The sequence below is a fragment of the Mastacembelus armatus genome, chromosome 8, assembly GCF_900324485.2.
Source record: "Mastacembelus armatus chromosome 8, fMasArm1.2, whole genome shotgun sequence".
NCBI lineage: Eukaryota > Metazoa > Chordata > Actinopteri > Synbranchiformes > Mastacembelidae > Mastacembelus > Mastacembelus armatus.
Genome location: NC_046640.1, coordinates 20,837,221 through 21,113,210, shown reverse-complemented (window position 1 = coordinate 21,113,210; position 275,990 = coordinate 20,837,221). Strand labels below are relative to the sequence as shown.

The 275,990-nt window shown below is 44.3% G+C and overlaps 26 protein-coding genes, 3 long non-coding RNA genes and 1 other non-coding gene across 50 annotated transcripts in view; 15 read left to right on the top strand and 15 right to left on the bottom strand.

Moving 5' to 3' along the window:
* Window positions 1-14,279, bottom strand: part of gucy2ca (guanylate cyclase 2Ca) — a 15,909-nt gene extending 1,630 nt beyond the window's left edge. The window contains exons 1-27 of one of the 4 annotated variants that reach the window (XM_026325973.1): window positions 14,210-14,279; window positions 13,555-13,686; window positions 13,048-13,186; window positions 7,561-7,673; window positions 6,827-6,894; window positions 6,525-6,743; window positions 6,305-6,423; window positions 5,792-5,891; window positions 5,570-5,678; window positions 5,342-5,483; window positions 5,050-5,135; window positions 4,797-4,914; window positions 4,528-4,609; window positions 4,265-4,358; window positions 4,008-4,067; window positions 3,833-3,904; window positions 3,607-3,711; window positions 3,121-3,207; window positions 2,740-2,872; window positions 2,519-2,656; window positions 2,111-2,199; window positions 1,861-1,952; window positions 1,478-1,636; window positions 813-1,005; window positions 499-673; window positions 153-251; window positions 1-32 (exon numbers count right to left, since the gene is read on the bottom strand). The exon at window positions 1-32 is cut by the window's left edge and continues 63 nt beyond it. In XM_026325973.1, the coding sequence (XP_026181758.1) occupies window positions 1-32; window positions 153-251; window positions 499-673; window positions 813-1,005; window positions 1,478-1,636; window positions 1,861-1,952; window positions 2,111-2,199; window positions 2,519-2,656; window positions 2,740-2,872; window positions 3,121-3,207; window positions 3,607-3,711; window positions 3,833-3,904; window positions 4,008-4,067; window positions 4,265-4,358; window positions 4,528-4,609; window positions 4,797-4,914; window positions 5,050-5,135; window positions 5,342-5,483; window positions 5,570-5,678; window positions 5,792-5,891; window positions 6,305-6,423; window positions 6,525-6,743; window positions 6,827-6,894; window positions 7,561-7,673; window positions 13,048-13,081 (2,718 nt within the window). In that variant the 5' untranslated portion in view covers window positions 13,082-13,186; window positions 13,555-13,686; window positions 14,210-14,279. Of the gene's footprint in view, window positions 33-152; window positions 252-498; window positions 674-812; window positions 1,006-1,477; window positions 1,637-1,860; window positions 1,953-2,110; window positions 2,200-2,518; window positions 2,657-2,739; window positions 2,873-3,120; window positions 3,208-3,606; window positions 3,712-3,832; window positions 3,905-4,007; window positions 4,068-4,264; window positions 4,359-4,527; window positions 4,610-4,796; window positions 4,915-5,049; window positions 5,136-5,341; window positions 5,484-5,569; window positions 5,679-5,791; window positions 5,892-6,304; window positions 6,424-6,524; window positions 6,744-6,826; window positions 6,895-7,560; window positions 7,674-8,723; window positions 9,422-13,047; window positions 13,187-13,554; window positions 13,687-14,209 lie in introns of those variants that run through there. The other 3 variants (XM_026325971.1, XM_026325974.1, XM_026325972.1) reach the window with 3 other exon arrangements.
* plbd1a (phospholipase B domain containing 1a) overlaps window positions 1-14,388 on the top strand; it is a 25,096-nt gene extending 10,708 nt beyond the window's left edge. The window contains exon 12 of the transcript XR_003296745.2: window positions 14,372-14,388. The gene's annotated coding sequence lies outside the window, so the exon portion shown is untranslated. The remainder of the gene's footprint in view (window positions 1-14,371) is intronic.
* Window positions 13,762-21,280, top strand: pmm1 (phosphomannomutase 1). Its single transcript, XM_026325978.2, has 8 exons — window positions 13,762-14,112; window positions 14,768-14,885; window positions 15,625-15,701; window positions 15,984-16,075; window positions 16,652-16,751; window positions 17,422-17,497; window positions 20,012-20,127; window positions 20,229-21,280. Exons 1-8 carry the CDS (start codon window positions 14,029-14,031, stop codon window positions 20,349-20,351), a joined length of 786 nt encoding a protein of 261 aa, XP_026181763.1. The 5' UTR covers window positions 13,762-14,028; the 3' UTR covers window positions 20,352-21,280.
* csdc2b (cold shock domain containing C2, RNA binding b) lies at window positions 16,657-27,675 on the bottom strand. Of its 4 annotated transcripts, XM_026325981.1 has the most exons (5): window positions 27,546-27,675; window positions 25,972-26,328; window positions 25,019-25,141; window positions 23,877-24,058; window positions 16,657-16,737 (listed from the first exon to the last, which is right to left on the bottom strand). In XM_026325981.1, the coding sequence occupies exons 2-4, from the start codon at window positions 26,151-26,153 to the stop codon at window positions 23,896-23,898; spliced, it is 468 nt and encodes a 155-aa protein (XP_026181766.1). In that variant the 5' UTR covers window positions 26,154-26,328; window positions 27,546-27,675; the 3' UTR covers window positions 16,657-16,737; window positions 23,877-23,895. The 4 variants fall into 4 exon arrangements, with proteins under 4 accessions (XP_026181766.1, XP_026181765.1, XP_026181768.1 ...); XM_026325980.2 differs by lacking the exon at window positions 16,657-16,737 and having other exon boundaries at window positions 22,715-24,058; XM_026325983.2 differs by lacking the exons at window positions 16,657-16,737; window positions 27,546-27,675 and adding an exon at window positions 27,339-27,522 and having other exon boundaries at window positions 22,715-24,058.
* Window positions 27,676-28,454: 779 nt separating this feature from the next.
* Window positions 28,455-30,655, bottom strand: polr3h (polymerase (RNA) III (DNA directed) polypeptide H). The gene is made up of 6 exons (XM_026325307.2): window positions 30,340-30,655; window positions 29,965-30,061; window positions 29,743-29,829; window positions 29,591-29,654; window positions 29,255-29,489; window positions 28,455-28,959 (listed from the first exon to the last, which is right to left on the bottom strand). Exons 1-6 carry the CDS (start codon window positions 30,448-30,450, stop codon window positions 28,909-28,911), a joined length of 645 nt encoding a protein of 214 aa, XP_026181092.1. The 5' UTR covers window positions 30,451-30,655; the 3' UTR covers window positions 28,455-28,908.
* A 495-nt stretch (window positions 30,656-31,150) lies between these two features.
* LOC113141105 (aconitate hydratase, mitochondrial-like) lies at window positions 31,151-41,855 on the bottom strand. Its single transcript, XM_026325328.1, has 18 exons — window positions 41,786-41,855; window positions 40,083-40,225; window positions 39,395-39,653; window positions 39,113-39,205; window positions 38,668-38,826; window positions 38,386-38,536; window positions 38,105-38,209; window positions 37,924-38,015; window positions 37,203-37,308; window positions 36,703-36,860; window positions 36,453-36,526; window positions 36,086-36,197; window positions 35,706-35,888; window positions 35,400-35,495; window positions 35,011-35,202; window positions 34,727-34,859; window positions 34,083-34,204; window positions 31,151-33,966 (listed from the first exon to the last, which is right to left on the bottom strand). Exons 1-18 carry the CDS (start codon window positions 41,819-41,821, stop codon window positions 33,835-33,837), a joined length of 2,346 nt encoding a protein of 781 aa, XP_026181113.1. The 5' UTR covers window positions 41,822-41,855; the 3' UTR covers window positions 31,151-33,834.
* A 945-nt stretch (window positions 41,856-42,800) lies between these two features.
* Window positions 42,801-50,553, top strand: tob2 (transducer of ERBB2, 2). 3 transcript variants are annotated; one of them, XM_026325659.2, is made up of 2 exons: window positions 42,801-43,167; window positions 45,440-50,553. In XM_026325659.2, exon 2 carries the CDS (start codon window positions 45,634-45,636, stop codon window positions 46,840-46,842), a length of 1,209 nt encoding a protein of 402 aa, XP_026181444.1. In that variant the 5' UTR covers window positions 42,801-43,167; window positions 45,440-45,633; the 3' UTR covers window positions 46,843-50,553. The 3 variants fall into 3 exon arrangements, with proteins under 3 accessions (XP_026181444.1, XP_026181445.1, XP_026181446.1); XM_026325660.2 differs by lacking the exon at window positions 42,801-43,167 and adding an exon at window positions 44,355-44,552 and having other exon boundaries at window positions 45,442-50,553; XM_026325661.2 differs by lacking the exon at window positions 42,801-43,167 and adding an exon at window positions 44,651-44,914.
* A 1,292-nt stretch (window positions 50,554-51,845) lies between these two features.
* Window positions 51,846-60,191, bottom strand: tefb (TEF transcription factor, PAR bZIP family member b). Of its 2 annotated transcripts, none has more exons than XM_026324161.1 (4): window positions 59,993-60,191; window positions 56,228-56,755; window positions 55,393-55,610; window positions 51,846-55,308 (listed from the first exon to the last, which is right to left on the bottom strand). In XM_026324161.1, exons 1-4 carry the CDS (start codon window positions 60,096-60,098, stop codon window positions 55,093-55,095), a joined length of 1,068 nt encoding a protein of 355 aa, XP_026179946.1. In that variant the 5' UTR covers window positions 60,099-60,191; the 3' UTR covers window positions 51,846-55,092. The 2 variants fall into 2 exon arrangements, with proteins under 2 accessions (XP_026179946.1, XP_026179945.1); XM_026324160.2 differs by lacking the exon at window positions 59,993-60,191 and adding an exon at window positions 57,267-57,676.
* A 1,207-nt stretch (window positions 60,192-61,398) lies between these two features.
* On the bottom strand, window positions 61,399-71,454 carry LOC113140410 (zinc finger CCCH domain-containing protein 7B-like). 2 transcript variants are annotated; one of them, XM_026324157.1, is made up of 23 exons: window positions 71,111-71,454; window positions 70,784-70,851; window positions 70,651-70,687; window positions 69,663-69,860; window positions 68,766-68,924; window positions 68,510-68,590; window positions 68,203-68,262; window positions 68,071-68,125; window positions 67,767-67,936; window positions 66,901-67,489; window positions 66,744-66,805; window positions 66,564-66,657; window positions 66,024-66,179; window positions 65,339-65,544; window positions 64,634-64,734; window positions 64,346-64,527; window positions 63,872-63,957; window positions 63,433-63,602; window positions 63,181-63,286; window positions 62,929-63,037; window positions 62,627-62,763; window positions 62,339-62,508; window positions 61,399-62,063 (listed from the first exon to the last, which is right to left on the bottom strand). In XM_026324157.1, the coding sequence occupies exons 2-23, from the start codon at window positions 70,840-70,842 to the stop codon at window positions 61,883-61,885; spliced, it is 3,168 nt and encodes a 1,055-aa protein (XP_026179942.1). In that variant the 5' UTR covers window positions 70,843-70,851; window positions 71,111-71,454; the 3' UTR covers window positions 61,399-61,882. The 2 variants fall into 2 exon arrangements, with proteins under 2 accessions (XP_026179942.1, XP_026179943.1); XM_026324158.1 differs by lacking the exons at window positions 70,651-70,687; window positions 70,784-70,851; window positions 71,111-71,454 and adding an exon at window positions 70,101-70,280 and having other exon boundaries at window positions 61,883-62,063.
* Window positions 71,455-72,253: 799 nt separating this feature from the next.
* Window positions 72,254-79,270, top strand: rangap1a (RAN GTPase activating protein 1a). 3 transcript variants are annotated; one of them, XM_026326217.1, is made up of 16 exons: window positions 72,254-72,382; window positions 73,145-73,264; window positions 73,460-73,587; window positions 73,910-73,969; window positions 74,155-74,334; window positions 74,452-74,586; window positions 74,852-75,010; window positions 75,553-75,666; window positions 76,236-76,335; window positions 76,585-76,669; window positions 76,913-77,075; window positions 77,175-77,291; window positions 77,431-77,536; window positions 77,849-77,937; window positions 78,084-78,205; window positions 78,581-79,270. In XM_026326217.1, exons 2-16 carry the CDS (start codon window positions 73,153-73,155, stop codon window positions 78,660-78,662), a joined length of 1,752 nt encoding a protein of 583 aa, XP_026182002.1. In that variant the 5' UTR covers window positions 72,254-72,382; window positions 73,145-73,152; the 3' UTR covers window positions 78,663-79,270. The 3 variants fall into 3 exon arrangements, with proteins under 3 accessions (XP_026182002.1, XP_026182000.1, XP_026182001.1); XM_026326215.1 differs by having other exon boundaries at window positions 76,913-77,291; XM_026326216.1 differs by having other exon boundaries at window positions 76,913-77,291; window positions 78,084-78,248.
* Window positions 79,271-80,127: 857 nt separating this feature from the next.
* On the top strand, window positions 80,128-84,131 carry chadla (chondroadherin-like a). The gene is made up of 10 exons (XM_026324542.1): window positions 80,128-80,286; window positions 80,486-80,680; window positions 80,817-80,972; window positions 81,081-81,226; window positions 81,326-81,564; window positions 81,750-82,015; window positions 82,462-82,798; window positions 82,916-83,268; window positions 83,437-83,603; window positions 83,840-84,131. Exons 1-10 carry the CDS (start codon window positions 80,128-80,130, stop codon window positions 84,129-84,131), a joined length of 2,310 nt encoding a protein of 769 aa, XP_026180327.1.
* Window positions 84,132-84,600: 469 nt separating this feature from the next.
* Window positions 84,601-84,672, top strand: trnaq-cug (transfer RNA glutamine (anticodon CUG)). The gene has a single exon. It is a non-coding gene; the product is annotated as a tRNA-Gln (tRNA).
* A 173-nt stretch (window positions 84,673-84,845) lies between these two features.
* Window positions 84,846-87,079, top strand: rbx1 (ring-box 1, E3 ubiquitin protein ligase). The gene is made up of 6 exons (XM_033325339.1): window positions 84,846-84,955; window positions 85,712-85,790; window positions 85,979-86,049; window positions 86,591-86,676; window positions 86,854-86,903; window positions 86,942-87,079. Exons 1-5 carry the CDS (start codon window positions 84,878-84,880, stop codon window positions 86,864-86,866), a joined length of 327 nt encoding a protein of 108 aa, XP_033181230.1. The 5' UTR covers window positions 84,846-84,877; the 3' UTR covers window positions 86,867-86,903; window positions 86,942-87,079.
* A 682-nt stretch (window positions 87,080-87,761) lies between these two features.
* Window positions 87,762-92,455, bottom strand: st13 (ST13 Hsp70 interacting protein). Of its 4 annotated transcripts, none has more exons than XM_026325829.1 (13): window positions 92,313-92,455; window positions 91,780-91,919; window positions 91,113-91,161; window positions 90,847-90,937; window positions 90,407-90,480; window positions 90,254-90,320; window positions 90,084-90,168; window positions 89,890-90,000; window positions 89,646-89,748; window positions 89,354-89,470; window positions 89,036-89,072; window positions 88,718-88,806; window positions 87,762-88,401 (listed from the first exon to the last, which is right to left on the bottom strand). In XM_026325829.1, exons 2-13 carry the CDS (start codon window positions 91,887-91,889, stop codon window positions 88,267-88,269), a joined length of 1,068 nt encoding a protein of 355 aa, XP_026181614.1. In that variant the 5' UTR covers window positions 91,890-91,919; window positions 92,313-92,455; the 3' UTR covers window positions 87,762-88,266. The 4 variants fall into 4 exon arrangements, with proteins under 4 accessions (XP_026181614.1, XP_026181612.1, XP_026181615.1 ...); XM_026325827.1 differs by having other exon boundaries at window positions 92,295-92,454; XM_026325830.1 differs by lacking the exon at window positions 92,313-92,455 and adding an exon at window positions 92,044-92,208 and having other exon boundaries at window positions 91,780-91,937.
* Window positions 92,456-93,102: 647 nt separating this feature from the next.
* Window positions 93,103-98,394, top strand: xpnpep3 (X-prolyl aminopeptidase 3, mitochondrial). The gene is made up of 11 exons (XM_026324071.1): window positions 93,103-93,371; window positions 93,902-94,024; window positions 94,108-94,295; window positions 94,539-94,758; window positions 95,095-95,279; window positions 95,538-95,600; window positions 96,141-96,254; window positions 96,376-96,461; window positions 96,859-97,042; window positions 97,267-97,387; window positions 97,584-98,394. The coding sequence occupies exons 1-11, from the start codon at window positions 93,308-93,310 to the stop codon at window positions 97,748-97,750; spliced, it is 1,515 nt and encodes a 504-aa protein (XP_026179856.1). The 5' UTR covers window positions 93,103-93,307; the 3' UTR covers window positions 97,751-98,394.
* Window positions 98,395-103,400: 5,006 nt separating this feature from the next.
* On the top strand, window positions 103,401-132,821 carry ep300b (EP300 lysine acetyltransferase b). 4 transcript variants are annotated; one of them, XM_026326229.1, is made up of 31 exons: window positions 103,401-105,419; window positions 107,446-108,056; window positions 109,496-109,675; window positions 111,950-112,250; window positions 112,667-112,780; window positions 112,989-113,231; window positions 113,365-113,461; window positions 114,295-114,423; window positions 114,574-114,691; window positions 114,795-114,978; window positions 115,263-115,340; window positions 115,620-115,705; window positions 115,953-116,105; window positions 116,523-117,062; window positions 117,386-117,625; window positions 117,785-117,980; window positions 118,210-118,361; window positions 121,095-121,334; window positions 121,717-121,805; window positions 122,856-122,936; window positions 123,527-123,583; window positions 123,879-123,956; window positions 124,236-124,303; window positions 124,643-124,793; window positions 125,669-125,929; window positions 126,086-126,251; window positions 126,622-126,789; window positions 126,884-127,045; window positions 127,546-127,827; window positions 128,279-130,504; window positions 130,595-132,821. In XM_026326229.1, the coding sequence occupies exons 1-31, from the start codon at window positions 105,326-105,328 to the stop codon at window positions 131,537-131,539; spliced, it is 8,490 nt and encodes a 2,829-aa protein (XP_026182014.1). In that variant the 5' UTR covers window positions 103,401-105,325; the 3' UTR covers window positions 131,540-132,821. The 4 variants fall into 4 exon arrangements, with proteins under 4 accessions (XP_026182014.1, XP_026182013.1, XP_026182012.1 ...); XM_026326228.1 differs by having other exon boundaries at window positions 128,279-130,510; XM_026326227.1 differs by having other exon boundaries at window positions 118,210-118,328; window positions 128,279-132,821.
* LOC113141670 (uncharacterized) lies at window positions 117,095-117,857 on the bottom strand. The gene is made up of 3 exons (XR_003296769.1): window positions 117,772-117,857; window positions 117,297-117,488; window positions 117,095-117,212 (listed from the first exon to the last, which is right to left on the bottom strand). It is a non-coding gene; the product is annotated as an uncharacterized LOC113141670 (long non-coding RNA).
* Window positions 132,822-134,342: 1,521 nt separating the features above from the next.
* Window positions 134,343-140,105, bottom strand: cbx7a (chromobox homolog 7a). The gene is made up of 6 exons (XM_026326098.2): window positions 139,737-140,105; window positions 138,681-138,724; window positions 138,444-138,509; window positions 138,252-138,318; window positions 137,389-137,704; window positions 134,343-136,164 (listed from the first exon to the last, which is right to left on the bottom strand). The coding sequence occupies exons 1-6, from the start codon at window positions 139,803-139,805 to the stop codon at window positions 135,659-135,661; spliced, it is 1,068 nt and encodes a 355-aa protein (XP_026181883.1). The 5' UTR covers window positions 139,806-140,105; the 3' UTR covers window positions 134,343-135,658.
* Window positions 140,106-143,982: 3,877 nt separating this feature from the next.
* On the bottom strand, window positions 143,983-154,719 carry top3a (DNA topoisomerase III alpha). The gene is made up of 19 exons (XM_026326096.1): window positions 154,201-154,719; window positions 153,834-153,893; window positions 153,655-153,728; window positions 153,499-153,574; window positions 153,091-153,199; window positions 152,814-152,957; window positions 152,475-152,645; window positions 152,303-152,403; window positions 151,494-151,568; window positions 150,503-150,585; window positions 149,961-150,171; window positions 149,630-149,815; window positions 149,376-149,505; window positions 149,058-149,171; window positions 148,781-148,946; window positions 148,554-148,700; window positions 148,045-148,167; window positions 145,952-146,691; window positions 143,983-144,609 (listed from the first exon to the last, which is right to left on the bottom strand). Exons 1-19 carry the CDS (start codon window positions 154,429-154,431, stop codon window positions 144,446-144,448), a joined length of 3,105 nt encoding a protein of 1,034 aa, XP_026181881.1. The 5' UTR covers window positions 154,432-154,719; the 3' UTR covers window positions 143,983-144,445.
* Window positions 147,710-149,634, top strand: LOC113141588 (uncharacterized). Its single transcript, XR_003296756.2, has 4 exons — window positions 147,710-147,846; window positions 147,975-148,160; window positions 148,580-148,908; window positions 149,398-149,634. It is a non-coding gene; the product is annotated as an uncharacterized LOC113141588 (long non-coding RNA).
* Window positions 154,720-154,974: 255 nt separating the features above from the next.
* smcr8a (Smith-Magenis syndrome chromosome region, candidate 8a) lies at window positions 154,975-161,975 on the top strand. The gene is made up of 3 exons (XM_026326097.1): window positions 154,975-156,541; window positions 157,247-159,016; window positions 159,601-161,975. The coding sequence occupies exons 1-3, from the start codon at window positions 155,940-155,942 to the stop codon at window positions 160,055-160,057; spliced, it is 2,829 nt and encodes a 942-aa protein (XP_026181882.1). The 5' UTR covers window positions 154,975-155,939; the 3' UTR covers window positions 160,058-161,975.
* Window positions 161,976-164,085: 2,110 nt separating this feature from the next.
* Window positions 164,086-165,941, bottom strand: bud31 (BUD31 homolog). Its single transcript, XM_026325361.1, has 4 exons — window positions 165,742-165,941; window positions 165,101-165,223; window positions 164,795-164,961; window positions 164,086-164,492 (listed from the first exon to the last, which is right to left on the bottom strand). Exons 1-4 carry the CDS (start codon window positions 165,833-165,835, stop codon window positions 164,442-164,444), a joined length of 435 nt encoding a protein of 144 aa, XP_026181146.1. The 5' UTR covers window positions 165,836-165,941; the 3' UTR covers window positions 164,086-164,441.
* Window positions 165,942-166,335: 394 nt separating this feature from the next.
* On the top strand, window positions 166,336-170,539 carry pdap1b (pdgfa associated protein 1b). The gene is made up of 6 exons (XM_026325208.1): window positions 166,336-166,473; window positions 167,657-167,748; window positions 168,373-168,477; window positions 168,651-168,772; window positions 169,263-169,414; window positions 170,051-170,539. The coding sequence occupies exons 1-6, from the start codon at window positions 166,461-166,463 to the stop codon at window positions 170,104-170,106; spliced, it is 540 nt and encodes a 179-aa protein (XP_026180993.1). The 5' UTR covers window positions 166,336-166,460; the 3' UTR covers window positions 170,107-170,539.
* Window positions 170,540-171,559: 1,020 nt separating this feature from the next.
* Window positions 171,560-176,406, top strand: shmt1 (serine hydroxymethyltransferase 1 (soluble)). Of its 2 annotated transcripts, XM_026325056.1 has the most exons (12): window positions 171,560-171,671; window positions 172,700-172,827; window positions 173,016-173,161; window positions 173,304-173,419; window positions 173,557-173,717; window positions 174,033-174,114; window positions 174,270-174,482; window positions 174,622-174,735; window positions 174,825-174,947; window positions 175,234-175,350; window positions 175,549-175,659; window positions 175,829-176,405. In XM_026325056.1, the coding sequence occupies exons 2-12, from the start codon at window positions 172,735-172,737 to the stop codon at window positions 175,999-176,001; spliced, it is 1,449 nt and encodes a 482-aa protein (XP_026180841.1). In that variant the 5' UTR covers window positions 171,560-171,671; window positions 172,700-172,734; the 3' UTR covers window positions 176,002-176,405. The 2 variants fall into 2 exon arrangements, with proteins under 2 accessions (XP_026180841.1, XP_026180842.1); XM_026325057.1 differs by lacking the exon at window positions 171,560-171,671 and having other exon boundaries at window positions 172,732-172,827; window positions 175,829-176,406.
* Window positions 176,407-176,995: 589 nt separating this feature from the next.
* On the top strand, window positions 176,996-181,831 carry cpsf4 (cleavage and polyadenylation specific factor 4). Its single transcript, XM_026325860.1, has 8 exons — window positions 176,996-177,392; window positions 178,061-178,111; window positions 178,582-178,734; window positions 178,915-179,010; window positions 179,323-179,416; window positions 179,712-179,784; window positions 180,314-180,475; window positions 181,161-181,831. The coding sequence occupies exons 1-8, from the start codon at window positions 177,290-177,292 to the stop codon at window positions 181,227-181,229; spliced, it is 801 nt and encodes a 266-aa protein (XP_026181645.1). The 5' UTR covers window positions 176,996-177,289; the 3' UTR covers window positions 181,230-181,831.
* A 213-nt stretch (window positions 181,832-182,044) lies between these two features.
* atp5mf (ATP synthase membrane subunit f) lies at window positions 182,045-184,932 on the bottom strand. The gene is made up of 4 exons (XM_026325861.1): window positions 184,819-184,932; window positions 184,189-184,296; window positions 183,169-183,285; window positions 182,045-182,164 (listed from the first exon to the last, which is right to left on the bottom strand). The coding sequence occupies exons 1-4, from the start codon at window positions 184,832-184,834 to the stop codon at window positions 182,136-182,138; spliced, it is 270 nt and encodes an 89-aa protein (XP_026181646.1). The 5' UTR covers window positions 184,835-184,932; the 3' UTR covers window positions 182,045-182,135.
* A 12,169-nt stretch (window positions 184,933-197,101) lies between these two features.
* Window positions 197,102-209,998, top strand: slc29a4a (solute carrier family 29 member 4a). Its single transcript, XM_026325859.2, has 10 exons — window positions 197,102-197,315; window positions 201,883-202,014; window positions 202,922-203,035; window positions 203,740-203,868; window positions 204,355-204,429; window positions 204,526-204,782; window positions 207,433-207,553; window positions 207,711-207,898; window positions 209,197-209,437; window positions 209,545-209,998. Exons 1-10 carry the CDS (start codon window positions 197,102-197,104, stop codon window positions 209,697-209,699), a joined length of 1,626 nt encoding a protein of 541 aa, XP_026181644.1. The 3' UTR covers window positions 209,700-209,998.
* A 7,280-nt stretch (window positions 209,999-217,278) lies between these two features.
* LOC113140414 (uncharacterized) lies at window positions 217,279-218,815 on the bottom strand. The gene is made up of 3 exons (XR_003296640.2): window positions 218,483-218,815; window positions 217,901-218,000; window positions 217,279-217,802 (listed from the first exon to the last, which is right to left on the bottom strand). It is a non-coding gene; the product is annotated as an uncharacterized LOC113140414 (long non-coding RNA).
* A 178-nt stretch (window positions 218,816-218,993) lies between these two features.
* tnrc18 (trinucleotide repeat containing 18) lies at window positions 218,994-264,345 on the bottom strand. 2 transcript variants are annotated; one of them, XM_026324164.1, is made up of 30 exons: window positions 264,205-264,345; window positions 262,237-262,580; window positions 249,356-249,496; window positions 246,640-246,744; window positions 244,454-246,355; window positions 241,681-241,768; window positions 241,323-241,552; window positions 239,948-240,094; window positions 239,242-239,426; window positions 238,558-238,969; window positions 237,411-238,403; window positions 237,174-237,319; window positions 236,954-237,087; window positions 236,756-236,869; window positions 236,480-236,660; window positions 236,068-236,383; window positions 234,820-235,032; window positions 231,488-231,658; window positions 230,558-231,024; window positions 230,049-230,183; window positions 229,371-229,512; window positions 229,136-229,253; window positions 227,945-228,020; window positions 227,675-227,783; window positions 227,132-227,248; window positions 226,075-226,218; window positions 223,398-225,196; window positions 223,052-223,288; window positions 222,774-222,848; window positions 218,994-222,676 (listed from the first exon to the last, which is right to left on the bottom strand). In XM_026324164.1, the coding sequence occupies exons 2-30, from the start codon at window positions 262,442-262,444 to the stop codon at window positions 222,470-222,472; spliced, it is 9,312 nt and encodes a 3,103-aa protein (XP_026179949.1). In that variant the 5' UTR covers window positions 262,445-262,580; window positions 264,205-264,345; the 3' UTR covers window positions 218,994-222,469. The 2 variants fall into 2 exon arrangements, with proteins under 2 accessions (XP_026179949.1, XP_026179950.1); XM_026324165.1 differs by having other exon boundaries at window positions 237,411-238,391.
* Window positions 264,346-271,113: 6,768 nt separating this feature from the next.
* actb2 (actin, beta 2) lies at window positions 271,114-275,262 on the bottom strand. Its single transcript, XM_026324754.1, has 6 exons — window positions 275,118-275,262; window positions 273,494-273,623; window positions 273,138-273,377; window positions 272,326-272,764; window positions 272,035-272,216; window positions 271,114-271,917 (listed from the first exon to the last, which is right to left on the bottom strand). The coding sequence occupies exons 2-6, from the start codon at window positions 273,614-273,616 to the stop codon at window positions 271,774-271,776; spliced, it is 1,128 nt and encodes a 375-aa protein (XP_026180539.1). The 5' UTR covers window positions 273,617-273,623; window positions 275,118-275,262; the 3' UTR covers window positions 271,114-271,773.
* Window positions 275,263-275,990: the final 728 nt, after the last annotated feature.

Below are 275,990 nucleotides of genomic sequence, written 5' to 3'. Positions count from 1 at the left end.
GATAGTGGATTGACTGACATGAATTCTCAGAGCTGGAAAGACGATATGAGAGAGAATCATCAGTCAACTCATTCAGAAAATACAGATCAAGAGCAGCACAGTAACCACCAATATGATTAGACTTGATCAAGTCAGATCAGTGTGTGCCTTACGCAGCCCTGTGGACTCCATGCGTGAAGCCGTGTTGACTGTATCTCCAAACAGACAATAGCGAGGCATCTTTTTCCCCACCACTCCTGCTGCACAGGGTCCTAACACCAATTAAAAACCAGAACTATGTTGAAATTTCATTTGCATCCAATTATTATCTTTTATGTTTGCCCTAAATATGCTTCTTTTCAAATACAATGGCACTGCACTCCCATGTGAAATGAAGAACAAAAGATTCCTATTACCATAAAATATACTGATGCTAAACTATGAGGGAAGGTCATGGATATGATTTCCTCCAACAACAACCACATTAAATAAGACAAAGTTATCATGAAGTTCTGTTACCTGAATGCACCCCAATACGGATCCACAGAGGGATGCCAGGCAGGTGTTGCAGCTCAAATGTCCCTACAAGTGCCAGGATGTCCAGGGCCATGTGGGCGATGTCCACAGCGTGCCTGGTGCCGTTGCGTTTGGGCAAACCTGATGCAACCATATATGCATCACCTATTGTCTCAACCTGAGGGACAGTGAGTGAATCGTGAAAAATAAAAATCACTTCAGCAGCTGTGAGGTGAAGCCGACATGTAAGTGTAACCTCTGTACAAAAATATACCGACAACCTACTTTACTGTGGGAGTAAAGTTTCAGTAAACCACCTTATAAACATCATGGTGGTCCAGGATGCCGTCAAAGTTCTTGTAGATGTCGTTGAGCATGTCGACCACCTCCATGGGGGTACTGTAATGGCAGAGGGTGGTGAATCCCACAATGTCGCTGAAATAAATGGTCACCTCCTCAAACAGCTCTGGCTCCACTCTGCCCGTCTCCTTCAGTGAACGCACCACTGGGCTGAGGGACAACAGAAAATATTAACTGTTTCCAATAACATAGAAAATGTTCTCACTTAAATTTACACCAACATGTGCAGACAAATATAACTTCTCCTTGAGCACCTGTGGCCTCAATGCAGTGGGAAAGAACTCTATTAGTGCCAAGGGAGCAAGAAGTAAAAACTACAAGAATAGTAAAGCATCTTATCAAAAATAATTCTTCTTCCAATCTATATGAAATCTGATAAATATGGAATTATAGACAACAGAAAACAAATCTGGTACAAGGTAAAACCAGTTTACGGCTCATGGTCAAAGCTGCATTCACTGTTTTTGCCACTTGAGGGCAACATAAGCTGTAAACAAAACTAATAGACAGTGTGACAGTGTGTTTTCAAAGAGTTGGTGGGTTTGTCAGTATGAAGTATGAACACTCTCCACATTACACACAATCATTTGATCCTTTAAAACAAAGATCAGGGGAAACCCACCCAGGAAGTAGCATAAAATTGAGGCGATCAGCTCGGTCCCTCTCAGCCTTGTACAAAGCCGTCCTCTCCTCCACCAGACGCTCCAGAGTCCTTGAATACATCTGCAGGCGACGGATCAGGTTGTCCATGTACGTCTCAGTGGCTTGGTTGTGTAGGTTGCTGTGTAAGAGGAACAACACTGTTTACATCAAGCAATGAATTACTCATGACATGAACTATATAAAGACATAAAAATACGTGGACACGTGTCAACATTTGTTGTGGAAAGTGTTACAGAATAGGGAAATATTCAAAAATGACGTGTATAATGTGATGGTGTCTACATACATTTGGCCATGTGTAATCACAGAAATGATTAAAACAAACATGTGGTGTTGACGTACCTGAAAATCTTACCCAGAGTTAACTCAATTTTCTTAAAGTCTGGTCTCCGTTCTGGGTCTTCATCCCAGCAGTTTCTTATCAGCTTATACAGCTGCACACACACATACACACAAACAGAAAAAATACAAAGTTTGTCCAGTTTTTATTTCATTTTGATGGATCCAAGCAGCTCTACCTCACCAACGTCCACGCTCAGAGTGCATCACTGTGTCTGTGAACGTGCACCTCAGTGTTCAGTGGCGCTCCTACCTCCAGCTCTGTGTCTGATGCAGTGTCAAAGATGAGGTCGGGTCTGAAGAAACTCATCCCACTGGGATACTGCACCCTGTGGATCTTCTCTGAGGGACCAGATAAACAAAATCCGCCAGAGTCAGAGGAGGATGATCACTGTCTGGACCGGGTTCACATCTTGCTGTAAACTGTCCTATACTGAAGTTTATTCTTGTCAGCTGCAGTTTGAGCTGCTGTTAAAATACACTGAATTATACTGTTACAGCTGTTTCTGTTACTTAGCCTATCATTTCTATTACATTAATGGGGTGGACAAAACAACAGAAACACCTTCATGAAGGAGAATCTACTGCAGGGCTGTTGGGTTACACCGCATTACTTTTGGCTATATGTTCCTATATTATATGACGGATGATTCAGGCTTACCTGTGGGATCAGAGCAGTCCAGTGTATAAAACGGGGCCTGCCTCGTAATAATCTCATGAGCAATGATGGCGTAGCTGTAGACATCACCTTTCTGGGACACCCCGCCCTTACGAAGGTGCTCAGGAGCCGTCCACACATCTGAGAAGAGTGGAGACATTGAGCAGCTGGTATTTTGTGTTTAGATCAATAACCAACCTTAACGATGGCGGTGAAAAGCTCACCTCTGCCTGGCCTCAGGATGGTGTGCCAGCCAAAGTCAGTGATCTTGACCACCATGCGGTTGTCGACCACACAGTTTTTGGACTTGAGGCGACCGTGGACGTCAATATTACTGGAGTGGAGATATGACATGCCCTGCAGAAGATAAAAGCAGGAGAACACTGAGCACGATGGTTGATTAGTGTTTCTACGTGATGCATCATCATTTCCTCCCTGGTGGTTTTTTCTGCAAAGGTGAAATAACTAACAAGTTCAGCAGATATTGCAGCATTGATAGACAACACAGTTACTTAGTTTTCTCATTCCTCCTTCACAGAAATCAGATTAATTAACAAAAAAAAGTGCATGAACAACTGACATACCCACAGAAAACAACCCAATACCTTTGCTATGTCATACATGACTGATATCTTAAACTCCATGTCCATGAAGGTGTCGTCTGGATAAGAGATCCTGTCATTCAGAATGTGCTGTAATAAACAGATACAGATCAATTTTAGTGCTGTGGTTACATGCTGTATTCAGTTAATGTGTGTGTGATAACGTGCCTTCATGCACACACTACTAGTGTTCTTTAAAAGATAAGCCCAGGTCTTGAAATGAAAGGTAAAGTCACTATAAACAGGCGAAATGAGGTCACTGAGCCTGGTCATAAAGAAAATGTGAGTCTGATCTGTAGTCACACAAAAAGTCTCATGTTGACATTTCTCTGTGCCACTTGAAATAATTTAAGATGTTTTTTCCAAGGCTTTAAAAAGTCTGATGTCTTCTAGAGTCTGTTAAAATCCCCAGACTGATATAAATAATGATAATAAGGAAACCCAGCAGCAGGGTCTGATATGTGCGGTCAGTGGGTTTGTGTGAGTTACCCTGAGTGATCCTCTCTGACAGAGCTCAAACACCCCAAACACACCGTACTCAAACTTGACCGTGCCGTAGAACTTAGTCAGGTTGTAGTAATCGATGCACAGCAGCTGGATGAACAGAAAGATGGTTGTTTTTTTTAAAAAAGAAATATTCCTACTTTCAGAAAGTAAAAACTATCAATTTCAGAAGAAATAAAAGCAGACACTGGCCAACTGAGATGCGTCTTACAGTGTTGAGCTCAATTCTCTGATCCTCAGTGAAATCTCCATCTGTGTGTTTCAGCTCTTTCAGGATTACAGGCTACAGAGGAACACAGAGAGATAAAACAGTCAAATACAAACGGTCTGACATCATTTTCTCTCTTTTTCTGACTACATGCAGATTTTTTGGTGTGTCATGATACCTTCTTGTCATAGCGTCCTCGGTGTGTGAAGAACATGCTGTTCCTCCTCTCGTCGTCAATCTGTTACACGTACAAACAAGTGGTGGAAAAGTAAGTACATTTACTTCTGTACTGGACTATAGTGCAGTATTTTATAGTAACTACGTACTAAAAAAAACTTGTGATTCTCATTAAAAATGCAGTGTACTATTAGTGTCATATACAGTATATACTATAAAGTAAGATGTTGGAAACAGTTGATGCATGGGGCTGCGTACCTTCAGAGAGACCTCCCTCTCATCTAGGGGAGCAATCAGTTGTGGGTCGATGTGAGACCACTTCTTCTGCCTAAGACGCTCTTTCCTGTTCTGTCTAACATTCAAACATGTGAAGTAAACAGGGTGAGCGTGAGGGACATCCTTTCATTCTTGTTCAAAAACTGAAGCAAATGGCTCTTTGTCTAGTTGTAATCAGATTTCCTGGTGCTAAAATACATGGAGTCCCTGAACAACAATAAAATGAGTTGTTTTTTTTTTTTTACCTGTAGAAGATGAGAGCGATGGCTGTCACCACCACAATACTGACACTCAGGACGATCACAATCACCTCCTGCATGTTTAAGCCTGGAAACACATGGTACAAAAACTGTTTTGTTCGCATTATATGAAACTGTAAATGGGGTTGCTTCAAAATACAAACATTCCCTCCACAGTTTCAAAAACATGGCCTGTCAGAGAAGCACTGCTGCATGGTGCTGCAGGTCTGAGGCATCACATACATCCTCTGCATCAGTGCATGCAACCGCATTACCAGAGGGATTGTCTGGCTCGTCATGAGGCAGGCGATTCCCTTTCCACGGCAGGGCAGGGTTTGGGTCGACCACTATGGTTTTATTCCGCGATGTGTCAAACATTACCAGAGTTTGATACTGGAGAGAGACAGAAGCATAAAAGTATGAAAATAAATGTTCACCTTTAACCCAAACCAGAGTACATGTGGCTATAAAAATGACGTTAGAGCCAAACTGTGTCTGTGCCAACTGCAGAATGGACGGCTGTCTCACCTTTCCACTGTTGGTCGATGTATAAATCATGGAGAAGTTAGCGTCTCTGTCACCGTATTCATCAAGCACATAGTGTCCTGCCATTCCTGCATGAAATAAACACACAACAAAATAAAGAAAACATGAATTCAATGACAATCAAATCACATATGAAATAATGAGATGAAAAAAATCTGTTTATTACAGAATGTGCAAGAAACATGAGGACAGCCCTTTGTCTTTGAAAATGATTGTTTTGTCTTATCTGCTCTATCTTCACAAAACATTTCCACAGCCTCAAATGTGGACTCACCTTCAAAAGTGGTGTTTCCAAATGGGTTGGAGCTCAGAGCATTCCCATAGGATCTCTGGTTTCGTTTGCTGAGCATCCTCTCTCTCAACACTTTGCCAAACAGCAGGGTCCCATCATGATACCCAGCCACATAGTCACTTATCTGCCCATGACATAGGAAGAGGAAAGGATTCAAAGAGTTAGACACATACTGCTATTCTACAGTGTTGTTTAGGTGTTGCAGCTCACCGTCTCGTTGGAAACGCTGGAGCCATATTCGTATTTCCTCCGTGGCAGAGTGACCACCAGGACGTCCTCCAGACCCTTACTGGCTGTTGTGTTGATGTAATACTCATGGCTGGAGGAAAGTACAGTGTTACTATGGACAGTGTCCACCCTTTACAGGTTTTACAATACGAAGCTTCGTGGTGCCGTGCAGGGGCACGGTGGTAAAACCATGGCCAGACTTACTTGAAAATATCAAGGAGAATGAATATGATGTCCTTGTGTATTGGGCCCACCTTCCCCTTTATTGAAATAATGTCATCAGGGCCTCCACATAAGATGAAGACTGAAACAAATAGATACACTTCACTAAAACAGGAAGGAAAATACTTGATTATTAACACAACTGATTTCAGTCTTTAATGCCAGAGGCACAGCATGCAGTGAATACTGGAGACAAACTCTTTTATTTTTTAATGTTTTCTCAATCACTTGGGGGTCAAATAAAAAAACAGAGTGAAACAACATAGAAACAAGCTTATACACCAAATTAGATTAGTTAATTCCACATGCACCAGTGCTAACAACAACACTAGTGTTATCAATTATATTTATTGTGTTCACCATCTTAGTTTGTTGCAGTAGCATGCTAACACTGGCTAAGTAGCACTATGTTAGCAGGTGTTTTTGAAGCAGTGCAGCTCAGACAGAAACACTTTACACAGTTAGATGTAATTCAGACTAAAATAAAACACCCACTGTTGCTGTGTCTGTTACTTGAGGTTAGGGCAGCCTTCAGCTCGTCCTCCCCACGCAGCATCACTCTGTTCGTCTTTGTGGCAAAATTGGCAGAAGGTGCTTCCAGTGCGTTGATGTACCTGTGGAAAAAGCAAGAAGAAGAAACAAAAGTGGCACATGTTAGGGAGATGAACAAAACTACTGAGATCAGTCAGTCAACCTGCAGCCTGTGTCGTCTCACCAGAAACAGTCCTCAGATGCGTTGATGACTTTTTTGTAGACATAGACCTGCTTCCAAACATCCTTAAATGGCAAGGATTCCTTGATAAAGTGATAAAAAAGGGCTGAGATCTTGCGAGCTGGAGGCAGAATTCGGGTCAGATTGGTCTTGTAGTCACATGAGAGACCGAAGCTCCCGGCAGAGATGATGGGAATGCTCAGGCTCAGGCCAATGTCATCACTGAGGGGAAATAACAGAGTGAAAAGTCAAAGATCAGTCTCAGTTAAGTATTATATACATAGAGAGCACAAAGTTATACTCACTCCACTAACTGGAAGGTGGCATAAGTGCAAGAAGGTCCCAGCATGACACATCCAACTTCACCTGCTTTCTGCAAAACAACATGCAGTTTATTCTCATCACAGTGTGTTTTTACACTATTATGTATAACCTGTCTGAGATTACTGCACCTTTAAGCAGTCAGTTCCCAATTCACCTTCTTATATTCCATACCATGAGAATAAAAGTGTCTTATCTTATCTTCTCTGAGGTGCGACTTAAGTTATGATTTCTTAAAGTTCCCAGAATTCCTAGTAAATTTGTCTAAAATGGTCTAAAAACTGGTGGCAAATAAAGTTTGGTCTGTCATACCCTGTGGCTGTTTTAGATCAATGTATTTCTCTCCCTGTCAGCCTGTCCTAGAAATAGTTTGACAAAATGGGTAAATTTCTGTTGCATTCAAGTGCGTCATGCCATCCTGTCACGGAGCAATAAATATATCAGAAAAGAGGAACATGCCCCTAATCACAGACACAGGCTCAATAATGTCGTCGTAGCTAATTCAGTTTTAGACATTTAGAAATGACACAAGACAAAGACAATATGTGAACACATGACTACAGAGTCACATTCTGCTTTCTCATTCATGTGAGGAACTTGATGTATGTACGTTCTTGCAAAGGCATCATCCTCAGTACATCTGCACCTGAAGCATTTGACCTCAACAGCCTTGACTAATTTAACACTAAAAGGCCACACATCCTTTGGACACACTCACATGCAGCAACTTCAGTATGGCCACCCCCTCGCAGGTGCTGCTCCCACAGCCCTGTCGTTTGTACGCGCTGGTGTTGAACCCATCGAAGGTCGCGGTCAAAGTGAAGTTTAAGTCTTCAGTCATGGAAAGAAGATAAGAGTTATTAATAACTGAACTAAATCAATTTAAAAAAGATCTTCAAGATTGGAGAGATTTGTTTCTTCACCTACTGGGGGACTTTGATTTCTCTTACAGATCATTAAATGATTTACAGCTGCAGCAAGAAGTAAATGGGACAAAATGACAGCCATAAGACAGAACTCATTATGGAACATTATGGAACATTATGGAGTCAAAACACATAAAAATAAAAGTTTATGACTGGTTGGTTCCCCATAAAGGTCCCAAGACACCTGAGAGGGCACGAGGTTACTAAAGGTACAATACATGCTTGGACGACCTGGTTTGTTCTGTATTTAGCTTTGTGCTTATAGTATGACTCAATCAATCAATCAATACCTTATTCGAGTCTATTTCAATGACACCGATTCTGCCAAAACCAAACTACACCTACAATAAAAAAAGTTTGTTTGCTTTATAAGATTTATATGACAAGTTATCAAACACAATGTTTGCACAAAAGAGAAATTTGCCTCAGATTATTTTCAGCTTCCTACAGACAAAATCAAGTCTCTGCAAAAAGAGGAAGAATATTCCCTCTAACACCCCCTGTGATTTATGCCTTTTTACTTATCTGGAAATAAAATCCATGCAGCAGGAGATAAAAGAACAAATTCTGTATTTGTCCAAAATAGATCTCATCCTAACTTGTAAATTCAGGGTTGATTTTGATGTAAGTCAACTTCTTCGCTCCGTTTCCTTTAAACATTTACACACCAGTGACAAGGTTAAACCTTTCCTTACACAACAGAAAGCAAGAGAGACTCCTTCATGCTTCTAGAAAAACCTATCCTGACATATAGTTCTCTGTTTAATGGTTTTCTCAGAACAGCTAGTACTTAACTGCTGATGTCTGATCATCACTTCCCTCATAAAGTTTACAATGGCTCCTCCATCGGACAGCCAGGATTAGTTTTACATTTTGGCATGTTTCATTAACTATTGGGTTTTTTTTGGCTTGCTGCTGAAAAGGACAGATTGTATGAAACGATGTGTATGTTCACCATGTTTGATGTTCTCCAGCCAGTCTTTTTCTATGGCTTGCTCCACAGCCTCCTGCACAAACTCCCGACTCCACTCGTAAGTGTTGTCCTCCAGCAGTACAACATTCATGGTGTAGCTTCGGTTCGATGACAAACATTCATCCAGCAGGTCATTGGCGAACGCTGCTAGTATCAACACTCCCAGGTAAGGTAAACTGTATGAGCTGTACATCATCGTTGAAATTGACCTCACAATTTTGTTTCTTTCAAAGTTTCTCCATGTCAACAATATCTTTTTAACTGTGTACAGATGAGTTGAAGTAGGTTTTCACATCTGTCCACCTCAGGAGATCCTCTCACTGACGATATGGGTCCAAAAACAAGAACTCAACAGGGCTCCTCAGTGATAAAGCAGGAGTCGCCCTCTGGATTCACTGTCCAGCATTCAGGAGAAAAACGCCTGTGGAAATGAAAAAACTTGACCCCAACCACTTTTAGTAAATAAAAGAGAAAATGTAGACTGAAGACGAGAGAAGCAGTCTCTACACCTGTTGTTCCTCTAGTGAAAACCTGGGATCAATAATCCTCCACACGTTAATGAACAACTGCCAAGTGAGTGAAGCCGTCAGAGGGAGGGCAGCACATGAAAGACTCCCACACGGCATCTGGGCCGACGCCTCACTGAGCTCAGTTCTCATGATTATAAACAGTCTGTCAGTAAAAGCACATATCAACATAAATACCATGTTTGCTGACTGTTCATTCCTCAGTGTCATATAACTTCCAGTCATGACTTGCATCACAGAAACACGTTGAAAATGCAATAAATATTTTGCCTTTTCATACAATCTGGTATGTTCTGAACATGTTTTGGTGGAAGCAGAAGCAGAGAAAACTTTCCTGGTGAGAGGCAAAGGTCACAGGAGGCCATAAAAGTGAAGGTGTAGAGCTGATAAATACTGTCTGCTATAAAAGCAGGGTGGATTAAGCCTATAAAGGCTCTTGGCCACACTGCTTGTTAAACAGTGTCACCTTATTTTTAAGCAAAGCAACTTTAATTTTTAAAACCACAGTGAAATTTGAGAAATGACAAGTTATTCCAACAGCACTTGACCAGCAAATAAAACTGTTTCGTCCTTTTCCTTCTCTTATTTTTTCTGCCTGTGTGTGGAAGGTCAGAAATCTCCTCACTAACAGTGAACCAAAGCTCTTGTCTTTGCCGTACAGTGCATCATCCTGATGCCTGGCCATACCTTACAGGGTCATAAACGTCCTAAACAAACATACGTATGATGCTGTTAAATCACGGTTGGCTTGAGACAACCATTCAGTCTCATTACAGCTTCATGTGAAGAGGCTTTCCATCAGCACACCCTGGCATTTTATTGTGTATAGGAAACAGTAACTTGTCAATAGGAACAGGACTCAGTTTTATTGTCTCATCCTGCTTGTTTAATAGCAACTGAACACATCACTGTTAGGCTGAGATAACATATATCCAGCTGAGTTCTTAGTCTGGTTGGGGGGAAAAAAATTTAAAAAAATTCAGAAAGAGGAACTTATGGAGCAGGAATGTGGATTTAAAACAATAAACAGAAAAAAAAAGCCTTGACCCTCAGAAAAGGTTAAAGCTATCTGACCATGTCAGCTGGGAATGGAAGAAATGTGGATTAAGGTCAAAGTCAGATAAAAAGGCACGTCCATCATTTCAGAAGCTAATGATTAGCCTGTTAATGATCAGCCAATAACCCTTAGCAATCTCCTCACACAGTTTCAGCATATTTATTGGCAGCTAATAAACCTGATGTGTAAATAACTGACCTTTATGATATCAAACATTGCTTTTCAACACATTTATAGCAGTTTGTAAATTAAGATAACTATCAAAAGGATCTGCCAATTTGATTATAACATGAGTAGTATATGCAGATAACCTACATACACCAAGGTAAATAAATCTCCCTCTCAGCCCTGCAGGTGGAGTCTTAGTCAATCTCAGGTCCTGAGGTAAAACCTGTGTATATTCAACTGGACCTTAAAACAGTGAAGCATTGAATCTTCTCCTGGGGACAAAGATATGAGGAAAAGAAAAAAGGAAACACTGAACTTGTTTGATTTTATTACCAAGCCTGCACCAGACAATTAAACACTAACACTAAACATTAACTCATGGATCGATGACAAGTGACAGGCAAATGGAGCAGATTGGAAAACTTTGGAAAACAAGCTGTCAAGAGGAAGTTTTATCTTTTGGGGCTCATTTTGACTCATCAGCTCTAATTCCATGATCTTACTTCAACATGCCAACTGGTGAACTTCTCAAATTCAGCCCCCCCACAACTAGGGCACTAAACCTCAAATCAGGACTCTACACCTGCTCCTGCCCCTGTAACCACCATTGGTGCAACTGTGTCATCCTGCAGCAACAAACCTCCAGTAGCCTGTTCTGAGATTTCATCTTCTCTGATCCAAGCTCAGACCTTAACACCTTCTGGACTTCAGCCCACAGTATATTGTCAGCATTTCAAATATTCAAAACAATACGTCAACCTGGTGCTAACCTGTACATCTCACACTAATCAGCTCTACATTATGACTGTTATCCCCACGAGATAGAAAATTTAAATACACCCAAACTGGATGTCCACCAGCTTCTGTCCAGTCATCTGAATCGTCTCTCTGCCAAGCTCGCTGCCTCCCAGCAACAAAAACCCAGTCCTGGCTGGTACTGCGAATTCTGGTGGTGACCAAAAACTCTTGAATTTACAACATGAATTAAGTCCTGCTGCTCCCAGTTCATCTGATCAATCCAACACGTCCCTGGTACACTTACTGATGGAAAAAGGCAAATCAAACTACCTCAAGAACTGACACTTTAAAAAAATGTGAGTACATGTGGACATCAGACACCATGCGAATGCATGCGAATTATTGCGAATTGTCACATACAGTGAAATAAAATAAAATTCATACAGAAATCTGTCATTCATAAGAGTCTGTGTTTTAGGCCTCTTATGATTTAGATATAGATAAAACACATCAGAATCAATGAAAAGTCCAAATGGGATGTTCAGTTTCCCTTTGGGCACAGCAGGTTCTGCCCCAGAGAGTTTTAACACCATAAAAACATAAGGCTGTAGAGCAGAGCTGGAATTAATAGCTAGACTTATATGCCTTCTGCAAAACAAGGCAGTTACTGCGCTGTAAGGAGCTGCAGTAATCTGACCCAGAAGTAACAAATACATGGACTCGTTTTTCGTTTGTGAGTTAAAGGCTGCATCCTGGTCAAAACAACCACAGCCAAAGGCTTCTAGAGTAACTATATGGTTAGATAACAGGTTTTTAGTCTGAAATATCACCCACATGAGTGAAACAATCTGAGGAAGAAACCCTCTTTCAGTGTCAAAATAGCAGCTATGATCACTTCTTGGGCATGAGGACACTGTATTTTATTGGTTATACTGGGTTTTTACAGGCACATAACCTGGTACAAAGGTACAGTGTGGTCGATCATCTCTATAATGTTACCCGCAAGAATGAAATCAAATTTCCCACATCAGTAGTGCTATAGTCTAGTGTCTCAATATATAAATATAACAGGCCATAGGGAGAATGTATAAACATACACACACAGACAAGCTTTACATGAACAAATGTACTTTAAACATGGTTAAATATTTGGCTCCTGGTTGTGTAGTGGCACACAGCCTGATAACCTTACGTGTTTTATTGATACCTGAATAAAACAGCACAGCAGGTACAAATGTTGCATACAATCACAAAAGTATAGTCTCTACTGTATTTTGCATCCTGCCACATTGTGTTGGACTGTTTTTCGGTTATACCCCTGCTGCAAAGAAAGCTGCTTTGTGCTCTGACATCCTCACTCATTCAGGCCCACGCAGGGTGATTTATGGGGGAAAAGATTAAAACTATGATTAAACAAACGATTTACGGTGCCACTGTTAAGCAATTACTGCCCTGGATGAGGAACTGCAGAAACTGTTTAGTCTGATCCTGTTTAAAATCACTTTGATGTCCTGCTCTCCTCTCTCAAACAGACCAGCTCATAACCAGAACATGATGGACTCGTGCATTTGAGAAATGCAGTGACAACATATAACTGGGAGGTCTGGACTGGGAGAATAGCTTGACAGTAAATCACCGTGAACTTCTTCACTAAACAGAATAAATCCAACAGCATCATTTCTCCCAGTGAGGAACTAGCTCTCTGTCCTAGTCTGCCCTCTTGTGGATGTATCAGCTCAGTGGAAATAGAAGCTGATACTTTGCACAACTAATAAAATTGTAAAAGTTGTTGAAAGCTTTAAAAACAAGAACTGACCTGGAAGATAAGGAAGAAAATCTGAGTCATTCATGGACCACTGGACATTCCTGTGACCAGGAATTTCTTTCTAATGTTATTAATAGAGTCCATCAAACCTGGAAGCACTGTGCAACCTCCAGCTTCTGTAAAACTGTCCCTGCACATCAAGAAACAAAACAGATCACAACTAATCAGAAATGTCCTAACAATGAGTTTAAAGATCTGTAATAAAAATTTCTCATTGATTCATAACAGGAGGGTCCATTTACAGAAACAGATCTCCAGATGTAATAAATTCCATAAACAGGGAGATCTACTCTGTACTGGTCTGAATATAGAAATATGGTGTTTCTGTTGTTTTAGCCCAGTTTCAGTGCTGTTATCAATGAGGTGGACACATATCAATATCATTAGATCTTCAGGGACTCATTTAGACGTTTTAACTTTTATTACTGATGTTATTATTTGTTAGCAGCCTCCTGCTGTAATATAGTTTATTATCACTGATAAACAACAGTTTCATACCTCACTTGCTTCCTGCTGCCTCCTTCACAGCCACTATTTGTAGGTGAAAGGTCATCTGGCTGAGGACCGGAATGCAAATCGATTACCCCGCCCACTTTCTGACGTCACCCTCGGTAGCGTGGCCGTGATTGGCTGCTGGGAGAAGTACAGTCTGGGTACAATTGTGCAAAAAATACCACACGTACAACACGCTGTCAGTTCAAGTGGGAGCAGAACCGAGCTGAGCCGAGCCGAGATAACTGGACTCTGGGAGAAAAAAAAAAAAAAAAGCAGCTGTCACGTCGCATAAGAAGAAACAATCCGCATTTAAGAAGCCTGTTTTATTTATTGTAATATTTAAACTGACTGCCAAACACTCCGACTCATCCTTCTTTTATACTATTATTTATTTGCATTTGTATTTTTATTTTGCACACGATTGGACCTGTAAAAAAATCTACGCTGCGGTTCGTAAGTAAGAAAAACTAAGAAGAAATGGAGAAATCAAACGTCTTCTCATCGGAACGAAACATCCTGTGCCTGTTTGACGTGGACGGCACCCTGACGGCACCTAGAGAGGTGAGCCCATAGCCAGTCACTATTAATAACTGCATCTTACACCAAGGTTTAGTAACAGAGCCCTGCTGTGCTGCAGCTCCTGCTCTTCTGGCTTTACCTGAATGAATTTCATGGGGGGACACAGACAGTAATCGAAAGTACACTCTGTCCCCCTGACCTGCTGCTGCAGACTCTGCTTTCATAGGTTTCACTCGCTTCCTTCACCTGTCACAGGATCACTGTTTGCCTGCTGACATAGTTCTGCTGCAGCGCCCGGAGGGTGTGTGTGTGTGTGTGTGTGTGTGTGTTGTGTGGTCTGGTCACATATATGTTTGATGAAGTATGGTGACCTAGTTACACCCTGCCTGAATACACATGGATGAGTTGACTTCATTTTCTTATCCATTCAAAGTAATGGCATTTGGTTTGAAAAGTGTGTTCCCAGATATTACATAATGCAGCCTCCCTTGTGTTTTTCTTCCATCTTTTAAAATGGACCATACGTTAACCAGGGGAGATCTGTGCCAAAATACCATGAAGGCAATTCTCTGCTCTATGTAAAGATGCTTGCAGTCCACATTCAGCTTTTTAATGATGAAACATCAGACGTGTTTCTCTTTGTGAGAGGAACCTCTACCCATGCACACAACCTGATAACACTTCCTGTATTCTGCAGAAAATCAATCCACAGCTGGACGACTTCTTCCAAAGGCTGAGGAGGAAAGTGAAGATCGGCATCGTGGGGGGGTCAGACTACTCCAAAATTGCAGAGCAACTTGGAGAGGGGGATGATGGTGAGCAGTGTACATTGCACATCATTCATCCAGCTGAACTACACTGCCTGCTGTGACACTGTTATAACTTCTATATTAGCACCAATCCACAGAGAGCAGGACCGAGAGGATCCCTTTAGGCTTGAGGCCATAAATTAGACCCAGTCTCAAACAGAGTGTCGCTCTAACAACACAGACAGGTTAAACACTGGTCTGTCACTAAACAGAAGCCTACAACTGGATTGCAGGTGTATGAATAGTAATGTGGTTTCATCACCATGCTAAGTTTGTAAAACATAATGACCTATTACACACCAGAGGAATTACAATGTAATAAAAAAAGCTCTTCAAGTTGTTCATGAAACCAACAATCAAACACTCTGAACAGAATAATCAGCATCAAGTATTGGTATGTGTGTTGCAATCTGTTATCACATAACTCAGCTGTTATTATTATCAGCTTCTACACACCCTCATCCTGCTTCCACTGTGATTACCTTTGAAATAATCAAAACAAAGTTACAGACTTTCCCTGAGGAGTGTTGTTGGCAGAGAGCATGCAGGTCAGTGGAAAGGTCAGACAGATTAGACTTGACATTTCCACACTGTGTGTTACATACATACACTGTAATCTGCTACCAGGTAAAAATAACAGGCTGTTCTGTTCTTCTGAACTCAGTCCTAAGTGGTAAACGTGTACAGGTGTTAGAGAACCAGACGTGCACATTTAGCCACATTTCATCTGTCTCCTCTGTTGCAGTGATACACAAGTTTGACTATGTATTTGCTGAGAACGGGACAGTGCAGTACAAAGATGGAAAACTCCTCTCAAAACATGTAAGTGAACATACAGACAGTGTTTTTATATTGTGTCAGTGTCAGGGCGTTATTATCTCCAGAACAGTACACACCACTGCCTGCAGCTCCTGCAACTCGTGCTTCCCTGTACAGTTCCCACAACAGACCTGATGATTTAACAAGAACTCCACTTTGTAACATACACAGATCATGGAAAATGTGTTGACAGGTTTTCATGTTTATTTGCTAGTTAATTGTCAACAACAATGAAGCACAGTGCATCATGTTGCTTATTAGCAAAGTGTGTTTTCATCCCACCAGGCCATTCAGAACCAGATTGGGGAGGAGCTGCTGCAGGACCTGATCAACTTCTGCCTCAGATACATGGGGCTGATCAAGCTGCCGAAGAAAAGGTGAGACTCACGGGTCATTCACACCTTTGGATTCAAAAGCCTGGAGCAGTGGCAGGCGCTATTCAGTGTGAATGACACCTAGCATGCAGCCCTGCACCCCTATAGAGTTCCACAGATTCAGCAAGCACCCAGCTACACTCCAGGGGAAAGCTGAGAGGCTAAACTTTATGCAAATATTCTCTGAACCACTTGCAATCATTGTGATTCTTGTGGAAACAGAAGCACAGAGTAGTTAGACCCCCACTCTAGTAATCCAAGAGCAGAGTCTGTAGATAACATGCTCAACAGGACTACAGCTCCAGGACTACAGTGACTGATGAGAGGCCAGATACTGAGGATTACTTTTTTAACTCTGTGTGTGAACGCACCATTACAACACCAGTTCCTTAAGGCCCCACACCTTCGACCTGCAGTCCTGGAACACAGCAACAGCCTGCTGAAGCAGAAAAAATGTGCCTATTGTTATTGCTGTGTATAAATAACAATAAACTGACATGTCTTCTTTATACTGGGAACAAAGCCCTGTCTTTAACCAGTGGCATGTCTTTTAATGATGCATCTTAATCATGCCTGCAGGGGAACGTTCATTGAGTTCAGGAATGGGATGCTGAACATTTCCCCCATCGGTCGAAGCTGCACACAGGAGGAACGAATTGAATTCTCTGAAATCGACAAGGTAAAAGCCAAGTATCAGTAGTGGATCATTAGTAACTGTACATGGTGTAAACAAATCATCAAACAAGCCATGTTATCACATGGTTAGAATCACATGATTCAATCTGACTAACAGCAGAGGAACAAAGACTAAACCTGATGTGACCTGTACTCACTGTTTATGGGTGAACATTGCATTTGCCTGCTATCTGCACCTTCCCTGTGGGGGAATGATAGTCCTGGATTGTGACTCACAGATAACATCAAGTTGTGTGTGTAAGTAAAATATTGTCTTTGTCACCACTGGCTGCTTGTGATGTTCAAATTGTTGCACAAGCAGCAGGTCAGTCTGACATTTTCCCTAAATCCTGATGAAATGTAAGTCTATAGGAGATTTAGTTCAATGCACAGGAGCCACATTCAAGCAAAACAAACGATGTGTTTCACTGACAGTCATGGTGAACTGTCTCTTTGCTCCTCTCTGTTTCATGAGATGAGCTCAATTATGCAGACAGAGAAAGGCCAAACAATGTTGAGCTTTCAGGACAGTTTAACAGTCTGTCCATTGATGGCTCACAGATCCAGGCGTGGAAGAAGCAGAGGTCTCTTAACCCTTCACAGCCCGTTTACATCTATACGCCTTGTTTATGTGGTCTATAAAGGTTTAGATCTGAAGTCTCTTTTCTCCACAGAGAGAGAAGATCAGGGAGAAATTTGTTGCTGCCCTGAAAGAAGAGTTTGCTGGGAAGGGACTACGGTTCACTAAAGGTGAGAAGGTTGACAGCTGAAAATCCCATTTACACAAAAACATGCTGCTGCTCAGTACGAGGGATAAAGGAGAGACTTTGCAAAACATGCAGGATTTGTATACAAACACGTACACGACATCCTGTAATATTCTACCCACTGACACTAACTCTGGTCTCCAGGTTTAAATTTTATCCAAGAAATATCACATGAGAGATGAGTCATCTCTAATCTGCAGGAGGCATAACCCAACAGAGCCAGCTGGCAAAAAGAAAGAGCCAACAGTGTGAGCAACCACAGAATACTGACATGTTATTGACGTCTCTATCAAATTAACTAATTAATCTGATCACACGCTTGTTTTTCTTTTCTTAGTAGACTGAAATCTGTGCCACTCCTACATCCAGTGAATGATCCACTGCTTGATGATATTATTAATGTTCTCTGACTAGAGAAAACAGTGGAAAGAGATGTCTTATTCCCCAAAACTCCCAAGGTGAAAAATCCTACAACACCCAGGATGCATTGCGCTCAGTAAAACGTATTATGCAGCACTGAGTGTGAACAAAGCTAAACTCTGTCTAAAAGCATGAACCCAGTGACTGATCTTCCAGGATTAAATCCAGTAGTTTTAACGCACATGCTCTCTAGTAACAGTAACATTGATCACACCAGTAATAGCATCTTTGATTGTATTCCCAACATATCAGACTGTCTGTCTGCAGTCTCTTAAGAAGAAGACCCCTCCACCTCACACTTGGACCATGTGGCGGACCTCGTGACGGTCCTCATTTAACCTTTAGAGACACACTGTTCCCTCGCTCAGCAGCAGAAAGGTGAATCGGGTACTTGATGTTTGCTTACGTGCTTTGCAAAGGTGTGAGCGTCCTGCTGATGACGCGTGAAGGCTGTTCACAGTCCAGACAAGCAAACGGGACACACAGGCTTGTTTTTCCTCAGTGCTCCCCCTGGTAAAGATCAGCAGAAAACAGAAGTGCGACATGATTTCACGTCTGATGACTGTTCACAGAGGTCGACAGTTATAGATGGTGCTGCAGTATATGTCTCATGGGGTTACGTCAGTTCATTGTGTTAAATTGCCACTGTATTGTAAAAAAAACATGGTTTTCTGCTCCCTCAGGCTGCTGAGGCAGAAAGTGCTGGTGTGTTTGATTTGTTGACTCTGACATGACTCAGTGGGTCTGCAGGTTGTACACAACTTTAAGTTTTATATGTTTACTTTCCTGAGTGTTTACCTCCCTCTGCACAGCTGCCTGTGTCAGCTGATAGGGCTGATGTCTGCAATTAGTGTTATATAAAGCTGACACACTATCCAATCTGCTCTGAGTGTACAGAGTCTTAGGGACACTGTGCTGATGGTCTGTGCTAAAAGCTGTTTTCCTGATACCAATCACAGAGGTTGTTAAAGACAAGTAAAACCTGTCAGGTGTGTGTGTTTGTGTGTATACATGCTCGTTATGTATCTGATAATATCTGATGTGTTGAACACAAGGACTGATTTCTACATATTGTCTGCTGGGGGGGGTGTTAGCGCCTGTATTTTCACCTATGGTTAAGATTTGTCAGATCACTGAGTAACCATGAAGAATCATGAAGACTGTTGGTTTGAGTAAGGGTTGAGTGGTGCTTACACATCCATGCAGTGTCAGCAGCTCTTGTGGCGGCTCGGGGCTGAAAACAGGCTGGGGGTGGGGGAGTGGTTACTGATGTGCTTGTTTACAGTCTGGAGTCAAAGGTCTTTAGGATGGAGGCATGTAGAGGGTGTGTGAGGAAAACAGCCCTGCGATTGGCCGGCTGGTCCTCCGCTGCTGCCTCTATTATAACCCTTCAGATGAGAGACGAGGTAGGGAAAAGAATTGAAGGTGGAAATGGGGGATGGGTTGGAGAGTTTACAGCCTCATTTCAGAGTTCAAAGGTCACTGTGTTCACTCAGCTCAGCTGAGCAACAACAGAGCTTCTTCTGTGGTTTTTAAAGTGCCAAACCAAAATCGGATGCAGTAAGAATCCAGGCTGGACTTTGTAAATGCAATATTTTGCAAAACAAGAACCACAATCCTGGTCTTTGTCTCTGAGCCGCAGCCCAAATGACATAATAGAATCACAGTTACAGGAAGATTCCTTGAACACAGAACATGCTTGGTGTTTTTGGGTCAAAGATTCAGACATATTGGGTGTGTTTAGCAGCACCTTGGAGCAGTGTATGAGTTTACCAAGAGGTACTGGGAACTGAACAAACAGGTCTGAGCCTGCTGGAAAAGAGCTGCACCAGTCCCAGCTGCCGCTCAGTTCCCCTGTGGCAGGTTTGGAGTGTAAATGCAGTGAAAGGTGAAAAGGGAAAGTATTTAGCAGCACTGGTTTGTAATCACTGCAGTCTGAACACTTATCTGCTCTTTTTGTTGAACAGATACGTCAGATATCAGAAATGATTTTTTTCTGAATGTACTGAATAAATACAGTGTAATGGTGAAGACTGCAATGATAACGTTGTCCCTGTTTATTGTGGTCTTGTTTCAGGGGGTCTCATCAGCTTTGACATTTTTCCGGAGGGCTGGGACAAGAGACTGTGCCTGGACGTGCTGGAGCGTGAAGGCCTGGACGCCATCTACTTCTTTGGCAACGAGACCTCAGATGTGAGTTTGTGCTGTGTGTTAGAGAGCGATGTCATTGCGTGGAGATAAACAGTAATCTGCTCCGAGGTTCCGATGTATATCATTAATGATTCTGTCTTCAGGGAGGGAACGACTATGAAATTTTCAACGACCCCCGGACCATCGGTTTCACGGTGTGCTCTCCGGAGGACACAGCCAGGCTCTGCAGAGACCTTTTCTTTGATGCCTCTCCACTTGAATCCTGACGTGTTAAACTGGTCCCAGTCCCTTCACCCACAGACCCCCCTGAGCTCTCGCCTACAGGCCATGACAGCCAGCACGTTGAGCCCAGGCTGCTAATGAAGTGCTGTTAGGCAGTTTCTCCATATTGTCAGTATGATTACTCTTAATAAGAACGGACCTCAGCAGGGTGTTTGTTCATTAACTCCCACTCCGGTTTTTAAAAAAGGGACATTTACTAAACAAGTGTAACATGATTATGTGTTTGACTGTGATGTGTAGCATGTAACAAGAAATCTGCCAGAAAGGAAAGTTAAGACTCCGGATCATTTAGAGTGTCCAACGATGTTTTGCACTAATGTTGGCATGTTTTGAACTGAGCGCTGGAACAGTCCTGTTAAACGCTGGGGAGAAGACGCTGAGACTGAGGGAGGGCTTGATGTTGCTTCTTCCCTTGTGAATCCATTTTGAAAATGAGCCGCAGGATGAACGAAGGGTCAATGAAGTCTTGTTGAATCATTCCAGGGATGTTAATGTCTCACAGCGCTCTGAGCTGGACGTGAGTTAGTGACGGTTTAACGGTGATGCCATGAATGTCTCATGTCAGTTGTAAGTTCACAAAGCTGCTCGTAGTGAAAGGAGGATCTTGTTTGCTTTTGGTGCTTTTTTTAAGGACCAAGATTTATCCGATTTATATTAAAACTCAGCGTTGGTGACTCTTGAGTAGCTACCAGTGAATTAAGCTACTGTGACCAAGTCACTCCACAAAGTTTTGTCAGTGTGAATGACAATTTTTTATGTAAAATATTTTTACAAGCTGCATTATGGCGTCTGCACTGTTTAACAATGCTTGATTTTTTTCAGCTTCATTTTTATGTTTTCAGTCTGACCTTCTCTTATGGTTCAGGATAATGATGCCAGGATTATTATATTAATGTCAGATACATGAGCTGCAGCCTAAACACTCCTACATGCACAGATTTAGGTTTTAATGTGTCACTGAAGCTAACTGTAACACTGGCCAAGTTGTTGGCCAGTGTTACAGTTACAGCTATGGAGAAATGTGGGTTTTGTGCCTGTTCATTGCAGTAAATCTGTTAAATAATATTTCACTGACCTCTGCTGTCCACTGTTGTTCTTCCTCCACTTGGACAAAACTCTTTCACATGTAGGTCAGTCTTAAATTCAGCACTTCATCAGTCAGTCAGCTGCACATTGTCCACAGGCTTAGACTGTCATTTTTTATTTCTACCAATGGGAGTCACCAGAATTACCTACACAATGAAATACAGCTCATCTTCTGGCTCTTTGCTGTTTTAATCTCATGTAGCAGAGTCTGAGCTTTGGCAACACAAAGACTCAGTGTTTACTGTCTGCAGAAAGATTCACCTGCTCAGTGACCTTCTCTGCCACACAACAGAGGAGCAGTAAATCATTTACGGACCCATTGAAAAATTTCATTGACCTGTTAAAAATATAGATAAAATATGCAACATGTGCTCATGAAGCAGAACTGGACATGCTGCAATAACTCATGAACAAACCAAATTGACCCAGTAGAAATACTAGTGGTTCTTTTACTTCCGCAGGAACCAGGACCCCCTGGCACAGCAGCAGGGTGCTTGTGTTTTGCTACTCACTTCAAGCGTTAAGCTGCAGACTGAATAATTCTCCTGGTCCTTACATGTCTGCAGTCTGGTGTTTCAGCTGCTGTTAGCAGGCATCGTAGGTTGGACTGGAGCTGCTGCTGCTAGGCTGATAGTGGCTGAAGCTGGTTTTAAAAATGTGCACATACAAATCCAGGCAGTCAGTGGTACGAAGACCACAGGAACAGCCTGGATTGGCAGCTACTCAGGAGTGAAGTGAGTTTCAAACCTGGTGCTCTTCCTCAGGCAGCATCAAGACATTTATGCAGATGTTTCTCCATGAATTAGCCTGTTTTAGTTTTTCGTGTTGTCTTCAGTTTTGCAGATATTTGTCACATTACATGTTATGTCATGGACAGTCACTATTTCTTCTCACTAACTCACTAACCTTTGCACCAGCCAACCAACGATGCAGCCAATCAAACACACAGCAGATTGGCTCCAAAATGTCAGCATATATACGCTAAGTACTAATTAATGAGTTATTCAGTCTGATTATTCAACAGGGGGCAGGACCAGAGTTCAAACCACATGAAATTAGAAACACAGCTGCCATCACACCTGTCAGTGACAAAATGGTTTAATCTTCTGTCAGTAGAAGTAATCACAGGGACCACCACCACAGAGACTCATCCAGAATGAAAGTGTGACAGAACTAAACAAATGCTGACGCTCAGGCAGTGACACTGAAAGATAAGACAGAACACAGAGGACAGGCCTAATAGGAAATGACAACAGTGATGTACAGGAATAACTACAAACATTTATTTGACAGTGATCTCTATTAGAACCGACTGAGTTCACCCACACCTGAGAACACGGAATAAACCACACACAGATAATAGAAAAAAATTGTGTGAATCATTTCTTGGCTCCTGACCTTTTCAAACAGGACAACAAACAGCCTAAACCTCTGGACCACCACAAACTGGGTTTCACATTTCTCCAAGCAGGTTTTAACTTTATTACCCAAAATATGTCGAGCTTTTAATCTGTGGACACACAGTTCTGAATAAATCCTCAAATTAACATTTAAAATAAAACATCACAAACACTGACCATATGGATTTTTTTTAGGAAAACACTTGTAATCATATTTAATTCACAGAAAGATACATACATACATGTTTTCACTCTATGTTTTTGATATGTTCATGTGGTCTGCCTGCTTCAGTCCAGTTTTTCTCACTTTTTCTGCTACAGACAAACTGAATTTCTAACTCTCCCTCCAGCCTTCCTCCCTTCCTGATTTTAAAATAAAACTTCCTCTTTTTTGTTTGCTAAAGCCATATTTCTACACCCTAAAACTGTCATGAGACATTATGTCAAGAATCGATCTGTTTATACTTTTAGGACTTTTGATTATTGTGTAGTTTTCATTTTGTTTCTATTTGTTTCTGATCCAAACGCAGCTGGGATTGACTGCTCTAAATATGATCAACCTGTCATGTCATGTTTTCTATCAATTGTTTCTGTTGTTAAATTCAAACCAGTTGCTTTTAAACATGAAAACACTGTGTAGGTAGTGATGACGAGCCGCCTGAGCCTTACTTGCACCAGATATGTGATTCTGGAAACTTTGGTGACGTAAACAAGTGAAGAACGACTGTGAAGAAGGGAAGTAAAACAGATTTCAGCCTTTTGTCTCACATCTTGCTCCTCTCTGCACATACAAAATCACGAGTTTGAGGCTAAATTAAAGAGATGTGACTGCACTAAGTTTATAAATGGTCAGTTTAACACACACAGCACAATCATCAGTGCAGTAAACAGTGTCAGAACCAGCTCCAGCTGAATTACTGACACTTTGCTGTGCAGGTTTTCAAAAAGGATTTGAGCTCAGAGTGGAAGTCATCAGTTCCAGCACAGGTCCAGCGCCCCCCAGCCCAGCCCAGCCCAGCCCACCAGGCCTGTAGCTCAGGTCCTACGAGCTGATTATCTGCCCGGACCAGGTCTCGTGTTTAGTCCCCGGGTTGAGATGTGTGATCTTCACCTCCACCGCCTGCACCTTCAGGTTCTTGGGTGGGACCCGGCAAATTTTGTACGTGACCTCATCGCCCTCGACTGGGACGTACTCCCCTTCAATGCTGAGTTATTAAGAATAAACAATGACAATGAGGCATGAGAAAATGCTGAGCTTCCATGTAGAAAACTACAGTGAGTGTAAACAGAGGAGGCGTCACTACACAACAAACACAGACTGTGGACTCTGAACTACCCACAAGCTCTGTACAGGCTGCATAGGCAAGGAGGTAAACTGTCCTCTTCATGTTGAACTGAATCAGATAATGATAATAATCTTCACTAGAGAGACAGCAAAAATTAGAGGGACATCTCCAAAAGACACAAGTAATACTATAATAATTAAAACCATATTTTTGCAACCTTGTGAGGACGTCTCAATCCTCAGGTCAGAGGACTAATAAGTGTAAGGTGAAGAAATCAAAACCATGATCATGTCATGTGAAGTCACGGCTCCTGAACAACAAGGCGATGAGCTCAGCTCAGCTCAGCTCAGCATGGAGACAGACAGGAGGAAGCAGTGAGCCTGGCTCTGCACAAAGTTAAATCATTCACCATCTTGCACGTCCATGTAAAGTCCTCACTTTCAGCCAGCAGAGAAGCCACTGTCCCAAATACAGTTTCATAGAGGAAGTTACAGGAACTCTGTACACAACCACAAGTTTTTATATTTCTCTGTAAAGATTCAAACCATAGGATACAACATTTTAATTACCAAGTCATAGTGTGTAAAAACTTTCTATTTGTCATCCTCAGAAGAGACATTGTGTGTTTCCTCCTTATTTCAGTCTCTATTTTTATGACCCTGGTGCAAATGTTTGGCTATAGGATAACTGGATCATCCTGCAGAATCTGTTTGGAGAAATGTCATAAATGTGCTTTTGCTGAGGCTGTAAAAACATTTGATGTAATGCTTGCCCTGAATAAAACCAGCAGCACTTTCCACAGGTGTCACTGTCCTGGGAGTTGCAGTTTCTAAACCACAACATGTCTCTGTGCGTGTGTTCAGTGTTGCCGCCACTCACTCTGAGATGTGAACAAAGATGTCCTCGCTGCCGTCGGACGGTCGGATGAAGCCGTGACCTTGTGACCTGGAAAACTCCTTACACACCCCCTCAAAAACTGGACCCGAGTGAGCGCGAACTGTCCTGCAGACACAGAAAGGAACACAATAAAATTCAGTCAGTGATTATAAAATCACACACCTCAGTATGATTTACTGTCACGCTGCAGCAGCAGGATACAAAAACAAGTCGACAGAGACGTCTGGAAGTGAAGATTTTCTCTTTTCTACATGATACAGTCGATGGTTCAAGTGAGATTAGGATTCATGGAGGAGGTGAGAAAGATGAGGCGATGATCAAATCAGCTCCTACACACTGTCTCATAACGTCACAACACAACAGCAGCAGAGGTGAAAGCATCTATCTGCTCAGTCACTGTGTAAATAGAACAGATCAAAGTTTCTACAGCACCAAATCAGTAAAACAGCCACGATACAGCGACTGTTTACACTCACGTTCACATCAGTTTATCCTTTACTCAAGTAAAAGGACCAGTATTACTATTTCAAAATACTCTTGTACAAGTAAAAACATGCATAAGTAAAACTCAAAGTAGTATTGGAAATATGTACTCAGGGCATCAACATTTTAAAAACTAGTCAGGTTTTGTGTGTAAACTTTTCAGCTGTCATACTATATATTGTAGATACATTACAACCCAGTTTTAGTTTCCCTGCATTTCCCCAAACCTGGCAACATTAAAGTTAGTATTGTTAGCTTGTCCTAGAGCGGATCATTAAACTTTGGTAAATGATTTATTGACTACTGCGAAACCTGTCTTTCCAGCTTATGAACCCTTCACACACAGCGTGAGTGAAATACATGTGTACTATATTTACTCCAGTAGCCTGAAATAAGAAGCTCCAGTTACAGTAAAGTGACCACGCACCAAAAAATAAACTAATCACACGTACGCTGAGTAGGTCCGCGTGCGTTTGGTTGGCAGTGGGCTGGGCAGATCCTGAGGCAGGGGTTGCTCTTTCCCCTCCTCCCACACCCCGCTCCCCTCCCTCGGGACGGGGAAGGAGAGGCTGAGAGGGGCGTTGGGGGAGCGCAGCAGGGTACCAGAGGGTGACGTGAGGCTGGGGTCTGCCATGTCGGATGTGGAGGAGGAGGGTGGTGTGGGTGCAGTGATGGATGCTGCTGATGGGCTGCTGACGGCGCGGTCTGTCGCCTGAGTGCCTTGCTGGGGGAGGCTGCTTCAGTGTGGGACACAGGCTCTGTAGGTATCCAGGCCAGCACTGTCACTTCAAGTCTGTCAGGAGGATTTGCTGTGAGAAGGGAGAGCAGAGGGAGGGAGCGGAGGAAGATGAGAGAGTTGTCATATGGGTTCAGATCACAGAAACAAACCCTGCTGTTCATAAACCCGTTATGTTAAAGACAACTGGGGGAAACGCCACAGACACATTAAAAAACCAATTATCCAAATCAATGCAGAGGCCAAGACATCGTCCTATCAGGCCCCAAAACCTCCCTTATTACCTTTTACCTTTTATTACCTGTTACCTGCAATACCAGCAGTTTACAAATTACAAGCCAAATATTAGAAACTACTCATTTTAAGGTTACTGACTCATATCTGACATAATGAAGACTAGAAAAGTGTCAATGCAATTGTATTAGTTGTCTATGCTTCTTTCCAAGACTCTTGACAGGCCTAAAATAATATCAGCAGCATATTGATATTTTATATTGATAAGTTCATATAAAAGATTTGGATTTGTCATAAAAATATTACTGTCGCTACACAAAAGTGAAAATCCACGTTTTCATTTAACCTTAATTATCATGAGGAATCTGTCCGCACGCAGCGTGACGTCAGAACAGCTGCACAACACCATGTCCAGTGGTGCGTTTGTGACGTCAGAGTCCCATCTCCTAATGAGCAGATGTTGACGTGAATAGAGAAGGACACAGCTAATAATAAGCAACAAACACACGGGATCAGCAGGCTGCGATAATCTGCAGTGGACAGAGCCGCTCACACCTTTATAAACAGCAGCCGAACATCTGGATGTGCAGAATTAAAAAGCTCCTGTGGCCCGGGTGGGGCACAAATGTCTTCCTGCCCCGTGATTATGAAGAAAACACGTCTCGTGTGCCTCTGACTTGTTTATTTGTGGAGTTTCCACAGTTCAGTTCATGCACTTCACTTTCCTCACGAAGCGCATGATGAAATCAGAGAAACTTTAAACAAAACAATCCCTGGTTTGCAGCTTAAATGATTTCCCATAAATACCGTGACAGGCTAAGAATCAGCAGCGCTGTTAGGACAACAAACCTTAAAGAAAAGCAGAGTGAGAGGTCGCTCATAGGAAGCACCTGGTGTCAAACATCACGGAAATGTTACAGCGATCAGACCTTTTCACGACCACACGAAGAAATAAAGCCTCTCTCTTTTATTTGACAGTGTCGAGCGCGCACACAAACACTGACACGGACCCTGCAGCCACTTCTACACGCACATATTCACAGAAACGTTACTTACTGCGCTCCGAGGACGATCAGTGTGTGACTGAAGTCGGTGTGGATTATATAACGAGGAATTAAATAAACGGAGTCAATCCGCGGAGTCTGCGCAGCTGGCAGAGATTCCGACGGCGTGATGCGGCTGTGCGTGTGCGTGTGCATTCCTCTTCATATATGTAATCTGTTGGGGAAACGTGCTCAGTGTATTGGACTTAACATGCCGCTGTGTGTGTGTGTGTTTATCTTTTGTTACACATGTTTAAGAAAACAGCTGGAACGGCTGAGATCAGAGAAAACAAACAAAGAAATTAATTTAATTACATTGGCCATAATTTTATTATTTTGTTATTCAGCTTATGTTCTAATTCTGCAGGGAGTAAGAGGTCCAGTGGTTTGAGTACTTTTTATCGTGTACTACTGCACTCATCTGGACATCTACTTCATACTTTTCTACGTAATAATGCAAATTTATATCAACTAATAAACAATAATATAGTCTTACAGATTAAGGCTTTATTATTAATCAATGGGGGGATGCTGATACTTTTGTACTAAGCAGAATTTTGGAGTATGCAGTGTGAAGTATTTCCACATCAAGGTCACATACAGCCCAGTTATTTCTGTTAATAAAAGCTTTCTGGCCTATTTCACAACAGAGGACTGAGACAAACAGTAAGTGGACATGCAGGCGTCACATGAAACAGTCCACTGTGTCTCTGTGTGTACAACACAAAACACCTGGAGTGACGGCAGCAGCTCAGCACACACACTGTCCTCCGCTGCCCTTCAGACTGGAGGATTTAAAGGCTGCTCACTAATCTGCTCTGATATATTTCCCATAATCACACAAACTGACAAACCTTTTACTATCAGACAAAACAGGCATACAAAATATCACTGGGGTAGTATTTAAAATAAAAAGCAAATCTTTTAAATCAAATATATTTAATTGCTAATTCCATGTTGTCTGCATTAGACATCAGACCCACAGGTCGTGAATTCAAACCAACAAAAATGTCACTGCCTTATTTCTCTCAGCTTTAGACTCACAACCTGTCCTGTAGTTCTGACACAGTGGTTCAGAAAATACTGACTGGTTTTAATCTGGAGTCAAACCTCCAGTGAAATATACGACTGAATGTGAGGTTTCATCATGCTGTTATTAAATGTCTGGTCATTTTACATGTAAACGTGCAGAACAGAGTTTCAGTCCTGGTGTGATAAAGATTTCTTCAGTCACTTCTACACCAACGGTGTCTCGGTTCAGAAAGCAGCTGAATTTAGAGTCTCAACATTTGTACCGGAACAAACAAGGTTCTGTCTCCAGCCGACGCCACGATGTTCAGTCTGTCTGTAACAACCAGACGTTCTCTGCTCCATGTTCAGCTGTTCCACCATGACAGCAGCCCGAGCCCCGGCTCACAGATGCTGCCCTGCAACAAGAACACAAAGTGTCAGGGAGAACTGTGACATTGTTTTGGTTGATATATGTAATGTAATATATACGTATACACTTCTTGAATTCTATTTCTATTGTCAGCAACATGTTACAGCTGATAAACATCTGAAAAACATCCTTGTTGCTTTTCATGTATTTTAAGTATGTGTGAGAAAGCAGCCTCCTGTCTAAGGAGTTCTCTTAGGAACAGATGCTACAAACGCATTTAGTGCAGACGTGTCTTCAGGAGCTGCCTTGTTGAAAAAGTTGGACCATGGTGTTTTTCTTACAATCAGAGTGTACGGCGCCTCCTTCTTCTCTATGCTGTCTTCTGCCGGCGGCGCCGTCGACTGTCCCGGTTGCGCTGAAGTGTCCGTGGTTGCGGTGGCCGGGCCCGTGGGCGACGTATCCACAAACACTTCATCTGTCACCCGAAAACGGATCTCCTCCCCCTGATCCATGTAGAGGTCGTGTGCCCCCTCATCGGTCTCATACTCCCACAGCCAAACCTGCTCAGCTTCATCACTGACGCCGCAGCTAAGGAACCACTACACACACCACAACCACAATCACCGGCTGAGTATTTCATGTGAACCTGCTCTCATGGTGAAACCACAACAGGATACAACTTTGCAGGTTGCTGAAGTGACTCTGGTGGGATGAGGATGTCGTCAAAGAAACCCATCGTCACTGAAACACAGAGACACAGCAGGTGTTCACCACATCACACCAGTCTTCTGCAAAAAACAAAGAAAGATGCAGAAAAGACAAGAGTTACCATGAACTCCCTCCTGACTGCAGTACTTGATCTTCCCGATTAGGATCTCGTCGAGGAACGGGTGGAAAACCACATACCTGAAATGAACTGACAGAGAGCAAAGACTGTCAGCCTTCACTTTAACATAAAGAAAATGTACAGGGTGTGATGACCAGAGTCCTGGTCCCACTTGTGTCATCATCATCATCATCATCATCATCATCATCTGCAGCAGCATCAGACCTTTGGTGTGTGAGGCTCCGTCCCCTGGGAAAATATAGGAATCCTCCAGTTTTGTGATGTCGTACAGGCAGATGCACAGGCCGACATTATAGACCACCTGAGGAGCAGAGAACAGGCACTTTAGAAACCTTCCCCTACCGGGCCCCACGTAAACTGAATAGTTCAATAAGTCCGTGAACGTCTCATCCCAAAAGCTGTTCATCCTGGAGCTTCAGGGAAAAGTCCGTCATGGTTTCTGATTTAACTTTAGCCCCGTTTGATGGAGGACCTGCTGATTTCTGATGTCCTGGCTCTGACTCAGGTCTTGGTCCCTCTGTGTGAGACTCAAATGCAGGTGAGGGGACGTCACGGTGCGGAGCTTTGAACGTGACTCACCTTGTTGGCCAGTTTCTTGTTGAGCTCCTCGGAAATGGCGTCGTTGAGCTGTTTGTGGAAATCCCACGGAGGGATCCGGACCGTGTCGACCATGTCCACCAACACGAACATGCTGCCCACGGCGGGAAGGTCCTCACACACTCACACTCTCTCACACACACACAAGCAAACACCAGAGCTGTGGACGAAACGCTTATTTACTCATTTCTTCTTTTTCTTCTATGTCAATAAACATAAACACGAGAATAACATCAACTGTTTACTGCGAAACGTCCATGTTGTTTACACGTGATTCTTTACGACAGTGCACTTTACGACATGTCGCAACATTTAAAGCCACAGTGCACATTTTTCTTTGTCACGTTTGAATCATTTTCAGAAATGATAAAATATCTCCTATAAACTTCATATGTGCAAATATATTCACAGATGTATCAAGCCTTAATTTTCTGTTTTCTTGAGGGATTTTCGCATTAACATTTTGTCTGTAACGTTTTCATTTGTTTTCTATGGTTGTTTAATCTTTTTGTCTACAATCTGTGATTAAATGTTATGAACTAGTTACCTATAGATAGTCATTTTGTATTTGTGCATTTTTAAACACAAAGTTACTAAAACTTTTCATAAATTATTTATTTAGAAAGCGATCCATCATTCATGAAGCTCATTTATGGACGTTATTAATAAAAACAATAAAAAGGGACAAATGTGATATGAAGCTATAAAATAACTCACTTTAACTGGAATCACTTCAGACAGTGGGTTTAGAGTAATACTGTCAATTTTATCATTCATGAAAAACACAAAGACATTATCTTCAGAATTTTATCTTTATTAATTTACCATTTATATTGTAAATGTGAAGATTTTTTTTAAATCTCAATCTACAAAATCAAGTTAAGTGCTGAAACACAGGAGTGTGAAATACCATCTGTTCATTTCCCATTTTCATCTGCTCTACCTGAATCAATGTGCAAGGACTTAATTTAAAATACATCCAAGGGAGCCTGACCAGGGAACAGAGTTCAAGTACAACAAACATGCCACCACGCGACGCCATCAGCAATAGCTCCATTTGATTAGTCAGTTTACATTGGCGCTTTTCAAAGGCCTGAATGTTAAAACAGTATCTTACGTCACAGTAGAAGCAAACTGTTTCACAAGCAGTTGTTTCGAATGTGCTGACAGAAGAAAGATTAGGACAGATTGTGATTTTTCAAACAACTCCCACCATACACCACCATAAATCTGTACATTTTCATTAGGGCATCCTTGGCAGGAAATCTGATACTCTGATGAGCAGGGTTTAATCATTTAATGCCACAAACGGTGAAATGGAAAAAATTAAATGAAAAAAAATTGCACAAATCCATCAAGAGTCACCGTCCTAAAACTTCCCTTCAAAGCCCAGTAGCTGCAGTCCAATATCTGTGCTGTATCTGAACCCACGACCAGAGCATCACCTGGTCAGTGAAACCATGAGATTAATAAAGACTCAGTTTAATAAAGACAGCAGGCACTCATTATAACACAGAGTTAACTGTTCTCATGTAACACACAGCATGTTTCAGTATATATTTCTCTATATATAATGGTTCTTATGTACACACCACCTTACAAATCCTTTACACTCAAGCCCAAACGTAGGGATTTATCTCAGTAACCACAACGTTTTACTATAGTGACACCCACACCAACCTGATCCTCCTACATGGACCACCATGAATCGAAAGCTTTATGCCTGAAAACCTTTGTATCAGTAATGACTATTTAAATCTGTATGTCAGTTGTACAGTCACAACAGAGATGTTTGCAGACAAGGAAGATTTTTGCAGAGGAGAAATGATGCTTGGCAAAGCAAACATAAAACTACCTTTCTAACTCCACAAAGTGCTAGTGCACAGACATCTGGACACGTTAGTTTGTGTATGAAAACAGCAGGTCTTCACATGTTACAAAGGACCTCAACCTGAAAAAACATTCAGTTCAAAGACAAACGCCGCCTGTCAGATCCCAGCTACAGCTACACGATTCAATTTCACACCCTGGCAGCTCCTGATGAGAGTGAGGGCTAACTGAAAAACTGGGACTTTCACACAAACCACAATAACATGACATTCAACTGGATGAACAGCTGATATCAGAAACTCCTGACAATTCAACTGGGACGACAAGACAGAAGATATGAGCACAGAGCTTTCTCTGGCCACAGTGTAACTGCACTTTTTAGAAGACCTTATGACATTTTTGCTGCATTTCCTATGAGCACAGATGTTTTCTGTGTATTTTCTCTGCCTATTGAGAAATGTGATTACAGCTTATTTCAAAAAAACATCGGGCCTTGGTTTGGACTGCATGAATCAGCATGGTGAATGCATAAGAGAGACAGCCTAAGAAAAAAGGATACACAGATACACACGCACAAACACAAGAGAAAAATAAAAAAAGGAAGAAGCAGTATGTGTTCTGGTTTGGTTTTGTCCAGTCACACAAACAGGTTTAACACAATGATGAGGGGAAAACAGGCATGCAAGCAGGTGAAGAGCAGCAGGGAGTGTGTGGAGATTGTTGACGAGCTCAACAGCAGCAGCAGGAAAACACAAAACCTCAGACTGTGTGAGAACTGAGGGAGGGGGGCGATTACAGTAAACAAACCTGGTAGTTTGTTTACAGCATGGCTCTAAGCAACAATGACTGAGAAATGTAAGTCGGACTTATGGAGATAATTAGGACAAAGCACAATGACTCACTGAGCTTATGCAGGTGTTTGGACGGAACCACATTAAAGAGGATGATCTTGTCTGGGAGTGAATTCTGCATTTAAATATGTCAGACCATGAGTCTATGAACTCACCAATTTTTAAATAATATTCTGTATCTAAGTTTATTAAGTCCAGACCTGAATCAGGTTTCTACACTGCTGTTTACAGTCATTAAAGATGGAGTACAGCATCCCTGATGAGGAGTAATGTGTTTGGTAGTGCTTTTGATGTCCGCTTAGTGAGAAAGAAAGTGGTGATAATGTGTTACAAACAGGAAAACTCTGTTGTTTAATGGAGAAAGATGAGTGTGCATTAAAGGTCAGCTGAATGCTACAAGGAACAAATAAACTGATCAGATCTTATTTAACCGTGAGGAGAGCTGCAGACTGAGTGATGCTGCCGACACACACACTGCCAAGCTGCGGCCGTGTGCTGCTTGTGTGAGTGTGCTTGTGTAATTCTGCCTGTTGACTGGGAGTGCTTTTACAGTAACACTGCGTGTGCATGTGAACGTGTGTGTGTGCGCTTTTAATCTGTACAGCGACCTTGTTTGTATATGTGTGTGTGTGTGTTCTCTCTTTAACCTAGCATGACTGCAGCTATCCACCAAACAATGTCTGTTACAATCTACTGCTCACATCGTCTCTCCCTCTTTGTGGGGTTCTCCCACTTCTTAACCCACACCCAGGCCCCTCCAGGACACTACGGGGCCAACCTCCCTTCTCGCCATCAGTTACTGGAGCTCCTTCATCCTGTTGAGGGCGGAGCCAGCCTTGAACCACTCGATCTGTGTTTCGTTAAAGGTGTGGTTTAGAGAGATGGACTCCTGGCTGCCATCGCTGTGCTTGATCATTGCTGTCAGGGGCTGGGGAAGGACACAAGGCAAACAGGAATCACACGTATAGCAATTATCCACGATTATCCAGAGAGGCCAGACAGTCCTTCTGATAAAAGTGTCATCAGTGCAGGAATATTGCTCACCTTGCCAGGGGCAAAGGATTTCAGGCCGGTGATTGAAATCTTGTCATCAGGGCGAATTTTGTCGTAGTCGTTGGGGTTGGCAAAGGTCAGAGGCAGCAGGCCCTGCTTCTTCAGGTTAGTCTCTGAACAGCAAACAAGATGGGAAAATAAGAGACAACAGCAAGATACTGACTCAAGGTCATGAAAATACTCAATCTAAGTATGTTCACTCTGTGTTATCAACTGGCAGTGGGTCTCACACACACACACACACACACACACACTTATTGAAAACCTCTTTTTATGCAACTTTAAACAACAAACATTGTTTGTGTTTTCTCTTTTCACACAAACAAAAGACACACTCCTTCATCTGCACTTGCACCTTCCTCCACCCCCTTATATGCATCAAACTGCCACTAATGGACTGTAATTAAAACTCAAAGACTCTTTTAGATGCTGCTGCATCTTCATTCTGACAGACTGTAAACAACCCAGTGTAAATAACCATCAGCTCACTCTGGAACCTAATCACGACTATGAAGATACTGTTTCCCTGCTGCCTCAATCTTTCAGAAAAAAAAAATGAAATGACAGGTTGAGTGCCAGCCTGCAGCGATGCCAGAATATCTCAGACACACAGAGGTCTTACCATGGATTCTTACCATGGATTCTGGCAAAGCTCTTGACGATAATGGCACGTCCCCCCAGGTGTCGCGGCTCCAGGGCAGCGTGCTCTCTGCTGGACCCCTCCCCATAGTTTTCGTCTCCCACCACCACCCAGTTCACTCCACTGGCCTGTGTCAATAAAGAGTAAAGACAAGGGGGTGAGGACAAAGTATAGAAAAATAAAGTAAAGATGAGTCAGGTGTACAGAGGGGACCAAGACGGTGCTAAACAAGAAGAGAAAAATGCGACACCATATCTCCCAGAGATCCATCAAACTCACCTTGTAGTGCCGTGCTACGTCAGGCACACCTCCATACTCTCCTGTCAGCTGGTTCTTCACCTTGTTCACAGCATCATTCTCAATGTTGACGGCACCGATCAGCAGATTGTTGGAGATGTTGTCCAGGTGACCACGAAATTTCAGCCAGGGCCCGGCGGCACTGATGTGGTCAGTGGTGCACTTCCCCTTCACCTGCAGCAGTAGGACAGACAGGAAGGGGAGGAGATGTTTGTTGAAGGATCGGACTTTTATTATTCTCAACAAATTCTCTGACTGACACTGAATGTGTGAAATGTGTTGGTCCCTCTAATAGTAGGCTTTGATTTCTCTGCCCAGTCTCTTCTACCAAACACAAAAAGGTTCAGCGATTCCTTCCATTTCCTGCTCACCTTGATGAGGATCCTCATGTCTTCCAGGTCTTTTCCGTGCCATTTGTCAAAGGGCTCCAGCAGCTGCAGACGGTTGCTGGAAGGACTTACATCCACCTAAAGACAGGCAGACAACTTCCCGATCAAACACCAACAAGCCGTCACATCACACACTTCTATCTGAACGAGCTTTAAACACTCCGTCAGGTTACCATTTACTCTTTCATATTCTGGTTCAGAAGACTCCTACCTCACTAAAAGTCTGTTTCATTAGTGTTTTGTTGCCTTCTGCTGGATCAAATACTGCGTCTCAAAAAGAAAACACACCTTGACTGCGCTGTTCTCAGCTGGGGGGTGCTGGTAGGTGTCCTGGCCTGGGTCAAAGTCTCGGGAGGGGAGCTCTTCACCAGTGGGGGGCTCTAGCTTGAACTTCTCTCCATTAGGAGCGGTCAGATAGTCAGTCTCAGGGTTGAAGTTGAGGGTCCCAGCAAGAGCCAGGGCAGTGACAATCTACAGGAGAGTACAGAACAGCCCTTTAGCCAAGAGTGAGATGTGTTTGGATCTGTATGTTCAGATCTCCAAGCTCAGGAGACGGAGTGGAAGCAAGTGTCAAGTGCTTCCCTGATACACACCCATGATGACATGCATATGAGCTACTGTAACTCTGTGTACTGAACTAGTATTTTGCTTTATGCAGTACTTCCTACCTCAGGAGAGGTGACAAAAGCATGAGTAGCAGGGTTTGCATCGTTCCTGGCAGTGAAGTTCCTGTTGAAGGATGTGACAATTGTATTCTTCTCTCCTTTCTTCACATCCCTCCTGCACAAAAACACAACACAGCCCGCATGTTAGTCTGATGCCGTTCATTTCACCCACATCACTCAGATAAATTCTCCATTTCATCTTCAGACTTTACTCCACGTGTTTTTTTTTTATCTGCCACTTGTCACCCTAGTCAGAAGCATTCGTCATGTAAGGACCTTAGATATTTACAGTACATTTCCTGTAACCGTTGGTCTTGAGGAAATGCTGATGTAAAAGTGCAGCCGTGATCCTACTAGTATTGAAGTGTACCTGTCCCACTGTCCGATACACGGCCCACAAGCATTGGCAAGTACGATTCCACCAACATCGCTCAGGATCTTGGCCTGGAGAAGGAAACTTATCATGATTTTGAAGAAATAAGTTTCTGGATTTTTTAAATTTTATTTTATATAAAAGGTGTATATTAAAACCCTCCTGAAAAATCAGACGAGGCTGAACTACCCAGATATTAAGGATCAAATTTAAATTTGAGTTCATGTTTTTTTAGAGTCAGACTCACATATCCATCTCTCTCGATAGTGGCGCGGATCTGTTCGGAACCAGGCGTGACCGTGAACTGGGCCTTGCACTTTAAGCCTTTATCCAGAGCCTGTTTGGCCAGAGACGCTGCCCTGCCCATGTCCTCATAGCTCGAGTTGGTGCAGCTGCCAATCAGACCTGCAGGAGAACAAGTAAACTGAAGTGAGAGGCTAAACAGGCACAGCAGCCAACTGGATGTACTCATGTATTTTTTTTATAGATCATCTTGTGTTTGATATGGGAGAAAAAAGCCTGTAATTACACATCTCAATCATTATCATTATCCTCTGCTGGTTCAGTTAATGACTGGAATTACATTGTGCTCGGGCCTCAGTACGTCACGACACACAGCTGTAACGTGACCTGAACATATCAGGTCACAGTTCATAGGAACAAAGAAACTACTATCCGATTTCACTAGACAAAGCAGTAAAAATATGAACAACTGTAAAATAATACTGTTGTGTCACAAACACTGACCAACTTTAACCTCCAGGGGCCAGCCGCTCTTCTTCGCTATGGCCCCGATCTCAGACACCGGGTGGGCCAAGTCCGGGGTGAATGGACCGTTGATGTGAGGCTTCAACTGTTAGAGGATGAGAGAAAGAAGCAGAATGTGGGACATACAGTATCTGCATATGCTATGGATGTTGTTTTCTAAATATGGAAAGGTTTAAAGGAGGAACAAGAGCTTCGTGTTTCATCATCACCACCTGACACACAACACGACAAAGTCTGTGACTAATGGACAAGTTGTCCACACACAGACCCAGAGTCACACTGTGTATTATGGTGGTACGATGTATAGTGTGTCCCAAATCAATACTGGATCCTAAGCAGACTTTAAGTACACAGTGTACTCACTGTGACACAACAGACTCAAACCACACAGAGTCTGCTGGACATAAAGCACAAAACACATTCTGCCATTTCTTCAGGAGGTTTGATTGGCTTTGACTTTAAAGTCACAGTCTGACCTCCACTCATACACCCAGTTGTCAGTTTATTAGGTACACCAACCTGAAACTGTCTTGGAGGCTGCAGTATGTGCTTCTGTTGGACTGTACTATGTTATACACACAGCGGTTTCTGTTATTCAGCCTCACTGATATAAACACAGGAGCAGTACTCTGTGACACTTGGTGTGTAGTATGGATATGGGACGTTCCTGATTAAAGAAAACAAAAATGTTGTAACTCACCTCACTCAGGTTAATCTCAATGACCTGGTCATATTCACAGTCCTTATCTGGGACCAGGTCGTCTTTGAACTGATCAGCCACAGAGGCAATCTCTGACAGGGACCAAAGAAGGAGACGAAGCCGGAGGTAAGACACAGTAAATAAAGGGTTAACATGCAGATTCTAAATATAACAGACTGACCTCCACGGCCCGTTTTCTCCATGTACGTCCTCATGCGGTGGTTGTAGGGGAAAACTGATGTGGTGGCTCCAATCTCAGCACCCATGTTACAGATCGTGGCCATTCCTTAAATAACAGAGCATCATTTCAACTTTAAATGAAACTGCACTAACTTTGATGAAATGTGTTATCTGATCAAGCACCATATGGCAGGTGAAGCTGCTACTGTTCTTCCTTTGTCAAATCCAAACGCTGAATGTCTTTAACACTGTTTGGAGCCTTGTGATGTATCTTATCCTCACCAGTGCAAGAGATGGAGTCAACTCCAGGTCCATGGTACTCCACAATGGCTCCAGTGCCACCCTTCACAGTCAGGATGCCAGCCACCTTGAGGATGACATCTTTTGGAGAGGTCCAGCCAGACAGGGTACCTGTCAGCCTCACTCCAATCACCTGAAGGACAAGACACACACACAAGCTTAAACAAAGAGATGAGCAGAGACATTTGTGGAGATCGGTGGTTGAAAACAGGGTAGAAACTGTAGAAATGTGTGAATTTGAAATTGGATGATGCCAGAACTCACTTTGGGACACTTGAGCTCCCAAGGGATTCCAGCCATGACATCTACAGCATCAGCACCACCCACTCCAATACAGATGGCACCCAAGCCGCCACCATTAGGAGTGTGGGAATCTGTACCAATCAGCATCACTCCAGGATAGGCATAGTTCTCCAGGATAATCTTTCCAAGGGACATTCACAGTCAGTCACAACATTTTCCTCTGAGGATTTCAGCACTTCTATTTCAGAATGGCTTCAGACCTGAAAGTGTTCCTTTCTAGAAGCGCTAAACAGAAGTTATATTAACTGCTCTGGCACAAACACTGGAAGTGCATGATTCACTGCTAGAAAGGAGATGGTTCAAGCTCAAAGACAAGAATTTATTAAGGAATGTTTGTGTGATTATTCTCTCAGCACTGACAGGTGTGGAAATGTCAGAAAGGCCATTAGAACTCAGTTTGCTGTACCTGATGGATGATCCCAGAACCCGGTTTCCAGAAGCCAACTCCATATTTGGCTGCAGCTGTTGCCAAAAAGTTGTAAACTTCCTGGTTCACCTCCTGTGTTGAGAGTAATTAGGGCTTTTGTTAGGGTTATTTATAAATAATCATACAATAAAAAACTTTGGTGCAGCACTTAATCCTAAATCCTGTTTTCAACTGGACCTCCAGACACAGTTAATCAGGAGCCAAAACAGAAAATGCCTCTGGTTGCACTCACTAATTAACTTCTTCTTGACGTGTCCTCACCTTAGCCTTCTGCAGGTCCTGAACCCCTCCGATCTGAGCCTCGATCAGGTGATCACAGTGGATGGTGGAGGGAACGGCCACCTTAGGGAGTCCGCTGCTGATGAACTGAAGCATCGCCATCTGAGCTGTAGCATCCTGCATAGCCACGCGGTCTGGACGCAGGCGCAGATAGGTGCGGCCGCGGTCAATCTCCTGCCCTGCTGGATCATCCAGGTGACCATAGACAATCTTCTCTGACAGAGTGAGAGGCCTGTTGAGCCTGGTGGGGTCAGGGTGTGGGTGGAAACAATAGGGAGCAGTTAGGTTGTGTTGCAATGGGCTGGAGTATTTGTAGACTCACACACAACATGTTTTCCCCTAATACACAATTTTTACCATCTAATATTTATCCCTTAAATATACCAGTTTGGCCCAGAACTAACAGTCCTGTAAAAACCCAGAGCACCAAACAGACAGACAGACAAAGGTGCTGTCTGTTTCTCTGGTGCTAAGCCAGAAAAAAGGCTTTTCCTGCTTCTGAGTGTGATGAGCATGTGGAGAGCTCAATAAGAGAGGAACAGCAGGTCATCCAGAGTTAGCTCCTGGGCCCTGCTGACCATGACAAATCCCCTCTGTAAATAACACAAGATTTACAGTGCAGCCATTCCTCATGATCCAAAGTGTGATTCTGAGAAGGGCAGCTGCTGACCTCCTGCGAACAATGTTGATGTTCTCGTGCATCTTCTCATAGTTGATGCTGGAGCCGGGTTCAAAGCGGCTCATGGCCACCTTGGCCTTGGCGCTGAAGGCTGCGGAGACATGAAGTCGTCTCGCCCCGGTTCCAAGGGCCAGCTACACCAGGGGAAATGAAGGCGGAGAAATAACAATAAACCAAGTTTTATTGGTAGGGTTTAGGATTAACCCTGAGGTACATAACTGTACAGAGGAAGAGACGCAACTAAATTGTAAAAGAACGTGAACACATGATCAGGGGATGAATGTTAAATCATAAACCTGCACTGGACAATGGCCCCTGTAGAAATGTGACCTTCACAAACAAAATGAAAAATCCTCCATTGCGGTTCCAAAAGGTGTCGTCAGATTGTTGGACACTAACATCATAACAGAAAGTCTTTTGCCTGTGCCAGCAAAGTGAGCCTGTACTGAACCAGATTTAAGCCTGTCAAACCAGTGAACGATGCTAACTGATATATAGCAGGACGGAAAGATTTAAGTCAGCTGTGGCACTCGCTTAACATCTGTCGTTCAGTGTTGATGTTCAGCGGACAGTCACTGAGCTCACAGGGAACTGGATCAAAGTTTATGCGGCTCATATTGCAGGGGTTCGCCTCGGCCACTGGACTGTTACTGACACACACACACACACACACACACACACACACAATAATTAGTTTGACTACAGATTTAAAGGTATATTTATGGCATGGACTTCGTATACAAATATTATAATGTGATGCTGAGGGAATAGATGTGAAAGCTCCAAAGTGAGTAGGCAAAGTTGAGGAGCACCATCTGAAAAGATTTTTATTTAGTTTAAATAAATGCTGCATGTGGTCGCTTTGGATTTTTTGTCATTAAGGGATGTTCACTGGCTTTGACAGATGAGTAGCTCCTTGGACGCACACAGATGTTTTCTTTCTAACAAACTGCAGCTTCAAAACTGGCCATAAACTCCACCAGAGCTTCAACAACAGAACATTAACATCTTCATGAAGAGAATTTATCAGAGGGTCGATTGATTAGACTGAATCAGTTATAGATTGTTGTAATAAACTGAGTGTGTGTGTGAGACAGTGTCATCTGTGGTTTGTTGATTAATCTGAAATTTCAATCAAACTAAAAAAAAAACACTACAAAACATCCTGTTTTCCCTTTCAAATTAAAAGCTGGATAGTAAAAGTAGATTATACTGTTAGAAAATAAAGCAGCAGGCCATTTGTATTTATTTGCAGAAAACCCCATACTCCTTAAAATGTGCCCACAGTATGTGATCGAGTCCGATAAACCACCACAGGAGCAGAAACATCAGCCCAGCTGTCAGGACTGGACCGTAACCTTGCGATCACCTTCAAACACTCAGCTCCGTTTACAGCCGTGCTCACCAACACTTCACTGACTGTGATTCTGTCCATAACAACAGGACTCAGCACTGGCTGGTGTTAGGACAGACGTGGTTTGTGTCCGTGTCCGTGTGTCGCCGTCAGGAGCCAAACGGGGACACCGTGACCCGAAAAAACCAGCGTCTCGGTGCCGACTCAAATTTATCTCCGCTGTCGGTCAAACAGCAGCAACAGCGTTTGTGCCACAAAATAGGATGATGTGTGAGGCCACATGGAAAGTCGACAACAGGACAGTCACACACTCTGTGAAGGAAAAATACTGTTTTCTTACCCGCAGCCGAGAGACCGTCAAACAGTAACACGCCATTTTGTTTTCTGGTAAAGATGAATGTCGCCCTGATATGACGTCATGGTCTTATGGCGCTCGTCAAAATAAAAACAAACATAAATAATTAATTAATTGATTTAAAAACAAACAAACAAAATATGATTAAAAATAAATAAATAAAACAAACAAATACATTTCATTCTTGACTTGATTTTATGTATTTTATATTTTATATATTTTAATTTTATAATTTGCATTTCAATAATATCTGATCTATTTTTTTAATATATATTATACAAATTTAAAGTGCTTATGAATAAATATAATGACGTAATCCATTCCAGAAAAACGCCCCTTTGAATAAAACACGTTGACATTAGAGCCTACACCTGTCAGTATAATGCAGCACAAACTGCAGACTGACCATCCAGGTGAATGAACAGGTGTGAAACACAAACTGAAGGACTGTTGGATTAGACTGGCCCACTTTAAACCAGCTGTACCTAATAAACTGACCATCGACTTCTTTAACTTCCCCTTAAGGTATTACAGATGGCAGAAAACGGCTCAGCTGTGTGACTACACAATAAACAGTCAACAAGAAGCTACTGCACATATTATTTACCGATAAGAACCTCATTTCCCACAATCCCCAGCTAAAAGTCAGGTTGCTTTAGCAACTGCAACCCAATAAAATGTGGGTCCTCCCCCATCTCAGCCAATAGAGACTCTGTTGCTATCACCACTTGTATTTTTAGCAAATTGTTCAGAACTATAGGCACCTACAAATATCCCTCCGCCAAATAATCTAGAGCCTGCTGGGAGTAGTTTAATTTAACGTGAGGGCAAAAACATTTTTATCTCGTGTGTTTTTGTGCTGTTTTTAAAGGACGACTGTGCATCGATATCGTTTTTTAAAAAGTCAGGTGAAAAGGTTTTTTTTTTCTTTTTCTCTAATCAGTCTGCAGGGTGCGTGTTGGAAAAAAAGATAGTCCAAACGACTGGATACAATAATTTGATGACAGGAGAATAAATTCAGTGAAATAAAATCTATAATAATAAAACAGCAGAGATTATAATGTAGGGAAAATAGTCCCTGCCGTCACGGGGGTGTTGGCGAGTCACAGTGTATAAATACGCCGGGTTGTCAAACAGTAAAGTTTCTCTGGAGCCTCCATGCGAACTGTCAGCTGAAGATAACCTGCAAAAGCCTTTCACCGTCTCAGACTTGGGGCAGCAGTTTGAGGAAAATCACCTGTGCGAAGGCGAAGACCATCTGCTGGTCAGCACCACAGCGACGAGCCGACACACCCGTCCTGAAATAAAACCTGGGAATTAAAAGACAAAACGCAGGAATCCAAGTGAAGCTGGAGCATCAGTAAACGGTGGGTGAGCGATTACCTGCGTGAAACGGGCTTTTTGTGGTTTTAATGTCCGTATGAGGGTGTTAATTGACTGCGTGTTGCAGTGAGCTGCTGTTTTCTTCCAGTAGATTTGAATGATCTCCCAAACGAAGGGCAAAGGGAATAGAGACACAGCTTTGTTTTTTATTTCTGACCCTCTCAGTGCGCTCTGCTCTGATGTTTATTAGTTATCTTCTCCGTTTCATTGCCCAGTGCGCACACACACTCATAGGTCGATGGTTCTGTTCGCCACCTAATTAGCGTCCAAACTGGATTTAAAGCGACGCTCGGTCCTTTCTGCTCTGGTGGCTTCTGACCGACACATGGCCCTGATCCCTAGCCAGACCTTATGGTACCGGGGGCCTGTCATCACGCATGCAATCCTGGCTGACATTTTTCCATCTGTCCCTGTGCACACAGTTACCAGACATCATCTAAAACAAAAACACATCATGATTTTTATGTCCTGTGTGTGTGTGTGTGTGTGTGTGTGTGTGTGTGTGTGTGTGTGTGTGTGTGTGTGTGCTGACCGCGTCTTTCCTGCAGGCCTCTACGGTAAATGTTGCTCTGACCCCCGGTTCTAATATTTTTCCTTATTTCCTAAGACGCTTTTGTTGTACAGCTTGTGCTTCTCGTCAGGCACCGTGAGGAGCTGACGTGTGGTGGCAGCTGTGCAGCACACAGCGCCATACATTTGACAACGAGCCCATGTAAACAAAAATATCTGTGGAGATCCTGCTGTTCCTCGGAGCTGCTGCAACAACAGCCTGTAAAAATGAAGCCAGCTCCTTCAGCCTGAGAAACAGAGCTGCAGGAGCAGATACAGTTACAAACATCTGTCAATATGAAAGATTTGGATGTGTCTTTATTGGACAGCCATGATTCAAAAGCAATTATTACACTCCTGAAACAACATGTTAGGTATTCCTCTAGTGTCATTGGATGACATTGGCGCTTGTTTATTTTCCTATTGCTTCTTTCGTACATAGAGAGTATTGAAATGCAGCTGAAGCTGTAGGCAGCTCTGTGCACTCAGGGTTTGTAGTGATGATGGTTGTTGCAGGTCATGGACTGGTGGAGTCTTGTCTCACTCAGTTTTAACTCAGAGGATTCAGGGAAATATGCACCACAGATGATGCAAAATGGGAACCTATTTATAACCCATTTGAACCCCCCCCCCCCCATCCTATTCTTCAATGTCACCTTTTTCATGCAGAAGGAAAATGTAAATGTCATCTTGAACTGTCGCTCCAGCAGCCCCTCGTCCAGCCTGTGCAGCTTCATCTGCCAAAACATTAGAATCATCTTTAATCGCAGGCGTCTTTCTAATCTAGGCTGCCGAATCCCCATCTGGCAGCAAAGTGAATGTGAGTGAATTGTTTGTGTGTGTGTGTATATGTAGGGGGGAGGGGGGTTATCTCACGCACTGCATGGTGGGACATGGTGTTCTCTGGAGTATATTAACTGTCCTGCCATTTTATCCTTCTTCCTCAGTGATTCTTGTTATTTGTGTGTGTGTATGTGTGTAGTCTGTCCGTCAGGTTGGACTCAGTGTGGTGGTGAACGGGCCAGAACGTGTGACTGTGTGTTACAGCAGTGAACAGGAGGCATGCCATGGGATCGGATTCAGATTATAAAGGATTTATGAAACCCAAAACACAGCATCTGTTACATCCATCAGTACATCCTGCAGTTCATGGAACCAGCCCACATAAAATATTTAGAGTTGGTGAGCGTTACCGAATAAGAATAGTAATTGTATAAATAGCAGACCATAACAAACATATATACAATATGGAGCTTTCCCCTTATTTATTCCTCCTAAGTTTGATACCTCTAACACATATTCTGTATTTTTGCTAAATTATAGAAATAAAATTCTCTAGTCTATTTAAAGTAACTTCAGGACGTGTTAGACCAGTGTCAGGTTTCTGATCGATGTTTGTTCTCACAGGTTGGTGCAGAAAAGCCTCAATCCATATCGTAATAATCAGCAGATCTTTGTTTCTTGCTTTGATCAGGATGGTATTGAAGCTCTAGTGTGACATTGACATGGTTAAATGAAAAACTATGAATCTAACTAAAGAATTTACACAAGCGTCTCTTGCTGATTGTGACCAAATGTTTTGTTTTGAGGGTGAATGTGTCCATTAAATATTAGTATGATTGAATGTCTACAGCTGAATAACAACAAATTCCTCATATTGTTTTCAGGTGAAATGACTGTTGTATTTATTTTTCTTCTTCTTCTCAGAGTTGGGACCTGAAGACAAAAAAGAAAACAGTCTGTGACCTGCTGCCCTTCAAGGTGCCTTTACCATGGTGACCCTAAAAGAATCATACGCTTTACAGTAAGCCAGAGGGAAAGGTCCTTGTTACAGTTGCCTCGCTTCATTGTCAGCACCATCATCCTAAACATTCCCACGACGGCGCGAACCAGGTGCAGACATGCATCTAGAAGTGAAGGTCGCCCTCAACTTCATCGTGTCCTACCTGTACAACAAGCTGCCTCGGCGTCGAGCTGACCTTTTTGGCGAGGAACTGGAGAGGATACTGGTGTCTCGTTTTGAGGGTCACTGGTACCCGGAAGCCCCTCTTAGGGGTTCAGCCTTCCGCTGCATTCACCTGGGAGCGCCGAGGGACCCGGTGGTGGAGTTGGCTGCCAAAAGAAGCGGACTGGACACGGAGGAAGTGCGTGCAAATGTTCCCGCAGAGCTGAGTGTGTGGATTGACCCTTACGAAGTATCCTACCAGATTGGAGAGAAGGGGGCAGTGAAGGTGCTCTACCTGGAGGACCCCCCAGGCCTGGGTTGTGAAGTCGAGAGGGCTGAGGGAGGGATGCGAGAGGGGAAAGGAGATGCAGACACAGAGGAGGCCAAGATTCTGGGTTTTAATCCAGACGCTCAGGTGTTTGTGCCCATTGGAAGCCAGGCATCTCCTGCCCTCATGCCATCACTCTCCAGTTCTCCCACACCTCTGTCTGCCCAATCCTGCCCTGGGCTCTTCAGCTACACCAGCTCCAGCACCCCTACCGACCCTGCAGCCCACTCCTCCAACACCTCTACCCCTTCCCCACCCAGCGGCGGGCTGCCCTACCTCGCTGCACAGCAGCCCTCTGCTCTTCCTGCCACCCGCCCTCAGCCCATCACCTTCACCACAGCCAGCTTCGCCGCCACCAAATTTGGTTCCACCAAGATGAAGAAGTGCAGTGGGGCGGGGTCGGCAGCCAGCTCTGGAGTCGTCGCCCACCCCCCACAGAGAATCCTCTCCCGCTCTCCCACCACAGTGTCTGCACCAGAGCTGCTCAAGCACAAGCCCCTGTCTCTGTCCTTGCACTCCCTCGGCGGTCCCATGCCCAGCCAGCTCTCTCCCAACGCCAAAGAGTTCGTCTACCCAGGATCCCCGGGCCCCCTTTACTTTGATGCTGACCCCCAGCCCATGCAGCCTCATGCCAGCCCTTTCCAGCCCCCCCACACTGTCAACACCCATCCATCATTTGACCCCTTCTCTAGCCCTCCTCCTGCCCAGGGTGTGGGCATCATTGGCAGCAACGGAGGAATCTCTTACATGGAGAAGCCGCCATTTGTGGAGGGTTTAGGAAGCTACAACCTGCAATATCCAAGCCAGTCCTTCCAGCCTGTTGTGCTGGCCAACTAAGCCTTCAGCCGTTTTGATAAGCGTTGTCGTAGGAGGAGATGGGTGTAGGACTGTGATGCTCCAGATATTTTCAGTTTTTCTAAGAAATTGTTCTAATACTAATGCAAGTTAAGACTTAGTTTTACTACAAAGATTTAAAATACCACATCCACTGAACATTTCATGTGATTTGTTTGTTCATCCATGAACCCCAACCCCACCCTGCCCCTCTGTCCTCTGCTGTTTCCTGTTACATTCTATGTGTTGGCTTTCACAGGAGCGGGAGGGGGTGAGTTCCTTACTACCCTGAGTCGTTGCCAATCTCTTATGTTTATTATTTTGCATTGAATGTTAATGTGAGATTTATTTTTCCTTGACTTGTTGTCTAATGGACCCGGCTCTAGTATAGCTCCATTTTGCACTGCACTGTCATGCTGTGAAAAAGGACCTTGCCAAGTCCTGCAGGGAACGACGGCTGTGGAAAGCTCAGCACTTTGCTCTGCCCTACTTGCCACAGATACAGAGAGGGGGCTCTGCTGTCTGTGTGGAGAACTGTTCTGTTTTGTTGGGGTTCAGCAGGATGGAGAGACTCCTCGTTTGTACGGTGGGCTGTTACCTTTAAAACACACTCGTGCACGGGCACAATTTGACTCCGTTGTTGTCAGCAGGGTGTGTAGTAAAAGTATTTTCTCATCAGCTGGAGTGTGTACATGACATAGGTTTAAATGAGGCGAGAGAGGTGGAAGAGAGGAAAGGGAGCACTGGGGTGTGAAGGGAGTGCTGTAGTTGGATGTATTGCACCTGTCGGGGGAAACTGCAGCGGGAAGGTCAGGGAAACCTTGGTCAAAGGCAAATGAGTCTTTGCATTTTAAGACAATAACCATGTGCTGATACCTCAGCTTTGCATACAGGGGTGTCATTAATGATTTCATTCACGTTGGACACACGCGCACACACACACACACACACACACACACACACACACACACACACCCACCCACCCACCCACACCCACATGCAGGAATATGTGCAGGTCTCTCAGTTCTAGTCAGCAGTGTGTGAAGGTGAACAGGCAGAGAAGGAGGTGAGGGGGAGGGGATGCAGCAGCAAAGCAGTGGGGCCTGTGATAAATGGTTTAGCATGACTTTGACTATGAAGGAGAGGTTTTCCTCTCAGTGGAGAAGAGACACGGAAAGACAGAAGGAAATTGAAGAGTGAAGCAGCGACAGGCTTCTGTAGCCTGTCGCTGCTTCCAGGCTTTATTGGCTTAGAGAGCGACACTTTAAAACCCAGGGCACGTTTCTGGTGAGCTTAAACGCTGTTGAAGCCAAAGGCTCACAGTATTCTCTCCCTTCCCTTGAAATTCTTCAGTGATCCCGGCATCTCTGGCTGCTACAAAGAAAAACCAGACATCTACAGTTCAGGCTGCTCGGTCTCTTTTCCCTGCTGTCGTGATGTGGACGTGGACACGAAGATGAATGTGCTTTATTGACATGTGGTTTTTGTTGCTTTATTGGATCGCTCATCAGGTCTCTGCCGTTCCTAACATATCCACACACACACACTCTCTCTCTCTCTCTCTCCCCCCCCCCCCCCCCCGTTTGAGATATCAAGCACTTTACTACTGATTCTGTGTGTCATCCACAGATGTGAGAGCTAATCCGTGGCTTTGTCCTCCGTTTGGTCCTGGCACATTTTATTCAGCTGTCATGAAACGCTTGAGAGATTCAGGATTTGTATTTAAATGCACAGGTGTGGAGATGCTGCCAGTCTAGTCCATTTCTGAATGTTTTCTAGACTTGTACCCATAAGTGTTTTGTATGAGGTGACCCATGACTTGTGTCCATGCTGGTAATGCAGTGTGACAGTTGGTCATATGCATACAAATTTTATTTCTTTTTTTTTTTTTTTCCTTCTTTAAAAGGGGAGGTAAACAACTCTGTAAATGTTATGAGCGTGAGGGGAAGATTTATGGTTTTGTAATTTATTTCCAATATTTCTATTTTTTGTTAGTTTTTGCAAATTATCACTTACATTTGTATGAGTAAGACAAGTCCAGGAATATGTCTATAAAATGTTATGTTAAGATTCTTTGTTTAGTTTCTTACATGCTGAGGTTATTTTTTCAGAAAATACCATGAATATATGCAAACTGAGACAAAAATAAAGATGTACAGAATAAAGAATTGAATGTGTATTGTACCTTGTAGAGCATTTGTCTAAGACGGGTAAATGTATTCATTCTTTAAGATGGGTTTGGAGTTGAAGACATGAATGTTTACAGTGGGTTTGTGTAGGAAAAGATGGCTAAAATCACTTTCCTGTGCTCCCCCAGTAGCCGTAACAACACTACTCCCACAGACAGAACGTTGAAACCAAAAATCTCAACATGTCAGATTAGTTTTCTTCTGTTCATGTGAATTTTACCCCAATATTTTCACCCTATTTTTTTTTTTTTAAACTGCACAACAGAATTCCTCATTAACATCCCCTTTTAGTTAGTTTGCTGCTGCAGTACCTACACCCAGAATATATTCAGGTCTATAGGAATAAAATATCTTTAAACTCACTTCCTTATATTTCTCATCATGTTACTTTATTTCCTTTTAAGTTTGTTCAGTGGGTGGTTTTCTTCTGACAGCCTGGTCCTTTGGTCCTGGTACTATAGCCATATCCCAGGCTGTCTGCTTACACAGATACTCACCCTTCTCTAGTGCAATGTAACGCCATAGTTGAAATTACCCTGAAGGAGCCAAGAAGGGGTTTCTACCTCTCTGCACCCAGGAAGAAAAACGTCCCGCTATATTTCTTCAACAGGAAGACAGTGTTACTGCAGCTTTGGAAGGATGAGGGAAATGAATGTGCTGTGAATGTGGTTCTGATCTGTGGTCAGTCAACCCTGGTTGGGATGGCCTGCAGAACATAAACAAGAAGCAGCTTTTTGGGTTGTGTTTCAAAGGCTATTTGCTCATGTGGACATCCAGTATGTTTTTTCACCTTTGTTGAAATTCCACAGTATTAAGTAGGTGTTAAATTCCCCGTGTAAAGAAGTCAAGCTGTAGAGATGAGAGACCAGTGGATGTGACTGTAAAAACTAGTTTGTGTTTCATGTTTGGGAAGAGATTACACTTTTAAACACAACACAGAAAACACAGGCTGTTCTACAACCAGGACTGAAAATATACAAGAAGGCAAAACAAGAATTTTGTATTCTGATGTCCTTTGCTTATATTGATGTGTGCATTTTATTTTGCACTTTGGAATATTTCATTGTCATAAAAGAAGTTTATTTTCTATGTAAAATTAACATTTAAGAGTAAATGGATATAATTAAAAGTTCAGATGATGTATAAATATAGTGCTTTCTTTCCTGCCTGTATTTTATTTTTCCTATTTTGTATCTGATCTGTACACCCTGTAGATGTATAATGAATCTTTCACTACTCAAATGCAATGACCTGTTTTCTGTGCTGCCCCTTGGGAATGGGGAGTTACTATTGCAATTTCTTATTGTATCAGATTCTTTTTTAAGTTTGTAATAAAAACAGATTGGCCAAAATAAGCATGGAAAATGAACTAATTGTGTCGTCCTCATTGTTTCCAGACGCTGTTATGAAAAATAGAAAAATGTAGCGTGACTTGAATCTTCATCCTGGTCACAGATAAATCCAGATGCCTTCCCCGATTTATGTCATCCTTAGTTAATTCTGACCAGGTTGCAAATCAAAGGTTGTAAAAGTAGATCTGTGTTGCTGAGATTGAGATGATGGAGCAGTGTGTCCTTTTATTGCAGTAAACTCATCCAAGTGATGTTTGATCAATAATTCAAAGCCAAAACTTTCAAATGGTGAGTTGCAGGTTGTTCACCGCCCAGCTCAGCTGGACCCATCCCAGCACATATTACTTTATATTTCATCACCCAGCACTTTGTGTATGTCTGCCTGTGTGTGTGTGTGTGTGTGTGTGTTAATGTGTGTCTGTATGTATGTCTCCCTTTGTATTTGTCTCTTTGTCTTTCTTTGTGTCTGTGTGTGTGTCTGTATCTTTCTCTCTGTCTGTGTGTGTCTGTATCTTTCTCTCTGTCTGTGTGTGTCTGTCTTTCTTTGTGTCTGTGTGTGTGTCTGTCTTTCTCTCTGTCTGCGTGTCTGTATCTGTCTCTGTCTGTGTGTGTCTGTCTTTCTCTCTGTCTGCGTGTCTGTATCTGTCTCTGTCTGTCTGTCTTTCTCTCTGTCTGCGTGTCTGTATCTGTCTCTCTGTCTGTGTGTGTCTTTCTTTCTCTCTGTCTGCGTGTCAACCTGTGTGTGTCTGTTGGATGCAGACAGCTGTGAGCTTGGCTCGCTCTAACACTGGGCCCTGCTGTCTGTAGTGACATGTAGTGCTGTGACATTAACATGCATGGCTGGGCTCCTCTTGGCTTCTCTCCACATCTTCATCGCCCACTCACTGCATCCCATCTCCTTCCTCTCCTCATGTCTTTAGCTGCATCCTTATTCTCCATCTTTCTCTGTCTGTCCTCGTTTGCTCCACCACCACCAACTCGCCTTTTTTCCCCATTCTCCGCCACCTCCTGCTCTTCCATCCCTCTCTGTTTATTCTCCTCTCTGTCCTCCATCCTCCCAAACACCTGATCCCTTCCTCTCCATGTCCCTCTTCCCAATTCCCAGAGCCCCTCCCTTTCCTTTCTCCATCCTTCACACAAACATCCCTGTGAAGCTGAATCTTTGAAGCTGCTACTGCTGTTATGCAACACTGCTCCCCTGTGTGTGGATGTGATCATTACGCAACATCTCCTACTCTGGAATACTGATGAGCAGCAGGGCAGAGGCAACAAAGGGACAAAGAAAACCAAATCACATTTTCTGTGTGGAAATGAGCACATGGCTGAGGAAGGCGTCTCTGTTTGTCAACCAAACCGTGCTTCTCTTGTCGTCTATTGCTTCTTTGTCCCTAAACCTCACTGAGTCCTGCATTAATGCAGCTGCAGCTGGTCAGTGACTCAAGCAAGGTCAAACCCAGAGCCCACATGTCATTAAATCCCAATTTATTTCATATGCATGATACAAGATACTGTTAGGACATTGAACTTCAGTTCCATGTATCCTGTACACGTTTAGGACAATACAAAAACATTTAACATAACATAACATATATATTTATATAAAAAGAAAAACAAAAAAATGTTTCTAGTAAAGTAATGTTTAATTTTTTTTTTTTTTTTTTCCAGGAGTATCGTAGCTACTTTGAATAGTAAACAAGGACATAGTGTTGATGATGCGAAGCACCAAAACCAGTAACAACAGTTTCAGACCAGAACTGGAAAACATCACGTGTTAGTTTGTGCCATCTACAGACAAAGAAAACAATCACACCTTCACTTTTACAGCACCTGCCTGTGGTGTCACAACTGCAGTTTTTATGCACTGATTTATGGGCCCAGATATATCTGTTATTTACTAATAACACATCTCTCTCTGGACAGGTCATGCCTAATTTTGCTTGACAAAACTTTCTGTTAAGCAGGTTCCTGTTACTGAGTGTGAAACTAACTTAACTAAGTCAACATGCACAAAGAGAAAATGCAGTTTTTTGTTTTTTTTTTTCCAGGTGGCAGAAGTGCAGGAGTTATTACTTTATCTGTAGGTGTCACACGTCTGATCCTCAGGTGTAAACACTGCTTTCCTATTGTGTTACAACCTGGAGAATCTGTAACCTGCTAAACATCAGTGAGCAACAAGCCAGTTCTGCACCAGAAAAAGAGACTGCTACATACCAGATGCTGTACCATGAACCATCTGGATTTAATTCTTTGTAAAAGCTTCTCTTGGCCAGTACCTTCACTCAGCCTTTTGCAGAACATTGTAATTTACTTAAAAATAACTAGACATTTGCATTCATCAACTATACTGATGTATCAACAGCCTAACGCAGTTAATGTCAAGTCTGAATGTCAATACAAAATAAAACATAAAGGTTTGCTATAATATACCATCAGGAAACTGAAACAAACACAGAAACTATCAAGAAAACGCAAAAACACAACTGATCCAGTGTATCTAGATATAGATCAATCTTGGTAAATAGAAAACAATCCACACAGTGATCAAAAGACGCGATTTTCAGCTGATTTCAGCTGATTTTCACCCCAAGGTCAAAGACTAGCTGCAGGAGCATAGGTGGCGCTATTCTGCGAGTCATAAAAACAGGGCTTTTCTTTTGACAGAGCTGTACAACAGACCCTCCTGTCCAAAAACAGATCCAGTTTGAGTGATGGATTACAGACGTAAGTACACTTGGTGTCAAATATTCAAGAGAAAAAGACGAGTTCACTGGGTGTCATGCATTAGAATCCTAGACTACAGAGGATCTAAAGTGGAAGCACAAAAGACTTTGGGGCGTCTCTAATCAGTACATCAAAGCAATTTTACATACAACATCACTAAAATGAAACAAGCATTACAGAGGAGTATTATTGCCACATTTATGTTCTTTCCACGATTACATCCATCACGATGTCTGTATCGGCCGAGGACACTTGAGCCAGAGTCCCATAACAGTCTGAAATGTATTTACTAATTTGGACAAAGACTCGGCCACTTTGGCAAAAATTCAATCTAGGTTTTGCCAAATGCAACTAAGCTGCTTTTTATGTGCTCTCTGCTTCAGCCATTAGCAGCCCCTGCTCCACTCTCAGCCATTCAAAACAGGAAGTGTTGGATGAGGTAAATAAGAGTGTCCCCTGTCCTTTGCGTGTTCAGACGCTTACTGTATTTGTGTATATGGAGGAAAGATACCCCGTACAACTATAGAAATCTGTGTTTAAACAAACATCCAAAAGCACAGTTTGCCCATTTTCCCTGCTTTGTCATTGGTTTCATTAGAAATATTGTTCCTCAGAGGAAATAGAACAATGTGACATATTGTTGTACATCACAATCAACAGATGCATTATTACCATCAGAATAAATACAGCACTCATTGACTATTTGGCAAATATAAGAAATAGTACTGGGTTAATAAAGACACAGTCAGAATCCCTGTCTTAGGAAATAAAGAGAATCTTTTATTTACAGGAAGCTGTCAACTTTGGGCCTGCCTGAAGATCAGTCCAACTGTCACTGCACTGTGAGCAAGCCGGTGGCCCCAGCACCCTCTACTTGCAGTGTGCAGTAAAATAAACATCCCTACATCTGAACACACCCCTCCACTGGTGAGGGCCCTGAAGATCATCAAACATCTGCCTTCAACAGTAACCTACAGAAAGAAGCTGCTCCTTTTCTCCTGTTTCATCTTTTAAGGAAACACAAAAATCTGCCTAATAAACTCATGTGTGAAGTTAGTATAGAAAACTAATTTGCAGTAGTTTTAAACTTTGGGTCATGCATTTTGTTTTTCCTTAAAAAACTACTGTCTCCACGGTAGCTGTGGCAGGTATGGTAGAGCTGCCATCACTAGAATCTTTACACAAGTGTGTAAATTAAGATTATTTTAAGTAAAAGTGCAAAAATTGATCACACACTAAAACACACACATATATATATGTGGTGCCGGGAGATGACTATATATACAAAATTTTTTTAAACAGCATTTTAATGCGCACAGAGGCGTGCATGTGGATTACAAGGAGGAAGAACTGTGACTAAATCACATCACTAACGGACTCCCCTTCTCCTCTACTGACCTGAGGTCTTTGCTTCTTCTCATCAGGCTCATTTATCTGTCCGACCCTACTCTACCACGAGTCTCAGACGGAGCATTTTAAAGGAAGTGCAGACACAAACTTAAATGTAACACAAGGAAAAATGAGAGATGGCAAGTGTTCACCGCCTTCTAACACCTCCCAACTCACTCATGCTTTGGTCCACTAAGAAGAAGTGCTGTGCAGTGACTAAAACTGATTTGTGTCTAATTTAAAAAGCCCGTGACTCTTCTACCAGCCCTGCTCTTTTCATAATTCTTAAGTTGCTTGAGAAAGACCATATTTTCCATGTGCAATGGACCATGGGAGTATCCACAATCGTCCCCTTCCTCTCTGAGTGTAGGAGCCAGGCGCTCTCCACAGGCCTTCCTGTGACCACCGCTCCCATCTTGCCTCACTGTCTGCCAGTGTGCATCCAGAACTCCAGGATCATGGAGTCAGACACAGTGACTGGAGGTCAGCAAAGGCAACAGTGCAAATTTGGATTCCCTTGGTGTTTGTGTCTATGTTGAATTCTGCGGGGAAGGGAGTTCTGCTTCTGTCTCAACGAAACTTCATGGGTTTTATTGTGTTCTTTACAGCGGGCCGTACTTGGCCTCATATCGGGCCAGGATGTTCTTGCAGCGACCACAGTCTTTCCGCAGCTCAGCCACTTGCTGCCTCAGTGCAGCATTTTCCCGCTCCAGAAAGGAGGCACGCACCGTGATCTGGTTCTCCTTAAGCCGTCGGGCGTCACGAGAACGCTTTGCCGCCAAATTGTTCTTCTTTCTCCTGGACCAGTATTTGTCATCCTGAGGATGAGATCATCATCATCATCATCATCATCATCGTCATCATCGTCATCATGCACTGTACACACAGTTCACTCTGCCTACCTTCTGTTCATCAGGAACAAACACTTTCTTTGCCTTCTTGATCATCGGCTGCGGCTTCAGCTCCTCGTCGGAGAACTTGTGTTTGCGCGGGTTGAACAGCTCGCCCCCCGGCACACTGGACAGCACCAGGTCTGTGGGATCCGGCTGGAAATTGATGTCCACCTCGATGGCATCAGGGTCGATGGGGGAAGGCGTGTTACGTTCTGCAGCTTTAGAATCTGTAGGTGGAGAGAAAAGGTATGTTTGGATCCAAGAGACACAACACAAAACAGCTGGAACTTGTAACCTGTGAGAACCAGAAGGAAACTGTACGTTGCTAATCAATCTGAAAAATCCTCAGTGAGACTTATCAAGTTAACTTTTAGTTGTGACATTAAGTTTTTTTTTTTATTATAGGCAGACTAAGTTCTTACCCAACAAAAAACTCACTGTTTTTTCAGCTTCTGTATGTTCAGTGAGAACCAGGGATCTGACAGTGAATTAATATTTGCACTAGAACATTACACTTAATTTTAATTGCAGCTGATCTTCTACACCTGATCCAAACCTGCATAATACATGAGCCAGAGTACAGGCGTCAATTTCCAGTGTGTGTGTTGACTGAAGTCACGTTAGTTACTAAAAATCACAGAAACCAAAGCTAGAGCTGCAGGCAGCACAAAGCGAACCAGGATTCATTTTAAATCATCCAGAGGATTATTTACATTTGACAACAAACAAAACATGATAGTAAAGCCAGGACTTGTAAACAGCAGTAATGAACGAAGAGGAACCCTGTATTTATTAAAGAAAACCCCACAGCTGTTTAACAAAGATTCCCCCTCTATGGACATACCTATTTTCTTCTTCTTCACTTCCACTTCTGTTGTCTCCTCAGACACAGATTCCTCTTCCTGTTCTTCCTCTTCCTCCTCCTCATCTAGTTTTGCCGGTTGTAAGGTAGTGACCGTCACCGTCTCCTCTGGATCCGAGGCGGCAGCAGAGGTGGCTGAGGCCGGGGGCGAAGATGTGGAGGCAGAGACAGCAGGCGTAGCAGTAGTGGCAGCTGTAGCAGCAACCTTGGCAATGGACTTGCCTTTGCTTTCCACTGAGGTCAGAGTCTTCTGCAGCTCTTCCTCCTCCAGGCTTACGGGGATCCCATTCTCCAAGAGGAACTCGTCCAAGTCCATGTACTCTAGGTGGAAGGTCTCCCCGTCATAGGGAATAGTCTTCTCCCAAATGGCCGGGGTCAACGAGGCTGACACACCTCCAACACCACCACCGCCGCCACCACCAGCTCCTCTGGAACCTCCACCGCCGCTGGCTGCACCAGCGCCCCCTCCCTCCATGTCCTCAGATGAGCACAACTTCTCCTTCTCTATTTCTGCATTAAAGACAGGTGGGGACATAGTTAAAGAAAAGGCTGCTGGGAGGAAGAGGTTTTCCTGTGCACACATGACTTCAAGGGTCCATTCAAAACGCTGAATGAAAACAAAACACACGCACAAAACGGCCAGTTCGGAGAAAGAAAAAAAAAGGCAGGATGGGAAATAATCAATGGGGTAAACAGAGGTGGGTGAAGTGAAGTGGGTGCCAAGATGAAACACAAGACTGAAATGAGCGTGGCCGAGCAGTGTCTTTGTGTTTGCTGTGTGCACAGAGTGGCTGCGCTGCTGGGGGAGCAGCACAGAGCAGCTGGAACTTTTTGTTCCTTTCTGCTTCTCGCAGCCTCAGATGAAACTGGATCAGTGCAACATATGGCACGTCCGTGCAAATCTCACCAGAACCTTATTTAAACGCAAAAACCAGCCACAGAGGGATGTGCACGGCCAATTTAGCTTCGAAACCAAACAAGCAACAAAGAGGAAACCCGAATCTTTCCCGTTAAATCTTACCGTCGTCCCCTTCCTCCAGGATGTTCGGAGGGGGGATGTCCATAATCTTCTTAATAACAAAAGGGAACGACTTTTGCGGAGCCGCTGAAACGACGTTACCGTTGGGTTGAACCGCCACTGCCGCCGCGGCTTTGCCTGGCATTGTTCCCTGCCAAGCTCCGAGCGAACCGGACCGATGTTCCCGACGGAACCGAGAGCTGCTTCCTGTCCCGGAAAACGGCACAAACACGATGTTGGCTTGTTGTTGCGAGCAGGTTTGTCAACACTTCAACACTTCTGGACGCAAAAAATAACACAACACAAGCCCCTTGTCCTCTGTGCCACCGAGCGCGCTCATTGGATATTCATGACGCGCAGGTTCCGCCCACTCGCCAAATAGTAGAATCTGATTGGCTGTCAGTGTAGTAACGTATATGAATATGTATCACCGTGAGTGCGCGGAGTAAACGGGCGCTCGAGCGAACTTGTGCACGCTGAGATCGGTTCTTCAAACAGAAACCTACACAGCCCGTGCAGGGGGCGCGTGCTAAATCACACCTGTGCACGAAACAATCATGACAAAGGATTAAAGTGCAAATCTGCCCCCGCGCACCCACAAACCACCGCGCACCACTTTCCGTCTCCACGCGAAGATACACGTGGCCAAACACGTGCCTCCGCACCCACCCACCTCACGTGAAGGTACAATCTGTACAGGGGCGTGGCTACGAACACTTTGCACGTGCGTACCAAGGCGAGCTGGAGCGGACACGCGCGAGTAATGCGTGCACAGCGGTAAATAACACAACTGCCTCCTTTGAATTTCCTTCAACTAAATAAAACATTCACCCAAGCCTCATATTTTACAGCGACCGCATCAAATTTATAAAACACTTATATGCAGTTTGTTTTCCACATGCCACAACAAGCTCACGTTCCCATGCACGCGCTACCAGAGTGCGCGTGACAGGGAGCGCGCACTCCCTCTCTCTCTCTCGCCCTCCCTCTCTCTTTTCTGCAGGATGGTAGAGTTAGGGAACACGATGTTCAAACCGCACCATGCCCCACCTCCAGCATTAATCTGTTGTTTTTACACTTCACCACGGTAACACGCCGCAAACAAAGTGCATGTGTGTGTCTGCTGGAGCTGCCGAGCCAGTTAAACTGAACACGCCGCTCTTATAGAAATGGATGGTGCAATAGGCAGGAATAAGTGTGTTGTAGGTCAATACTAAAGCCATGAGTCTTAAATTCCCTCAACAGAACCACATAGAGGCCCATTTAAAAACACAGAATATCATATATCATATATTTTATGCATTAGTCCAGCTGTAAAATGTGATGTATTACTCTATTATGGCCCAAATGCTGCTTTAGTCCTGAACTGTCAAGGTTATTGGTTACTGACAATGTAGTGAAATAGCCTTAAAAGAAGTCTAGTTAACAGGCAGCATTTCTCTGCTGTGTGACAGGTGAACCAGGTAATCACTCAAATTTCATCTGCTGGCACCTTTACAGCCTGAGGATGTTCTTCAGTTGACAGTTTGTACTATATCATTATTGTCAGGGTATACTGCTCCTGCAGCCAGTAAACAATGAATCATAGTACTATTTGCAGTAAAGATAAAATGATGCAACATTTGGACAGAAGGATGTTTGTCAAACTGCAACTTCAGAAAGTCGGTGATAAACATTCAACTGGGTCACAACCCTTTTTTTTTAAATGATGAGGTACATCCCCTGTATGTGTGCACACAGTTTACAGAAAATAAAGTTGCCACTAAATATCCAGGCAGAGCTCATTAAAAAAAAACAAGCAAAAAAAACAACAACTCTGTTTTGTGTCTAATACAAAACATGCAAACATCCTCTGGTCCTGCCTTAAACACTTCCCAGTGCCCTCTACTGTCCACGCATATCCATGGACACGCTGCAGGTATGCAGGCATGAGGTTCAACATTTATTGACCACATAATTGGTTTCTGCCTGGAAGGTAATGTTTATAGACCATAGTAATGGGGCCCAGAAGTCGAGCATGTGAGGACAAAGCTGAATAAAGCAGAATCAGTTCTAGCTGCACATGTTGCACTGAGGAACCAATGAGAACATGTTTCTGTCAATAACTAAACAAACCTGAAGGAGAAAAAAAACACCAGAAAGAAAGAAAGAAGGTAAGGAAGGAAGGAAGGAAGGGACGTCCCGGTGCTCAACATATGATCCCAGCATAAGTCACATAAATGACTAAAACACCAAACAGCTGAATAAACAAAGTAAGCAAGAAGGCAGACATGAGGAATGCAGTGCACGAGCAGCTAATGGCCTAATGAGACAGGCTGTTTCAGGGCTGTTGCATCAGTTACAGGCTGTTGTGTTTGGGAGAAACAGCCCAGTCTGAGCTCTACACCACCTCAGGCACCTTAGGCACCTAACTAAAAGTCCTATTGGGTAAACAGACTCAGTTTAATACAGTCCACTTCAACAGCAGCACAAACTCCCAAATGACCCCGGGAACCGTTCTCTGAAACAGGTTCTATTAACAGACAACAAACAATAAGAAAAAGTCTTCTCTTATATCGAATAGTATCTAGTCAACATAAGTTACTGCAGTAGAAAGTTGAGCATCTGAAATGTACTGTAGGAGCAGAAATAGTAAATACCGTGTACTTTCACAGGTCAGGCTGCTGCAGTTTACAGTAACAACTTACCACCTTGTGTTTCTGCTTGAAAAACATGAAAAATATTCTTACCTGTGTCATCAAAGGCCGGAAAGGTGAAGGGATATTCAGCCAAAGACTTGAGGAGATCAGGAACATCGCTCCTGTCTCCAAAAAAGGTCTGCTTTGCTCCTGACATGATTCACGTTCTCCTGAAGACCAGAAACTGAGACTGTTTGCTCTCAGACACTTCGTACCAACTTCGCAGCAGCAGCAAGTCTCATCACGGGCGCTCCTGCGTGTGTGTTATCATCAGCAGCTGGAGCCACGCCCCCAGCTCGCTGCTGATTTGCTGACAGCTGAGGGGGGGCCTGTCGGTCACAGCACTGAGCCAATGAGGAGGCAGGGGGCGGGCTCTATGAAGGACGGCCAAAACAACAACAGAGCACACGCCAACCACGCACGGCAGCACGTGCGAACAAGAGTACGCTCGAGGCCAGGTGTACCCAACATTCCCGCGCCATCTAGTGACCAGGTTGTGTAGTACTATGAAGTATTATAAACAGGGTGCAGGAAGTACTCAGATCCTCTAGAAATGCTTTCAGAATGTTACTGCAGTAAAAGTCCCAAAGTATCATCATCCAAATGTACTTGAAGTATCCAAAGTAAAAGTACTCATTGTGCAGAATGGATCTGATATTATTGGATTCTAATTATTGATGATTATTGTGTTGATCACTTTAATGTTGGAGCTGATGTTAACTACCTTATATACTTCTAATTTGAAGTACTTTATGTACCGCTGGGTAGCTGATGTTAACTACCTTATATACTTCTAATTTGAAGTACTTTATGTACCGCTGGGTAGCTGACGTTAACTACCTTATATACTTCTAATTTGAAGTACTTTATGTACCGCTGGGTAGCTGACGTTAACTACCTTATATACTTCTAATTTGAAGTACTTTATGTACCGCTGGGTAGCTGACGTTAACTACCTTATATACTTCTAATTTGAAGTACTTTATGTACCGCTGGGTAGCTGACGTTAACTACCTTATATACTTCTAATTTGAAGTACTTTATGTACCGCTGGGTAGCTGACGTTAACTACCTTATATACTTCTAATTTGAAGTACTTTATGTACCGCTGGGTAGCTGACGTTAACTACCTTATATACTTCTAATTTGAAGTACTTTATGTACCGCTGGGTAGCTGACGTTAACTACCTTATATACTTCTAATTTGAAGTACTTTATGTACCGCTGGGTAGCTGACGTTAACTACCTTATATACTTCTAATTTGAAGTACTTTATATACCTCTGGGTAGCTGACGTTAACTACCTTATATACTTCTAATTTGAAGTACTTTATATACCTCTGGGTAGCTGACGTTAACTACGTCACTTTCATTTTTGTACGTCCCATATTTTCTATTTCAGACCTTTTCAATAATAATTTAATTTATAATTCCTGTGAATTAATTTATCACCCTGATCTCATGACTACAACACAACAACACTCTCTTTATTTGTGTTAAACACTGACATTATGGGAGATCAGAGTCAGACGTCTTCTTTCATAGTGAACTGTAGACTGGAGGCATTTTTAAAAGTCCCTGCTCAAACTGCACACAGGCAGAAGGGAAGAAAACAATTTCACCCATATATAAGAACAGAAAGTCTGTGTGTATGGTTAAATATAAAGCTGTCAGGAATATTCTGGGATGAACTGTTTGTCTTGATAAGAGTGGCAGCCTTTTACTAATGTTTTACCTTAAAAGACATGAAAAAATCAAAATAGTCATCAATTTAACGTAAATGATATATGGCATTCTGAGAAAGCAAATACATAATCTTCAGACTTTATGTGACCTTTTGTTATTCTGGACACGTCGTCTGCTCATTTTGATGGTGATTTGAAAAGTTAAACTGGTCTGTTGGTTTGGTAGTTACAGAAATGGCTCACAACCTCCAAAAAATTAGTCCTGAAGTAGAAAGTTGTACTTCCCAAAGTTAAACTCATCGGGCATGATGAGCATGTCTTCCCTCGCTTTGGCCAGCTTATGTCGCAGGAAATCCCGTCTCTCCATCCACTCCTGCAGCTCCTCCGGGCTGTGGGCGTAGTCACAGCTCACACCATCAGGACAGCCGCCATCCAGCCTGTCAACCATCCACATGATGCTAAATGTCTCACTACATTGGACCTTTAAACATTTATAATAATAATTAATATTATTTTTACTATTCAAGGGAAGTGAAATAAAGTTAGGTTCACAGCCTCCAAGAGACTCAAATCTGTGAACCAACCAAACCAGATGTTTGGCCCACTTGGGTATGTGGTCCTAGATCCCATTCCTATCCGACGCGTGAGTGTGCGAGCGCTGTCAGATCAGAAGCACTTCAAGCACTTTGCTGGACCCAGGAAAAGGTCTTACCTGGAGCACAGCTGGAAGCAGGTGCCAGGGAAACGGTAGCTCCACGTCAGAGCCTCTTCCTCTCCCTCACAGCTGAACACTCGGTCCTTGTGCTTGTCAGAGGAGATGTGCCTCTGCCACTGCCGCTCGCTGTTACTGTGCTTCCCACACAGGCGGCAGTGGAAGCCACTCTGAAATACACAAAGGAGGCATGTTTAGGAAAAAAAAACACAATATGTATATAAGAATCTCAGTTTGGTGCCAGTTCAGCTGTTTGTGGTCTGAACTGAAAAACTACTGTTAACCCACCATGGGTTCGGCATAATCAGTTGGCATGACGATGGATTTCTCTTCTGGAGCGGGCTGGGTGACCACAGGCTGATCTGTTTGGTGGCTGCTGCCGCTTAACGTCAGCCACATGTCGTATATCTGCTGCATGTCCCACACTACAGGTGCACACACAAAACTGTTATCAGCGCGAGAACAGACTGTTTTAATGCCTGTGGAAACCACTAAACAACAAAATGAGACCAGTCAGGCTGAATACACCAGCAGCTCTGTCACAGAAGCTTGACTTTCCCACATGGCGTTACTATTTGATGGAAACTTACAGTTATTATTCTTCATGTACATCCACATCTCCTTCTCCTCTTGGCTGTGAGCAAAGGAGCAGTGTCCATTGTAATTACATTTCCTTTTCTCCAACATCTGGGCACACATCTGCAATGAATATGAAACTTAAACACAAGTCAAACTCGAGCAAATGTAAAAGAAATGAAAGCGAAACTGGGGAAGATGCTCATCAATGTGGAAACACCTGGATGTTGCAGTAACATGCACAGAAACAGAGGAGTCACACCTACATCATAATGTGCAGGGAAGTTTTTGGCGTGTGGCAGCGGTCGGACCTGAACCCATTTGCTTCTCTCCAAGGACTTGACCAGAAGAACCCGTCTCTCTTTGGTCCACCTGAGAATGATGAAACAGAAGGCATGTCAGTGAGCAGCAGAGGATGAGCAGAGGATTATCTTTATAGATAACCTGCTGTACTTTAAGAAATTAAACATGGTTTACAGACTCATATGGGAGTTATGAAACATGATCTTGTCACTGACGTGTGCCTGGCCTTGGCTGTGCAGTACTTCAGGGTTCTGTCTGGTTCAATGATCAGACCATCTCGCAAACACTGGACACAGGCAAACTTCATCTTCATGTTCAGACTCTTCCCAGCTCCAGCTGCTCCGCCTCTTCCTTTTGCTTTGCTCCCTCCACCTCCTGAAGGTAACTGCTCGAAATGAAATAACAAAGATAAAAGTGACGGTTTTTATCTTCCACTCTTTATGACTATGTTTCTAACACATTGGCAAAAATCACTGTATTAAAACTTGAACAGATCACCACTTTAAAGAAACCTTAAGTTGGATAATCCATGCAGTTGTCAGTCACTCAACATGTGCGTTCGTCACATTTAGAAAAGTAAATACTACAGAGGACAGTGCTCCGTCAACAGGCTGTGACAGGTCAGTGTGTAACCATTAAAATAAAGTTTCTTACTCGATTCCCTTTGTGTTTGCCTGAGTTTTGCACTTGCTTTTCATAAAACCTGGTGGATATTTTCACAATCTCATCGTGGCTGATACCTGCAAATAACAAACACACACAAATTCATTGTGAGAGAGAAACACAACAAGCTGCTGCTTTTTTCTGCTGTTAAATTAAATGACCTAAGTCCAGACACTGCCTTTAGCAACTGCAATAGCTGCTTCTATAATGTTTATGAAATCTGAGGTAGATTTAAAGCATAATTAATAGTTTCAGTTCATTTTACTGGCCATTTGAGGGCAGAGTAACATATTAAAGTCTTACCAGTGATTAGCTATAAAGCTAAATTAATTAAAAGATGCTACAAAGCACAGTAGCAGTGAAATATTCATACTGAAGATCACATTTGTCATCTCGCCACCATCCAAAACCTTTTTATTCCAGTTATCAAATGAATGTTGATTCTATGTGTCCGAGCGTCTGGACCTGTATCTCGCTGCACCCTCCAGGTTTTTAGCTCTATGGCAGAGTGGGCGTACAGGCACTTGTCCTCTCTCTGGCATCTGTACCGGATCATTTGGTGGCACAAATTCAACTGGCACATGACGCTCAGGGGACGCACCTTCTTGTAGTCCACATTGTGGGTTTTCACCACAAATGCCAAACACCTGCCAGGGAGAAAGCAAACGTGTGATTGAGTTGAAGAGAAAGAAATGGGAGTTAAAGATGTGCTGTATGAGTGAAAAGAGAAAGGCTATAAGGATGAGGACTCACTTGTTGGCGTCGAAGGTGTGGGGAGCATCCAAGTTAGAGCAGATGGTGTGATTTTCTTTGCTGCGCTTACTGATGATTGTGGGTTTACTGTTGAAGCATTCCTAGAGAGACAGCAAGACAACAAACAATACAAGAAGAAAACCCAAAGCAATCAGACCAACAACGAAAGACTAAGATTCCACAGATTAAACCTGTACGTTCTAGGTTTCCACCATTTAATGCACACGTGGGACTGGAGTTTCTACTTGGTATCAGAGAAGCTTGATGAAAAACATCAGTTCAGCCTTGAAACAGAGGACCCAGTGCAGACAGACACAGTTTTTATGTCTGTGTAATTTATCAGGGTAAGGGAGGTCACAGGAAACTCCCTACACAGACACAGCTGCAAGGTACAAAACAACATGTGCATACTTTCTTCTTTGTCTCTACTATCCTGTTTTTTTTATCCCTGACCATGGAACTAACCAGATTAGTGCAAGAATCAGTATCTGTTTCAGTTTTCCTGCTGAGGGAAACGTGAGTCTTGTGTATTTTCCCCCGACCTCTGCACACAGACTTCTATACAGTCTGTAGACTCCCTGCTCTGTCACTACTGATGCTACATTACACTTGTGCTGTCTTAAATCTGTTTTATTCATTTATCCGTTTGCATATTTACTGATGCATCAGTCTCTTATGTTGAAACTAAGTGTGTAAGACACTAACCTGACAGAGGAAGATGAACATGCCCCTGTGCTCCTCTAAAAGGTGAATGATTCTGCTCAAAGGGTCCAGTTTGACAGGTGCTGGTCCAAACAGCAGGTTTCTGTCCAGTGTCCCCTTCCTTTCTTCTGTCCAAACATCGATCTCCAGCTGGTTGAAGGCAAACGTACACTCCTCTTTGTACTTACACACGCCCTCAGTCAGCAGGTCTGTACATACACACAGTCACATTTTTAATCGCACCTTCGATCTTTTACTGACTATAATAAACTGACTATAGTGCACACACAGTATCCACACAAGTGTCACTCTGGCATTAGTTCTGAAACTCAAAAATCAGAATAAAACATTTTTACTGGTTTAAAGCTGGTCTTCCTTCTGCAGCCTGTCAACAAATAAGCTATAACTGACCTCTGGACAGCAGACCAGCAGTCAGTCAGACAAGTCAGGCAATAAAATATAAAGGGAAACGTGGGGCCTTAAACTCAGCTTGATCTCCTGAGAGCTCAACTCTCTCTATGCACCATAATGTGGTTTTCAGAATAATGTACCTCCTGCAGACACATATCAAACAACATATCACGACATAACGATACAAGCAACAGTTTAACTTCATTAACAAGTAATGAAGGATGAACACGAACACAGAGCCTGACATCAACCATCTCTCTGAGTTTGAGGTCCTTACTCTTGCAGAGCACAAACGGCCCTTTAAAAGACGTCCAGGCATGAAGTGGTCGCACCCTGGCCCACGATGAATGCCGACCTGCCTTTCGTCTACATAACAGAATGTCTCGCATGCAGCTGTGGACCAGGTCTGGCTTGTGAACGCCTATCCCTGAACCTGAAAAGCAAATATTATACAAACACACAAAGTATTATACATTAACATTAATGTTTTTAAAAATAAATATAAAATCTGAAGCTATTTGAATGGAAGAAAGTTGGAGCTGGTGCGTCTGGTTTTCCAGTGTTTTTGTACAAATGAATATTTTCACAATATGAGTAATGTTTGGGTTGTTTCTACTGATTGTGAATAGATTTTTGCCTTTGTCTTGACATTTTCAGTGCTTGGCAGATTTGACCTTTCTTCTGGATACAGATGAAACCACCATTCACTTTTAGGTTTTGCTCAAAACAGGCCATCACCCTGCCTGGACAGTAAAACTGACAAGGATTTCTAGCGACTCTTCACTTGGTTCGAGACAGGTCTGGACTGCTAACGTACCTTCCCAACAGAAACAGGCAGAGCAGGCCTGCAGGAACTCATGGGTGGATGACAGAGGGTTAGAGAATGAAGCCGGCGCTTGGTTATTCTTCTCCTTTATTAAGAATAAGGTTTCGGTTAATGCTAAATAAACAGGCACAAAACAAAAGACAGTAACCCAGCCCGGCTAATCAGTCTTACTTTGTAGTTATTCTTTGGAGGTCGAATTACTGGAGCTGCAGCAATGCGAGAGCCTGGGATACCTGATGAGCAATGAGAGAAAATAAATGATGCTGTTATGACATCTAAAAGAACTGGCCTCCTGCTGTGTCAATAACATTCAATAAACCATAATCACCAGCTGTGCAGAAATCTGAGAGTGAGTCCAGGCCTGTTCCCCCCAGAGAGACTCCTGGCAAAGCTGCAGTTAGCACTGAGGGAAAGGAGTCCAGGGCATCAAGGGAGTCAAGCTGATCCACAGCCTTCACACCAGTTTTAGGGACATCATTACCATGGCCCCCTAGATCAGAGACCAGCTCTAGAGAATCTAATTCATCATCAAGAGACTTTTCCCCAGCACCTAGTTCTGCCCTGGATTCATGAACCTCCTGAGTCGCAGCAGCACTCGGTGTAGATTCCAAGATGTCATCTAGAGAATCAAGACCATCCAGGGTGTCCAGCCCAACGTTTGGGACTACTGTGCTGCCTCCATTTCCAGAGGAGAAATTATCTAAGGCATCCAGGCCCTGTGGGGTCATGAGGTCGTCCAGGGAATCTAGGGTCGCAGTTGTGCTGCTGTGCTCACCACCTGAAAAGGAGTCCAGGGAGTTGAGTTGGCTGACGGCCGAGTTGAAGAAGGCCGGTGGAAGCTGGGGTTTCGGGGTGGGAAGGACAGAAGGAACGGTGTGTGTGGATGTGCACGTGCTGCTGGGGACTGAGAACGCTGCCTGGGTGTGGGAAAAACACAGAGACAGGGAGGTGAATGAAAAGGTTTGGAAAAAAGAAGTGCCAGAAATGAACAGAGCGAAAATGCCTCAGTCTAGATGATGGACGTTTGCTGACAGTAATGTCAACAATATTCTATAATAATTCGTCCAAGAAAAGTTTAAAAACTGAGAATGATGATGCATATCCAACTACAAGTGAGGACACATTCATCGCCTATCACTGACACACTTAGCTACTGGTCTTCAAGGTCAAACACAGCAGAAACACAGATTTCACCTCGGGGTGCTCCTGCTCAGCAGGGAAGCAGTCAAGCAGCTTGTCCAAGTCGTCCCCCATCAGCTCAGATTCCTCCAAAGTGTCCACGTCAGGTACTGAGGACACGGCAGGTTGGCAGCAGCTGGGAAGTGTGGAAGGAATGCTGGTCTGAGGCATGCTGGGAAAACTGACTGAAGAGCAGCAGGAGGATGTTTGTTTTAAATCTTATTTGTAACTAAGCACAATAAAATGTGCATAAAGTGAAAAAGTCTAAATCTTTTCTGAAGCCACTGCACGTTACTGTACAATCCAAGTCAATTCACACCTGGTGAAAGGCCCATCTGAAGACTCATCCCATTTCCTAAAGGACCACCAGACACCTGCAGCACAGAAAGGGCAAAACTTAACCGTGGTAAGGAAGGTGTCCTGTGAATGTCAGAGTTAATGTGGAACTTACTTTGATAGCCTCAGTAGCCACATTTCCATTTGGGACACATTTTGTTGTAAGTGTGTTGTCCTGGGAGAGACAAGACAGGACGTCAGATATAAGAGACAAAGCAAACCAAGGAGCAGGTGAAAACAAACCTGCACCATCTCTGCATTACAGTCCGGTGACATGACGACATACGAAGTGAGAGGATGGAAACGTGTCAACACACAGAGGAATTTATCAGTTCCCGTTCATGAAGCGTATCCTATCTGACAAGACCAAACCTCCATCCTTTACGTGTATTCATGTTTATTTCAGTTATCATTTCACTAACCTTTGCACTGATGTAGGGTTTTCGGTTTTTTAGTCCCAGATGGACGGCCAGCTCCTGTGCAAGCTCATTCACCCGATTATCCTGTGACGAGGTAACACAAAAGTTAACAGAAGCAGTTTCTCTCCTATTGCTGAGAGAAATACATTACTGTTTATGTAACCATTTCCTACATCCTCTTATCCAGTGATGTAGCACAGAAAACAGATTTATGCTCAACCTATTTGCACTAACAGTCCTGATTCTGCGCTTCATTTACCAGGCGTGTAATGAGCAGACAGTCCGTGGTGCAGTTGTAGGCCTCCTTGTGCTTCCCAAGCTCCTTCAAACACAGCGCCTTCCTGTATAAAGCCTTGCTGTTTTCCTTGCACACTTCCAAAGCACAGTCGCAGTCCTTAATCGCCTGATCATATTCACCCTGTGGTAAACATGAGAGAGGAAAGTACAGGACATGTATGACTGAGTCAATAAATACACAGAAATATACATTCTTTAATTGAATGGACAGTATGCCACATGTTTCTGATGACAATGTTAGCACGTGGTTAACATTATCCAAGTTAATGTTTACTGTGTTAAACTAGCATGCTATGACAACAATGGCTAATGGCACAAAATGAAGCAGCACTGATGGGAATGTATCTGATCATAAACCAAAGTATGAAACAAATTCAAATTTTGCCTTAATGAAAGAATAAAGACTCTAAAGAATAAAGGTCACTAAAGTTATTATTAGTTATAATGTCCCCAGATTGGAAAACGAACACGTTTTTACAAGAGTGAACGTGAGGTGATCAACTGTCATTAGGATACATGATCTGGCAACCCTGTACGTCTGTAAAGTTTGGTACCAATTCATCTAATAATTTTCCAGACGTATATACATATAAAAAACATTTCTGATTATGTTATGTAGCATAAACTGCAGTGGCATAACCACCAGAATTTTGCTGAATAATAGAGGGTGAAAATTGCTTCCAGCACTAGTTATATTGAACTGATTCAGTTTTCTGTGCGTCACAGCTGACTGCCTCACCCTCAGATCAGGTTTGGGTGTGTAGATGTCCTCGTCATGAATCTCAGCAGCCTGCAGCTGCACTGATACTGAACCATTATGCCGCAAATCATCAGAAACACACAGGACCTCATATCTCACCATGCTGTAGAAGGCAGCAGCCCGGTTGTTATACAGACTTTCCAGCAGAACCTGAGGGATCTGGATCTCCTCTCCTGCAGCGTAGCTCGAAACATTCAGGCCTTCACTGAACTGTTTCACGGCCTGCTTCCACTTCTGGTCTCTGAACAGGGTGTTGCCTTCTTCCAGCAGGTTGCACACTAACTGGGTCAGGAAGTCCTGAGAGGAGAAAGGGATAAGGTAAGCGTTTACATGAACCAAGGTCAAATTTAGACCCGATGGCGGTGCTAGAGGGAAAACCCACAGGATCACCAAAGTTATTACCAAAGGATGAACATTGCTGAGGTCAGTGCTGGGCACATTACCTTACAACAGTAATCAGCTATTCATTACACATTACTCATTCAAAAACAATTAGTTCACCCATTACTATGTACTAACAGTGATATATTTTCTTACAGATCATTATAATGTGACTTTAAACTTCCCCTGATCCTCCACAGACACAAAAATATCAAGGAGACATGAGCAGGATTCATCTTTTAGGATCAATAAATGTCTGTATATAATTTCTTTCCAATCCATCCAGTCACTGTTAGTTGAAACATTTCAATCGACAGAGGTATTCTCTATTGGGAAAGGCCAGAGACACAAAACTAGAACTTTCAAACAGAAGATATTCATTCAGTATTCCACCTCGGATTGCTGCATGGCCACAAAAACTTGTTTCATTTACTTTTTGCTGAGTTTCCTCCTGAAAAGATCCTCCAGGAACGATCACAGTGAATCTTTCAAAGTGACTATTGTGCTGATGCTCTTGTGTCCAGTACAAACAGCCATATTAAATATCAAAACCAGAAAGGAATAGAAAGAGGGTGTGACAGTGTGTAAGTTCAGCAACAATTTCTGATCATGTGGTTGTCGATTTCTGTTGTTTTTTTTTTTCCATGCACGAGTGCAGGAGGGACACAGCAGTGGGAATCACACACAATACGATCATAATACGTACCTGGTAGCTCTCAGGCTCTGGATAAGCCAGGGAAGACCTGCAACACAAGAAGTGAACTTGATTAGACACAGGAGTCCTCCTGAGTCAGGACAGCTTTCATCTTTGATTTTGAAAAAAACAAATATCGTCTCACTGTATAAATGCCAGAGCTTTTCTTATCTCGTCTTGGCGTTTCTGTCTGGCAGGGTCCATCCTTGTTCACTAGGAGGAAGACAAAGACCCATTAGTGGCAAAGGTTGATGTTATGATGTTATGGTGAGAGCGGTTATGAAATGTGGGTGCCCACTTCCTGCAAAAGTAGAAAGCAGGACACAACCACCTCTCTGTCAGATCCTGCAAAGACGCTGACCAGGCCTGTGGTGATGTCCACCCAGCACAAACACCCAGCCTGCATTTGTCTAACCCTGCATGTCCCAGTTGGCTATCATGGCGCGACTGGGCCAACTTCAGACCCACCTACCTGACGAAGTGAGGAAGTTCATTGAACCGCAGCAAAGTTTAGAAGTGGGTCCTGCTGTTTCCGAGGGAGGGAAAGCCGGACAAACATTTAGCAGCTGAGAGACCGCTGACAAGCAGAGAGGAGGAAGGAAACCCAGAGAGAGACTGACTGGCCAAGCCTCAGTTAAGTTTCGATTCAGCCCGTCAGTCCAAGAAGCAACTGCAAACCTTCACAGTGGCTCTTTAACGCAGCACAGACTTCCTGCATTCAAACTCCACCTACAGCTCTCTGCTCAATTCATGCACAGTCTGAGCTCTGTCTGACACCATGACAGAAAACAGCTCATGGACGATCACTTCGAAATGCCCGATATCCATAAAAAGGTCAAGCGCAAAGACAAACATAAATAAAAATAAATTATATTAAACACTGGTTTACATAAATTATTGAAATCAAGTTGTTGTTGCAACAAGTCGAAGAAAAGCCGAAGGGTTGTAAAAAAAAAATACTGAATTTGTTGTAGTTTGATAGAGCTCAGCTGTAATGAGATTAGTGTGCATTGACTTTAAATAGACTGTCAACACTTCCACTTTCGTTTCACCTGTTGTCTCTCAGTTTAGTTTTCATATAGTCGAGATGAAATATCTTCTATATGTTGTTTCAATGCAAAATGAAACATGAGCCAACAACAGCATTCTTCATTCAAATTGTCTTGTCTAGATAAACACGAATATAGAACTATATCTGATAGACACTATCTCCTTCCTCTGCCTTATTATCTGACTTTGATTTAACTTTTATTTAATTAGTCGTTAGATAAAAATATAATGTGGTTGTTTTTTTCCCCCCTACATTTTTAATATATAGTAAATCAATTTAAGTCTCCAACTGTCGCCATCTTTGTCATGTGCAGTTACCATGGTTACAGGTTCTCAGTCACTTTGAAAATTATTTAAAGTTATTGTAATAAAACCATATTCAACACGTTCTTAACAGTAATACATATAATATAATATAATATAATATAATATAATATAATATAATATAATATAATATAATATAATATAATATAATATAATATAATATAATATTTTGTTTTGTTTTATTTTGGAAAGACCCTAGTGCTTTAAGACGCCGTGAACGCACCGTTGTAGTCTAATTGAACTACAAGTCCCTTGTGTCCCGGCGCTGTGGTCGTTAAGTGGTAAAAATTCGTGCTGGTTCTGGTTTTGAACGTCGGAGCGAGCGGGACTGTCTAACGGGACTGTGTTCAATCGGTGCAGCGGTGTTGTGGTAATGGGGATATTGATTTATTGTTATTGCGGGTTCGGTCTGGGCTCAGAGTTTAGTAGCGAGTTTAAAGGTTCGGTCAGATTAATGCAGGTTAGCTAGTGGACGTTAGCGGTTTACAGATGACAGAGGCCGAGAGCGGCCACCTAAACCACCGTTACACATGGCAGCTACCGGGCTGGATCCTCCAGCTTATCATCTCATAACCACCGGACTAAGTTTGCACATCGCTTAGCAAACATGTTACTGAGCTGCGGCCCTTCCAGCTCCATCGGCGTCAACCCGCTGTGACGCTCTTCAGTGTGTTAGCATCACGTTAGTAGCACTGAGCTAATGCTAGCCGCCGGCTGCTAATGGAGCTAACTTAACTCTTTCAGTGCTGGGGAGTGGAGTGAATCTGAGCAGTGCAGTGTGTAAATTAGCACTGTAGAGTGCACTCTTAATAAAGTGCGACCTGGGGGGCTGTGGAAACCTACTCTGTCCCTAGACACTGCTACTACTTATTCCTTATTAATCTGTTATATTTATGTGAAGTAAATTTTATGTTATTCTATTTAGTTGTTTATTTTTTATACTTTACTAAGTATGCTTAGTTATTGTACATAATTTAGCCTGTAGGGGCCCTTTGTTTTTGGGATTCATGCAAAGTGGCTGCTGGTAAACTGCAGTTTACCTCTGGGCTTTCTAAACTGCCTGTCCGTTCTTTGTGGGCACCAGGACTGTGGTGATGCTGAAGGGAAAGTAAACTCTATATTTGTCCTTCAGATTTTCTGATGGCGACAGACATTGTTGCACAGTTGGCCGATTCTCTGGCCAAAGCTGGAGTAGAGGAAGGAGAGCTGAGCTACAAAGGCCAGGGAAGAAAGCTGGATGACGCCCAGGCAGGTGAGTCCCAACTGTCACCGCGCAAGATTAACATGCAAGAAACTCTGCTTCTGAGCCATGATGGCTTAATATGCTAATAAACACTAAAGTCTTGGTTTTGATGATTTCATGCCCCAGCTGTTTCATTGAATTACTGTCACATGTCCTTCTCTGATCTGTTTCTCTGTAACATCTTATCCCGGTCCCCCTCTCCAGTGGAGGAGATGGTGAAGGAGATCCAGGACTTCGAGGGTTTACAGGCTCTGAGGCTGGAGGGAAACACTGTGGGCGTGGAAGCAGCACAAGCAATCGCCAAGGCCCTGGAGACAAAGAGCGAGTTCAAGGTTGACCGTCTCACCTCTTTGATCGTTGTTATTTTGAGTCATTGTTCATTTTGTTAACAGGAAATGTTGGGTTGTTTCCTCGGTAAACACAGTGAGAAATGCATCAGAATTGTTTTAAGTCCAAGTTCATGTTAACAGCATTTGCAACTCCAGAACCTAAAGATAGTTTACTGTCACAAGACAAATTCCAGGGGTTCATTAATTCATTTATTTCTTTTTTCCAGCCATAATACATTGAACAGTAGACAGAAGATGATTATAATGAATAGGTTGTTTTTTTTTTCTGAAATATTGTGTGTCTCCTTCATGCGCTCTCTTTCAGCGCTGTTATTGGAGCGACATGTTCACAGGTCGACTGCGCTCTGAGATTCCACCTGCCCTGGTAATGCACATGTTCAGCTACATTATTGTTACCTTAAAACAAGCTTATACTTCTGGAAATATTCTACACTTTGCATTCACTGAATTATGACGTAGCTGCAGTCGGAGCTCAAGCTGTCTTTGTTTGGGTACACTGCCCCATGTGTCCTGACATTTCTTCGGTTTCTTTCTCTTGGTGTGTTGCAGAATTCACTGGGTGATGCTCTGATGCTGGCAGGGGCCAAGCTGACTGTCTTGGACCTCAGTGACAACGCCTTCGGACCAGATGGGGTGAGAGGCATAGAGAAGCTGCTCAAGAGCACTGCCTGCTACACCTTACAGGAGCTGCGGCTCAACAACTGTGGCATGGGCATCGGAGGAGGAAAGGTGAGTCAAGAGAACATCTTTGAAGCATCATTAAGAAAAATGACCTTCATGTAGTGTCACTTAGTTTTGTAGATCCTGGTAAATATCACCATGTATCTCTGCTTATGGACTCTTCAGATCTTGGCTTCCTGCCTGATCCAGTGCCATAAAAAGTCCAGTGCAGTGGGTACCCCCCTCAGCCTGAAGGTGTTTGTTGCAGGGAGGAACCGACTGGAGAATGATGGAGCTACTGCTCTCGCTCAAGCCTTCCAGGTACAGGTCCAACTACTATTTTACCTTTAAGCTCTTTACCTGTAGACTCACTGAGTGATATGCGCCGATGAACACGACCTGACATCAGAACTGTTCAGCAAACAGCTGGCCTTGTTGGATCAGCTGATATCTTTGACGTTCATGTTGTCTGACAGTTATTTGACTCGATTACTATAGTTCTTTAAAGCTGTAAGTGTGTATTATTGTAGAGAAGATCTTCTCTGTGTGGGCAGAGTAATGTTACATCTGCAGTTTGTGTTTCCAGTTGATAGGCAGCCTAGAGGAGGTTCACATGCCCCAGAATGGCATCAATCACGCTGGTGTGACTGCCCTGGCTGCAGCCATGCAACACAACAAAGAACTCCGCATCCTCAACCTCAACGACAACACCTTTACTGAGAAGGGGGCTATCGCCATGGCTCAGGTACATCCATCAGTGAATATATAGTATAATAATAATAAATCATTTTTGGGTCACTTTTGTCATTTTTGGACAGAAACAGTCTACATCAAGGTTAGAAATACAAGTTATTTTTTATGTTGCTGGTGAATGAGATCAAACTTTCTTCAACCCAGAAAAGTGTGTTTTGTGTGTGGGGCAGACTGGGTCTTAAAAACCCTGCTACAGCAGAAAATATAAATGAAATGGGGACCTTCACTCATTCTACATGTGTGCTGCCTAAGACTTTGGAACAAGGCTTTGGAACAAGGCTTTGGAACAAGGCTTTGGAACAAGGCTTTGGAACAAGACTTTGGAACAAGACTTTGGTGTGTCTGGTTCTGGTCACTGTTGCCACACAAACAACAAGCAATGAGCAAAAACAAAGAGCCTGAACACACTGCCAGAAGATACTGGAGATAATTCTGCTTTCATGCTGTGTTTTGTTTGTCCGTTTGGCTTAATAATTCTTTTTGCAGGCTTAAAATCTGGGATAGTTGAGTTAACCATGTCCGTGTCCCTCACAGGCCCTGAAACACCTCTGCAGCATCCAGGTGATAAACTTTGGAGACTGCCTGGTGCGGCCAGCAGGAGCCACAGCTATCGCAGAGACCGTGTCAGGGGGACTCCCAATCCTGAAGGTGAGAGAGTCACAATGTGACTGATCATACCTGCACCAACGACACCTGTCAACAACTGGGCCTTACTTTGGGGCAGATCCAGAAGGCCATTTGAGGTTCAAACTTTAGGGTTAAGAAAGTGAAATGTATTATACCACTGGGGGTCCTCACAAAGACAGAAGTACAAATGTTTATGTGAACAGATGGCCTTGATGTAACTGGGATGAGGTTTCCAGACTAAACATGGTCACACCATGGGGCTTGTAACCCGAAAGTTGCGGGTTAGAGTCTCGGGACCGGCAGGAATTGTCGGTGGGGCGGAGTGAATAGCCAGCGCCCTCTCCACCTTCAGTACCACGACTGAGGTGAGACCCTTGAGCAAGGCACCGAATCCCCAACTGCACCACTGCTCTGGGTGCTCTGGGTGCTCTGGGTGTGCACTTTGGGTGGTAATGCAATTTCCCCATTGTGGGACTAATAAGGGTTAACTTAACCTGTAGACTTTGATCAGCTTATTCTGGAAGGTGTTCTTCAGTTTTAGTTTGACATGTTTCTTCCCTTCAGAGTAAATATTTTATCACCTTTAACAGGAACTCAATCTGTCATTTGGTGAGATTACCATGGAGGCTGCTCTGGCTGTGGCACAGGCAGTGAAGAACAAGGACCAGCTGGAGAAACTGGACCTAAATGGTACAAAGCTGCTCTTCACATTTTGCATCTCAACACTTTTGCTGCTTTTATGGCCAAAACACATTTTTCAGATGACAATTTTTACATTTTTGTTATTTTCAGTGTCAATTAATGTTTCAGTTGAGGTTCCAGTCTTGATGTCTGGTTCTACTTTGGGTTTCATTTGTGAAGAGGTTATTTAGATATTTTCCTTTTGTGAGATGTGACTTCCCTGACTTCACTCTATGAAATGATCTTTTTGGTTTTCAGGAAACTGTTTAGGGGCCAGTGGCTGCACAGCCCTTAAAGACACAATGGAAGGCATGAACATGGCCGACCTTTTAGGATCACTCAGGTAAACATGTTGTCCTTTATCTGCTGTGTTGCACTTACTGAAGTCTATCTGTGCTTTTTGTACCTGTCTGTTCTGCTGTGCCCTGGCAGACATGTTCCATTCATTACAAATCTCCAGACCTCAGTACTTCTTGAAAATGTTGCCCCCAAAGGCTCCAGAGAGCTGTAGCTTTTTACACCACAGTAATTTGAAAGATGCATCTCACTGTGGAACAAAATCCTCAGTTTCTCTGATCTGCCTCAGTGACGATGAGGGTGAGCCAGAAGATGACGACGAGGATGAAGATGAAGATGAAGATGAGGAAGACGACGACGATGATGACGATGATGATGATGATGATGACGATGTGGATGAGGAGGAGGAGGAAGAGGAAGAAGAGGAGGAAGAGGAAAGCAGTGACAACAAGGTCTGTTGCCATGTTGTCATTGTGGACACGTCCACATCTTGGTGTGTTTTTGTTTGTTTGTCGTGGTGTATTGGACGTTCTCTTCTCTCGCCCTCACAGATATCCACCCCTACATCAGCGCCTCGGCCGCTGGACGTCTCCTCCTTCCTCAACTTTCCGTCCCCAGACAAACTGCTGAAACTGGGCGCTAAGAGAGCGCTGCTGATCGAGCAGCAGGTAAAAACAGGATGATCTCCTACAGAACGTGTGGGAGCAGTTACACATCTCAGCTTGTTAGTTACAGTAACATGAATCCTGAACGTTTACTTGTTGCAAACAAACATCAGTAAATCTGTGGTTCTGTCTCTGAGTCCAGGTTGATGTGACTGATGCTTCAAGAACAGCTGAAGCTTTTCTAAAGATCGCGTCTGTGTACAAGGAGGACAATACCGACCTTAAGGATGCAGTGCTGGACAGCGTCGGTAAGACCTTTTGACTGTAGCTGCTGTATTTACTTTGTGTTGAAGTATTTGATCTTCTTTTTGGTGAACTACTACTTAACAATTTATTTTTTTTTATTCAAATTAAATCTGTTAAATCAGATTCCAGTTTTTATGCTGAGCTGAGTTTAGACAGCTGCTGACTGTAGCTACACATTTGAAAACAGATGTGGGAGTTGTGTTGATCTTCCTAACTAAAGCTGATTTATTTATTTATTTTTTTTCCCTAGGTCTGTGTTAACATGATGCACCTTTTCTTTTTAAATATGTTTGTAATATTTCCCTCCCTCACAGACGCCCTCATGAAGAAAGCCTTTGCCTCTCCTTCCTTCCAAGGCTACAGCTTTGTATCAGCTTTGTTGGTGCTGCTCGGACTGATCAAGGTATCTGATCTGACCTGTTTCTTTTCTTTACTCTCACTTTCTGAGGTCTTTTGTTTCCTTTCCATTCTGTGAATTTCTCACTTTTTCATGGCATTTTCGTGATCTTTTCTTGCCTGACCTGCCGCCTCTGTCCTTCCCGTCCTCAGAGCGAGGACAAGGTGAAGCCCGTGGTCGTGGTTACTGGCCACCTCCATGTCTTGGAGCATGTTGTTCGCCAGGACTACTTCCCCAGAGAGAGTGTGGCTGTGTTGGAGGCCTTCATGTCCCGGTAAGGGCGTGACAGAATGAGCCAGTCAGCAGGCCCCCTGCAGGTACACACCACTGTGATTATAACCCCATCTTCAGGAATGATGCACAATATGGATGTTTTTGCACAGTGGTGGACACAGTCTGGTGACTGCTCATTGGGAATGAGATTAACTTTTGTTGTTTGACTGACTTTTAAATAGATAATTAAACTTTCTGCCCTTTTGCACAAATCAAGGTAACATGATCACTGATGGTACATATGGTGACCCTTTAGAGTCTCTTTACCAGCAAAGCATTTTTAAAACTGGACTACAATAAAATAAACAAACACTAAATATTACCTGTAAAAGATTCCAATGAAAATCCAGACTGAAGAGGTGTTTGTCATTCACAGAAGCAGCAAGGCTCTTGAGTCCTGTGGAAACGCCAGAAACAGGCTCCAGTCGACACTGCAGAGAGTCAGGGCCGAGAGCTGAGGACTGGACACACACAGACTGAACTTTGATTGATCATTAATGGGTCTTTGGAAACAGCAGACAAGCCCCAGTGTTTAAGCAGACATCACCTCGCCATCGCTGTCCTTCACCAGTACCACAGCTGCTGGACTCTGGACTGGACTCGAATGCTTTGTGTTCTTAACTAGACTTTGCTCTTATGGTGTGGACACTCACGCATCCACAGTCACTGACTACTATGCTCTTTTTATCCGGATGAATAAGACAAGCCCTCAGCCTGCATATAACCTAAGATCTATGTGTTTTCTCCTGGTTACTGAAGCACAGACTCAAACTAGAAAAGCTCTGACCAGGACTGATCTGAGATCCGAGCATCAGCTGTTGAACATTTTCTCTTTGCATATCTGACTTTATTTTTCTGTTATTTTATACTAAATGTTTATTCAATCCAAAAACATGGTTAAACAACAATAATTAAATATATATTGACTGATAAACATGATTAATCATAAGACTGTTAAGTACAAGTGAATAGTCAAAAGGGATTAAATAAACATGTATTTTTCACAAAAGGCACAAGGTGAAGTTTTTGGGTCTGTGTTGTGTAAATAAAGACAGTTCAAATATTGGATGATTTTCAGTTTTGTATATTTACTGCATGGGATTTTTATTTCAATGATTCAAAGTCACAGCTGTGAAACAACATACACAGGAGCTCCAATGTCTGTTTTTAGTGCAGCAATAGAAATAGGTCTATTTCAGCTCATACACACTGGGTCTATAGATGAAACAGGCTGTTGTTTTCTGTTCGGATGTGTTGGTCGACACCTGATGCTCCAATGTTACAAACTGTTAATAGTCAATTGACCTATTATGTATATCAACAAATACAATGCATCTTCCCGCTCCCTGTGTTCCTGCCTCTCACTGCACAGAAAATGTAAAGCCGAGGTGCTAATATGCAGTGAGGGCTGCAGGGGTCAGGGGTCACTGCAGAAGAATTTACCAAAGCCTTGTTTGCCAGCCTGCTGGACCCTGGGCTGGAGCTGCTGCCAGAAACCAGAGTGAAATAAGAAAGTCACTGGCTGATAACCGTGGGATGAACTGACTGATTCACATCTTTATTTCATTTACTTCTGGCTTTCCGACAAACAGAGATACTGTGATACAAGGTAAGATGGTTTTCTCCTCCAGTGAGTTTGGGTTAAATGTCTGTTACTATTTTTGACCTTTATTGAAATTAGTACAGGTGTGAAATGTTGTAAATAAATCCAGTATTTAATATGTTTTATTCTTTAAATCTCAAAATAATGTAATAAAACAGCACATATGATCTGATACAGTATCAGAAAAGTGGATCCTTCAATGTATAGATTTGGATTAGAAAGGATGAGATCTTCATCAAAGTTACAATTATCATCTATTTAAACTGAAGCAGCTGAGCAGCTGTGACTCATGGTTTTTAACTCGTGTTTTTCTGGCACAGATGCGTTCCCTCCCTGCTGCAGTCGTCCTCGTGACTTTAGCCGTGAGTCTACATGTTGAAGCAGGCAAATGTCCCAGAGTGTGCAGCTGTGACGCCGCCAAACTCGCCGTCACCTGTGTTGGCAAGAACCTAACGGAGGTTCCCCCGACTATAGATGAGGTGAGAGTCTGCTTTTTACCTCACAGCTGCTTCTCATGTTAAAGTCTGTATTCATCAAAATACACTGGACAGACGAGTCAGGAGTCTTGTTCAGCGGCTGTACAGAAGTAGTCTAACATATTATTCTTAGCAGATGCAGAGATTCCCGTCCTCTAGTCGTCACTTCTGTCTCAGACATTCTGTTTAATCATGTCCACAGATTACAGTGAAACTGGACCTGAGGATTAACAACCTGCAGGTGCTGCCCAGGGGGGCATTTGTGCTGACGCCCTACCTCACACACCTCAACCTGCAGCGCTGCAACATCATCAAAGTGAAGGAGGGCGCGTTCCGGACCCTGGGCCGTGTGGTCTCCCTAAACCTGGCCTACAACAAAATCGACATCCTTTACCAGGTATGAGGAAGGGGTAAAGGTGCAGCAGGGAAAAGACAGAGTTGTTTTCACATCTGTTTAAAAAAAACTGCCCCATTTTTTTATGAAACAAGGAGAAAGTTGCTCTAATTCCCTTATTCTCCCTGCTCTGCTGCAGGAGGCCTTCGATGGCCTGTCCTCTCTGAAGGAGCTGCATCTGGACCATAACCGTGTGGAGGAGATTCAACCTGGAGCCTTCTCTCAGCTCGGCTTCCTCAACATGCTGGCCCTCACCCGCAACCAGCTGGTCTACATCCCCAACATGGCCTTCCAGGTACTGTAGACCTTTTATCATCACTAACACACAAAAGGTGGACACACATTCTCCATTAATGATAATGTTAAGCAATGTGATCCCACAGTGGTCCCACTCCTCTTCCAGGGTCTGCACAACATCAAGTGGCTTCGTCTTAGCCATAACTCCCTGAACAACTTGGCCCCTGAGGCCTTCGCTGGCTTGTTCACACTGAGCCGCCTCAGCCTGGACCACAACGAGCTGCAGTTCTTCCCCACTCAGACCATGACCAGGTACATCATGTGGTGTTCTGTAGTCTCTGTAAGTAAGAAGTCATTTTTTCTGAGGTTGTATGTGTCACTCACATTTTTACTTTTCTTATTGTTGTAAAGAGTCAGGGAGGTCACACACCTGCACATGAGCCACAACCCAATCACCTACCTCGGGGAGGAATCTGTCTCCATGGCGAAGCTTACACACCTCCGCCTGGACCACATGTCCCTTCAGGACCTATCAGACAAGGCTTTGTCCCGAGCCCCGCTCCTCTCTCACTTGGACCTCAGCCACAATCAGCTTCGTTACCTGGAGCCCATCTCAGGCCCCAAGCAGCTGGCCACCCTGAACCTGACTGGTACCACTGTGTTCTGACATCTTTCACTCACACAACTTTGAACATGCAGTGCAGTGAGGGTCAAAGGTTTCTTCACATCATAACCAAATAATGAAAGCTTGGTTTAGGAGTTCATGTTTTCATATAAGCTGGAAAAGGGAGGCAAAGAAGGATTAAGACAAGCCATATGATCTCTTTTCTTAAAGCCAACCCAATCTACTGTAACTGCTACATGCGGCCCCTGAGGGCCTGGGCGAAGCTCGGTGGCGTGAAGCTGCTGGGAACCTGCGCTGGTCCTGCTCACCTGTCAGAGGAGCCGCTGCAGGTCCTGACTCCTCTGGACCTGCGCTGTCGAGGCAGGGGGGAGGCACCAAAGGACGAGTTAGAGGAGAATGATGAGAGCACAACAAGCTCACCACCCACAGCCAAACCCAAGCAGAAGGTCAAGTGTCCAGTTAACTGTGACTGTGATGTAAGTGAACGGTATAATGCCACATTCTTTATTATTAAATTATATGTATTAAAATGTGTCTGTGGACTAGTTACCACATTTATCTACAGGGTGGATAATACTAAGCACATTTACTGAAGTCACAAGTTGTTTGGATTTGTTTTTGACAGTAATGCAATTTTTTATAATTTTTCATCTATACACCATCACTGTAGATTTAATTTAAGGAGTATAACAAAGGCACTGCATTAACCTTTTAGGAACTGCAGGCGTTTTTATACAATGTGCCACTTTTAGGGGCTCCAAAGTAACTAAAAAAGAAAATTATATAACTTCCTTTCAATAGTTGGATGTAAATCCTTTGCAGTGACAGCCTGAAGTCTGCAGCTTGAAAAGTCTGAGCTGCTTTAAGTTGCTGCATACTCATGTTGTTTTTAATAATCCTTTCTTAATTTGACCCCTCTCAGATTGAAGTCCTACATGCCACATGTGAAGGTCGGGGTCACACCAAAGTCCCCCGAGGATTCCCTGCCAAATTACAGCTGCTTGACCTCCGCAGCAATCACTTCCACTTCCTTCCTGCCAACAGCTTCCCGGGCTCCAGCCACGTTCTTTCCCTTCACCTGGAGTTCTGCAAAATCCATGAAATCGAAGGTGGTGCCTTTCAGGGGATGAAAAACCTGTTTTATCTGTATCTTTCTGACAATGACCTCACTTCCTTGGTCCCAGGAACTTTTGCTGGAGCCCCAGAGCTCACCTACCTTCACCTGGAGGGGAACCGGCTGGGACTGTTCCCCGGATCAGGTCAGTAGCTACTGAAGTCTGGCATCATGTAGATTAAAGATACAGGATTTCACACGTTAGAACTAATGTCTAGAGTAAAACACAGATATTTTCTGTCCCTTTGTGTCTCTCATGTAGCGCTGGCACCATTACAGAATCTGTTTGTGTTACACCTGGAGAAAAATGCCATCTCCAAACTGGAGCCTGCTGGTTTGCTGTCCTCAGTAACCCCCAAACTTAGGGAACTTTACTTGACTAATAACACCATCACTAGTATTGCTAAGGGTGCTCTGGACTCTGCTCATATGGGAATACTTCACCTGGATTCAAATCAGCTGAAAGAAGTGCCCACCCATGCTCTGTCCCAAGTCCCTAATCTGGAGGAGCTCAACCTGTCTCACAATTCAGTCCGTTGGGTCGGACCGAACGCTTTTCATCCAATGTCCCAGAGTCTGAAGAGGCTTTACCTGGATCACATGGGCATGGAGAAGGTATGAGAGACCTTTTCAAACTAAACAGGTCCGCACTTTCCAGAACCTGTTTTAGCTGCCTTTTCTTTTTAAACATCTCGCTCCAGCAGCCATTTAAGTATTGAATTAATAAAATTCAGCACTTTAAGGTCTGAAGGGCTTATTGCTGATCAGCTCTTTAAATTCCAGATGTCACGGGACGCTCTGGCAGGGCTGGGCCCAGGGCTCAGGGCTCTGACTGTAAGAGGAAACCAGCTGGAGGAGCTTCCAGACCTGAGCCCACTTACCAGCCTGGAGGTGGTCGACCTGCAGGAGAACCCCCTGATGTGTGACTGTCCTCTGCTGCCCCTTCGCAGGTCAGTGCAGAGTTTCACTGGAATTAACGGTTTGCAAGTCACTTAGTTGAGACAGTTTGTACACAGGTCAGGATGTTGTTAGCAACTTAATTTAGTAAACAACACTTTAAAGCTGCACCTATAACCTGCAGAAGGTAATGCATAACAATCACTTCACCTATTGATTGTTGTCAAAAAGCTTTATGGTTGACAATAATTATGTGACTTCTTGCTCTGTGTTATCCTTTGTGCTACAGGTGGATGGAGAATGTCAGTTTGGAGGTGATCGCCACCTGTGGTCACCCGCCTGAGCTCAGAGGTCAGAAGGTCAGGGACGTCCAGGTTTTCATGTCCTGCCCACATAGCAGCTCTCCTCCAAATGAGGAGGTCTTTGTGGACCCCAGACCTCCTAAAGTGAGGAGACCCAAAGCAAAGACCCCTGGAGTTAAAGCTGAGTCTTTGAAGGCCAAAGCTAAACCACCCAAACCAACCAAGAGTCAGCGTCAGAGGAAACCTGCCACTCTGAAAGTGACTAAGAAGACACTGTAATAAGTGAATATAACAAAGTGAATGTAGTCAGTTTATTGTTAACCTGGAATTTACCATAAACAGAGCAAAGCAGAAGCACAAAAGGGAAAAAAAGGAAAATTAAGAGCAGCCTGAGCCTTTAGCAGTTTATTATATATGACCATTATTTATATAGTAGCATAGTCCAAATGAGCATTTAGTGCCAAAGCCATTTAAAAATGACATTCAATAATGAATATGAAAATAAATACGTTTACTAATATTTATACCACTAGACAGTAGACAAACCAGTAAAGTGCTCTACAATATCTTGATGGTTTTAAGTTTATATGTCAAACTGAGAGGTGAAGGAAAATAAAATCATCATTCATTGCTAGTCAAAATCACGTACTCTGTATTGTCTAGTTTATTGTAATAATAAACCAAAACATACATCAGTGTGTATTGATTTATTTACAATATAAACACAACGTAGAAGAGCTTCTACAGTGGTTCCATGGTGTAATGGTTAGCACTCTGGACTCTGAATCCAGCGATCCGAGTTCAAATCTCGGTGGAACCTAACCTTTTTTAACCTTTGAATTTTAATTGTATTTTGATGGGAAAAACAAATTATTCATTATTTTTTTTTAGAAAACATAGTATTATATAAACACACTCCTCTTATTAATATGCATGTACAAATCTCTAAATTCCAGGATTAATGTGACGGAAATTGGTGTTTTTTGTTCCGGGTAGCTTCATCACGCAAAACTTCTCTGGTCAAGATGGCAGCAGCTATGGATGTGGATACGCCGAGCGGTACAAACAGTGGAGCAAGCAAGAAGCGATTTGAAGTGAAGAAGGTATGGTTTCAAAGAGTATCTGAGCTTTGAGGAGTAAAAACTGTGTAGAATCTGTCAGCAGCGCCAAATAACCGCTAGAACAGCTACTTAGCTAACATAGCTAGCTGCCGTTAGCATGCTACCGCTTACTTCGCTTACTCAGTGTAGTGTACTTAGGGTTAGCAGCTAATTAGCTAGTCGTTAGCCTGTTCAGACAGGACATGAATTTGCACTTCTCTGTTTGGATCCCACCAAAAACTTTAATATCATTGACCCATAGTGATTCGAGGGAGACCACCAACTATCATCCACGATATAATCGACAAAATTCCATCCTGACGTTAACATTTAACTTTAGACGTTTAACATCTAACTAAGCCGTGAACTCCTACGAGCTAAGTTAGCTTAGCCGCATTTCCCAACACTCAGTCGTTACGATCAACTCATAATAATAATAATAATAAGAAGAAGAAGAAGAATGACGATGCTCTCAGACTATGTGGTCAGCCAAAACAAGCTCTGTGCTTGTGTCAGTGTGTAATGACAGCAATGAAAATAGTTGATACAGTTTTGATAACTTTGATTTTGTATTTTTGTTGTTGTAAATCATTTCAAATCTATTGGGCAAGAGAGTAAATGCCCCTAACCTGCTGTGTTGTCATATCCATGCTATTGTATTTGATGATCACTTACTGTTTCCTATGCTGTTTAAAAAAACATGAGTTTTTCAATGTGAAGTGTGTGATTTCAGTTTCTTGTTTTTTTATTTCCCTCAAGTGGAACGCTGTGGCGCTGTGGGCCTGGGACATTGTGGTGGATAACTGTGCTATCTGCCGGAACCACATCATGGATCTCTGTGAGTTCACTTTCACACTGGTTTGGATTCTACACACTCTTTTGGTACATGTTTGGTCTGAGGAAGCAGCTGTGAAGCTGCACATTAACAGTGATGTTGAGCTGTTTCAAGTTGTTGGGCTCTAGATGACATTCATCAGGCATTTGAGCTGTTGCCTTTGTTTAACTGAGTGTCTCCCACCCTGTCAGGTATAGAGTGTCAGGCCAACCAAGCTTCTGCCACTTCCGAGGAGTGCACTGTAGCCTGGGGCGTCTGCAATGTGAGTTTCTAGACCTTCCTCTGACACTTTGATTTTATAAATGAGAAATCAGCATTGTCTCCTCATCTGGACATTATTTAAACTGACAGGTATTTTCTGAAATGTGCCGTGATTTTCTGTGGCAGCTCAACCATTACTCATGTTTACTCATGTGGGTTTCCTCAATATTTAAATGTGTACGGTTGTAATTGCTGTGTCCCTCCCTGGCTCACTACAATATGTTTCCCTAAAATATTTGGATTATAAATTAAAACCCTTCCAGAGTTATATAAAAAGATGTGATTTCTTTCCACCAAAATGAATTCATTCAGTCAATCTGACTTAGACTTTGTGATTAGTTTATTCTTATTTATCAACCTATGTAAGTCTCCAGAAAAATTCAAGAAGCTGAATGAAGTGTCAGTATGAGTATGTATGTGAAAGTTGATTCTCAACATCCTTTGTTGGAGGATTACACAGAACTTTGTTTACTCAGATCTGATTATGATAAACTGCAGGGGCATGCAGTATGTTCATGCTTCTTTGTTTTCCTCTTTCCCAGCATGCCTTCCATTTCCACTGTATTTCCCGTTGGCTGAAAACCAGACAGGTGTGCCCTCTGGACAACAGGGAGTGGGAGTTTCAGAAGTGAGTATCATTACTTGCAGACTGATGTGTGATTTATTTTTCCAGTAATGTCCAGATGTGTGTGATTTGGGGGAAAATTGTGGCCGTGCTTTGCATCTTAGCTCTGGCTGATTTGTTGAAAAGTTGTTGAATTGCTGTATTGACAGTACGTCCTCTGTCTCTGTCATGTTTCCACAGATATGGGCACTAGTTGTGGTGGTGTTGACCTCTTTCTTGGCTTCGACAAGTATCCCACTTGTATTCCTAGTTGTTATTTTTGCCTGTCTTTGTTTTCCTATGGTTGTAAGTACGCAAATAAACCTGACCTTTGCGTCAAAATGAGGCAGACCTTCCTGTGCTTGTTCAGATAGCAGCAGGGGAGAAATGAAACTCACTGTGAACATAAATCAGATGACAAAACAGCTTCCTGAGTCCTGTCAGATCAGCTTTGGTGCAGTAGACGGACCACGTGTTACTGAGCAGTGAGAGACAGACGGTGGATTAAGTGGCCTAGTGATCTGGTCTCTCTCTGGAGCCGGTTTCTACTACAGCTCCCATAGGGACTTGTATAATCAGAAAAGTGGACACCAGAGTACAAAATATAACCTGAGTAGGGACACAACAGTTTTTAATACTGATTTAGAACATAAAAATATAATTAATCAACAGATAAATAATTGGCAAACATTTGGACACACATGCTTAATCATGAATTACTCAATGAAGACGATTTAGATGCAGCTCTATTACTATCCCAACATTCTGTTAGTCTATCAACTGTATTGATGGCTGAGTCTACAATGGAAGAAAATGCCATTCATTAATTAGATCAGACCACATTTCAAATTGTTCTGTCCAACCAGTAGATGTTCAAAGTAAATTCATGCAAAACAAAAATCACAGATCCTCAAGTCTGAGAATCTGGAACCAGTCATTTTTTTTTCTGGAAGTTTTGTTTTATAAACTGTTGGTCAATGAAACAGAATTGGTTCAATTTTAAAACCTGAATATTTTTGGTCACCTGTGTGTTCCGTAATTGTGTAAAATCAAAATCTGGTTGTGCACAATGACAGCAAAGAACAACTGAACTAGAAAACAATTCAAACCTGTTTTGCAGCAACAGAGGTTTTATTATTGTGAATCATTTTTCCAACAGGGTCAAACATTGTGATCAGTAGGTTTTTTTTTTTTTGCATTAGTAACAACAATCGATCTGATAACAAAAAGCGCCGGCAGTTGTGTGTGAGGCTCTGTTCAGAGAAGGAACAAACAGTAACTAAACCTTTACCACGCATTACACGGCTGTGTGATCTGGCATCTTAATGCAGGAGCTCCCAGTTCAGCGTTTCCAGGTACAGGCTGAGAAACATCGACCTGTGGTTAATTGAAGTCCCGGCTGAGACTCGTCAAAGGGGTTGTCTAAGTGTCACACCTGACTCCTACCCATCAGGGTTGCTAAATGCTAACCAGCGGATTAAGAACACGTAAAAAGTTGCCCCACTTTCTACATCACACCAATGAAGCGGTCACCCTTGCCCCTGTTGGATCTGCAGACTGTGGAATAATTGGCTCTCCAGATCCACGCTCCTCTCCGCTTTGGTCTCCTCCCACCTACGGTTCTGCTGAAGCGCCAAACTTTGAACCCAGCTTGTTGACTAGGGCCATGATTTTAGGGTTGTCCTGGTACTTGGCGATGTTGGCCGGGTTCTGTGCCACATCCTGGAAGGCAGCCATCACCTCAGGGTCCTGGTGTTTAATACAGAAGGCAATCAGGGTCAGCAAAATTCACACAGGATGTTTTGCTATTTTCACATACACACACTACTACAAACAAAACACTTTTTCAAAGTAAGACGGTTTGTTATTTAAATGTCAGTTTTTAGCTCAGGCTGCAGAATTAGCTGTTGGCCCCCGTCATGGGTCAAAGCTCTGGAGCTGATGAAGCTGCAGGAATAAATACTAGCTCACAATTCAAACTACTGAACTATTCCTTTAGTATCTGTACACTCTAACATGTGGACACATTCTAGCTTGGGTGGTGAGATGTTGGGCAGGAAGTCACCTTCATGGCATTGAGCAGCTCAGGATCCTTCAGGAGTTCACTAAGACCAGGCATGCCAGGGGGGGCACCGCCTGGGAACCCAGCGGGACCTGCAGAGCGACAGCAATGTTTATGAGCTGCAGTAGTGAAAGGACATGAACCAACAGCGAAGGGAAACCACCACTCTGGTTCTCACACAGCTAAGAAGGCTACCACATGACATACTGTGAATCACCCTGCTACCATATTTTGAATGCACATTAATTTCTTGTGAATTTTCCTGACAATATTTGGATGGTTTCATCCTATCATGCAATGCATCGACTTTCACTCTCCTACCTGGGAAGAAACTTCCATACTGTCGCGCCTCCTCTTCCTGTAGGCAGACAAAAGAATGGGACGAGTCTCAGGCAGCGTTCAGGCGTTTTAGGCGTCGTACTGAAAACTTGAATTTTTCTCTAAAATTATTCAGACTCTTCATTTGTGCACACTGTCACAGTGTGAACTCACACCGAGCAGCTGTGGACAGCAGCAGGAAGTGTTCAGCTCATATGCTAATATATCAATATGCTCTAACAGGGAACTGTACACACAAACTTATTTAAACTGAAGGTTTTTGTCTTTTACAGAGTTAAAAAAAAAAAAAGAAAAACTCACCCTCTGGGCTCGTGCGTGCTCCTCTCTGGCTTTCTTTATTCGCTCCTGTTTCTCCTTGATCTCCTTCTCTTCTCGCTTGCGCTCATATTTGCGTCTGTGCTCCATAATTTTGTTAGCCTGAAAACAAAGGGAAGCATCATCTTTTATCAACTTTGACTCAATCCATCATCACAGGCTCCTGCAGACCTGACTGAACGGTACACCTGTGAACACTGATCACAAATATGGACCAATTCCTCGGCTTGCACCTTTAAATAACATCTGCTTTACAAATAATTTTAAAGAACTACACCTTAGGCTGGACCTCCTTCAGCATTGCACTGGCATCCTCATCATAGTCCAGTTTACAGGCCATGGCCAGGTCTCTGGCTGCCTCCTCCCAGTGACCCAGCAGCCTGCAGCGATACACACAAGAATTAAACACCCATTACCAAACAAGCGAACGTGTGTTTAACCTGTGAGTGTTTGCACAGAGGGTTTGGTTACATTTCACATGTGTAAAAAGTGGCCAGGTGTTTGCTCAAACAGAAACGTACCTGTGAGCTTTCCCCCTCCACTTGTACGGCTGTGCAGAGTCTGGGTTGATGCTGATGGCTCTGTCACAGTCTCTGATGGCTGCGTTGGGTTTCTGCATCTGGATGTAGACACTAACACAAAGAGACAGCTGATTCCACCCACTCATTCATAATAGTGAAATCACTGGTTAAGGCTCAGCTGGGAGGAAACACACCTCGCCCTCTTGGCGTACAAGATGGCGACCCGTGGGTTCAGCTTGATGGCGTCGGTGAAAAGATCCAGAGCTTTTTGCAGATCGCCTGCAGGATGAAATACATTTGAAAGGTATTAGATCATAATACTGATCAATACAGGAACTGTGTCTACGTGCACTGTTCAGCCCACCCTCTCCTAAAGCGTTAATGGCCTCCATCTTCTTCTCATTGGCCTGGTCCATCATCTCCTCTGTGATCTGATAAAATGCATGAAGACACATTCAAACAAACACAGGCCTGCAGCCTCTTTATTAAACTGTTTCTGAACAAGGTTTGATGTTACCTCAGTGTTTTCAAACGCTCCCATGTCCTGTGGCTCATCTGTGTCTGGCTCGATCACTCCCTCTCTGTCCATCTCTGATAAACACAATGTTCACAAAAGGTTTGTGTGATGATCCAGTCCTGTGTACTGTGTTCTCTGATAGGTAATTAATTAAGCAAGTACATGTTTCTAAGAATTTTGTTAAAAATTAGCTCAAATTCAACAAATCTGTTCCAGACCTCACACATATTGAACCCCAGAAATTCACATGCAGAATAAATGACAGCCATATATAATAACATTACTACTTCACAACCATGTGCCTTGGAGTTGGCTGATCCAGGCTGCACAAACGTAAATGAACAGTTACTGGTGAATATATTCACTACACAGGAGTCCCAGCTAAAGAGCCGTGACCCAGTGAGTCCAGAGCTGTGATCCAGTAAACTTGGTGTCAGCACCTATTTCGCTCTCCTCGCTCTCAGACAGCACCGGCGTCTCGGGCTCAGGAGGGGAAGCTGCTGTTGGTGGAGGACCACATGGACAGCCGCCCTGTAAGTCAGAGACACGTCTGTTACAGTGTCAACTCAACAAACAGTACTAATTATAACCCCCCCCTCCCAAGGGAATTAGACCATCAGAAGCAAAATGTGAATTTTTAATGGAAAAATTAGTTTCGGAAAACGCTAAAAAGCATCAAATCTAACATAAGTTTTTTATGTATCACCTGGCATGAACCTGCTTTCTCAGCCTGGGGAGGGATCGTTGCTCCCATACTGCAATTTAAAACAGAGAACAATTCAGTGAGCGACAGTTTTGATCTCAGTTCTACTAGGATCAGAAACAACAACAGCAAAAAGACATTTTAGTTACCTACAAAAATAAAAGCAGTAAATCCTCACGTTTGACAAACTGGGGCCAGAACAAGTCTAAATCCAGACACCACTGTGTTGCACTGTCACCCCACAGCAAGAAGGTTCCTGTGTAGAGTTTTCATCTTCTCCACATTCAACCTGTCTCTAGACACTCTGGGTGTGAATGAGCTGGTCAGGATACATGTGCAGGATTTCTGGGATCAGATCCATGATGCATTTCCAAGCCCCTTATCCTAATCCCAACTAAATGCCTCAGCCCAAACATGACACAAAGGTTGTGCCAAAATGTCCTCACAACAACGGATGTTTAATTAACACGTGTTCATACAAGGAAGTTTCACTCACACACACACACACACACACACACACACACACACACAAGGCCCGGAGTTTTTACACAGGTGGGCGAGACAGTGCACGCGGGTCATCCTGTTTGGGATTTTAAGCACTTTAATGACACAATTAAATAATAAATCCACCAGGAATCCACGTGGTCGGTGTGTTGACAGGTGTACTGACCTCTGCAACCAGGTCCGGAAGAAGCCCATCTCTGGGAGGTGCAGGATCCCGCTGTTGGACTGGCACATCTGCACGAAGCCCTTTAACTCGGCCACTTTTCGTGGGTCCATGCTGCTCGGTCACGTCCAGCACACGGTGCGCTACGTGTGAGGGGAAACCAGAGAAAAAAAAACAAACGTTGTTTACACGCTGAGCTGCTAACGTTCATGCCTGTACGCCAGGTAACGTCATGCTAACGTGCAGAGATCGAATAAGCAAACCTACTTTGTTCACACACAAACACAACAATACGTGCAAATCAGGCGTTAACAACGGAGCCGCCGTGTGCTCCAAACATGAACGACTACTTTAGTGACCACAAGACAGAAGTTTCTGGAAATGTGAATCCGTCCGTGACGCGATGACTGTTTGACGCATGACACCGTCGTTAGCCAGCTAGCTGCAATACGAGCAGGGATTAATGAAAGAAATCCCTGGCTCCTGCTAAAAATGTCGGTATCCAAAGGGAAACACACCTAATCGAAGATGCACACCTCTGACACCTGAGAAGAATTGCAGCAGGTAAATATCACAGTGAATTTTTTATCTTCACAGCACCGCTTCACTGGTTAGTGGCGTCGCTCTTATGTTTTCATTCAGGCAAATTGTCGGGCAGACCGATGCTTCACGGGCATTTGTTGCCCTGAGTCAGGACTGTCAGGTTTATCAATCGAGACACGTTTTTAGTAAAATGTGTTTGCAGGTTAATGTTCTCAATGTTTTCAGTTGTAATTGCTGTTTCAGATCCAGTTAATCTTCTAATGTAGTTCCAGACACCCTTGGATATGTTACCAGTGCACATTATCACCTACACTTTTGTTTTATTGTTTTAGACACAAAAAATCAAGGTAGTTTTCTTATGAGTTTGATTTAAGTAAAGTAACAATGGAGTATTATGTGTAAAGTAAAATAAAGTAAGTTCACATGATGCAGGAAAGTGTACCTGTTATACATTATCATTAATTAGGCATTAACAGCAGTAGTTTAACAGTGAAACTATTTTTACTGTTTTATACATACTATTATTGATATACTACAATTAAAGTGTAAAGTAACAGTGTATTTTCTTTTTGCACAGATAAATATAGATAATATGATATACTTTGGTAGTATTGGAGGAGGTGGGTGGGTAAAAATAAACAAACTAAAACAAACAAATAAACAAAAAACACTAGAACAACACACCGGGTCGGGATTTGATCTGCAGAGGAGGAGGAATTAAAAAAAAACAACCAAAAAGCCTCTGCCTGGGAAACCAGACTCAGGGCACAGTCGTCCCTCCCCCCCAACCCTCATGACTGTGGCTAGCAGTAGGCTAGCAGCTAATTGAGGACCTGTCAATCAAAGTGAAATAAAACTATTTTACCGTCCGGTTCTCCGTTAATGTCCAGCGTCAGCGGACTATTTCGGGATTTTCTGACCGGGACTGTTGTCGCCTGCAGCGGGGCGGGATGATGTGACCGACCGGTGTCCTCCAGCTACAGCAACAATGTTCCCGTCGCCCCTGGTCCGGTGTGCTGCCCGGTTACTGCCCCGGCGGAACCGGAGTCCAGGTGAGCCCGCCGTTGTGCCGCTGTTACTGGTCTTTAGTAAGCTTTGAGTATTTCCATTTCATACTGTGTTACACTTCTTACTCCACTTCATCAGTAAGTATGAAACTTTTTATTTCAATCTCCAGTAATTTCTGAAAGATTTGATGAAAACAGAGTCCAGTCTCATTTCAATTTCATTTAGTAAAGCTCTTCAGATGATCCTATACGTCATTAAAACTTAAGGTCATATTGAGAATATACATTTGTGCAGCAGAACCTTTTCTATTGCGAGTTCCATTAATTGTCTCACAAGAGCTTTGTGGCCCCATTTGGAGAAGGTCCAGACTCACGAGGTGGGAACCAGTGGACTGATCTACCAAAATAAAGTGTAATAAAGCAAGCTCTACTTTTGAATGGTGGAAACAGAAGCAAATATATGAAGCTCCAATATCAAGGTGTCTTGTCACTTTTCAGTTGACATATAAAGCAGCTGTGGAAATCGTAAAATCATACAGTGGTGACTCTGTCAAACGTCTTTCGGGTTTCTGCAGGATGTGTCTGGTGCCTGTGCAGGAACATTTCTGTGAAACCAGGAGGATTAAAACCAAAGACAGTTCCACGTCGGTACATGGGCCAACCGAGCCCCTTCACTCATCCACACCTCATCAAACACGGTGAGTACTGTTTACAGTGCTGGATCTACATAGTCACAGTGTCGCTGATGAGCTGCTGCTTATTGCTGATCTCTGCTACTCAGGTGAGGTGACTCCAGGCTTGAGCCAGGCAGAATACGAACTGCGTCGACACCGGCTGGCCTCGCTCATCGAGGCACAGGCAGACCGGCTGGGACCTTCGGCCTCCTGCAGCACCCATGTGGTCATTGTTTTGTCCCATCCGACCCGCTACATGTCCAATGACATCCCTTATCCCTTCCACCAGAACCAGGTACATGTTTGGTTTCATGCTGCGTTTCCCTAATCTTCAGTTTAGCTTCATGTACATTTGTTAGTTCTTGAACATGACGGGCTGCAGCACATATTAACAGTTTAAAGCACATTATCTATACACAGGGGGAGTTAAGAGGGAGCGTTGCTTGAAACACTGATGACCTGTCTGCCATTATGGACACTGAATGTTGGAAATTTTATTAAGGTTTCACCAATTAATCCGTAGCCAAATATTCCCCAGGACTTCCTCTACCTCAGCGGCATCCTGGAGCCTGACAGTGCCTTGGTTCTTTATGGAAAAGGGCGTCCGGACCATGCTATTTTGTTCGTTCCCCGCAGAGACCCAGGGAAAGAGCTGTGGGACGGGCCCCGCTCAGGGAAGGATGGGGCGGCTGCTCTGACCGGCATAGAGAGAGTTCATAGCACTGAAGAGCTGGGTTTGGTGCTGAAGAGCCTTAAAGGTGGGTGAGCCCTGTAAATGACACTTAAATATGAAGTGTCAGGTCCCAGGCAACAAGTCAGCATCAGTGTATTTCTATACATAGTTAGGTTGACCTGTATTACTAAAGTGCAATGTTACAAATACAGTCTGATTCATTCTAACATAAACCTCTGGAAAAAGAAACACACCTGGACAAACACCACAGAGATCAGATTTATGCTTTAATGCTTATGTTTCCAGTAATAGTCTTCACTGTTGCTTTTAGAGATTAGGTTTTGGAAAGCACTTTAAAAAGCTATTATTTTACCTTTCCTTCACTGTTTAGCATTTTCTCTGTCGTTCAATTGTCTCTTAGGGACTCTGCTGTGGTACGATGGTGCACAGCCCGCCCACCCTCGGCTCCACCAAGCCCATGTGTGTCCCCTGCTGGAGACGGGGCCGGTGCCACACTCTCTCCGACCCCTCATACACTCTCTGAGGGCCCTGAAGAGCTCAGCAGAGGTGGCACTGATGCAAGAAGCAGGTCGCATCACAGCACAGGTTGATGGTTTGATCGCCTATCGGGGCAGTGACATAATAGTTTACAAATGTTAATAAAAGCCTGAAAAAGATTTGAATTTTCTTTCATGCACCACTGTGTGTGTTTGCTACTTTGTCCAACACGTCTCCGGTGCTAAGTGTCAGCTTTAATTTGAGCAGGTTTCCAAAGTACTTGTGCTGAAACACGGAGCCTGAATACAACAAATATAGTTCAGACGCTCAACAAAACCTTCTCTGACTGGAATCTTTGTCTTCCAGGCTTTCAGGAGGACAATGGCTCTGTCTCAAGGAGACGTGGATGAAGCTGTGCTGTTTGCTAAGGTAACTGCAAACCTCTGATGACCTTTGTCCTGTGTGGCCTCTTTAATCTGATCACTGCACACTAACAAACAGCACTATTTGTTATGTAGTTAGTATTCATTCTCTGTGGTCGCCCCGCAAAATTATTAGGTTCCACTGGTGAGTTCTTTTGGAGTCTCTCTACAACTGAAGGGGAGTTGTAATACCTTTATTTTATGCCTCTTTATGCTAATTATTTTAGCTCCAGAAGCACAATTCTAAAATCTGCCAATACTGAGCTCTGGCTCTAGTATAGAGTCGTCTGCAGTATCTACAAACATGCTCTTTGGACTTTCTCAACTAATTTAACTATGAAAAATATTTTTATTTCCGATCAAAGCTCATAGGAATTAAATGCATCTATGTTGTGCAGCTGTCTGTGTCAGCTTCGTGCCATAATGTTATTTTATATATTCAAACTTGTCAAAAGCGCATATTCAGGTGTGTTGGTTCTGTAGGTCAGTATAGATGACCTCAAACATCAAACAGAAAAGCCCTTGTTTACGTCAAATCTTCTTCCAGTTTGATTTTGAGAATCGCATCCATGGCGCCAACTTCCTGGCCTACCCGCCTGTGGTTGCTGGAGGAAATCGAGCCAATACTCTGCACTACATCAACAACAACCAGATTATTAAGGTAAAAGAAGCTGCTTTAAAGCATCAGTCCTCAGATATGAGGTGCAGCATAAACACCTGTAAGCATTTGTGTGTATACAAAGGGATGATTGGACGCTCTTCTTCTTCCACTGCTCTGTCAGGACGGTGAGATGGTGCTGCTTGATGGCGGCTGCGAATACTTTGGTTATGTCAGTGACATCACTCGAACGTGGCCAGTGAATGGGAAGTAAGTTTGGCAGAATAATCTCATATTAGAAAACCTCCCTGAAAGTCACAGCCTAAACTCTACATTACATCACATCCGCTTTATTTTATATTGAGACAATATGTGTAAACATGTAGAACAAATTTCAGTTCTTCACTACAGCTGTTGTGTAAATGCAGCACTTTGACTGAAACTCATCTGTTCTTTACATTAGTCCTCACCCTGGAACATGCATCTTACTCTCACATGTTTTTCTCATTTTTCTTTCATTGGAGATTTTCAGATCTTTTTAACTTCATGCTTGATTTATTTTGAAATCTTCCGTGTCCCCAGATTTTTGGGTCTTTTTTTTGATAGTAAAAGAAAATGACTATGTTTTACTGCAGACAGATGAAAACGTAACTGTTTGTTGCCCCAGATTCAGCCCCGCACAGACCGAGCTGTACGAGGCCGTCCTGGAGGTCCAGCGCTCCTGTTTGTCTCTGTGTTCTCCGGGCGTCAGCCTGGATCACATCTACAGCACCATGCTGGCTCTGCTGGGGCGGCAGCTCAGGAGGCTGGGTGTCGTCAAAGCCAACACCAGTGATGCTGATTTACTAAAGGTGATGATGAGAGAAACAACTTTTGCCTTTTAAATTAGAATTAATTCTCTCTGTTTTGCTTTACATTAATTTAATTCTGGTAAAACTTATTTTTTTTTTTTTTTTTTGGCAAACAGCTGTTAGTTTATTATCTTAATGTTTAGGAAAAAGCTGAGACTGCTCTGGGACTGTTGGTTGGTTTATGCAACTTCTTCCGAATTTACATTTGTTTCTGCTTATTCCAGGCTGCACGGCATTACTGCCCTCATCACGTTGGTCATTACCTGGGCATGGACGTCCATGACACTCCTGAGCTGTCCCGATCACAGCCTCTGCAGCCAGGAATGGCCATCACCATAGAACCAGGTATAGAGAAGTGAAACATCCTTTGGTTCTCTTGGTTTGTCCTCAGGATGTGCAGTAGTGTCTGTGATAATCACGAATCTGTGGCAAATCTAAACTAAAAATACGCTCACATTCTTGTTATACTCTCCTACATTCTGTTTAATTGTTTATGTTTTTCCTGGTTTCCTGGTTAATTTTCCTCTTTCTTTTATCACAGGATTGTACATCTGTGAGGACAATGACCAGGTGCCGGAGCGTTTCCGTGGCCTGGGCATCAGGATTGAGGATGACGTGGTCATCCGAGACAAGGGGGGTCCTCTGATTCTGTCATCTGATGCACCAAAGACCATCGCTGATGTAGAGCAGGCCTGTGCACAGAGATAGAGCAGAGACGGACGAGCAACCAAGTGAGTCACGATGTCGACGGCAGATGGCGTGCTGCTTTTAACTCGTCTCTGTGGTGAGAACGTCATCAGGCTGAGGGCCCGGGTTTGTGAAAGGTGGGAACACAAGATTCCACAAGACCCCAGAAATATAGAAATCTGTGTGGCAGCTCACAGATTTGGGGACGGCAAATGTTTTAAAGAAACAAGCACAGGTAGTTGCACATACACTACACTGTGACTGGTGTGTTTAACTATATGTCAGGGCTACAGCTGTAACAACACCACCACCCAGAGACCGACCATAATTATGTACATTTGTCTCCCATAGTACTGTAATGGTGCTATCAGCAGGTAAAGTCTGATGCTGAAGCATGAATGAAAAACAACAGTTAACCTCTTGTGTCATGTATATTTTCAGTGGTGAGATCCAACAGCCTGTAAACATTTGTTAGACCTAAAATCTTTGCTTCCAACCGTATTTAAACAAGTGATGAATAAAGAGGAACCTGCCTGGAACAGCTGCTTCTGATAAACCCAGAATGATGATACCGATCACACCAATGCCCTGAAATGTGAAGACATGTACTAAGTGAATTTGTCTTTATTTGTATTAAAAAGATCTTATAAGTCCTTCTTCCATAAGTCATGATGTTTGAATCAGGTTAGATATGATGGATGAACTGATGAAAATGATGATACTAGCTGTGGCTGCATTGACTTAGTTTACAAGGAAAAGCTAGAACGGTTGGTTGAAAGAACAAAGAAGGAAATAAGTGTCTCACCTCAGGGATGCATGATCATGTAGGTGTAGATGTGGGTGCTGATGTGGCAGAACTGCTCCCTTGAATTTTTCTGGCAGGTTCGAATGAAAATCAATAATTCTGCCAACAATAATTCCTGTGTAAAAAAAAAAAAACAGAAACATTGCTGTGTTTATTTGAAGTAAACGTGGGCTTCTGTCTGAGTTACTCAAATTAAGTGGATGTATTGGAAAGTCTCACATTTGCGGGTATAAAAATGAGCTATAGGCACATATTTACCCCACGGTTCTCCCTCTCTCTGTTAGTGACATGCCCATTAATTATATTTTGCCCTGGGACCAACCAGTGCAGTTCTGTGTTGGCCCCACAGTTTTGTGGTTAGCTCAAATTTATATGGGAATAGGCATAAGCTGGTATTGTGCCCTGGTCATACATATCCCCCAGCACAATCCCACTTAATCACAGTAAACACTGAGCTGCTGCAGCCTCCTGTGGTTCTGGAGCTTTGGGTCCTTGACTCCCACCAACAACCCACCTTTAAAATAAATAAATAAAATGTAGGCAGCCCTTTCCAGCAGACTCTGTCCTGCTCCCTGCTCATCACATAATGACAGATAACTTAAGTAAATCTACCAATTAAGACAGATTTGGGTGTCTGGAATTCATGGACTCCTGCACAGTTACAGAAAGTGTGGGCTCCTGCAACCAGAGACTCAACTCAGATGGGAAGCCCAGGGTGCTCTGGTGTCTCCGATTAGGAATTTGGCAACTGTTTCCAGTACATTAGCAGGACGACCTCAACATTGAAGCACATGTTTACTGTAGCTTTGGGGTTTAATGTAACAAACAGAAATGCAGATGAGAAAACAGATCTCTACATTATAAACTTAGTTACAGATATAAGATCCATTTTTTATTCACCCCCTTTAATGGAAAATTTCTTAATCACTGAACCAGACGACAACAGTTAAATCAGTTTATTAAAAGATTGGGTTTGTTTAACACTTTTTTTAGTCATTTCATAGTTTTGGTGTTTAGAAAATAAATAAAAAATAATCTAAAAATCTAAATCCAACTTTTGACTGGTGCCATAAAATGCACATTTCACATTAATATATGAATTATTGGATTCTAAGTACTGATGATTATTGTGTTGATCCCTTTAATGTTAACTACCTTATATACTTCTAATTTGAAGTACTTTATATACTGCTGGGTAGCTGACATTAACTACCTTATATACTTCTAATTTGAAGTACTTTATATACCGCTGGGTAGCTGACGTTAACTACCTTATATACTTCTAATTTGAAGTACTTTATATACCGCTGGGTAGCTGATGTTAACTACCTTATATACTTCTAATTTGAAGTACTTTATATACCGCTGGGTAGCTGATGTTAACTACCTTATATACTTCTAATTTGAAGTACTTTCTATACTGCTGGGTAGCTGATGTTAACTACCTTATATACTTCTAATTTGAAGTACTTTCTATACTGCTGGGTAGCTGATGTTAACTACCTTATATACTTCTAATTTGAAGTACTTTCTATACTGCTGGGTAGCTGATGTTAACTACCTTATATACTTCTAATTTGAAGTACTTTCTATACTGCTGTGCAGTTTGGGAATTAGATTTTTCTGTAGGGTATTTTGTATTAGTAATTATATTGTGCAGCTGACGGTATCACATATACTTACACTTTTAGTAAAAATACAAGATTTAACTTCTGAAATATAGTGAAGTCGAAGTGTGAAGTAAAATCAAACACGTGAACACAGTACTACAGTAAAACTATTGGAGTAAAAGTACTTCGTTACTTTCCGTTCGCGTAGATAAATAAAAGCGGAGTGCCACTGTCCCCTACAGATAGAAATCGGCGACTCTCGGCTGAGCACGGAGCCAGGAGCCACGGGCGAGGGTGTCCTGTCGAAACAAGCTATCGAGATACGCTACTCTGCGCATGCGCAGAATGTTTCCGAATTTCCGCTTCGGCTATTCAACACATCCATGTCATCTTGCTGTGGAGCTCATTTCGCAAAGATTTTGGCTGGTGGTGAGTGTCATTTAAACTTTTTTATTCCTCATTTTGACCTGTAAACATGTACATACTGGCTTTTCAGCAATAAAGACAACTAGCTGATATTAGCGTGCAGCGAGTGTTATCTTTAATTAAACAAGCGTCTCTCGTTATAAATGCACTTTTTAAGACCATTTTTAATTTAAAAGTTAAACACATCATTAAAAATTGTGTGCTCTTCATTCTTTAGCCAATACAGCTATTTGTTCCTTGCTTTTTCTTGATTAAGCCGATCATATTTGTTACTATTAAATGAGAAGAAACAAACTTAACTCCTCAGTATATTTAAGCTATTTCCTTTGTAGGTTCTTTTCTTGTTATCGTCATGTCAGCTATTTAAGTAATTTGCCTTGTAAATAATTTTCTTGTTATAACGCCATATGTATCGTGTAATAATAATGAAATCACTGGTGTGTCATAAAGTTATCCCATCTCTCGCATAGCTATGGAGAACCGGTGGGACAATTTGTACAAATTCATCTCTCTGGGAAGCTATCCGGATGGGTATAACAAATCCCAAAAATTAAATCTTAGGAGGCACGCCTCCAAATTCACAGTAAAGGGTGAGTACCTGAAATACACTCAAATGTAACTAGTATCTCAGTAAGATAGATCTTTTATGATTCTAGTTCTTTAATGAATGTTTTCTGCAGATGGAGACCTCTTCTTTGAAAAAAGAAGAGCCATCAAGACCAAAGAAGAGGCAAGGAAGCTCTTCAGGGAATTCCACTCCTCTCCATATGGGGGGCATTCAGGCATATTAAAAACAAGAACTGCTATGTGCTCCAGATTTTACTGGCGTGGAATGACTGTTGACATTGACAACTGGGTATGTATTTGAGTTATATTTTGTGTTTTGAACCATTGTGAAAGCTCTATGAATATTAACACCTAGTTTCTTAAAGGTCTTGAAATGTGCTAAATGTCAGAAAGTCAGAAGACCTTTGACTGCTGCACAGCCGTTAGAGTGTATAAAGGTAAATGTCTACAGTGGTGTCTTGAAAACAATACCTATTGATGAAGAAATGTTGAAAATGTAAAAGTAACTGTATTTGTTTCACCTTGATAGGTGTGTGCTCCCTGGGATTTCCTTGGGATAGACCTAACAGGACCTCTTTCAAAAACTGCGGACGGCTTTCAGTACATTCTGACGGCAACTGATTATTTCTCAAAGTGGGTTGAGGCATTCCCATTGAAGACAAAGTTGGCAGCTGAAGTGGGACGCCATATCTGCTCAATTATTTATAGACATGGTTGTCCCAAAAGGATCCTCTCAGACCAGGGAAGAGAATTCGTAAATGAAGTACGTGCATTTTGTAAAATAGTATTGTTGTAAATACAATCCAGGAATTATTCCTTTATGCTTTCTTTTGTTTTTTTTACAGTGAACTTCTTTTTGTTTCAGCTCAACAACAGCCTTTGTGGCATCTTAGGGATTGAAAGAAGTGTGACAGTTGCTTATCATCCCCAAACTAATAGCCTGGATGAGATAACGAACCACAACATAAAGCGGTAAGTTGTTTTCAAGCTTTTAGTACAGCTTTGCGACACAGGCTTGTCTTGTTCAGTTACTTTTAACATTGCCCCTTGATTACAGAGAATGGAACTGTTTAACTATGGGTAACTGATATTTTTCACATTGTATTATTATGTTACATGATAATATAGTAATAGTAATATTGTTATGATTCGATCAATCACTGTTTATTCAAAATTGATATTAATTTCATGTGATTAATATCAATATCTTATGCAGTGAATGGCTGGAGCAATACATTTATTAGTATTAGTATTAGAAGTATTTCTGAGAGAGGCTTAATTTTGTTTGTTTCTTAGAGCTCTCACAAAACTAGTAAACGAGAAGCAGAACACCTGGGATGTTTACTTGGATGCTACATTGTTTTCCCTAAGATCCAAGGTCCACACCACTACTAAATATTCTCCATTCCTTCTGATGTATGGGAGGGAGGTAGTTTTCCCCTCAAAGGTTCCTGTTGACATGCCTGTGAGTTTGTTCCTGGAGTCCGTTAAAAACTGCTTATGAGAGCTTGTGTTAAGATGAGTTAAATTGCTTCACCAGCCACCTGTATATACACCTGGCTGTTAAAATTAAGCACATTTTCATTTTGGTTATTTCTTTGGGCAGAAAGCATTCAGTTATTAATGCTTTTGCATGTAATCAAGTTACTATTACTGTGTTTTCTTTTTAGCTGTCCACCATACTTCTTCCCGAGGAGACAGCTTATGGTACATTTTTGGAAAAAAAGAAGGAAGCAATGGACAATACAAAAACAACAACAGCACAACACATCAGTAAGTCCCAGGACAAACAGAAGCTGTCATATGAAAGAGCACTCAAGAAGTACAAAAAGTTCAGAAGGAGTGAGTGTTAGTTAAATATGAAGTGAAATTTGTACTGGGAGCATAATTCGATAGGGTAAAATGGACTGAACAAATCATGCTACCCCTGTAATATTAACAAAATGAACTATATAATTATATTTTACCACAGGGAGCATAATTCGATAGGGTAAAGTGGACAGTCCAATCATGCTACCCCTGCCTATTTAGTTATTATTACAGGGGTAGAATTTTTCGATAGGGTAGCGCGCCTCGGCAGAGTCCGCTAACGCTGCGCTGCGGTAGCATTTTTCGACATGGCTGTCGAAAAATGCATGGTTTCCGAATAATCCCGAACACTTCCGAAGACAACGTCCCCTCTTCTTCCCTTCCTCCCTCCCCCTCCCCTTCACGCCTAATGTTGCTGTTCCTCCAACCCTCCCCCCGTATCAGAGAAGTAGAAACAACAAGCCGCCATTTTGTTTGTGCGGACAGACCGTCAGAAACGGGAGATAACCGAGAGAAGGAGCGAGTCCGGTAACCGACGGTTGCCGCTCCGGGAAAACCGCCGGGGGACGAAAGAGTGGCGAAATCCTCCTCCGTGTTATCAAGAGAGAAAAAAGCCCCAGCAAAACGATAAGACGCCAGAGGAGGGAAAACCGAGTCGGTGATATATTATATGTGTGCATGAGAAGGAAATACTCCGAAAAATCCAAGGAAGGGGGTGTTTTACGGAAGAGGGCTGTAAATTATCACAACGAGGAAAAAACTGCGAGAAAAGGGGAAAACACCACCATGAAAAATCATTATGTGTCCGTCGCGGAGGAAGGAAAGAGCCCGCATAGACAATTATATAAATAAATTGCTGCCGGGCAGAAGGGAGAGGTGGAAAGAAAGACGGGTTTAAAGAGAAGGATCAACACGAAGGGGGGGATTCTCCATCACAAAGAGTCAATGAGAGGATTTTGCCAGCCCAAAATGTTTTAAGGGGGGTGTCAACATTATTGTGCCGATCTGAAGCTTTCCGCTTCCGAAATAGCCATAATTTCTTAGCGAACCACCGTCAATTTTTATCACATTTCCATCCCTTTCGCCGTAGCTGTGCTCCCGTTTCTGCTTTTTTCCCCTCGCTTGCATGGCCAAGACAGCCTGTAAACTGTGAATGACAGGTCTATTTTTTGGGAATATTTATCCTTCTTTGCATTATCTGAGATTTCTAGTGTTGGAAGGAAGCGAAAACCTGGAGGAGGAGGAAGAACCTCTTCTGGAGCACAAGATAAGTAACCCCACGGATCGTCCTCTGCGAAATCAAACTAATTGGATCAATCTGACTGCCCGCTGATTGGCAATTAGCGCTGTGATTGACCCCCAGAGCTGCACCATCAGAGAAAGTCTTGCACAAGAGCAGCAATTTTTCTGTTTTCAACCTTTGCCATCCCCGCTGACTGCAAAGGACATAATCGTGCAAAAGGGTTGCAACAACCAAATGTGCAATACGTTTCTGACCCAGTGCCTTGCATGGTCAAACACTAAGTGTACAGTTCAGTCAGCATGCACATGCAAAAGAAAAGTCATGCATGGAAACGTACATCCACAGTAGGTTAGCTTTTTTTTTCCTGAGTTTTTCTGGGGCTCTAGTGTTTTTGTCTTTCTGCAGAACTGCTATTCTATTTATTCTCTTACTGTTAAGCCATTGCAAGTCGCTTTCCCCAGTGTTGCACACTTATGCTTTAACTGTATTGCAAAGCTACTGGCTGCTGAGGGTCTCCATACACCGGTTGGCTGCCTTTTGCTTTGGAAACATAAAGAAATCGGTTTGACAGTGACATGCATGGTGGCCAGGTGAGAGAAACTGTAAATGCAGCCAAAGATCTCATAACTGTTGCATGAGATCGCAGCCTCCACGAGTGAAAACTCCTGGCTTGTGCTTTTTGGACCACAGTTATCATTTTCGTGCCTCGACTGAGACCCTCCACCGGAGCCATTCAGACCTGAAATACAGGATTTCTCCGCCGGCTATGGCGGACAGGACTGAGTGCAGCACGCAGGACGGATCCTGGGACAGTTTTTGTGTCGCAGAGGAGGCTACATGAGGTTGTCAGAGGGCCGCACATTTGCCTTTTTTTGCCAACTCCACCTTCCCACCTCCTCCTCTTCAAATCTGCGAAGAAACAAAATCTCCGACAGGGGAGGGGGACTGATATCTGCAGAGGAATAAACCGAGAGGGAGGACCGTGAAGGAAAGAGTTCAACATTGCTGTCTTCTCCCCTACCGTCCCCCCCAAGCGGTGGGGGAACGATCATTTCCTAAAGGCATAAGGAGACGCAAATAAGGGGATTACATTTGCCCTCCGCGGATCTTCAGCTAATTTTTAATTCGTGAAAAATATGGCCGATAATGTCCTGGAGTCTGGCCCGCCTTCAGCCAAGAGGCCCAAGCTGTCCTCTCCAGCTCTCTCGGTGTCTGCCAGTGATGGAAATGGTAAATATATTGCACGCATTAATGAATTAATGATTGCAGGACTTAACCTGAGCCAAAACATGGATTATCTTCGACTGTTGGTTTAGTAATCAGCGGTCAATCCTGGAAGTCCCTGCAGTTTCACAGCAACTTAAAGTTGTTCTGCCAGTTGCCAGTTGCCAGTCGCTTCATAATTAATGCATTTAAATCTGAACATATTCGTAGTTTTTAGCTTTTAAAGTGTGAATGTGGTTTGCTAAAGAGAAACCCTGTTGACTTTCCACGACTGATGTTTTGGTGCGTTAGCCTCAACTGGCTAACTAGTTAGCTACTAACTAGTAGGTCCACCTCCAAACAATGGGAGAGTGGAGTCCCCCCCCCCCCAGCTTGTTTCAAGTTGTCTGGCTTCTCTAAAAGTGAATTAAACGAAAACACGACGGCACAAACACGTCGAACAACACGTTTCACCAATATCCCGTTAACGAGGAGGCTAAATAACGTTTCCAAAACCGATTTAGGAGAAAGTAACGGTAACCGAGCGGGCTAGCTAACTAGCCTGGCAGATGCCGGACCGGCTCAGCTGAGCTTGGCTAGCAGAGAAAACAGTGAAGATCAGCTAAAACGTGTCTCTGAGCAGAGGAGCTTTCTATCCCTGGGAGCTAACTCTTTTATTAGTTACAGGAAACTGCGTTTTGAGCCCGTACATTTTGCTAACTTCGTGCGTTAGCTGCTCGCTTCAGTGAACTATTGTACACCAGCTAGACTTAGCTATTGTTCCACACTTCATTAAAGTTGCGCTGAGCGTTTTCGTCCGGCTGAAAACGAGATTGTGTCAGTTTTAAACTGGGTCTGCGTCTAAACCACGGGGTTAAACCAGCCACTAACCCCCGTAATGTCTGCTTCCTTGTCTTTTGTTCAAAGGCTTCTGGTTTCTCTACCGACGAAGCCCATTCTTGTTCACCCTCCATTGTCTGAGTGCAGGGTGACACTGCTGCACCTTTTGCAGAGAGTTTAAAAATAATGCCAGGCGTTTGTCCCAAACCAGACCACTTGAACGACCTTCCTTGGGTGTGAATTCAACCAGCACTGCACACGAAAACATTTGCAGGCATTGAGCAAGAAGCTTTAAACTCCTGGCATCATCTCCTCCTCTGTAGTTGAGTCTTGGTCTGAGTAGACAGAGGGAACCAGTGATTTAACAGATGCTGTTTCCACTGTGAATTTTAAAAGCAATATGTTTTTAGAACCATGGACTCTCCACCGGTGTCAGAAGATAAATAATTTGCAGTTCAAGTCTGAATCATGTTAGATTTTCCTCTGCCAATGCAGACAGAACAGGGAGTGAAGAGAAATGTCAGGGAGGGATGCAACTGTTCTCATGCATTAAGTGAAACGCTGGCACAGCATGTCTTCAACATGGAAGCATTGATTTTCAGTGGAATTTAGTGAGATGTTAACATATTGAAAACCATCAGAAAGATTTAGAAATGCAAGGGGGGGGGGGTGCATTAAGAGAACAACTTACTTTGTGTCAGTTTAAAGCAGAAAGATGTGTCATGTTGGATTAAAGGACAACAGGAGGAAAATGATTTTAACAGGTCTGTTTACTCTCACATGACTTTGCCTTTTAATTTTCCTCCTGTTGCAGGGATATGACTTCTGTGTCATGGTCTTGCATAGCATAAGTGTAGAGCCAATGCACACACCTACCTAGGCACTGAGTGTTTACTCCTCTGTGGCTTCTCACTCTGAGCCTACTGCGTTCACTCTCCATGTTTGGCACCCCATCAAACCACAAAGTGATGCCCAGGAGGGAGGTCCAGACTGTTTGAGGCAGCTACAGATGCACTGGCTGTCTAACCAAGAGGCCGGATGAATGTTTTCAAATTAATGTCGGAGATGTACCACATTTAAAAATTGAAGTCTATGAAGTTAATCTGGGAAACTTGTGGCTGATCATTAATGGGAGTTTTTCCTAAGCTGTCAGCTTTGTGAACGCAAGCTTTATTTTTGAGATTGGTAAGAATTTTGTTCTTCTCTTTTCTAGATTTTGGTTCGCTCTTTGATTTGGAGCATGACCTGCCAGATGAGCTCATCAGTTCCTCTGACCTGGGGCTGACCAATGGAGGGGATGCTGGCCAACTCCATACCAGTCTTGGAGGGGTCTCAGGAGCCACCGGTATGGGAGGAGGCCAGGATGCAGCTGCAAAACACAAGCAGCTGTCTGAACTCTTGCGTGCTGGAGCACCGGCACAGCAGGGTGGGCCTACTTCAAACAGCACAGCACCTGGGGCTCCCATGGGAATGATGGGGGGTGTCACTGTCTCCCCCGGTGGACCTCAAGCCATGCCCCCTCAGGGTCAGCAACAGCAGCCTGGATTAATGCAGCAGGTTGGGATGGTTGGAGGGGTTGCAGCTCTTAGTCAGGCAGCTGCAATGATGGGTGCCCAGAAGGGCAACACTGGACCACAGCAGCAAGGGCTAATGGGGGGCCAAGTGATGAATGGCTCACCACGAATGGGCTACTCTGGCGGTGCAGGCATGGGTAACAGTAGTAACCTGTTGGCGGAAACCCTGCAGCAGCAGCAGGGTGGTCAGCAGATGGGACCTGGTGGCCAGGCAGGGATGAGACCACAGCAACCTGGATCACTGAACAAGGTGAGCACACTGAAACCAGGATGGCCAGGCTTTACCTGCATCTCCATAGCAACTAGATTATGGCAAACTATCAGTTATGGTAAACCAGTGGTTATATTTCTTAAAATAATGCTGCAGTGCATGTAGTGAAAAGATCAACACACTGGTGGTGGAAACACTTTATGATTATCTGTGTATTATTATTGTATTCTGTAACTGTATTATTGGGTGATACCTTTATGTCCCACTGCCTCGTGTATATGTAAGCCACAGAGGTTTCAAACTCCTGCTAAAAATCAGTGGAAAAGTGTCTGATTGGTCTGGATGGAATTTGTACATCTCTACTACATAAGTCAAAACGGTAGATTCATGGTAATTTCCCTGGAAGAGATTCAAGTAAACAGTATTTTCAGCTTTGGAGCCTGATAGACATCTTTTTAGCTCTGAGTTAAGCTGGAGACCTGTAGTAGTTGTTTGTGTGAGATTGCTGAAGGCAAGTTCTCCAGAGCAGGTGCAGCTATGACTGCGGTTATGTGTTGGACTCATAGACATGTCACTGTTTGCTCTGTGGTGTTGATGGTTAACCTCCCTGCGAGTTGATACACCACACGACAGTTGTGATTTTGTTCTTAAGGTGTGAAGGAAGTATGGCTAACAACTGTATTAAATGGTGTAATTGAGGTGTATTTCTACAGCTGCACAAGATGGGACCTTAGCTCTCTGTGCGTGTCTGCCCACAAACATAATTTTTTTTAATAATGTCCTGCAGTGAAAATCTCGATTTAAAAAAAAAAAAACAAAAACACGTATTATCTTTTTTTTTTTTTTTTTTTTGTACTGATTGTTTGTGTTGTGCTCAAAACAAATGATGAAATTTTATTGCCTCCATTCATTTAAAGCTCAGATGCAGGAATGAACAGTTTCCTTAAACTCACATAGCAACAGTTAACAAACCACGTCACCCTGTTGCTAGTACTGGAGCATCCTTATTGGATCTTCAGCCATAGGTTCGATGTGTTGCTGCTGAAATAAAGAGGAGTTTGGGCAGATGCTGAAGAAGCTTAAAATACTGTGGGCTGGATCTGAGGCTGTCGCTGGTGATGTTTGCAAAGACTGTAAGGTGGTGTTTGAATTGTGTCTGTTTATCATTTGGTTTAGAGAGGAAAGTAAGATCAGTAGGAAACTGAAGTAACATTTTATTCATATGGTCCTAGTGAAAACTCATAAAGTAAAAATTGCCAGCACTCTGTTTTCTCAGTGACACTGTAAGAGCAGTTTTAAAACATGGGATTCTGTAACATTTATAAACTCCTGTAAGAACATTGAGCTTTATCACCTGACAGCTTAAATCCTGCTTTCATAGAAAAGTGATTACTCTGATGTTCTCATAGTTTTATTGCTCTCCTATTTTGTCTCCATACATCTCTCCCCCTTCCTAATGGTTTCTCATTTTTCTCCAGATGAATATGATGGCCAATGCGGGCCCCTATGGCGGTCCGTACGGTCAGTCTGCTGGGCAGGGGCTGCCTGGAGCAGGGCTGGGCCCACAGCTTCAGAATAAGCCAGGCCTCCCCAACAGTATGGCTCCCCAGTTCAACATGGACAAGAAAGCACCACCGGGCCAAGGCATGCCTGGCATGGTAGGATTTGTTTTTCTGTCATATACATGTGGATACAATCTGTAACCATCATGATCACCTCACCTTTTTCACATTTTATTGTTCTGCAGAATTAAACTATTAATGGATGAAATGACCATTTTTTTCATTAATCAAGCTCAATAGCCCTTTTTATTTTAAATCAAAAACTAACATCTTTCATATACAAAAGTATTCAGACCCTTAATTGAGGACTTTGTAGATGCAGCAGTTTCAGCTTCAGTCACTACAGGCTCTGCACACCTGGATCTGTGCAGTTTGTCCTGTTCCTCCTGCAGATCTTCTCAGACTCTGTCAGACTGGATGAAAGTGTCTGAACCTCCATCTTCAGGTCTCTGAACAGATGTTCTCTGAAGCTTGTCTGGTAGTGTGGCTCCACTGATCAGGGGCAGTCAGAGACCTGTCCTGAAGCCCCCCACCCCCTACACAACATTGTCCTGGCTGTTTGGTTCAGGTCATTGTTGTGCTGAGAGATGAACTGTTCACCCAGTCTCAAGTCTCTGCAGCAGGTTCTTTCTCTGTTTACCTGCTTTCACCATTCTCTCAGTACTGACCAGTTTCCCTGATACTGCTGATGGGAAGCCCCCTCACCTGTAGCATGATGCTGTCCCCACCATGCTTCATTGTAGGGATGGTGTTAGAGGTGATGGGCATAGTGTGGAGGACTTCAGTTTTTGTCTGATCGGAGAAGAGTAGTAGCCCCAGTAGCTCATCTGCCTTTTCCTCAGTCTCTCTGACTGAGCTGCTGCAGCTTCTCCATCTCTGCAAAGGACTTCTCAAGGGTTCTTGGTCTCCTCCCAGACCGAGGCCTGACTCCAGAAAGAGTCCTGCTTTGTACAGGAGAGATTTTGATTTTTGATTTTTAATAAACTGCAAAACTCTAAAAACATATTTTCACTTACGGAGTATTGAGTGTAGATTAACCCTAAAATGGGAAATTTGATCACCTTAAATTAAATTTACAATGCAAAATGTGTAAAAAGGGATGAGTTCAAATTATTCTCTATAAACATATAATCAGTATTTTAACCAATTTCCCTTGAATGTAGCAGAACTAAATGTACATGCTTTAGCAGGATTCAGTTCCTAATAATCAACCTTTTGACACTCACTCGTTCTACATCCAAGCAGAGAAAGAGACTTGTACACACAGTTCAAAAACAAAACTAGGGAAAGACCTATTGGAAGACTTGGATCAGGTTCTAGCAGATAGCTCATTATAAAAACCTGTTTGTTCAATTTGCTTTTGTCATTTAACAAGGCTCCTGGTATGTGATTAACAAATGATTGCTCATGTGCAGATGAATAGAAGAAGCAGAGAAACCAGTTCTCCTTTAACAAAAGCCTGAAAAGACGTAAATACAACAGAAAAGCACATTTAAACCATCATAGATAGACTTTTCATTTTCAATGTGCCTTCCAGGTTATTTTTGGAAAAAACTCATGGGTGGGGGAATCTGAATTCACAAAATTATCTGCAAATAAGCTTAGAGATGTTTCAGAGACCCTTAGTCATCTCAAAGAGCCTAGACTGACTCCTCGGCTGGCTAGGAGCGGCATCAACATGGTTGCCTTGCATGGGATTGTAATGAAAAAGTAGCTTAAATAAAAAATATAGTTATTAAAGCTACATCAGAGATATTAATGATTTTAAAGCGAGGCTCAGGGATCTGCCCTGTCATATTACAAATTCATACGAAAGGTGGATTTTTTTGAAAGTAGTGATCCGTCAAACACAGTTTATCGTCATCCTGTAGAAGTAATCAATGCACTGTTGCATTACAGGCTTGGCTTATTTATTATGATTGTTGCTTTTTGCCTTTGTTTGGTTTTTTTTTTTCTCCTGAGAATGAGAATGGGCTCATTCATTGTGGAGGTGGTTTTCCTGTTTTTAATTACAGAAATGCTGGAAGCTCAGTTATGAAACATTTTGCTCCTTTTTTCAGAGTGATTGTTGAGTCATTGTACTTTAAGTTCTTAAGACATGGTCCTTGCTGCATCACTGAAAACCCTTTAAATCTTCTTTCAACACTGAACACCTCATTTATAGCTGAGAATGGGTTCAATTGAGAATTTGGGGGGGGGGGTTACACCTCATCATTAATAATTTTGCAAGAAAATTTTGTTGGAATCTTATTTTCCTGCCCACTGAGCTGCTTTGTTTGCTGCTGAGCTGTTGGAAGTTGTGATGCCATAACACTCGATCATAGCAGATTTGTAACGTCATCTATCATCGTCTCTTCTCTCTGTCCCAAGGCGTCTCAACAGCAGCCCGGAGCGGTCGGCGGTGTGTCTGTCGGTGGAGCTGCGGCAATGGGAGGCCCCCAGGTTGGGCTCAATGCCGTAGGGGCAGGTCCCGGCACAGCGCCCCCTACTGCCGACCCCGAGAAGCGAAAGCTGATTCAGCAGCAGCTGGTCCTCTTGCTCCATGCACACAAGTGCCAGCGGAGAGAACAGGCCAACGGGGAGGTACGGCACTGCAACCTGCCCCACTGCCGCACCATGAAGAACGTGCTCAACCACATGACTCATTGCCAGGCTGGCAAGTCCTGCCAGGGTGAGTCTGTTGAATTATGTTGATGGGTGTTTTATGCTGTGTGGTTTAGATCACAAACAGTAAGCGGTGGTTAAAGATGCCTTGTATCTGCAGCAATTCCTTTTTTTCCCTTGTTCTCTTATGTTGTTGGTTTGCCTCCCAGCTTGTGTCAGTCAGCTGGCTACTCTGCTGTCATTTTTCCTTTCTCCTTTTCTTATTGAGTCTCCATCTGGATGTAGTTTTTATTGTACTGAATGACTCATACAGTAACTTTCTTAGACTCTGTCTTTTATCTATTCCTCGACTCTAAGTTTTCCTGTTTTTTTTTTTTTTTTTCCCCTCCTTCACTCTGTCACAGCTCCTCATTTCACATTGTCCCTCTTTTGTCTTTTTCCCGTTTCTCAAACTCTTCTCCGTTTGTGTTTCTTTCCCTCCAGTGGCACACTGTGCCTCATCCAGACAGATCATCTCCCATTGGAAGAACTGCACACGACATGACTGTCCTGTATGCCTGCCACTGAAAAACGCTGGAGACAAGAGGAACCAGCAGCGTGAGTGTTTTCTCACTCTTTGGCTGAGAGTGTGTCTGTCCCCGAGCAGTGATGATGGCTGTTACTACTGAAACATTACACATTAGCTGTCACAAAAAGAAGAGAACCCTGTAGTTAACAAATACAGCACATGGCGGTAGGGATGAATACACAAATGCCTATCCTGTGTTTTACCCCTCTGTTTCTGCCATCAATCTTCTCTTGACAGCTCTGGTCAACACTGCAGCGGTGGGTTTGGTAAACTCTTTAGGTTCAGGGGTGCCAGGTGGGCAGTCCAACACTCCCAACCTGAATCCTCCAAACCAGATTGACCCCAGCTCCATAGAGAGGGCCTACGCAGCCCTGGGCCTCACGTACCAGGGCAACCAGATACCACAGCAGCCACCACAAGCCAACCTGCCAAACCAGGGCCTGCAGGGGCAGCCTGGGATGAGGCCTCTGAACACCATGGGTTAGTTTGCACATCATCAGGTTTATTGCCAAGCAGGTTCATTCTAGTAAGGGCACATGTGACAAAGACATCTATAATCAATAAAATGTTATATCTTTCCCAATTACAACCACATCTCTCACTATCTTTTCAGGGGGAAACTCTCTGGGAGTGAATGGAGGAGTTGGGGTGCAGCCTCCTAACCAGCAGTCGAGCCTACTGCCAGACATGCACAACATGAATGCACAGAGGTACAACTGAAGCATCCCAATCACCCTGCATTCACAGCATATGAAGATATTATTAAAAAGCTATAGCCAGAGATATCTGCATAAATCAGTGTGTGACCGCCTACCTGTCTGAAGTGTACAAAACTATAATTATATGTAAGTGATGACGTTACTGCTGTTGAGCCACATGTGGAACAGTGCACAGCAACTCTTTCGTGTTATTGCTCATATCAGCCCTGTGCTGTGTGACAGTAATTATTAAACTCTTATAATAATCTTATTTTGGTAAAACCCAAAGTACTTACATTGGCACCTGGAGACATTATCAGCGAGTCTCAGTCTAATCTGTTACAGACACTGTCTTCTGGTGTTTTTATGGACAGTTCTGATAGATGCAAAATCGTTGTGCAGATTAATGACATAAAATTCAGCATTGGGTAACATAAAAGGTGTGTGTGGAGGTGCACACCTCCTGAGCCCCTTAAAATGTGTCTTGCCTTCTCAGTAATGTTTAAGGACTAATATTGGTGCTGAAATGTGGGGAAAAGGTCCTGATGTTCAGACTCTTATCTAGTGTACAGAGACAGCTTGTTTATTCTATGGACTTATCATTATATTCTACATGTCCCAAGGTTTAACTGGGCTGTGTGAGGACAGGTTTTGGGGTTCATGGTTGGACAGCGCCCTCTCCTGACATATTCCCGTTAACCAGTAGCAGAAGCAGCACACTGTACAAACAAGTTTCCACACAGTTCGTGACACTCCCAGTGTGTTACAGGCCTCACATGACTCCATCCTGATGATGTTTGTTGACCTTCACTCATTTTTTACCTGTTGTCTGTTGTTCCATGCAGTGTCATGAATGATGGTATGGGAAACCTGGGCTCCATGCCCACAGCAGCTCCTCCCTCTGCTGCAGGCATGAGGAAGTCTTGGCATGAAGACATCACACAGGACCTCCGCAACCACCTCGTCCACAAGCTGTGAGTTTGTCCTGAATCTGTCCTGCCGATGGCCCCTAAAATTTCACCTTCAGCATGTCTTAATGAAATAAGTTAATTTCCATATTAGATGATTTTCAGTGCCCCAGGTTTATTGTACTTGTTGTTTTGTTTGCGTATGTGTGTGAACAGCGTGCAGGCCATCTTCCCTACTCCTGACCCGGCCGCCCTGAAGGATCGGCGGATGGAGAATTTGGTGGCGTATGCCAGAAAAGTAGAGGGAGACATGTACGAGTCAGCCAACAGTAGGGTAAGAAATGAACACACAGGCTGTTAATTAATGTGGCGTGAACATCAATTTCCACTGAAGAATGATGTGACATCCTCTTTCCTTCTGCCGCATCACCTTATAGGCCGAGTACTACCACCTGTTGGCAGAGAAGATCTACAAGATCCAGAAGGAGCTGGAGGAAAAGAGGAGGACACGGCTCCAGAAGCAGGGCATGATGCCCGGCCAACCTGGCATAGCCTCCTCAGGCCTCCCACAGGGGCCTCCCAGCATGGGCCAGCCACCTATGGCCCCAGGGCAACCTCCAAGTAAGTTAACATACTGTTTTTGTCTGACCTATATGCTTCTGTACATACAGAGGCACCCATGAATGCATGGACATAGTGCTGACATGCAGATAATGTTAAAGATGTTTCACTGCTCAGCCTTCAGATCAGACACGTTGTGTTTCCATGATGTTAAATAAGGATTAAATGGCTAAATTCACTTGGGAAAAGGGCAGGAAAACATTTAGTTTAAAAAGAGAAGAAACACCTGCACAAGATGTTTCATGCATGTCTGAAGAACATTGTTGACCCTGTCACTTTGTCAGATGGTCCTCACGCTGATCCGTCCATGGTTCGACCAGCTGGACCCAATCAGATGGTCAACAGGATGCAGAGCCCAGCAGGTGCGTCTGATAAGTGTAACTGATATTAATACACAAGGATGACACATGACCATCAAAGGGCTACACAAATATAAGTTCAACAGAGTGTACTTAAGTTTTAAAGTGATTGTACTTACTGGAGATCTTTGCAGGGGCGTCCATTAAAGTACATTAAATTTAAAATTTTTCATCTGAACTGCTTTCTACTGAAGAAAATAGTAAAGAATGCACATTAGCTACCACTTATTTATTCATATTATTCTGAACACACCTACATTATCTGCCCTGCTTCACTTTTAGGAATGAGCCAGTTTGGTCAGATGGGGATGCAGTCGATGGGTCAGAGGTCGACGCCTCCTCTTCCACTTAATGCTCCAATGAACCAGGTTGGCTTCACTGTCATCTGTATCACAGATCACTTTAGGATTATTGTAATTCTATACTTAAGCTTCTGTCATTCTTGAAAGTGTCTAAAAGGAAAAAAGAAACCAGAGCTGAGATTGGAGTGGATGGGGGTCACATAAAGGGCAAAGCAACAGAGAAAATAAACAAAGAACCATTTTTTCATTTTTAAAAAAAGTCATACAGGTGCCACAGTTAAACATCATGTCTCCCTGAATGTCTTCTTTCCAGATGAGTATGGGAGCAACAAGGATGGGTCAGCCCAATGCCACACAGATACAGAACCAGTACCTCCCTCCAGGCCAGTTTCCTGGGTCTAGTCCTGGACTTGCTTCTGGTCCTGTTGGTATAAACCAGCCAGGACCACAAACTGCTGTACCGCCAGTAAGTGATGGTGACTGAACCTTGTGACACTGACAAATTCTTTGCAATAACAGTGTGTGATATAATAAAATCCAAAGCTGTTTTCAGCTGGATATGAGAAACCTGCCAAACAAATGTGAATGGGGACGAACATGACCATCAGCTGTCATAGCAGCATTGAGGAAATTGATGGATAGCTCTGATTACTGTATAATTAACTCAGCTGTCTGTGAGTTTTGGCACATAATACATGCTGCTAAAGATGGATTGCAGCTTTTTTTTTTTTTTGTTGGCTTTACCAGGTAACCTTTATCAGTTTTGTGGCAGACTTCCATGTTTAATTATTTTATTTTATCAATTTTAAAAGTGAGTGACAAAACTTTCTATAAAATAATTTTGGTATGGGTTAACTTTTTCCCTTTCCTAACTCTGAAACAGAATCAGATGTCTACGCCGCCTTCTCTCTCAGCCAGCAGCCCTGCAGCACAGTCTGGCTCAGCTGCTCCAGGTTCTGCAGCCCCTGGAGGCTCCATGGGCTCCGGTAGTGCCAGTGGTGCCACATCGGTACCCAGCCTGCCTCCATCTTCCACCCCCACCCAGCCGAATGCCTACCCTCACTGCCCACCTATCCGAACAAACTCCCCCTCACCAGCACGCAGCTTAACGCCTCAACCCCATCAGACGCCTCCTACGTTGCCTGGTTCTCAGACCCCACAGCCACACACCCCCAGCACGCCACAGCTGCCTCCTCCACAGCACCCCCAGCAACAACAGCAGCAGCAGCAGCAGCAGCAGCAGCAGCAGCAACAAGCTTTGCAGCAGCAGCCGCCATCAGGGCAGGTGGTGAACCCGGACAAGGCCGGCCAGCTCCCACAGCAGACACCTGGGGGAGTGGCTTCCTCAGGCCCCCAGGCAAGTCAGGCTTCTTCGGTGCCTATGCAGAATTCACATGTGCCGTTGCAGCTCCCCCAGACTCCCGTGAGTATCTCACCTGACTTTCGCTACTTCACTTACTCAGTGCAGCTCTCTGCTTACAGATGCTCCAGTTCAGTGAGCCTTCAGGTCAGAACAGCATGGGGTGCTTGGTTTCTTTGGTACTTTCATGTTAGTCATTTAGTCACAAGGCACCTAAAAAAGTAAAAGTGCAACAGTGGGCAAATTTTTTTCAGTTTTTAAAAGTGAATGTATTGTTTTGAACAAATTTTCTCTTACAAACTTGTCCTTAGAAAAAAAAAATATTGAAGGATAAATGATTTCAAGAAGAATGAAGTGATCGGGTCTGTTCTTCTCTTTTGTCTCAGCGTTCTCCAAAGCCTTCTCTGACAGCAGATGGTCAGGTGTCCTCTCCGGCCTCTGTTAACAGCAGTGCTGATCCCAGCTCCCAGCTTGCGCCGGCAGATGGCCCTGCTCCCAGCCAGGAGGACATCAAAGTGGAGGTGAAGAAGCAGGAGGAAGATGATGAAGGTGCCGACACCCAGGGAGAGGGCAAAGGGAAAATGGGCATGGGTCAGCCAGATGTGAAGACGGAGGAGAAACCAGAAGTAAGATTGTAAATTACTGACTTACTGAAAATGTGTCTGAAATACTGGAAAGTTTTAAATGTTTAAAATAAATTAAACTTTGTTTAATTTACGTGTTTGACGTCTTATATTCAGTTTTATAAGGAAATAAATATACTGACTCTTACATCTTGCCCCTAGATAAAGAAGGAGAAGCCATCAGGAGAAGGGTGTAAGGGTGAGCCCATGGACACATCTTCATCCTTGGTGCCATCTGCAGCAGCAACAGATGAAGACAAGAAGCCAGAGGTGAAGAAAGAGCCCATGGAGGAAGAGGAGGGTTCAGGGTCAGCAGCCACCAACAGCTCCCCAGCCAGCACTCACAGCAAGAAGAAAAGTACGTTTTCATTCTTCACTTAGTTGATTTAACAGCTGATGACATCTGCACACTAGTGGGAGGGTAGACATTGAAAAAAAAAAAAGAGTACTACTCCCAACAAGTGCCAAAACAGGGTGTGTGTATCAAGGAATTAATGGACTGCAAACGAAATCTTGTACATTCACAGCCTTTACCTTCATTTTCCTCTTTCAATTCTCATTGGTGTTTCTCGCTCCCTGTGTTCTAGTCTTTAAGCCAGAGGAGCTGCGTCAGGCTCTGATGCCTACACTGGAAGCTTTGTACCGGCAGGACCCTGAGTCCCTTCCCTTCCGTCAGCCGGTGGACCCCCAGTTACTGGGAATACCCGTACGTATTCGAACTAGTAACAAAACTAACCTGGTAAGGGACTGCACTGGCTGCCATTTTGCTTCATCTCCTCTGAAAATGTAGCTGTTTTCTCTTTTGTTCTATTCCATTTTTCATCTTTAATATTTTGTTTACTTCTTATTTTATGAATTAGTTTACACAGCTGCTTCCAGATTCTTTAAAGTTTTAGCACATTTTTCTCCCATTGCATGTGAACAGAAAAGGAGATTTAGAAGTGTGTGTCCGTGTGTGGCATCAGTTTTTCTTTTCTAAAACTCCTTGTCATTTGTAAATGAAAACAATGGCTCTCATAAAGATTTCCCATAAAGAACAAATGGTAAATTAATGTGAATGGATATAAAACATTAAACATTATTGATATTTTTTTTTTTTCTACTGTAGACCTCCCAGAAAATATCACCTAAAAATCATAACAGAAGAAGCAGAATCTGCTTCAGGTTTATGAGCCACTTGATTTCATTTATCACTGTCATTTGTTTGATTTGTGCCTTTTAACATCATTTTTAGGTTTTAGTTAGAATTATCATTTCTAGAGTTTTCGTCCTGATAGCTTTCTAGTTCAGTTCCTCACCAGTAGCAGGTGTCTGTGTTCAGGTGGGCAACATGTAGAGGTGATATGATACCTTTACCCTCATCACAACTAGATTGAAGGGAAAGTACCATTTGATCATTTACATACAGCTCAATCTGACCATAACATGAGGTCTCCCACTCTCTCACACAATGTGACGTTAAGTAAGTGCCACTTTTAATACATTTGACTATTGGCTCACCTGATCTACAGGAACCTCCACAGTCAAGTGATGCAATTTTCCACTGTTGAATTATATACAAACATTCAGCCACATGGTGAGACTAAGTTATTGACTGACTCCTGGGATTTCTAAATGCTGTATTATTGTGGTATCCAGCGTACGACTGTGAGTAAACCCCCGTGCGGTGTCACTAAAATGTTCAGTGCTTCAAAAGTGAGTCATCTCGCAATGATTGTATCATTAGGTTGAGGTGTAGGTTGTTTGATCTTATGGGTTATTAAATACAAACGTCAGATAGACCACACTAACAATACAGGCCCAGTACAACAGATGTGACTGGAATTTCCAGTTACCCCACTATGTAAAATCCTGGTCTGTGTTGTGTCTAATGCAACATGGATCCACATAGTGAGCCTGAAGAAACATGTGCTATTCGCTGTTTACACAACCTGCTGTTGAAAAACAGACGATGGTTCTGACTTGGTGCAGGATTATCTGATGGGGTCCAGTAGGGTTGGTGTGGACCTGTCCTGGGCCACCATAGTGGGAGTGAGCTTCTGTGGAGTTGCAGGAGTGTAAATGATGTAAAACTGATTTTTATCTGATGACGTGAAAGTGAGTCTTTACACAAATAGTAGAAGAAGCTTGTTTCCAACACGTCAATCATCTAAACACACTGCAAACATTGTTTTCAAAGAATGAAAGTGTAGACTCTGATGTGGTTCCCTGACCTGATTATAGTAAAAAACCTAAAAAATTAAATTAGTTGGCTTCATTTTTGGGCTTTGACCTAGCCCAAAAAAAAAAAACTATTCAGTGTTCAGGATTTGTAAATAACATTTTAGTGATACTGACCAGGGTTGCACTCAGTTGAAGGTTTAAGAGCTTTGCTGTCACATGCACAGATAATACAGCAATGTGGTGAAATTTGTCTTCAAGCTTGACTCCAGTTTAGCTACAAAATAAAAAACAAAAGCTTTATTTTTGTTGCGTGCTGTAAATTTGGCTCTGGACGTTGGTGTGGTGATATGCATCACTTGTTTGTTCGTGTGAGTATCTCCATTCAGAGATGAGGGTCTGTTTCCTAACTCCTGTTGCCATGGTGACACTGAGATGGACCCTGCTCTTTGAAACTCACACCTCCTCTTTTTCTTGTTTATTTATTTATTTATTTTGGGTTGATTCTCCAAAATGCCTTTCTGTTCCCTCGCCCTCTTCTCCCCCCTCCTGGTGGTGGTGTTTGAGAAGACGCGAAGGGCAGATGACAGGAACAGAAAGACAGCTTGGAGACTCATCCATCCTTCGTACGTTTGCTTCACCTCAGCGCTTGTTGGCTTTAAGCCCTCATCATGTTGCTGGCATTGTTACTGCCAGCCGCTGTGTTGCTAAAAACAGTGAATCTCAGTCTGCCTTTTGCCATTGCTACTGCTATTCTTCTTGGTTTTGCACCCTGATCACTACAAAGGGCCTGGAAGCTTTGGTACTCTCAGGCTTCAGCAGAGAAATATTTCCCCAGCTGTGGGGCAAAATGTGTAAAATGTTTTTGTCACGCAGATTCACTGATAAACAGTAACCCCCATATTACAGAGCTGGGCTTTAGATGTTGTATCGTTATGTAACATGCATGTGAAGCTGATTTTTAAAGTGTTTACATGAGCAGCAGCAGACTGGACAGGCTGATGGCAGTCAGCTGGTCCGCTGCACATAGGAACTTTAAGCGTAGGGTGCAAAGCAGAGAGCTGGAGGGCAGAAGTTGTCATGTCTCTCTGTTTGCACGTGAACCTTTTTTTCTGCAGCGCTCAACAACATTGTCCCCCTGCACCCTCTTCTCTCCCTACACTGGTCGCACCTGATCAACTATGATGCCGTCATCACACCTTCACCTGGCACCCACAATGCTGCTGTTTGTGATACACTTCATCTTCCCTCGGACGTCCTTCCCCTCTCTGCCTTCTCTCCTGCATCAACCTGCCTTTTCGATCCACACCAGGACTACTTTGACATCGTGAAGAACCCCATGGACCTGTCGACCATCAAGAGGAAGCTGGACACGGGACAGTACCAAGAGCCTTGGCAGTACGTCGAGGATATCTGGCTAATGTTCAACAACGCCTGGCTGTACAACCGCAAAACATCCCGCGTCTACAAGTACTGCTCCAAGCTGGCTGAGGTGTTTGAGGCAGAGATCGACCCTGTCATGCAGGTTCTGGGCTACTGCTGTGGGAGGAAGGTGAGGCAGGAGCCTGTGTCTAATTTGATCTGTGCAGGCATAGAAAGACATTTTTCTTTTCTTTTATTTCACTGTTTTATTTCAGCTTGGACTAGCTAACTTAACATTTAGACTTGTAAACAGGAAATAATGCCCTGTCATTCTTCCTTTTTTTTTTTTTTTGTACAACACCAAACTGATGTGATAACATGTTAATCTGAGCTTCACAGAAGCTGATAGGCAGTTGTTACTTTTAGACAGAGCTGCTGCTTTGTGCTAAGCTAATCAGCTTCTGGCTGTAGAAATATGGGTGATATCAAACTCTGCCAGGAAAGGTCTTCACCTTGTGTCTGGTTTTCCTCAGATAACTCTTCTAACAACCTTTTTTTTTTTTTTGTTGCAGTTTGAGTTTTCCCCCCAAACTCTTTGCTGCTATGGAAAACAGCTATGCACCATCCAACGTGATGCTGCTTACTTTAGCTACCAGAACAGGTAAGGGCTGCCAACACATTGGAGCACAAGTGCACAGATCACGTGATGAATCACTTTTTCGTACTATAGACATTTTACAGCCAATGAGACCAGCTTGTATGTGTCTTTTGCACATTAGTTATATTTCCTACAGCATAGCATCAATCAAACAATCAGTGCAATCACAGATGAGTTTTAATTTGGCTTCAGGTGGTTACCCTTGCACCATCTCCATCTTCATAGTTCTCACCCGTTTTAATTTTCATTCTGTTGTCATTCATAAAGTGGGCTCCAGTCTTCTTCAGTGGTTCTTCATTTCTTGCAAAAATGTGGCTGGTCCCATTTTCTGACGCTGCATAAATGGGAGGGGGAGGCGAGGGTGTTCATGGTCACCACAAGAAGAAAGGTTCCCACTTTATAAATGACCTGAAAGGATGATGGGTCTTTGTTGCTTTACCATTTATTGATTTTTTTTTTTTTTTCCTCATCCACCCTTCCATGCTGGGAGACTCCTCACTCCCTTCCTCCCCCACAGCTCATAGTGGGCTCTCATGTTGCTGTAATGTTGTTGTTTACCACTGGACGTCTGACGCTAATCTTTGCTTTGCCTTGGCTCTCTGTCCTCTGTTTGTTGGTTGTTCACATCCTATCCGCCCCTTACCCCCTCCCCCACCACCCCGCCCCCATCTGACCTTTAACGATTTATTTCACGCTTTTTTAATCTTCATTTTGACCTCCCCTTCCCCATCTCCCTCCCCCCTTCCCTTCTCCCCTTCTCTCCCTCCTTTAACGCTTTTGATGTCTGCATTGGCCTGCTTTGGTGTGACCAATCATCCACTCCGAAATTTACGCGCAAACTCAAAACACCCGCCCACACAAAAACCCTGCATCACGATTGGCTGCTACCTCCTGGCGACGACCTACCTTGCCCTCTGCCTCCTCCTGTGTGTCCGCCCCCTGGCCTGTCCTGCCCTGCCCTGATTGGCGGCTGCTTCTTCGTGCCCTCTCTGTGATTGGCTGTGCTGATGGCGAACGGTGTAGTTCACCAAAATATGGGCTTCTTGCTGACAGGTACCACTTCTGCGAGAAGTGTTTCAACGAAATCCAGGGCGAGAGTGTTTCCCTGGGGGACGACCCCTCCCAGCCTCAGACGTGAGTATCGTCACACTCTGGTCTTCCTCCACTCACAGCAGATTAAAAACAGCTCGCCATAACTTTCTCAGATAATGTTCAAATGAGCAGTTCTACAATCGCGCCCTGTAGCTTTATTGGCAAAAAGGGAAGTTTTTATTTATTTAAAGTCCGATCTCCAACAGAGTGAAGTGTGCTAAAGTGAGTAAGTCTCTTATCCTCTCTGAAGCGAGTGTCCATGTTCCTGTACAGTTGTGATGAGTCCGTTGACACCTGGTGAAAAACTGCTCAGAGGATTGGTCTCATTTCCTAAATGGAGAAGAACATAAAATGTGAAGATTTATGTTGAAGATAAATCTAAACAGCACTTTTTCACGGTTTTTAGTTATGTAGTTTAATGTTTGCAGTATTTGACACTGACAGCCCCGACTATTAACTCTGAAATTCACTTGTCTTATCTGAGAAATGGGAAATGGTGATAAAATATTTATTTCCTGGACAGCTTCAGTTTGTGTTAGTTTTTTCAGAGTTTTGGGTCCGCAGCCTGCAGCCTGCACAGAGTTACCTGTTTGGGTTGGTTACCGTATGTGTTTTCTTATTTTTTCCCACAGTTCCATCAACAAAGACCAGTTCCAGCGGAAGAAGAACGACACACTTGACCCCGAGCTGTAGGTCTCCTCCTAAACTCATTCACTCAATAATAATGACTTTACACAACATCTGTGATGCAGTTTTTAGTTAAAATTTTGTCATTAGAGCAACTTGTTTTAGAATTTTAGAAATAAATAATATGATTATCATTTGTTACTAATCGACAAGTTAAAAGTATTAATCCTTTGTCTTGTGTTATGGAGCAGCTGCGTAGCTCCTGCAGAGGAGCAAACGGGTTATTTCCATCGTGCGTGACTTGTTTCCTTATTAACTTTGAGTTTCGTGTCTGTCTTTTGTCTTCTCCCTGCTCAGACTCGTGGAATGTATTGACTGTGGTCGTAAAATGCACCAGATCTGTGTCCTGCATAATGAAACCATATGGCCGTCAGGGTGAGCCAGCTATCATACTGTACATTCAGTTACATGATTGGGTCTGCAAAATGCATTTAACCATTTGTTTTCCTTAAAATACTTGAAATAAATCAGCCAGAGCAGCCATGAAGTTGCTAAGGGAGTGTTAAATACTGACACTGAGCGCACATTTTCACGCACCTGCAGACATGCTGTTGAGCAAACTTAAAGCTCACACGCACTTCAGTGTTCAGGGGAGAGCTTTGGACAAAGTCTGCAAATTAATCTTTTCTATGTGTTTTTTCTCCCTGGCCACAGTTTTGTATGTGACAACTGCCTCAAAAAGTCCAATAAGACACGGAAAGAGAACAAATACGCGGCCAAAAGTAAGTGGAACATGTGTTCATTTAGTGGGTATATTAAATAAATTTGTCTCCATTTGAGTGGATCCTTTTGTGTTTGCTGCTGGAGCTTTAACAGCTGGACTCACGCCCTCAACATGTTGTGTCTCTAACGAGCTACTGTTTGATTTTCCTGATTAAAATCCCAATTCAAAGTATAATGTAGTTTTATACATTCATATTGTTTATTTGCACTTTATAAATAATTGAATCTCTAGTTAAATGCCAGTTGGGTTTCACTGTGAGGTACTTTATGCAGAGGGTTGATGAGGCTCACACAGCTGTTCCCACTCTTACCTCTATCCTTGGTCTGGTTTGTCACAGGGCTTCCACAGACCAAGTTAGGGAGCTATTTGGAGACACGCATTAACGACTACCTCAAGCGGCAGAGCCACCCTGAATCTGGCGAGGTCACCATCCGAGTGGTCCACGTCTCAGACAAGGTGGTGGAGGTGAAGCCAGGCATGAAGTCCAGGTATGAAGTCGAATTCCACGGCCACTGCAGGGCCGGAGGTGTTGGTGGAGGAACCAGAATGCTCACTGGTGTCATACTGTAATCACAAATTAAAGAATTACTGAACATGAAGAAAATGCACTAAAATGGTCGAAGCCATCATAAATAAATCTGAAAAATAATTTCCAGTAAAAACTCTGCAACACTTAAGACTTTTAGATGTGATTCTTTTATTGCAGACATAAAATTATCCAAACACATTGAAAATATGAGCTTTACCAAGCAGCACCAGTGTGTTGCATAGTGACCATGTCAACACAACAAGGAGTAGCTGAAAACAGTGAAATCTGAGATCTGGCTCCAAAAGTCACAGACTTAAACGCACCCATCAGTCTGTTTTTCTGGTAATTAAGAAAAAAACATATTCATCATCGGATCATTTTCTCATTGCTGCTTGAGGTACTGAAACAGCTGTGTCTTTACTTTGCATCTTTTATTTACACAGTTCCTCTTTGTGTATAGTGTCACTAAGATTAAAACCTAAATATCTCCAAATAGTTTTTGCAGCAGCCTGACCCTGGGCATCCAGTCATGTGACCATGGAGAGCATGTGCTCCCTTAGGTCTTCACAAACATAAACACAGCAACAGCCCAGTACTGAAGTTTAGACAACTCAGTGCTGCAGCTGAACACTTTGTGTGTTGGAGGTGGAGCCAAATACTCAGCATTAAAACTCAAATCTTCATAGTCTCAATCAAACCAGTCGGTTACAACTGTCACATCAAAAGCACTGCACTGGAATGATGTGTCCTGGTAAAGACAATAGAGAGGAGTTGCTGTTAACAGGTTTTGGATTTGGTAGATGTCTTCCTCACCGTGGCTCTTTGTCCCTCCAGGTTTGTGGACAGCGGAGAGATGGCCGAGTCCTTCCCGTACAGGATGAAGGCCTTGTTTGCCTTTGAAGACATTGACGGAGCAGATGTATGTTTTTTCGGAATGCATGTTCAAGAGTACGGCTCAGACTGCCCACCTCCCAATCAGAGGCGAGTGTACATCTCTTACTTGGACAGCGTGCACTTCTTCAAACCTCGGCACCTCAGGACCGCTGTCTACCACGAGATCCTGATAGGCTACCTGGAGTATGTCAAGAGGCTGGGGTAAGAGAAAAGTCTCAACCTTTTTATGATGCCTCTAAAGGCATTTCAATAGAAGGTGCTGCTACACATCTGAAGTTGTAGGATACTGAGCAGGAAGATGGAACTGAAGGAGATCAATTTACTTCTTTATAATAACTTTGTGTATGTCTGTTTCAGGTTTACCACAGGTCACATCTGGGCCTGTCCACCCAGCGAAGGAGATGATTACATCTTCCACTGTCACCCGCCCGACCAGAAGATCCCCAAACCCAAACGCCTGCAGGAGTGGTACAAGAAGATGCTGGACAAGGCTGTCGCTGAGCGCATTGTCCATGATTACAAGGTGGGACCTGTTTATTTAGGTTTGCAGCTGTGTGAGTTAATGCACCAAACACACAGAGTCCTGCATGAGTCCAGGTTTGCATCCTACATTCACAAAGCTCAACACCAGAACCTGACTTCTGACGTTAATGAGAAACAGGCTGCACAGACGCTTGTTTTAAAATGAATGTACTGTCCCATTCAGATGTCGTCATGCAAAATGACACAACAAGAGTGCTGGTTTATTTCACCTGCTGATACAGGCTTTAGTTTAGTTTAGTTTTTTTCCTTAGTGTGTATATCTTTGTCCATTATACATAACTGAAGCGATATATAGAATTAAAATAGCAGCAGCTTTACATGCACTGAACACTCATCTCCGTCTCCTACAGGACATCTTCAAGCAGGCGACGGAGGACCGGCTGACCAGCGCCAAGGAGCTGCCGTACTTTGAGGGCGACTTCTGGCCAAATGTCCTGGAGGAGAGCATCAAGGAGCTGGAGCAGGAGGAGGAGGAGAGGAAGAGGGAGGAGAACAGTACCTCCAATGAGAGCACAGATGTGAGTAGTGGAGTAGAAAGAGTCCACATGTAATTATCACGTCAAACTTTTGCCACTGTTCTTGGCGTTGACAGTGACATTCAAACATTCGCAGGCCACAAAAGGAGACAGCAAGAACGCCAAAAAGAAGAACAATAAAAAGACAAGCAAGAACAAGAGCAACTTGAGCCGAGCCAATAAGAAGAAACCAGGGATGCCCAATGTTTCCAATGACCTTTCCCAGAAACTTTACGCCACCATGGAGAAGCATAAGGAGGTATGCAGCTCCAATACAATAGTGCTGACTGTACGTTATGGTCACCTGTGTTATCACAGTTGTCACATTCTCCCTCTGCTTCTGAATCCAGATCAGTTGCTGCTGTTTTAAAATGTTGTACTGCTATCACAGATATCACTTTAAAATCTAAGTTACTCAGGCAACAACTGAGCCTGACATTTACCAACAGCAGACAAATAATGAATTGAAGTGGCTGTAAAGTCTATTTCTCTTTCGAGTGGGTCATATGACAGCTTGTTAGCGAACAGTAACGGGTGGCAGCAGCAGCAGCAGCAGCAAACATGGCTGTTTAAAATAAGGAATTAGGTCTGACATGTTTTAAACTAACACTATCTGTTCGGGGCTACTGCTGTCACTGATTGGAAGATACGTCAGCAATTCTGTTAATAAATCGGAAAATAAGGATAAAGGAATTACAGGAACAACATGGTCTTACTGAGGAAAACTTGCAGCTGATCCCATCTGCCTCTAATTCTCAGGTCTTCTTCGTCATTCGCCTCATTGCTGGCCCCACTGCCAACTCACTGCCCCCCATCACTGACCTGGACCCCCTGATGGCCTGTGACCTGATGGATGGCCGCGACGCCTTCCTCACTCTGGCCCGGGATAAGCACCTGGAATTCAGTTCCCTCAGGAGGTCTAAGTGGAGCTCCATGTGCATGTTGGTGGAGCTGCACAACCAGAGCCAAGACCGCTTCGTCTACACCTGCAACGAGTGTAAACACCATGTGGAGACCCGCTTCCACTGCACTGTCTGCGAGGTGAGAGTGGGGGCCTTTTCAGTTGATTTAAATGTGCCTGCAACAGAACTGGAACATTAATCTCTGTTCTTGAATAATTTGTTTGTGCAAATTACAGAAGTAACAGGTGTGTTTTAGTATATATTTCTCCAATTAGAGTTTTAAAGCTTTTCTGTCCTTTTCAGTTTGGAACAGTCAGGTCCCTTGTACTGTGGTCAGTGTCACTGAGTCTTTGGACAATACAGGCAGGAACAGTGACAGAGACTTGTGTCTGTGTGTGCGACAGCTGCAGAACAGTAAAAACGGTGTCTTGGTGTTTTCTTGAGCCCAGTGTAAAGGCTAAACGAAAGCCAAGCCACAGCTGTTTGAAGCAGGACTGATTTGTAGTGCTTTAGCTTCAGAAGTATCAATTAGTCCAGGTCTTGTATTCATTTTTATTTCCCCATCTCTCTTTCCACCCTCCCCTCTCCAGGACTATGACTTGTGCATCACCTGCTACAACACTAAAGGTCATGAACACAAGATGGATAAACTGGGGCTCGGGCTGGACGACGACAGTAACAACCAGTCGGCAGCAGCTACCCAGAGCCCTGGAGACTCGCGGCGCCTCAGCATCCAGCGCTGCATTCAGTCGCTGGTCCACGCGTGCCAGTGCCGCAACGCCAACTGCTCCCTGCCATCCTGCCAGAAGATGAAGCGTGTTGTTCAGCACACGAAAGGCTGCAAGCGCAAGACGAATGGCGGCTGCCCCATCTGCAAACAGCTCATTGCTCTGTGCTGCTACCATGCCAAACACTGTCAGGAGAACAAATGTCCCGTCCCGTTCTGTCTGAACATTAAGCAAAAGCTCCGGCAGCAGCAGCTGCAGCACCGGCTCCAGCAGGCTCAGATGTTGAGGCGAAGAATGGCCAGCATGCAGAGGGTGGGGCAGCAGGCCGGAGGGCCAGCGGGAGGACCCGTGGTGGGACTTCCATCACCAGGAAACAATACCACAGCACCAAGTACCCCAACATCTGGTGGAACCCAGCCCCCTACGCCCCAGACCCCAACACAGTCCATGCCTACAGTGCCACAGCAGGGAATGGGCCCAGGACCTGGAGTCCAGCAGCAGCAGCCGGGTGGGATGGCTTCACAGAGTGGCATGCCTCCTCAGCACCACCAGTACCAGCAGATGGCTGGTGGAGGTGGTACACCTGGAGGGATTATGAGTTCTCCCCAGCATCAGCAGCAGATGCTTCCTCAGGTCCAGCAGCAGCAAAGTGGAGCAGGAACCAATCCTCAGCAGCACCCAAACAGTTTGCCTCCATATGTCAGCAGACCTCCAGGCTCCTCCCCAGTCCACCAGTCCCAGGGAAAACCTGTCCTTGGCTCTGCAACACCTCCCCAGCAGCAGCCTGGTGGTGCTGTTATGGCAGGAAGTGTTGGAGGGCAACAACCTCCCAATCAGCCCCAGGGCCAACCTTCTCTCCCACAGCAACAGCCTCCTTCCGGCCCACCACCTGCAGCAGTAGAAATCGCCATGAAGATCCAGCAGGTGGCCGACGCTCAGAGGAAGATGGCTCTGCAGAGACAAGCAGCAGCTGCAGGCATGATGCCTCTTCACCCTCACCATCAACAGGGTCAGGGTCAACAGATGGGCATGGGGCACCCAGGGGCAGTAGGGGTTGGTGGACCCCAGGGAATGCCACCACAGAGCCAGGCAGCAGTGGCAGCTGCTCGGGTCCACCTGGATCAACAACAAAGTGCTCCCCCAGGGATGATGGTTGGCGCCGGGGGGCCCATGCAGCAGCCCCCTCAGCCGGGTAACCTGCCCCAGAGCCAGCTGCCCCCTCAGGTGCAGATTCAGCAACAGAGGATGGGTGCTCCACTTCAAAACGCTCCACAGCAGCAACAGCAGTGGACTGGGCAGGGGATGGCCCCCCAACAGAGACAAGCTCTGATGAACCAGATGGGCCATCCAGCCATGATGACAGCTCAGCAGCAGCAGCAAATTCAACAGCACCAGCAGAGCCAGGGCCACGCTGCGTTGATGAACATGGCACAGCAACCGCAAGTTGCTGGTGGTGGGATCCCAGGGGGGGCTGTCCCTGGAGCCACAGGTGTCCCAGGGGCTGGAGCTGCTGGTGGGAACATTCCCCAGACAGCCCTCCAGGATCTGCTGAGGACACTGCGCTCACCTAGCTCACCACTCCAGCAGCAGCAAGTCCTCAACATCCTGCGGTCTAATCCACAGCTCATGGCTGCTTTTATTAAACAAAGGGCCTCAAAATACAAGGGGCTGCAGGGGGCCCCTGGAGGGCCAGGGGGTGTGCCAGGAGGTCCAGTTCCCACAGGGGGTCCTGTTGGTAATGTTATGGCAGGAGGGGGCCCGCAGGTCACCATAAATGCAGCAGGTGCTGGTCAGCCAGGGATGCACATGGGGGGTCAGGGAGGCACGAATGTCAACATGGCCACTATGGCCCAGCTGCAGCAGGTCCAGCAGCAGCAGCAGCAGCAGCTACAGCAGCAGAGGCCGATGCTCAGTGGGCTTCCACAGCAAGTGGCAGCTCTCCAGCAACAACAACAACAACAACAGCAACAGCAACAGCAACAGCAGCAGCAGCAGGCAGGAGGAAGAGGTCTGCAGGGCCAGGGGCCACAGATGGGAAGTCTCAACAATCCCCAGTTCAGAGAGATGCTTATGATGCGACACCTCCAGCAGCAGCAGCAGCAGCAGCAGCAGCAGCAACAACAGCAGCAACAACAGCAGCAGCAGCAACAGCAGCAGCAGCAGCAGCAGCAGCAACAACAGCAGCAGCAGCAGCAAATGGGAGTAAATCACGGTCAGTTCCAGCAGCCTCAGCCGCCACAAGGTCAGGGCTACATGGGGCAGTCTGGGATGCAACCTCCAACTGTGGGACAGGGCCCACCTGGAGGTCCACCTCTTGCTTCCCAGCAGCCTGGTGGTCCCACAGGCCAGCAGGGACAAGGTTACCCAGGGTCAGTGGCCCAGCAGCAGGCCACAGCTGCACTCCAGCAGAGGCTCCAGCATCAGCACCATCTCCAGATGCAGCAGCAGAATGCTATGGCTGGTCTGTCTGGGGGAGATGCAGGCCCAGGTGGAGGGAGTGTAGGAGGCCCTCAGCAGCCACCTCAGGGCCCTCAGCCCACTCAGAGTGGCCCCGCACCGCCATCTACTCAGGCCCTGCTTCAACAGGCCCTCCACCATAGGCTGCTGCAGCAACAGCAGCAGCAGCAGCAGCAGCAGCAACAGCAGCAGCACCTGGGCCCCGGGGGGTCACCAGCCCAGCACAGTAATCCCATGAGCCCTCAGCAACCGCAGCAGATGTCTCAGTCCCCACACCTGCAAGGCCAGGCGCTGTCCACATCCCTGGCAAACCAGGTGCGATCCCCACAGCCCTCCCCCAGACCTCAGTCCCAGCCACCACACTCCAGCCCGTCTCCGCGCATGCAGCCCCAGCCCTCCCCACATCACATCTCCCCCCAGATGCAGACTGGCTCCCCACACCCAGGCCACCTCAACCAGCACCACCCAGGCATGGTGGTCCCTCCACAACAGCAGCAACAGCTAACGACCCAGCAGCAGCAACAGAACTCGATGGAGCACTTTGGGTCAGACCAGAACGCCATGTTGTCTCAGCTCAGCGGCATGGCTGGTCTCCACGGGCCGGGGGGCAGCAGTCAGGACCCTCTGGGCCAGAACATGAATCACAACCCTTTAGACATCATGTAGGAGATTCTACATAATGTGTCAAGTGATTCTTCGCACAAACTGCACTCACCCAGGACAGTGTTATTGTTACTTAGCCTTTCTTTTTATACTATTATAATGTTATTTAAAATGTTTTCAATAAAGATGCATTGAACTGAACTTCCTATGGGAGATGAACAATAAATCAAACAGTCGTTAAATAAATGAGAATAAATGAATTGTAAGTTATTGCTGTTAATATATTTTTTTGCCAATTGTGGAGAAGTGGGGGGGGGTGTTTCTGTAGCACCCCCACCCTCACCTCCGCCTCTGCATAGTACAAGAAAGGTGATATTTTCATGGTTTTGGGGGGTAAATAGGAGAAGTTGCCTTTTTTAAGAAATGTTTTTAAGATTTTAAAGTGGTGAAGATTTAAAGCGCGGTTTAGCTTCCCATCATTGTCTGTTTATTTCTGTTGGCAGAGTGATGTGGACTATTATTAATGTCAATCTGAACATGATGCATATCTTTCTTTCTAAATGTTTGGGTTTGTTTTATTTATTGTCTTTTTGGAGAGTGGGGTACCCTGCGCCTGCTACAATTCCTATAGAAATCTATTTTTGTTATTGACTGTTAAACCGGGGGGTGGTGGATGTTTGGTTTCACGTCAGATGTCTTCGGTCGGGTCTGTCTGGGTGGGAGAAACTGTCAAGTGTTGATTTGCAGTGGTTGACTCTCTGCTGTGAGCTTCACATGTTGAACGGACGTTTTTGTCCCGGCCAGCTTCAGTATCGGACATCGGTCATGCTGGAAGGGACTCCTCCCTCGCAAAACATGCAAACCCCCTCCCTCGAATGTGTGCGCACTCCCTCCTTCAAAGACACTTACTATGGAGCAGTGGAGGCTTGGGGAGGGGGGGTGCATACCTGTGTGCCTGTAACATTTTGACTGCATGGGCTGGGATGTGAAACCGTGGGTGGGGTGGGCTCCTTTTAGTGTTTCTAGGATTCTACTGTTTGGCATAAACAGGATTTTGATCCAAATGAACTGTGTTGCACAGAAATGAGGAGGAGGGAGGAGATCTGAGCCATCAGTCTCCGGCGCTTTCTGCCTCGTCCCCTTTGCTGCTTCCCTTGGACTTTGAACCCCCCCCCCCAATCCTTCCCCTCCTTTGGGGGATGTTGATCCCCCTGAACTCCATCCTCTTTATCTTTCTGCTAAGGACTTTGGGAGTTTAATTTAATATTTTTTACTGTACAAAGGAAACAAACTGTGGACTCAGATACTGTTTTTTTTTTTTATAATAAAATGAAAATTACCAATAGTGGCGAGTCCTGCATGCGGCTGTTTGTACAGTAAAATAACTATTTTTATTTTAGCTGGGGTTTTTTTTATAGCTCAGTAGATTCATTAAACTGTTCCCTAGTGGTCATGTGACCACACTTGTCTTTAAACAGCTGATGAGCTCCACTAAATCCAGAATGATTACAGCTGTTTTGTACCATATCAATGTTTTCATATTTCCAGTAGCTTGAGAATTGGGGATGAACTGTACAAATTCAAAGGACCATTGTTCAGCTTCCTATTTGCCACATTTTGCTCATACAGACTTCAACACACATGAACATTTACTTGTGTTTGCTTTGGCAGCAGAAACAGTCGTCTGTTGTCACAGTAAAGGTTTTTAAAGATTAGTCAAAGCAAGCAAACTACTACTGAGTGTGAACAGGAGGAAACGACCGCAGATAACCAGACCTAAGAACAGATCCAATAAGTCTCAAAACGCTCAGCTGCCCCCCACCCTAAATCATCCCCGATCCCATTTTTTCACCCGTGTTTTTACTTTGTAGAAGGACCCACATATACCACCCTCTCATGCCACCCTACCAAAACCCTTTGCCAGCCCATGTAAAAATTTATAGATCCACCACTGCAAAGACATAAAAACACCCACAGCAGATGCACAAAACAACCAAAAATAGATGCAAAACAGGCACAACACTATGAAGAGCCACGAAACAAATAGAAAACTGCACACCTCACACTTACAATACTCTTGATGGTTTTACTGAGCCACTGATCCAGACTGCTCACTTGGTGGCGTCACTTACAGTTAATCCTCCTTCCTGAGAACAACATGTCCTCAGTATGTTCAGCACTAACAGATGGATAACACTTTTTTTAACTAAATCTTTCACCACAGTTTTGGGATAATAGCTGCTTTAAACACATTGAGGTTAAAAGTAACCTGTGTCTTTTAGAGTGAAACTACCAGGAAACAATCTGTGGTTTTGAGTGTTGCTGCAGAGAGAAGAGCCTGTAGTTGCACATTTGAAGAGAGAAATGGTGTTTTTTGGCTCAATCTTCACTGTTCACCAGTGGGGAGAGGAGTTCTCCAAGCCTTTACTCATGGTTCCTGTGTCCCTTCTGTCTTTTTTTGTGTTTTTTATCAGCAGTTTTCATCCGTGGTGGTTTTCTATCGCTTTGTGGTGGTTCCGTCTCTGATGTCTGTGATGGTTTTGTGTCTTTGTGTCTGTAGTGGTTTTGTCTTTGTGGCTGTTTTGTGTCTGTGGTGGAGGAGCTGGCTGTAACAGTGCTGGTAGTTTAGTGATTCACCGTGAGACTCCAGGAATTGTATTTTCTTAATCAGGACGTTTTTCTTTTATAATCTGAATTTGATCAGTAACTTGAAGTTAAAAAAAGTACTACGTCTTTCCCTCTTGATATGTAGTAAAAGTAAAAGAATAGACCAAAATGGAAATACTCAAAATACTAGAAAAGTACAAATACCTCAATACCTCAAAACCGGTACTTAAATTGCAGTAAACCCACAGAGTGAACAGCATTTCTTTTAGTACATATTTATTGGAAATGCAGTCAAAATAAAAACTGATTTTCAGAGCTGAGACATGTCAGAGAGAAGGAGACAGATTATGTGACATAAGTTAGTTTAGCTTATACATGTGACATGCAATAAATAACAGCTCACTACAGTCTGACGGTCTGTACATCACCCTACACAGTGTTAACAGCAGCGGTGTAAACTGATGCCTCCTCTTTTGAAATGCACAAAGCCTTGTGGAAACAGTGGACTATGAATTGGTAATACAAAAATAGAACCAGGTCGCATTTCATACTTGAAAAGTAAAAAGACAGACAGCAAACACAACTGCGCATTTGTTGTGCATCAATCCTTGAAATGCAGAGCTCCATCTAAGCGGCAGCATTAGTTCTCTCAGCTTTGGTTTATTTCAGAAATAAACCTCCTCAGCAACACACAGGACAGGGATTTTTGCGTGTGCGACACAGACTGACAGGGCATGCGGTTAGCTGTGCGAGTACAGAAAAAAGCGGAATATCTTTAAAAAACATTAATAGTAAGAAAGAGGAGCGACTGAAACCGGCCCCGAGAACAGATCTGAGTGTGACATTGATGTCTTGCTGGAAAGCACTGAGGACAACTGGAGAAAGTAGCTGCATGGAAGTAGTAACGTGGACTCTAATGTTTCCAGACTGCTGCTTCCAGCGGGCCCCGGAGCAGGGGTCTCCAATCCTGGTCCTCGAATGCTACTGTCCTGCAGGTTTTCCAACTTAGCTCTGCCTTTCCAGTTTCTGATTGGCTGAACACACCAGACCCAGGTAATCAGCAGTGGGTAAGGCAGGGATATCTGGAAACAGGCAGGACAGCAGCGCTCGAGGACCAGGGTTGGAGGCCCCTGCCCCAGAGAAACCAGGCTGCAGACAGATAGCGGACCGCCCACCTCTGCAGGAAGTAGTTGATATTAGCCGGAAGTTGTTTATCTCAGCGGGGGAAGTTGCCAACTTCCAGCCGAGGTTGACAGTGCGTCGCATTTGGTTGCAATCCGCCATCTCTGTCTGCAGCCAGGCTGCATGAAACCCACTGCTGAGATCCATCTAGTCCGCTGGATTGCAACAGATGATTTGCACATTTTTCAGGACTTCCAGCTTCCTATCGTTTAACAAATGAGCCACGATGATAAGATTACCACTCATCTTTCAGTAAAAGGCAAAAATGTCTTCATTGAACTCAGTAGGAAATGAGTGTGGCTTTGTAAACGTGGATTTATCTTACACACACGAATACGTACATGTAGAAAATGGGTGGAAAGTCTAATTCTGGTTATTTCTCTCTCTGCTGGTTCAGTAGCCCTTAAAGAAGCCTTCGGCCACCATGGCTTCTTTAAAAGTCACCGTCAGGGAGTTGATAGTCACATCTGTTACGATCACCTTCCCAGGATGCTCTTCTGCAGAAGTCTCACTGCCTGGTGTTGTCGTGGCAACGCTCTGATTGCTCCCCTGAACGCACACTATCACTGAGGTCGTGTTGTTCCTGTCTAACCTGGGACACGGCGACCCTGCCTCCACGCCCACGTCTGACCTGTCTCCCACAGTAACCGCATCTCCTGGTCCGGCCACAGGCGCTGAGGCGCTGTCCTCTGATTGGTTGCACTCCGACGTTTGGTTCAACCTGGTTTCAGGTGTCTCGCCGCCCGGCCTGTCGCTCCATATCTCTGCCGCCTTCTCCTCTGCCACCTTCTCCTCCGCCGCCTTCTCCTCCGCCGCCTTCTCCTCCGCCGCCTTCTCCTCCACCTCCATCTCTAAATCCTGCCGCTCCAGCAAAGGCGGTGAGCTGCACTCCGACTGACCTGAAACAGACGAAAAAGACAAGTCTTCATTTTCAAACTACACGGTCCAGTTTCTTTGCCAGTGCTGACATGTGATGATGATTCATGCTGTAGTATTTTCTGATTGAGTTTACTTTCTGCTTGGATTTCAAACTTGAGAGCAACACGTCCTCTAGAGGTCAGTGTGGTGGAAGAAGTACTCAGATCCTTCCCTCAAGTAGAAATACCACAGAGTACAGTTATAAAACAAAAAAGTCCTGCATTCCAAATGCTACTGCAGTAAAAGTACAAAAGTACCAGCATCCAAATGTACTTGAAGTAGCCAAAGTAAAAGTAGTTATTCTGGTACATTTCACACAAATATGTATTATAGTATTGGATTAAACTAAACTTATCAGATACTAAATAGAAATACTCAAGTAAAGTACAATTTCTATTATCTAATGTTAATGTTTGACATTTATGTTTTAACAGGTTTTAATAAACACCATTTCCCATAAGCCCTACACTTTTGTGTGTCGTCAGAAGAGACGAGTTCAGGGAAATTCAGACACATCTGGAAAAACAGCAGAGTCAGAAACGATGACTTGGTGAGTTTTCTAGAAAATGCCAAACCACATTACAAACACATGAGAAAATGCTCTGACGGGCTTGTAGTTTTTTTTTTTTTTTTTTTTTTATAGGAGTTTTAGTTTTTCAGCTGCTAAAAAAATGTTAAGTTTGTTTTGACGTAGAAAATCCTGAGCTCTGAAAAAGTGGAGAAACATGCTTCTTCTTTAAATGAATGAGATATTGAAGCTAGTGGAACTTACCATTATGACCTCAGCTTTGTTTTTTACCAGACTCTGCATAAAGACGGATGACATGTCACTACTTTCTGCTGATGTGCAAAAGTGAAACAAAAATATTGCGGCTATGTCGGATGGCGTCTTATTTTTGTGACCCATTTTCCAACCCCATCAGGCGCCAATCAAAGCTGACAATCATCCAAAATACACCTGGTTCTATAGCTCGTTAAAAACAAACTTACATTTTTACATAAATTAATGTTTGAATTTTTAATTTCGCTAATGTCCCATCTGATAACATGGAGGGGGCGGGGCTTATGGCCAACCTGCCACCAGGGGTCAACTTGAGGTGGCTTCACTTAGTAGCGGCCATCTTTAAAAACAGTCTATGTTTTGTACTTTAAAGGTCAAAGTTTGCACATGGAGATGCTGAAAGTTGATTAGAGGACAAACCAACCGTATAAACTGTCTTCATGTTTCTCCTCAGTGGTGCTTTCAGACTCCTGCTTCTCTTCTTCGCTGGTGCCGCTCCAGTCCTCCTCCACGGGTTCCTCCTTCTTCCTCAGCGAACGGATGGGTTTGCTTGAGGATCTGTCCAGTCGTCGTTTATTCACCCTCTGCTTGCTCTTCCTCCAGCCCGGGCGCCGGTACAAGCTGCCCCGCTCGCCCTGGTCCACATCTGTGCTCATGGAGCGGGTGAGGGAGAGACGCAGACGGGACGGGGGCTTCTCGGGCACCTTGTGGGCACTGCGGAGATCCATGGCAAAGATGTTCTGGAGCAGAGCGGAGGCGACAAGTTACCAGGGAAATCGTAAGAGAACAGCTTCGCAGAGTATTCCAGGTAATTAAAGGACATTCTTGGGAAATGTAGTCTTAGTGGGATATTCCTGACTTTACTTATTGTCAATTAAAAAAACTGTGTATTACTCCGCAGCTAAAAATAGTCCTCTAATGTTCATCTTCCAGAAGCTAATACAAGCTCGAATAATCTGAGCCAGTGGAGCAGTATTGATTAGCAGCTGTGAACTCCCACCCCTGACTTTGGCCTTCTCTGATTGGTTAGAAGAGAGAGGCTCACTTGATTTTGACCAGTCACCCTAACTTCATCAGTTAGTGCACCACACTAAATAACTTGTTTTTAACTTGCTCTGCTCAAAGGGAACCCGTCTGAGGCTTTATTCTGAATAGGCAAAATTTTTAACCAAAAGGCATCACCTGGAAAAAAAAGTGAAAGTGCCTTTGAGCAAACAAGTCCTGCCGGTTAATGAAGGAAGGTATTACAAAGGGGTGTGAGACAAGAAGAAAGGTAAGTGTCGCTACCCGCAGGACGAGCCTCCTGGGCCTGAGACCTTTCCTGCGATAGGCCAGAGCCCTGAGCTTCTCCTGACTGCAAGAGAAAGGGAGACACAGGGGGGGCGGGAGTGACAAAGAGACTGTGAGAACAAACAAGAAAACAAGAAAGTGCTTTGCAAGCACAGGAAAAAAAAAAAGCTTTCTATTATTATTACTCACTTCTCTTCGTAAGCCAGCACCAGGCGTGGGTCCAAAATATTGTCCTCTGGTTCCCAAGTACTGTACCTGCCAACAAACACATTTAAATAATTTTATCTGTCCGTACACCCGTCCATCTATCTGTCGATTTATCTGTGCTCGTCACAGGCATGAAGAAGATGAAGCACAGTTTGAAAAGACTCCTGGGTATAAACTGAGGGGATGAGGTCACTGGATGATGACTCAAGTCTTACTCACTTTGGGGGCCATCCCTGCCATTTCAGTAGGTACTCCACATTACCCTGAGGAGACACGAGGGGGGGGGGGGCAGGTTTAGAGGAGATGCAGCACAGAGTCACATTCACACAGTCTGCGCTTTAAATCTGCACAAACAAGCTGCTCTGTAAATGCGCGTGTCTGTCGCTTTAAAAGTGTGGAGTGAGCGCGGAGGGAGGGTCATGGACGTTTTCTCCCTTTCAGACGGTGTTTTTCTCCGGGATGACGTCAATGACAGCGGGGCTGCGTGGCGTTTAAACAGCAGCTTTTAGCGGTGACGTGACCGCACATGGCCATACCATACGAGCCGGTTCCTGCACCGCACGGGCTCTTTCTAGAACATTACACCGGCGCCTCGGATAGGTGGGGCCACGGGAACATGTAAACAACGTGCTGTTGCGCAACGTTCAAGCCCGAAACAATGATCACAGTCATCCCGAGCGACAACGACCGACCTGCTCCTCTGATGCGCACGTATCGATTCATTATTACGGTCCGTCATTCTAAACTTTGTAAGAGACGCAGGTGACGTCGCACTGCACTTTCTAATTTATTTCACATCAGAGAACTGTGCACATGCCGCGTTAAATACCGTGCACCCTCTGCCCACAGCCTCCGCTGTCAATCTGTGGCTCATCATCGGTGACATTACGCAGCAGTTTCACCCAGATACTCCGCCGCTGCTCCGCTGGCGTAACCTAAAGAAAGTGCGCAGCTCCCCGCACACCGTCCGCACACCCGTTTTCAGGATACACACCCCCTTTAACGTTTTACTACAGCTGCGTAGGCACCTCCAAAACACGTTCATGCTGCTGCAGCACCTCCGCCGCTGCACAGCAAGGTTACAGGATGCGACTCCGGCTGTGGAACAGTGTTATACTTTGGCGCAGTTGTGAGTTTTGACATCTCTTTGTGCGTAAAGTATAAGGATACTGCGTAGCCTAGTTTTGTTGTGCACGGGGACAGGGGACAGGCTCCTGTAGGATGAGAATAAGTTATGTAAGTTGTATGAAGAGTGTTACCTGTCGTCCTTCTTACCTTCCTCACTCGCTTCTTGGTTATTGACTCAACGGCAAACACTTGGTCTCCTATGGATGACAGCTCCATCACTGCGCGCCGCTCCACACGCTCCAAACAGGACGCGAACTGGGTCTGTGCTGTTTTTGTCGAAGTGCACAAATGAAAATAGTTTCAGAGGCGGGGAAAACCCGTCACAGAGTCAGTGCGGCCGCTCGCTCCCGCTGTGAACACTTGTTTTGTGCGCTCAGCCTCCGCGCTTCGCTCGCTCCAAACTCCAGCTGCCTGCCTCCCTCACTTTTTAAAATCTGCGACACATCAACACTGGACGGCGCGCAGCTTTAAGTCAGGCGCGCCCCCCTTCCCGTTGCGTAGGGCCGAGCCCCCGGTGTGCGTGCCCGCGCCCACGAGGCCGCGCACGCAAATTAGAGCAGAGTGCAGGAAGAGGGACAGAGGAGGAGGAGGAGGGTGAAGAACGAAGAGGTTATTGTGAAACCAAAGTTAAGGGAGGGGGGAGAAAACTGCTGCACTTTTATAACATTTATCCAAAATTAGAATTTGACTTAAATCCAATAAAGACGCAAAATTCACATCAATTTACTTTTTTTTTTTTAATTTCAGGGCTAAACTTTAAATACTTCACTTTTTAATAAATAATGGTCTGAACTGACAAGACTTTATGTTTGACTACTTCCTTATATTTAATTATTAATAAGATGTTTATCCTCCTATTCATGCTATTTTAAGTACCACAGCATTTCACATTTATGGAAGAGAGCATCAATAACATTTATGTCTCTACAGTAAATACAATATAAAGCTATAGACAGCAGCCAATTAGCTTCGCTTAGCATAAAGACTGGAAACAGTTCAGCTGGTAACAAAATCCAACACCTTTAAACTCTGAGATCAACAAACTGTATTGTCTGTTTGATCAGATCAAATAAACCCGAAGTAAAAAATGACAGTTCACCATTTTTCAGAGTATAAAATGAAAAAACTCTTATTGTAACACATTTTATCTATGAATTAAACATTAGAGGTAGGTGGCTTATGTTGCCTCTGCATATGCTAACTGTTTCCCACTGCTTCCAGTCTTTATGCTAAGCTAAGCTAACAGAATTTAAATCAGCCAGATAAATATTCAGATATGAACAAACAGAACATCTGAAAATATGAGCACTGCTGCTCCAGAGGCCTTTTGCTGAGTGAAAACATGACAGTCCAGCCTGGGCACGAAACAGTGTGAGCTCCTGTATTTTTATGTAACAGTAGTAAAGGCAGGAAAGATCAGAATCTGCAATGGAAATGAAAGTCTTCACTCTTCATCCACCCCTCCAGCCGTGTTTGATCCAAATATGGAACTAAACAACTAAACACTGAGTGAAAGTCTTAATTTACCTCCTGAATGCTAAGCAACGTCAGTGCAGAGCAGAGCGCTGGAAACACAGAGCACAGCACAGAGAATGATCCCAGAGATAATAACAGTTTATTTGGACCATTTTCTATAATCTCTGTTCAGTATTGTGATCACACACACCGCACACACACACACACGCACAAACTTATCTAACTTTACACCTGAGTGTCTACACCAGGTCCTGCCCTCAGGTTGGAACAGCCCAGGAAAGTAAAACGAGGACTGTGGAAAAAGAAAAAGACCAGTTCCAGATTCTTATTATCTTTCATTGAGGCTGGTGGGGATCAGTTTACAGGAAAACTCTATAACACACACACACACACACACGCACACATGCACGCACGTACAGTCCACGGTCTCTCAGCACCTGGAACACCTGCATCACTTACGGGCACTGGGAGTCATAGCAACTGTTTCTACGGCGACGGCTGAAAAGCTGGATGGTGACGATGAGACGGGAGGAAGAGCTGATGAACAGTTCAGGGCTGAAGAGAGATGCACATCTACTGCCCCTATGGTGACCTTTGACCCCAGATTACATAAACACGTCCGTGGTGTTAAGTACAGTGACATCACCTCTTTGTCATCAAAATGTAAATTAAAAAGGGGTTGAAATCTGTTCTGGGAGACTCTGCTAATGAATATTTTCATCATTAATACTCCACGTGCAGCTGTTTGGTGATAAACGTAGGACATTTTTAATGATTTGACAATAGTTTTGAATAAAAATACAGTGCACAACAAACCTGAGCTCACCGTCATCACCAGAGCCCGGGACCCTCGAGCGTTAATGGCCGAGTTTTCCATCATCAGTCGGTGTAGAAACATTAGACAAACGCTCGTATCACAGATGAAGGCTGCAGTTTGACTTTGTCTCATCATAAAATATTCTCACTGTTGACGTGTGTGTTTCCTGAACAAAATCAGACTGTGAGACTGGATAAAGATGGAGGAGCAACATGAGCGTCAGCTGAACATCAGCAGGAACACAGCTGGAGCAGAGGTGACTACACACTTATCACACTTCACTATTTACACACCTTTGCACTGGAAACAGACTGTCAGTGATGTGTCCTCACAAAACTGCTGCAGGATGAGACTTTGCCAGCAGGTTCCAGCATGTTTAGTGTGGACCTGATGAGAAGCTGCATGAGTGTAGAGTTTAGGATATGTGACGTTCATATATGCCATTAACAGATGTTACACAGACTCCCAGTTTAACATGACAATGAAATCACACTCAGACCAGTTTGTCCTCTGACCCAAATCCAGTAAAAAAATAAAAAACCTTCAGGTTTCACCCTGAACCCTCCATCTACTGCCCTGTTGACATGTGAGATCATTTGTCTTTTTATTGAACGTTCTGTCTCTTCGGTCAACACAGCATTGTTTTAAAAACATGTGCTGTATAAATATCTCTGCACAGACTGAACCCATCCAAGTCCAGGATCCAGTCTGTGTCAGAAACAAAGGCAGATATACAGAATATTAGAAAATAAGAAAAGAGTTGAATGTAATTGTGCAGATGTACTTGCCTGTATTTATAGCTGGCTCATAAATACCAGTCTGTAATTATAGTTTAATTAGTCAGACATTTTTAAAGCATCAACTTTATTCTGCTTTGAGACTTAAATACTTTAGGGCTGAACTTGTTTGTTGGTCCCTGAACCAGTCCCAACACCAGACCAGAACTACTGGTTTACGCCATCGTGTTTTATTTCATTCATCCATCTATTTATTAATCTATCTATCTATTAATCCATCTATCTATCTATCGATCTATCTGTCCACCCATCCTGCTGGCAGCTCTGGTGCTGCTGGAGCTTTAACATCCTAACACATGTGAAGAAGATGATGTTCCTGTAGTTCCGGTGGTTCCTGGGTAAGTGACCGTGCGGCAGGTTATACTGCACCCGGGATGAACGCAGCGCTTTTCCCGTAAGGAGGCGGTTTTTCTGTGCGATTCAGAAAAGAAACACGGCGATCACATGACTCGTTATCTGCCCGGATACTCCTGGAGCTGGAGCGGCCAAAACAACACAGATCCCAGCTCTCTCTCTCTCCCACCCACGTTATGACTCACGTCTGAGTCACCAAACGTGCCAGTAAAACACATCAGCGCTGTTTCTCTGGAATATCACCAGAGGAGAAACCATTAGAGTAACTTACAGCCTCATACCGGGAACCCATATGTTTCTCTTTTATTCCCCAGCTTGTCTCGACCCCTTTCACTCCCCGGGGCCTCGCTTCATGTGGCAGCGAACAGAGGCAGCATTTCTGGGGAAATAAAAGCTTCCAAATCCCGCAGTAATCCCGCAAACCGGTTCCACGCAACTGCTCTATTATTATTCAGCATTTGGCAGCAGCTACACTACCATCCCTGTAGTAGCAGCCAGAGCCAGAGGTGGAAAGTACATTTACACAAGTATTTCACATAAACACACTGTTTAGGTATTTGATCTTTGAGTACTGTGTTTTAAATATTTGATCAGTATGAAAACAGAGTATTTTTTACTACCAAACTTTACTAGTAATGAAGTATTTTACTACTTTTGCTTAAGTATAGGATATTTCTTTATAATAACTTAATGCTGCCAAACATTTGCATGAGAATATTTTTTAGGAATAAAGGATTTAACTGAAATAAATCTACTTATTGTGCACATTGTACAGACGTTTTGCGTTTCCTTCCAATGAATAAGAACAAAATCAAAAGTAAAACCAGTGGAACCAAAACAAAAACACTAAAGACTCAAAGCAAAACCAAAAGAACCAGACAACAAAAACAGAAACTCTTGGAAGTGAAGCCAAAGATGAGTTCTCACAGTAAAGACAATAACAACAATGGGAGGTGACAGGATATTACAGTTTATTCACATTCATCAATTTTAAAATAAAGAGAAAAGCCGACCAGTTTCTTTTCCATCGTATTCGTGTAAAAATGACCCAGAGACAAACCAACAACAGTAAAATCCTTAACGATACTAAAGTCCGTCTGTTTATTAAATCCACTAATTATTAAAATCTGTTGTGTTTGTGTTAAACGACACATTTATTCATTAGACCGCTGAGCACAGGACACAGCAACAGGTCAGACCAGCTTTAAAGTGTGAAGCGTGTGTTTCTGACATGCACAATGTGATTATCGCTCCTCCTTTTTTAAAGCAGCCAGTGAGAGGCCCAACTGTTTTGGTCTCGAACTTAAAAAAATGCCGATTCACGAGGAGGAAACAGGGTGTGGGGGAGGTTTTTAGACGTCACCTGTGTGTCGGTCCAGAGCAGCGTCACAGGTAGTGTGTTTAAGCGGCTGTCACCGCTGGGGACAGGTGGCTCGGGTGTGTCCCGGCATGTGGCACAGGCCGCAGGTTCGAGGCTTCTTAGCAGCGGGGGGTTTGTTAGCGCTGGCGTCTCCTCGTGCCGTCCTCCCTGTTCTCCCTCTGTCTCCACCACCGTTAGACCCACCAACAAAACGGCCTGACACAACAGAGGTGAACAAACATGACGGGGTTAGAGGTCACTACGTGAAACACAAAGGACTGTTCTGTGTGACTGTCAGTCTGACGAGCAGACGCCTCAAGGTCTCAGTGGGAGTGTTTGAGTCGTGACTGCGTTTCTTTAGCATTAAGTGAGGATGTATGTGAGGAGCATCTCTCTCCGCTCTGCGTGAACATAATCAGGCATCTTTGGTGTTTCACCGATTCACTGCACTGACTCCAGGCCCGTGGGGCAAATGACCTGACAGTCAGATTAGCAGTCAGACAACGTCTGCAGTGTTTTGTTTATGTGAGCAGTGAAACAGGGTCAGGCTTGTGAGGGAACTGACATTTCAGAGAAGGTAAACACTGTAAACATTTGTTATATGCCACAATATGTGACCAGATCTGTTCTAAAACTCATAACGTCCTTTGCAAAGACTTGGAGATGAGTTTTCTAAGTCTACTAGTGATCCAAATCAAACCCAGCACATCGCACCAGTGCCAGAAAGTGATTTCTGTGTTTTGAAAGGCGACTACACTCCTTCATGCAGCCAAGGTGTCTCAGTGATCTATTTTTAATACAGAGTAAGTAGTAATTGTAGGCAGCAAGTGAGAAAAAAAATACTGCCTGCAATTACTAAGACGTCTTCAGCAGTTGAGCAAACCTCACTGCAGCTCTGAGCATGTGAAAGACACAAACCAAACACTGGCTCTCGACAGGAAATGGCGTTTTGTTTTAAAGGTGACGGCCGCCATCGCACCTGCGTCATGCTCAAGTGTCATCTTAGCGTGCTAATATTTGCAAATTAGCAACAATCAAACACCAAACACAAGGGTTTAGGTTAGAGTGTGACGATTAAAGAATAAGGCTTGTGATTTGTTTTTTATTTGTATTTTTTTTATTTATGCTGTTCTGTGCAGAGAGAAGCTGGAGGAGCAGTGGAACCACAGACCAGTCGACTCCTTCCTTCATAGACTGTAAACAGTGACGGCCGTTCTCGGAGTCTGGAGCTGGTTTTTGGAAACAGACGGGTCTCCCATTGCTGGTGAGGAAGAACCATGTGAACCATGTGAGTCAGCGGTGTGGTTCCCTGCTCTGTTTTTAATAGTTTTTGGACAACAATGGAGGTCTACCGCTCAGACCTTGTTGCTGTTAGGGATTTGTTTATTTTACTTTTTTTTTTTAAATCAGTGGACTCATCCTTTAAGGTTAGGGTTAGGAGTAGTGTGTGTGTGTGTGTGTGTGTGTGTGTGTGTGTGTGTGTGTGTGTGTGTGTGTGTGTGTGTGTGTGTGTGTGTGTGTGTGTGTGTGTGTGTGTGTGTGTGTGTATGAGCCTTGCCTGGTGGGGGGACGTTCTCGTCAGCCCACTGGAAGAAGCCGCACTGCTGCGCTCTTGGTTTCCCACAGGTGTGGAACATCCGGCCCTTGTTCGGCCCGTCCTTCTGCACCGTGCACGTCACTGCTGTCTTATTACAATTACACATTGTCTGCCCCACATGTCCTCCTGCACCCCTTTCCTGTCCTCCAGACGTGTTCCTGAACCCCACTGAGGGTCTTGGGAGCTGGGAGGTCCTTGACATTGGCAGTGGAGGCCCTCGACTCTGTGGTTCCCCCTGCTGACTTGACTCATCTGCCCAGAGGAAGAAGTTGCAGCTCCCAGTGTTGCACTTGTAGAACTGGCGCCCATGGTTGGGACCGTCTTTGCGCACCGTGAGGAGGACAGCGTCCTGACCACAGTTACACACAATTAAGTTGCTGTTGGTGTCACCACTGCCGCCATTACCACCCAGTGGGGGTCGGTGCTGTGGGGTCCAGGAGGGGACAGGAGGAAGAGAAGGTCGAGGATTGGAACATGGGGCTCTGGGTGGACCTGGTCTGGGGGGTCTTGGACCTGGTGGCTGAGGATCATCATCTCCTCCTCCTCCTCCTCCTCCTCCTCCACCCCCTCCTCTTCCTGCTGTTCGGAGGTATTTCAGGTCCAGCACCTCTCTGAGTGTCTCGTCACAGCCACCGATGCAGCCAATAAAGTCTAAAGGCATCATGGGAGGGAGGCTGCCCCGGCGGAACTTGAACTTCAACCTGCAGGATGTAGGACAAACAGGAGTCGGGGAAATTTGAAAACTCTTTCATGATACTGATTTGCCTCTGGTGTGGTCCACACAGTCCACACAGCAGATGCTGCAACTTCTGAATCCTTTTTAAATTTAAAAAGACAAAGCCATTGATAACACGGCATCATTAACACAGGACTGTGCATACTGAGTAAAAATGTGTATGAGGCAAAAGTTGGGATAATGCAGCAAGTTGCTGTGGCAACCAGCGAGGCGGCAGCAAGCAACACGTTAAAAGCTGCACACATCTGCTATTGGCGGCATCTGAAGTTACCCAACAAGCTGAAGTGTGAGTGATACTGTTTGAGTAAGTGCTGTAGTTCAACTCTGAGCTGCGTAGCAATTGCTCCGGTTGCTACGGTAACGGATGCTGGTGTGGAGCACTTTGGCTCGCTGCTAGTGAGCGTGCCCTATATTTGGACTGAGCAGAGGCACGTGCTCAGGGGGTTAACGCCCACTGGTGTAAACAAGGATTCTGACAGAAGCTTCAGCTGTGTTTGTTGGTGTGTGTGCACAGCTGACAGCGCCTACACACACTTCTCAGTCATCCAACACGTGGAATCTGTGTCTGTTTATGACAAAATATGTTTTCAAAGTTGGTAGGTATAGTTGCTGAACTGTGCTGTGAGGAAATGGCTGAAGCAAAGGATCTCTAAGATTTCGAACACAGAGCACAGTAAAGCCAAAGCAGCAGGGCAGCAACATGCAAACTGATTTCAAAGCCTGAATAATTTTGCGTTAATCTGGAAAGAGACTGTAAATCAGCAGGGTTCAAATATTCAGGACTGTAAAATGTAAAAGTCCTGGTTGGGTGTGTTAAAATGTTTTGTGTAACAAACAGACTGTCGACTGTTTTCTAATCCATCTTTCACCTATCTGCCTGACTATTTGCTTAAAGGGGTAATTCCACAATTTAGTACTGGGCTTTCCAACAGCTGAGAGACTCACAAGACAGATTAAAGTCCTGCTGACTGGACAGAAAGTGACTGGATGTTTCAGCTGAAGTGTTTCCATGATGGTCCTGAGCATCTGATGATGGAGCTAACAGTTAATTTTCTGATAGAAACAACCTGAACTTGCTTCATGTGCACTGGCACCTCAACAGCTGAGACAGTTTTTTCAGGTATTTGGTCATAACTTTAAACGTTGACCTGATGATGGCGCTATAGGAAAGGTTAAGGAATCGCCACAGTTATTAGAATTCCTCCAGAGAGGGACCTAAATATCTGACCAATATTTCTTATCCAGCAGTGGATGAGATCCCTCATATGGCATGGATCCAGTAAAAAGTCCAGTGATCCAGTAAGAAGTGAAAACTCACATGTGAACAGGGTGGGGCTGACAGGTGGGGCAGACGCTGTCGTCTCTGCTGACCTCCAGCACTGTGTCGGGGAACCACACCGCCGTCTTACAGGCTGGATAACCCATGCAGGTCAGGTACTTACTGCACCCACAGTATGGTGCAGGGGGGGCACAGCAGAGGAGATGCAGAGAGAGAAACACACGAGTCTAATGAGCTTCTGTCATCTTTTTACATTTTCCAGTCATGTTTTATTTTGTCTTGTTTTCCAACCTTTCAAACAAACTTTGACTTCATATAATTTTGATGTGATGATTAACTTGTTAATTTAGGTAACCAACCACAGTGAAGATTTACTAACCAGTTTTTAGTAACGTTATTACAAAATGACTGAATTGGCCCCTGCAAAGTTTTTATCTAAGAGCTGTGAAACACGGATGTCTAACAATCGTACAGTGGAAATTTTAGATGTCAAGAATCAAACTGGTGATACTAAAGGTTTTAAGCTCTCTTGCTTTGTCTCAACTCACCTGTTTCCCTCCCTCTTCTTCTTCAGCACCATGTCCCGACCACAGTGAGGACACTTCCTGACCGGCAGTGGGATCTCCATGTCCTGCTGCTCTGCTTCAGTGATCTCCTGAGCTGCACCCAGATAGGGCGACAGGGCTTCGTCTAACCTGAGGCAACAACAGAAAAACGTCTTCTAACTTCTGCAGCAGAAATGCACACGTTCATTACGAGGTCGGCTGGGACTAACTTCTTTGCCTTCCTGACGGACTCGATGAAGACGGTCTTGTATTTCTGGACGTGGTGCAGCAGCACGCTCTGCTTGTCCTTCCTGCCTTCTGATACGAGCTTGAGATCTGCCTCCAATTCAGCTCGCAGGTTTGGTTTGGACATCTCATACCCCATGGAGTTGTAACCTAAATATAAAATCCAAGATGTAATCAATAGGCTGCATTAAAATACCATTATAAAGCTTAGTAACACCACTGTGTGTGTGTGTGTGTGCGTGTGTGTGTGTGCGTGTGTACCCTCCACCAGTCCCATGCCGAGCTCTCCAGGGAGAAACCTCTGGTCAGCTGTCAGACCCACATACATGCGACTCTTGATGGTCTCGATGTGCTCTGCATGGGTTGCATCTGTGCCTGTCAAACACAGTTTACCCAGTTTGGATGTTGATAAACCTTTGACCAGTGCATCTCTCTGGAACCACAAAAGGCTCAAGCTTTTCCAATAATATTTGCATTAGCTTATTGTGTAACTTCTGTGGAATTATAAAGAAAAAGTGACTAATTCAAATCTTCTGTGGGACCTGTCAATATTTTCTTATTGGGGTGTCTGTACTCTACCAATGCCGTGTTTCTCCATCAGTGCTATGAGGTCGGCTTCTGTGAGCAGCTGAGGAGGACTCGTCTGACCGTCCACCATCTCGATAGCAGAAGGCTGGAACTGGGAGCCTTGTTCATACACTGGAATCACCTACAGTAGCACAGTACAGTGTTTATCACACGCCAGCAGCAGGAGGCAGCAGACGACTGGAGCCCCATACTGCAGAAAAGCATCTGGCTTTAACACGGCTTTGTTACAGAACAGCAATTTGTACCTTGGTGCTCCACCTGTCATATGGGTAAACATCCAGGTAGTTCCTTGCAATAATCATGAGTCCAGACGTGGAAAACTTCTCCTGGGCGATGTCTATGTCCACCACTGTCTCCTGCCCCAAAGCATCCTGGGATACACAGGCCAGAAAGTGCCGGACAATGAACTCATACACACGGCCCTCGTTGCCCTGGACACAGAAGAAACAGAAAATCAGCTGCCAAACTGTAAAAGAAGTGAGATCATTTCAGCAGCAGAACAAACATGTCTCTGGGAGGAAACTCCTAAGTCAAAGGTACACTGTGCACAAACATCCCCCAGCTTTGCAGACCTACCTGCAGTGTACTGGTGTACTTGATGGGATGTATGGGAGGGTGGGCCTGGTCAGAGTTCTTGCCCTGCCGTGGGTTGGGACCCCCAGGCTGCTCGAGCACCCGCTGGGCGAACGTCCCCCACAAAGGACTTTGCGTCTGCTGCTCCACCAGGGGGCTGAGAGCCAGGCTTGCAGGGAAAATGTTTGTCTCTGTGCGGGGGTAGCTGATAAACCTGCACACACACACAGTCACAAGTTGTCTTCACAGATGAACTCAGAGGAAACACTGCGGAAATAAAAGATCACTGGTAAACTCGTCCATTGAGAGCCCAGATGGCACCTTCTCGTGCACAAAAATCGGAACGCCTGAACAAAAATGACATTTGACCATTTCAAGCCTGTGATGACGTGGCATCAAGCCAGCAATCTGACTGAAACAAAAGAAAGATAAAAAACACAGAAGGCTGATGAAGTGATTTTAGCAAGTGGTTGGACCAAGACAATACTGTGGACCGTGTAAGGACCACAGTGCATATGTACGTTAGTGAAAAGTCACCCCCTCACCCCTGAGTGTAGAGCTTTTCTGCGATTTTCATGGTCTCTTTGGCACTTATTCTCAGCTTCCGTGATGCCAGTTTCTCCAGCTCCTGTTGGGTCAGATGAAGACAAAGGACTGAGCATCCAGGACGCTGAAATTGCCAAACGCTATCGGCTTCGCTAAAAAACAATTACATCCACTCTACACCATTAACAAGAACAAGCCTGTGTGAAGACGACACAAAAGTGAGTGAGTACATTATTAAAACATCCATTTAACACACCTTTGTTGACAGTCTTAAGTCACTTTTTTTTGTTTTTGCTGCTTTGTGAGCAGTGGGTTTCTGTCAGAGATGACTTCATCCTTTGCACGTTAAACAGTGATTCCAACAGATTTAATCCTTGTGCAAAGCCAGATACTCTTACCCCTCTGGTTATCGTTGGTATGCTGTGTAGTGAATGTTGAATAGTGAATTGTGTGTGGCGTTTTTTGACGTCATCCACTGCTCATTCTGTTCTGTCATTCTGTGTGGCTCCTCCTACGCTCTGCTGCAGCTGTGTTCCAGCTGACGCTCTGGTTTTCCCTCCACCTTTATCCAGTCTCACTGTCTGGTTTCTTACTGGTTCAGGCAGTTCCTCGCCACATGGAGCCATGATGCATCAGACACAACCCAAGTCAAAATTCAGACAGCTGACAAGAGCATCAGAAGGTTACAGAACATCAGCTGAAACACAGCAGCACCTGTGGACTCAGCGATTCTTTTCTAACCCTGTTCATTCAGGTTAACTGGAAATCACAGTCAGTTTTGCTGCTTTGACGTTGAACTCTGGGGCCTGTAGTCTCTCTGACCTGTTTGTTTTAAATTAAACATCAGTAAAAGACCCTGCACTTCCACTTAACAATCAGACAGTTATTGTGAGATAATACTGTTCTGAATCATTTCACATTTCAGTGATGTTGCACAGGAGTGTTTTGTTGTGTACTCACTGTGTGTGTGTGTGCAGTTTATTCTCTTACCACAGTGTCCAAAGGCAGCGGCCTCCACTTGCTCTTAGGTTTGCTGGTTACTGAGGTGACTGTTGCTATGGGATCCTGGAAATGAATGAAAAAATATTCTCATGTTCCTTCTTACACGCAGCTTTTAGCCCGTTTTATTCAAGCATTCAAATTTCCTGCTGTGTCCTCGTGAGTGAGCAGCTGCAGGAGGGGGAGACGTGCACACACACACACACACACACACACATAAATGTTGATGGTGGCTGTGTATGAGTTTTTTTTTGTTTATGTTGAATAAATCCAAGTTCAGGACAGTCATGTTGTTTTGCTGATGCTGTTTTTCAGCGTGAATACATTTAGAACGTGTTATGAAAAAGCTGAAGTTTAGCGTTTTTTGTTCTTTTAAAGATTTTGTCACCGTTCTACTTGTGTTTGATCACATCAGTCGAAAGAAATACAGGAAACAGGCGCGGGAGTGGTCAGGCATGCAGCTGCCTCCTGTGGGATTGTACCTTCATCACTGGGAGCGAGATGAGGAGTGGGTTTCTGTTTTGCTTTGGTGTGGACGAGCACGTGTCATGTGATGCAGTTTATACACAATAAAACTGTGAGCTATTACTCACAGAACCAAAAGAAAGAAACAAGCCCAGATTTATGACTCAGCTATGAGTACAGGGACATTTTGTGTTTGTTTTGTCTGACCTCAGTTTGGCTCCTGTCACATCAGGTGAAGACTTTGTGTGAAGACTTTCTCACAGATTCAGACAAACCTCCATCCTGTCACCAGAATCACACACAGGCTTTCACACACTGTACAAGCAGGCACGTACCTCCATGCAGATCTGGTAGAGCACCAGACAGGCAGTGTGGTTGAAGAGACGGTTTCTTTTCCAGCTGAACTCCACAGCATCCTCCTCGACCTCATGGAGCACTGAGACAGACAGCACCGCTTTAAAACCTGAATATTTACATCTTCATTGGATTTGTGTGAGGACTTTATACCTTTGATCTTGTAGAAAGTCTCAGGTATAAATGCCTGGATGGCTTTGAAGCGCTCCACTACAAAGCCCAGAGTGGGAAACTGACAGCTGCCGTATGAGATCAACTGGTTGGCCAGAGACTCTGGAAAGATCTTCTGCAGGCGGAGCGTCTGAAACCGAGTGAAGGATGCACCTGTAGAGTCAGATCATGTTACAGGTCATATTACAAAGTGACAGCATTCTTCATTCTGTGATAAACTGTACACTGACGAGATTGTGATTTCCCTGTATGAATCATTCCCTGTTCAGCTATCCCATAATCCTGAAAGCATCATGTGCATTAGACAGGGTGTGGCCTAACCGATGCGTAGATCGAGCTCCTGGCGAACATCAACGGCATCGCTGATGTTTGTGTCCGGCTCCGTCAGAGTGTCACAAGCTCGTCGGATGGAGTTGGGGGTGATCTCAGAAAACTTTGCCCGAAAGACTTGTAAATTGGGTTTCACTGAAAAGAACATCCACATGTACTATTGTCAGGAGCTCTTTATAACACGTGCACAGAAAAGCTGCTGTTCTCAGTCAGAGAACCGTGGTCAAGCCTGCCCGCAGAGAACAAGAGATACAAAGAGATTATCTACCTGCTTTGCAGACATCGATGATTTCAAAGCCAATGTTTTCCCCCTCTCTGTCACAATCAGTCCAGATCACTAAGGCCTGACACTGCCTCGCCTCTTTCTCTAATGTTCGCTGCACAGGGGGAAGAAAAAAGAAAGAACGAAAATTAGATTTAAGTAGTTGTATAAATCTTTGAAGCCCATTTTTATTAATTAACCATCATTTCATCTGGAAGTTGTGGCCTCCCCCTGTAGAGAGAAGGCAATAAAAAGACATCTTCAGGGCCTAGAGTCAAGTCAGTGCAGTTTGTCCTGCTTTTATTTATAAAATTTGGCCGTGAGTAAATCCTGGTTTCCTCAGACACAGTGTAGCCACAGAAAGAGTAATCGACCCCACAGGTTAACTGAAATACACAGAGTAAAGGAGCGTACCTTAATTGGCATCATGTTATCTGGACAATACTTCTCTACCTCAGCATCAAATAACAGCACAGGACTGCAACTGTGCCTGTGGAGAGAACATATACAGATACAATCAGTTGTTAAGATACTATATGAGAAATAAAAGAGATATATATTTAAATGTACCATTTCTGGAGCGGTGCCTTAAACTCTAGTGCCAGTAAATGGCCTGAAACTGACGTCATTGTTACTGTCACATTCTGGAGGAGGAAGGAGACAAAACAAAACCAGCAAACTCAAACACACTGCAAAAAAATATAATAGTAACAGACATATAGATGCATGTGTTTAATGTTTTCACTTGCCTGGCCAAAGAGATGATATTCATACTCATAGATCTTATTAAACCTTGACATCCCTTCCCTCTGAAATGGAAAAGACAAGTCAGAACAGACAGAACCATCTGTGACACGTCTGTAGTTTTGGCTCTCAGCAGATTTTTCAGGTGTCTCTGTTTCTTTGCTCACCTTCAACAGTTTTTATTATATTTGGCTCTAAGGACAGAAGGAATTAGGTGATATGATGATAAATTGTGATATAATTAGATTTTTGCCAGTCTGAAACCCCCGTTACGAAACAGAGAGAAACAGGAAACTATCACAGTACTGAAACCACAGACAGTAAATTTGTTCCGTTTCTTTTTCTGTCTAATCGTTAGCGGAAGTGACTAACCCTCCTGGCCGTGCCGTTGGACATGATCTCTGCGATGCCTTTGGCTGCATCGTTTTTCTCGGCTACGCACAGGACCCGCTTGATCTGAGCCCGGCTCCGGATCATGTCTTCCTGCCGCGCCGCGTCCGGACCCCGGCCACTCAGAGCCGCACAGAAACACCTCCGCTGGATCCCTGGCCGCTGTAGTCCCGATCGAAGCAAGACTCTCCCGATGAGGGTCGCTATTAGCATCCCCGACCGAGCTCACATGAACCGGCTCTGCTGCTGGGTCTCCACCGTGTTAGCATCTTAGCTAAGGAGGTTTCTTAAAACATGGAGTCGACACTTTGAAACTTCCAGAAAACGTAAAAAACAGTTGACTCACTTCACTTGGGATGAATTAAATACTGAACAGTAACACTAACACAAAAAACCGCTGATCATAAACTTTATCAGGAGCAAATCGACCTTTGGTCTGTTTACAAACTCCGCGCCCGCCTGTCAAACACTGCCGTAATCTAGGTCGTAACACTGTCGTAATACCCAGGAACTGCGTTATAAACCGGTTTATAATAACAAAACAAAGAGTACGTTAAAGTATATACTAATATAGTGTATTACTACAGTATTATTATGAATACTTTTTGTTATGATAGAAAAACGCCGTGTTATTTTACCGTTAAACAGAAATCAGAATCTTGCCATTTTTAGGGATTTACGATTTATAGTAAAAAAAAAACATACAGGTTTTGTTAATGTTTTCAGATTCTCAATATTTAAATGTGACTTATTACTGGTAAAAATTATGATTAATATTACGCTATAAAAAAATTGTACTGCTTTATTTTACAGGTGCATGGAAGCTGGAACTAATTAAAACAAAGGACTAATACTGTGTTTTTGATTTGTAGAAAAGGTTTAGGTCAAATACCAGTGCTGTACTTTAATACTAATGATGGGATAAAATGTGATTTATGGATTACAGACAAAAAAAATCCATATGATAATATGTTAAAGTGAAAACTCCCTCCAGTACAGTCCCAAGATGATAAAACAATACAATTTAAAAACGAGCAATAAATGGTTAAAGGCTCTGGATCCTGCTGATAATCACATTAAAAGCCATCCCGGGTAAAATATATAAAATCTTTGGTGGCTTTGGCCCCCGATGGGCGGGGCATTGGTCACCTGACAGGACTACAACCAGCTGGGTAAACATGGCGTCTGGACATTGCATGCAGCGCTTCCGTTTGTAAGCGGTGTTTCTGTCGCATTTCAGCCCCGAGCACAGAACCGCGATGGACACGAAGCCATGAGGAGGAGACGGAGAGAGAAGCGGCTGGTTGTTGTTCGCAGCACGGATGGTCTGATGTCTGCACGGAGCCTGGGATTCGCACAAGCTAATTGCTTTTGTTAACAGAGACGCTGATTTGTGTTTCCACTGTGGAGTCTGCTCGTGTTTGATTTGGCACATATCAACACTCCTGCGGTGGGGACTGGCTCATGCAGGGGTGCAGCTGGTTTTGGGGGACACTCTGCTCTGGGACTGCCTTTTTAATTGCAGAACGGTTGTGTTTTTCTGTGCACCCCCCACCCCCCTCTCAGGATCCACAGTCCTTAACCCCCACCACCTGAAGCGCTGTGAAGACACCATGAGAGCAGAATGATCAGTCTGACAGGACGGGTGCTGACAGCTTTATGACTGTTAATGCTGCTGCACTGTGTGTTGTGTTTCTCATGCCTTGCTCAACACCACCACTATGATAGGCTCACCTGACTTGGTGGCTTTCACTAAAGAGGATGAGTATAGCCAGACAAATCCCGACCCGTGGGCTCTCCCTGAGGAGTTCTCCGTCCCCCTCCATCCACTGGCTGACTCCAACCCCTGGGCCAAAACCTCCTACGCCAAGTTCACCAAAGACTTCATCCTCATCTCTGAGTTCTCTGAGCAGGTGGGCCCTCAGCCTCTCCTCACCATCCCCAATGACCCCAAAGTGTGTGGCACCTTTGATCTCAACTACTTCTCCCTGCGGATCATGTCAGTGGACTACCAGGCCTCCTTTGTGGGGCACCCACCTGGAAGTGGATACCCAAGGCTCAGCTTTGTGGAGGACTCGAGGGTGGTACTGGGAGACTCAAAGGAAGGGGCGTTCGCCTACGTCCATCACCTCACGCTTTACGACCTGGAGGCCAGGGGCTTTGTGCGACCGTTCTGCATGGCATATGTTTCAGCCGATGAGAGGAAAATCATGCTGCAGTTTCAGGAGCTGTCCCTGCGTTTCTCCCAGGCCTCCGAGTGTCTGAAGGCCGGGAACAGGAGAGCCTTTGCCAAGGAGCTCCAGAGGAAGCTCCGGGACCTGGAGTAAGACCTGCAATACAACCTTTTACCGGCTATCTCACTCAGGCTTCAAATCCGAATCCCTATACAAATCTGATATTTTGTGATAAATCCAGTCCGTTTTCTAATCATTTAGGAAAACAGCCAGTGAGAAACTTGTATCCTTGGGCAGCTTGATTACTGTACGGGCCAGGTACCCACAGGAATAATATCAGTGTATTACTGTCCAGAATTCTGTGTCCCTGTGTATTAGCTGATTTGTGGAAAACACAGTGTTGTATAGGAATATAGACTTTGTGAACACATTAAAATAAAGAAGCTCTTAAAATCAGAGTTTGACACAGGGTCACACTCGGCATCACAAAATCTGTTTATACTTTATTTATAATACTGTATTTATTTAACTCAGGACTTAGTTTTTTGCAAAATCAGTGACAAATTACAATTTAAGATTGAAAAGTTTGTACCAATGTGAGGTAACATTGCTAATATATAAATATTAGAACTCATCTTATTAGACTAGTCATCTTCTTCAATAGTTGTTGAGATGTTTGAGTGGTTGTGTGGTTGGTTGACCAAGTTAGAGACTAACACTGGTGTTCCTAAAAAATAAGTGAAGCCAACTCTAATCTTGCAGTTCATGATGCAGGTGTTATATAATGGTGGAAAGGTATATTGTCTTCGCCTGTATGGACACATGCATCAGTTACTGCGTTTTGTTCCCATCAGGTACACCCACTCTGTGCTGCAGAGGGAGGAGGGCCTGCAGAGAGAAGCGGGGCCTCAGTGCATGTACTCTGCTCACGCTGTGGAGAAGGCCAACGAGCTGGCAAATGTGGAAAAGAGCATCTATGAACACAGAGATCTGCTGAGACAGATCAGCTCCTACCACCACCGTCCACGCCGGGATCCTCACGCTGTCACCTGCCAGAAGTGCATGAGTGAGTGCCTGAGCGAGTGCGAGGAGCTGTTAGACAAATATGCCAAGCTCGCTAGCCCTTTCAGTCACATCAACACCGAGGAAGGACAGGGTAAGGTTGACAATGGAGGCGAAGAGGAAGTGGAGGAGGAGGATGACGAGGCCGTTAAGCGTAGGCCGTCGTACACGCCACAGCTGATCAAAGCCAAGTCTGCAAAGTGTTTCGACAAGCGCCTGAAGAACCTCCAAGAGCTGTGTGACGAGACCTTCTATGAGGCTACTGTGGATCTGCTGAAGGAGACAGAGAAGAGTTTCCGGGGGGACCTGTGTTACCTGCACACACGGCGCCTGGACCGGGCTCTACGCAGGAAACAGAGAGTCACCGACTTCCTGTTTGAGGAGGACCTCGGTGATGATGAGGAGGAGGAAGGAGGATCACTGAGACCGTTTTGTGCTGTGAATCATGCTGCAGACAACTACACACTCTTAAAACCGCCCCCAATTGTTCTAGGACCAGAACCTCTGGAGCTCGACACGCTGCTGCCTCCTGATCCTCTGGACCCGGCCTCTGAGACCAGCCACGTTCTGGATGGTGAGCTTGGCCTTGGAGAGCGTCATCTTGACTCCTCGCCCTCAGACCAGACACTGGAGACCCAGGGGAGCTCAGAAGGGACCAAGGGAAGCTTTAGCAGTGATAAGAGCGGGACAGGTCAAGCAGAAAAGCAACAGAGTGTTGCTAGTTTGAAGTCAGATCCACCTGATCCTGATTCTGATTTGACCCCTGACCATAACACTGACCTGGAGAGGGAGAGCAGCAGTGAAGAGATGGAGACAACGGCAGGGGAAGATGAAGGTGATGACGGTGGAGACCAGACACCTGTGTCTTTACTGGAGGTGGTGTCGGAGCTGGAGGCCAGCAGGGAAGACGAGTGTGAGGGAGGAACTGATGGGGCTTGTGAGATGGAGTCTGACTTGTTGGTTCCAATAGACACAGCGTGCTGTATGGCTCAGGAGGGTTTCCTTTATGAGGCCTCTTCTCGAGAAGTGGCGCCTCATCTGGGAAAGAGCTCCTCCACACAGCCCTCTCAAACCCTGGTGGTCAACCAGGAGCCACAGGCCCTTCTTCCAATCCAGGACGACTACACTGTGGGTTCTCCATGCTCAGAAAGACCTGCAGCTGGGCTGGAGTTGCCTGTGGGACCCCTTGGAGACGCAGTTTCCCGTGCATCATTGGAGGATGGGTCAGACTGCACCATGAGTGGCTCTACAGGGTCCGATCGGGCTGCGTCACCTCTCGGATACGGGGGGGTGATGACCCTGCGTCAGAGGAAGAAGGCTGGACAGGGAGCCCTTAGGTTTGTGCGACAGTACCCTTTTGCCATGCCGGCTCTGTGGTGCCTGCTGAGCGGCAGAACCCTGGTAGTCCTCGGGGCAGATGAGGGGAGAGTCCGCCGGCTGGTTGCTGCTCTGGCGCTCTTTGTGCCAGCTCCTGGGAGGTGTGGAGAGAGGGTACAAGCCTGGCTGTCCTGCGCCTTCACCCTAACTGACCTACAGAGGTGGAAGCTCATTGGATTACAAAGGTATGGATGGACAGAATCTCTAATTTGCATGTAATCAACACTTACATACAAAGCTCAGAGGAGGAGCTTGTAGTAGAACAGACAACAGAAGACAGATGATGCTACTAGATCAGATTTGAGTTTAATGTTTAACTTCATTTTCTAAATGTGAAGATCGAAAATGAAGGTATGTCCCTCTGAGTAGTTCCTGTCACACCTTACTCTGCTGTCACTCAGGGCTCAGTGACTCACACGACTATTCAAACACTGAATATCAGTTCAGCTGTTTTGCTTTGAGAGAAAACCTCAACCTCATAATTTTATGAGCTAATTTCTTCCTTTGACATTTTGAGATGCTGAGATAGAGAGTGTGTGTGGGGGGGTGGGGGGTCATTATACAATTCAACAGCAGCCTCCAAACTGATCATCCAGGTGAGGGAACAGTTTATCACGTTCATAACGGAGGATTCACTGCAGGACTGATGTATTACACTGCTGGGTGTACCTAATAAACTGACCAGTGAGTGTATCTGGGGTGGGCAACACAAAATAACCAGTTTAATCAACAGAGAGGGGCCTCAGATTTCTGCCTTTGTCTCCTGCAGGGTGGCGTCTCCGGTGGGTTCCAGCATGCTTTACTCACTGTCCCGCTACAGTCGCTACATCTCCATCCTGGATGCTGACCAGAAGACCCTGCGCTGCCCCCCGTATCGCGGCCAACTCCTCGCCAACATCGCTGACCACCGCACCTACATCCGCCGTGGTTCCACCTACTTCCTTCACATCCAGAGCACGCTCAGTCGCCTGGCAGCCAAGGCCTTCCTGTTTACCTTCACCCACCACCTCCACCTGCCGGTCAGCTCTGCAGAAGGGCCCGAGGTTGTGGAGGGCCGACGCCGCTGCTTCCTGCAGGAGCAGCTGGGGCTGGGCGAAGAGGACAGCCGGGTTCTGCTCTACCTCAGCCAGCTCATCACTCAGCATTACCTACAGCCCACTGGCAGCAGCGCAGCAGCACCTTGTTTTAGTTTTAACTACACCACCAGCGTTTTATACAAAATCTAATATTGCGTGGGAGGCGACTTCCCACGCACATTTTAGCAGAAGTCATCTGTGACCCTTTGGTTTTTAAAGGACCAAAGGAAATAATAATAAGGTCTAAAGTAATTTTAGTTTGAGGACTCTCTCTGCACTGGTTGTTGTTTTATCTGTGTAATCTCTCTCTGCCTTGCTGTTTTTCTCTGTTCTTTCCTGTGTGCAGGGAGAAGGAGGAGTTGTGAATGTCAGTGAGCGGTTTAGCTGTGTGCATGTTGACACAAACACACTCAGAGCAGGCGAATGTCAGCTCTGCTTATTGTTCTCTGAGCCATTTGTGCATTTTCCACCTCCGTGGAAAAGTGTGCTGACTTGTTTGAGGTCCGTCCACCCTCACAGCACAGACACATCACAGAACACTCAACCCATCACAGCTGTTTGTGTGTCGTAAGTGCTGGTCCGACCTCAGCCAGCTCACTCACGGGTTAAATCACAGCTCCGTGTTTTCACCAGTCACTGAGCAGATTGTCCGCTATGATATCATCTCCGCAAATCTGTCCATGAAACCTCATTAGCACCGTGCAGGCTTGTCACAGCTGGTTTTGTAACAAACCTCATCGTTGCATCACATCATTCCCAAAACACATCCTCTTTATGTCTGCACTTTCCTCTTTGAACACATTCCTGCAGTGACGGGTGAATGTCACCATGTTGGGTTGTAGCTGAGTGCACCTGACTGTCGAGAGCGTGGAGTAAACATTCCCAGGACTGAGACTGCTTATCTGGTTGTCATGCATGTGAAGTGTAGCTGCTGTGTGTTTTAGATTCATTTGGCTCCATGTCCAATTTGCATGTCCAGAGAAATAAGGTCTTCACACATATGGGACTATGTGGGGCCAGTGACCACCAACACCTGTCAGTGTGGACATTACTCAGACAGAGAGGAACATTTTAAAGCTACCACATGTATTGAACTTCACTGTTGTCTTAAAGTGGTGTGAGTGCTGTGCTGTCAGCATGAGACTGTCTTGTGCCAGGATGATTCACCATATTGATAATATTTCTGCTTTTGTTCTATTTGAAGGAAATGATTGACAAGATGCTTAACTGTCTGAGGCGATGTTGCTGAGAGGTGATGTTGTGTTTTCATTATGGGAAAATTTTATTTCCTGTGCCATCAAAAACGAAACTCTAAGTTTGACACTTGATTTGATGTGACCGTATGACTTTTTTTTTTTAATTCTTTCTGGATGTCTGATATGAACAAAAATCAGCTGTTCCATATTTATTGCTTCAGGACACAACTTGTAAGACGATCACGAGTCTGAGAGAGTTACGGAAGTAGAAAACCTTGGAAGTTCTGTCATATCAGCTAGTGAAATAACAGAACAAGCTTCTCCAATAGTATTTTAGATTTTGCTGTTCACTAATTGTGTGTTGTTGGTGGTGAAGCTGTATCTAGGATGGTAAATGTGCTTGTGAATGCATGGTCAGAGTTTTAATGTGAAAGGTCAGACAACATAAGATCATGGCTACTGTCCTTCCTGCTACGAACAACTTTTGGTTTAAAGTCAAAAGCTTTTAATTGTTAACATTAACCTCACTATTTTAATATCACCTCATGTATTATTTCAGTTTTGTGTAATTTGGACTCAGTGGTTTTTGTTTTGCAGCATGTGATGTCTTAAATAACACATTTTTCTGCCTTGCTCTTTTTGTTTCAGCAAAAAGGTGAATGTAATCTGAATAAGCCATACCACAGTGTGCTCAACATGTCGTCACTCGGTGTCCTTATGTTGCCATCAAGTCAATCTCCTCATGAGGGATGTTGTGTTACCTTTGGCTTTGCTGTGTGTTGGTGATTTTAAGGAAACACGTTCTGAATGTCTTAATGCTTTTATGTAATGTTGATGATTTTTGTTTATTCCCATTAAATTATTTGAAACCACTTCATCTTTGCATCAGTACCTGAGTCACACAGGAGTGTGGTGCTTGTGATGTGAGATGATGTTGTTTTTAATACATGAGGGTTCAGAATATTAGGAACTCCTCTGGATATGAGGCTGTCTGGCTGTCTGCACCGCCTATAACTGTGACATGGGGTCGGCTGTGGCTCAGGACATTGAGCAGGTCCACCATGAACCAGAGGGTTGGTGGTTTGATCCTTGGCTTCACTAGTCCAGAGGTCAAAGTGTCCTTGGGTAAGACACTGAGCTCTAAGTTGCCCCTGCTGACTTTTACCATGTAAAGTATCAGAGTATTTCTTCCACTGCTGATTATTATACAGTACATTTTGTAAGTTCACAGCCCCAGTCTCCTCAGTAAAGTAATTCCAAAGCGTAGGACAGAATCAGTTTTTGTCAGACTGGACCTTGGAACAGGAAGCGTGGGTGGGTGGTGGGAGGGAACATAAGGCAACAAAAGACCAGAAATATAACTTAGCTTAGACCTGTCTGGGCTTTAAACATGAGCATTGTGTAATCAGTTGTAATGGATCAAATCAGGTAGCCTGGATTGTTGAACTGTGTTCGTGTTTTTTCGCAGCAGTTCAGATCCTGGCAGCAGTTTTGGATGAGTTGATGCCAGACACCAGCGATTACAGCAGCCTGCTCATCAGCAGCTTTCTGAGCACTTCTAATCCCTGACATGTTCCTGAGATACAGAAATTAAGACTTAACTATTGATTTAATTGATTTATGGTTAAGATAAACCTGCAGACACTGACACCGTGATTCCTGCAGTCATTAGTTACTGAGAAGGACAATGGTCCAAAGCTGCTGTTTACAGATTTTGGCCAGTAATCAGTATTTCAGTCTTGTCAGCGTTTTCAGTAGCAGCCATTATGTCACTTTATTGTGTTGGAGATTTTAATTTTTTGCCTAATTTAAGAAGCCATATATAAAAACATATTTTTTCTTATCTGTGCAGTTTGAAAGTGTCTGAACCTCCAGCTTTAGGGCTCTGCACAGATGTTTTGTTTGGACTGTGGGTGAACCCCTTAAGATCAATCAGAGACTTGTCCTGAACCCTCACCCCCCCAAGTGTTGTTTGGCTGGTTTGCTCAGGTCATTTTGTGCTGAAAGATGAACTGTCAGCCCAGTCTCAGGTGCCTGCAGCAGGATTTCTCTCTGTTTGGCCTCATTTGGTCTTCCCTCATTTCAGATCAGTCTCCTGACCCTGCAGCTCAGCCTGCTGCCTTCTCCCTCCATGCTGAGCTGCAGAGATGGTGTTAGCAGAGCCTGCTCTCCTCCAGGCATAGTGTTGAGGATCCACAGCACCAGGCTGTGCTGCTATCAAAGGTCTCAGAGAAAGAGACTAGACTGATGAGATAATGGAAGCACTGACCATTGCAACCTATAGCCCACCGCTAATTGTCTTGATACTTAAACAGACACGTGTGTGTGTGTGTGTGTGAGACTTGCTCAGGCGATGATGGATGTGCAAACATTTGAGGTGTCATGAATAATAAATGCTCATCTGTGAGAGCACGTCTAATTGCCCTGCAGGAGCTGCAGAGGGAAAGGTGGAGGGCTGAACAAATAAAGACATTTTCAACAATACTGTTCTGTTCATTGTTGACAGTAACATTGGTCCACAAGAATTGAGTGTGTGGGTAGCTCTATGTGTGTGTTACTCATAATTCTAACAAGAATTTTTCCATGTTTTTCTACAGGTGCAGCTTCAGTGTGATCCTACAGGACTGCACAGACGGAGCGCTCACACACGTCATCAGAACAGCTCGCCTCAGGATTAGTATTGATTACATTTCTACAGTGACTGGTTCACATTTAGTTGGGAGTAAAGATCATGTGCAGTGTACAAATTGAAGATTATATACAATTACCCATTGGGAGGTTTTATGGAAGGCCATCTCAATGTCTTCAGAGGTCACTGAGAAGTCATGCAGTAACATCCAGACCTTTAACTTCACATATAGTTAGAGGCTTTTATGCTACATAAAGAAATAGATGTAGGGAAATATCACACAGCAGTTATGAGCTTTTTTTAATCCATAAAATGAGGAAAGAGAGAATAGGAAAGAGAAATCAGACATCAAGTAAAACAGAAACAGTTTTATTTAAAATTATACTGCAATAATAATGATGATGAAACAGTTTCCAGGTCAAACTCATCCTTTCCCTCCCAGCCCTCTTTAATGAAGTAAAAATGACCTTCACAGGGGTGTGACTAGCTGGAATGACCAACCTGACCCAAAAACAGCTAAAGCTAAACTTCCTAACTTTTAGCTTTTGGAAGTGAAGGATCTACTTAGTTATTTTACAAAAAACAAATGTAATTAAGACAATATGGCCCCTCTGGTGACTGAAATAAAGACTTCAGGGATTTGACAGTGCACGGATGGAGGTGGGTGAGCCCTGATGTCCAATAGAAAATCGACTGGATGTCCAAAAACTCAGCCAGAACAACCTCTGCATCCACAGTGAGTGCATTCAATGATCCGTCCCTTCAGAGAGGAGGAAAAAAAGCAGGAGTTACAACACAGTAACGCAGGAAAACAAACAAATCTGCAAAGGATGCCTGAGGTAATTAGTTTCTTTTCTTAGCATTTACTATTTTTAGCCTTCGTGTTGGACTAGCTTAGAAACTTTGACATTCAAGAAGAGCTTTAATCACACTGATTTCCTCTAGCACCATCTTCAGGTCAGTCGTTTTTCTGTCCAGCATCCTCTTCTTTATGATCAGTTACTTGCACAACTAATGACGTTGTTTTATCTGTACCGTGTTTCACGCTGCTGTGGAACTTACGACTTCCAGCTTGCTCTTGGGGACTCTGCAGATGCAGTTGGTTCCGAAGTTGGTGTCTCGTGTTTGGATGCAGCGCAGGCAGCACAGGTTCTCGTAGCCCTGCTTCTTCCACTTGGCTATCAGGTTTTTGTCTGCATAGCCTTCCTTTATACAGTACTCATACAGCTCTGTCAGGAAACACACACGCAGAAATACAAGACTGTGGCCTCCTGCACACACAGTATAACTACAGTATGAAAACATTTGAAGAAACGAGGAAGAACGTTATGTATTTGCAGGAAATGTAAGCGTGGCAGCCCAGCCTACCTCTGCTGATGGCTTTCCTCTTGTAGAAGAGGTCGAAGATATATCGACTCCTTTGATGATGCAGTCTGAAAATCGGCCAAAGTGACTCCACCTTTCGCTTCCCCTCGTGAGGCTCTGTTTCAGCTGGGAAAGGACCAAACAAAAATGTTAGGAAAACAAATTTTAAAATTCATTTTGCAGCAACTGGTGTGATGTGAAAACCTCTGTAGACCAGGTGTGAACAATGTCAATCAAGCCTCCTGATGCTGTAACAGCCTCCACTGCTTTGTGAACAGTTTACATTAGTTTTCGAGACCTGACTGCAGGTACTGGCTTAGTGTCAGTGTGGTGCTGGGAAATGTAGGCCTGGAACCCAGGTAAATGTTGGATAGAGTTGAGGTCAGGGTTGTTTTTTACTTTGCACACCTGTATAAAGTAGCCCTGTAATTTCTAAGGTTTAAATCAGGAACCCAAACCAGTGTTTTGCGGTCATTATATTCTTAAAGGCCAAAAAGCATCGTTTCCCCGAAACAACCCAAAGCTTAAGTACAACTGGACCTAAATCTCCCAGTAGGAAGAGAAAACGCGGAGTGAAGGCTGAAATGATTTCACCGCTTTAGCATTAAACCACACGCTGTGGTTGTGATCAGATTATTTTCTACCTTCTCTCATTTTCTGATCCAGCTCGTCCAAAGTGGGCTCAATGAGCTCCCAGCCATCTGGTGGTGGCTTCCGGCTCCTCTTCACTTTGGGCATTTTACTGTGTTTTAGTTAAAAATCGCACAAACTAAAACAAAAGCTCCGGTGTTTTCGTTTGGTTCAGTCGGACTCGTCTCTGGCGCTACAGTTTGACGTCACTCGGGGCCTACGTTGACAGGGCTACCGGGTAATGACGTCACCGCTTTAAATAAACCAATTTAATTTTAATTTCATTAAATTTAATAACTTCTTAAACTTCTCTCGGAGCATTACGCTAACTTTATGTGTTTATTTAAACATTTAATTTATTCAGTAAGGAGATATTAACTGAGATAAAAATTAAACTAGATGTCTTTCTGTCATTCCTCGTATATTGCATCACTTTGGAGCACCACCAAATTGCCTTAAGATAAACATGAGTTATTATTTGTATTTAATAGCTCATGTTATATAGTCAAGCAACTGGCATTATGAAGAAATATGCATATTATTTTAAACTATAGAGGCAAAAGGGTTCAATAATTCACCGTTTTAACGTTTTATTGACAGGCAACGTTTTGAACAACTAAAACTATTTGCTGGTTGTACCAACTGAGAGTTTAACCAGTTGTTGCTCAACATTGATGTTTTCTGTCGGTGTTTACTTTTTAGGGAGGTTATAATAAAAGCTCCGTTTACCACAATGCCCAAAGGAGGTAAGAATGAGCCTTAAATCTACTACAGTGTGTTGAAATTATGTTCAAACAGCTGTTAGCCTTCAGCAGCTAACGCTAACGACTCAGTTGTCACTGCTGGTTTTTGCTGCTGCTGCTGGTTGTACTGGTTTATGGCGCTGATGAACTGTCTCCACCTGCTTTTCCCACTTTTCACTGATTCGTGTTGACATATGTCACTGCTCCTTATGTTAGGGACAGTGGTAGAAACCGGTGGAAAACGGTATAACGTCACGGTCTGCTCTCCCCCACAGAAAACACCGGTGAATTAAACGGGGGCGATTCTAGGATCCGAGTTTTATTATTATCCCCAGGACCTTATGCACTGTGCTCCTCTCTCCTTCTTTGTGCTGATAACCCAACGGAAAACTTAACAACATAGGTTGATATGGGTAATGTAGTCAGCACTTTCTCACCTGAACCTGGTTGTTTTCTTTGAAATAAATAAATAAATACATGTATATCCATCTATGGAAGAACAGGTTTCCAGTTACTGGGGGTTTCACTCTCCATCAATGTGTCCATACATTCTCTGTGTGTAATTCCATCATAAAAACTTCATGCAGCTTAGCAGTGGTTTGTTAATTTGCCAGGTGGAGCAAAGTTATTTTTATGTCTGTTGTAAACACACACCTGAGTTTTCTTTCATTTGTTAATGAAGAAGAATAATTGCCGTGTTTTTTAATACTACACACTAGTGCTATTTCATAGCACTTACACTAAAATAAGAAAGTGCATCAGTTACAGTAGCTCATTCACTGGAAAGGATGCAGTTAAGTTAACTAATGTTGTTTGACAGTGTTTGCAGCATGACACTGTAACACACAGTTTACAAAATGAACATGTTTGCAAATTTTGACATTAGTTAATAACATGCCTAATGATTAATAGTTATCTTTATATTTAGGGGTGCTGAAGTGAAATGTAGGTGTACTTGAACACCCCAAAAAAGGGTTTAAAATCGCCCCTGGTATCAAAATAATTGTTTCTAAACGTACATATATATGTTCGTTAGATGGTAAATGCATTAAGCTAGAACTCACAGCCAATAACGCTAATGACAGCTTATAAAGACACCTGTCTGTTCGCTGTTCTTCACATCTGTTGTTCAGTATGAATGTCAACCTTTGTGTGATGTCATTTTTCATCATGGTTCCTGTTACAGGTAAGAAAGGGGGCCACAAGGGTCGGATGCGGACATACACCAGCCCTGAGGAGATAGATGCCCAGATGAAGGCAGAGAAGGAGAGGAAAAAGGTTGGTGTTGTGTACATCCACACACTGTCCAATCATATGTGTACAGGTTTTCACTCATGTATTGGTCAAACTCATTATATATCAATTAGCAACCTATGCAGGGCATCTTCAAGTCTTAAAAAGGCTTAAATAACATTGAAGTCAGTTCCCTCAAACAAAGGGCTGAGAAGGTATTAGTCTCTTTAATTTCTTGTACACATCCTATCTTGATTTACCTCCTGGAAACATTAGTTAAAATCTTTGGTTGCCAGGAACTCATTGACTCATAATGGCCAAGTTGATTTTAGCAGAAACTTTAATTAGCAAATAAGTTAATTATATTTCAATGGGTTAACCCATCCATATTTTTTCTGCTGCTTCTCTGGGGCAATGGTGAATCATGAGACAACAGGCCCCTCAGTGTCCTCACTCTGCCATGCAGATCTACTCACTGAGCTTGTTTAATTCCGTTGATTATTTATGTACTAGGAATTATCACTGCGAAAATGTGTGGTAAAACCATGTACTTGTGCGTGTATGTGTGGCTTGATTGTTTTGTTTTATAATGTTCTCCTGTCTGTGTGTGTGTGTTGGTGTGTGTGTGTGTGTGCACGCATGTGCTGCCATTTACTGTATGTGTTACAGCAAGAGCAGGAAGAGGAGGAGGCGGGGGGTGCAGCTCAGGATGACAAAGCAGAGGAGAAACTACCACCATCGGGATCAGATGACAGTGATGATGAAAACTCCCAGGTGCTCCCTTGTTTGTTCCTTTGCACCACAGTGACTCCAAATGAATTCACTGAAAATATAGTCTTTACTGTTAGTGTGACATTTTACTTTTCAGTTCTCTTATTTACCATAATTTGATGCTGCTGTAATCAAATCATGTACTTTTTGCTGTATGAGCTGTTGTGTGTTTGCAGAGGAGGAGAGCAGGTGTAGAGGGTTTGATAGAAATTGAGAATCCCAACAGAGTGGCTCAGAAGTCCAAGAAGGTGACGCAGATCGAGCTGGATGAGCCCAAGCAATTATCAAGAAGAGAGCGGTGTGTATGTTTTCAGCCTTGTTGTATCAGTGATAATGGAACATATAGTGTCCATTAATGGATGATGCAAAGTCACACATGAAGGAAAGCCCTGGATGAAACAGTTAGGAGACTGATAAATTCTCAGTGGCCTGAAATGAGCAGATTGGTCATTTACAAAGTTTTTGCTGTTTCCCACAAATCCCCTCCAGAGACTGACGGCAACAATGAATGTGGGGTACTCACCGTAATGTGTGTGAATCCAGAACCTGATTAGCTTATTGTTCTGTGCCTTTGTTGTCCAAAAACTATTAAAACTATAGCAGGGAGCCACACCGCTGCACTGGCTCACATGGTTCTTCCTCACCAACAATGAGAGGCCTGTCTTTTTTCAGAAACCAGCTCCAAAACTAAAAAAAAATCACCAGTGTTTTCCTTCAACATTCTGTAATCCCATTAAAATCCTTTGCTGACTTCCCTTGTGCCACTTTCTTTACACACTGCGGCACAGAGAAGAGATCGAGAAGCAGAAAGCAAAGGAGCGTTACATGAAGATGCACTTGGCAGGAAAGACAGACCAGGCCAAAGCTGACCTCGCTCGCCTCGCCATCATCAGGAAACAGAGAGAGGAGGCGGCTAAAAAGAAAGAAGAAGAGAAAAAAGGTAAGCACTTTTAATAAGGTAATTATTAAACAGCAAGAAGAAACTACTGAGCAGGGAAGCCTTTTGCTGTTTGTGCGTTTATGCCTGTCCGGGACATGTATCTGGCTCCGGTGTGAAAACCCTGAGCTCCTAAACTGCCACCATGCACAGACTGAACTGAAATGTGAAGAACAACAACATCATTTGTGCACAGTCTCCTCCAAAGCTGCTGGGTTCCCATATGTTCCTTCCAGTTTGGCTCCATCAGAAGCTTCTCCATAAATGTCCAACCAATGTGAAGCGTCCTGGTCTCTCCACTACCCCCCCCTGCCTCCTCCATGTTGATGTTTCCCACACTGAATGATGACGACAGGCGACATGTGCAGAGGAGGGAGACGTTAAAACAACCACATGGATTCTGATCTGACCGTCCTGACAGCGCTCGCACACTCACACGTCGGATAGGGATCAGATCTAGGACCACATAATGCAACTGGCCCAGATCTGATCTGAGAACATCTGGTTTTGTTCATTCACACTGTGGAAACATCAGGTCTGGGTCACTTGGAGGGAAAACACCAGATATGGGAAACTGCAGCTGTGATGTGAGTGCAGCTTTTGTTATCAAGCTGACTGTGTCTTGTTTTCTACCTCCAGCTAAAGAAGCAGCGGCAGCAGCGGCCAGAGGAATAAACTCCCTGTCTCTGAAATGATGCAGAGACTTCAGTATCAGAGGCACTTCACATGTTCATGGACTGGCACAGAATATATTTGACTATTTTTAAAGGAATAGTTATGAAGAGTATTTGACATTACTGTAACATGTGACCATTTGGAAAATGACTGAGGAGACACCAGTGGAGAGGGGGTGTGTGTATTGTGGCTTGGAATAATGGCCTCGCTGATCCTTCCAGGAAGTAAAATTGCAATCCAGACATCAGTCTTCATGTACACTTGGATTGATCCCCCTCGTCTAACCTATGAGCTTGTACATGATATTAATACTAATATACTTATGATTGTACAATTCCAACTTTGCTAACTGAGCTTTGCCACTGTGTGTTTTTTTTGTGGGGGGGTCTCACATTGTATATAACGGACTCATAAAAATTATTTCAGATTAATTTGATAAAACTAGTGAAAGTGTCTCTTTGTTTTTTATTTGGTTTGTTCTGCTGTTACATGGTTTACACTTGGTGAATCTGAGGTGCAGGACTTCAAAATCAACATTTATTTATAACATCAACGTTTATTTTTTAAATGTATTCAGGTGCAATATTTCTGGGTCAGACATTTTATTCTAAAGATGAGAAGTTTTAGTCGTAAGTGCAATAACACTGAGAGAATTATACTCTGATGATTAGGAATAAAAGCTGTGCATAGACTTTCCTGTGAGTTAATATTCAGTCTCAGACAGGAGAGCAGTAACTACTGCACACTATAAATTTTTGAAATGGTTTGTGATATATAATGTTGGAAAGTAAGTAGATTTACTAAAGTACTGTGTTTAAGTACAGGTTTGAGGTACTTATACTTGAGCACTGTAGAAATATTTTTTTTACCAGTAGCATCTATGTCAGGTGTCCTTTATAAGATAAGATAAACTGCATTCATCCATCCATCATCTATACCCCCTTATTCCTAATCAGGGTCACAGGATCTGCTGGAGCCTATCCCAGCTCTGTTTGGGTGAAAGGCAGGGGTCCACCCTGGACAGGTCACCAGTCCATCACAGGATCAAAGATTTTTTATCCCCAAAGGGAAACTCAGGTAGTTTTGATTAGTAAGTTAGTAATGGGAGTAGTCAGTCAGCATCTGCTATTGTCTGAGGTGCTGTAGAGCCTGATGGCAGTGGGGATGAAGGATCTCCTGTATCGTTCAGTCCTGCAGCTCTGCTCCATCAGGATGTTGTGAGGGGGATGATCAGTGTAGTCCAGGATGGACTCTACGTTTGTCTGTGTGCATCTCTCCACCACAGCCTCCAGCGAGTCCAGCCTCATTCCAGTCACTGAACCAGCCTTTGGCACCCCTTTATGCTGCCTCCCCAGCAGACTGCAGCATAAAACACACCTGTCCCCTCATAGTGCCGGTGCTGGCTTCATGCTCCGAGCAGAAGGGGGGCGGTAACGGGCCGTCTGTTCCGGCCAAACGCCCTAAGGAAGAAGAGGATGTGAGCCCATAGGTCCAAAGTTTGGCGGACTTGGCAGTTTTTGCGGGAGGGTTGTGTCACAAATAACACACGTTTTTATCTGCGGCTCCAGTTTGACGACTGACCCCGGTGAGTTCTCAGCTAATGATTAATTAACACAACATAACACAAACTAATCCTTGTATGTACAAAGACAAATCATTTAAAACCACAAATTACTTACATTTATTCTTTAAATGTCTTGTTTGCTGTCATTTGCGATGATACAATTTCAGCACTGATCGTGACATTTAAAATAACATTGATTTATTTATTTATTTATTTTTTTAGCTAGTAGCATTTGTAGTTTTCTGTCAAAAACACCGAGCTTTCCATGTATTTGTCACAGTTAGTTGTTTTGGCTGTTTAACTGTGGGTATTTTAACGCTACTGGTTTATTCAGCTCTAAAGATTTAAGAAAGGAGTCGATTTTAGTGCTAAATAATAAAACTAATGAAAGTCATGTGCTGGCCTCGGCTAACAGCTGTTAACAGATGCATGACTGTCCTGCAGTGACTTTGCAGACAGGGCTCAGCCTCAGCTGCAGATTTGGGAAATGTTATGGAGCCAGGTCAGTGTTGGAAGTTACTAAATAATCTGAGCTGCCACTGGGTCTTCAGTTTATCTGCTTATCAGTCTGAGCAGTGGTTTAAAGTTTAACTGATGAGGCCTTAACACACAGTAACTGGGGGCTTGCAGTGCTGCAGCTCATAGCACAGATGGTGTTGCATGTCCTTTGGCAAACGCTTTGGGCTATAATTACACAGTCCTTTCAGGAGCTATTCAGACGCCTACGGCTTTTGCATGTTGGAGATTTCGTTTTAATAAATGATAAAGAGAAAACTGAAATCTGACGTTCACAGAACTTTGTTAAAGCTGCTGCAGTTTTGAATTTTCTAGCTAGAAACTTGTTGATTCCTGGTCCAGGTCTGCAAATCTCGTATAGATTGAGTCAGTGTCACTCCCTCATAAGATATGTCCACTCTAGTCATATATACTTAATATTTTTCTTCTTACAACCATTTAATAAAATAGTTTTGGCACACGTGGGTGTTCATTTATGTTTTTTTAGTATTTGTGTTTTCTGGTCTCTGAGTTTGATGATTGTCTGGTTTTAGATCTGCCCCCTTGTACGACCAGATAATCATCAGCCATGTCGGTGACAAACGGCCATAATGTGAGCAAAGAAACGTGGGACTCGCACAACAAGATGATGCTGGAACCTCTGGTCCTCAGCGACTCGGAGGTTTGTCTTCAGTGGATTTTTGCATGGACTACATCTATATACTGGAGTGATGATTCACTGTCATCACCAGTACTAATATATTTTTTATATTTTAATATTTTTTTGCTGCAAACAGAAAAGTGTTAAATCTAGTGCTTGTGTGGCCAATAATTATTGCTCCCCTGAATAAAACAGTGTTTGTATTACAGGTGTTCTCCATCATAAAAAAAGAGAAGCACCGGCAAACGTACGGTCTGGAGCTTATAGCGTCCGAGAACTTTGCCAGCAGAGCTGTTCTCGAGGCTCTGGGTTCCTGTATGAACAACAAGTACTCTGAAGGATATCCTGGTCAGAGGTAGAACAATTAATAATCTGTTAAAAAATGTGTAAAATCTCAGTCTGCATTCAGTCAACTGTATATTCTGCTTTATTCTCCTCCTTTCAATAAGAAATAAATAAGAAGAGCTGTGACAGTCAGCATGATCCATGTGTTGCAGGTACTACGGGGGTACAGAGCATATTGATGAGTTGGAGAGGCTGTGTCAGAGGAGGGCGCTGGAGGTCTATGGTCTGGACCCAGACAAATGGGGTGTTAATGTGCAGCCATACTCAGGTATGACAAGTTTTATTTTTCTTCGTCTTCGTGCTTCACTGGTCTCATCACTTTTTCCACTTCCTCTCATTGTCTCCTGCAACCTCTTCCTCAGTCCTGTCTCTGTCTTGTCAAACATGTGCTGATGCTTCTCTCAGGTTCGCCTGCTAACTTTGCTGTCTACGCGGCCGTTGTGGAGCCCCACGGCAGGATCATGGGACTCGACCTTCCTGATGGAGGTCACCTGACACACGGCTTCATGACTGATAAGAAGAAAATTTCAGCGACGTCCATCTTCTTCGAGTCGATGCCTTATAAGGTGCATATGTGTTTTGTCAGCACACACACACACACTGTTCCTGAACCTTAAACCTAAACTCTGGATTTTCAGTTGCAGAACAGCTGATCAGACTCAGCTCAGATTCAGTTTATCTCTAGACCTGTGGTTGTAAACAAACAGTCTATCACTCCCATTGTTAAATATTAAATGACTGCTGTTATCCTCACTGAGACATTTTCACATCAACACCATAAGCTGCTCCATCAGTGCGACTGATCACAACATGAGAAATTCTTAATTGATCAGTGCATTGTGGTCTGGTGTTCATGATTCTTCTGGTTCTACTGGTTCTAGGTAAATCCAGAAACTGGCTACATCAACTATGATAGGCTGCAAGAAAATGCACGATTGTTCCACCCCAAACTCATCATTGCAGGTGCTTTGTTACACACACACACACACACACACACACACTATAGCTCATTTGCCTTTTAACTCTTTAAATATAGGTTTTAATGTAAAGATAAAGAAAAGCGACAAGGAGTTGGGTAGGAGAAATGTCACATTCACCTCTTTTGTTTTCTTTTCCAGGGGTCAGCTGCTACTCTCGCAACCTTGACTACGCCCGCATGAAGCAGATTGCTGCTGAGAACGGTGCATATCTGATGGGAGACATGGCTCACATCAGTGGGTTGGTGGCTGCTGGATTGGTGCCCTCACCCTTTGAGCACTGTGACATTGTCTCCACAACAACACACAAGACTCTGCGTGGCTGTCGTGCTGGACTCATATACTACAGGAAAGGTACAAATGCAAAATGGAGCTTCTGCTGAAACAAATGTATTTGTTTTGTCATCAGTACCAGTTTCTTTTCATACTGGCACTCTGACATTACTCTAGCTTTCCATTTTAATTTCGTCTTGTCTGTGTTTCCCTGCTCCAGGTGTGCGCAGTGTGGATGCCAAGGGGAAAGAGACTCTTTACAACCTGGAGTCTTTGATCAACCAGGCTGTGTTTCCTGGGTTGCAGGGGGGACCACACAACCACGCTATTGCAGGTCTACCTCTCATCATCGTTCTTCTGCCTTTGTGTTTGTTCTGTTTCATCTCGACAGCTGTTTATTCAGGTCATGTTGTTGCCTGGCAGGTGTCGCTGTAGCTCTGAAACAGGCCATGACACCAGAATTCAAGGCCTACCAGATGCAGGTTCTGGTTAACTGCAAAGCTCTGTCCAGTGCCCTGATTGACCACGGCTACAAGATCGTCACTGGTAAGAGACACAGGGTCTGAATGCAAACACAGATTCGCTGAGACCTTTAATTCAAACTTGCATTATACAGCAGTGATTACAGATACAGTGATTCAGAGTGATCACATTTACAGCTCATTCATGCTTTGTGTTTAATTGGACAAGATGTAAACATATTTGTAACTAGAAATTATTTTTTAAAAGCAAAGGGTGATGATGTGTTTTCTGTTGTTAATGGCACTGGTGAAAAGTGGGTGGTGAAAGCAGTTTATAGCTGTCTCCTCATGTTTTGTCTCTTCCTGTGTAGGCGGCTCCGACAACCATCTGATTCTGCTGGACCTTCGCAACAAAGGGACTGATGGAGGACGAGCTGAGAAGGTCCTAGAGGCCTGTGCCATTGCTTGTAATAAGAACACCTGTCCAGGTAGTGTGTTTGTTTAGCAATACTGATGAAACTTTACATGTATGTGTAGATCTTAGCATGTATTTAAAAAAAAAAAAAAAAAAAAATCAGTCCTTTTGTTTTGTGAGTTAAGTTTGGGGTACGGCCTTTGTTAACTGCTGTCCAGGTATTTTTCCTACTGAGATCCACTTTTAAATGTTCCCTGGCCTGTTTGTGTAGGGGATAAGAGCGCTCTGCGCCCCAGCGGTCTGAGGTTTGGCTCTCCAGCTCTGACCTCAAGAGGCTTGGTGCAGGATGACTTCAAGAAGGTGGCAGAGTTCATTCACAGAGGTAATCTTCTTAAAGCCTGGTGATTTTTATTTTATTTTATTTGTATTATTTTTGACTTATTCTAATGGGTACATAGAACCTGATTTCTCAGAAACATTTGTTATTGGACCATGAGCCTGGAATAAAGGTTGAATTGAATTGAAAGCTGAAATGTGAGCCCTCCCTGCAGGTATTGAGCTGACCCTGGAGGTCCAGAGAAGCCTGGATCCCAAAGCCACTCTGAAGGAGTTCATCCAGGCTCTGTCCCAAGGAGAGAAGTTCCAGCAGCGGGTGGCAGAGATCAGGGCTGAGGTGGAGGCTTTTGCGGGTCAGTTCCCCATGCCTGGTATGCCTGAGCTGTAGATGGTGGCATTTCAGACACTGAAGGCCTCTGGACTCAGGATTAAACATACATTGTATGTTTGAGGGTATACACATTAAATCTGTCAATGCTCAAAGCAAGGTCCTTCACAGCAGTCAGTGATTCACACATTTTATCTTAACCTGGACCAGATTTCTTAAAGGAAAGATTTTGTGGGGATCAGCAGGCTTCATTGTCCTGCAGATATTCAGTATTGTTACTGTACCTTTGCTGTTTTACCTGCAGCATTAGCTTTTTGTTAGTCAAATACAAGCTTTAATCTTGTCAGAAATCTTTTGTATTAATTTTACAGATCCAAAGTTTTCTGACAGACTTCAGAAACTGACGAATAGAGCATGACTAGTTTCATTCATGTTGTATGTAAATTATAAAACCTGATAATAAAAAACCACTGTTGTGACATTTTGATCATTTTATTTGACTGCAAACTGATGCAAATTCATTTTCAACCAATGTTCTTTATAAAGTATCGTACAAGAAGTGACTTATCGCAATGCATTCAGTGATTACAGACTCTTCACGGCACAGCATTGGACATTGGTCATTTCAGTTCAGTTGCATTTGCAACAAATCAATAAAAAATGAAGGATTTTACAAGGAAACCCAACAAGGAGGGACAGAGTTGGTGACATCAATGTTAATTAAGGGGAGAGCAGAGGAGCTCGGTGCACACTGAAGATTACTGCCCCTAACACTGAAATTTACCTAAGAAAGGATAATCTAATCTTGTTTACATGTGACGTCACTCTCATGTCGGTTTAAATAACCGCATTTCAGAAAATAGAATAAATAAATGTCGGTCTCCTATCTACTCGTTAATCCACACACAAAGCATATTTCCAAAGTAATATTTGTCAGTTTTTGACTAAACTTGGGACTGTTTTATTTTACCTGAGAAACCGATAACTGAGTTCACCTGGTTTATCGATGGTTCCATTATCGTTTAGTCGAGCCTAACTCCGTCAGGTCAGAGGTCAGTTTGCGCGCCTGAGAGCCGCTGGGAGAACGAGGAGTAGTTCCGCGACAAACAACCGACGTTTGTCTAAAAAAGGAAAACGCAGAAAAAGCTGTAAAGACACAGCAGCTTCGTTTTGTTTTCTACTTTAGGCAGCGGGTTGTTCTTAGCGTATCCGTTAGCTTAGCTAGCCTCCTTAGAAACGTTAGCTCGCCGATGAAGACGCTACTAGCTAGCTAGCTAACTAGCTCAACTTCAAGCTAGCTAACCGACGTTTGCGTTTGTTTGAGCGTTTCCCGCAAACTAACGCAAACATGCAGGAGATCCTGGCTAACGTGGATCACATCAAGTTCGACCTGGAGCTTGCCGTGGAGCAGCAGCTGGGAGCTCAGCCTCTGCCTTTCCCCGGCATGGACAGTAAGTGTTTGGATGCTAGCACCGTCCCATCCGCGCGGTAACGCAGCCCCGCGACCTCCCGGGGAAAAGTGCCGAGGATCGGCCGTGAGACGCTTCAACGCATGTGGAACAATTAACTAGACGTGAATGAACATATAAAACCTGTTACTACACAGTTTAAATTTAATTTCTCTTGGTTTTGCGACAGACACAGTCGATGTAACGTTCATGTTACACTATTGTCATTTTATTAGGAACCCCTAATTTGAGTCTTATCCAGCACAAATCCTCCTTTTTGAAGATGACAGTGTTTAGTTTGTGCCCGAACTGTTTATACGGTCAGTTTGGAGGCTGCAGTTGATTTGTATTGTGTTTGAGTAACAGGTGTTTCTATTGTTTTGTCCACCCCCAGGCTAAATAACAGAAACACCTGTGTGTATGATGCGGTCCACCTCAGCAGCAGCCTCCAAAATCTTATTTGAATTGAAGCAACTCTCTGAAACAGACTGACCATGATCATGGAGGATTCACTGCAGCACTGTTGGGTTAAAACTGACTTAGTGTACCTAATAAACTGACCACTGGGTATAGATAGACTATATCAGAGTTGCATGGCTGTAACCCTGTTAACATTGTGTACGCTCAGTCTGTTGCCTTTGGTAAAGCTTTAATGGTGTGTGTTTCTGCAGAATCGGGGTCAGCTGTGTGTGAGTTCTTCATGAGAGCAGCTTGTCTGAAAGGTAAAAGTTTTTTATGTACTAGGAAGCAGAAATCAATATATTATACAATTGTTTCCACAGGCAGAGTTGTCATCCTCGTTTCAGTTAAACTGATCTTTACATATACATTTAGTTTAATTGGTTTTAATAATTTTGCAAATCATGACTTTTAAATACTCCCACGGATTACATTCTTCTTTTTTACTTCATTAATTAAAATTCTCATAGTTAATCTTTTACAGAATCTTGGTTTTTGTGTTGTGAATCAGCTTCTGATGGTTTTTGAAAGGGGAAAAAAAGCCAACATGAACATAATTTCTGAAGTAGACATGCTAGCACAGTGTCAGCTTTAAATACAGGGAAATAGAAAATATCTATTTTCTTATAACCTGGCAGTTGTGTTACAAACAATGGCAGTTAGCAAACCTGCCCACTGTGTCTGATTTCTGAGTGTTGTCATTGTGTGATATGTGATTTGTTTCCACTCTCAGGTGGGATGTGTCCGTTCCGTCACATCAGTGGAGAGAAGACGGTGGTGTGTAAACACTGGCTCAGAGGACTGTGTAAGAAGGGAGACCAGTGCGAGTTTCTCCATGAATACGACATGACCAAGATGCCTGAATGCTACTTCTACTCCAAGTTTGGTTCGTTTACTTTCTCAGATGAGCTTATTGACTCAGTTTGTCTTCTCACTGTTGGTTAGCACCCCGTTGTTAAAGTGTCACAGGTGTATTTCTTCCTCCTTGGGGCCATCTTTTTCAGATGGCTGTTCTTCAGTGTTGGTTAAAGATTTTATCCTGTTTTTGTATGATTGAACTTTACAGGTGAGTGTAGCAACAAGGAATGTCCATTCCTGCACATTGATCCTGAGTCTAAGATTAAAGACTGTCCCTGGTATGACCGAGGCTTCTGCAAACACGGTGAGTCCCCAGACTGTTTATCACACAGTTTTGAATTTCATCAGCAGTCCCATCTTTTTTGTCTTTACACTAAGGCCTTATTGAGTTTACAAGCAACATATACGCACATGTATGGATGCTCTAACACACCTAACAAAACTGTATCAGCATATACAGTTATGATTAATGAGCAATCAGTATTTACAGTTGGAGCTTTTGTAACTACAGTCATACCAATCTACATGTAAATGACGGGATTGTGCACATTTTATAACGAGGAATATTTTCCCTTTCTGTTATCCATCTGCATTATTTCTGTCTTGTCTGCCGCAGGTCCGGACTGCAGACACAGGCACACCAGACGGGTGATCTGTGTAAACTACCTGGTGGGCTTCTGTCCAGAAGGAAAATCCTGTAAATTCATGCAGTAAGTTCTCCCTGAATTCCACATAGTAGAAAAAGGCCTGAAAAGCAAGTCAGACTGTTTTTTTTTTTTTTTTTGTTTTGTTTTGTTGTTGTGGGATAAAATACCACGTTACTTGTTTCAGCTTTTATGTTTTGTGATGGATAGTTCTCTCTGTGTGTATTATTTATGGGATGACTATTTAATCTTATACAATATTCCAATTACTATAAATAAATATGTACAGAATTTAAAATAGAATATAAAGTTTCTATGATTCTGTAGATTAAACTGCAAGATGTTTTTTTTCTTTCTGCAGCCCCCGTTTTGAATTACCCATGGGAGCTTCAGAACAGCCTCCTCTGCCACAGCAAACCCAGAACCAGAGCAAGGTAAGAGGGAACACCCACACACATCCAATAAAGCAGTGATAGAAGAATTCAGATGCTTAAGTATAGGTAGAAATATCTGCTTGGAATGTACTCATTGTGCAGAATGACCCATTTCACATGAATAGATCTGATATTATTGGATTCTAGTTATTGATGATTATTGTGTTGATCACTTTAATGTTGGAGCTGATGTTTATATACCGCTGGGTAGCTGACGTTAACCACCTTATATACTTCTGATTTGAAGTACTTCATATGCCGCTGGGTAGCTGACGTTAACCACCTTATATACTTTTAATTTGAAGTACTTTCCATACTCCTGGGTATCAATAAAGTTTGATGATCAGACTGTATTTTGTTGGATTTGTCTGATTCCTAAAAGGAACCAAAGTTATCAGATAAATGTAGTAAAGTCTAAGTATGAAGTGTCATAAAATGGAAATACACGTGTAAAGTACAAATACTACACTCGTTTTAGTGCAGTACTTGAGTAAAGTTGTGTTTTGTCTGTTCTGTTCTTCCCACCCAGCCGGTGCAGACCATTGGCCGCTCATCACTCTCCCTGATCCAGCTCACCAGCTCTAGTCCTGGCCAGAGGCTTCAGAACAACATGGCAATAGGCATGGCTCAGCAAAACAACCTGACGGCCAACAGGGGGCCCCGACCGCTGGACCAGGTCACTTGCTACAAGGTGAGTTACCTGAACATTTGTCTGTAATATTGGTTTCCTTAAAGGAATAGTTCACCATTTAGTAAAGAGATTTATTCACTTTCCTGCTTGGAGTTAGATGATTGAGATATGAATTGACTGTTAGCAGCCTTTGCAAAAGCACATAACTGACGTTAAACAGTGACTTGTAGTTTTCCTACAGAGGAAAATGATAACTGTGTCAGTCAGTGAGCTCTATAGGTGCCAATAGGCCTGGGTACACGTTTACCCTGTTTCCAGGCTTTGTGCTAAGCTAACCTAAAGAGCTTCTGGATTGACCTAGTCACTGTACAGCATTTAGCTGTTGTATTCCCATCAGACTGTTATTTTCATACATCTGACTACAAACAGGTTAAAATGGCTCAATTATAATTTTGAAGGGTAATACACAGACTTAGGTTTTCGGTTGGTAGTCAGATTTGTTTTTACATGTTCCTTAATCATATTCTGAGTTATTGCTACTAACTGGGCCCTCTGTAGTTTTGACAGCAAACACATGCCACAAAATATTTTTCTGTATTTAGAAACATTGAGATTTGAATGGGAACAGTAAATGGGACATATTGTATTAAACTGTTTTTCAGTAAATCAGCTATAGAGCTGAACAATTTGCTTGTTTCACTTACTCCTGCTTTTAATAATGTGCCATTAATGTGTGTGTCTGCAGTGTGGGGAGAAGGGCCACTACGCCAACAAATGCACTAAAGGTCATCTAGCCTTCCTGAGCGGACAGTAACCTTCACCCTGGAGTGCAACACACAGCGGGGCTGTCCTGTGCTGCAGAGACGAGGCCTCTGCTCCATGGGCTGGGATTGAACCTTAGGACTTTTTGCCTTTTACAAACTGGAGCCATGAGAAAATTACAAGCAAAAGAAAAGACACTGATGCCTGGTTGAATGACTTGATTAGTGCATTTGTCACAGTTTTTTCTAGACACTGGAACAGACAACATAACCAAGGCAAGCAGACTGCAGCGCCCTAACATGTTGCTGATGTTCTGAGTTGTGCGACTACATCTAAGGTACCGGACCACTGCTGTGACTGTGCTAATTCTAGAGAAGCTAACAAACAGCAGAAATACGATGAACACCGGTACATGCTGTTTGTACTCTACTACTGTAATTAGTCAGTTCCACAAACAAACTGTTTTAAATCCCCTAACTATCTGTTTTTTCCTCAGTGAGCTCCTGTGTGGTCAGCTATGAACACACAGATCGTTCACACCTTTAACTGAGGATACGTCTTGGGGTAAAGATGTTTGTATCTCAGAGGATAAATGTTTTGTTGAGCACATTCTCACGACCTAGACTGTGGACAAATAAATGTTCTTTTTACCGACCTGTTGAATCCAGGCTTTTCAAAGACATCAGGTATGTATGGACAGAAATGGGAGTCCTGTTCTTAGAAAAACTGCTCACAATGACAAAGAAGTAGATGTTTGCAGATGTCTGCAGAGCCTTTTTACTGTCAGTGCAAGCAGTTTTTACAATAGGACTCGATAACTTACAGTTGATGCTTAAATTCAGGTGCAGCTAAATAAAGTTAAAAATGTAACTTTTATGATGTTTATTATTGGTCACAATAGTCACATATTAACAGAACTGAGCAGAACAAGCCCAGAGATCCAGGCTGTTGCAGAGGTTCAGTGGTACTTTCTCCAGCGATCGTGTTCTGGAAGAGAAGATGGAGAAAACTGAATGTAAACAAACTGTCCCATGTTGGATGTACTGGAGCTGATGTGATACACAGTGGTCTGTCTCAAGCAGACTGTAAGACTGTGCAATCTGCTTGAGGTGTGGACTTCAAGAATAACTTAGATTTTTTTAACCTGTTGTATTTCCCCTAGAGGTGGGTATGGAGGCTCTATAGCTAGTGCTAACTCTGCTGTGGAGATTTTGGGAAATGAAAAACAGCTTTTATCAAATAATTTTACACATTGAAACTCAGGTGCACTCTGGGGCCAATGTTATTGTGCTGATGAATACTGTTTTTCATTTTCCAAACTCTACAGCAGATACAGTGACAGCAAAGTTAGCACTAGCTATAGAGCCTCCATACCCACTTGCAAGGGAAATCACCCATAATCCACAGCAATATGACGTCACAGTACAGCAAACTTACTTCTTGCAGTTGCTGATATCAATATGGCTAAAAACTGTTAATATACAAATATACTGTGGTTCAATGTGAAAATTACAGTTCATCTCTGGTTTTAATGAGGTCACAGACAAGCACCTCTGCAGACTTGACCTTTAAACAATCCAAGTGCCACTGCTCTGCCTACAACTATCTCTGCCCTGAATACAAAGTAAACTGGTATCTTCCAGCTTCTGAACATACCAGATCCAGGTAATCAATAAGTGACAGGGTAGTTGCTTGTGAGGAACTTTCATTCGTTCATCAACTGGTTTAAAGGATGCAGCAGATGATTTTAATTGGGACAATAGCGAAGGTCTACAGCACAGCCCAATAAGCTACACCAGTCTGGATTTACACACAGACTGAGTGCACCACATTTATTGTCTCTATGATTAGTACTAAGTAACAGAAAATCACAGGCTGCATCCTTGAAGATATAAAAGTCTATAAAAAAACAATCCAAGAGTGGACAACGGGATCCAACTCTACAAAAAACATGCTAAACAGGAAAAAAAGGGAGTGTGTGTATTTCTTACTGATGTGGTCAAACTCCCACAGGTAGCTGATCGCCACGTAGCCAACCAGCAGCATAGCAACACCGCCGATGCCTCCCTTCTTCACGTTAATATACTTGTTGTAGTATCTGTCATGGCCTGGAAAAGGAGGAGGCAAAAACAAACATCATAAACCACATGTGAAATGTGACATGCAGCAGTTTGAACAGTGAGTGAACATGGGAAATACATGTGGAAAGACAGCATGTGAAATCTCTGCTTGTGGTTTACTAAGTACAACTGAAGCCATGTACACTATGTGCTCTTAAAACTAGTCAACCTAAGTGGTGCTTGGAGTTTCCAGCTGTGTTCCCACTGAAGTGCTGCTGACTGAACTACAGGCTGGTTTCTATTTCAGACAAACAGTGTTAAAGTTTTCACTGACGAAAACGAGACAAAATAAAAATTAAGTGACGAAAAGTATAACTAAAATATATTGACATTTTCATTTGAGTGAGGGACGTTTTTGGAAAAGATCCAATCAGAATTAATCTTGTAAGACGCGCACACACATTTGAAAAGTAACTGACGATACGCGAGTACACAACATCTTGCACACATTGGGTTTCTGTCTGTCAAACTATAATGAAATGGCAACAACTGAAGAAAACAAAGAAGCTATGTGGGTCAATTTCACATTTGATGCAATGGGATTACAGCCAAATACAGCTTGATTTTTTTTTTTTTTCAATAAAACTGGCATTTCTTACATAAAACACAGACGTGTCCAATTAACTGTATCTGCCTGTTAATATTTTAAAAACAATTTGTTTCTGAAGTGATTTCCTAAAACATAAACTCAGCTGGCAGTTTATTAAGTCCACCTCAGGAAAACTAAAGCCCCCTGCACTGCATGGAGGTCACACACAGGGATGTCTGTTATTTATCATAACACTTGACTGTCTGAATCACACATCCCTCTGACTGTTTCAACACTAGTCTTGGTCTGGGGCACCCAATAAACTACCAGCTGACTGAACCTGAACCGTCAGGTGTCCTCACCTCTGCGGACGGCGGAGATGATTCCATTGGGCGTGAAGTCTCGGGCTCCAATCCAGGTTCCCAGTTCTCCCAGTTTCACGTCCATCAGTCGCTTCTCAACTACTGGAACTGGAGACAGTAACAATTATAAAACACGTCTTCCATACCGAGTAAAATATTTCTTTTATTACAAAAAATAACGTCACTTCTATTCTTCATTTGTTAGCGACTTGTTTTATTGTGGGTTTAAAATGGGCCCAGTGGACGTTACTGTGTAAGCTAACATTAGCCAAGCTAACATTAGCCAAGCTAACATTAGCCGAAACAAACAGCTGCTAAACGGTACAAACACCATCTTCGTCTAAACTACAAACCAAACAGAGTTTCTGCTCAATAACAGTAAGATGAACATTTTCCACAGCGGCCGTAAGATTCGTTATAAATAAAAATCCGCCAATGACACGAAAAGTCCTTGACGGGACTCCGACGACTGAACGCGGCCTTGGGTCAGATAAAACCCCCAAAAGAGTCATTCACGGTTCGTCTGACAGAAAACAGCTACAGTCTGCACAAAAACCAACTGATACCAGCTACAAAGCGCAAAAGACAAACAATTGTTGATTGTTTGACGAAGGGTGCACGATGTATTACCTGGTCTGTCCGCCATCTTGACCGGTGCAAGGAGTTCGCAGCAGAGAATGATGGGAAAGAACGAGGAAATGAATTGTGGGAGAAGATGTAGTTTTTTAGGACATCCACCAGAGGGCATCAGAAGAACTGGAACCAGACGTCTGTTAATTACACCAAGAGTCTTTTTACTCATAACACTGTGAATAAAACAAAAATTACGTGTTTTTACAGTGGGACAGGGATTTAAAACTTAAGAACAATTCATACTTTAGAAAAGACTGATGGTTTTCTGTTTTGTCCATGTTATAGCGTATTTTGCACATTTCATAAACATATTATACTAAGGCAAATTTTGCACCACATTTTTTGACATACTATACTAAGACAAATTTTGAACCACATTTTTTGACATATTATACTAAGGCAAATTATTCACCACATTTTTTGACATACTATACTAAGGCAAATTTTGAACCACATTTTTTGACATACTATACTAAGACAAATTTTGAACCACATTTTTTGACATATTATACTAAGGCAAATTATTCACCACATTTTTTGACATACAATACTAAGGCAAATTTTGAACCACATTTTTTGACATATTATACTAAGGCAAATTTTGCACCACATTTTTTGACATACAATACCAAGGCAAATTTTGAACCACATTTTTTGACATATTATACTAAGGCAAATTTTGAACCACATTTTTTGACATATTATACTAAGGCAAATTTTGAACCACATTTTTTGACATACTATATACTAAGACAAATTTTGAACCACATTTTTTGACATACTATACTAAGGCAAATTTTGAACCACATCTCATAAACATACTATGGTAAGGCAAATTTTGCACCACATTTTTTGACATACTATACTAAGGCAAATTTTGAACCACATTTTTTGACATACTATACTAAGGCAAATTTTGCACCACATTTTTTGACATATTATACTAAGGCAAATTTTGCACCACATTTTTTGACATACAATACCAAGGCAAATTTTGAACCACATTTTTTGACATACTATACTAAGACAAATTTTGCACCACATTTTTTGACATATTATACTAAGACAAATTTTGAACCACATTTTTTGACATACTATACTAAGGCAAATTTTGCACCACATTTTTTGACATACTATACTAAGGCAAATTTTGCACCACATTTTTTGACATATTATACTAAGACAAATTTTGCACCACATTTTTTGACATACTATACTAAGGCAAATTTTGAACCACATTTTTTGACATACTATACTAAGGCAAATTTTGCACCACATTTTATAAACATACTATAATAAGGAAACAAAATCTTCCTCATATCTACCGTAAAAAGTCCTATATGTCATCTAGTAAGGGAGAAAAGAAAAACAGTCGGTGCAGAATTATGAATTCAACACATGACTGTTCTTTAGTATTGGGTAGAATAAAAATATCACGCTAACATTCCATAGTTTAAAAAACAGTGTCTTTTGTGTATTTTGAAACAGTGACCTGAAGGGTTTACTGCACCAATGTCTCCTGACATTCTGCCAGAAGATCAATAGTTAAAGAGAAAACAGCCCATCAATGAGAAGCATAACAACCTGTAGCACAGACGTACATAATGTACCTCCAGGCAGTTAAGGTCTTCCTCAGGCTGGTATTTGTATTTCTGTGAGTGCAGAGGTGGTGCTGTGGGAGTGCAGGTCCCTTCTCAACACGCCCACCAATCGATGATCAATATACTGCTCTCTCTCTCTCCCACACACACACACACAGACACACACAGACACACGCAAACACAGTCAATTAGAGTGTTTACAAGTGGTTCTGGCCTTCATCCAAGGCTGAGCAGCAGCCTCTTTCCTTTATTAGACTGATTTTCCTGCTTTCATCTAATGACTTTCATTAGACTCATACAGACGTCAGCTTCCCCCCTCTATCTGCTACTCTTTCCCGTAGGTGGATTCACATGAGAAACATGGATGAAACTCAACCAGGTTTAGTCTTTGATGTTGTTTCCTCTCTGCTCTCAACTGTTTCACTTTTTTTCCCCAATTTATACTCGGAAAGTTTTTTTTTTTTGCCTGGAATAAACACACAAACTAAATCTAATCCAACAGTCCTGACGATGAAGGTCAGAAACGAGACATTTAGATATTTTAGAAGACATTTTAGTCTAGTTTTCCCTAGTGACACTGCCCAGGCCCAACCGTAACTAAAGTCTTAAAGCTCGAACAGGTCTTTGAAGGATGAAATGTCCTCACAACAATGGTTTCAAACAAAAATCTGTGCACACACAAACACCCCCCCCCCCCCCCCCCCCCCCCACACACACCCCCACACACACACAGAGACAAAGTCAGTCAGTAGTGGATGGATGATTTTATTCCACCTCAAGAGGCAGGTGCCCTGAGGTCGTCCGCAGAGACAGCTCTCTGAAGCTGATGGGGAGAGATAGAGGAAGAGAAAGACATGGAGGAGGCCAGAGAGGGAAGAGCAGGCGGAGGGAGGGAAGGGAAGAGCTGAAGACTTTACGTACAAAAGGAGAATGAGAGGGCTGGAGGGAGATGAAGGATACAGGAGAGACAGGAGGGGACTGAGCCCATGTCTTTGCACATGGCTCTAATGCACATGACCTTTAAACAGCCACTCTCCCAGTCCCTCGCTGCTCATCCATCCGTCATGCTCCACATCTTCCTACATGTCGCTTTTTAGACTGAGCTCTGCATTTTATCCTTTTCTGTCCTCTCCCGCAGTTCCACTTCTCCCCACCTTTAACTTCCTCTCACATCGATCTCTCTCTTCTCTATTTCTAGTCCTCTGCCCTCTTGACTCTCTCCTTTTTTTCTGTTAATGGTGCTGCCACGCCAACACCCTCTTCTCCATGTCACTGGGTCTGTTTCCATCCACACACAAAACCTGATTCAAATCACCAGAGGTTAAAAAAATCCTGAGGCAGCCATGTTTTTCCAACCATAGCCTGTTTTTGGCCACACTACACCAGTACATTTCACCATAACTCCACTCTTCATAACATAGTTTCCTAATTATTATTCCTGGTCCTGGCTGAAATCTCTCAGACCGATGGACAGACTGACACACAAAGGTTGTGGATAATGTGTTTATCAACTCTCCCGTTACTACAATAATCTCATTAGAGATATGGAGATCACCAGGGGAGCTGCTAAAAGGAGCTGGTTAGGTCAGAGTCACAGAGGAAATCTGGGTGTGTGTGACAGACATGGAGATAAAATACTACATATGTAGACAAACTCCACAAGGACCATTTAATTCCTCACAGTGATAATGGCTTTATCCACTAAATCAAATGTTTCCATTCACATCCAGTCACACACTTAAACGTAATGGGCGCAGAGGGTGCGCTGGCTAATCGAAACCACACTTCAGCAGAATACGAGGGAGGACGACACAAATCAGACCTGCAGTAAATGTGTGTAAACCATTTTACCACTTTGTCAACGAGCTTCAATGATGAACATTAACCTTTTCTTTAGGTTTAAATGCACAGTTCAACATTTATTCATAAAAATTAGCATATTAACAGAACACATGACTAGAGACGCGGTGCTCATAAATCATAAAATCAGTTTCCTTAACCCGAATCATTTTAAGTCCCTGCAGCCCAAACGAAGTCTCTAAACTGCTGTCAGACCACAACGCTGACACTAGACCTTTAGGTGACCAAAGAAAACAAAGCAAACAAACATAGAGCGTTCACCTGGAGTCTAGTCTTCTTTCAGTCCTGTTTTGGTCCCCACTTGTCTCTTTAGCTGCTAAACAATCCACATGATCACCAGCTGGTCCCCAAACTTATCTGCTGTTCAGTACTGAGGAGATACTTTTAGAGTTTATTTAGCCATAAACAAACCATGACACTGAGATCCAGAAAATCAAAACAATGAGCTGAAAGATGCTAAAAAAAAAAATCTGAGCTGAGCTGCACTCGGTTCTTTAATCCATTTGATAAAAAAATACGGACTACAGCAGCTTAATATGCAAACTGATAAAAAGCGTTGCTTATTCAGTGACAAAGGAACATGCATTAATCGACTGAACCATTCTGGTTCTCAGTCATACTTTACACACAACTCACCCTACTCAAATGTGCCAATTGAGCCATATTCAACATTTTCCCCATCACACACCAGCATGTCAGCAATGTCAGTGTGAGCATGATCTGGGTGGAGGTGCTCAGTGTGGCAGGTGAAGCCGACATGGCCTCAAGCCTCCGCAGCAGATCAGACACTGACTGATGCTACTGCTTTACTGTGAACAGGGAGAAATCTAATTGTAACACACACACACACACACACACACACACAGAGTAAAACACAAGTGCATGCACACATACATAAACAGAGCTGTATAATTGAAGTGGCAAACAGGCTGATTGTTACATAGCAACCTTTAAACAGAGACGATAATAATGAGAGACAGCGACAGAGGAGTAGCTGAACTCTGCAGCTCTGAGTGGCTCTGAGCTTTGGGAACATGGCGCTCAACTCCTGAGCTGTTAAGGATGTTTGCGTTTGTGAGTGTACAGTGTGTTTAACAAAGCTCTAACCGCTCAAAGAGACTGAGAGAGAAGGCACAGAGACAAACCTCTCCAGACAGCGTGGATCAGAGCTGAAACGGAAACAGCAAAGCTGAGCAGCAGATTTATGATCAGAATTGTCTCCACCATTATCTGCTGGTTTCTCACTGCCTCATTTATCCATCCATCCATCCATCCGTCCATCCATCCATCCCATCCATCCATCCGTCCATCCATCGGTCCATCCATCCATCCATCGGTCCTTCCATCCATCCGTCCATCCATCGGTCCTTCCATCCGTCCATCGGTCCTTCCATCCATCCGTCCATCCATCGGTCCTTCCATCCGTCCATCGGTCCTTCCATCCATCCATCGGTCCATCCATCGGTCCTTCCATCCATCCGTCCATCGGTCCTTCCATCCGTCCATCGGTCCTTCCATCCATCCATCGGTCCATCCATCGGTCCTTCCATCCATCCGTCCATCGGTCCTTCCATCCATCCGTCCATCGGTCCTTCCATCCATCGGTCCTTCCATCGGTCCATCCATCCATCCATCCGTCCATCCATCCATCCATCCGTCCATCCATCGGTCCATCCATCCATCCATCGGTCCTTCCATCCATCCGTCCATCCATCGGTCCTTCCATCCGTCCATCGGTCCTTCCATCCATCCATCGGTCCATCCATCGGTCCATCCATCCATCCATCGTCCTTCCATCCATCCGTCCATCGGTCCTTCCATCCATCCATCGGTCCTTCCATCCATCCATCCGTCCATCGGTCCTTCCATCCATCCATCCGTCCATCGGTCCTTCCATCCATCCGTCCATCCATCGGTCCTTCCATCCGTCCATCGGTCCTTCCATCCATCCATCGGTCCATCCATCGGTCCATCCATCCATCCATCGTCCTTCCATCCATCCGTCCATCGGTCCTTCCATCCATCCATCCGTCCATCGGTCCTTCCATCCATCCGTCCATCCATCGGTCCTTCCATCCGTCCATCGGTCCTTCCATCCATCCATCGGTCCATCCATCGGTCCTTCCATCCATCCGTCCATCGGTCCTTCCATCCATCCGTCCATCCATCGGTCCTTCCATCCATCCATCCGTCCATCCATCCATCCATCCGTCCATCCATCGGTCCATCCATCCATCCATCGGTCCTTCCATCCATCCGTCCATCCATCGGTCCTTCCATCCGTCCATCGGTCCTTCCATCCATCCATCGGTCCTTCCATCCATCCATCGGTCCATCCATCCATCCATCGTCCTTCCATCCATCCGTCCATCGGTCCTTCCATCCATCCATCGGTCCTTCCATCCATCCATCCGTCCATCGGTCCTTCCATCCATCCATCCGTCCATCGGTCCTTCCATCCATCCGTCCATCCATCGGTCCTTCCATCCGTCCATCGGTCCTTCCATCCATCCATCGGTCCATCCATCGGTCCATCCATCCATCCATCGTCCTTCCATCCATCCGTCCATCGGTCCTTCCATCCATCCATCCGTCCATCGGTCCTTCCATCCATCCGTCCATCCATCGGTCCATCCATCCATCCATCCATGCATGAACTCATATAAGGTGAACTGCTTGTTTCACTGCTGTAGGTCACAGAATCTGACAGGTCACACTGACGCTGTCCGTCTGCTGAGCACTCGCCTTTCTCAGGTCATCAAAAATGCAAGTTCTTCATTTATCATGCTGAACAACAGATGCACATTTAAACAAAGATCCTCTTGTTTCCTCTTCATCATGAACTCCCAGCAAATATCACATTTTGCAGCTTAGTTGACTTCAGAGAATTTACACTAGTAAAGCATCACTGAACTCTCACACATTGTTTTTCTTATCAGTCTGCAGATGTCGGTGGTATCAGAGCTAAACAGAGAGCGTGAACAAAGATTTGGCAGCAAATCTGGATATTTTGGAATTAGATCCATAATCTGAATCCCTAATGCTGGTCAGTGAGATGCAGGTGAATTCTGTGACCTTTGGACAGAGACTGTTTTCAGTCACTAACCAGCTGCAGATGTGAATGTTATTGTTGGTAAGAAAGTGAATAAGCACATTTTGAGGTCACTTTGATTTGAGTGGAAAATAGAAAATACAGTCAACAGACTAGAGGAATCATGATCTACTGTTTGAATAGATGTATGTTGTGTCCAACAGACAGAGATGCTGTTCTGTGCCTGTGTTGTCGTGTAATTCAGGCCCAGCACAGATCACAGCCAAGTGTAACAATAGTGTGAATTTTACAGCGAGTGCTTTCCAAATGCTCAGGGCGCTTTCCAGTTTTCACGGCTTCTTGGATTTAGCGTGTGTGTGTGTGTGTGTGTGTGTGTGTGTGTGTGTGTGCATACTGTTTGAGTGTGTTTGCATGCTTCTGCGAATGCATCCCATGAAAGACAAAAGATGGAGATATTTTGTGCGTATGTGTGTGCGTCATACAGAAATAGAAACAATGCAGCTGTGTGTGTGTGTGTGTGTGTGTATTCTGGTGCCTGCTTTTGTGTATGAAGCTGGAGAACTGGAGATTTCTGATGGAGGAGGAAGAAATAAAACCAGCTGCTGTTATTTGCATTTTCTATTTGCACATTAAAAAAACAACAGAAACACCAAGAATTGAAAAAAAAAAATCTTGAAATATTGCAAAAAATAAAATTATACTAATTTTTTCTGTGCAAACTGAAAATGACTGAGTGTCTTGCTGAGCTCAGGACAGGAGGAGTAATGAAGGCTGCAAACTCTGGGACACAAATATTTTTTTAATTTATCACATAGTGTGATAAAATAATACTGAACACTCATTAAATATAATCAGAGCAACAGCACTGCCATGACGCCTGATTTTATGAAGCTCATAATGTTGCAGTGTGCTGGTGAACTATATTATTATTATTATTGGTGCCATAGCAAAAGATGGTGGAACATAAATAAGATTTATTCAAATCCAAATTTGATGTACTTCACTGGAGGATTTGCGTTGTATGCACCTTTTTACTTCTAATCCTCTGCATAGAATATGATGCGCTGCTGCAGATGAAGTTACCCACAGTTTATAAAGTACTTCAAACTGGTCCCATCTTAAACTACTACTGCAGTAAAGTTCAACATACACATTAATCCAGGAACTTCAGATAATACTTAGATACTTTTACTTAAGTAGGACCTAATGCAGGACTTCTACTTGTAGTGGAGTATTTTTAATTTAGGTAAAGCATGTGAGTACTTCTTCCACCACTGGATGAAGTAAATAAAGTCAGATCAGCCTGAGTATCAGCAGGTACACACTGTTCAAGGACTCAGACCGGAGCCAAAATCACTGACGATGTTTCTAAAATCAATAAACCGTCTCTGACTCTGCTCTTTCTCCACAGAAAACCCTGCGGTTTATTTCTCGACTCGCTCCTGTGTGAACTTCTTTTTCCTCCCCTGTATCTTTCTTCCTCTCTGCTACTCTTTTAGACGCTGTAGCTATTCTTCCATCTCTCCCTCTTCCACTTTCATTTTTTCATCCACCCTTCGATCTTCATCTCCCGCCTGTGTGAACGCACCATGTCCTCCCTCGCCGTCTTTATCCCCTCCTCTTTCCATCTGCCTCCATCCCTCAATCCCTCTGCTTCTGCATTTACACCTGTCTCTTTCCTTTCATCCCTGTTCTTCTTCATCTTCCTCGCACATCATCACCTCCTCCCTTTCTTCCTCTTGGTGCCTGTTCCCTCCTCTTCCTCTGCCCGTGTGACAGGATTAAAGCCCCATCTGTCTCTTCCTTTCATTTGTTGCTGTATTTGGTGGCCCTGTGCTCATTTCATTTCCTCCTCATCTTTGCCTATTTCCCTGCCTTTCTTCCTCATGTTTCTCCTCTTCCTCCGGAGATAAGCGCTGGCGGTGAAATCAGCATGCAGAGTCATGGTGCTGTGGCTCTGCCGTCAGTGATTGAACCAGCAGCTAAATATAGACACTGGTGAGGCTCAGCATCTTTACCAGGGCGGAAGGACGAGGATGCATGAGTGGATGGAGGGACTGACACACACACATACACACACACACACACACATTGGTTTTGGAAAGTAAATAGTGGATTCTGGTTATAAATCGGTGCAGCAGCCACAGACCCATCAGTCCTGCAGGGGATTGGTTAGACAGAAAAATAATTTGAGTGAAGGAGGCGCAGCAAGGTCTGACCTTTTTACACATTCATAACAGAAAGCTGCTGAGAGAAATATTAATGGGAAACGCGCATTTACAGACACACCATCAGATCAACAGTATCTTTTCTGGACAGGCTGCCTGAGGCTAAAACAACATGACAAACCATTATTATTCAACATGCAGCATAAATCCAGAGCTGTGAGAGGAAGAAAAAGGCCAGACAGACACAGAGACGCAGGCAGGCAGCCAAGTGGACAGAAAGACTGGAAAGTCTGTTTTAATGCACACAGACGGGGAACGTTAGCAGCAGACAGGTAAACAAACAGCCAGTTAAAGAGATAAGCAGGCAGACAAAAGTGAGCTCCTGCCATGACCTCTAACCTTCGGCATGCTCTTTCACCGGTTTGACTGTAGCTTCATTTTCTCACACACACATGACAGTGGCATCAAACATAAATGAAGCAATCCTGCAAATGTACTGCTCCATTTAGGTGTGTGTGTGTGTGTGTGTGTGTCTTATTCTATCATCTCGGGTTTGTACATGTGCCAGTATGCAGGATTCAGATGAAATCAGAAATAGAAATGCAGAATATCAAAGGAACCTTCTCCAGTCTAAAGAATAATCAGGATGACGTGGTTTGTATCTGCAGCTGAGTTGAGCGATTGTGACGGGACCAACCTTTCACCAGATGCAGCTGATGCTTGATGTGATCTGTGATGTCGAGCCAAAAGTCAGATGAACTGGGTTTTGAATTAGCGGAGTGAAAACAACCTACAGCGTCTTTATGCAAAGTCAAAGACACTAAACGTGGGATTCAAACAACCTGCAGCTGCTGCTGAAACAGCTCCAGATAATTCCCATCTGGCCCCGCTGCTGTGGGGGTGTGCAGCACAACGGTGCCCCTGCCAGTAATAAAGCATTAGCATATTGAAGTGAACTGATAAAAGTGTCAGTCACACAGAGGATCCAGCCCTGTGGCTGTGAGCGAATAGATTTTAGAAAAACAGCCATAAAGAAAAACACACATGCAGCTGGACAGAGCATCTCTAACGGAGGAGGATCTCTGTCTGTAGGAGATAAATGACTTGAAGCTGCTGATCAACACTAATTTATTTTTGCCTCTTAAATGTCGTTTACATACTATTTGAATAGGTCTCTATTTTTGTAACTCCTCTACCTGAAACGTGCAAAAAGTTATGAGGGATGCGTTCACCCTCCACTCCAAGAGGTTTTTCTTTTTAAGTGATTAGAAAAAGATGAAGCTACACCCCCATTCCTTCCCCTCCTCCTCCTCCTCCTCCTCCTCCTCTTCTTCCACCCTCCTCCTCCTCCCCCGTCGCGCTCCTCATCCGTCCGCGCTTCATTTTCTCCGCTGCTGGATGGTGCGTTAGGACGCATGCAGGACGGCACCGGGGCTTCCCTTCTGTCTGATGGAGACGGGCTGATTCGGGACCAGGTCGGGCCGACACAGACCACCACCACCTCGAGGATCCGGTTCCTGGAAGGACTCCGCTTGTATAAAATCCCGGGGAGCGGACACGAGAGCGGGGGAGACACGGGAGGTAACGGGGCCATTAATAACCTGTTGTTTGTGTGTTTGTCGCTCAGGCGGCGGACGCAGACAAACACAAAAACCTTCCTGGGTTTGATTTAGATGCTTTTAATGATGTGGAAAAGAAGGAGCGGAATAACTGACATGATGTCCAGTGTTTCTTCATCTGCTTCATCGTGTTTTTTTCTTTATTTCCTCTTTTATTATTAACAATGTTTTATTCTCACACGCGTCTCGCACCAAACACAAACACGGGCTTAACTGAAGTTCACGCATTTAATTTAAAAGCGACATAATCAGACTGTCTCCTGTTGTTTGCCCACTCTTGATGTTCATTTCATCCGTGTGTAAGAAACAATAGGAACGGCAGCGTGATGTGAGGCTGCAGCTCAGTTCTGGTCGCTGGTCTGGAGCCTTTTCATTTCAGCGACCAAGGCTGAAAGCGCCTTCTCAAGTCTGGAGAAACTCCGCAGAGCATCTGCGCCCCGGACGCCCGGAAATGATCTTATTTCGGTGTAAAACAACCACAGTGCTCCAGTCAACCAACAGGGCTGCTGAACCGCCTGTTCCTGTGCCTCCACCCGGGGCCAGGATGAGCCCACATTACAGATGATAACCTTCTTTCATCATCTGATCCTGCCAGTTTCCTGCCAGCTGGGCTTTAAAACAGGACGTCAGCCCACAGCAAAGCAGGCCCGTTTCTGTTTGGACAGAGATGAGATCTAAGGTCCCAGCAGGCCCGTCCACACAGGTGAACACAGTCCATGAGCTTTTTTCCTGCATGTGCATATGGATCAACGTCAATACCCATTTGTATTGATCTAGGCTGCACGATAACATCGTCCTCAACAGCTCCCTGTTTGACTGGAGTTAACGAAGGCAGCTTATTGAGCTGTGGCTCAGCTGCTGTAACCACAGCCTGTGTCTTCGTTTTTCATTACACTCAAACATGTTTACCAGCAGGTGCTTCAAGACAGAGCTGAAATAATGCAACGGCTCCTGGACAGGCTCCCTCAGTCTGCACCCAAATCACCTCCAGTTGTTTTATGCGCTCATTTACTTTACAACACAGCATTTTAGAGCAAACCAAAAAGGGTTTTGATTGACAGACTGAGACTTACATCTTATTTCTGTCATCTATCATAGAAGCAGCAGCTTGATCAAGTGAGTTTCCCACAGGAGCAGTGGATGGTAAAAGGTTATTTGATCGTTAAACGTTTATCAGCATCGTTTCATTCTCTGGTTTCAGCTTTTTAAATGTGAGGATTTGCTGCTTTTTCCTCATGTGCTGCCCTGAAAATAAAGACATCAGCTTCAGGAAGCTGCAGCACAATTTACAGATGTTTTGTGGACAAAACAATAAATGAAGCAATACTCAGACTGATAATGAAACACTCATCTAGTCCATCTGCCTATGAACGGATTCATAAAGTGATGTTTCTAATCCTAGATGGTGTTTAGAAGTGTCCACTGGTCACATATAACACTGGCTTTTTCACTGTGCAGTGTTTGTGTTGGTTCTGGGTCTAACACTCAGAAATGTTCCACATGCAGTGTTGCAATCCTGAGAGAGCAGAGCAGCCCGACACCGGCGAGGCTCGCAGCAGCGAATGCTGGATATTTCCTCTGGTAATAAATGTTGCAGTGTCTCTTCAGTGAAGTCAGGGCTGCATTTTTGCTCACCTTGTCTGTCACACAGTCATGCATCCTTTGCCACTCTGCTCCTCTTATTTAAAATGCCACTCACACAGTCGCACACTAGCACACACAGAAAACTAGGTTTCTTTGGGGGCGTCTAACCTTGACTCACTTTCAGGAAGACACTGACAGATTGTTGTTTTCATCCTGTCTCTGCTTTTACATTTTCATTCTGCTCCTGCGCTGGTTTCCTGCTGCTCCCCCACAGATCCTCCATCATCTGACGGCCTCCTGCTTCTCTTCCAGTGTCTCAGGGACGGTGTTTGACATGCACACTTCCAGAGGGGTGTAGCTCATCGAGTCCAGAGGCGTGTTTGGTTTAAACCTGAGATGAGTTCGATCGGAGCCGAGCGCCGCAGGCCCACGCCGGCCCAGACGCCCGAGGAGCGGGAGGTGTGGAGGGACGGAGCCAGAGCCGGATGGAGGGACGTGGGGCGGGAGGGCGGCGTGGTGCAGAGCTACAGCTTTGACTCGTACCAGCTGGAGGAGGAGGAGATCAGCAAAGATGCCCCCGAGCGAGGAGTCCTGGCTCTGTCTGAGCCCGGTGAGGGGGTTTCTGTTCTCACTGTGTGTGTGTTGGTTTATAAACATACAAACCAGGAGCAATTTGTCAAAGTGAAAAATTCTAACACACAAATGTCTTCTAAGCTCCAAGCAAAACTTTTTTTTTTCTCTAATGCAGTCGTAAAATTGTAATTCTATTATTTTAGCTCTTCTACTCTATCTGCCATATAATTAGATAAATAAACCTCATTCATCCCTGAGGGGAAATTCAAGATTAATTCATCATAAGTGAATAATCAATGATTATAAATATGTAAGTTAAGTTAAAATGCTTCATTACCAGGAAATCAGTGCATGCACATGCACATATTTATACAGCGGTTATTTATTTATTTATTATGAGTCTGGCAGAGACCAAACATCACAGTATCACACAGCAGATTATAGAAACACACAGAGGTCAGTTTATTAGGAACACCCTAGTGTTCTGCAGTGAATCCTCGTTCATGAAGCTGATATTGTTCGGTTTGTGTTCAGACTGTTTCACAGCTGGATGATCAATTTGGAGGCTGCTTTTGGACTGGACTGTTAAGACCGGTTTGGAAAAACTTTGTTCCTACAGCCTTTACTGAAGTATGATCTGGATAATACTGCCCATCACAAAGTAGGACTGGACTTTGCTGTTCCAATAGTGAGGAAAAGCCAGTGAACAAAGAGAGTCAGGGTAATGAGGCAAAAACTCCTTCCAGGCTGTGGAAGAAAAGAACAAGATGGTCGACTTTAATGATGGAACGAGAGCACAGTGTCCAGACTCTCCAGGTCCAGGTCCAGTCCACAGACCAGGTCCAGAGGAAAAGCAGAGAAACCTACAGGTGCAACACACACATTAGTGGGAACTTTGGCCACAGTCTGATCTATCCCGACAATATTTCAGCTGGAGCAACAATGACTCAGTGCATGTCCACATGTTTATCCATTAATTCTTTAACTTCAGACTCACTGAGACATCACAGTAAACTACACATCTTTATAACAGCTGGAAAACTGAAGTGACTCCAAACTTTGATGAGGGAAGATTCACTGCAGGACTGTTGGATTAGACTGAAACACTTTCAGCTTGGTGTACCTAATAAACTGACCACTGCAGGTACAGTATGTACACAGCAGGCGGACTAAATATCAAGAACATAATGTTTGCACAGTAATATTATCTGCATTTACTTCAAAGGTCCGCCAGTACTTCCTGGATATTATGATAAAACAGTGGTGTCAAATTCAACATGTCGACTATATTCTAGATATTTCAAGCTGGATTTGCCTGGTTATGTGTTTTGATCCCCTTTCTGCAGGGCTGTGGAGGTAACATAGTGCAGTTTGATGGTGCTGCACATATAAATCTGTCTTTTCTTTAAAGGATGTGAAAGGAAGAAAGGAGGATGATGACAGATGTTAACGGCAGCATGTGTTAATGACACTAAATGGGGATCTGTGCTAACATTAGCCTAGCCTCACCTTTCTGAGCAGGTGTTCACAGTTGTAAAATGACAGGTGGCCACACTGGTTATAATACAAAGCAGGGCTGCAGTATGTGTGTTTATTGGAAAATGGTGGAAAATGTTGTGTTGTTGACATATCGTCTCTCAACTGCTGCTATAAACTGCCACACAAAGACATGAAGCTTAGACGCTCTCTCCACAAACGTATTTGACAAAGGTTCAGGAAATAGAAAATTATGCAGAGCAGCTGCTGCTGAGTCACTGGTTTAAAAGCATAAAAGTGATTTTCAGTTCCAGAGTAAAACCTGCTCTGAGAACAAATCACCACAAGAGGTTTTGTAAGAAAAAGATTGTGAGCGGAGGTTTTGGTGTGCAGGTGTTTGTAGATGATGGTGGAGGTGGGAGTGAATAGAGAGGGAGAAAAAGACAGTCGGCAGGCCTGTAAACAGAAAGCTGTTGTGTTGCTTGGTTACCCGGGTTGTACAAAGGCCATGTTAATCAGATCAGAAGTGACCGACACAAATGGCGAGGGCCTGAGATCGTCTGAATCCGTCATCCTTTGCCTCCGTCTGTCTCCAACCCTCCTGTCAGCCTCCATAACCTCAGTGAACATCCCACAACACAGAAAGAGCTCGCAGTCTCCACACACACAACAAGAAGACGACTGAATTAATCTGATCCTGTTATTTCAGCTCCACTCCTGCACCGCCATCAGTGGGTCTACTAAGGGACCGTCTGAAAATTACTAGCCAAAAAGAAAAACAAAATGGCAGAGTGTGTTGTATGTGGTCTGACTTTTCAATGAGAACAAGAAAGTGCCTTATTTTTTTCCATCCTATTTTCAGATTTTGGCTGTAAAACCTAATAGTTACATAATGAGGGTTCTGTCCTTCATTATTTTGGTGCAGAACAGTAAAACTGTGTGCTCTTATTTACTAAAGAATCACAATGAGCTGTGCGTTTGGTCTCATGCATTATGTATTTTATGGCGTTCCCAATCAGGGACACAAAATCTGGGAGGAGAGAATGGAAATGTGTCCAACTCCCCTGAGCAGCTGATTCCCCAGCACTGCAGCAGGTTTTAAATTGTGCTGCTCTGCTGTCAGCCTGGCAGCTGCTCTTCACCTGGGACGTGGTCAGTGTTGTTACCGTGACGAAGGAGAGGCCGTTTCTAGTCACATCTCCGTCTTTGGGAGGAGAAAGTGAGAAATCCATAGAAAATTTCAATCTTATATTTTTCTTCTGCACTGCCTCTCTGTGAAATATTAGTCAAAGATAACACAAGTAAACACATCATGCAGTTTTTAAATGAAGGTTTTTATTATTAAGGGCCCTGTGTGAAAAAGTGTTTGCCCCCTAAACCTAATAACTGGTTGGGCCACCCTTAGCAGCAACAACTGCAATCAAGCGTTTGCGATAACTTGCAATGAGTCTGTTACGGCTGTGGAGGAATTTTGGCCACTCATCTTTGCACAATTGTTTTAATTCAGCCACATTGGAGGGTTTTGGAGCATGAACCGCCTTTTTAAGGTCATGCCACAGCATCTCGATCTGTCCACAATGTTGTTGTGGGGTCTTTTGTGACCTCTTGGATGAGTCGTCACTGTGCTCTTGGGGTAATTGTGGTCAGCTGGCCCCTCCTGGGAAGGTTCTCCACTGTTCCATGTTTTTGCCATTTGTAGATAATGGCTCTCACTGTGGTTCACTGCAGTCCCAAAGCTTTAGAAATGGCTTTATAACCTTTTCCAGACTCATAGATCTCAATTACTTTCTTTCTCATTTGTTTTTGAATTTCTTTGGATCTTGGCATGATGTCTAGCTTTTGAGGATCTTTTGCTCTACTTCACTTAGTCAGGCAGGTCCTATTTAAGTGATTTCTTGATTGTGAACAGGTGTGGCAGTAATCAGGCCTGGGTGTGGGTGGAGGAATTGAACTCAGGTGTGATAAACCACAGTTAAGTTATGTTTTAACCGGGGGGAAACACTTTTTCACACAGGGCCATGTAGTTTGGGATTTTGTTTTCCCTTAATATTAAAAACCTTCATGATGTGTTTACTTGTGTTATCTTTGACTAATATTTAAATTAGTTTGATGATCTGAAACATTAGAGCCGCTCGGCTCGTGGCTCACTCAGGTCTTCCTTTTTTTTCATTTATTAGTTAAATTTTTTGGGGGGATTTTAAGACTCTCTGCTGGACCACAAGTAGACAACTCAAACAGTTTGTTGTGTTTATAGACAGTAAAAATGTTTATGGTTTGAATATTCAGAACAGCAGAGAGACACACATTAGGTATTAAATTGAACTAGTGAGGTTTAAATTGGGTTCGACTTCTACAGGTGTTTTACTGATGTTATATTAGTATATTAGTATTTTATAGTATTTTATATGCTGCAGTTTTCAGTAAGAGGGAAGACATTAATAACCTTAGGGTGGGTCCTGCTTTTTTACAAATGGAATAATTTTCCTATGGTCCCTAAACAAAAACACACTAGAAAAACACTTCCACACTGTTTGACTGTGCACCAAAGGTCAGTCAGAGAGTGGGCAGAGCTGCAGCGTCTTCATCGGGTTTTCTCTAAATGAGGTTTGACTTTCTGCAGGCGCTGGTTCTGAGGACGATTATTGCTCTGCTGCCTTAGGCCTAAAATACACTTCACTCCCCTAATACAACAAAACCTAAAGACGAGCAGAAATGTAAGCATGGCTAATAAAATAGGCATTAAATGCTAAGAAAAAAGTGGATTGCAGGTCATCATACCTACAACCCCAGCTACCATAACTGTATGTTTGGATAATTAGAAAGTTAAAGAGTTTAAATATTGTTGGATTTGTGGGAAAAGGATTTCAATAAAGAACCAGAACATCACACTTTAACTATGAAACTGAACCTGAAACTACAGGCAACAGCCAGTCCCCGATCCATCTTTCACCAACACAACAGGACCAAGGTCCTCTGCTCCATCAGTCGCTGCAGCTTCGCTCATGCTGAGCAGCTTTGATGAAGCTCGTTGGCTTCAGACCTAATTCAGATGACTAAGGTCACTTTTATCGGCGGTCCAAACGTGATTTCGTTCTCTTTTAATCTTTAACTCCCTCCTTCCTGCTCAGACTTTGAGGAGCCAATCCCTGATGACCGTTACCATGGCATCTACTTCGCAATGCTATTGGCTGGAGTGGGCTTCCTGCTTCCCTACAACAGCTTCATCACTGATGTGGACTACCTGCACCACAAGTTTGAAGGTATAAACATGCATGTAAAAGCAGATTAGAAAATACATAGAATACACCAGTGGTAAAACATGAGAGCACATTTCCTGTACAAGTACAAATATGAGGTACTTTGTTCGAGTATGTCACTGTCTACAACTTTATACTTCTCAACTATATTCCAGAGGCAGATATTGTACTTTCACAGCAGTAATGTTCAGTATACACATTAATGCAGCAGCAGTACTAACGCAGAATTATCCTACAGCAATATAAACACTCAAAGGGACAATTTCACTTTGAATACTTTAACTACCTTTTGCGCATAATACTTAATATAACAACATAATGCTGGACTTCTCTTTGTAATGGAGGATTTCACTGTGGTACCACTACGTTTACATCGAGTACTACACTGGAAAACACACCAATAACTGACAGCTACTAACAGCAACAAGGAAACAAAGAGAAATACAGAGCTAACAAGAAGGAACAGAGAATAAAAGTGTGTGTTGAGTCTAGATTTAAAAACAGATGGAGGGAGCACCTTTAGAACATTTTACAACAAAAGAACTTTGATGGCAGATCTAAGAGACCTAGGAGCTGAATGCAAACAAAGTCTGGGATATAAGACGAGTTCTGTCTGTTATGAGCAACAATCCTGAACTGGATGATATAATGAACAAGGAGCCAGTGAAGGCAGGTCAGAACTGGGGTAACGTCCTCGCTCTGTCAGTGCCAGTCAACAGTCTGGACCATCTGCAGACTGAGGAAGAACTGAGCAGAATTATATATATAACCCAAGTCCCGATGTGATGGAAACATTACATGAGCACAAATAAACAAAGTCCTCTGCATGTGCCCACAGAACCGCATGTATCCACACATGCAGAGTGAACATCCACGTCCCAGGAGTGAAGGTTGTTACTGTGTGTTTCAGGGACGTCCATAGTGTTTGACATGAGTCTGACGTACATCCTGGTGGCCCTGCTGGCCGTCATCCTCAACAACGTGCTGGTGGAGAGACTCAGCATGCACACCAGGATCACTGTGGGTGAGTCGCAGAGGAACCGGCTCAAAGACAAAGCTTTAACTTTAAAAAACATTCTCATTATAGAAACTTCTACTGTTGCTCATTTATTAACGCCCCTCTGAGAAGCTCCAGGCTTATCACAGAAAAAAAAAAAAAAACAGGAAGATGGTGTAAAGAGAAGGGAAAAAACACACACATCCTGCAATAATTCTGTAGTTTTTAAATCATCAAATGTTTCAAACAAACTTTGCCAAAGACTGAATCCACACGGGCTTATCTTTCAAGAGTGCAAGTAGCTTTCAGCTTTTCTTTTCACTTTATGTACAACAACTTTCATCATCTCCAGCTTCGTTTTCCTGTTTCAAATTTTAAAGTGAACTCACTCTGCTGGTTAAATAAACCTTTTAAATGGAAGCATGCACATCCAGACAGGTTTTACATCCACTTGGTTAAAAACTAAACCTGGAGAGAGAAAAAAAGTCTCTAAGGAGACAGGGGTCTGCAGGCAGTGCATGGTTCCCCCACCATAACCTCTGCATGCTTAACATAGCTGCACTTGAGGAAACGTCTTTTGAAGTGTGTTGTCTGAATGAGAGTCGATATAAACAGATGAAAGCGATGCTGCTCGTGTATCAGCCCTGGGTCCAGTCATACAGGTACAGCATGACCTGGTCCACTGACATCTCCTTATGTTTCTGCCCGTCTGTCCCCCTTTTCCCCTGCAGGCTACATCTTAGCTCTGGGCCCGCTGGTGTTCGTCAGTGTGTTTGACGTCTGGCTGGCGAGGTTCACCACTGGGCAGGCGTACATCATCAACCTCGTGTCAGTGGGCGTGGTGGCCTTCGGATGTACAGGTAATCCTTATAATAAGGTCCAGAAACTAACAACAGTGAATGTGGTGTACTCAGTCTGTGTGTGAATCCTGAGCCCAACTTCTTCCAAAAACCAGCTCCACCTGCTCCACCTAATAACAATCACCAGCCTCAGATCAATAAATATTCTAAATAAATAATATTCACTCAGTTCCCCTCAGCTCTGCAGAGCTTTTCAGCCTCTTTTAGCTCATCGTCTTGGTTTCATTGGTCACTGTTTGGTTCACTCTCATCATTCCCAAAGACCCAACTGTCCATCAGTCTGCACCGTGAGGACAAACACAAACACGGCCGAGGCTTCAGGTGTGAACACTGAGCCTGTCAGTCCACAGAAGCTGCGCTTTAATTAGTCGATGTCTGGAGGTCAGAGCAGGTGGAGCTGCAGGAAGTTGAAGCCACTGAATAACTTGAGCTGTTACTGTGTTGACTGTGGTTTGCACTGATAACCACTTTCTCCTGCCTCCCCAGTGCAGCAGTCCAGTTTCTATGGTTACATGGGGATGCTGCCCAAGAGGTACACACAGGGGGTGATGACTGGAGAGAGTGAGTCCATTCACACAGACACAGAATTGGAAACACACATCTCCCTCCCTGCGATCACCCTCTTCCTCACTTCTTCTTCCCCCCGTCTCTCTGCAGGCACCGCCGGGGTGATCATCTCTCTGTCTCGCATCTTCACCAAGCTGCTGATCACAGACGAGAGGAAGAACACGCTCATCTTCTTCCTCGTCTCCATCAGCATGGAGATGCTCTGCTTCCTGCTTCACCTGCTGGTCCGCCGCTCCCGATTCGTCCGATACTACACCAACCACGCCCAGGGCAAAGGTCACGACCCGCGGGACAATGGGCCTGGATACAGGGTTCACCATGATGTCACCACAGAGGAAGTAAGATTTGTAAGTCTGTGGTGCGTTTTTGACGACCAGGGGTTTGCTCTGTTTGTTCTGGACTTTGGTCCAGTTATGATCCTCTGAGGATTCGTCCGACTGGCTTTGTTGATCCTGTCCCACCAGTGCACAGTGAACATCTTTGTGCTTTAAAGTGCAATTTTCTCAGCACCTATCGTAGGTATTGTCATTACCTCTTGTCCAGATGGTCCCGACAGGAAAAAGTGCATCATTTTTCTTCTTTCTTCATGTCAAAAATGTGCGATACTTCGGTTTATGACCAAATTCCCTTCAGAATGAAAGATGCTCCCATCAGCTTCAGTACAAATGACGAAATACTAACATGCCAGACAGATGCCCATGACGCATCAAACTGAGTCTCTCTGGTTTTGCACCAACACCAGTTGACAGAGGTACAGTATAAATAAAAGACGACTGCAACAGCTTGGAAACCTCAGCTGAGGTTAACATTTAGCTTAAAGCCTGGCAGAGCTGCTGGCTCGGCTGTTTCCTCCCAATCTGTGTCCAGTTTCTCTATTTTCATTTTTAATATACTCTGCTATTTTTATCTAAATGCTCTTCTGACTGTGAAATCTATGCACTTCTGTTTGAGGATTTGGTTGTTGCACCAGCAGTGTTGACACGTCTTGCTACTCCATCTCCTTGTAGATTTCAGTGAGGAGCCCGAGAGTGTGTTTTAAAATGCAGAATCATTTATTTAAGTTATGGGCTGCTGACGCAGAAACTCTGAGAAAGGAAGAGTTGGACCAAGGACTGAGTTACGCAGGGACAGTGATGCAGAAAAACGATGGACACAGATGAAGCTCTGGAGAGAGGGAGAGGTGGCCTCTTGGGAACAGAGGGAAAGTGAGAGTCATGAGTGGAAAAGAGGTTGAATGAAAGTGGAGGCAGCAGAGGTGAGACAGCGGAGGCAGTGCAGGGAAGCAGCCGAGAGGAGGAAGAGTGAGGGATCATCATCCTAATTACAAAACTGGAAAAAAACACAAAAACAAAAAGTGACTAATGACTGAAAAATGAGAGGAAGATCCACTTTGTAGTCATGTGTGAAGCTTAGTTTCGCAGCCTGAAGACACGGAGCGACAGTTCCATTATTCAACACACTGTGTGTTCACAGCCTTCAAAGGAAGACACAGCACCTCCGGCTGTCATCTTTTCATGTCTGCATGTTTATGTTTGTGCACCACAAAGTGTTTCCCTCAGGATTTCTTTCCATCAGCGGTGATAAGCATGAATCCACGAGGACACAGGAGGAATAACTCAGACCCAGAAATATAATCCTCCCAAAAGAATCACCCCCTCGTGAACAGCGACGTGGTCGATGGTTCCAGCTGACGTTCCGGCTTCATGAATCTTTTCAGTCGTTTGTTCGAACAACCGGTTGTTTGAAGCCTTTCGACCATCGAGGTGTTCAGCAATCCTTCCATCTTTGAAACTCTCAAACGAAAACGTCAGATCAGCCACAGACCAGTTTTGATTTGCTGTCGTCGTGTTCCTGTCCCTCCTGGAAACTTGTCCTGTCACCTAATGTTCCCCCCACATGGTACAGACATGCAGGAAGTCTATTTATTCCAATAAGATAGAAACAATCGGATCTGATCGGGCAGATGTTCAATCAGCCCTGATGGGCCGTTATTCTAAATATTAGTAGAATAGAAAGACGCATGTAAACACAGCTACTGACACCTGTGTGTGTGTGTGTGTGTGTGTGTGTGGTAGGGTCCTGCATTTCCTACAATCCCCAAGCAGCTGCAGTGTAGAGAGCACAAGTTGCAGTGGGAAGGTTTCATTGTGAATAATAATGAGCCCTGTGAAAATTCAGCAGTGGTTCTCATAACGACTGCATAAAGAGGAAGCACAGCCAAGATAAGTGTCGCCCCCTGTGCTTTATTGTAGCGTGTGTGTTGTTTTCTGCATCTGGGGCTGATTCAGGCAGCTCTTTGTTCTGGTTGCTGGGGGAAACCGAGGCAGCGCTCTGCATTATGGGATAATCAAGAAGAGTGGAGCCTTCTGGCCGCAGGACCCTCTAATCAACTAATGGATCTGTTTGTCTGTGTGTGTGTGTGTGTGTGTGTGTGTGTGTGTGTGTGTGTGTGTGTGTGTGTGTGTGTGTGTGTGTGTGTGTGTGTGTGTGTGTGTGTGTGTGTGTGTGTGTGTGTGTGTGTGTGTGTGTGTGTGTGGCCCTGAGCTTATTTGCAGTCCGGTCTGCAGTCTGTCTAACGTCACCGTGTCAGCCTGCAGCCACTCAGCCATCCTCTCTAACTGCTGCTGCCACGAACAGCCGTCATTAACGAAACACACTGACAAGATAAAGTTCAAACCTCTGCAGAACATCTGGAGATGCCACATACATGGCATATCACTTTTCCCCGTCCAAAACCAGAACACAGTCACAAAGGCAAAAACACAAATAGAGAAAAAAGAAGAGTTGGCTCAAAATATAATTTCCCATTAGTTCTGCCCATTTTAATTTGTTATATAATTTAAAATAACTTGACACAAAACATCATCTTAAATATAGAACAGAGAATCATTACTTCTGTCAGTTTCAGAGAAAACTGCTCAGTTAGACATGGAGGCTTAATGTAACGTAGATGCCTTTGCTTTCATTAAGTAAATGGAAAAACGTGTGTCTCCCCAGGGAAACGGTGCCACGGGACCGTCCTCTACAGAAGAAGGAGTTGAAGACTTTGTGGGTGGCACCTACGTGCGATTTGATGCTCCGAAAGCCAAGATCAGGCGGAGCTGGCCTGGAGTCCGCGGTACTCTCCCCCTCTCTCTCTCTCTCTCTCCTCTAATCTGTCGCTGCTCAATTACCCTCCGACTCCACCAATGGCCCTGAAATTTAAATGCATCACTGGGACTTTTACCTGCTGAAAGGTTTTTAAATGTTTTTAAATGTGTGTCTTCTCTAACCAGACATGATCTTGCATCGTTACGTGGTTTCCCGTGTGATCTGGGCCTACATGCTGTCTATAGCAGTGACCTACAGCATCACTCTGTGTCTGTTCCCTGGGCTGGAGTCGGAGATACGAAACCCCACCTTAGGGGAATGGCTGCCCATCCTCATCATGGCCACCTTCAACATGTCGGACTTTGTCGGCAAGGTGAGGAGCTTGTCACATAAAACGGCAAAAGATATGAAAACGCTACAGAAAAAATTTTTAAAAAGAGTGAATTTTAGCAGACTGCATATAAGAAGTTCTGGTGGTCTCACAAATGAATTGTCACTATTATAATTTTATGTTTTAACATTTTCAGGTAGTTTTATTAGAATCTTTATTACCTTCTCTTCCCCTTTACGACGAGTCAAGTCACTAAAGTTTACAACTTCTTTTCTAACTGTATCCACTGTATTAACTAATAAAGGTTTATAGTGGGTTGATACTGCTTCCCCCTCAGCTGCCACAGGCCATTTAACTGCACAGAAATGTGGAAACTGAGTCCGAACACTGATATTGTAATGTCAGGGGCAAACTGGAGGCGGAGCCCTGTGATACGACGCTAAATAATCGATAACATTAGCAACACAGCATCATGTGACAGCTGTCATGATCACTAGGTTCTGAGTTTAGCAAATAACACTGAGCCAGACGTCTGCGTCGGCAGAACCTCCCAGAGGGCAGGAAAATTCTAACAAGGCCAACACGAGCTGAAACACCTGATTCCTGACTAATGTTGCAGCAAACGTGAACATAAGTGGATACACATTTGACCATGTTTACATATACATTTATCTAATTATTATTTATTTACTGTCCAGCACAGTTCACTGAAGGAGCTGAATAAATCCAGAGATGGAAATCCTGACAATCAGGCATTTTTGAAGGAAACTTGAGGTTTCCAAATATAAACAGGAGAATAAAAGAAACTGTTCTTTAAAAGTGTTGCAGGACTAGCTGCTCCAGTTTCCTTTTCAGTTTGAACCTGACTCCTGTTACAGGATTTAGCCCATTTCTTAAAGCCTGAGAGAAAGGTTGGGAAAAAGGTTAATTTTTTTTTATTGGAACAGTCAGAAACCAAACTTTATCTGCTGTCCTGAATTCTGACTGTAAAGAGGAAATGAGAAAGCTGTTCGGATTTAACGTTTTGCTTTTCACCTCTTGGAAAATGTAGCATTTTATTAAAATTGGGACCAAAAGAGATAAGGAGGCAGGAGAGAAATTAGACTTAAAGTATCTCAGAGGTTAAAAAGTCATTATAAGAAAAAAGACTGAACAGAGTAGAAGACGATATTTTACTGTGATAGTTTGACTTTTCATTGTCTCTGGTAAGCAGCAGGGAGGCCACTGGTTTATCAAGTAATTGCAGAACAGCGTCTGATGTTCATATTTCATTATGAACTTTAATTATAGTTTTCCGGTGTTAAATCAGAAGAGAATCCAACCTCTCTCTCTCTCCTCAGATCCTGGCAGCGCTGCCATACGACTGGTCTGGAGGTCGCCTGCTCTTCTTCTCCTGCCTCAGGGTGGTCTTCATCCCTCTCTTCGTCATGTGCGTGTACCCGGCCGGTGCACCGTACCTGTCCCATCCCGCCTGGCCCTGCCTCTTCTCCCTCCTCATGGGAGTCACCAACGGCTACTTCGGGTCTGTGCCGATGATCCAGGCTGCTGGCAAAGTGCCGCCGGAGCAGAGGGAGCTGGCAGGTGAGTTCTTTGGGGACTGCCTGCAGTCTGTCAGCTTTCTTATCAGCGTCTTGCATGTTGCTCACTGTGTCTGTATGAGCTCTACGGCTTTTCTCTGCTCCCTCCAGGAAACACCATGACTGTGTCCTACATGACCGGCCTGATGGTGGGCTCGGCTGTGGCGTACGCGGCCTACAGCTTCACCGCTCCATCGCCAGGAACAGCAACATCACACTTCTCCACGCTCAACATACACACAACCACCAACGCAACAGGGTATTGAATGTCAACGCAGTAAAACATAGACATGAACGTAAACGCTCATACGTGTACACGCTCCCACAGCCATTTAGTCACACAGCTGCAGAGGACGAGAAGACATCTGGAGAGAGCTCGTTATTTAAAGGTTCCTGACTATCTACTCTCCTTCATGCTGATCCTGCTTCTGTTTTGCTTATTGGATGAAAAAAGAAGAAACAGGAGGAAATGATGAAAATGAAAACGGTAAAACCACAGTATCTATTTATCATCTACCACTTATCCTTCCAGGGTCACAGGGGGCTGGAGACAATCCCAGCATGCAGTGGGTGCACCCTGGACAGATCAGGAGTCTGTCCCAGGACCGACACATAGAGACTCACTCACACATTCACACCTACCGACAATTTAGAGTCACCAACTAACCTAAGCTGCATGTGTTTGGACTGTGGGAGGAGACACAGGGACAACATGCAGACTCACACACAAAAAAAACCACAGGGTCAAATGGGATTTGAGCGAGAAACCGTGTCTTATGTTGTTTCGTTTCATGACTTCTGTTAGAGACCTGACACCTGAGGGGATTTTTGCTGCGATTATAATCTCGTTCGATGAGAATCCGATTGATATTTTTGTAGAACGAGTCCCATCAGTGGTGACTGGATGTGGGTAATACTATAAAAGTTCTCTGTGCCGTTTAGAAACCACAAAGAAAAGTGATATTTTTGGACATTAGTTCATTAAATTAATTCACAGTGAAACATAAGTTAGAGCGTCTTTAGCTGCCATATTGTGACGTAGTTGTGGGTAAAGTGGGGTTTTATCATGGATGTATTAAGAAGAACTAGACAATGGATAAAAAAAAAAAAAAAAGGCATGAAATTCATTCCTGGCACCTATGAAAAAAATGACCTGTAAATAAATAAATACAGATTTAGTTAAAAAAAAAAAAGAAGAAGAAGATATAATTAAAACAGATATTACACTTAAAAGATTAAGTGTTTTTTGTCACTTTCCAATTTTGTTTTAAACTATATTTGTAGTGAAATATGTGAAACATTATACAATATGTGAAGTCACAAATTCTATAATAAAACATACAGATTAAAACTTCATAATAAAACGCAGAAAAAAGAAATGAGTTTATTTTTCCTAACGCAGCCAAGACTTTTCCCATAGTCGCAGGTGGAGACTTGGATCAGTGTAAAACTGTCCCAGTTCAACCACCAGTCCACCTGCATTACAAAATATCAGGTTGTTTGATTAAAAAAAGGTACTACAACTCCCAGGGGGCATTTCGGCAAGAAAGACCCAGTTACTGAAGTTAAATGTCTGTAACATGCAGCACAAACAGCAGGAGAAAACTAAAGACACTGGGCTGAGAAAACTGAAAACACACCTGCAGCTTTAATCACTTCCCTTCAGCTGAGACTGATGGGTATTGTAGTCCTTATACACATCCACGATTTTAAAAAAAAATGTAATGTGTGTTTTTTTCCTCCTCAGCTCAATTTTTTTCCTGCATGGACTAAAAAAAAATGAAATAAATCTGTATTAGCTGCTACTGACCAGCAGAGAGCGCTGCTGTCCAGAGAACAACTTAAAGGACTGTGCAGAACAACAGCTCCAGATCCAAATGCAAAGGGTGTGGAGGCTTTGCATCACAAATCAGAGGCTGTGTCTTTATTTAACTTCGTCCCAGAGACTGAAAGAAAGAGGGAAACTGTTTCTGCAGGACCGTGTCTCCACTCAGGACACGATGGTAAATCATTCAGACGTGTTACAGCTTCTGTTGGTCTGTGCTCTGGTGAAGTGAGTGTGTGTGCTCATTTTGGACGTGGCCGCGGGGAAGGAAAGTCTCTGGAGTGTGACAGAGCAACTGATCATTAGTCATTCTGCTCCACATACAGCAGAGAACAGGAGGAGGAGGAAGATGGAGGAAAAAGAGGAAGGTTGAAAGAGAGTGGCAGGATAAAAAGTCTGTTCTCCACACCGATTGTTTGTGCTCAAATTCTGCTGTTTTAAAGTAAATATACCCTGTGTGATATACCCACCATAAAGACATAATGATTTAACTCATGCAGCACCATGGTTAGTGGTTTTTTTTTTTTATCTTTACAGTTAACACACACACACACACACACACACACACCTCCTAAACCCACCGCTTCCTTCTATAAATCAGATTTATGTTCTTGACCAACTCTTGTGAAACCCTCTGTTTTTTTCTCTCTTCCTTAGTTTGGCCATAAATCAGTATCAGTGCCATAAAATAATCCGGCACCAATCAGTCCGTTTATATAAAAAAGAGCCATTTCTTGATGTGAAAACACTACATGTGACATTTTCACATCACTAAAAACTGCTGTTCTTGTTTTACACTGTGGCTGTGGCCTAAAGAAGGAAGTAGGAGCGAGGACTAGGGGAAGACGTATATAATAAAACCAATTTCTAAATGACATATTAAAGAGTTGAACAGGTGAGTCACTTCGTTTTCTGTACTTCTTCTATCACACCTGACCTTTACAATCGCAAACCTACAGAGTAAAATGTGCAGCATCACAAAAAATATGAAATGATTCAAATCTTATCAATAATTGCAAAGAAGAATAATCAGGTAATGTCCTATGACAGGTTCTATAGCAGAGGAGGAAAGGCTGAAGCAGAGAAAAGAGTGAAAGGTAAACGGTAGAAGGAGGCAGGAGTGAGAGGGAGAGGAAGATGAAGAAAAATGGCTAAAACACGAAGGTTTGGAGGGATGAGAGAGAGACAAGGGAGAGAGTGATGGATAACACGGGAGAAAAACCAGAAAATCCAACAAGAGGGAATTGGCCAGAAGGACAGACGTAGGCATCCTGATAAGTGACACAACGCACAGATATGTCTCATAAGTAAGATGGATAGAGGACGATAAAAACATCCTGTCCCCGTATAAAAAGATATAAAAATGAAATATGACAGAAAAAGTTCCTGGGTGGGGAGAAGAGGTCAGCCTCTCCTGCAGGGGGCAGCCTTTGCTCCTCTTCTCTGTTTTCCAATCATGATGTTTCAAATTTACTGCACAAACTGCACAATGATATTTGATCGTATGCTCTTTACACAGCGACAAGAAAGTTTCTAATAATAATAATAAAGTTCAGTTCACTCAGAACAGGAGAGAAGAGAACTGGACTATAAAGGCAGAGAACAGAAACAAACTGATTTTCCAGATTTATACAAATTTTCCAGCCTCCAATTGACGTCGTTTTTGACCTTTGACCTCAGCAAAAACTACAAACAACCGGACGGAAAACACGAGCAAATTGTGCTTCTCATCTTTCTGTGTATAACACTGAACCTGCAGTTATCACACGGCGTAAAATCCTTCAGCTCATCCTTTACTATAAAACAAACATCATCAATTGGTTCTTTAAACTACAAAAATCGAGAGACAGTGCATGCTGGGAAACGTAGTCCCTGAAGCTAATGTCATTCACCTCAACAGGCATTTCTACAAATAAACATGAACCTCTTACATATTTACATTAACGAGAAAGGACTTCACTATATTTGTGCCTGCCCAGTGCACAGACACAGTAAAGACTGAATCACACACAGCTCATCCTGAGTGGAAATGATGTTCTACAGCTCCTTCATGAGGAGGAGCTGGACGTCCTGATGTGGATTTAGCTGTCAGGTATTCAGCAGGCATCACCTCGTCCTCACAGCTACAATGGGATTTCATTCACACTGTCACTCCTGTCTAAATACCCACGACGGCAGCTGTGTGTGTGCGAGAGACAGGGACAAGTAAACATGCCTGAAATACAAAGACTGTGATGTTTCATTCATTACGTTGTCAGCATGAATAATAGAGAGCTAATTGATATGCAGTACATCACACACACACACACACACACACACACACACACACACACACACACACACACACACACTTCCATGTGGAATCACACTCTGAACTAATATTTGTACGGCTCCGTTGTCATTTCATATTCAAATTTATCGCAAGAGGCAAAAGAACAGGAGGCACAATGACGGGTGAGAGAGGGCGATCAAAAGCCCCACACACACACACACACACACACACACACACACTATATGTGCATAAATATATCACACAAACATTCCCTCATACAACTACTGCCTCTACAACTAAGTAGATATTTCTCATTGTAACACCAGATTCATTATACGTGTTAAATTACTTCTGAAACTACAAACTGTCACTGTTTCATATAATATGCAAACAGGTTGTTAGAGGATTAACATGAAGGGGAAAATATATAATATATTATATAAAGTCCTGCATTTAAAATGTTACTGCAGTAAAAGTATCATCATCCAGACGTACTTGAAGTATCCAAAGTAAAAGTAGTCATTGTGCAGATGTTAACTACCTTATGTACTTCTAAATGGAAGTACTTTATATACCGCTGGGTAGCTGACGTTAACTACCTTATGTACTTCTAATTTGAAGTACTTTATATACCGCTGGGTAGCTGACGTTAACTACCTTATATACTTCTGATTTGAAGTACTTTATATACCGCTGGGTAGCTGACGTTAACTACCTTATATACTTCTAATTTGAAGTACTTTATATACCGCTGGGTAGCTGACGTTAACTACCTTATATACTTCTAATTTGAAGTACTTTATATACCGCTGGGTAGCTGACGTTAACTACCTTATATACTTCTAATTTGAAGTACTTTATATACCGCTGGGTAGCTGACGTTAACTACCTTATATACTTCTAATTTGAAGTACTTTATATACCGCTGGGTAGCTGACGTTAACTACCTTATATACTTCTAATTTGAAGTACTTTATATACCGCTGGGTAGCTGACGTTAACTACCTTATATACTTCTAATTTGAAGTACTTTATATACCGCTGGGTAGCTGACGTTAACTACCTTATATACTTCTAATTTGAAGTACTTTATATACCGCTGGGTAGCTGAGGTTAACTACCTTATATACTTCTATATCTGATTAATTTTACTGACTGAAAACAGAAATGATGAGAACCACAGTTGTGTGTTGATTAGGTTTAAGGTCAAATCCTTTGTACCAACATCACTGAGGCACAGATGGTAAATGTACCTCTGCAACCTTTATTTTCCTACTTTTACTTGAGCATGTTCTTCTGTTACCGATACACTAAATCTTCATCCTGATAAAGAGTCGCTAACATGTCAAATGTGGTTGTACCCTGTGTACAGATTTCATGACTATGGACTCTGGTTTCTGGAAAATGTTTGATAAGATCAGTGCCACTCATGAATGTTTGCATATCTTAAGGGTAGAAAAGCCAGTTTGTCTCAGCCTGAATCTGTTTACTACAAAATCACATCGAGCTCTCACTACAACCACATTATGTTGCTCTTAGACAATAAATACACAAATGTACACTAATTTACACAAGGGGTGTAGTACATTACTACAGTTCTGCTAAAGAGTAACGCTCTCTGCCATGGGCTGAAGGAAGTACACCAGGTTACAGGTTCCCTTTTACTGAGGTCGCTCACTGGATTGTGCCTTTTCTGGACCCAAACGCTTCATATACTAATTCTGGTACTAAAAAGAGCCGTTCCCAGCATTTGTGATGCTCCTTGTCCATCAGGCCAGTGAGCATCAAAACTCTAGTACCCAGGTTTGACTCCTACACCAACATCACAGCCCAGCCCTGTTTCCAGGGACCTGGTTTTAGACAGCTAGGTCACAAAAACACAGGGTGTTTCCCAAACTCTCCATGAGATGGTTCCTCGGTCCCTGGTGGACCCAGTCCCAGTCATGATGAAGGAAACCCCATAGCTCTTATTTCTGCTCTGGAAAGTATGTCTCATGTCTCCTAACTCATGTTTCCCTCTGTCCTTTCGTCTTTTCCTTGTGTCGTACGTGGCCGAGACGAAGACGCAAGTCATGGATGTAATTAGTGGAACTGGGAAACACCCAAGATGGTTTCTTTAAACCATGACTGTTTCATAAATATAAACTAGGTGGTGATTACGATCACAAAGATCCTGGAACCTTATCAAAGATATTATTTAACCCAAACCACAATCTCTCCCTAAACCCAACCAAACCTTCCTGAACCAGGTTTGTTTTTCTAACCTGGTTCAGGTCCTGCAGCTGCAGGGCCACATTTCAGAAGAGACTCCTGATGGATCCCATCATCAACCATCATCAACCATCTACAGAAATATTTCCCCTGATATTGGACTTTAGTTTTTTTAAAGTCTGTGTTTTCCATCTTATCCTGATATCACTGATCAATCAAACACCAAGTTATCAACCAATATCGTGATCAACAGCAGATCCTGAGCTCAAACTGGACACAAACAAAATATACAGTCAAGCGGCTTCAACAACCAACTTCAATGCCGAACCAGCAGTTTGTGTCAACAGTGATGAGACAAACGTCACAAGCTGCATTTGAGCTTTTAGCTTTTTCTTACCGTGGCAGTTTGGGGCCCAGGCGGATGAAGGTGGATCTGCAGCTCTTGGTCCAGTTTATTGTAGAAAACTCTGCTGCACCAAATCCTCAAGTGTTTGTCCAGTTTACTGACGCGTTAAACATCAAACAGCCGCCATGTTTCTTTATTTCTTCTCTGCTCCCGGACGAACTTCGTAACTAGCGCGCACAGGTCACACAAACACCTGTCGCGACCGAACCCGCCCACTCGGATAATCCAGACTTTTAATTGGCCACAACTCGGGAGTGACGTCACACAGAAACGAATCACAATCGTTAAAAACGCTCTTGTCTGATTGGTTGGATTTGTGGAAGCGCAGCACTGACTCACTTCCAGGTGTGAACTGGTGACTGTCTCTGAGAAATGTATTGTTTTAGGTAAGAACAAAAAAATCTCATCACAGTGAAGTTACCTATAAACAAAATGACGCTGATACAACAAATCTCTTATTATTTTGACTAGAACAACAACATGATGAAAGCAGATTATAACTTTGCTTTTAAAGACATGAGGAATATTTCACTGATTTACAATTATTCATTAAAAATCTGTAGAGAAGAAGAAGCTCATGCACCAACATCATAACTTAACAGGAAAACAACGTGGAAAACAATAATAACAACAGTAAAATGTTGTATTTTCAGTGTTTGGTTGTTTTTCTCTATTCAAACCATCTTTTCCTGTTGGTTTTGCCTACACAGCTGCAGTGCGTTGACTTTATTTTGAAAAGACTCCAGGCTGATGTGTTTGGCTCCTGAAGTGGACACGTTGTTTGTTTAGACCTCATGATGTTTGACTACAATCAGCCTCGTACACTGACACAAGCCAGAAAGTGCAGTTGGAAATAAACATGAAAAACTCCTTTCTCCTTTTTTGCCAAAACCTGTAGAACAAACAGAACCAGGAGCCTGAGGAGCAAACCTGTGGAAGTGTGTGTGTGTTTGAACGCCCCCTCAGATACCTGTCTCCTGGGAAACTGATTTGTGTGACGCCAACCCCCCTATACACACACACACACACACACACACACACACACACACACACACACACACACACACACACACAGACACTCGCATCTCAGTGTTCAAGCTGCAATGAAGGCTCAGCCAATAGAATGCCTCTGTTTGTGTGATGCTGGCCAATCAGAAGCCTGTATGCAGACACACCCACAGGAGGGTGTGCAGGGCGCTGCTGAGGTAGGATGGGGAGAGTGTGTGTGTGTGTGTGTGTGTGTGTGTTCGCTTCCTGTGCCTGAATGTGTGTGTGGCAGATGAAGCTCCCAGCAGGTGCTGATGTTACGCTGATGTTGGTCCTCTGGGGCGAAACAGAAGGGCGACCGAACCCCTGACCGCTGCAGAGACACACACTCAGTTCTTGTCAGCAAAGATTTAATTACATGTGGACACACACACACTCACTCACACGCACACACACACGCACCCTTGGCAGCTCTGAGAGGGCACAGACGTGAACGGTCAGCGGCGGGAAGTGTGTCTCTGGCGGTCAGATCTGCAGCTCAGCAGAGGAAGCTGAACTTTCCTCCATTTTATCACAATCGGCAGCTTCATTACTGGGCTGCCAAAATGGAGGCCTGATGGAGTCCACTGTTGATTAAAGAGGCAGTCCACACAAACTGGAAGCAGGAACTAAAGAGAAGAAACAAAGGTGATGAAACCCACCAGCAGCACCTCAATATCACGTTTGTTCATCTGTGCAAAAGTCATTTGTGCTTTTACTTATTCACTTTGAGATTATTGATTGATTGCTCTCATATCTGTGTCAGGTCTGGGCCTGAGGCGATTAGCTCAGCATCAAGACTTGAAGCTGGTGGGAACTACAGTGGCCTGTGAGGACAAAACACATCCAAGAGAGAAAACATCAAAGGAAACAAGCTTCAAATTCAGAAATTCAACAAATGCAAAAAGAGGAAGCAGCAAAACTGTTAGTTTGGCTCCAACTCAAGCAGAAACACTCACAAGTCATTTTGTGCTTATGGTTGAAATGTTCGATCACCAGGTCGAAAATCGTCAGGTCATCAGATTTTGTGCTAAAAAATAAAAATAAAGACTCTAAATCTGGAGTCCAAGTTAAGACTCAAGTCACTATGTCCCCACCTGTGACCTCAATTCAACAAAATGCACCACCAATGCATTTACAGCTGCAAACCTCACTAACATTTTACTGCTGGTCTGTTTAATCCACCAAAAACAACCAAAACGTGCTCGACAATCTTTCTGTGGCCACGATTTTTCAACTTAGCACATTATGTAAACCCAACACCCCCAAACATGAAATAAACCAGGGTGGTATGAAAGTAAAATGAGACCTGAGGTTTCCAGGTGCTGGTAGGCAGATTAGTTTCCTCCAGGCTGAGTGAAGCTGGTACTTTCCCTGTTTCCAGTCTTGAGTCTAAACTAAGTGGCTGCTGGTTGTAGCCTGGTATTAACAAAGTGATATAAGACTCCTCAAAACGACAAACTGCACCTTTAACCTATATCTAAGCTGTTTTATTAGACTAACTAAAGCTGTGTTCTTTCTCTATTTGCTGCAAATCTGTGAACAGAGGAGGCAGAAAGTGCACAGCTTCCTGTTTTAGCCCCTTAAAGGGACACAAATCCACGACAAAGCACCAACGTTAGAAAACAGGAAATCTCAGAGACTCTCTGGACACAACATGTACAGTTCCATCTGTTTATTGATTAACTATAAAATATTGAGTTACTAAAACAAATGAAAGGAAACACTGATAAACGTGGTTGTTGTCTGTAAAAAAAAAAAAAAAGAAAAAAAAAGAAAGAACAGTTCCTTACACGTACAGTATAGGGCGACAGAATATATCCGCTTTCAGATTTATTTCTAAAATGTATTCTTTTGCATTTTTACAAGATTAGACATGTGTACAAAGTATATTCTGATAGCTTTTCTCCCCTCGTCAGTGAAGGATCATTTACAAAACTTAGATGATTTTTCTATTTATTTTCAAAATAATCTTTTTTTTCTGTAACAGGACGATAACGATACTGAAGGAACAGCAGACGAAGAACCAGCCTCCAGTCCACCTCTCTCTCTCTCTCGCTCTCCCATTCTCTCTCATGCTCTCTCTCCCATTCCTCTCTCTCTCTCTCTCTCTCTCTCTCTAGCAGCTAGCTCCCAGTGCCTGTCAGTATTTGCCTGAGAGGCTTGGACGATTGTTCAGAGAGGGGAAGCAAGGAACAAAAAAAAAAAAATGACAGAAACATGCAAAAAAAAAAAACAAAGGAGAAAAATAAACGTCAAAAACTAAACATTTTAAAAGACACACGCAGAAATAAAACACATAAAAATATATACATAAATTCAGGCTCTTAAAACATGACACCAAATGAGCATGAAGGCGAGATGGGGAATACGTGTAGGTGCGTGTTTGTGTTGGACCCTGTTTGAAGGCCTAAGGCTGGGCTTTGGATGGAGATAAGGGGGCAAATAGAGACTGGAAGGCAATAACACACACCTCAAAGGGTTACAAAGTGTGTGCATGCGTGTGTGTGTAAATACCAAGGGGTAAGAGTGTAATCTCTTATCAGTGGCCTCTTTCTTTACACACACACAGACAGAAAAAAGTGCTTCAGCAGCTCCAGGGGCAAACAAACATTCATAACGGGGCACTTTAACTTGTTCGCTCTGCAAACACCGGTACAACCTGTGTCTCCCACAGCTGAGATTCATTTTTGGCCGACCGTCGCTCAAAATGTTTAAACTTTTGCCTGCAGAAAAGTGTTTCAGCCCAGAGAGAACCGACGTAAGAGCAGCAGGGCCGGGGCTTTAGCGGATATGATTTTCTGGCATCAATCAATCGAGTAGAAAAACAGTCTATAGAGTCAGTCTGTACCTGGTTAACACCGTTTCAATAGCAACAGACTAGCAGCACATTCCCAAGCTTTCCTTTACTGGGTTGATATCATGTCTGGATTTTATAGAAACGTGTTCAGAAATGTTTCCACACTGCAGATAATTTCTGTAGTTGTTTGTTTTTTGAAATCAGGAAAGTGTCGTATCAACATTAACAGACGACAATTTCAGTAAAAAATATTATATAGCCTCTAATAAAACTGAACAAATCCAGACACAGAAACAAAAGAGCTCAGAGTAGAAAATTTTAAAACTATTGAATATCAACAAGACAATCTTCAATCTCTGCAGGAGAACAGAGACAGGGCAACATGGTAAGAAACGTACAACACCATAATGACATAGACTCTATATATATATATATATATATATATATATATATATATATATATATATATACACAGTACACTATATACTGCATATAGACACTGATATTTCTGACACACACTCTATACACAATAGTGTAATGATGAGAGTGAAGAGCTCAGGAACGGAGGGTTGTTCCAACTATAAATCACAAAGAAGAACGGAGTGGGGGGGGGGGAATAGTAATGTGATTACTCCTCAACACGTTTAGGAACACGGTAGATGTGGGGGCGGGACCTAAGAGAGATTTGGCGAATTGTCATCATAAGGCCTGGGAGAGTAAGGCCGCCCGAAAATGCTCACAACCCTGAGCATGACATTCAATAGTCTCATGCTAAAAACGGATCAACGAGGCACACAGAAAAAAAAAAACAAAAAAAACAAAAACAGCCGAATAAAAGGGACGTGGTTAATCCATGTTCAAAGGGGGAGGGGCTTCAGCAGCATGCAGAGGAGAGGCAGCAAGAGTGGCAGGAGGGAGATGGTACACAAATCCCAGTCACAGAGCCTCCTCTGCAGCGCAGCTCATTCAAAGTGCACTCATGTCAAAGACAGTTGCTCGGAGGGCGAAGGTGAGATGGACATCCATAAAACAGCAGAAGCAAAAGAAATGTCAAACACACCAAACACAGGACACTTAGAGGTTGAAAAACACTGCAGCCAAAAGCAATGATCCAGGCCTGTGGAAGGTGAGTGTTAAAACTGAATTATGTTGATCCAATCAGCGCTGGTGCCGTGACCCCGATGGATGTTGGACCAACTGCAGTGTTTACATCCCTGAAAACACATTCAAAGCTAAAAACAAAGGAACCATCCACCCATGGGACCCCTCTCTGTTAATACAGCGGTGCTTCCGTGGGGTTAGTTTGTCACCAAGTGTTGTAGTTTACTTGATTACCCATGGTTCTGACAATTAAACGTCTGTCCTACGTTTCCCAGGAGAGTTTGCAACACCGACCAAAACGTCAGTGTAAAATGAGCAAACAAGAAGAAACATGAGACTCATGAGCAGCGGCTGTTTTAGTTTGGTAGTGTTTCGTGGTTCAGGGTGGATTTTTCCTTCATTTCAGAAACTCAAAGATGAAAATGGGAAGTGCTTTTTAAAAAGTACACGATTCCTTCCTCTCTTTTTAGCCTGAGTCTCTGAGGGAGTCAGAAGTTTTAGTAGCATACGAACAGTTCGCCTGCCCGACTTAGGATTGTCAAGGGGAATTGAAGTGGGTTAAATGAAAGGAGAATAGATTTTAAGCGTTTTTTTTGTTGTTTTGTTTTTTTAAGTGCTCTCTGTTGGACAGTCTCTAACTCTGTGCAGCTCCTTCTCTCTTTGCATCTGTCTGTCGCTCCTGCTGTTCTGTAGACACATTTATATGACTGTAACATCACCACAGCAACATCAGCATCACAATGTCACACCACCAGCTTGTGTGTGTCTGTCCATCCGCGGTGTGGGGCGGACACACACACACACACACACACACACACACACACACACACACACACACACACACACACCGGCCTCTCTCCATCATCATCATTCACAGTTCATTAAAGCTTCTCGACTGTTTACCTCTTTAGAAAAAACGTACTCTGACATAAAACTATTACATGAAAATAAAACACTCATATTTTCCTCTATATAACTGTGTGTGGTACACGGGGTGAGTATTTACATGTGTCTGTGCGTGTGTGTGTGTGTGTGTGTGTGTGTGTTTACATAGGGTATATTTACACGTGTAAGGAGACTGAAGTGCTCGTGTGTGTTTCCATGAACACAACAAGCCAAACAGGATGAATAAATGGAGTTTGTGTGTGCAAACGTTTCAGGAGACATGTTCCTTTTAATACTGTCTGTAGTGTCTCCTGCCTCCGTAGTAGTAGTAGCTGTGATGACAGGCTGAAGCGTATCATGGCGTCGGAGCGGGTGAGTTCATCGAGTCACAGCTGACGAACGGAGACCAGTGATTAGACTTGGAAAGACCACGGTTTGACTTCCGGTGAGGTCCGGAGTCGGTTAAGTCGGGTCACGGTTTGATTTCAGCGACTCGTAGCGTGTTTCTGTTCAGCAGATGACTGGGACTCCATCGGTGTTGAAGATCATGCCGGTGGTGGGTTCGTAGGTGCCGGCCAGGTAGTAGAGGTCTTCGCTGTCGGCGTAGCGGCGCGTGTGGGTCATCTGCTCGTACTCCTCCACGCTCACCACCAGGCACTTGTGGCTGACTGTCTGCACGTCGTTCTCGTCGCTGTGAGACGACTGGTACAGGGCCCGCTGCAGCAGAGACACGAGGTGTCAACACATTGATCAAGATCAAGATAAGATTTTCCCACCAGGTAACTGAAGGATCAGAACCAAATGATCTTCTCACCTCCATGAAATCCTTCCTCTGGATAGAAGAGTGCAGAGCTGCTGGTAGGGACTGGCCACACATCTGGTCCCAGTTCTGGAAAGGAAAAAACTCACGTTTAATAAAAAAACAGTCATGATGATGCGTTTCTCTGATTTATGAATCAGGAAAACAAGCGTCATGATCATTTTCATTTTGCATGAGGAGAAATAAATGATCTCAAAAGTTTTGAATCATTAGTCTCATTTCTGCTCAACAAACACTTTGACCTTCATTTGGCTCGAAATAAAAAGTCCCACCTTTTTGTCGGTCAGCTTCTTGCCAGGGTTCGTCTCCTCTGGATGGTAGAACCAGTTGACCCTGACCACCATGTTGCTCCCCCAGGACTCCCACATGCTCTGGATGCGGCCGATGAAGGGCAGGTTGGGCCGGCCGGCGGACAGGAACACGGCACAGTCACCGATGCGGATCATTTCTCGGCCACGCACGATGGCCTTATAGAAGAGCTTCTTAGCCTTGCCCTTCATACCGCGTCTCTGCAGGGTTGGATCAGAAGAGGACAAACTGGTCACACAGTGAATGGAGGAATATTTGGACCGAATCAAAAACCGTTTCCTAAAATAACCACCAGTTTTCTCTCCTCACCTGGGTGGGTTTTCCAAACCATTTCCAGAGTTGTCTTGCTGGAAGAAAAGCAGAAATTTTGGGCCTGTTCTCCACGCTGGGAAGCCTCTGACGTTTCGCCAGCTCCTTGGTGGTGGGGAGGTGAACCCCCTCCCTCCGCTTTGGTCTGCCCACCTTCCCCTCTCCTCCGCTGGGCTTCGGTTTCGGAGGACGGCCCCTTTGACCAGAACCTTTCCCGGTGGTCGGTTTAGTAGGTTTAGCTGGAGCTGGAGCAGCAGCAGCCGGAGAGGTTGAAGGGGTGGGAGGCTGCGAAGGAGTAGATAGGTCTTCCTCCTCCACTTTTACCTCCACTTCCTTTTTCATCTCCTCCTCCTCCTCCTCCTCTTCTTCTTCTTCTTTCGTCTCTTCCTTTGGTTTGTCCTGAGCTAGAGGTGAGGAGACGGGGCCTGGTGGGGGCGTAGGGGTCCTCTCTTCATCAGAACTGCAGGAGGAGTCATCAGTAGAGGAAGAGGACGATGAGGATGATGATGACGACGATGAAGAGGAGGAACCGGAGCAGGAGGAAGAGCAGCTCGAAGTGCATTTCTTCTTTTTCTTGAGCTTCCCTTTCTCCCCTTCTTCCTCTGACTCTGAGCTGCTGCTGCTCTGAGATTCCTCTTTCATCTTTCTCTCCTCTCTTTTCTCCGTCTCTTTCCTTTCTTCTTTTTTATTTTTCTCTTCTCTGGTGTCCATCTCCTGTCCTCTGCTGCCGCTTCCACGAGTGTCTGCCTTCTCCTTAGGCAGGATCAGCGCTTTGTAGGAGGAGTCTTTTTCCAGGGGGCCGGTGTCTCTGTCTGGAGCTCTCACTTTAGCCTTCGGGAGTTTCTGATTGGTCGAGGCTGTGGTGATGGGGGTGTGATCTCGCCTGACGCCACGACCCTCTAGCAGCATCAGAGCCTTGGTCTTTTTGGTCTTGGGGGAGGTGACGCCTTCGTGGTCAAGCTTCACCAGGGGCTCTGCAGACAGGGGCTTGCGTCTCACTGCCGAGCCAGGGTCACTTTGCCCCGGGTTGGACTTTGGCCTGGAGATGGGACTGGGTCTGGAGCCAGAGGATAGCTGGTCGGACGGCATCTTGAGTTTGGGTCTGGGGGTGGATGATGATGATGATGATGATGATGATGATGACGACGATGACACTGAAGATGATGAGGGCCTGGGGGTCAGAGAAGATCCCGGTTTCCCTGTTGACAGCCTGGAGATGGGGCTGGGTATGAGTCCAGAGCTGAGGCTGGGCCTGGAGCTGCTGTGATTGTCCGAGGAGGGTTTGGCTTTGGGAGTGGAGGCAGAGGTGGGTCTGGGCGCGGATGAAACACTGGGCTTTGGCGCAGTAGACGACACTGCCATACCGGGTCTGGACATGGGCCTGCTGGTGGTGGGGCTGACGCTGCTGCTTTTCTCTCGTTCTCTGCGCTGGCTGTTGTACGAGCTGAGGTTGGGCTCACTGTACAGATCCACAGTCAGGACTTTCCCATAGGTGGAGGGGTACAGGGAAGGCGGAGAAGCGTGGCCTGGTTTAGCAGCAGGAGTCTGGACTGAGCTGCTCTTCCTGGGCACCGGGTTGGGAAGGGTGGGGCTGCTTGCAGGTGACATGGTAGAGCTCTTGCGACCCGGTTTTCCCTGAGCTCCCACTGAAGGCCGCGATGCAGGCCGGGGCTTCTCCTGAGCTGCCTTCTGCCTGGAGGAGGGTCTGTCCTGCACAGGCTTAGCTGGTCTCTCTGTGGACTGGGTGGAGGAAAGCTGAGGTTCCGCCTTGTCTCGACTGTCTGGGTTCATGGAGGTCTCTGGAAACCAAAAGGAAAACAACAAAGTTAAACAATTTGACCTTTTGGCCAAAGTACACAGTAACATGCTGATGTTTTCATTGTGTGGCTTCATGATTTCTGTGTTTGCAGCCTCACACGCTGAAACCAGAAGACAAATCAGCAAGAAACAAGCCTGAAACGAAAACACTGCATTTAAGAACTGCTTACACATTTGAAACAAGACCAGTGTCAGCAACATGCCTTATATTCCAGCTGGAGTGAGACACACACAGAATTATATGGAACAGCACAGAAGTCATGATGACATAAGTGATGATTTGATATTTAATGAAAGATGTTTCTGTGGCCTGAGCTATTTTTGTTTCTTCTGTTGTTTAAAAAAAAAAAAAAAAAAAAAAAAAAAAAAAAAATCACTGATCAGAAGAAAAATGTGACAAAAGCATTTCAACTTTCATGGCAACTCATTTAGTTTTTTATTCCCAATCAAGTTCCAGCTGCATGACAACAGTGTGAGTGTGGTAAAAACCAGCACTGAGCCAAATCATGTGAAGTCCCTCGTTTTTAACGACACATTTGGCTCCGTGAGCAGACGTCGTCTACTGGTCCCATGAAGTTACTTAAAGAAGAAACAAGCCAATAAAGGCAGGAGTGATGGCACAGTGCACCTCCTGACCTCCTGCTTGATTTTTACATCCCGTGGGAAATCTTACCTTTCTTTCTTTAATAATTCACATCTGACATGTGTGGTCAGTCATTTCTGTGTGACACATTAGGATTAAATCCACTCAGAAGATCATATCTATTAGTAGGATAAGCAGCAAGCCAAGCCCCTAATCAGCTGATGAAACGTTTATGACTCCCTCATCAGTCCCTGGAGGGCAGGGGGATCAGCTCACCTGGTTTGGGTTTAGGTTTGCGACCAGGTTTCCCTTTGATCTTTGGAGCCGTCTCCTCTGGCTTGGTTCCCGCCTCTTTGCTGCATTTGCGGACTCTCCTCCTGGAGCAGCTGGCTACGAGCAGCGCAGGGGAGGGCTCAGCGCCTGGACAGAAGCAGACAGCCACAGGGTTTACGCTTTAGATGACACTTCACCTCCATGCTTCTTTTTCAACAAGAAGAATTCAGCTTTTTCATATCTGCATCAGAGTGTGAGCAGCCATTTCTTATTCCCTCATTAATAATGGAAGCACTTTGCTTATTAAAAGGAAAATATCAGCACCAGCCTCTGATTTTCAGAACTGAACACAAGGTGCTGACGTAATGTAACAAGGTGCTACATCTGAACACAAACTGAACATTATCACCTTCATGATTTACTGTTAGTGACTCAGTTTTAGCCTGGTGTTCCTAATAAACTGAGTGTTTGTGCTTGTGTGTGTATACCCAGATAAACCTCAGTGTAACGATGTACAGGAATAGTTGACATCAGCAGCACTTTACTGAGAAAACGCCCAGATAAACCCATCAACACTCCCACAGAGGAAATGAACAAACACACGCACAGTAAATATACAGCATCATTCAAACAGGTGACGGTGAAATGAACTTTAAATCTGCATGTGGAAGTCTAAGGTGTGTGTGTGTGTGTGTGTGTTCTCCCTTCTTGTTCCCTGTTTCAACAGAGAACTGAGAGCAGCAACAAGACAAAATCTAATCCTCTAAAATCTACTGAGGTCATGACTGACTGAGATGTGCACCAGCACCAGCTGTGTGTGTGTGGGTGTGTGTGTGTGTGTGTGTGTGCACGCCTGGTATTATTCATGTTGTGAGGACTTGGTCTCCTCATGAGGATCTGCTGCCCCCCCCCACCATGTAATTCACAGATTTTTAGAGCAACAAGTTGGTTTAAGGTTAGGGTGAGTGTTATACAAGCAGTGGTTGAGGTTAAGGTTAGAATATCTCTCCAGGCAAAAATCAGTGTGTGTGTGTGTGTGTGTGTGTGTGTGTGTACTAACAGTGGATCTTGTAGTCTGGAGGCAGCAGTCTGATGTGTGAGAGCGGGATGCGGCCTGTGTCGCCATCGTCGAACTCCACCGTGATAAGATCGTCATTCTCGTCGATATCCGAACTTCCTGTTTGTGGAAAAAATAAATCAGCAGCCGACATTTTATTCGGACGAAGAATCTGTCGTAACATACAGTGACACGGAAAAGTCCCTGAACCTGCTTTTCCGCATTGATACTTTAGTACAGGCTTAATGTGCTTGAGATAATATCACATAAATAAAGACTTAACTCCTGACTCCTTTTAGTGTGACGATAGTGTGACCTGTGATGATTAGTTACCACAGTGTGTTTGTTCATTATCAGTAGATGCTGATCTGACTCTATTTACTTTTTCTGGCCCCAGACCAGTTTCGTTTCCATCTCACTGCTTATTCGCTGTACGAGCAGCTCTGTTAAATCTTTGTGCTGCCAGCTACAGTTCAATTTTGCATGTAAGTGGATTATGGATCACGTGACGTGAGCGGCGGGTGTGTGTTCAGGTGTGTGTTGTACCGTTGACAACAGTGCCAGGGTAAAGACAGCGGTACTGCTGGCTCCAGTACGCAGCGATGCGGGTGCCCTCTGGGAGGCAGCGCACGGACGGAGGCTTCACGTCGATGATCTGCACACACAGAAGGAAAAAACTCTTCATATGTGAAAAACAACATAGAATCAGTCGCTCTCGCACACACGTGCATTATTTCAGAAAAAGCTCCTGCGAGCAGCTCACGTCTCACACATCAGCAGAAACAGAGCCAGATGTGAGATATCCAGGTTACTCACAGCTTCCTGCAGCAGTTGTTCTAAGCAGTAGATGTGTGGCCGGTTCCCTCTCTCCCCCTCCACCACCACACTGTATCTGCAGGGAGGAATCATGGGAAAAAGGTGGGGGTTAAAACTTTGGGGTCAGTGTTTTTTACGACACTGTCAGACACAGTCCAGAGTCACATGAGTTTTCTCTGGAGCGTAAATCGACTCGTTGCCTTATCTTGACTCTGACAGCTTTGATGTGTAGCAGGCTGGGGGATGTGGCTTTCACAAATAAGCACCACAGTACCTTGGCTCTGGCTAAAATGCTGTCTGGCACATCCCACATCCCCCCTGGAATATGAATCCCGTCTGAACAGCCCGTCTGCTCAGGGCTTTAGCCTGTTTGTTTTCTCTAAAATGAGCCACTAATGACCAACATTAGCCCCAAGTGTAACACCTTAGCTCTTCATGTTTCTGTTAGCATAGCATAGAGATGCCATATGCTACACCTGAAGCTACAGCCAACAGCCAGTTAGCTTAGCTTAGCACAAAGACTGGGAGCAGGGGGAAACAGCTAGCCTGATTTTTTCCACATCAACACCACTGATGGGTCCAAAACTAATCCTGATTCCAGTCCCATTCAAAACACATCACCTCCCTAGAAAAACTCACTGTCTCACTGTCATCATGTCACCCTGATCTCCATCACTTCATTTAGACCCTTTAATTAGTGTACTGGTGGTAATACTAAGATGTCGGGGCTAATAAAGGGCTTTGATGCCTGGTGTGTGACTGTTGATTGACATCTGGCTGCCTGCTGCTCGCTCCACCTCCTAAACACTAACTAACAAACACATTTTTTCAACACAGCTCCACTGTGTCTGTGGTAAAACGACCCACAAAGAACAACGTCACCAGTTTAACATCACAGTACCTGGTCTGTTAGCGTAGTTTAGCTAACTCAGCTAATGTGTATTAAGTCTTTCTGCAGTGAAGACCCAACAGCCAATGTGCTAATTGGAAAACTTGTTTCTGTGTCATGCACATGAAAAACCCACTGTTCTTCTGTACCAGGTCACTGTAGACCTGTAGAGGTGCAGCTGCATCAGGTGCTTCTCAAATCCAGGACAGAAAAAAAAAACTGGAGCAGGCAGATTGATTTGCACCTTTTAATGGTGCCAGCAGATGTGTGTATCAAAAAGAAAAGTCTGCTGGTGTACTCACATGTCGGGGGAGTGGACAGTGTTCACGTGTCCTGCGTAGAGTAGCTGGTCGTCCATCGGGATCAAAACTCTGAGTCCGTCCACCAGAGAATCTTTATCCAACACACACTGCATTGGAGCTGAACACAGCAGCAAATGGAGGGAATCAATACCAACGAAATCACTGGTGCTGCATATTATTATTTAGTGTGTGTGTGTGTGTGTGTGTGTGTGTGTGAGGGTCTGGATGAACTTACCAGGCGTGGCGGACCTCTCTGACACGCTGTTGCTGTGTGGTGGGAGAACTTCGTCTTCACTGAAGCTGCTGTCCTGATTGGGCTCGAAGTCTTCGTCTGCTGCCATGCTCGCCATCAGCCTGCTCACCGCGCCCCTGGACGGCTGCAGAAACACACAGGACGGCGTTTATTTCACACGACACGAGAACTTTTAATTCAAAAGACAGTTCTGCCATTGTGTTATGGGTCAGTAATGATCTTTTCTTCTGCAGGATGATCCCACTGTTGAAGATGCTCTTTGCAGCCCAGAAACCTAGAACAGTCCAACCGTTTTACTCTTCTTACCCACCAACACACAGAGCCCTGCACACACACGTCAGCCTGCTTTAGTGTTTCCATAACAAACTCCAGTTCTGGCTGGTGGCAGATGGAGAGCAATGCAACACTTTGGCAGACACGACACAAGAGGTTTACTTTTTCCCTCAGTAACAGAACAAAACAGTGTTAATTACAACACAAACAATCAGCTGATTTCTGAGATGCATCGTTTCTGAGTGTACACGTGTCTGTGCAACACAACGAGCGAGGTAGTAAAGTGGGTGTGTGCACATTTAATAAGAATGCTCTGGCTTTGTCCTTGCCAGGATAATTAAGTTCATATCTCTAAAGACTTCGCAGTCGATCCATCATCACACTGACCTCTCTGGTCTTGGTCTTGGCTTTTGCTTGGCTCTTGCGTGCAGGGCTGAGGCTCAGAGGCACAGGGCTGTCTGTGACCGGGCTGCACAGGGTGGACGGGCTCACAGGCGGAGGAGAGTCCTTCAGCTTCTTTTTCTGGTTTATAAAGACAATGCACAGAGTTAAAACATGCACATGAGGGAATAACTGCACTAAGGATCTGCTAGACAGGTTTACATCTTTTCCCACACACACACACACACACACACACACACACACACACACACACACACACTGGGGGTGGGATGCTGCCTGCAGTTGTCCTTTCTTGTCAGCAACATGACACATTAGTCAGCAGGAAGTGCTGCAGTGACTGGAGTACTGGGAATCCCTGCTGGCACTTCCACACACACACGTTGAGGGAGACAAAAGGATGTGAGGTAATCAGAGTCTGAAGGACGACAGAACTGAAACACAAGTGTCTTTGTAAACCAGGCTCATTTGGAGAAAACACACAGACCATTTATTACCTTTGCCATATCTTTGCCCTCTCTGCTGTGTGGAGCAGGTTTGGGTCTGGTGGAGGCGGGCTTAGGGGTGAGAGGTGGCACCGAGCCAGAGGAACAGCTCTGATTGGTGGAAGCAGGGGTTGACATTGACTGCTGACTGGCTGAAGTGATGGCATCATGAAGGAAAATCCTCTCACTGCGCCGGCGATTCCACCCCTCATCCTCACTGAAGCCTCCCAGCCCGGAGCCGGTGGCGAGGTCGAAGCTGAACCGTCGTGGTGACCGAGGCGAGGGGCGGGGTTTGGGCAGGGGCTTGCGTTTGACAGGCAGAGCTTCATCTCGCTTGGTGGGGCTGGTCTGGTCGATGCGGCGGGTGGCAGGGGGCAACAGGGGCAGCTCTGGGGCGGAGCGTTTGCCGTGTAGCAGAGACGGGAACTTCCTCAGCCGCAGGTCCGACCCGGAGTCGGACCACTCGCACTCTGATGACCCTGCCGGAGATGAGAGGTGGCCACATGTTGTAAAAACACACAGACATTATAAACTGAAGTGTTAAGATTCTCTGAAATCAGTAACGTCATGAACAGCACTATTTATCACCTTGAAGCTAATACATAATTTAAGGCTGGATCACCACATGCACCCTGAAGTGACAATTAGAAAATAATGAATATTTAACCATGAATCAATAAAATAATCCTAAACAAATGCACCGACAATGAACCCGCTCAACCACTGAAAAACACAATCCTAGTGAGCAGCTCTTAAAGAAGAGCCTGTGATATGAGACAGTCAAGATGCAATGATCACATTCTTCTGCATTTTCTTCCTGAATAATGTAGAAAGTCCAGCTGTGTCTTTCTCCTTTACTCCTTTAGGTGATTCATATCAATTTAACAGACAAAGTTTTGTGTTCAGTCACACCTGACTGATGTGTGTCTTTTGTGTTTTTACCCAGGGTGCTTTGCCTGCTGCGGTGTTTGCCATCATGGAGGAGGCTGAGAGGGGCCGAGCTGACGGGGAGCGCGCTCGCTGCAAACCTTGCCAGCAGACCCAGGCCGCTCTCCTCACAGCCGCCGTCGTCAGAGTCCGACTCCTCCTCGTCGTCCTCGTCCTCGGAGCTTTCTGTTTCAGAGAGAAGATTTTCAGCTCAGAGAGTAACGTGACTGCAGCGTGGGCCTGCGACAAAGTTCAAATCACTTCCTACTGGCTCTACTGACTGTGGACAACAGCAGTGCACTGTACACAACGTGAATTCAGAAAAGAAAAACAATCAGAACACAACTTCCCCTGAGACGAGGACCTTGTTAAGAAGTAATACAGCGGCCTGGATGTTACAGTGATACCCAGTCTACACAAATATCCAGATGCACATACGAGCATCATACATCTTTACATGTAGGCTGGCCAGAAACAGCAGCGTGGGAAGATAAGACTATTCAAACCACTGCAGCCTGTACTCTCACTAACGCTGTGTAGGCAACAATCGGCAGGAAAAACTGCAATTTCCCACAATGCATTTGACACTGACAGCTGCTGAGACCTGAGCTGATCCTTTGACACACAAGTTATTATTAAGAACGAGGTGAACACTGCACTTCTTCCTGTAACTCTGAGCTGGCCGGTGAAGCAGCTTCAGAAGGTTTTCAGACCTCATCACTTTCTGCATGTTATTGTGGTGTAGATTTAATTTTAGATTGATAAAATTTCCATTGGTGCCCCACAGTTTACACTTAGTAATGACAATGAGAAAACAAGGATTCAGTGTTTCCTGTGGCTCCAAACTGTGGGCCCCGCTGCTTTCTGAGCAGTTTAGAAAGACACATGTGTAAACGGTGTATATAAGGTCCCATAGTTCACACTTCATGTCAGAACATAAAGTACAGGAGCTCTCAGCAGACTCTGTGATCAGACAGGAGACCAAGAACCCAGCAGTCCCTGTGACAGAGCTTCAGAAGTCCTCTGCAGAGCTGCAGCAGCTCCACCAGTCAGAGACATGAGTAGATGAGCTGCTGGGGGTTTGTCAAACAGCATTTAAGGGATCTGAGAACAGGAGGAAACGGATTCTCTGCTCTCACCAGGCTCTGAGGAAAGGGTGAACACCAGAGATCATCTCAAATCCAGATGTGCAAATTTCTTCTATTTCCCAGTGATTGAGGCCACTGTGCTCCTGGGAACAGTCAGGGCTCTAGAACTTGGTTTATCCTGATCTGTGTCTCAGCACAGACTGATCATAGAGTCTACAGAGAGTTCCTGGACCTCATGTCCTGGTTTTCGTCTAAACTCTGTCCAATCAGATCGGTTTATCACAGGTGGACTCCAGTCAGGTTTTAGACACATCTTACTAAATTTATAACTCATCAGTTTCCAATTAAATCTACAACACACTATGCAACAAGTGAATAGCAGAAGGCTGCTGGTTAGCTGTGTGGTAGTTAGCAGCATCATGGCAGCAGATGAACAGGAGGAGAGTGTCCTCTGGGGTTAGGGTGTTAACACTCAGGGTGGATGCACAGTACAAGCTCCGTCAGACATTAAAGTCTCGCATTAATAATCTGATACAAACTGTAATAATCTGTGTCTGCATAATTTTTTTTATTAGAGCAACTTAGCAGCATGAACGTGAGTGTTTCAAGCTGTTTTTCACCCATCACAGCATTTCAACCAGAACAATGCTTAGCTTGATTTATGTGGTTCATTTGTTTTGACTTCACACAGGAATAAAATAAACATTTAAAACCCTGGTTGGATTTGTTTTTTTTGTTTGTTGTTATTTTAGAAGCCAAATCTGGTGAATAGGTTGTACTGTGAATCCAGTGTGTTAACAGTAGCAGGCGGAGAAGACAACAGGCAGGCAGAGAGGACAGCCCTGTGAGGCCCCTTGGTAATAGGTTTTTATGTGAGACTTGAGTAACCATGGTTACATCCTCCATCCCAGCACCAAAGGTTTTAATTTTTACACCCGGTGACGAGGTGGGTAAAGCGGTGGTAACCATGGCTCTCGTTAAAGAGCTCTAATTTGTGAGAACAATAACAAATACAAAAAATAAATGAATGTGTGTTGCTTGAGTTCAGCATCGTCCATGTTAGCGGCCTATAAAGAATAGAGGGAGGGGCACTTCCTACTTACAGAGCAGGTGATAAGGGTGTGGCCTCAGGCAGGGCGGGGCAGCGCAGCGGCGAGAGCGCAGCCTCGCCGTAGCAGAGCCTGGCCTTAGCACAGTCTAGCTTAAGCAAAGGTTTGGCCACAGCGTAGACTAGCCGTAGCCAGGTAGCATAGGCTCGAGGCTGCGCTAGTCCTTGCCAAGCTTCTGTAATGTCGCAGCGGCAGCAGCACAAGCACATGGAACAGGCTGAGAGACACTCAAAGCATCATGGGTAGGATGGGGGACGAAGAGGGGTCAAAGGTGAGGAGGGAAAGGTGAGAGGACAGAGCAAGGTGTCTGAGATAGCAACGTAAAGGGAAAAGGGTTATTTGAAGGTTTAGTAGACACAGAGGAGAAGCTCTATTGTCCAAATATCCCCGACATCTAAGAACATGCACGATCTTAGTGCATTCACTTCCCAGACAACACCCAACACAAGGCCACATCATTAAGAAACATTAGTCTGATGTATATGCAGCTAGTAACTCCACAAAAAGAAAAACACAAATCAGAAAACAAGCCAGATATCGGAGAATTTCTCTGTCTTTTATGATTAAACAACATAATCCCATCAGCTGTGCTCTGAACTAATCTTCATGACATCAGTTTTCAGTTTTCCAGATGTTAACCTGAAGCTGATCCGTGTTTTCCAGCCTCTGCCAGGAGAACTAAAGGGATATTTGACGAACAGAGCACTAAAGGATGTGTGAGGTGCAGTGGCAGCTGGACAGACCGACAGACGGACAGACAGATGAAGCAGACACAAGGACCACAGCTCTTCGCTTTCTGTACCGATCAAATCAGCATCTTTAATAAAACGTATAAGTATCAAACTGCAAATACAACTTTATCAAAAAAAAAAAAAAAAGTCTCACAAATCACAATTTTGCAAATGTACAAATGCTACAAAATGGGTTGTAATCCAGGCAGTAAAAAAACACCATAGAAATAGGTCAACTCTGGTTTAAAAAAGGCAACTTTGCAGAAAAGCCAGCAGCAAGAGAGGTAGGGATGTTTGAGCTAAAGCACAGTCTGAAACCAGCTGCCTGAGCGGAAAGCAAACAGAGACACGAGCTGTGGCGAGGCTCAAAGACACAGTGCTGTCTGACCGAACAGCGAGGGCTGTAAGATTTCAGTAACCTTGGTCGAAGGAGTCGTCAGAGGAGCTCAGGTCTGCTTCCTCCAGCAGCAGGGATAAGTGCTTGTGTTTCTTCTTCTGAGACTTCTTGCTCGACAGCAGCGACGTCGGCGACGACGCAGACCGTCTCTTCCTGGCCAGGTTGCCGCGGGAACGTGTCCCAGAGAGAGGGGGCCAGCCCCCTCGAGCAGAACTGTGCTCCTCTGAATCGGAGTCTGGTGCAGAGAGAGTGCGGTTACGATTCAGGAGGATGAAACACTTGACACAAAGATTCCTGCCTGAAGTCAACGTCAAAAACCTGCAGATTTAGCCTCAATTTCTTCAACTATCTCTCAGCATAAACTGTTTCACTTGATGGATCATCAAGATCCCTCTGAATTGCCTTTTTAGCATCAGCAGCCAGACTCCTGCATTAGTCCACCTGAGTGAGTTTTTTTTCCACATCCAAAGCTGTGGTAACTACACTACTAACAAGGGGAACTTCCTGTAAGAGCTGTGAAAAAGTTCCTGTGGTCTGAAAGTGCCTAAAGTTTTGAGATTAATACAAATACGTTGTTTATTATTATTATTATTATTCACCCTCAGGGACGAGGAAGACGAAGAAAATTCTGTAGAAAATGAAAAATGTGCTTAGTTCAATGGAAAGAGACCAAACTGACTAATGATAGGAGTTAGGTTTTAAAATGACCTCATTAAAGTTTCTTATTAACTAATCCCATAGAAACCAGCAATGCCTCAGTCTGTCTCTTCATGTTTCCTGGTTGCTATTTGTTTCTGTTCGACCTTTCGAAACTGGTTTCATTTGAAAAAGGGGAAAACCTATTTCCTAAAACAGGTCGGCACTGGAGTTTTTAAACAAACATTACTCAAACAGAAAAAAAAACTGCATTGGTCGGGGACTATTTTCAGTGGTGGATGAATACACATTTAGGGAGTATTTATGTCAGCAGTGCAGTGTACTCATAATAAACTTCAGTGTGTCTTCATGTTAGTGAAGAAACACGTCAGCCAGTGAGTCACTGATGTTTCAGTAGCTCCCGAACAACAAACTGCTGCTTTTGGCCTTTTTGTGTTGACAATAACAAAATAATTGGAACTGGTTCACTTCATATCTTTTTCTGGAAAACTAGATTCTGTCAAATTAACCGTAACTTTACCACACTGCAATTATACAAACTCAAAGAAGACGAGCTCAGTCTGTCTGTGACTGTGGACACGTATCAAACTTAGTTTCTGTTCCAGGTACTCACTGTTGGAGCAGCTGCTGAGCTCTGATCTCATCGGAGAAAACAAAGCAGTCTTCTCCTGACCTTTCACCTTCCGGATGGTCTCTGAGGCCAAAACCCTGGTGGCCATCTTGTGTTTCCCTCCTTTGGCAGAGGAATGGATGCCGCGCTCCTTCATCCGATTTTCGGCAGACTTGCCCTTCGACTTGTCCGATTTTGTGTTGGAGGAAAGTTTACGAGATGCACCGAGTGAGCCGAGCTGTGAGAGCGAAAGAGCTCGGTCGAGGTCCGACGCCAGCTGCTCCTGTTCACACACGTGGCCGCGCTTCACCTTCAACACCTGCCAACACAGAATACACAAACGCTTCATTAATTAATCCAATCACATCACACCGCCAATAAATCAATCAAAAACATGCACCTCCAGGTGGTTTACCTCCAGACCATGACTGGTGGATGGCTCCTGGTCATTCCAGCTCTTCTTCTTTTTCTTCTTTTTCACCTTCACTCCTCCACTTCCTGATTCCATCTCCTCTTCTTCTCTGGACACGCGGAACCGTTTCCTCTGTCCTTCTCCAGCCTCAGAGTCCTCAGAGTATTGCACCGTCCTACCCACCCTGAGACAGAAACATTGACACCATGTGAAACAAAAACTGAACAAGCTGTAAAAACCTGCAAACTGAGACAGAACCAGGCTGAAGATCACACTCACTTTCCAGGCCTGCTGTCCAGTTTGGGAGGTGTGGCCAGATGTTTTCTCTTCCTGGGTCGTCCTCTGCCCCGTCTGGTCAGACTCCGCCTCTCGTCCTCCTGCTGCTGCCGCTCACTAACAAAAGCATGAAGGACTTATGTTAGTTATGTGTGTGTCTGTCAGTGTGTAACAATCGCAGCTGTGTGAAAACACTCTCACCGCTTGTCTCTGCGTCTCTGCAGCTTGCTCAGTTCTCTCTGCTTCTCCTTGTACGTCTTCTGCAGCTCCGCCAGGTGGACACGGTATTCCACTTCCACTGTGTCCAACACGTCCACAGACATTTTACTGTATAGCTGCAGGGGAGACACACAAAACATCAGAGACAACAACTCTGTCACAAACTGACAGATTGCCATCTCTGGGTTTTCCTTGCTCTTACCGGCTCCTCCTTCCTCTGCCTCCAGCTGTACTTCTTGTTGGGGTCCAGCACCCGGGGCAGATCAATGTGGGACTGCTTCTCTATGGCCTCCAACAGAATCTGTCTGCTTGCTTCAAGAAGACAGCCCAGGCCCTCCAATGTCACATCTGGACAGGACAGAAGTAATAAAAACATTAAAAACCTAAACTTATCTGCCCCTTCCATTCTCCTGTCCTCTGTCATCTCTGGTATGCTCACCTTGCTCCTGGCTGATGTGGTCGATCTCTTGCTGGGCCATTTGGCTGAGCAGGGCCATCCCCTCCAGCGCCACCATTTCCAAAGTCCCCGTGTTGCTGCAGTCAGCACCCACAAGAGGGTTTTCCATCTCTGGTAAGAGGGCAGGTGGGGTGTTGGGGCGGGCCTGGGAGGCCATCTCACTGGCTGTCATCAGGGCGAGCATCCCAGACATGGGATCCTCTGGGCCGATGACCAGCGGGAGTGGAGAGTCAGAGGCGGGAACAGTACAAACGGGGGTTTTGGTCACTCTTTCTTTCTGGCTGGGAGTGTGTGGGATGACTGGATTGTCTGGCTGTTCTTGTTCACACACAGCGCCGGTGTTTTGCTCTAGTGGCGCACACACCTGAGCTGATCCCCAGCTCTCTGAATCTGCAGAGATGCATTGCAAATATCGTGGTTGGTCTGGATCCTGGATGACCTCAGGTTTAGGTTTAGCTTCTGTGAGTGTAGGAGGCAGAGGATACACTGCCTGACAGGAGTAAGATGACACTTCCATTTTAATTTGACCTTCTTCCTTCTCTTCCTCCCTGACTTTGTCCAGTCTTTCACCTTGCTGTGGTGGAGGACTGGGGACGTGCAGAGGTAGAGGCTGAGTCTGGGGCTTCAGGGCTTCCCCATCTACCTGTCTGTCCTGGCTGGCTCGGACAGGGCTGCAGCTGCGCCGCAGAGGACCCAGAGGCTCTGGAGTCATGTCCACCTGAGGCTGCTCGCCGGGCTCCTGCTTGAGAAAAGATCCTGTCTTTGACGGCTCTAGTTTCTGTGGTTTGATGTCTGCATCCAGCAGCCTCGGATGGAGGTGGGCTGAAGATGGTGGAGCAGCTGAGGGTGGAGAACGGGAACGGTGGGGTGGCATGATTTCTGTGTTTGCTCCCGAAGGTGCTGGGATGTGATACGGGGGGAAAGACGAGCCAAATGGAGCAGTGATGGACTGATAAGGGTAACCTGGAGGGAGATCTGACAAAAACACAGAGTCACATTCTGTAAACATTCTTAAAACCATCCACACAAACTCATTCGAGTCCACTGAAGCTCATTAAACACCCCACAACCTTACAACCATGCTGCACGGTACAGGATGATACACACTTCACTATTGTTGTGGACTCACCAGAGAAGATGCCTTGAAAAGGAGTTGACGTCGGCTTCTGTCCCTCCCTTTGCTCCCTCCGTCTCACCACCTCCTCAGCCACCTCCTGTTTAGGCCGCCGCGGCGAGGATGGGGGTGGAGAGGCTGAGCAGGGGGAAGGTGGGTGAGGCAGGGGTGTTGGCGGATGAGAAAGCGCTCTCTGTCCCCCTTCCTCTGACTTGAGGGTGGTCACTGGAGAGGGGAGTGGGGGTAGCGGGGTGAGGGAGGACGTGGACGGGGTTGGCGAGCGAGACGGTGGGGGAGGTTTGCGGGGATGCAGGATGGGTGAGGGAGACGGCGAAGATATGGAGGAGGCACGGGGTTTGGGTTCTGCGTTCCGCTTGTCTGCTTTGTCTTCCATGTCTGGCCGGTGCTCGCTGGCCTTTAAACGCTCCTGAAAGACAAGCAGGAGGAGAGAGGCCTGTAAGGTGCCTGACAGGAACACAGTCGGCTTCTACTAAAATACAGAATATCATTTACGTATGAACGTAACACTTCACTGTGCTTTTATGTGTGCAACCTTATTGGTCTCACCTCCATGTGTTTATTGATGATGTGACATTTGTAAGGAGATTAATATTATGGGCGTAAGTCTGGTGTTGTCCACTGTGTATTACTGTGTTTCGTTAACGTCTTTGAATGTGGAGTTTGATGAGGTCCACTTACGACCAGCTGTGCACTCCTCTGCAGCTCCAGAACCTGCGCCGTGTGCTGCTGGATCATGAGCAGCTCCTGCTGTCGGAGCATCTGCTGCTGGGAGAGGAGCTGGAGCTGGGCCGCGTGCTGCAGCGTGCTGCCTGCGCTGTACACTCCCGACCACACCGGGGCTCCACGCTCCAACACATCACTTCCTGCAGGACGATGGAGGCCACAGAAAAAGACAGTCCACTGTTTACGTAGCAGATTCAGTATCATTCACTTTACAGATAAAGAAAAGAGCCTTTGTTTGTTAGGAATATATTATTCTCATCATCAATCTGATCAGATGTAATTGACTCAATGTGTGTTATTAAGTCAAACTGTCATTTCTTCACATTAGAGCTACCCTACAATCTTCCCAACCTTCTCCACGTGACGTTACTGTACGTTTCATCTGTTTTCCACTTTACAGAAGACGATAACTGTATTTAAAGTGCAGCACAGCGCCCTCCTGTTTGTGCTGTACAGCAGGGGAAACCAAAAACCACTGGCACAGAGTCCGCAGCACCATATGGACGCTGACAATACTGTCGGCACTGTTTACAGTAATTACCAGAACTAACATCTGTCTCTGAATGAGCACGGTGCTCATTTATTTGTCCTAAAATGCAGAAAACATTCATTTCATAAGAGATAAAAACAGCAAACCAAGACCAGAGAGCAGCTTTCATACCATAGTGTGGCAGGTGTTCAGTAGGGATGACTATGAGCTGTCCAGACTGTGGGTCTCTGGCAAACTGGTAGGGAGGGGGTATGGAGCCTGACAGAGAGGGCGGGTAGCCTGGAGGGAGGGTCTGGTGGAGTGAGGAGGGACCCAGGCCTGAGTGGGAGCAGAGCAGAAAGAAAAAGTGGAGGTTGAGAAGGCGAAAAAAAAAATTCTTTGGTTAAGCCAAAACCAACATTTACTCAGCATCTTTGTTCGTCCAGTGTTTACACCCATCACAAAGTCACACAGGACAGCTCTGAATTTAGCTGCTGTTCAGAGGAGTTGGTTGTTTTTGCCCTCAGTTTCCAGTCAGAGCTGGACTTTGGGGAGCTCTGTGGACACGTGTGCATCTACATGTCTCCAGATGTGTGTGTACAGTTACGTGTCAGGCTCCGTGAGTAAGTGAGTGTTTCTGTCCATGTGGCTATTTCTGTGCAGAGAGCGCAGGAGGAGCAGGTCAGGAATGTTCTCCAAAGATCAGGAGTGTCTGTGGTGCTTCACCCATGCAGGATGACAGAAAACACCTCCTGTTCTGCTGCACCAATCAGAAAAGGCTGCAGCAGGCAGGGCGGCCACGTGTTGAACTGATTTAGACTGGGTCTTTAGCACAGGCCTGGATAAGGCTGCACTCAGAAAGGCTAAATGCACAGACGAGGCATTTGCTCACATACTGTTCTTGAAGCTATTTTTAATATACTTGTTTTTTCTTTTCATGCAGTTTTACACTTGTACCCTACTTCATTTCAGAGGAATACTACATATCTGTCAGCCTTTACTTTAGATTGCAGTGCTTTATATTAAAGTTAAACTACACCTCATTAACTGTAATAGCAGAATGAACATATTAATGCATGAGTAGCACAATAATAATCTAATAGTCACAGTACTTTTACTGCTTTTACTCTTGACTTTTACTTTGTAGCAAAGTATTTTTACTGTGGTATTAGTATTTGTAATTAAGTAAAACACCACCATCTACATTAGAAACACAGAATGTCACTGAGCCCCAAAAAACCAACATAATGAAAAGATGAATCATATTAAAGTAATAAGCATAAAAGGCCCCAAATAATCCTAATTTTCATGATCAATTAATTCTTCGACTGATTCAGAAACAACAGTGTTCAGATTACTATCAGCAGTTTGTCAATAATGTTGGCAGAATATTTTCTTCTGTTAACTGATGAACAGATTCAGCTCTAAAGCACATCCAACCACAAACACCCTGATATAGGACGTCAAAGAACTTCATATAGTGTGGGTCCAATTTGACCCATTAGACTAAAGGAGTCTGACTCCAAAGTGTAGATGTGGGAACATCTGAACACGTGCGTCCACGTACTGTAGGGTGAGCTGGAGAGCCACACTGGGGGGGCCCCGGGCCGGGGCATCCAGGGGTGAGAGGTCAGAGTTGAGGGTTCTGGAGGCCATCTCCCTGCCCCTGCCAGGGCAGCCCCTCCCGTCACCATGAGGTTGGGGGTCATCAGGCTGGGGGTCATCATACTGGGGGTCAGGCCGCTGGACAGGGGGGCAGGGTGCATCTGAGTGAACTCCGCCAGCTCTTTGGACTCTCTGGGAGAAAACGGAAATACAGATACGTAACTGGAAATTCTGCACGTATCGTTCGGCCAGTTAACCTCCGACTCTTTTCACATCGTTTCCCCTGCCAACGATTTGGGTTATTTCAGATAGATCCTCACCTGAGCACTTTCTCCTGCTCGCGCTCCAGTCGGCCGGCCAGCAGTCTGTCATCATGGTGGCGAGCGCGTTCCTCCCCACGCTCCTCATCTACAGAGGGAGAGAGGAAGATTAGGAAGGGCAGTTTCAGAACTGCAGCACAGACATTCATTTTACACACGTGGCTGCAACCCATAATAAAGTCAAGTGATGTTTAGAATGTATTGTAAATTTTTATAAAGTAAAATAAAAAAAAACTTTCATGTCTCTTTTACAAACATATTCAGGCCCTTAATTCAGACCAGTTACTCTGCCTGTTCATGTTGGGATTTTGGCTGATGAGCCCACTGTGTCCCACAGTAGTTTTTTGTGACCTGCCAACCAGGATTTCAATCTGAAATCGAATCGTGATGAATCGTGATGTTGTAAATATGTAAGACCAAACAGCACCATGGGAATTATTCGTACTTCCTGTGTGTTATGCATCACGCTGCTCAAAATAACCATAGCTGGTGGTTGAGGTTGGTTTAGTGGAAATACAGAAAGTCGTCACAATAAAGGGACAACTTAAGAAACAGCAACATACCCTCAACTCTAACAGACTTGACACACCTGGATTTCCTATTTCACGTTTAAAATGGAATCTTTAACAATGAATTGTGCAAAGGTCGAAGTGAGCACAAGCTGCTGTATATTAGGTGGGAGACAGGTAGGAGATCTGTGCTGAGAAGAGAAAGTGAAAAATGGGTGACAGCAGAGGAGAGAGAGGGGGGAGAAGACAAGGTGACAGCAGCTCCATAATAGTGACACAAAATGCAGCGTGTCAAAATGAGAGGACAGGCTAAAAATACAATGCTGGACCACAGCCTGCACACACAGACTGAACAAACACACAGACACAGTGACAGCTCTCACTCTGAGTGTCAGGTCTTACCAGTTATTAGTCTAGTGCCACAGGAGATGTGAGAACATACCACTACTACAACACAGTCTTGAGCCCAGCCTGCTCGCTCTGAGGGCCGACGGCAAAACAAAGAGATGGAGAGTGAAAAGCAGCAGCACTCAGCCAAGCAATCCAGAATAAACATGAGGGTCTCCTCCTTGCTCTCTTTCCCGTTAACCCTCTTCCATCTCATCAGCACTGACTGAAGGTCCCAGAGCAGCAGAAAGGTTTTAGACAAGAGTGCTGAACCCCCTAAAGTGACTGCGAGCAAGCGAGCGAGCGAGCGTGTGTGTGTGTGTGTGTGTGTGTGTGTGTGCAGACGAGACAAGAGACTATAACAATCCCTGACATGCTCCGCAGGAAAGGTTTCAAGATTGTTACCAAGGTTACAGGGAGCCGGTCCCACATGTTATCCTCCCTGCATCAGAAAGGCAGCGATCAGCACAGCACGCCCCCGTGATCCCACACATACCTCTGTGCCTGCCCATCAACCTATCGATCTACATCCATCTCTCATTAGCCTATCCTGCTCCTTCCAGCTCAGTACACATCTATCTGTTCATTCATTCTTCCAATGAATTGTTTCCAGTGTAAATCCTCGCTGTTTATTTAGAGCTTTTCTTAGTGCTGGGGACTGATGCCATTAAACCAATCGCTCTGCTCAAGCAAGGAAATGAATAAACGCCCCCAACAGGGACGCACGTGCACACACACACACAAATCTACAGTATATCCCAAACACGCGCGCACACAAACACGGGCCTCCACTCTCAAGACTGCTCCATTGCTTAGCAACGCACCCATGGTCTTATTGTAATTCAAGGCTTGTTTGTAGCTTTTAGCTGCACTCTGTAATGACATGTTTAATGCAGAGTGGGTGGAGGTAAGGTTGGGGAGGTGGACTCGAAGAAAAGAGCGGGGCCTGAGGTGGGACGAGGAGAGAGCCCCTGTACAAAGACCCTCTGAGAAAGGAGGTGGGTGAGGAAGGAGAGAGAGAGCTGGACACGGAGCTGAGAGGGAAACAGAAACTCTGCTGGAGCAACCTTGATGTCCAGGAATAGAGAAGCAGGAATTTCTCTGCAGCACAGAGAGCCAGCAAAACACATCCAGTGACATAATTAGCAAAAAGTTCCCCTCAAAGTCAAACAGGAGCTGAGGAAATAAGACTTTGACCTGAAGGAAAATGAATCCTTCATTATTCATGGAAACCAGAATGAGGAATCATTTATTCCTGGTTAATTTAACTGAGCAGGTCTATGTTCCAGGCCACAGCACAGACGCCAAAGCAGAAGCAGAAAGATGTGGAAAACATCAGTTCTTTCTTTTGAGCATCTATCATTTACATGTATGAAAGAAGGGACAGCACAATGTGCATCAGGGTTATACACTCTGGGCAGGGAGTGGTCGGTTTATTAGGAACACCAGACTGCGTCAGAGCTGCTGAGTCGCCTGTAGGACTTTGGAGGCTGCAGTTTTTGCCCCTGAACTGTATCGTGTTGCACTGACAGGTGTTAGCATCATTTTGTCCACCTCATTGGTATCAGTGAGGCGATGCTACATAACAGAAACTGCTCCGTGTATAACGCACCACAAACTGCAGCCTCCAAAACAATCACACAGTCCAATCAACAGCTCCATAAAACATTTTCAACACAAACTGAACATTATCACCTTTATGAAGGAGGATTTACTGCAGAGCTGTTGGGTTAAATTGACCTAGTTTTGCTTGGTGTACCTAATAAACTGATAACTGTGTATACGGGTCTTAAGGGAAGATGAGGCATTAAAACCTGCATGTGAGCACTGGTGCACAGAGCTCTGTCGCGTCTATGTGACATAAAAGACATCATTACCTTTAATGGCAGTTTGCAGCAGGGGTCTCTGTGCGTCTGAAGGTCCGCTCGTTTGTTTACTGCTGCTCCCGCTGTCTCTCTGCCGAGCCACGGCTACAGCGATGCCCACAGGGGGGTGGCGCACCTCGCCCTCGCTCTCCCGGCCAAAGGAGCGAGCGCTGTCTGGTCTCTCCTGTTCTCTCTTCAGCTGGGGAGGCACCCTCAGTGCCCCTGAACCGCCAGATCCAACAGCTACCCTTTCCCTCTCTCTCTCCCGCTCTCTATCCTTTTCCCTGTCCCTCTCTCTTTCAGCTTCCATTCCAATGTTTCCCAGACCCCCAAAAGGCCCCCGACCGTCCACAGCATTCCTGGAGGACCCAGGACCTTCAGCAGCAAAGTTTCCGCTGTATTTAATCAGACTCTGCATGGCTGAAACCTCTGTGGGGTCTGAGCCTGTTTCCCCACCTCGCTCTGCACCACTGGTCCCTCCCATCAATGGCCCCCCAGGTCGGTAGAGCGCTGATGGGTCCAGGTAGCGTCTTTGACTCCCGTCCTCACCTGCACGTCCATGTCCATGTGGGGAGGGGTGTGTTTTGGGGGAATGGCTGTGGGCGGAGTGTGAGTTGTTGTTGGGCCGGTGGGATGTGTGAGGGGAATGGGACATTTGTGTGTGGGAGGGCTGGCTGTGGGGAGAGGAGAGTGTGTGTCCGTGTTGGGCTGCCAGGGCAGCCATGTGAGTGGTGGCATAGTTAGCCAACGGGCTGATGTTATTCCACTTAGGTTCCGCCCCCGCCCGCTCGACACCCAGACGCACTGAGTGTTTAGAGAGGTCCCTGGTCTCTGGGCTGAACCGTGACTGACTGGAGGAGAATGATGCGTCCTGGCCTCGTCTACCAACGGATCCATTAGAACAAATGACAGAACCTTCCTCTCTCTGATTGCTCGAATCGGCAGAGAGTCGAGGATGCTCCATCAGGCTCCTGTAGCTCTCCCGCTCCCTGTCCCTGTCCCTGTCTCTGTCCCTGTCTCGATCCCTGTCTCGGTCCCTGTCCCTGTCACGGTCCCTGTCCCTGTCCCTGTCACGGTCCCTGTCACGGTCCCTGTCACGGTCCCTGTCCCTGTCCCTGTCCCTGTCCCTGTCCCTGTCACGCTCTCTGTCCCTGTGTTTGTCGCTGTGTTTGTTGTCGCGGGCCTGAGAAGCGATCTGGATAGGCCCGGTCCGCTCGTCGTAAACCTCCACAGAAGGCACATATGTTGGTGCGATGACTCGCTGTTCTCTGATAATGTCTCTGGGCGTGGAGGGATGGGGCGGAGCAGTGACGGAGGGCTGGAGTGAGGGGGGAAGGACGTAGGAGACGTGAAGGGTCCCAGCTGATGTGGCCACAGAGTCGTTCCTCCTCTGTCTGTCTGAGTGAGTGTTCGAGTTAGCGTTAGAGTTATGGTGGTGTTGGGGTCGAGAGCTGCCCTCATCATCCCGACCGCCTCTGTCTGATTCTGGTCCATGAAACCTGCCCACACCCCCACCTGCAGGGGCGGAGGGCCGTGGAGGTGACGGCCTGGATCTGGGCTCTGCTGTGGAGGGCTGAGATTTCTGCTGGTGGAGGTGAGGATGGAAAGTCCAGCCATCTCTATCTCTCTCTGTGTCTCTGTTTTTCTCACGTTCCCGCTCTCCATTCCTCGCCCTGCGGTCCTCCTCGCTCCGCCCGTCCTGTGTCAGGTCCACCACGCTGTGCGGCCGCTGCTCCTCTCTCAACCGCTCCCTCTCCCTCTCTCGCTCCCTCTCCCTTTCCCCACGGTAAGGCCGGTCCCTCCCGCCGTCCCGGGACGTCCTGTGAGGGGGTGTGGACCTGGATAGTGTGGATGGGGGAGCAGCTGGGGGGTGGAGAGGCGACTTGCTCAAAGAGGCTGGCAGGTAAAAACCCTCTAAAAATGGCAAACACAAAACATGAGTGTAAAAACAGAAAACCACTACAGGAACACACTGATGTAAAAGATAAAAACAGATCTGCATCATCCATATCCAAGAGCAAGTACAACACATTACACCGAGAGAATAAAATAAGAATCAAGGCTAAAAATTAATCCATCTGTCTGAGAAATGTTGCCTATTTCTGGCTGCAGGTTTGTCCCAGTTCCACAAACACCTGCAGGTCTCATGACATAGAAAAGGATTTATGGCGGGACTCGTCTCTGCGACAGCGACTGACCTTTGTGTGAATCGTAGAGGGGGTGCTGGGACAGCGATGGGGGATCCAGGTGCCCCAGGGACAGGTAGGGGCTGGAATAGAGACTGCTGGGCAGAGGAGGGTACCCTGGTGACAAAAGACATCAACAACATAAACATCACCTCAACGGCATCAGTTGATTGACAGGAAATCAATCACCAACTATTTTAATAATCAATTAAGCAAAAACACCACAGGCTGCAGTTCTTACTTCTCTCCTGGAGGATTTTCTCTACGATAGGGATTTAAATCTGTTTAAATTTTAAAAGGCGTCACTTTTAGATTCTCAGAAATGTTTCCACTATCACTATCCACATCATATAATCAATAACATTAGTAACTGTTGCAGCTGCGTGAGTATCAATACTGCCACTCTTACGACAAAAACACAAAAACCTGGAGTGTGGATTTCAGATCATTACAACAGCCTGTTTCCAGTGTTTCATCCACTCAATCAACAACAGAACACACGGCTGCAGTTGATGATTAATTCAACTATCAATTAACTTGTTAATTATTTCCTAGATCAATCATTTACTGTGCAAAATGTCAGCAAAGAGAGAAAAGTCCCCAGGGCCCCTGTGGTGCTTTAGAATGACCCAAGACGAGCTGCTGACTGTCCCAGGAAACCTAGAAAACCAGAGAAGACTCACATCTGAGAAGTTGGAAGAAAATGAAATAATTGATTATATATAACCCCAGACAAGTCAATACATTTCATAGTTCACTGCAACATTGGCGACCACGTCACCTACAGTGACTCATTTTGTTCGTGAGGTCATTTTGAGGTTGGTGTTGGGCAAGAGTCTGCCTGACAGCCAGCTGCTGCTCCCAGAGACCAGATCTTAATATAGACAAACCCCGGCCTGCTGCAACGCCCTGGATTTCTGTGTTATGATACAACTCTGACGCTGGCTGCTCTTAAAACAACATAAAACCAAATAACTGTCGCCCAGAGAGGGTGAGAAATTCCCTGTTCCCACACTCCGGACATTTCCAGAAGTATCAGAAACACTGCTGGCGTTCCAGCACGAAGTGCCGGGAAGCAGAGCCCAAGTATAAATCTGTCTCCTCTGTTGTAAGAGACAGGACTGGAAAAGCCAGGGAGGGGAGGGGAGGGGAGGGGAGGTGGTGGGAGACAGAGATATAAGAGGAACGGTGTGACGAGAGTAAAAGCATGTGGGGTAGGTCTCCTGCAAAGCTTCCTCTAACCGCAGCAAACAGCAAACCTTGATCTCTCACATCTTTGATTTGAGCTCCGGTGCATCCCAGGTATATCCAATCTGCCTCTCAGCTGCTGCCTGGAAGCGGCTCCAGCTTTTAGAAACATTAACTGCTACTGAAGTCAGTCACCAGTTACTGAGAACCTCTCTCAGGCCAAATTAGAGGGAGTGGAGTCTGTAGCTGCTTGAGCCTGCAGGAGGCTTTAACTTCGGTCCATCCAGCCCTTATATCAAGACAAAGATGAAAGAATAAAGTCCACCTAGGTGTGTCCTGATGGAGGGGGGACTCCCAGAGCAGCTGGGCCAGTGCTTGGTCTGTGTGTTTAAAATCTCCTAAAACTCTGTTGCTGCAGCAGCAGCTGTTCAGTGTCTTTACATCTGTATAGAGCAGTGTTCACCATTAGTGGCCATTCGCCACTTTGGACTCATCTTGTGCTCACATGCACATTCACAGGAAACACGCCTGTCATCCAACGGTAGAGCTGCACCTGTTCACTTTCTAGCTGAGTGTTAAACAGAATTTACTGATTTGCAGTCAGACTCCTGTGTGTCAGATGTGCGTCTAGGAAAAAGAAACTCCAATGCTCATCCATTACTTGTTGAGAGGAAGTTGCCGTTAAATGGACGGGACACCGGGATGCACCGGGTACAATGCATCCTGGGTGTTGTAGGATTTTGGGAATGGCATCCTTTTCTCTTCCATCTCCAGTCAGAAAGCATTAATTACTGTTTTTTTTTTATTTTTATTGTTTGACCACATAAAGAGCTGAGTGGTATTAAATCTATGTAGCAGTGAATTACTCCTTTAAGGCTACAGCATTAGCCCAGATTAAATAATCATCACTAATCATGGTCACAATCTCAAGTCCAGCTCAAGCAAAATCTGAAAACACCTAATCACACCATTAGATTTTCAGAATAAGAGCTGGGTCAAACGGGCGACGTAATGAGCTTTAAAGTGAATCCTTTATGAAATCGATTCGTCATTTCAGAAACGTTCGGCAGGATGGCCTTTTCTCCTCTCTGACTGAGGTGAGACAACACACAAACATGTACAGAGTATATACACAGGCCTTTAAGTGTGTCTGAAACCATGTTTGTAAGTTTGGTGAGCAGAGGGAGAAAAGTGGGGCAGGACAGGTTCAGAGAGAGACGGACAAAGACAAATGGCACACATGACTGGAAGCTCAAAAACAGAACAGTCAGCAAGATAAATTACAGTAACACCTGACAGGTGGAGGACAGAGGACGAGAGACACATTGAGGACAGAGCCAGGAGCAGAGCTACCAGCAGAGGCACAGAACTGGAACAGGATCCCACTGGTATCAGCGATGAGCAGGAGAAGAGGAACAAGCCTGCTGGGAATTTCAGACGTGGAGAAGTGTCACCTGTGTCTTTAAGCGTCTGAATTATGAACGGAGACAGAAATAGAGAGGAGCAGAAAATAAAGAGGGAGCTGCAGGTGGAGATTTACCTTCATGAGCGTGTGAAGCCCAGAGCTGTGCCATCTGCAGACTGCTGGGATTGGCTGACCGGTATGTGGGGTCAGAGGTCAAGGGGGAAGGGCCAGGATAAGCTGACAGAAAGGGACTGGAGCCTGCTGGGAAGGTGTCGCCTAGGAAAAATAATGAGGACTGTCATTCAACCTGGAAACTGCAAGAACCAAACTAATAATAGACAAAGACAACACACGGTCACTTTTCTGTGTGTGTGTGTGTGTGTGTGTGTGTGTATACAATCAATGCACACTGATGTTTGGTGGCTGAAGCAGCCTGTTGTAATCACATTACATAACGACCACAGACGGCGAAGAGCAGTCGGTGAAGGGACAGTTAATGAAACCACAACAATCACAGCAGGAGCCACAACTGAGTGATTCACAGAGCGGTGCCTCCACCTTTCACCACCAGATTATTTATTTTATTATTATTGGATGGTTAATGATTGAACTTCCTTGTAAAAGAGGTTACTCAGCTGGTTAATATTTTTTTAAGTTATCAGATCTGTTTTTACAGATCTCCCCCCACACGTTGCCCGTTTTATTTAAGAGTTCAGTGGATTCATATTTGTTGAGGAGTACAGTCTGATATCTGGTGGACTTGAGTTTTCCATATGTGAGATAAAGTAAAAACTTATTGTCTCCAGATGACACGTCAAAAATATTAGAAAACCTCCAGTCACATCATCGCAGGACCGAGGGCGACGTCCTCAGTTTTGTCTGAAATCAGAAAAAGCCTCAAACCTGCATTTTTCCTCAAATTTCACTTCAAAAATGCCAAAAAATGAAGAATGAAAACATCTGCTTTCAACTCCCTTAACCAAAACCACCTTTTCATATATTTCACTGATGCAGAGCTGTGCTGCCGGTGCACAGAAATATATCAAACATATGAAGGACAAAAATATTTTAACAATCCAGGCAGAAAAGTGAAATTGTGATAAACAAGCTGATTTCACTTCCTGCTGAGCTTTGTTATACGGTTAAAGGAGTAAATAATGTGCAGAACGCTGACATTTAGGATCAGATCCTGACACAATAGATAACAGTAACAATCAACTTTGTCATTAAACTCAAGTCAGAATAATAACAAAAATCATTCCATCACACGAGGGCTGGTCAGGATCCAGCCTGAACGCAGCGCTGCACGTTTAAAATGAAAACCAGTTCCACCACTTTTACACCGACACAGCTGATCCTGGTAAAACTTGTCACGTCTCAACACGAGCCGCTTATCGATCGATTTAATTTGACTCGTTTTTATGACACTCTGCCCTCTGCACGTGTTCAATCTGCACATTTGCAAACTTTGAACCATCTCTTCATCTTTAGCAGAGGCACCCCCCCCCCTTCCACACACACACACACAGCCCATTACCAAACACACTGCACAACCATTACCCTGATAAAACTAACCATGTGTGTAGGAGAAAGGGTGTTGTCAAAATACGGTCACAGGGGGAGGAGGTGGACTCTGTTACTCCTGTGGGAATCATGCTGCGCTTGCTGAGTTTCCCCCTGCATCTAAATCAGTACATTAAACCTGCAGTCAGATTTTAAATCAATACCAAATGCAGCATTTCAATAAATCACCAGGCGGGCGCGCACACGCACACGCACACACACACACACACACACACACACGAGTAATGCAGTTCTTTTTTATTCTCTGCTATGAAAAATAATGTGTAGGTGGAACAATCCGCACACAGCTCCTGTCAGGCACATGATGCATGTATGTGTGTGTGTGTTGCACATGTGCGTGGCTGCAGTGCATCGCTCTGTGATCACTGATGTGCAAACAGTTCTGTGTGGGATTGCAGTGATTGCCCTTTGAGTCAGATACACACAAAAAAACAGAAAAAAAAAAAAAACAACACATCCACACACAAACTTGTGTTTATGAATTCGCACATGAATGCACACCAGTTCCTGCGAATACACAGATGTGCAGCCACGCACAACCAAACACACACAAACACACACTAAGCCCGTGATTGTTCACCAGTTAGTATGTTAAACACACTCCCCCATCCTGTGTGATGAAATTTTACTTCCAAAGAACAAACACTACCTGTGTATACTGACGGCACAACGTGTTATTCATTCCAGCAGAGACCCACTGACACACACCGGTGATTATAATGCAGCTGTCTCACTGCCATCACGCCCTATGTCCTGCTCATATCATATTCAAATCAGGTTATTTCCAGAAACTGGCAGATTTTGGCAACAACACAACAGCAAACACTCCTTGTGTGTGTGTGGATTTTGGGGTCGGGTTGGGGAAGTTCTTTAGACTTAAAAATCCAACTTCAGGGGAAATTTCCACTTCCCATTTCAAACAGAACGCTCATGAAAAGCTTAAATCTTGAAGCTCAGCATCATGTTTCCTGACTTTTCACCATGTGTGATTCACTTCCAGTGACTCTTGTGAATTACAACATGATCGACCATAAAAATACAAAGGAATTCACTTTTATTGCCACCTTTCCCTCCTTCGCTCCAGTGTGCGTCAGGCTACGTGCCAGGAATGTTGTTCTAACTAATTATTCTCACCTACAATCCATTTTCTAATTGTTCCCCGATGTGTGTGAGGAACAGGCTGCAGACAAACATTCACCACCTGTCAAGGACGTGGAGGTGCTGCTCAGATGTCAGCATTTTCCATTGCTTATAGCCAAACACCAGGTTGTGTCGAGCACATGAGGCACAGATTCCCTGGATTTCAGCAGATCAATCTCGGCATCACAGCCGCCCACAGGCCCTTCACCCATGTGTGCACAGCCCACAGTTACGCTCCGTGGCAGCGATCAGGAAAAATCCCAAATTCCCTGTTCCCCTTCCTGAACTGTGTAAGGGAGGAATAAGAGGGAGGGGCAGAGGGAAAACATTTGCACTTTCCATTCCAGGAACAACATCCAAATGGAGGCTGAGAGGGAAACGCTTCTTTAAATGTTTTGAAATGACCCTTTCATTGCCTCTCTCTGTCTTTCTCTCAGCCCTTTTCCTTCCTTTCTTTCTCTCTCTCCGCTGACAAAATCCATCCCGCTTTCCCACCCCGAACACACACACACACACACGCACGCACACATTTGGCTTCCACTTCACAAGACACTTAGTTTGCCATATTGGGATAGACAAGTTGCCAAGAAACACACTCTCTGACTCCCAACACGTTCTGAGCCTCCATTTTCAGATCCTCATAAAAAACATATCTGGATATCAGAGGAGAAGGCCTGCAGGAGATACACACACACACACACACACACACACACACACACACACACACACACACACACACACACACACAATCAGTGAAATCAAACTCAGCAGCAAGAGCCTGGAGTGCAGATCGATCTAAGGTGCACTGAAACACAACAGGACCCAAAACAATAATGGAGCACGTATAAAAGTGCAAAAAATACAAGAGAAAAACCTCTGTTATAAATCTCACACACACACACACACACACACACACACACACACACACACACACACACACACACACACACACACACACACACACACACACACACACACACACAGTGAACCCATCTGTTATCCATCAGTGGTACTCAGAGCAGGGTTAGCTCGAGGGAAATCTCTATTGATCTCTGGTTTTTATTCCCTGTAAGAAAAACATTCAAACAGTAAATCTGTGCCACAGCTAACTGGCACACCAACGCTGGAAACCATTAAGTCCTGACTGAAACACAGCAGACGAGCAGCGCGCAGGATCTGAATCCACGCCTGGTGACACATACGGCTCTTTGTGCATGAGCGGGAATATTCAGCATGTGGTTTAAAGTGTGTTAATGACCTCGAAATGTACAAGTCTGGATTTTCTGCTTTTAATTTTGTTTGTGTGTGTTTGTGAACTGGAGCTGAACACAAGTGGTTTCTCAACTTCACTTCAAAATGTCTGCATGACAAGTTCAAGTTACGACACGTTTCACGAAGCGCGCTGCAGAGTGTCGGCGCGCGACGAGTCTGGTTCTTCAGTATTGTTCTTCAAATAAATAAATAACACGTTTGCAAAACACAGACTGTTCAGTTTCAGAACACAGTCACTCAAATCATTAGATGCAGATCACCCACGTATTTTTGAGAAATGTCAGAAAATTGTTTTGTTGCAACACCAAGTAGAAAACACTGCACGTTAATCTCTCACTTCACTGACGAGGGAAGTGACATGTTTAATTAAAACACTATTTAAAGAAGAGCATGAAAAATCCCAGCACCCACGAGGAAACTTCAGATCATCGTCTCTTATTAATATACCCAGATGACGACTGCCTGCTTCCTCAGATTTGCTCGTTTCATTCACGTTTTTAAAGATTCTGGCAATTCTCAAAAGCCTAAGATCACAACACACATTCAACATTTTAAATCCAGAGCACACTTCTATAAAATATACCTCGTCAGAAATCCTGCTGACTGCAGAAACACTGACAAAGGATGTCTTATTCCCAAAAGCTCCCAGGATGCATCTAGACGCTGCTGAGGAACGTTTTAGTCATCATGGTGTCCAGGCTGGAGTTAAACTGCAGTTTCTGTAGTAAATTTTTTTTTACTGTTTTTGGAAAAGTTTAAGAAGCTCTCTGCTCATAGGTCATAGAGAGGAAAACTGACTGTTATTCCCATTTGAAATAATCCGATCTGGTTGAAAATCAGGAAAATTCCACCTTAGTAGTATTTTTAAAATCACCAAACAAGTCGGCGATGGTTCGCTTGGTCCCAATGTAGTTTTAGACTCTGCCTCCTGTCTGATCCTGAACCAGGATGAGTTACCTGTTCCTGCACGGAAAAGCAAACATATATAATGTCCCAGGAATGGATTCAAATACGGGACATCATTAAGACCCTTAGGTTTTACAGCTGTTTATTGTATCTGTGTTGTTTCCAGAACGGATCTCTCTTCAGGAGCTGTTTAATAATATCTCCTCCCATTGGACAAGACTCTTTCCAAACCTATAAACCTGAGAGTGGAAACTGATCCACCATTTCCATAACCTCTCCTTTATGTTCAGCTGCTCTCGGTTTGGTTTGACCCACATGCTCAGCGACATAAGTAACATGTGAGCATGAGGTTTCTAAATTCTTTTATCTCACGCTGGTATGTGCATGTTAAAATCCCTTTGTGTTAAATATATTTGAACAACGTGTGCAATGACCAAATGTAACCACAAGCTGGTGAGAGCCACCAGAATCTGTAAAACCACATGCACCTGTCGGAGATTACAAAACGAGCGAGCCCGAGGAAGATACAGCGCAACGTGAAACACGGAGATTTGAAGTCGTGTGTGTACATGTGCTGATCTCTTGGCAATAAAGAGAAGCAAAAAAAAATGTTGGCATTACTTCCACATATAAGCTGCGATGAGGTCTACACAGATGTGCTTGTTTGTTGGAATAAAAATGAAAAGTAAACAATTCAAAATGAAACACTGGTGTTTGTTGCTAGTGACGACAGGTGGAGGCTGTTTTTAGCGCACGCTGTTCTAATAAGAAGTGGAGTCGTCTGCAAATTGGGAAGTTCTGGCTACATGAAAGGATGTTCTATGGTTTGATATCAGGTAAGCAAACCTCAGTGATGGACTGGGGTGAGATGTGTGGCTTGGATAAGAATCAGCTGCTGTGATACTGTAACCAAAGCCTTCATTCAACATTTCCTCTGCATCCTGGACACGAAAGGTTGAATATAACTTGAACAGAAGACGTCGTGGCTCAACGGTTCATCGCCTGTAGCGGGCCTGCTTCACAGCACACACTTTAACAACCTCTTTTCTACGCAAACATTAAAAACACCGCAGGGCCACTCTGGAGGGGGCGTGTTTTTTCACGTAGCGGTGAGACAATGAGCCGTGATCTGGAAAGTCCAGTTGGAGCAACAGCTTCATGCCCATGATGAAAACAGGCTGAAAGGTTACCAGTTAATCCTGCCGGGCTGCACATTAACTCCACCTGCACTTTTCACACCGAGGCCAAAGATGCAGACAGTAAGACACTGCACATCCAAAGGTGTAGCCAGGGGGGGTGGATTTCAGAAAAACTGGATTGATACCTAATATTACAAGGTATAAATTATGGACTGATCATTTAAAAAAATAAACTGGGCTGTGACAAGGATCAGGCAAACATTTGTTCTTTATAGGAAACACTACGAGCTAAACACCTGAGGTCAGAATAGTTTCCACCATTAACACCCAGATGAAGGTTTTCTCACTGCAGCTTCATCATTTCCCAAGTTACCACAGTTTATCGACCTGAAATTTTTTGACTCAGTTGCCACGTTTGAAAATATTTTTGGTTTTCTGAATATCTGGATGATATGAGGTGCTGACATCAGAGCGGTACAAACAACAACTCAGACCCAGCTAGTGCAGCTCATTTCTTCCATCTGTGTGAAACATGGTGCAAATGTTGGATGTGTGTGTTTGCGCCTCACAGTTGCAAGTGTGTTTTTTTTTTTTTCCCCTGACACACCCCTCAACCTCAGCAAATGTGAACACTCACAACACACACACATAGATGCAACAAAACGTACACACACATGTTCAAGAACATAGAGAAACCAGTGAGGTCTGCAGTCACAGCTGCAGCGCGGAGCTGGCCGACGTTTGGCTTGACATTTATCAGAAACTAAAATGTGGTGTAAACCGTTGTGGTGACAGGAAATGATCTGATCTACCTGAAAAATAAATATTATCAACACAAAGTGTACAAATAATTAACTAAGACTTTTGGCTGCTCTTAGTCTTTGACAAACACACTTTTGACCTACATTTTTAAATGTTTACACTTAAAGTGCACTTTATTAGGTACATCTGCACAGCTGAATTTAATCCAATACACCAGCCCAGCAGTAAAATGCACTCTCTACTAAATGATCTGACGTACCCAGAAATGATGGGTGCTGCTGCATTCTCCTCTGTTACTCAGTGGACTGTAGATGAATTTAGTTCATAAACCCGTCATGTTGGAGAAAAGTCAACACAGACACAGGCAGAATGTTACTGAGTGTAAGAAGCTTCTTATAACAGCAGAGTAAAAGTCAAGCAGCTGAATCAGCATCTGAACAGGAGAGATTTTGGTTTCACTGATCATGTCCATTCGTCCTTCTGTTACGTTATTCAGTTTACTGGACAAGATTTGGCTCTGACTTTCATTTCCACATAGTTTTCAAAATGTTGCTTGTGTTATTCGTGAAAAATAAGCCAAATATTTCTTCGTAATAGGTTTTGTTTTGTTGACTCAACTGGCTGAGGAACATGGTTGAACACTACAAGCACCAGTCTGACCCTGAGGAGCTCCAGATTCAGAAAGCCAAGTGACACTAAAGGGGAAAGTTCAGGAACACTTAATTTATGTAAACCCCGTGTGACAGCCGGGTGAGAGCCAATCAGATCGCTTGGTTAAAGTGGAAACAGAAGCGCGCAGCAGTTCACTGCCTCAGACCACCATCAAGGGAATTTTAAACTAAATGCGGGAAAAACTTATGGTCCCGTTTCCCTACGATGCATCCAGGACATAAAATCCAGTATGAAGCAGCACATCAGGAAACATCTGTCGGAGCAGAGGATGTGAGGCCTGATGCAGCAGCTGCTCTGTGGCCGAACATGTGAATGCACCGTTAGCTCAGCGCTGGCTCCGAATCCACTTTGCTCACATGTCAGACCTGCATCTCATTCACATCCCCATATATTCTGCACTCAGAGTCCTGGGGGGGATGGTGTAAAGCTTATGTAATGGGACATGTACAGTCTCAACGTGCAGCCACACAGACACACACAACTCAGTGTGTGCGACCTTTGTGTGTTGTTGTTTGACTTAAAGGGAGGGTTCTGGCACAAGGAATGCCTTAGCTAATGCTTTGGGTATTTCAACATGCCACGGCACGCTCGTTTTCTCACACACACACACACACGCACGCGCGCGCACACACACACACAGGCCTATCACTCTTGTGTTTGACAGCTGTGTGTGTGTATGACTGTCGTTTTTCTGCCTCTGACAGGTTTATTGTAGCAGGGCAGTGCTGCTTTGTGCTTTTTCTTAAGGAGCCTGTTTTCTCTCCTGAAGGATACAATTAATCTGAGAGGGGACGTGTCCGAACCGTATCTTCTCACACACACACGTACGCGACTGTGTCTTGAATACGTATAAACACACACTCACCACATTAATTTTAATGTAAACGGACACACTAACTAAATTGAGTTGGAGACAAATTGTATCGGCCGAGACAACCCTGGCCTGCCCTGCAAGCTGCATGAATTACACTTACACTGTGTGTGTGTGTGTGTGTGAGAGACTGAAAGAGAACGTTTGAAGCGCTACCACATTTATCAAACTGTGTATGAATGTGTTGTGGTCAGCATAAATCTCTTCATTTCGCTGTGCAGAGTCCCGAGGGGAAACCCCAGCCCTAACTGCACTAAGCACAATCACATGCTTCTGTTCCCATACTCAGTAAAGACACACACACACACACACACACACACACACACACACACACACACACACACACACACACACACACACACACACACACACACACACACACACACACACACAAATCTCAGCTCCTCTGAAAACAACACACCACAGGGACTGCACCTATTTATCTCTTCTCTGCGCTTTAACTTTAACACCCACTCCCATCTCCAGCGCCTCCTGTGTGCGCTCGCATTTGTGAGACAAAAGAGTTGAAGGCTGAGGTGTGTTATCCCTCAGGCCTCACTGATGAGGGACAGCGCCCTTAACCTGTGTTTTTCTGAACTGAGCTCCTAAACCTGTAAGTTACTTATAACAGGTAAGGAGCAGCCGCCTGACGTGACAGCAGTGATTTTATCCTCCTGCAACAATTTCTGCTGTCAGCGCCGCTGCACAGGAAGTGATGTTCTTTATGTTTCCTGCAGCTACAGCAACACTGTTGTGTTAGAAGAACTGAAAATTCACCTGAGCCAAATCCAGGGAAACAAAAACACTAACTGTCGGGTGCTCTACTCTGAAAGAATGACATCTATTGCAATGTGTCAATCCCTGCTCTTCCAGAGGCCTCATCCATTTTTAGTTTTAGAGTTTTCCTTTATCCAGATCAACAGTCTAAGGCCAGAGGACATCATGTGCTGCTCTGAGTCCCTGGAACACAGTGCCCTCCTCAACAAAACACCATTACCATGGGGGTGCCCACATCATGACCCTGTGGAGCTCCCTGCACCCACACAGATGTTCCATAGGGGTTGATCTTTAGTCTGAAGGGATTATTGTTGGTCTTTCTCCTCAGGTTAATTTCTGACAACATCACCTGATGCCAACAATCACCAATACGTGCACGTATCAAGCATGTTGGTAACTTAAAGAAGTGTATTACAGCTGGACTGTGCTGCAGCTATGTTTTCTACTTCTTACTCTCTGTGATAGAAATAGAAATGACCCAATCAATGATTTTTTCCCACAAATCCATGTCATTTAATATCAAGTCCCAGTCTGATACTTGTATTTTCCTTGATAATACATTTGCACAGCGCTCACTTCAACTACATTAACATGATTTAAATCAATCCAGTGTATATGCTCGGTGATGCATTAAGATAAAAGCCAACTAAAAAAACATTTTTATTCGACTCTTATGACAAAATCCACTCAGTGCAGCGTTGGTTTGGTTTTTAACCGAGTAAACAAACTAAACTGTGTTAAACAGCACACAACCACTTACTGCAGCACTGCAGTAGTAAAACTAGATCATCATCAGACTCACTTCAGAGTTGTGTAACAGTTTAATATCCACAGTAGCAATAAACACAGATCAATCATTTACAATGCCTGTGTGACAGCTAACATTAAACTAAGGGTTGGACTCAACGATACCGATCAGGTATCTTTAAGATCAGGACAGGACACCCACATCTGGAATGCTAACAGATGTTACTGTGTTACTTACAGCAAGTGACAGCACAGTCGGGTGCAGGAGTTGTGCAGTATAAGAGCAACATGTCTCTAGTTTAGATGCAGAGAACAGCCCTGCGGGTTGAAATAGGTTCTGACTGTGTATTGGGTGTAATCACTGTAATCCCACAGTGGTGCTATGAAGAACTTCAAATAAACCCTCATTCAGCTCTTATGCCTCCCCCTCATCTTACAAACGTCCCTCAGATGGAAAGGTTTCCTGCTTGTCCTTAATTATTGATGCACCCTATCGTCAATAAAATTATCTGCAACCACTTCAAAAGTTTTGGCACAGTGCTCCCCTTAAAAAAAAACACCTGCAGCCCCGCCTCCTCGATGTGGCAGGTCCAACCAGTGAGGACGACAGGTGGCCTCAGTCTGGAGATGGAGGCTCCTGCAGACCCCCAGGCAACCGAGGAGCCTTACAGTTATTTTACACCTACAAACAGCGACTAAGACCTTATCCTGTTTCCTTCCAACCAGTGTGAAAGCAGTGGAATAGGTCGTGCAGTTGGGAACTGATGTCTTTATAAAGGTGCCTTTGTTGCTGCAGCACAAATGTCAACAAACTATTTGCAGCTTCACAATACATTTAAAATGTGAAGCTGCCTCACACATACACACCTCTGCCAACCTGGAGCTGTGAAAATAACACACACACCCTACTCCATTAAGTCAGGTGGAAATCCTATTAAAACTGAACTTTAAAAAAATGAAAACATGGCAGATTCCTAGGAAATAAGAGTGTGTTGGTAGCTACAAACAATTGACCCCGAGTCCAAAAGAAAGATGTAAACAAAAACAGTAACGGGCGACGGGGCTCCTCAGGTTGAAGACTGCATCCTTCAGTGCAGGATTCATGCTGTTTATTGCAATTAAACAGGGACATTTGCAATTACTGGGTAATTATCATGTAGCTGGGTTGTGCAGTGTTATTACAAGCATGGGACTGAGATCTCAGTTGGGTTCGGTTAACGTAATGTGTGGGGATTTGATACTGAGGGGCGTCATAAAGCTAAATGACCTGAATCGTACAGTGGTGTGTTTTAGTGGGCGGAGGCTGTGAGTGTGTGTAGGGGAGATGAAATCAGAGCGAGGAGGTCAGTGTGTGGGCAGGTAAACCGTTATCCCGCTGGAAAAGGAGCGTTTAAACTGCCAATCTGGGCTGCAACAGTGGCTGGGTCAAGTCCACTTCACAAACTGGTCCCATCAAGCTGTTCCACACAAGAGCACGGCACACACACACACACACACACACACACACACACACGCACACACGCACACACGCACACACAGACCACAAGCAGTTTTCAGCTCGTTTCACAGCCGTAAGAGGAGGAAACAGGAATGCCGGCCGAGCTGGTGCAAACACACATTTGCAGCGTTTACAGTAAATCAACACATCTCAACATTTCACCTGATTTCCACCTTTTACTAAAAGCTCTAAACACTTAAGGTATCTGCAACGAGCTGCACCCTGGAGCTTCTCTTTTCCATCCATCAATCATCCTAATGCCACCTGCTGTGAGTGGATTTCATCTCTGACAGCTTTTCATGTGTCTGTGTGTGTCACATTAACGCTTCATCAGCGCCCTGCATCACTTCAGCAAACCTCTACTACCTCCTGCTCCAAATTACAAACACGCTCAGCGATAAGGACGGGGTGGGGGATGTGGGGGGGGCAAAGCTCAACTGGAATATTACAGTCCCAGGGGTTTACCTCTGAACAGAAAGCAGAGAAACTGTAATTGTATCTCCATGTGCAGCGAGATGATTTAAGTAACTCGATGAGGGCGTTTGTCAGACTTTCCATTTTCCAAAAGACACAGCGGGCCTGTGTTTCCTACACACGTAACATATGGTTTGAACCGCTGACTTTCCCTTTGACCACAAAACTGTATGCAAACATGCAATGTTATCTTTTTTTTTTTTTTTTTTTTTTTCACAGTGTTATTTTAAGGCTTCCATTACTAATAGCAGGAGCAGACACTGTGCAGGCAGAGAAAGTCAAAGCACCAGCTCAGCAGGGAATAACACATACTGTAGAAGATTTAGTGACCACACACACAGAAGGGAGGTAGACTGATGTGAACAACCATGGGCTTTACATTAACCTCACACCTCCTCTTTACCAGCCGACCCATCAGGTCTGTTCATTTAAAGTCCACAGGGCACTGAAGCAGCAGCGTGTCCAACACAGAAGCTACAGACGCAGGAAAAAGCAGCATCAGCCATTTGCCAAATGTTCCAGGAAAGTGGCTTCTACTCCAAATACTGAACCACAGCCAGTCCTCACTCACACACACACACACACACACACACACACACAGTCCTAAGACCCGCTCTGTCATCCCTGTAAGGTCACCACTGAACCTCCCAGTCCTCCATAAAACACAAACACATAAACACAAGCTACAACTGCTCCCACAGAGACAACGGGCCACATGCAAACCAAGACCACTGCGCCCTGACCTGCACAGTGCTGCAGCAACTCCCACACCACAGCCCTCAGGACTCAGCCCTGTTTGTGCCTTAAGCCCGTGTGTGTGTGTGTGTGTGTGTGTGTGTGTGTGTGTGTGTGTGTGTGTGTGTGTGTGTGTGTGTGTGCTAGAAACTGCAAAGTAATTTTCCGCTCCTGCGATTCCCACAGTAAATGCTGAGAATCCTCACACGATGCGATCCTTTCACATCTGAAACTTGTCCCGGCTTTAAAACACTCCCCTCCTCATGAAATCTACATCTGGGTGATTTCCCACAGGACACCGAGCGATGACCGCACACTCTGCCACGAACTGTGCGCATTTTTGCGCAGCGTTATTTCAAGTTAATATTTGACCATCTGAAGGGCTGCGCTTTTGGCGCAGACAGCAAAGCAATCTCGCAGTCTAACAACATGTACTCACTGTGGTGTGGATGTAGGTTAATGGCCGATGGCAGGAATTTTCCAGAGTGAAGAGGAGGCGGATGACTCGCGCCCAAGTGACCGGGCGAGGGTGGGATCCTCCCGGCTGCAGCCGCTGCTCCGAGTCGGTGAGACTCCATTGCGAGCCCCGCCAACAACGGAGATGGTACGTGGACGGATCGGGGAGGTCCAAAATCTCTGCCATCCATTATCCACAGTGGGGAAAGTTGTAAAAAGAAATAGTCCGTTCGGATAGGCCCCCTATTCCGAAAAAGCCAGTTCTGGCTATAATAATGTCTTTAGCTTTCCAGGCGAATCCGGCTCCTTTTCAGCCATTCTCCTCACCTAGAAAACAACAAGACACACAATCGTCTGCTTCATCATCTACGGACAGACTGAACAAACTGTTGTGAACTGCTAGTTTCAGGATTTCTCCTCTTTCCAGCGAACAGGCGGCCCATATGTGCAATGACGCAGTTTGGAAAACCACTTCAAAAACTACACGGCGAAGACTCGCCGCTCGACATAAGGCCACATGAGCCGCCCCTGGTCCGTCCTAACTGCAGCTTTTAATCCAGCTTTAACTTATATCCACAATATTATGATGTAATGTTGGAGCGGACGAGCTGCACTCCACCCCCACTGCACAGCGAGCAGGCAGCCGCTCCGGGGCTCCGCTTCCCAGGGAAACACAACCAGGAGAGCGGGCGGCCGGTTGCTCTGCCCCGGCCACGAAAACACGCCGCGATCCCGCAACGGAAACGCACAGGCTCCAGTTTTATGACCTATTCTGCCTTTTCTGGTTACCCAGCTGTTTCCCTAAACCGTAAAGCGGCAATGTAAATAGGCAACGGGCCGACTCGCCCTGTAAACCAATACACCATAAATACTGGAGGCGCATCAAATATAAATTTCAGGCGGGTTAAAAATAAATAAGGCTGCAAAAGCCCGCAACGTTAATCAGCGGGGTGAGCGGTGTTTTGTTGCCCACTGATGCGAATTTAGTCCGGGCTACTTCGCAGTTGGACATGGGTGCTGCCCAGGGACAGAAACCAGAAGCCAACCCGTAAACACTTCAGCCCCCAGTTTAAAACCTAAACAACCATCTGACGACCAGCGCTTTAGAACCGAAACCCTGGTCCGACCCGGTGTTAATATAAAATAACGTGTTTTACATGAGCAATCCGCGGATAAGTCAGTTTAACCAGTGTCCGTGCGGGCGATGCGTGTTGAGTCTGAGCAAATGTCGATGTGAAGCCGTTTGGGAAACAGTTGATAAAACACAATCCTGTAAAAACCGCCGAGAGTCCGAGACTAAAAAGCCCAAAATAGAATTAAAGTTATTTCAGGAGGGCAGCGACACACAAATGTGACTTTATAAATATGTTGTGCTGCAGGATCCACTCGATCCCCCATGTCCCCCCAAAATTAACAAACACTAGTTAATAAACTGTAAATGATAGAATCGGTTAAAAAACAAGGCGAAAGTGCCGTAAACCCTCAGAGACATTACAGCAGAGACTCGTGATGTCCAGGCGGGCGGGACGTGAAGAAAAGCTCGTTCAGAAATCACAATAAAGCTTGTTTTCTTTTTAAAACCACACCAGGCACAAGCGGAGCCTCCGAGCTCACTAAAAGAGTCTGTGGACGGGGGTCAGGTCGCGTCCCCGTCGGCGCGGATCCATGCGGTGCAGCGGCGGAGCAGCTCCGCGTTTCAGCCACGTTTCAAACTTTTCACGGTTCCAGTAGAGACACACAAAACTTTCTCGGAGGAAACGTCTCGAAAGTGTCTTTGCAAACCGACACCAGCCTGTAAAAAATCCCAAATGTCGTCTGCAATAACCCCCCGCGCCATTTTCACTCTCATTTCCAACAGAAATGATATTTTTAATAAACCGAGAACTCGGACGCGTTTAGCTGGAAAAGGAGAAAAAAACAAACAAGGAAAGAAAATTCGCCGAGCGCTTACTTGAATGAGAAAACCTGGGGAAGGAGCTAAACATGCAAATGTTTCTCAAAATCCGTCCAGGCTGCTGAGGGAACTGGAGTAGTCCATTTCAGGCTGGTCCGAAGGTAAACTGGGGGGGAGTGAAAGCCCCTGACGCGTCCGTAAACTCCTCAGCAATGAAACACAGCATTGTTTTACAGGACCCGCCCCCTCTCCTTCGCTGCCAGCCAATCCCAGCTCAACGCAGGACGTTTTACAGGCTGATTGGCTGCAGCTGGTGTCAATCAAACCCTTCGGCATTAAGAAAACACTGGCCGCTCGCCAGCGCTATAAAACCAATTATGGAGCAAGGAGGCTGGGCCGTTTCAAGGTCCCCTCTCCCTTCAAGACCGAGCGATCAAAACAAGCAGTGGGTTGCTTCTTTTTTTTTTTTGAGTGTGGTGGTGGGTGTGGTGTGGGGTGGGGGGGCAGTTTCAAGTCAAAAACCCCCACCACCGACAGCAGCACCACCCCCCTCCCATTTCCACGCTGACTTTAATAGATGCGCAAAGATTGGGAAGCGGAAAATGTTTGGGCGTCGTTACCTTTAAAAAGAATTAGTTTTTAATGTTGTTGTCGCTGCAGGAAGCTGTGGATATACTCCCCCAGTCACTACATTACTTTCCCATTGCTGCTAAAGGAAGGAAATGAGCCAAAATCTAAAGTCGAGATAACAACCACACAATTTCGCAATTAATTTCTTCACTTAACTCCAATTGAATTATTCCGTTTCATGTGGGTGACACAGTCTGAGCGTCGTGTCCCCACAACAGGTCAATTATTATGGATATATAGTCGCTGTGTCTGTCGCTGTGGAGAAATTCAAACAGTAATAATGTGTTTTCTTTCATTCCTGCACCAGGTGTGTGTGTGTGTGTGTGTGTGTGTGTGTGTGTCTGTGGTCAGTGGAGAATACAGATCGGACCTGAATCAGTTTTATTTACCGAGCAAGCAGCAGAGAAAAGGCTGTAATGACATTAACACCTAACCATGGGAACATATACACGCGGGCTTCAGGCTGTAGGTGAAGGTGGCGTGAACGTCATGTGCGTAATCGGTGCCAAGTCTGCGCGAGGACGCACGGATTTGCATGAAAAGCGGAGAAAAGTGGCGCACTCATTTAGCGCCATTATACTGAAATTCAGAAGGGGCTGACCCCCCCCCCCCCACACACACACACACACACGACCTCTGTGTTCCTCCTCGTGCACGGTACTGTGTGACGCACGCGGATGTTATTATCCATAAGTTTCTTTGAAGTGACCCGCTCCGCGCTACAATGTCGCAAAAAATGTTGATAAAAAAAAATCTGAGGCGGTTTCAAGCTGCCCGTACACCGTCCCTCCCCTCCCCTCCACGTCTCCAGCCCCTCCTCCCCACTGTGAGTTGGTTTCAAGGCTACCCTCAGCACGGGAAAGGAAGCGCTTCAACAGAGACTAAACCGCAGAAGAAGAAGAAGAAGAAGAAGAAGAAGAAGAAGAAGAAGAAGAAGAAGAAGAAGAGGAGCGTCCAGCGGAGCAGCGTTGTGCGGGTGCCCGGTGTTCCGGTGAGGTCGTGACTCCCTCTGTGATCACATGGTTGTTTATTTCTCTTTGGTTTTCCCACCCGGACAACAACATTAACACCGGGCTGCGCACAAGGAAGAGGCCGCTCATGGACAGCCCTCACCCCGCTGACCTGTCTGCTCGTAGCGGCTGTCACCCTTGACGGGACCCGGTGAGGGAATTACCAGGCGGGGATCAGATTGTCCCGTCCAGGGCCGTCCTCGGGGACCAAGCCGGTCTTTGTTCTCCAAATCTCTTCAACTGGGAATTCAGACAATGCCTTCAGATTAGGGCCTATTGTTGCTTCTCCTTTTACCCTGCGAACAGGAGGCAGGTTTCATCCTCTAGTTGTTGTTTCTTTGTCAAATCCCGCGGCGTTTGTGGTCGTAGTCTTGGTGGTGGTTGGGGGGGCGGGGGGCGTTATCTCCACTTTGAGGTGGGTTTGTCTACTGAGCGTCTGGGGTTAGTCCTGCGTCCCTCGTTTAATAAGGAGCGGAACAGATTTCTGATTCATAAAAACAATTTCCAAACGTTTTACGCACATTATAATCTGAATAGGCTCAATTTAAAGCCACACGTCTGAGAATGTGTCGAAGTGATCACACTTTGCCTTCCTGTCGCAGCCACACTTCTCCCTACTGTAATGAAATCCATCAGCTGTTCAGCCAAAACAACCCAATAAAGAAAAATGAACCCAGTGTGTGCTCTCCACCTACATAACATCGGCTAATGAGCAGAACAATGTGTGCTTTATATCCAGGTTTTCACCTTCCTCATTAGATGGTAATAACAGTTATATCTACTATCTGTTTATTTCTAGCTTAGAGCTTCTCTCAGCGATTCGCTGCCACAGGAACAGATGGGCCATTTGGTAGATTATGTTTTTTTATAGCCTATACACCAACTGGGTTGTTTGAGGATGGTCCAGCTCTAAGTTCCAGGTTTGTCCTCTATGTGGGGCTGTGGAAAAGTACTGACATCCATGATTTATAGCCTCAAACTGTGCTGAGTCAATACAATCCATTTTTCATCCCACTGTATTGTCAGATTCAGATTACAGGATGAGAACATCTTATCCTCCGGTCTGTTTTAGCCCAGTTTTCTTTATTCATCCTCTCCCCTTCTTATCTCTACCTGAACGCCACATCTCACATCAGTCTGTCCAGACATCACTCTCAGCTTTGGGTTCATTTTGTGCCATCAGGTGAAGACTCTGGTAACGATTTCATTCGGAGGTCAGACTATGGGATTTTCTCCTGGCACGTGGCTGCATTTACCCAGAGGGGACAGAGCTCAGAGCACTGATGAATCCACTGCTGTCTGGAAAACACATGAATAAATAAAAACAGGAAGATTCTCTGCTCCTGCATAAACAGCCGCCCTTGGACAACAGCACTTTAGTTAGCACATCTCGTCCAGCTAAAGATGTCCTCTACTGTATTCCATACAAGACGAATGAGGAGCAGCAATAAAGGACAACAGTGAAGACACACACACATGTCCACAGGCCTAATTCCTTCATCATCCCTGTCTCAGGGACAAAGCAACGTCTTGTTTCTGCAGCTACTGCAGTGCAGCCGACAGCTGACCGCGGTGTCATGTTCGCTGCTGGACTCAAGCAAACACGCAAACACACATATGCAAGAAACACGAACGCACAGAAAGGCACCGATACAACAAAGTATACGGGTCAAAGTGTTTCGTTTCATTTCATTTTGTAAAAAATCTTAATTTTCTTGAGAGGAAAGAAGAAAAAGCAAAGTTCTGATACAAGATCTTTCTATAATCTTTGACCTCAGTTACTGGAATGAAAGAATTTGAGAAGTAAAATATATATTTCTGTGGAAAATCCTAATTTGAAAAGCGTCTGCCCTGTTCTTCACTCCTCACGCAGATAAACAACAGAAACAGATGCTCTGTGAACTAACCAACATTACGTTCATATGAAAAGCAAAAACAATCATTTGCTACCACCTAAACAGCTGTTTCTTGTCAACTTCATATCTTCTAATTATTCTTCCTGTGTAGCTGAACTGTCTGAGAAATCCTTTGAGTCACATTTTGACGCCACACGTGGAAATACACGTCTGCTTTAAAGTATTTTGCTTCCTCATCCAAAGACCCAAAACCAAACAACCCCTGTCATGTTTCTGGTTTTTGAACTGTGCATAACTGATAATGTCTGTGATCTTCGTTAATCCTGACATTATAAACACTTCGATATTATTCTGATGAGCCCCAACACCTCCACTCAGTCACAGCAGAGAACATGCATTGCTTTAAAATTTCTGCAGATTCCTGGAAGACAAACTGAGCCGGTTTCAGATGTTTCAGTGGGTGAAAACACTGAGACGTGTGCAGATCTATCACGTATGTGCTTCAGTTCACTGTGAGAGCTGTGCTGATCCACCACACATGCAACACTACAGCTAGAACAAAGAAAACCCTACTGCTTCAATGCTTGTATACAAGGTCATTTGTGGGAAACGGTACCAAGCTGAGAACATGATGGGAGTCAGAGCAAAGAGACTCCCATCTGCCACGGCTTCAGACCGAGGTGGGGGATGGGGGCGTGCGGGGATTGGAGGGGTGGGGGGCTGTCAACTGTGCATGCAGGGTGCTCGAGCAGGCTTGCAGTGCACAGGGTGTGTATTTTTGGTGCCTGTTCCTGTGCCTGAGTCATGTGGTCAGAGCTCTCTGAAATCATGAGGTTTTTCTCAAGAAAAGCCATCCAGCCTGCAACCATGAGAAAACACTGATGCAACAGACAAGACATATCCTGCTGAGAAAAGTACAGTAGTGATGTAGAGAGCCACTGAAACATCAAGAAAAAGAAAGAAAATGCCTTGGGGGGCCTTCGTACCCCTCTACACCATGGACACCGCCTCCTGTGCAGAGAAAATATTTGATTTGACTGCGATATGTACAAACAACATGTCGCCCTGATAAAAATGAGCATTTTTATAACCTCCTGTCAGTCAGTGCCTTTCTATCTGCTGGTGAGGAGTGTTGAGCAAACTAATATTCAGAAGATAACTGTGCAGAGGGGCAGCGTTACGCTCAGTGAACATGTCGCCCCCAGTAGAATGCAAATCACTGAGACAAAACCAGAAGCTTCTGAGTGAGAATATGATCTATTATTCTCTGCTGGCCTCCTTCTGTCAGGGTGGTAGCCTTCTATTTGCCTTTCACCTACTTTATATGCTGGTTAGAGTCATGCGGAGCAGCAGCCCCATCTGCTGGACAGAGGTGAGCACTGCATGCAGGATGGCTCTGAGCTGCTGTGGAGCTGCACAGCTGTAGCTGTAGTAAATGGAGGAACTCACTGAGCCTCATTTCCTGACTTATTCTACAAGTGGGACGTTTTTGAAGATGTGCTGTTATAGTCATTTCTGAACCAAGTAGCTGGAGTGACTCTTTCACAAACACCTGCACATGTAACACTCACAAGCACAGTAACCTCGACAAAGCAAAGAAAAATGCTTCCACTCACACAGTACATCACACACCTACACACACACACACACACACCAAGCACTGCTTCCCTGGCAGTGAGCATTTTGCTGGCGTGGCAGTAAAAGGATATCAGGGGAAGCAGAATCAGCAGAATCACAGGAGGGGGCTGCAGTGAGATGGAATAAATCTCCAATACCAAACACACTTGATCTTCAGTGTTTATGTACATGCACAGGGCAGTCTGCTGGCAGCTCAACCTAAAATATGCATATACAAATTCATATCCATGTGAACACACGCTTGCATGCGCACAGGTCTACATGTTCCCTCCAGGATCCTCATGTATCATGAGGTGCCTCCGTGGAGCCTGGGATTCTGCATGAAAGTAGGACAGCCTGACTAATGGCTGCAGCAGGACTTTAGTTAGTGCTGCTGGTGTCGTACGTAGAAACTGGATATTGATGCACAGAACACAAGGGAGGGGCTGCACCATCCACCATCCATCTTATTCCTTTTCATCTCTGTGTTATGCAAATGTGGAGAGCTACAGCCACGGATCTTTTCCCAGAGTTGTAGGAAAACTGGAAACTGCTTTATAGTCACTGTTTGCTCCACACACATGCGTTAAAGGCGTGGTTCATCAGATCTAACATGAATGAATGTGATTAGATGCAGAGATGAACATACAGCCTGACTGAACAGAAACACATGTGGTTTAGTCGCCCTCTGCTGTCTGTACTGCACATTCACAGGCTGTGATTACAGTGTTTCTAAGAGACTGATAAATAAAAATTATTCCTGATCCCTATTTGTCATTCACCGTCATGAGCTAAAGACCAAGATCAGATCAGTGCAGATCTGTGGCTGTCAGTCACACACCCACCCATTGTTTTTGAATGTCCCGTCCCCAATGAGCAGTGTTAAATATTAACTCATTCTCATCATGAAAACACTGCTAGTTAATAAACAAACCTCAGTCTCGTGATCCCACGAGGAGAGCATGATCGCAAACAAGACTGATGCCCGAGGACAAAAACAAAGCTTTTCTTTTTCATCTGACATTAACGCCTGAGATCTGTCCTGCGACTGAGCCAACAAACACATCACCAAATGTCTAGAAAAGCCTCACAGCACACACACCCTGTGTAACCTAAGATCCTCCATTCTCAGGTGTTACTGGAGCTGCTCTACCTGCTGCTGGGGAGGAAACAGTTGCCAAGATACCACATGTAAACAGACATTTCTTTGAGATCATTTGTCCATCACAACACATTCATAATGAGCCTGTACAACATTTTCTGCCAAGTCATCCACAATTCTGACATTGCTGCTGTTTAAAGAAACTGCTAAACCCAAAGTCAAACCCACAGCTGCTGACAAACTACATCTGGCACATCTTAGTCCAGTCACACATCCTGTAAACTGTTTTTGAGCTTCAACCACTTTCCTTCACTGCTGCAACTGGAGACACCCTGAAAGCTAAGAACCAGTGACAGTAGCAGCTGCATGTTTTCTGCTGTGACCTGTGAAGGGCACATTCACACATGGTGTAAAGATTAGAGGACTCAAATCATATGACAAATCGATCAAGGTCGGATTTCACAGTTCTGTCTGCAACAGGTCAGACCTCTGCAATATGAAGTCCATGTGAGATTTACAGCTGAAAACATTGGGACTATGTTTGAAAACAGTTTAAGACTCATTTAAGCCAAGAGGAACTTTTGCTTCTGTTAAAGCTAAGCAAACTCCTGTAAAATGCTTAAGTCTTCACAATTCAATGGTCAAGAAAAGTTCCAGGTCATGTCTAAACAATTAAACCATTTTCCTGCATCAGTTTGAAGCAGTTCAGATTCTCAGATTTCAGACAGTGAACAAAGACAATAGTCAGGTGTTATGTCGGAACACATGTGCACTTTATTGGGATTGTTTAGTCAGTGTACAGTTGGCCCCACCAGTCTGGCACCCCATGTTACCCCATCACTTCTAGACCCCTTACCCAACCACCCTGTGCATGAAGCCAGCAGGGGGAAGAAGAGGTCACGATTGGGTTTTGCATAACAAAAACAAAAAAAAAAAATGAACTGGACCAAGATTTTAAGGCTGAAAGTACAAAAAACCCAGACAAAATTTACATACAAGCGATACAACCATGTTTAAGTATGCACCAACCACTGGGCAGCCTTCACAGAGGCAAATACATGTCTGAACAATGCAGTTAACATTTGGAATCATGTGTCTGAACAATGCAGTTAAACATTTGGAATGACTCAAAAAACAAAATGTGCATTTTTTCCTTCAAGTCCCCCAGATGAAGAACCCCAGGGTGCTTTTTAAACCTAGCCAAAAACATTACCATCTCCTTCATTGTTCCAGTTTTTTTTTTTTTTTTTTTTAAATCCTGAGTCAAGCGCCAAAATTAACTGAAGCCATGCCAATGAGTTGGTCATCTAGGCTCTGCGCCTGAGTGTGTGAGAAATGTGTGGTGTGGTTGTTTTGCACAGAGCTGAAGTTGTTGGGTGTTTGGTTGGGAGGGGAAAGAGGAACAGTCCGTTTAGAAGCATTTGCGGTGGACGATGGAGGGGCCGGACTCATCGTACTCCTGCTTGCTGATCCACATCTGCTGGAAGGTGGACAGAGAGGCCAGGATGGAGCCTCCGATCCAGACAGAGTATTTACGCTCAGGTGGGGCAATGATCTGCAAGAAGATCAGGCAAAAAAAGAAACCCCGTTTAGGACACCAGAGAACATGGTTTAAATACGCACTTCAATCTATCAAGCTGCAGTGTTTTTGCTCTGGGGCAGGTCCACTCACCTTGATCTTCATGGTGGATGGGGCCAGGGCTGTGATCTCCTTCTGCATCCTGTCAGCGATGCCAGGGTACATGGTGGTACCTCCAGACAGGACAGTGTTGGCATACAGGTCCTTACGGATGTCGACGTCACACTTCATGATGCTGTTGTAGGTGGTCTCGTGGATTCCGCAGGACTCCATACCTGAGAACAGATGCAACATAAGTTAGTCAGTGAAAGGCAGAGTAACTACAAGAAGTAGGTATGTTTTTAAAGCACCAATTGAACGTTGAGCTCAAGCTGGGAAACGTACCGAGGAAGGATGGCTGGAAGAGGGCCTCTGGGCAACGGAACCTCTCATTGCCAATGGTGATGACCTGACCGTCAGGCAGCTCGTAGCTCTTCTCCAGGGAAGAGGAGGAGGCAGCGGTGCCCATCTCCTGCTCGAAGTCCAGGGCGACGTAGCACAGCTTCTCCTTGATGTCACGCACGATTTCCCTCTCGGCTGTGGTGGTGAAGGAGTAGCCACGCTCTGTCAGGATCTTCATGAGGTAGTCTGTGAGGTCACGGCCAGCCAAGTCCAGACGCAGGATGGCGTGGGGCAGGGCGTAGCCCTCGTAGATGGGCACTGTGTGGGTCACACCATCACCGGAGTCCATGACAATACCAGTGGTACGACCAGAAGCATACAGGGACAGCACGGCCTGGATGGCAACGTACATGGCTGGGGTGTTGAAGGTCTCGAACATGATCTGTAAGGAGGAGACAACATGTTAGAACTGAAAATAAAAAGCTGTTTAGCTTGTGTCACTGCACTCACTACATGCATTAAGAGTGAGGCTCAGATGAAGTTAGTAGGAACAGGTGCAGAAAATCAACATTCCTTCACAATGTGCATGTCAGATGTCTGAGGTGCTGATCTGACTCAGTTTAACACAAGTGCAGGTAAAACAATGCACACAGTCAGAGACCTGTTGTTGATAGTTCATCTTATAGGGGAGAGGTCCTGGAGGAGAGTGGGGAGGAAGGGCCAAGTGAGATTGAATGAGAAGGAAACCAGGGAGGAAATGAGAAGTTTGGAAACTAGTCTGGCTAAACTACATGTGCACAGGAGGGGGTATATACCTGGGTCATCTTCTCCCTGTTGGCTTTGGGGTTCAGAGGGGCCTCTGTGAGCAGCACAGGGTGCTCCTCAGGGGCAACTCTCAGCTCGTTGTAGAAGGTGTGATGCCAGATCTTCTCCATGTCGTCCCAGTTGGTCACAATACCGTGCTCAATGGGGTACTTCAGGGTCAGGATACCCCTCTTGCTCTGGGCTTCGTCACCAACATAGCTGTCCTTCTGGCCCATACCAACCATCACTCCCTGAAAACCAGATGACAGTTTAATTTTAAAGCCCAGCAAACAGCCCCAATGAATCTTGGGACAATAAATTAACTAGAGAAGGCAAAGTTTGTTTTTATCCTGCTGAGACCACTCACCTGATGCCTGGGGCGACCAACGATGGAGGGGAAGACAGCACGAGGGGCGTCGTCTCCGGCGAATCCGGCTTTGCACATTCCGGATCCATTGTCAACAACGAGTGCGGCGATTTCTTCTTCCATGGCTGAACTGTTAACAGGAGAATAAACAGACATTAACACTCAAACCTCACATGCACCTCCCAGCAGAGCAACACGCCTATGACTCCTACCTCTCACTTCCTGTTGAATGACTAGCTGTAATTTAGGGGACTGGCCACCAGGTGGCGCTAGTTCCCCACATTCCTACCAAGCCAGACAAAAGGAAGTGGCGCTGCATTCTGTTATTACCATATAAGGACATGGTTCGGTTTTGAGCAGCTTTGCGGCTACCGGCGCCATGGCGCACGGCCAGAGTGGCAGAGTACTAAGAAAGACCCGGGGCTGCGACCACTCCCTCCGGTTCACTACAGCTGACTTCCTCTACTGCTGCACCCCTTACCCCCCCCCCCCCCCCCCCCCCCCCTCCCTTTGTTGCACAATCATATTGGTTTTAACACCCAGCAGAAATCTCTGCTTCAAGATCACTGCGTCATAACCATCCCCATCCCATTCATTGCACACAGGCCAGCTGGCTCAGGTCTACACCCCTCTACTATCAGTTCACATTTTACAAATACTCCAGCGTCAGCCTCTCTGGGTTCGGCTTTTTTTTTTTTGTTTTTTTTAAAAAGGGAAATTAAGTTGCATAATTGTTGACTCATGACTGTCACAAGTCCTTGACTGAGGCTCCATTTCCTGAAAGCCACGCCTTTGCTGAGTGGATACTTGTCACTTGCAGTTCCCCTATTTCTTCGGGTTCAAGTTAACTAGAAATTCACAGCATGACAGGCCAGTTCAATTAAGCCAATTATTGATTTATGTGCCCTGCAGGCCTCATTTTCTCTGCGTTTTCTTCTGCAGAGGAAACTTTAGAATCAAACAGTATATGAACTTAAGGGATGAAATGAGACCAGAGAAGCCTGAGAAGGACACACGTCTGGTTTTTTTTTTTTTTTTAAAAGGGATTGGTCCTGAAATGACCAGGGGTGTATGACTGAAGGGCGGTGTTAGCATGATGTGGCTAGGCTAATATGCTAAAGTAGGTCACACCCCGCCGCATCGGGCGCACAAAGGGAGCAGCCGGGATCCGGACCATCTTAACTGAGAAGCCGCTTTTAAACTGTCCTGCTGGGCCAGAGAAACAAGCCAGCACCGGTAAACTGCAAATGCTGCACAAAGACACAATAACCACCTCAGTTTAAAGGGGATTGTTAACTTACAAAGTCCTATTGACCATAAACCGGCTACCGGGCAAAAGCACCTGTGAGTCGCAGTTAGTTTACCAGTCTCCACACTTCATGTCTACAGTTTATTCAAAATAAAACACCAGCAAAACACAGATTTGTCAAATCAGAACTTCCTATGGAAAATCTTTGACATTAGCGCAGAGACATCTGACAGGACAAAGAACCTCGTGGTCTCTGCCATCTTTTACTTTCAAAATGACACAGCTGCTTTAAAAACTAGCTTAACTTTTTGTTTACTCGAAAAATGTGACTCTAAAGTCATAGAAATTTGAGAGTAAAGCGTTCAGTGTCCTTACCTTTGGATGGGGGGGGCTTTTCGCTTTAAGGGAACCGGTTTCAGGCAAATGATATCCCGCACAAGCTGCGTGTGACGGCGCTCAGAGTGAATCCGTTAGCTGTGGGCGCAGGCCTTTTATACCGCGTCAGTTGCCCGGCTCGAGCCATAAAAGGTAAACTTTCGGAATTGCGGCCTCTGATTGGTCCAGCGTCATGCACTGGGGCACGTCGCGTGCACGCTGCGGCGCACTGGGCGCTCGCGATTTGAGGGAGAGAGAGAGGGGAGGCGATAATAGCAAAGGGCTGGAGAAAATAACGGGCCTACTGGGCATAATCCATTCATATACTGGTTTATAAACTGGTTTATATACTGGTTAAAGTGGAATAAAGTCTCTCCTGCACCTGTCTGTGCTTCTGTGGTTCTCTACCAGAGGACTCGTCCCTGCTCCCACTCCCAGTTAGTCTCTCCACATTCACAGGACGCTATTTCACTTTGCAGACAACACGTTTGGTGGAAGGCGATGCTGCTGTTGCTGTGATCTGCTGCAGCACCAGGACAGACACACACACACACACACACACACACACAGTCCAGACACAGGGTTCTGGAGCAGGGGATGACCACTTAGCTTGTTGTGTTCATTTATTGATTACTTAGGAAGAAGTGCACTGGCTGAGACACAGTAGGTTGATATAGGTGTGTGTTTCAGGAGAGGACAGGCTGCTTGTCAGTGCTGGTTGTAGTCAGATAATACTCCTCAGACAACGAGGAGCTTTTACTTGCTGTTTCCTAATTGTTGTGTCATTTTAGTCCCTATGCAGCAACAAAACTCTGCCTCATCATCATCATCATCATCATCATCATCATCATCACAGGCTAAATCTACAAAATC

Bases quoted from the DNA above. Each gene is read 5' to 3' on its own strand.
- pmm1 (XM_026325978.2), top strand. From the start codon at position 14,029: ATGGAGAAATCAAACGTCTTCTCATCGGAACGAAACATCCTGTGCCTG. The intron at 14,886-15,624 runs GTGAGCAGTGTA...CCTCTGTTGCAG, and splicing joins ACTTGGAGAGGGGGATGATG to TGATACACAAGTTTGACTAT. The intron at 17,498-20,011 runs GTGAGAAGGTTG...GTCTTGTTTCAG, and splicing joins GGGACTACGGTTCACTAAAG to GGGGTCTCATCAGCTTTGAC.
- csdc2b (XM_026325981.1), bottom strand. From the start codon at position 26,153: ATGGCAGACCCCAGCCTCACGTCACCCTCTGGTACCCTGCTGCGCTCC. The intron at 25,142-25,971 runs GTACGTGTGATT...CTGTGTCTGCAG, and splicing joins CGCACGCGGACCTACTCAGC to GACAGTTCGCGCTCACTCGG. The intron at 24,059-25,018 runs GTGAGTGGCGGC...TTAATAACTCAG, and splicing joins ATCTTTGTTCACATCTCAGA to CATTGAAGGGGAGTACGTCC.
- polr3h (XM_026325307.2), bottom strand. From the start codon at position 30,450: ATGTTCGTGTTGGTGGACATGGTCGACACGGTCCGGATCCCTCCGTGG. The intron at 29,490-29,590 runs GTATCCTGTTGT...CTGCGGCGTCAG, and splicing joins CTTCAGCAACCTGCAAAGTT to TGATGAAGCTGAGCAGGTTT. The intron at 28,960-29,254 runs GTAAGAAAAACA...TTCTTGTTGCAG, and splicing joins AGGCGCCGTACACTCTGATT to GGCAGCATCTGTGAGCCGGG.
- LOC113141105 (XM_026325328.1), bottom strand. From the start codon at position 41,821: ATGGCGTGTTACTGTTTGACGGTCTCTCGGCTGCGG. The intron at 39,654-40,082 runs GTCAGCAGCTGC...TGACCCCACCAG, and splicing joins ATCAACATTGTTCGCAGGAG to GCTCAACAGGCCTCTCACTC. The intron at 38,537-38,667 runs GTGAGTTCTGGC...CTTGTCCTTCAG, and splicing joins GGGAGCTCAAGTGTCCCAAA to GTGATTGGAGTGAGGCTGAC.
- tob2 (XM_026325659.2), top strand. From the start codon at position 45,634: ATGCATCTAGAAGTGAAGGTCGCCCTCAACTTCATCGTGTCCTACCTG.
- tefb (XM_026324160.2), bottom strand. From the start codon at position 57,408: ATGCCAGGCAAAGCCGCGGCGGCAGTGGCGGTTCAACCCAACGGTAAC. The intron at 56,756-57,266 runs GTAAGATTTAAC...TCTTTAATGCAG, and splicing joins CCTGGAGGAAGGGGACGACG to AAATAGAGAAGGAGAAGTTG. The intron at 55,309-55,392 runs GTAGGCAGAGTG...TCTCATCCTCAG, and splicing joins TTGTTCCTGATGAACAGAAG to GATGACAAATACTGGTCCAG.
- LOC113140410 (XM_026324157.1), bottom strand. From the start codon at position 70,842: ATGGACCCTGCCAGACAGAAACGCCAAGACGAGATAAGAAAAGCTCTG. The intron at 67,490-67,766 runs GTGAAATCTGTG...TCCCACACCCAG, and splicing joins CTGAGCAGGAGCACCCCGAG to GCAGCGTTCTCAGTCCCCAG. The intron at 62,764-62,928 runs GTAAGTTTCCAT...GTGCACCTGTAG, and splicing joins GTACATGAAGAATAATAACT to TGTGGGACATGCAGCAGATA.
- rangap1a (XM_026326215.1), top strand. From the start codon at position 73,153: ATGGCGACAGACATTGTTGCACAGTTGGCCGATTCTCTGGCCAAAGCT. The intron at 75,667-76,235 runs GTGAGAGAGTCA...CACCTTTAACAG, and splicing joins GGGGACTCCCAATCCTGAAG to GAACTCAATCTGTCATTTGG. The intron at 76,336-76,584 runs GTACAAAGCTGC...TTTGGTTTTCAG, and splicing joins GGAGAAACTGGACCTAAATG to GAAACTGTTTAGGGGCCAGT.
- chadla (XM_026324542.1), top strand. From the start codon at position 80,128: ATGCGTTCCCTCCCTGCTGCAGTCGTCCTCGTGACTTTAGCCGTGAGT. The intron at 81,227-81,325 runs GTACATCATGTG...ATTGTTGTAAAG, and splicing joins CCCACTCAGACCATGACCAG to AGTCAGGGAGGTCACACACC. The intron at 82,799-82,915 runs GTCAGTAGCTAC...TCTCTCATGTAG, and splicing joins GGGACTGTTCCCCGGATCAG to CGCTGGCACCATTACAGAAT.
- rbx1 (XM_033325339.1), top strand. From the start codon at position 84,878: ATGGCAGCAGCTATGGATGTGGATACGCCGAGCGGTACAAACAGTGGA. The intron at 84,956-85,711 runs GTATGGTTTCAA...ATTTCCCTCAAG, and splicing joins AGCGATTTGAAGTGAAGAAG to TGGAACGCTGTGGCGCTGTG. The intron at 85,791-85,978 runs GTGAGTTCACTT...CCACCCTGTCAG, and splicing joins GAACCACATCATGGATCTCT to GTATAGAGTGTCAGGCCAAC.
- st13 (XM_026325829.1), bottom strand. From the start codon at position 91,889: ATGGACCCACGAAAAGTGGCCGAGTTAAAGGGCTTCGTGCAGATGTGC. The intron at 90,938-91,112 runs GTGATACATAAA...TCTGACTTACAG, and splicing joins AGAAAGCAGGTTCATGCCAG to GGCGGCTGTCCATGTGGTCC. The intron at 89,749-89,889 runs GTACGTTTCTGT...GTATCGCTGCAG, and splicing joins TGGAGGGGGAAAGCTCACAG to GCTGCTGGGTCACTGGGAGG.
- xpnpep3 (XM_026324071.1), top strand. From the start codon at position 93,308: ATGTTCCCGTCGCCCCTGGTCCGGTGTGCTGCCCGGTTACTGCCCCGG. The intron at 94,759-95,094 runs GTGGGTGAGCCC...ATTGTCTCTTAG, and splicing joins GGTGCTGAAGAGCCTTAAAG to GGACTCTGCTGTGGTACGAT. The intron at 96,255-96,375 runs GTAAAAGAAGCT...CTGCTCTGTCAG, and splicing joins ACAACAACCAGATTATTAAG to GACGGTGAGATGGTGCTGCT.
- ep300b (XM_026326226.1), top strand. From the start codon at position 105,326: ATGGCCGATAATGTCCTGGAGTCTGGCCCGCCTTCAGCCAAGAGGCCC. The intron at 112,781-112,988 runs GTGAGTGTTTTC...TTCTCTTGACAG, and splicing joins AGACAAGAGGAACCAGCAGC to CTCTGGTCAACACTGCAGCG. The intron at 115,706-115,952 runs GTTGGCTTCACT...TCTTCTTTCCAG, and splicing joins TTAATGCTCCAATGAACCAG to ATGAGTATGGGAGCAACAAG.
- cbx7a (XM_026326098.2), bottom strand. From the start codon at position 139,805: ATGGAGCTGTCATCCATAGGAGACCAAGTGTTTGCCGTTGAGTCAATA. The intron at 137,705-138,251 runs GTAGCGACACTT...GCTCTGCTCCAG, and splicing joins CCAGGAGGCTCGTCCTGCGG to AACATCTTTGCCATGGATCT. The intron at 136,165-137,388 runs GTTGGTTTGTCC...CGTCTGTTTCAG, and splicing joins ACATGAAGACAGTTTATACG to GTCAGTCGGAGTGCAGCTCA.
- top3a (XM_026326096.1), bottom strand. From the start codon at position 154,431: ATGCTAATAGCGACCCTCATCGGGAGAGTCTTGCTTCGATCGGGACTA. The intron at 148,947-149,057 runs GTACACACGCAC...TTTTATATTTAG, and splicing joins CGGCATGGGACTGGTGGAGG to GTTACAACTCCATGGGGTAT. The intron at 146,692-148,044 runs GTGAGTTTTCAC...TACATCCTGCAG, and splicing joins CAGCCCCACCCTGTTCACAT to GTTGAAGTTCAAGTTCCGCC.
- smcr8a (XM_026326097.1), top strand. From the start codon at position 155,940: ATGATAGGCTCACCTGACTTGGTGGCTTTCACTAAAGAGGATGAGTAT. The intron at 156,542-157,246 runs GTAAGACCTGCA...TGTTCCCATCAG, and splicing joins AGGAAGCTCCGGGACCTGGA to GTACACCCACTCTGTGCTGC. The intron at 159,017-159,600 runs GTATGGATGGAC...TGTCTCCTGCAG, and splicing joins AAGCTCATTGGATTACAAAG to GGTGGCGTCTCCGGTGGGTT.
- bud31 (XM_026325361.1), bottom strand. From the start codon at position 165,835: ATGCCCAAAGTGAAGAGGAGCCGGAAGCCACCACCAGATGGCTGGGAG. The intron at 164,962-165,100 runs GTAGGCTGGGCT...GTTTCCTGACAG, and splicing joins GAGGAAAGCCATCAGCAGAG to AGCTGTATGAGTACTGTATA. The intron at 164,493-164,794 runs GTAAGTTCCACA...TCCTCTCTGAAG, and splicing joins CCAAGAGCAAGCTGGAAGTC to GGACGGATCATTGAATGCAC.
- pdap1b (XM_026325208.1), top strand. The intron at 168,773-169,262 runs GTGTGTATGTTT...ACTGCGGCACAG, and splicing joins CAATTATCAAGAAGAGAGCG to AGAAGAGATCGAGAAGCAGA. The intron at 169,415-170,050 runs GTAAGCACTTTT...TTCTACCTCCAG, and splicing joins GAAAGAAGAAGAGAAAAAAG to CTAAAGAAGCAGCGGCAGCA.
- shmt1 (XM_026325057.1), top strand. From the start codon at position 172,735: ATGTCGGTGACAAACGGCCATAATGTGAGCAAAGAAACGTGGGACTCG. The intron at 174,483-174,621 runs GTACAAATGCAA...TCCCTGCTCCAG, and splicing joins ACTCATATACTACAGGAAAG to GTGTGCGCAGTGTGGATGCC. The intron at 174,948-175,233 runs GTAAGAGACACA...CTTCCTGTGTAG, and splicing joins CGGCTACAAGATCGTCACTG to GCGGCTCCGACAACCATCTG.
- cpsf4 (XM_026325860.1), top strand. From the start codon at position 177,290: ATGCAGGAGATCCTGGCTAACGTGGATCACATCAAGTTCGACCTGGAG. The intron at 178,735-178,914 runs GTTCGTTTACTT...TGAACTTTACAG, and splicing joins CTACTTCTACTCCAAGTTTG to GTGAGTGTAGCAACAAGGAA. The intron at 179,785-180,313 runs GTAAGAGGGAAC...CTTCCCACCCAG, and splicing joins AAACCCAGAACCAGAGCAAG to CCGGTGCAGACCATTGGCCG.
- atp5mf (XM_026325861.1), bottom strand. The intron at 183,286-184,188 runs GTGAGGACACCT...CTCCTTTTCCAG, and splicing joins CATCTCCGCCGTCCGCAGAG to GCCATGACAGATACTACAAC. The intron at 182,165-183,168 runs GTAAGAAATACA...CTTCTCTTCCAG, and splicing joins GTGGGAGTTTGACCACATCA to AACACGATCGCTGGAGAAAG.
- slc29a4a (XM_026325859.2), top strand. From the start codon at position 197,102: ATGAGTTCGATCGGAGCCGAGCGCCGCAGGCCCACGCCGGCCCAGACG. The intron at 204,783-207,432 runs GTAAGTCTGTGG...GTGTCTCCCCAG, and splicing joins CCACAGAGGAAGTAAGATTT to GGAAACGGTGCCACGGGACC. The intron at 207,554-207,710 runs GTACTCTCCCCC...TTCTCTAACCAG, and splicing joins GAGCTGGCCTGGAGTCCGCG to ACATGATCTTGCATCGTTAC.
- tnrc18 (XM_026324164.1), bottom strand. From the start codon at position 262,444: ATGGATGGCAGAGATTTTGGACCTCCCCGATCCGTCCACGTACCATCT. The intron at 236,661-236,755 runs GTGAGTGTGATC...TTTCTGTCTCAG, and splicing joins CTGGACAGCAGGCCTGGAAA to GGTGGGTAGGACGGTGCAAT. The intron at 229,513-230,048 runs GTCAGTGTGATG...GTGTTTCTGCAG, and splicing joins CCAAGACCAAGACCAGAGAG to CCGTCCAGGGGCGCGGTGAG.
- actb2 (XM_026324754.1), bottom strand. From the start codon at position 273,616: ATGGAAGAAGAAATCGCCGCACTCGTTGTTGACAATGGATCCGGAATG. The intron at 273,378-273,493 runs GTGAGTGGTCTC...TCTGGTTTTCAG, and splicing joins TTGGTCGCCCCAGGCATCAG to GGAGTGATGGTTGGTATGGG. The intron at 271,918-272,034 runs GTGAGTGGACCT...ATCTTCTTGCAG, and splicing joins CATCCACCATGAAGATCAAG to ATCATTGCCCCACCTGAGCG.